The sequence below is a fragment of the Gymnoscopelus braueri genome, assembly GCF_963280865.1.
Source record: "Gymnoscopelus braueri genome assembly, chromosome: 10".
In the NCBI taxonomy this organism is placed as follows: Eukaryota; Metazoa; Chordata; class Actinopteri; order Myctophiformes; family Myctophidae; genus Gymnoscopelus; species Gymnoscopelus braueri.
Genome location: NC_137611.1, coordinates 46,282,007 through 46,568,510, shown reverse-complemented (window position 1 = coordinate 46,568,510; position 286,504 = coordinate 46,282,007). Strand labels below are relative to the sequence as shown.

The window sequence follows — 286,504 nt, the reverse complement described above, 5'->3', positions numbered from 1 at the left end:
ATTATTATTATTATTATTATTATTATTATTATTATTATTATTATTATTATTATTATTATTATTCCATTATTCCTGAAACTGTTTGGACAAGGTTTCTGTCCAACAGCGACGATAGTATACACCCCAATATATTTTGTTCAACACTAGCCTTGGATCAAGACTATCATAGATGTATTTTGCATATCGACGATTGTCTTGTGCTTTACCCCCCAATTGTCACTGGACATCCGCCCGTAAAGTACGCACAGTATTTCTCAGAACATATAAGATGCTTACCCGGTAGCCCCGGATGTTAACTCGTCATTCGGAATCTTTGTGCACTGTATTAGTCTGTATTTTTCAATAGATATGTGTTTCAATCCCGTCTGTGCCTGAACGCCAGTTCTTTCCCCCTCGTTTACTTCCTGTTTACATTGAGTGTAATACTGGCTTTCACCGGATGCGCCCCGTCACTACCGCCCATTTTGGAATAGGAATACAGGGAACTTCCGACAGAATCCGACACAGACGGGATTAAAACACATACTATTGAAAAATACCGGCTAATGCAGTGCACAGGGGTTCCTAATGTCGAGTTAACATCCGGGGCTACAGGGTCAGCCTCTTTATATGTTTTTTTTCTTTACATGTACGGAGAAGTACAGGCTTTCCGCATGTTTGTCCAGTGACAATTGGGGGTGAAGCCCAAGACTATCATAGATACGAAAGTAAAAGTCAGACTCGATAAAATACAGTCTTGATCCAAGGCTATTCAACACAATAGGTGGTAAAGCAGAATGTGACAGGTCTGCAATGGATGGCCAGTGAGGCGTGGACATCATATACAGGGCTCCAGACTCCTAACTTCATGCCGTACCTGAGAGGCACCCTGGGTATCGCCATCCGTCGAGGAGAGATACCAGGTCTCAAGGACTTCTTGTTAAAAATACATCCTGCCAATAACCCTGACAACAGCCATGAAAATAGTGTAGTGAGTATTTTGTTTCATTTAGTATTTAAACTGCAAATTCACACTGATGTCTGTTTTCAAACATTTACAAGGTTTATCTATGTATAAGTCTTTGTGTTTCTTCAGGTGAGGCAGTTTTGGGAGCACACATTTCGGTGTAAATTTGCACCCCTTCCGACAAATTGGGTGGATGCTGGTGGAAGGGTGTGTACTGGACAAGAGGACCTAGGAACAGCTGAAACTGCACTACTAGATGTGTCTAACCTCAGACCAGAGTATAATGTATACAAGGCTGTGTATGCTCTGGCCCATGCCCTCCATGACATGTTGCAATGTTTGCCAGGAAGAGGGCCTTTCATTGGGCACAGCTGTGCCAGTTTGCAGACAATACAACCATGGCAGGTCGGGTATACATTTACCTGTTAATGTTTCTAGTTGCAGTCTAATTTAAAATAGTAATGAAAATTAAAATATAACATTAGTGAAAAGATGTACGTAAAGTAATACTAATTGCATCGCAGGAAATGTTTTCTAGTTTATAAACACGACCTATCGCTAGAAAGGACAACACTTCCACACCTCCGTCAGAAATTTCCCACAGCGCACGCAGTCGCGATATCCAGATATTAATTTAACCATCTGTTCCAACAGTGCTGCTTTGGTTTTAGCTGGCTTTAGTGTACACTGCTTCAGTCAGTGCGAAACAGCACAGGCGATGGTGGGTGGGGTCTTGCTTCAAGAAAGTATGAAATGACATTATGTCTGTCCACCGTTTTTTCAGTTTGGGGACCCCAGCTGAACCGAACTGATGTTGGTAGTTCTGGTGTATGCAGCTACCTTAATAAGGGAGCATAAGGCAGTAGGGAGTCAGTAATAATGGAGAACAAGGCAGTCAAGAGTCAGTAATAAGGGGGCATACTGTAAGGCCGTAGGGAGTCATAATGAGTGAGCATAAGGCAGTAGTTTCAGTAATAAGGGAGCATATGGCAGTAGGGAGTCAGTAATAAGGGAGAATAAGGCAGTAGGGAGTCAGTAATAAGGGAGCATAAGGCAATAGGGTGTCAGCAATAACGGAATAATACTTGACACTGGGAGCAGTCTTGTTTTGTTTTTCCTAATTTTGTGTCTTCTGTCTTGTCTTGTCTTGTTTTGTTTTGTTTTGTGTCTTGTTTTTCCTAATTTTGTTCATCACCATTTCTAGCTTGTGCATTACCTGGAAAAGGTCAACTTCACCACATCATTTGGTGATGATGTATCATTTGATGAGAATGGTGATCCATTATCAATTTATGATGTCATGAACTGGGTGTGGCTCCCTGATGCAAGTACAAAGGTTCAGAATGTAGGTGTGGTTAAGAAGTTGGCCTCCGGAGATGAAGAACTCATCCTTGATGAACACAAAATCTTCTGGAGCTTGGAATCCGCAAAGTGACTTCAACTTTATAAAATAACTAATGTTGAGCTCATGATGTGAATGTAATTGAGTGTAGATTGAGTTTGGACGTTGTTTCTTTCCTCTGTAGCCTCCTTGGTCAGTGTGCAGTGAGAGCTGTTCCCCCGGAACCCGTTTGGCAAGAAGGAAAGGGGAACCTGTCTGCTGCTTTGACTGCATTGCTTGTTCTGAGGGAGAGATCAGCAATGAGACAGGTTGGTTTACATCACTAGTCCACAACTAGGGATATTCTCACCCAAACTATGTGCAGACTTGCGACAAGGGACTGCAAGTGCAACCAGAAAAGCTTACATTTGGGAAAAGTAATAAATCAGCTTCAATCATTTTCAGAACTACGTACCAACCCACTGAGAAGAAAAATGCATAAGAATGGCCACATATCTGTGTAGAAGTGTCCATCCGCCAGTTGGTCATTATGTCACTGTAGCACGCTGAGTGCTACTGTGGGTTTCTGCTGACACAATTGATGAGACTGTTTTGTAATTAAAGCCACACACACACATACATATATACCAAGGAGATGAATGGATGAGGACAGACAGACAGTACGAAGGACAGAGGTTTGAATAGTTATAGTAAGATGGTAGGATAGTAGAATATAGTATACTAGGATGTATAGCAATGTAAGTTATCTTTAGAATCTTCATGTCTATCTTTTGCATCTAGCTGTCTTTAGACTCTACAGACTGCACTAGTTGTCCAGAGGATTTCTGGTCCAGTCCCCAGCGTGACCACTGTGTCCCTAAGAGCCTGGAGTTCCTCTCCTACCATGAGCCCCTGGGTATCTCCTTGACAACCATCTCATTGCTAGGCACACTTATCTGTGCCATTGTCCTGGGAATCTTCGTCTCTCATCGAGACACACCCATGGTACGCGCCAACAACTCAGAACTCAGCTTCCAAATATTGCTATCACTCATACTATGTTTCTTGTGTTCACTTCTGTTCATTGGCCGTCCCAGGCTCTGGACTTGTCAGCTGAGGCATGCAGCATTTGGGATCAGCTTTGTGCTGTGTGTCTCATGTATCCTGGTAAAGACTATGGTGGTGTTGGCTGTGTTCAAGGCCTCCAAGCCTGGGGGTGCAGACATTATGAAGTGGTTTGGTGCTATGCAGCAGAGAGGAACAGTTCTGGCTCTTACTTCCATCCAGGCGATAATCTGCATAGCCTGGCTTGTGTCTGCCTCACCAACTCCTTATAAAAACACACAATACCACAGTGATAAGATAGTCTATGAGTGTGATGTGGGATCAACAGTTGGTTTTGCAGTATTATTGGGTTACATTGGTTTACTGGCACTCCTCAGCTTTGTCCTAGCATTCATGGCAAGGAATCTTCCAGACAACTTCAATGAAGCCAAGTTAATCACTTTCAGTATGCTGATCTTCTGTGCCGTGTGGATAGCCTTCATCCCAGCATATATCAGCTCTCCAGGCAAATATGCGGATGCAGTGGAGGTATTTGCTATTTTAGCATCTAGTTTTGGCATTTTGGTGGCACTATTTGGCCCAAAGTGTTATATAATCATATTGAAACCTGAGAGAAACACTAAGAAGGCCATCATGGGTCGAGGTGCTACCAAGATGTAGATGGTTAATCAGAAGTTCAATGATTACACATTTTCTGTATGTTTTATAACAATATATATATATATTTTATAACAATAGATTTGATTGCTGATACCTTGTTATTAATAGATTTGGTTTTATACATAATTCAACTTAAAGCAGTAATCAGTCAGATATGTAAATATCTATTATCTACAGTATCATAAAGAAATGTTGGTGAAATGTTCCCGTAAAGGCTATATTGGTGATTTATTTTTACTTTCAAAGGTTCCACCGTAAATACGTTTTTACCTAATTAGCTTAGCCGTTTTTGTTTTTACCCAAATCCCAACTTCATGAAGCTAAGGACGTACAAAACATTATTGTGTTTTTGTGCATTTTTTTATTCCCTCTTTCACACACAATCTGTAACAATCTGCCTATCTCAGTTGAACAATGGTGTCTAAAGTGAACATTGCTGTAAACTTGCCAACCTTTCATATTACTGGATGAAATCTATAAATCCTTAATTGTACTGGATCGTTTTAATGTTACAGATTAGTAATGTTAGGTACTGAACTGATCTTCTACCCAGGGGTCATAACTTCGGTATAGTTTTACATGTCAGTATTACTGTAAGGTGTATATTTTCATTGAAGGGAATATCCGTACACCGATCTCCATTGCTCCCACAATTACTTTATTCAAGAAAAAAACAACATCTAGTCAATCGGTGCAGGTTATTTTCTCATGGGACAAAAATGTCAAGAATCCTTCCCTTTATTGCATACATGCACATGCTGTAAATAGTAGCCGGAGGAACTCGACAATAATCATCGTCGAGTTCCAAGCCGGAGTGGCTTGGAAGCATAGAGCTATATCTTGGAAGGGAGGTGTGCAAAGAATTCTTATCATCGTAGTAGGCTAATATGCTGTGGACAGCAATTTAGTCAGAACCAAGTCGAGCACAAAAGACTATTTTGTTTTCCAGTCAGACTTTCCCAACTCTGCTGATCCTTCAGAAAATCCATCGTACTCCTACTGATAGCCGACAGGATTTCTTTCTTAATTTCCAAAACTTCAGGAATCCTTCCCTTTAGACCTGCCCCCTGTCCTCTGTCAATCTGTATTTAGTCAGCTTCAACAACACCATTTGTCTGTTTCAGTACTGTCTGTGTTTTGTTCCAGCCTGAACCAGCAACCCTTTATCAGTTTTTTCTTGGACTGTGAAGTCTTGACTGCCTGTTTAGTGGATCACCCGATTGCCTTGCCCTTGCCTGCTTTGTGTGTTTACCTCCTGGTATTGACCTTTGTTCTGCGTTTATTCTGCTTTTATTCTGAGTAAAGACTGCATTAACTTTATTCTGCCTCTTGCCTTCGCTTTTCTGCTATTTAGTCTTTTTGAAAATCCTGACAATAAAATGCTCACTACTCTATCCTGCCTGTCATCAGAGTTATTATTGATGTTCATTCTTTCACTACCCAGAAAATGCTGGTGCATTCCTCATGACATCTCAACTCCATGGGTGACAAATGGTGACGAATTCCCTTTTGATCTTTACTCTCTTACTCTTTCTAAGAGCTGTTTTCCTTTTCTTTCCTATTAATTCATGTCCTCACATTATGCATTTGAGTTTCGGGGACTTATAACTAACCTCAAACTGACTTTTGATCAGAAAGAGTTGGTACTGTTGCTGGCAAATGCTGTTGCCATAAATTGCATTAAAGGAGAATTCCGGACATTTTAAGTGTTATCTTTGATGTGTCGTTACTCACCTACCGACGTAAACAGTGGCATTGTTTATTCCCAGAGATTTCCCTGTCGTCATATTTTCAACACCCTCCGTTGTCATAATGGGAGCGCGTGTCATAGGTAAATTCGTCTATTATAACCGATGCAAAGTTATTTTTTTCTCTACTACTACTCATTGTGGTGTCTCATGATAGTAAAACATGCAGTGAAAGTTCCTGAGAGGCTACCGCTAATGACGAACGAGCTAACGCTAGTTGCTTGTTTCTCAACATGGCAACACCAAGTTGCCAGGTTCTGGGAGAGAAACAAGCAACTAGCGTTAGCTCGTTCGTCATTAGCGGTAGCCTCTCAGGAACTTTCACTGCATGTTTTACTATCATGAGACACCACAATGAGTAGTAGTAGAGAAAAAAATAACTTTGCATCGGTTATAATAGACGAATTTACCTATGACACGCGCTCCCATTATGACAACGGAGGGTGTTGAAAATATGACGACAGGGGAATCTCTTGAAATAAACAATGCCACTGTTTACGTCGGTAGGTGAGTAACGACACATCAAAGATAACACTTAAAATGTCCGGAATTCTCCTTTAAGACAGCGATCTGAAAAAAAAAATTATAATTTGTGCGCCAGCGGCTGATATCCTTGATATCCAAATGAATACTTAAAAAAGGCCTATTTGATTTGACCTGGAAGTAAAATATTGGTAACTATTATATTGAACAGAATCTGCACACCATCTTCAAAGCTCCCTGTTGAACTTTATTAGTCAGAGTACAATGTTTTTACCTATCCAAGGTCTTTGTAAGGTACAATGAAAAGGACATGTATGGGGTAGGTAGAGGAAGAAGTGGGCAGAGCTCACATCAGTTTAATAAATGACACCTGAGACATTAAAGAACCAATCACCAATTAAATAATCTGTCAGGTAAGCAATCAGTGTCAAGGTGAGCAATGCAGATACAAATGCCACTTAAGTGTTTAATAGTCAGGAAAGAAAAAAAAAAGAAAAGTGCCCTGTTAAAAATACATGTCCAGAATACACACAAACCATCTGAAATATATTACTAAACAGTAAAGAGGACCAGCAGATACAAAAAAAGAGGACCCGCCCCAAACGGTAATTATAGACGATGAAAAATAAAAAGACACAGTTTAAAAGCAGGGTTACAAGAACGGTTTGATGTCAAATTCCTCATTCAAACCATGAGGACCCATTGTATTGAGATAATAGATACAAAACGTCTCTCGTTGTAATAGCAGACGCTCATGATTGGCAACTTTGGGGGGCGTCTCCACCTTCTCAATGCTTATATCGTATCGAAAGGAACTAATAGTGCTGACCCATTCACCCCAAGAAAAAAAGAAATAAAAAAAGAAGAAAACAAAATTAATTTACTTTCACTTTTGTCATGGTGCTGTGAGGAGGGCGACGTGTCGGCAAACTTTTGGGCAGACCATTAGCTTCACACAAACCTTAAGTCAGAATGATGTGTTTGAACTGCATTTTGTGTTGAAGTTCGTTCAGATGTAGCTGACTGATCGTTTTTAATGCCTTTGTCAAAGCAGAATTAATTATTTGTTGCTAAATGGTGAGGACTTGTAAACTCTAGATATAACTCTTTAATTGTACACTGCGACACAAGCTTTACAATAGATCACTGACTGCAGTGTCATGGTTATTTCTCTTTCCTGGTGCAAATTTGATTCTGCGTTGATTACAATAGCCTAATTGATTTTACTACTACTGCTATGTCTTGCTATGAGCCTCGACCCATGATGGACTTCTTAGTGTTTCTCTCAGGTCTCAGCAGGATGTTATAACACTTTGGGCCAAACAGCGCCATCAATAGACCAAAACTAGATGCTAAAATAGCAAATACCTCCACTACATCTGCATATTTGCCTGGAGAGCTGATATATGCTGGGATGAAGGCTATCCACACGGCACAGAAGATCAATATGCTGAAAGTGATTAACTTGGCTTCATTGAAGTTGTCTGGAAGATTCCTTGCCATGAATGCTAGGACGAAGCTCAGGAGTGCCAGTAAACCAATATAACCTAGTAACACTGAAAAACCAACTGCTGATCCCACATCACACTCATAGACTATCTTATCACTGTGGTATTGAGTGTTTTTACGAGGAGTTGGCGAGGCAGACACAAGCCAGGCTATGCAGATTATTGCCTGGATAGAAGTAAGAGCCAGAACTGTTCCTCTCTGCTGCATAGCACCGAACCACTTCATAATGTCTGCACCCCCAGGCTTGGAGGCCTTGAACACGGCCAACACCACCATAGTCTTCACCAGGATACACGAGACACACAGCACAAAGCTGATCCCAAATGCTGCGTGCCTCAGCTGACAAGTCCAGAGCCTGGGACGGCCAATGAACAGAAGTGAACACATGAAACATAGTTTGAGTGACAACAAAAGTTGGAAGCTGAGTTCTGAGTTGTTGGCGCGTACCATGGGAGTGTCTCGATGGTAGAAGAAGATTACCAGAACAATGGCACAGATAAGTGTGCCTAGCAATGAGATGGTTGTCAAGGAGATACCCAGGGGCTCATGGTAGGAGAGGAACTCCAGGCTCTTAGGGACACAGTGGTCACGCTGGGGACTGGACCAGAAGTCCTCTGGACAGCTGGTGCACTCTGTAGAGTCTAACAAAGATGCCAAGTGTAAAAGGACAGAAAATCACATATCAATATCATCCTAAAGATAACCTGCAGTACATTGTTACATAATGTAAACATACCAGTCTCATTACTGAGCTCTCCCTCAGCGCAAGCAATGCAGTCAAAGCAGCAGACAGGTTCTCCTTTCCTTCTGGCCACACGGGTTCCAGGGGAACAGCTCTCACTGCACACTGACCGAGGAGGCTACAGAGGAAAGGAACAAAGATACATTTCAGTCTAATCCTAGAAAAGTGAACTCCTTGGAGCATATACAGTAGCTCCGCCAGGCACGGTTACCTATAGTCAGGGCTGTTAAAGTCTTGGGTTGTGGCCATCAGAGCATGAGGAAGCGGGGGGGGGGGAAGAATGTCAACAACATATGGTGCAACTTTTCACTATGGGCAGACATTAAAATGCTTTTGTAGGTGTGTTCTATAGAGAGGCCACTCAAAATGCAATTCTGATAAGACATAGGATCCTCTCACTAATCAGACAGTAACATTTGCAGCTAATTGCTTTCAGGTATGTGTTGTTTAGAGGCCCCTCATTGTTTCGGCCTGGCGAGAGAGTATGTTTTACCCCCTGTCCGTCCGTCCGTGTGTCCGTCCGTGTGTCCGTCCGTCTGTGAACAGCTAATCTCCCGCACCGTTGGCTTAATTGCAGCAAAACTGTGCACACACACTCCCTGGATGCCAATTCAGAACCTCTGCCCCAATTTTTTCACATGGGCCAGTTATAGTGCCACCAGGAGGCCGCTTTTTGCTAAAAAAAAATTTTCACAGTACTCCTACAGAATTTGTCCAAACATCATGCAAATCGGTACACAGTATCTCTAAAGTCATATTCCATCCCGATTGGCTAAAATGGCTTCCGAAGTTTGCAGGACTGCTCCGTTTTGAACAAAATGCCTCAAATCATGAACACAGCATGCAATTTCCGTGAAACCTTGCATGCACATTCCCACTAGGCTGAGGAAGAAGTTACACTTAAATGTGAAAATGTTCTAATCAGCCTCATGGTGGCGCTATAACAGGCCGATTCGTGTTTTTACCTATAACTGCACCAATCTGTGTAAAACTTGGTATGCGCACTCCCTAGAGGTCAAGGAAAAACCTTTGCCCTGCATTTTTCACATCTGCCTTTTATAGCGCCACCAGGAGGCCGACTTATGTAAAACATATTTATTTATACTACTCCTTCCGATTTTATCCAAATTTCACGCAAATTGGTACACATGATCTCTAATAGTCATGTGATCAAGACAAATCTCTTTAATTTTTCATATTCCATCCTGATTGGCTAAGATTGACATCTAAAGTTTGCAGTAATGGCTTGTTTTGAACAAAATTCCGCATATCATGAACGCAGCGTCCGATTGCGGTCAAACTTTGCACGCACATTCACACTATGTTGAGGAACAAATGCTACCCTTTTAACATTGGCCTGTTATAGCGCCACCAGCAGGTCTATTTAGCAAAAAGAAAAGAACAAAATGCCTCAAATCATGAATGCAGTATCCGATTGCAGTGCAAGGCCTAAGAAGAAATGGCACCCTTTTCACATTGGCCTATTATAGCGCCACCAGGAGGCCACAAACTGACCTGGCGGAGACCTGTGCTCCGAGGAGCACTTTTTCTAGTTCAAATTGGGTTAGATTGGACTGTGTTTGATTGGACTGTGCACCACAATGAGGCACTCACGGACAGGGGCAAAAACATACTCTCTGCCTCTAGACCAGGCAGCTTAGCAGACATAATGAATTACATTCACATCGTTAGCTCAACATTAGCTATTTTAGAATGTCAAAGTGACCTTTGAGGATTCAAAGTTCCAGTAGATTTTGTCTTCATCAAGGATGAGTTCTTCACCTGCAGATGGGGACTTCTTGTACACACCCACATTGTGAACCTTTGTGCTTCCATCAGGGAGCCACACCCAGTTCATGACATCATAGATTGGTAAAGGATCACCATTCTCATCAAATGATACATCATCACCATTTGATGAGGTGAAGTTGACCTTTTCCAGGTAATACACAAGCTAGAAATTGTGATGAGCAAAATTATGAAGAGCAAGAAACTACTATTACTACTACTACTACTACTACTACTACTGTTGTGATCTAGAATATATAATGCATGAAATCACGTTAGGGTCAAGCTTATGTGACCACTGGAAAGTTAAGCACTGCAAAGGCCTCCAGTCAGAATGACTTGACTAGTTTTGCAAGGTGGATCATTGGCCCTCAATATGCCATAATAGTAAGGAAGGCCCTGCACTACTAGGCTAACTAGTAGAGGTACAGTGACACAGCAAAACAGTATGAAGAGGAGACATGGGTCAGTCTGAACTTTCACCCACTTCTGTGCAAGCTAATGTAATATCATACCTGGAGCTATTTAAAGACTCGTTGCAAAATACAAGGACCACCACAGTAATAAGAACCTAAACACACGAGTTAAGATGCATGAATGGTGAGACATGGGACTTAGGATATCCCAGCCTAAAGTCAACAGGTTACTTATGGTGTTATCCAAGACAATATCTATGCAGGCAATCAGTTTAGGGTCCACCTGGATAGTTAATAGACTGAAGGGCCTGAGGCCTTCAGTCACATGAGAGAGTGACTCTGCCATGTTGCAAGGTGGATCAAGTAGCCAGTATATTCTTGGAGATATTAAACACCATATCACTTCATGCTTGCATAAGCCCATACAAGGTACCCCAGCTCACACGGGGATGGGGATAGGTTTAGGACAGGTAAACACGGGACGAGTGATGAGCTCATACGTAGTGCAATATTACGAAATAGAACTGTTGACCTTTACAAGAGGTGTATATAAGAACCTACTCTGAATGTCTGTGGGATGTTGAAGCCGACCTGTTAAGGTTCACATCACTGCTAATGCTGAATGAATAACCTGTGTTGCAATAAAACTCTACTTTCTATACTCTCAAAGCAGCTCGGTCGGAAGTCTATCATTTGATTGATTCATGGGAAAATATCCCACACTACTACTACTACTACTACTACTAATAATAATAATAATAATAATAAGGGTAATAATAATAATAATAATGCATTTACATAATAATAGGCTATAGGTAAGTAATATAGGTGGCCTATCAGAATAAAAACTGATTAACCTTTAAAAAGTCCCATCATCAGACTCTTTGTGCAAGGGACACACACACACACACACACACACACACACACACACACACACACACACACACACACACACACACACACACACACACACACACAGTCACACACACACACACACACACACACACACACACACACACACACACACACACAGTCACACACACACACACACACACACACACACACACACACACACACACACACACACACACACACACACACACACACACACACACACACACACACACACACACACACACTCCATTCATCCTCCATTCATCCCACCTGCCATGGCTGTATTGTCTGCAAACTGGCACAGCTGTGCCCAATGAAAGGCCCTCTTCCTGGCACACACTGCAACATGTCATGGAGGGCATGGGCCAGAGCATACACAGCCTTGTACACATTGTACTCTACCCTGAGGTTAGACACATCCAACAGAGCAGTTTCTGCAGTCCCTAGGTCCTCTTTTCCAGTACACACCTTTCCACCAGCATCCACCCAGTCTGACGGAAGGGGTGCAAATTTACACTGAAATGTGTGCTCCCAAAACTGCCTCACCTGAAGAAACACGACGAAGACTGAAGATCAATTTATGCTTTTTTGACGACAAGTGTCGAACGGCACGTCGCACTAATACAGTACGTGCCTCACACAATGTTCTGAGATTTGAGCACGGAAGTGAATGGTGGTAATGTAGCTTTACAAGTTTCATGAAGGGTTCACATGGTTAAAAACAGACATCAGTTTGAAATTGCAGCTTAAACCCTACAGTACACACCATGCTATTTTCATGTCTGTAGTCAGGGTCATTGTCAGGATGTATATTTAACAGGAAGTCCCTGAGACCTGGTATCTCTCCACGGTGCACATGAATCGTCATGGTTCCTCCCAGGAACGGCATGAAGCGAGGAGACTGGAGTGTGGTGGAGAATGTCCAGTACCCACCGGCTATCCATTGCAGACTTGTCACATTCTGCTTTACCACCTGTTAAATGTGTTTAGATATAATTCGAAAAAGAAAAAATATAGATATATTCGGTACCGAACCGAACGGCCTGTACCTGTACCGTAAAATACAGAGCTTCCACACCAACATATTAAGCTGGTGTGCCATACCCATTCACAACAACAACACTCTAGTGTGTGTGTGTGTGTGTGTGTGTGTGTGTGTGTGTGTGTGTGTGTGTGTGTGTGTGTGTGTGTGTGTGTGTGTGTGTGTCTGTGTGTGTGTGCGTGCGTGCGTGCGTGCGTGCGTGCGTGCGTGCGTGCGTGCGTGCGTGCGTGCGTGCGTGTATATGTATACACACAAACAAGTAGGAATTGAAGCATCCATGTGCACTGCACTTTTCCTAGGAAAAGTGTGAAAAATCTGCAATTGCTGAATTTCTGCATATTTTTTATATATTCTTCAATATAATTTAGTTCAGATTCCTTATAATTATAAATGCCTAAACGAACATGAATCATGACACCCCAACCTCTTCCATGAGATGAATCATAATGTGTTCCTGTACAAAGACGAGGACCACACGAGCCGTGGATTCCTTCATGACCGTGATGATCCTCTGCAGTTCGGCCGGGTCATTCCTCTCTAGCTCGTATGGCAGAGCCTCCGCATAAGCCAGACAGCCCAAACCAGACTGGACCAGGTCAGACTGCAGGATGCGGGCGGCATCGTGGCCCCAGTCATTATCGATAAACAGCAGTCCCGCCCAGGTCCACTCGAACCGCTTCATGATCTGGAGCATAGCTCGCACCTGATTGGATAAAGAATGGAGGCAGAAGTGCTTAGGCTATATTCCAAACCTGTGGTGGACCATGAAGATATTGCAACTGGGCCCTTAAATAATTGGCACATCACTATGATTTCAATGATAACATATCATTAATATAAAAATGATGAAATGTAAAAAATATATATATATATATATATATATATATATATATATATATATATATATATATATATATATATATATATCATTGTGGTACCATTGATCCATGCGGAACACCTTTTTTTAATAAGTTAATATGTTCTAAAAATGCACACGGCCCACCCATTTGACCACTTAACACGGCAGCCGAACACTTTTGAGATTTTCAATGTTGCCCTGATGCATGTTGGGAAAAAATGGGTTTGATTATTCACGTAGTGGTAAATCATTTAGAGTTACTTCCTATGATCTGTGTTTTTTAAATAATCACAACTTTCAGTAATTGAAATGTAAAAAAAATATAAAATGGCATGACACTTGTTCAATAGAAATTAACTATAATTTAGCCAAACAGCCTATATCCACTATAGTCTATATCACTTTAAATAATACTGAAGACAAATCTCTGAAGTTTCTCTGGGAGAATGAAATGAACAGAACAAGCATTTCATTAACAAATAAATGTAACAAGCTCTGTAAGCCAAATTATTAGAATAGTTTTCTCTTACTTTTACTTTTACTATCCACCATCAGGTGATTTGCAATATTGATTACATGCACTACTATAGGGACGATGTTGTCAGGTGTGTGGAAACAACTTGATACCAACACATCGTTGCCATTGGTGCAAAAAAAAAAATCATGTGAAGGCTTAATTGACATACTTGGTCTTGGACCCCCATTTGAAACTATTTAGTTTCAGGGACCCCCATAAGAGTAGATTTATCAACATTTGTAAAACATTTCCCCAAAAATATATAAGCTCAAAAGAGTCACAACACATTGGGATGGGTTGTGAACTTGTAGATTGGCTATTTTTGAATAGCCACACATTTAGATATGACTCAAGTGTTTCAACCGTTCTTCATTTTGCTGGGGACCCCCTCAAGGACCGTTGGGGGTTCCTGGACCGCACTTTGAGAACCAGTGCTTTAGTGTGTAGCAGTTCACCTGGTAGGCAGTGCTTGGAACTGTTCTAAAGAAGGATGGGAACTGGCTCCGGTCACTCAGACAGGAGCAGGCAGCACTATAACTGACCTGTCAAAGACACAACACATCTGTTCTGTAATACACCACATCTGTTCTGTAATACACCGTTCAGTAATACATCACATCTGTTCTGTAATACACCACATCTGTTCAGTACACCACATCTGTTCTGTAATACATCTGTTCTGTTTTAAGCTTGTGACCCAAAAGAAAACTTTTAAGCCCCCTTTTAAAATAATAGCTAAAATAGCCAATCTACAAGGCCACCTTGCATCTGCTATTTTAGCTACAGTATTTGTAAAACAATAATAATAATAATAATAAATTAAAATCTAATTTCTCGAAAGGAATTTAGAAATGGAAAAAAGAAAACAACAACTCTTGCTGCAAACATACAGTTAAAGAATACAGCGCAATATTCAGTAACAATTCAGCCAGTACCACCCCCTCTCTCTCTCTCTCTCTCTCTCTCTCTCTCTCTCTCTCTCTCTCTCTCTCTCTCTCTCTCTCTCTCTCTCTCTCCAGCCACTTCACTCCGCTCATATGCTCTGCCTCTCAAGCTATAAAACAACTATAAGGTTTAAGTTTTCTGTCCACCAGCGATGATATGTTAGATTTATAAAAGATACAAATAACCAAAATTATGGTGATAATAAAGGGGGGTTCAAGTAGGAAACGTACCTGGGGCACTCTGTACAAACCTAATATTCTAGCGATAGCAATAGAGGTTGTTGAGGTAACGGCCCCGACAATACCGAGCACTGGAGGAGACCCGACACATCTCTCATCCAGTTGAAACTGCTCCTCTCTCCCGAGCAATGACAGTGCTGCACAAACACCTCCAAACGGGGTACAATTATCATAGATACTATATCCCAGAGCCACATTGGGTAGTAGATTGGTTTTTCTGTTGATCTCAGTAATGGCAAAAGCCATAGTCTGGGCCCATCTGAAGCATTGACTGCAAAATCTGACACACAAAAAAATTGCTTTTACTTTGAATATTTATCTTTGTAAAAACTATACATACAAATATACAACATCAGCTAACCTTATGGTAATGTCTATCAAAACAAGTTCCCTGCTCTAATGATTGCTTTCGTATCTGTGATACTCACCTATACTTGTGCCTCGATTATGATTATTGAATGTCAGCAGATCTACAACTTACTTGTATATTTTTATAAAATCCCTGATGAAGATCAACAGATCAAAACATCGAAAACAGCAATGAAATAAAATAAAAGTGAAGCTGAGAACCAGACACTGTTGTCCCTGTTCTTCCATTTGTCCAGCACCTGTACTTTTTTTTCCTTCTCCCAGCCCTATACTCACCCTTTGCAAGTGGGTTCCTGTGGCTTGCTGGTGAAAGACGCCTCAGCGTAGACAGGGATGGTGTGGATCCTAAACACACCACCCAGAACCAAGTCCCCAGCCTTGTAAACTCTGTTCAGATTAAACTGTGCCTGTAACTCACAAGAAGAGGAAGGTGAAGAAGACAAAGCAGATAAGGAAGAGAACAATATCAAGGTCAAGTACAGATATGAAAGCAGGTGTGTGTCTAGAGAAGCCCCCATGACTGTCCTCCTCTGTCTAACCTCCCCTTCTCTAAAGCCTTTGTCCAGTTGTTACATTTTATACACTGAGCTGGGCCATGCCATGCCATCCCCTGTGCCACCTTATGGCATAACGTAATCGTTCACGACACCGATCGGGGCAGAGGCAGAAGTAGAGGCAGGGCTTAACATACATGAATAATCCTGTCATATGAAATGAATGTTGTGTGTGTCCTGGAATGTTTCAACAACACTATCCGGCAAACAGATGAGAAGGAGTATATACACCAACATTAAGGAGGTGCTGACCATGGTAGACAATACTGTTTCAAAGCCACACAGGCCACAAAAATTAGGCCACTCAGCTCGCAGCTACTGTAGGATGCAATACTTTTTGTTTAAAATAAATAATAGACAACCCACTTTTCGACATGTTGTCGTCCAACAACACTGTCTCACCAGGGTTAAGTATCTGACCAGGGTTAAGTATCTGCAGGGTTAACTATCTTACCAGAGCTATATTGACAACAATGCGTCTGCTTGTTGTCTATAGAGATAATGTGTACCGATTTGCGTGATGTTTGGACAAAATCTGTGAGTAATAGCCAAAAATTTGTTTTGTAAAACTTGGTCTGCTGGTGGCACTATAACAGGCTGATGGGAAAATTTGGGCAACTGTTTCTGCTCAGGCCTCCAGGGAGTGTGTGCAGATTCACAGCTATCTGTCCAACGGTGCCGGAGATTAGCTGCTCACAGACGGACGGACGGACGGACGGACGGACAGACAGACAGACAGACAGACAGACAAGCACATACACACACATACAGCCAAGGACGCACGGATGGACAGGGGCAAATACATAGCCTCAGCTAGCCTTCGGCCTGGCGGAGACAATAATGATAATAATAATCACATACAGTCATGTTTATTTTATGGCATAGTGGTACACTGTTTAGATGTGCGTGTGCATGCAAACACTTAGAGCCTTTTCATATGCAAAATGTCAACCAGAAGACTTTGAATCAGTCTTTGGGCCACTAGGTGAATTATCTCTGCCAGACCGGAACAACCGAAGGTCCGTCCGTCCGTCCGTCCGTCCGTCCGTCCATCTGTCTATGAACGGCTAATTTAGCATCTGCTGGACTGGTCGGTGTGAAACTTTGCACTAACACTCCCAGTACGCCAAATGTTTCAAATCGGCCTCATGGTGGCTGTATAGGCCTCACATTATGTCCTATTAGTCTTGAACTGTACGATGTACAATACAAATATTTTGCCTTGTTTCATGATGCTGCTCCCTATATAGGGCATAGCAGTGGCGGACATTTTCTGGTTCCACTCCAAAATAGTCAATGCATTTTTCCACCATTGACATTTCCAACAATATTTATATCAATTATTTTAAGCCTAGAATCAAGCCATCCAGGGTCCTGGTGAATCATGACCATAAATGTTTGATTCTGTTAAAAAACGTTTTTGAAAACGGCAAAACAAAAAACTAAAATTGCAGAAAAAAATGTTTTATGGTCATGATTCACCAGGACCCTGGATGGCTTGATTCTAGGCTTAAATGAATTGATATAAATATTTTTGGAAATGTCAAAGGGAAAAATGCATTGACTATTTTGGAGTGGAACCAGAAAATGGACGCCACTGCTATGCCCTATAGGCCTGACCATTTCTGGAAAAATGGCAAATGGTCAAGGTTTTTTGCAATTCAGAACCTCTGCCCAAATTTCTCACATGGGCCTGTTATAGCGCCACCAGGAGGCCGCTTTTTGCAAAACACATTTTTTGACAGTGCTCCTACAGATTTTATCCAAACATCACGGAAATCGGTACACAGTATCTCTATAGTCATTAAACAAAAAGGGGTCTTTCAGATTTTTCATATTCCATCCTCATTTGCTAAAAATGGCTTCCAAAATTTGGAGGAGTGCTCCCTTTTGAACATAATGCCTCAAATCATGCACACAGCAGGCAATTTCTGTGAAATTTTGCACGCAAAATCTCACTAGACCGGGGAAGAAATGCAACTTGAATTGTTTTTAATCAGCCTCATGGTGGCGCTATAACAGGCCGATTCGTGTTTTTACCTATAACTGCACTGATCTAAGTAAAACTTTGTATGTGCACTCCGTAGAGGCCAAGGAAAAAGCTTTGCCCTGCTTTTTTCACATCTGCCTTTTATAGCGCCACCAGGAGGCCGACTTATGTAAAACACATTTTTGGATATTACTCCTTCAGATTTTATCCAAATTTGACACAAATCGGTACACATGATCTCTATAGTCATGTGATCAAGACGGATCTGTTTGATTTTTCATATTCCATCCTGATTGGCTAAGATTGACATCTAAAGTTTGCAGGAGTGGAGGCACAAATGCCACCCTTTCAACAATGCCCTATCATAGCGCCACCAGGAGGCAGTTTTTTGCAAAACAATTATTTTTAGATTACTCCTACAATTGTTGTCCAAACATCACGCAAATCGGTACATATTATGTCTGACCTATCCGTCCGATTTTTCACATTCCACCCTGATTGGCCAACATTGCTGGCCCACACTAATCTACTTGACCTGGCGGAGACCTGTGCTCCGAGGAGCACTTTCTCTAGTTTTTGTTAGTTATTATGTGCAAGGAAATGTATTTATTGTGTGTCATGGTGGGGTTCATATAGAGAGGAGTAGTTGAGGGCATTTGTGGTGCCCCCCATCCATGTTTGATGTTTGCTGTGTCACAATTAAAAGATTATTCCTATAAAAGGACATCATGATGAATCCTTACAATCTGAAACCCATCAGTCAAATACTGTATTTAGATATATCTACATATAGGGATATTTTGTATTAACAACCATTTAAATTTTTGGTTGCCCATCCTTGTCTGTATTATGACACTGTACAACAAAATCATTGTTAATTAATGTTAGCCTGTTTTTAAACAATCTCCAGTGACTCAATGGTTTCATTGGGCCTGGAAATTAATTATTTTCCAACAGTGCACCTGTTGAATCACTATTTCATCACCCCTGGGCCAGATGTCATCACTGGGGAACACACACCTGCCTTTGCTTGCCCAGCTCACGTTTAATTTGTACCCACCTGGGTATAGTCTGGTGTTGACAGACGATCAGAGATGTCCGCCTATGCTGATACGTCAGGACACTTCTGAATGCAAGGTAGGTGCAAGAACAGCGGCGCAAACACAAAGCTACGCCCACTGCTTTAGAAACCAATCATATCACCGCCCCAGTATGAAGGACGGACCTACCTTTGGATCGTTTCTGCAGTGCAGTTTCAACTCTCTAATTGTTCGCACCCAGTTTTAGCAACAAAAGACCAGAGATTGCATCATTTGAGTCAAGTCTTTAGAGACCCACAGGTGCTGGAGCTCACAAACAACCTGTTCCTCTAGGGACACAAGGGATGACATTCACTGTAGTTTTGATTCCACAAACAAAATGGAAGTTAGATCAATATGAAGAAATAATTCAAAATCATGTATAAAAGCATACAATTATTTATTTTTTTAAATCGGTACAATACAAGACATTTGTCACACACAAGGGCAAGTCTACATGACAGATGGGCAGATGCTATTAGCTTTAACTTGTTGTTTCGACTGCTCCAGACCGTACTGGATAACTGCTAGCTTAACGTTTTAAGACTAGGTGTAGTGTCAAAGTCCTATTCTTCTGGCACTACTGGTTGCAGACGGTCAGGGATTAAAGTTCAGACGTGTGCTCAATAAAACTGATGTCCAAACGTGTCCGTTGGGTTGATAACAAATGATATTTATTCTCTATTCCTATTGTCCGTCACTTCAGCATACACAAAATATGAAGGCAAAATATACAGGCAAAACAGAGCACGGCACAGTATCACACCACCAGCCAGCCAAAACACAGTCGAAAAACTGTTTGCTCTGCCAATCAGCAACACCTGCCGCTTGATTAGGGACATTGTTAAATACCTTAGCAACCTTGGCCTTGACCATGCCCTCCAGTGACGTCATCAAAGTGCAAAATAATAACAGCAATCATATGGCTCTTACACTAGGACTTAAGCCTAAGATGTACAGGTCTGTACTTTCCTTTGTATCCTCCAAAAATGATGATACGATCTCCCACCATGCAACAGCACACAAAATAAATCAGACTTTCCACCTTCTTCCAGGAGAATCAGAATCAGTTTTATTTGTCACATCACAGTTTTAGAGTTGTAAAGCAGTGGGTTTCTTCTTTTTTTTTTTGTGCACTCCATCATTTTGTACTATTCCGTGAGAAGAGAGGGTGCAGAGCAAAGGGAAAGAGATACAGAGAAACAGGTTAAATAGAACAAATAAAGATATAACCATATATGCAGATAGCATTATGTGAAAGCAGGTACATGATAATGTAGAACATTGACATCATATGCAGGCACATGGTTAGTTTTTTAATGTTAGTATATGCAGGTGTGTACCTGCTATTTAGAAACATTAGCATCATATGCAGGTGTGATACATACTATTTAGAAACATTAGAATCATATGCAGGTGTGTACATACATACATACTATTTAGAAAGCATCATATGCATAATGTGATGCCATGGGCTAGATAAAAATAACGTAGCTGTTTCAAAAGACCAGTTTGTGCAGAATTACAGCCTAACGTTAAAAACCACCACAGGCAGGTGGTGTTCATGCCTTGTTCTACAGTCTGATGGTAGAAACCGTTCAGAAATCTGGTATTCAGGCATTTAGAGCTTGCCTGGCCGATTGTGGCTGGGGTGGTAATTGAAACACTGAGCTTTGACCACTCACCGTCTCTCATACAACCCCTGAAGGGAGGGCATCTCACCTCCCACGATGCACTGGGCCGTCCGCACCACCCACTGTAGGTTTTTCAGTTAGCTGGCGGCGCAGTTCCTATACCAGGGCGTGACAGCCTGTCAGAACACTTTCGATTGAGCTGTTGTAGAAAATCCTGCAGAATCGGGGGTCTCCTCTGCACTTCTTCAGATGACAGATCCAGCTGAGAAGGTCTCTGGATTGTTCTGCAAGCTGTTGGTCTCTGTGTCAAACACTCTGATGTTGTAGTAGACCCCCTGGCCCTCGCAGCCCCCAATCACAAATATTTTGTACCGATGATGGTGGCAGAGTGATATACAGAATCAGGTGCTGGAGTTCCTCTGGTTTTAATTAAAGACCACCAGACCATTGTGGTGGTGATCAACTTGCAGATGTAGTCCATCCATTCAGGCTAACGACATTAGCGGTGATGCTGGATTGGACATAGATGAGGGGATAGCACAATATAATTTATAATTTAGGCTACTAGCCTACTGCTTGCCTATGTGCCGCTCAAAACTAAATTCAGAATCTGACGTGTGTGTGTGTGTGTGTGTGTGTGTGTGTGTGTGTGTGTGTGTGTGTGTGTGTGTGTGTGTGTGTGTGTGTGTGTGTGTGTGTGTGTGTGTGTGTGTGTGTGTGTGTGTGTGTTATACACATTTCTGACTTTGTAGCAGAGCAGTGGCCAAAACAAATGGTTTGCAGCCATACTAAAAGAGAAAAAAGAACCCAAGAAGAGAGAACCATTATGTGTCATGTGCCCCCCCCCTCTCCCACAAAGAGAAGAAATCAGTTTGAAGGTAAAGTGATTGTTTTGTTAAATATTAAAGTCATCATTGCTTGTTCAGTAACAGGGGTCTCCCTGACTCTCCACCTCTTTAGTAAGCCGAAAATGCATTTCCAGGAATACCAAATTTAACAAATCAGAACTCATACAGGATAAAGAAGTGCAATTGGAAGTGATGACACAAAGAAGTGGGCATACAACATTGGAACAGGAACACTAACATTGAACTCTCTCCTGTAATTGGCAACCCATCTGAAACTGAATTGTCTACTTATTAAAGAGATGGAGAGACCCCTGCTTTAAAGCTGCACTATGTAACTTTCCTCTTCTCCCCCGGATTTGAACCCGGTTTCCTGAGCAAGTGCTGTAACATTTTACCATTGAGCTAATAGAGCCTTCCTGCTTGCTCAGGTGATACATTGAATCTTGACCATCAGATCAAAATTCATGTCAGATCCTGTGTCTAGGTGAGACGTGACCTTTGACACCATCTAAATGTCTCCATAGAAGAGCAGGGAGACGAAATACAGCTCTGCAGCAAAGCCTGACATCCCTGCTGCAGATAAGCAAACCAGTGACAGCATAGGTGTGTTTAGACAGTGATACTGTTCTACGGAAAATGGTGACAATGTGTACAATATAAGTACTGTGATACTGCCAAAAGGAGCTTAAATATGATTCTCTACATTTTCAGTTGCAACTTCCTCCGTTTCCTCTTCCCCCGAGTCAGACGATTTGGCATCGACACCTGGGATGTTTGACACCAACATTGAACAAGGTAACATGAACGTGACAAGGTATTGAACGAAACATACTGTGTAGGACAGTGGTTCTTAAAAGTGGGGTCCCCACTCCCCAGGGGGTTCCACAGTGTCCCCAGCTAAATAAGAAACAGTTAAGCACAAAAGCACTATTTCAAAAATAGGCAATGTGTCATGATGTATCGTGAGCTTGTAGATCAGCTATGTTTTGCTATTTCTGAACTATTTTTGAACAGTTTTGCCTATGGCATGCACAAAATAAGGATGCCAGGCGCAAAGGGTTATTTCACTACTGTTTTACCAGCTAGAATGTAATCCAATGACAATGTACTGTATAATAATGACTTTAACTCTCCCCACCTACAGTATAGACAGTTGTAGAATTATGTACTAAATCTAATCCAACAATTAACATCTTCTCTATTGGAGGTCCATGGCACCAACTCTTTTCCAAATGGGGTCCACATTTGGGCGTCCTTGACATGAAAATGTCATTTCTTTACAGTAAACTCTGTTTGAAGTGTGCCTGCTTTTGTCCAAAATGAAAGTCTGGGAAATGTCATGGTAAAATGTGTTTTAATTTCTAAAACATGTCTTGTTTTCTTCTGTTTCAGGTCCACATAAGCTCTGGTGTGTGGTTCCAAAAGGAGATCTGGAAGATGGTGGCAGCAAACACCAAGGACTCCCTGCTCATGAAGGAGCTTGCTGTTGCCATTTTGGGGTCAAGAACCCTGAAGACCATGAGCCTTACAGACAAAGAATGCCCCACTAGCAAGGGCGAGGCCAAACCCCCCTGACCCTAGGACTCAGAGGTATGTTTACTGAGGGGTGGGGGTGGGGGGTGGGGGGGTTCATTATAACTTGATCTCATAATTCAATCTGTTTTGGCTCTGTGCATGACTGTAGTTCTCTTTCCCAGAAGGTGGAATTCCTGTTAGCGTTACTGTTCATACCTTCATTTGGTTGTCTCAGTGGCATCAATTTCAACCAGAAACACATATGGAGATGTTGGGTGTTTCCAATTTATATCTGCTGCCGAGCCAATCAACTGAAGCTATGAAAAACTGAACGGGAAATGGGAATGTCGCCTTCTGGAAAAGACTACAGTCATGCACAGAAGCCTATTATTAGTTTATTATGCTAGTCTTATTAGATTATTATGCAAGCCTTATTAAGCGTATTAATCAATCATAAAAGAAAATACAAGCTTGCAACTCGTTGGACGCGTTGTGAGCTTGTAGATCAAAAAAGTAATCAATAGAATAATCGTGTAGAATAATTGGTAGTGGCAGCCCTACATGCATGTGTGGCAGGGGTAGCTTTTTTCCCCAATTGTTGTTGTCCATTGTAGCCATCTGGCTTATTGCCTGCCCACTGCCCACCCACCTTTTCCATTCAAATGCATTTTTCCATAACTGAAACAGGGGGTTAAAAAAACACTTCACCCCATTTTCAACTCATCTTCTCACTAATACACATTTTAAGATGGCACATTTATGTCTACTCACTCTGTGTTTCATTGATGGGTCGTGGACAGTTTAGAAACCTGCCTACCTTTGACATCATCGGTAGGCAGGTTTGGTCATTTTGATCAACATTTTTTACTTTTTTATTTGTTAATTATTAATGCAAGAACAATGGCTTCTACTTCTGCATGCAAACTTTCCAGGCAGAGACAGACTGTAGTTTCTATTAGCTTGGAATTTCCATTGGTGATGTCACTTGTAGGCAGGTTTCTGAACTGTCCACATTCCACTAATGAGTGGCAGAACGAGTAGACAGAAATGGTGCCATTGTATAATGAACATTAGCGAGGACCAGTTATATGAAGATAAGGTTGAAAATGGGTGAAGTTTAAGTTACTTTAAGTTATTCTCAGAACATCACAATTAATACAACTCACCTCATGCATGTCTAAGCTAATTATATTTGTTTTATTGGTGGGGGTTCTTGTTTGTTTTCTTTCAGACTGTTTCCATTGGTGGCTGGAGGGGCAGAACATTAATGGGGAAGATCTCACAAAGAGGAAGAAGGCCATGGGGAGATACATTTCAGAAAAAAATCCAGGACATCAATAGAAAGGACAAGAAATTGTGTGTCTGTGTATGGGGGGGTGATATGGGGGTAATGCGTTATAGCGCCACCAGCAGGCCGATTTTTGCAAAAACATTTTTGGCTACAACTTAAACCAGCTACCAGCTTAAACCAGCCTTGACCAGCAAAATCATCATAAATACCAGCTACCAGCTTAAAACAGCTACCAGCTTAAACCAGCAAAACCTACCAGCTTAAGCTGGTCAACCACCAAGACCAGCTAAAACGTGTCCAAAACACACCTTAAGGTGGTCAACCACCAAGACCAGCTAAAAAATGTCCAAAACACACCTTAAGGTGGTCAACCACCAAGACCAGCTAAAAAATGTCCAAAACACACCTTAAGGTGGTCAACCACCAAGACCAGCTAAAACCAGCTGGTCCAGCTCTTAGGCTGGTCTAAGCTGTTTTTTTCAGCAGGGCAATGTGGGCCTGCCTGTGATCTCAGTCCTCCCCACATGACAAGGCCCTGCCAAGTACTTTACATGACCTCATTAAATGGTCCAATAGCACCAACTAGTGGGCAACAGAGTGAATTCCAGGTGTGTTAGCATTCACAAACAGATCAAAACAATGTAGCCTACCACTGCTACAATGTTTTGTGTGTGTGTGTGTGCGTGTGTGTGTGTGTGTGTGTGTGTGTGTGTGTGTGTGTGTGTGTGTGTGTGTATATATATATATATATATATATATATATATATATATATATATATATATATATATATATATATATATATATATATATTCATGACCTATGGGTGAATAGTCAATGTACCCTTGGTGAGATGGTGTGATTGAGACACAAAAAACATTGTTTTTTTATATGAAAGGATTGCTAATGTATGTTAAGCCCTGCTTCTACTTCTGCCTCTGCCCTGATGGGTGCTGTGAAAGGTTACGTAAGTCCATAAGGTGGCACAGGGGATGGCACAGCACTGATGGGTGGTGTGAAAGATTATGTAATGCCCTGTACAGGTTGTACAGGGCATGGCATAGTGTGTATAAAATGTAACGACTGGACAATGGATTTAGAGAAGGGAGGGTTAGACAGAGGGGGAGAGTCATGACGGCGTCTCTAGACAAACACCTGCTTTCACATCTGTACTTGACCTTGATATTGTTCTCTTCCTTCTCTGCTTTGTCTTCCTCACCTTCCTCTTCTTGTGAGTTACAGGAACAGTTTGATCTCAACAGAATGAACAAGGCTGGGGACATTGTTCTGGGTGGCTTGTTTCATGTCCACCTCCGCTCTGTCTACCCCGAGCTGTCTTTCACCTCCAAGCAACAGCAGCCCACTTGCTATAGGTGAGTATCACAAATGCATTATCAAGCAAGACAAAGTTTTGATGGATAGTACCATAGGACTGGTTGATGTAGTGTATTTCTACCAAGAGGAATATTCAAGGTTACAGTGGAATTTTGTTTTGTCAGATTTCACAATACTGGCTTCAGGTCTGCCCAGACCATGGCTTTTGCCATCAATGAAATCAACAGAAACACCGGCCTACTGCCCAATGTGTCTCTGGGGTATGTTCTCTATGATAACTGTCTCACACTTGGAGTTACATTCCGTGGAACATTTTCATTGGTCACTGGAAGAGAGCAGCAGTTTCAATTGGTCGAGAGATGTGTCGGGTCCCCTCCAGTGCTCGGAATTGTGGGTGCTGTGACCTCAACAAGTTCTATTGCTATTGCTAGAATATTAGGTTTATACAGAGTGCCACAGGTAAGTTTCCTACTTGAACCCCCTTTTGCCATGGCCTATTTTATGCTGAATGCAGGTTATTTGCTTATTTACAACATATGATAAATCATGCATTTTGTCTTTGTTTACAGCTCGAAAGACATAGAACTGTAATCGGCAAAATCTGGTTGTTAATTCCCTGTGTCAGTTATGTTTTTTTTTATCATCAGTCAACCAAAGGTTGCAATTTGAAATGGAAGTGGCTTTCTGCTGCTTTACAGTAACATCACCCTGCTTTAGTGAGTCCATTGAAATGCTTTCAGGAAAGAGAGACAGGGGGCTGATTATACCACATGGTTGAATGTTATGTATTATTGGCACACATGTTTGTATGTCAGAAATTGAACAATGTGGGCTATTTGCATTTTATTTATATATTTATTTTCTGTTAGTTTTTGCGTTGTTTTGTATAATTGTGATATGGATCTCCCTGGGTCTGAAATAAAGATTGGATTGAATTATGTTCTCATATGCTCATAATGCTCATATTATCTCTTTGCATGGGGACATTTGTTAAATATTTAAGTATATTATAGAACAGATGTTTTGTACCTTTTATAGGTCAGTTACTTTTCCTCCTGCGCCTGTCTGAGTGACCGTAAGCAGTTCCCATCCTTCTTTAGAACAATCCCAAGTGACGCCTTCCAGGTGAATTTCTATAGACTATATATCCGTTGGTATATAATAGTTCAGTGGCTCTCAAACTTTTTCATGTCAAGGACCCCCAGATTAATATTGTACTTGGCCACAGACCTCCATCTGAAAATATTTTGTGCCATACAAGATTTGTTCTGTTGAAATGTTTCCAAAATATTTAACATTTCTTTCCATTTAAAAAAAAAATAGCCGATCTACAAGCTCACAACGTTGTGTGCTAATAATCAGTTTCCTTTGCTTAATGTTTTGTGTAAAGCACATTGAATAGCCATGTTGTTGAAATGTGCTGTACAAATTAATATGCCTAGCCTTGTAGACCAGGCCGATATATAGGGTTAAAATGGTTAAACAGATTTTGATGCTGGTGTTCCACACACTTGACAAATACCTCCCTCTAGTGAGTGCAATAAGATATTATCACCTCTGATAACGCTTGTTAGTATTACTGCTGATACTGAAGGTCTTTATTGACACAGCATCAACAGAGAATGATTAGACCTTTTCTACTGTGATATCTGTGTAAGAGATTTACTGATTCACTATGTGAATAATCTAGCCTAAGCAGTGGTGCAAAGTATCTAAGTGCATTTACTCAAGTACTTCACTTAAGTACAATTTTGAAGTCTTTTTTACTTTACTGGGGTATTTTTAATTTTCAATACTTTTACTTCTACTCCACTACATCTCAGAGGCAAAAATTTACGCCACTACAATTATTTGAAAACTTAAGTTACTAGTTACTTTGCAGATAAATTATTAGGTTATAAAACATACATTAACCACTTTAGCCCTATATTATACCTAGGCTATTTGAAAATAGCCGATCTACAAGCTCACAGCGTGTTGCATCGCGACGCATTGTGAGCTTGTAGATCTGCTATTTTCAAACATATTAGTACTTTTACTTTTGGTACTTTAAGAACATTTTGATACCAATACTTTTGCACTTTTACTCAAGTAAAGTCTTAATTCCGGACTTTTACTTGTAACAGAGGACTTCAACATTGCAGTATTGATACTTTTACTCAAATATTTGAGTACTTTTTCCACCACTGATAAGCACTTATCCCTCCATTATATCCATTCAGGTGCGAGCTATGCTCCAGATAATGAGGCGGTTCGGGTGGACCTGGATAGGAATGCTGTTCATTGACAACGACTATGGACACAACGCTGCCAGATCCTTACAGGCTGAGCTGGTCCAGTCCGGTTTGGCCTGTTTGGCGTACGTGGAGGTTGTGCCCATGGACAGTGACCCGGTTAAACTTCAGAGGATTGTCTCTGTGATGAGGAAATCCACAGCTCGTGTGGTCATTGTGCTTGTATCTCGGAGCCGTATGGCTAAACTCATGGAGGAGGTTTGGTTTATGGTTTATGACGCATTCATAATTAAGGAATATGAATTAGCTATATTCAAGTGAACACGTGCTTTCACAATGAAAAATAGGTTTGATTTTGAAAGCCTTTTTTTCATGCAATGCAATTCAATCACTCTCTCTAGGTTCCTCAATTTTTATGCTCAGCCACATGTTTTCTTAATTTGCTTTCCATCTCGGTACTTCTTTGCACAATAAGCAAACAGATAATCACGTGCCATTCACACATCTCACTGCTATAATCAATTCTCATGAAGTCTGTTTGTTGGTTTTATAATTATTGAACCAATGAACAGTATTAACAAGAGCTTATGACTGAATAATAACTTCATTGGATCCATTGGAACCGGGGAAGGAATTTCATGGAGTCCATCAAGGCCTCTGTGGACTCTCAGTTTGACTTCATGCCCTTCAAAAAATGATACATTTACCTTAAGGCCACAGTGATTTAGCCGTTTTCACCTTTGCTTTTTTCCCTGTCAATACAGCTTTTATACACAAGTGTCTTTTGTTGAGATTCTGATTACTTAAATCCACCTTATATCGCCATCTTCAAATGAGTCCAGTGACTGATTAATCTATAGGGTTGAGTGTGTATGACCTTTTGACGGAGTTTGTACAAATACTGGTCATTTGGAAAGTTAATTTGTGTAATGAACAGCTTTTTCATTTGTTTATTTCAATGATAGTTATACTATGAATTAAAAATATATATATGTGGACCTAAAATATGTTTTTCATTTGATGGTCTTTGATGCCTTAAAAAAATTTACAACACCAAAGGCCAAAGGTCTTGCCCCTAGAAAGTTGAAATTCCAGGCCTGATTGAAATGCAGGTTATTTTTTTCCATTTCCTGAACGGTTTTGGCCATACAAGGTTTCTGTTCAACAGTAACACTATTTACACTAATATGTTGTTCAATACAATAGGTGGTAAAGCAGAATGTGACAGGTATGCAGTGGATGGCCAGTGAAGCCTGGGCAACATATACTAAACTCCAGACTCCTTACTTCATGCCGTACCTGAGAGGGACCCTGGGCGTTGCGGTCCGTCGTGGAGAGATACCAGGTCTCAAGGACTTCTTGTTAAATATACACCCTGACAATGACCCTGCCAACAGCCATGAAAAGAGCATAGTAAGTATTTTGTTTCATTTAGTATTTAACTGATGTCTGTTTTCAAATGTTTACAAGGTTTATCTATGTGTGTGTCTATTGTGTTTCTTCAGATTAGGAAGTTTTGGGAGCACACATTTCAGTGTAAATTTGCACCCCTTCCGACTGACTGGGTGGATGCTGGTGGAAGGGTGTGTACTGGACAAGAGGACCTTGGAACTGCAGAAACTACGATGTCGGATGTGTCTGACCTCAGGGGAGAGTACAATGTGTACAAGGCTGTGTATGCTCTGGCCCATGCCCTCCATGACATGTTGCAATGTGTACCAGGAAGAGGGCCTTTCATTGGGCACAGCTGTGCCAGTTTGCAGACAATACAGCCATGGCAGGTGGTATTAATTCACAGTTTACCTATTAATGTGTCTGGTTGGACTAAAATTCTGAATAATAGTGAATATGTAATCATGACCTCGGTAAAATACGTGACAAATTGACACAATATAATGAAAAATGTATTATTAATGATCTAATAATGATGTAATTGCCGGCAGTAAATGTTTTTTAGTTTTTGGAGCATTAACTTGGATGCTTTATCAAAACAAAATGTGTATTGTTATGAGGGTTCAGCTCTATATTATGATAGGCATCATTGCTGTATAGAGCAAACGTTTCCCAACCTTTTGTGTAGTAATTTTTTTTAACAAGTCTTGTTCTTCATAATTTTGCTCATCACCATTTCTAGCTTATCTATTACCTGGAAAAGGTCAACTTCACCACATCATTTGGTGATGATGTATCATTTGATGAGAATGGTGATCCTTTACCAATCTATGATGTCATGAACTGGGAGTGGCTCCCTGATGGAAGCACAATGGTTCACAACGTGGGTTTGATCAAGAAGTTAGCCTCTGGAGAAGAAGAAATCAATCTGGATGAAGACAGAATCTTCTGGAACTTTGAATCCACAAAGGTCACTTTGGCTTTCTAAAATAAATAATGTTAAGCTCATGTTGTGAAAGTAATTTAGTTTAGACTGAAACTGATCATTGTTACTTTCCTCTGTAGCCTCCTCGGTCAGTGTGCAGTGAGAGCTGTTCCCCTGGAACCCGTGTGGCCAGAAGGAAAGGAGAACCTGTCTGCTGCTTTGACTGCATTGCTTGTTCTGAGGGAGAGATCAGCAATCAGACAGGTTAATTGATTGAGTTTATTGATTAATTGATTGAGTTTATTTGATGATAGCACAGAAAAGAGCACATTGGAACTTCACAACATACTGTCACATGTGTAGCAAATGTTGGGAAGTGCGATTCAAAGTTGGGGAAAGTGAAAGTGCAGTGCCCATGTGCAAGTTTAGATCGATTGGTCAACTCACTGAGGAGATAAATGGGTGAGAACAGACAGACAGACAGACAGACAGGCAGACAGGCAGACAGACAGACAGACAGACAGACAGACAGACAGACAGACAGACAGACAGACAGACAGACAGACAGACAGACAGACAGACAGACAGACAGACAGACAGACAGACAGACAGACTAAAGGAGGGAAGGTTTCTACATTTATAGTTGAAGTTGCAATGTACCGGTTGGTTATCTTTAGGATGATACTTTACTTGTCTGTCCCTTTAACCTTGCCGTCTTTGTTAGATTCTACAGAGTGCAGCAGTTGTCCAGAGGATTTCTGGTCCAGTTCCCAGCGTGACCACTGTGTCCCTAAGAGCCTGGAGTTCCTCTCCTACCATGAGCCCCTGGGTATCTCCTTGACAACTATCTCATTGCTAGGCACACTTATCAGTGCCATTTTCCTGGGAATCTTCTTTTATCACAGAGACACACCCATGGTACGCGCCAACAACTCAGAACTCAGCTTCCAAATTTTGTTGTCACTCAAACTATGTTTCTTGTGTTCACTTCTGTTCATTGGCCGTCCCAGGCTCTGGACTTGTCAGCTGAGGCACGCAGCATTTGGGATCAGCTTTGTGCTGTGTGTCTCGTGTATCCTGGTAAAGACTATGGTGGTGTTGGCTGTGTTCAAGGCCTCCAAGCCTGGGGGTGCAGACATTATGAAGTTATTTGGCGCCATGCAGCAGAGAGGAACAGTTCTGACTCTTACTTCTATCCAGGCAATAATCTGCACAGCCTGGCTTGTGTCTGCCTCACCAACTCCTTATAAAAACACACGATACCACAGTGATAAGATAGTCTATGAGTGTGCGGTGGGATCAACAATTGGTTTTGCAGTGTTACTAGGTTATATTGGTTTACTGGCTCTCCTGAGCTTCCTCCTAGCATTCATGGCAAGGAATCTTCCAGACAACTTCAATGAAGCTAAGTTCATCACTTTCAGCATGTTGATCTTCTGTGCTGTGTGGATAGCCTTCATCCCAGCATATATCAGCTCTCCAGGCAAATATGCAGATGTAGTGGAGGTATTTGCTATTTTAGCGTCTAGTTTTGGTCTATTGATCGCACTGTTTGGCCCAAAGTGTTATATAATCATTTTGAAACCCGAGAGAAACACTAAGAAGTCCATCATGGGTCGAGGTGCTACCAAGCCACAGTAGCAGAAATTCAATGATAACACATTTTCTCTGTATTTTATAAATAATATATGGATATATTTGATTGCAGATAACCTTGTTGGTAATTGATTATGTTTTCTATCAAATTAATTAAACTAAAAGCAGTAATCTGGTCCGAGATGCAAACATCTATTATCTATTATAAAGAAAAGTTGTTGAAAAGTGACTACCCTCCTTCAAAGTTTGGTGATTTTGAACCTATAGATAAGAAAGATTAGCGCTTCTTTGTGGGTGAAAGTATACAGGCGTGTTAGCGACAAATTGGCAAACGTACTCTACACTTAAGTTATCATTTTTCTAACTGCTTTATTTTGTAAGGCTTCTGGTTTCAACGAGTCAGGAGCTCACTTTCATTTAATTTCCTGAAAATGTTTCCTGAAAATAATTCATTAATTTAACTTTAATAAAAGTGTGATGTCAAACAAATGACTGTGATGTGTTTCATTCAATAATTTGATTTGGGTAAGAAATATAATTAAACAAGGAAGCAACACTGTAATATGGGGATAACTACAAACCATGCAACTAATGCATTTTCTTTTTAACACAACAATAATTGTTTTTATTCAGCATTTTTGGAAGCAGATTGCTGGTACTACATTATTACAATTTAATTATGAATATTAAATGTAATAAAGCAATGAAGACACAGCTCTCTGTGTGTCTTTATCTTACCAGGCCACACTATAAGTACAGTTACATTTATTTACCAGAAGTAGTAGTAGTAGTAGTAGTAGGAAAGGAGGTTACACTTACACAGAACTAATCTGTGTTGTTTTCATGGCCACTAAACAGTCAAACTGGAGCTGCTTGATGTTCAAGAAATGACATGTGCAACTAAGCAGTCAGTCATTCATTCAGTCAGGCAGTATTTCTGTATTATATAAGCAGCAGTCTCGTTAATAAAGCCTATTGAACACACATCCTTGTAGTATGCCTGGTGTATGCTCACAAAATACAAACATTACACTGCTGGTGTAACAATGCTTTGCTAAGTGCCAGTTGTGAAAAGGAAGGCTTTATTAATTGGCATTTATTTACCAGTCTCAGGAATCAATTTAGGAACCTGATTAATGGTTGCTGGTGTGATTCGATTCTCCTCTCCCAGTCTGCACCTCTAACTTAAAACTAAATTTTAACCATGATAGTTTAATTGAAAACACCTGTCCTTGGTTCTGGCTATTGATATTGTCCTTCTAATATGTGAGGGGCCGTGTTTTTTCAATTACTTTTTTTTATTATTTAAAAATATATATATATTATTTTATATTCAGTGTGATTGGACACAGAATTATAAAATAAATAAATTGAAAAACACGGCCCCCTGCACATTAGAAGACCAATATCAGTCATTAGAACAAAGGACGGGTGTTTTCAATGAATATATAATAAGTTGCAATGGTTTGTATTTAAGGAGGCGTGTCTGATAAAAATGAATATCAATGTGAAATGTCTAACTCTAAATACTTAAAAACTGACTGGGCTGCTCACAAAAGCCAGAGTAGATGTTTAATGAGCCTGAACATGTTAGAACGTAAGTGCGGACATTGGCACTCGGCCAAGGAGAGAGAGAGAGAGAGAGAGAGAGAGAGAGAGAGAGAGAGAGAGAGAGAGAGAGAGAGAGAGAGAGAGAGAGAGAGAGAGAGAGAGAGAGAGAGAGAGAGGGGGGGAGAGACAGAGACAGAGACAGAGACAGAAGCAGAGACAGAGACAGACAGACAGACAGACCCCATTCACCCAGCCCCTCTACGCTGGATTTGGATTTGGGTTTTATGATTTTAGCACTGTTGAGTTGTGTGACATCAAGTCAGACTTTGGGTTTGTCTGTCATGACTATAGAATAATAACTGTATTGTTTTTTGTTTTTGTCTTGTTTTTTATCTAAACTGTAAACTCTTCTGTTGATATAAATAAAACAACCAAAGGATTAATTTGGCCTTAGAAACCAGTAATGTACTTCCTAAGCTTTGTTATATGTTAGTCATAAGTTTATTTAATAGTCAAATGAGAAGCTATTGCATAATTTGTTATTATGCAATAACTTCTCCTCTGGTCTTCATACAATGTATTTCATGGATGAATTGGGGCTTTACGGAAAAAAGATTCTGAACCATTTTTGTCTCTTGTTATGAAGTAATCATTATTTTGTGGGTTTTCTATTCATGTGAAATAACATTGATTATTTTTTCATGTTTAAAAATTATTTGATGAATTACAAATTAATTTACAGACCCCTTGGAATTATATGATTACCAGTATACAGGCATGCAAACAGCCCGAGGTGAAAAAGGTGACAACATGTTGTTTTCTTTCGGGTCAGGTGTCACACAATTGCCTATTTGGGTTCAAAAAGGTGACTGTAGCTGAAAAGTGACACTTTTGCATGTCTGAGTATATTCATTTTCATGTAATAAATAAACTAACAAAAATAAATAATACTACTATTTGAATATATGTTACTGTTTTGTGTTATTATTGTTTTATGATTTAACGTTAAGCTGCTGCCTTTTATTGCTGTCCGTGTAAAGTGGACTGGGACACTGTAGTGTAAAATGAAGCATCGCGTTAGTTCATGCAGGGCACGGGACCAGTGGTGTCCTAGATTAGCGGTGCACAGACACACACGTGGGCCTCATTCACTAACCTGGATGTAAATGTTGTGTATAACCTGGTCAAAATTGATGTGTATATTGCATAAGTCAATTCTGGTGTGCGATTCATGAAAGGGGGTTGCAGAGCCGTGATTTGTGCGGATCACAGGTGTATCTCATTTTTGTTTCAAAGTCATAAGCGCGCTCCCGTGTGGATCATTTGGTGGTGTTCCAGGCTGTATGACATGGTGGCGTTCCAGCCTGAGTGTTGATGCAGTGCCAAAGCAGGCGGTGGTCCTCCTCACAGTATGGGTGAAGTGACTCATGTTAGCTTGTGTGTGCTGTAGATCAGGGGTGGGCAACTTTGATGATGGAGAGGGCCACTATATTTCCACACTCACTCCAGAGGGCCACATTGCATACACTGCACAGAAACCTCTTATCTCCGTGTTTTAACTTTTTAAATAATTATTTCACACAAAAGTAGCAAAAATAGCCGATCTACAAGCTCAAAATGCGTCGTACTGCGATGTGTTTTGAGCTTGTAGATCTGCTATTTTCTTTTGCTATTTTTGAATTGGAACCCTGAAAAGCTACATTTTTTTAAATTTCAAATGCATTTAGTTATACTTATGTTAACTTAAATACAAATACATTGGACGTAAAAAAGACAATAGAATTGTAATACTAGTCATTAAGCTTCTAATATAGACTGAAGTAATTAAAGCGGGTCATGTTTGCATGTTTGGAATTGCAACAGCTGAAATCAATAATATATCAGTATTCCGATATTAACCTGCGGGTTAATTAAGTGAAGGTGGGGGCCGCATGTGGCCCCCGGGCCGCCAGTTGCGCATGTATGCTATAGATGCTACAGTGGCTTGGATTAAGGCCTCTGGACCCCCAAATGGCCTTGGCCTTGGACTGTCCAACATCTTCCCATCTGTCCTCTTTCATGTGTCTAAATTTTCTCCCGAGTCTCTCTCTCTCTCTCTCTCTGTATCTCTCCTACTCTGTCTCTCGCATGGCGTCCAACTGTCTGTCTCTACCACACTGTCTTTCCCACAGCTATCCTGTCTGTCTCTACCACACTGTCTCCCTCTCCGCTGTCCAACTGCTTGTCTCTCCTCACACAGCGACCTATATCGGCTCAGACGCCATTTAAGGCTTAAATCATCAGCTCCTTGTATCGAGGGATAATTTGGATCACTGGTTGTGAAATGGCCAGTTTAAAGGATCTGTATAATCACAGCCTCTGTCTCAGGAAATCCCTGATGCTGCGTTCACACTGGCTGCTACAAAATATGCAAAACTACAGAGCGACGCAGCTTGTCTGTCGCAGAGTCGCTGTTGAAGTGTTTGATCAACACGCTCGCTGACGTCACAGGGCTGGGATCCGAAACCTGAGGAATCGGGAAGAACCGGATCCAACATTGAGGAACTGGATTCGGTTCCATCACATTTGGAACCGTTTCAGGAACTGGTTTTATCACACTGTCAGAGCTGGTTTTGTGGACTTCACGTCTGCTATACAATTATAATACCGGTGGTTCTCAAACTTAAAAATTGCATGGACCACCGTGAGAGTGTAGTGAGAGTTACAGACCGGTTATGGTCCATTTGGAACCCCCTAGGAATAGGAGACTCAGCAAGTATCCTACCAGAGACTCATCAAATTATTGGCTTAGGAGAACGACCAAAACAAAAATAATATCCATGAATGAAAGGCTTCACGGGGTGTGCAATTGATAGAAAAAAGGTATGTTTTGGGGTGAATTACTCCTTTAAGAGGGAATCGTTAAGGAACCGGAATCGTTAAGCCCTACTCATCAAGCGTGCGTCCGAAGGGCGAGAAAGATAAAGGACAATAAAGAGCCTGGCGTTAAAAAGAACATGGAACTAGCGGACGGAAATAATTACCCCCCCCCCATTACAAGTGTGGAGAGAGAAGGTGGGAGGAAATGGTTAAACAACACTTGGTCGTTTTGTAGCTTTAATTGTAGATGCAGTTGATCCAGTTCAACTTGTCTTGTAGCTTGGGAGATTTTGTAGCCGATACAAACGTTGGGCGTCGCTGGATTCCTTTGAAAATGAATGGTAGCCTGAGGCTTTGTAACTGCCTGTGTGAACACATCAGGAGTGTCATCAAAGACCCCATCCCAATAACAGCCTGTTCACCCTGGGACCCCTTTGGGGTTTAAACTCAGTAAAACTATGCCTAAACCTAACCTAACCTAACCCTAACACTAACCCTAAACTTAACCTCACTAAAACTATGCCTCACCCTAACCTTAACCTCACAGGAACTATGCCTAACCCTATAACTCAAAACCACGCCCATCTGGTCGAAACACCGGGAAAAGAGAGTGTCCGTGTTCACCCTATTGCCACCATCAGGGGAGACATGCAGGGTCCTCAAAGCAGGCACAAGCAGACTGAGAAATAGCTTCTTCCTCGCAGGTTATGACTGCTAAATAATTAACCTGCAGTATCTATTGGTTTTATTACCTTGTGTACCATGCTGCTCTCGATGTTATCTTGATTTTTTTATTCAACTTTTATCAGTGTCACTAAACATTATAAAATGAAATAAAATACAATTTGTCAGAATAACTAATCTAAAAGATGTCAGAAAAAGAAAACCCATAAATGCAAAAAACAGAATGCCAAAAATGTGTTTCCTCTGCAATGATGTCAACACATTCCTCCTGGTATAGCCGTTAGCAGGTATGTGTGCTTGTTTTGTGTGTGTGCTTGTTTTGTGTGTGTGTGTGTGTGTGTGTGTGTGTGTGTGTGTGTGTGTGTGTGTGTGTGTGTGTGTGTGTGTGTGTGTGTGTGATAGAGAGCGAGAGAGCGAGAGCGAGAGAGAGAGAGAGAGAGAGCGAGAGATAGAGAGCGAGAGATAGGGGAGGGAGAGAGAGAGAGAGTTATGTCTGTTGTCTTTAAACTTTGATCAGGGTTTTAATGGTGGTTTACTTATTGATTCATCATGAGAGGAAAACTACCGACTCATATCAACAGAGGAGTGAATATTTCTACCAATGACTCACAGTGAAATAGACATACTGCCCCTTTAAGCACACTCCTCCTATCCACACCCACACAACCAGGAAGAACCACCCATGTCATGTGACCTCTGAGGAATGAGTAAAGGAAGTCACACTAAAAGACAACTCAGTCGGTGTGTCACAGTCATACTAAGCTGAAAAATGGCACAGCAGGTTCTGTTGGAGGAGGGAAAGTTCTTCTGTTCTATCTGTCGGGATCTACTGAGTTTTCCGGTGAGTGTTCCCTGTGGACACAGCTACTGCATTAAGTGTATTGAGGAAAAATGGGAAGGTCAAAAAAAGAGAGTCAAATGTCCACAGTGCAAATCGTCGTTCATGCCTAGACCGGAACTGAAGAAAAACAACATGCTGGCTGAGGTGGTGGCTATACTTAAGAAGACAGAGCTCGACGCTGTTCTTCCTGATCACTTCTATGCCGGACCTGGAGATGTGGCCTGTGATTGCTGCACTAAGAGAAAACTGAAAGCTGTGGAAACGTGTCTTCAGTGTCTGATCTCTTACTGTGACACTCACCTCCAGCCTCACCATCAATCTCCTGCCTTCAAGAATCACAAGCTGGTCAAAGTCTCCAGGAAGCTTCAGGGCGACATCCGCGTCCAGCAGAAAATCCAGGACACGGAGGAAGAAGTGACGGTGTTTCAGCGGGAGGTGGAGATCATCAATGCCTCTGCCGATAAAGCAGCGACGAACAGTGACAACATCTTTGCTGAGCTCATCTCTTCCGTTGAGAGAAGACGATCTGAGGTGAGGGAGCAGATCAGAGACCAGCAGAGACATGAAGTGAGTCGTGCTGATGAACAGAGGAAGCGTGTGGAGCAGGCGGTCACTGAACTGAGGAAGAGACATGCTGAGCTGGAGCAGATCTCACACGCAGAGGATCCCGTCCATGTTCTACCCAGTTCCACCTCCCTCCCAAGGATCAGTGAAGAGACACACCCAGTCATCAGCGACCTCCATCCTCTGAGACACTTTGAAGATGTGACTGTGGCCGTGTCAAAGATGAGGGGCAAACTAGAGGACACTCTTAAAGAGGAAGGGACGAACGTCTCGAATGCAGTGAACAGAGTGGATGTTTTACTGTCGACACCAGAACCCAAGACCAGAGCTGAGTTCTTGAAATATGCTCTAAATGTCACAATGGATCCAAACACAGCACATCAATACCTGTCTCTGTCTGCAGGGAACCTAAAAGTACTGATGACTAACATAATACAATCACATCCTCAACACCCAGAGAGATTCAACGATTGCTGGCAGGTCCTGGGCACAGAGCCTCTGACTGGACGCCATTACTGGGAGGCAGAGTGGGGCGGAGACTACGTGGACATAGCAGTCTCGTACCCAGACACCCCCAGGTCAGGAAAGACGGAGCGTAGATTTGGATTGAATAAAAAAACCTGGTGTGTGCAGTGTTGGGGTGAAGCTTGTTTTTTCAGACACGGCGACACTGGTGTTGAAATCCAGATCCCTGTGAGGTCCAGAGTAGGAATGTACCTGGATCACAGTGCAGGCATTCTGGCCTGGTACAGCGTCTCTGACACCATGACTCTCCTCTACAGAGTCAAGACCATATTCACACGGCCCCTCCTCCCCGGATTTTGGGTTTGTGACGGAGCCACCATGGAGATGTGTCATGACCTCAAGTAAATCCAGTGGGAAGTAACTAAGTACATGTACTCAAGTACAGTACTTGAGTAAAATGTTGAGGTATTTTTTTTTACTTTACTTGAGTATTTCCAATTTTTTATACTTTTAGTACATCTCAGAGGCAAATAATTTACTTTTCACTTGGAAAAAGAAAGACACATTTTGAAATATCTGCAAAAAATGTGTATGAGTACATTTCTGTACTTTTATGTGTACATTTTGATGCCAATGCTTTTGTTTTTTTACTCAAGTAAAAGTTTTAATACAGGAATTTTACTTAACAGAGTGTTTCTACAGGTGCTACTTTTACTTAAGTAACAAACCTTAGTTCTTCTTCCATCACTGAGTGAATCAGATTTTGGTTCGTCCCTCATGACCCCACAATAATTTCTTCCTCGTCTAGCTGTTTATTTCTCTCGAGGTCAACATTCTCGTTATTCATAAACTGCTCTGTTGATGTAAATGAAACCACGAAATGATTTATTTGACCTCTGAAATCAGTAGTGTTGTTGCGAAGCTTGGAAAAGAAAAAAAAACACGTTGAATCGTGTTTATTTTATCATTTAGATTAGATTTTATAATTATTTTATTCTGTTTTGCTATTTTGTTCCTGTATTCATGATTGATTAGATGGAGGAATTATGGCTTTCTGGGTTGAATTTCTTTTTTTTTTGGTACCATCTTGTCTAGCCTGGAAACCAGACAAATTGTCTTGTTACGAAGCAATCATTTTGTGGGTTTGATATTCCATGTGAAATAACATTCTATGATAATTGATCAAAATAATAATCAAGCCTTGCGGCCCATAGGGCAGGAGGCGATCTGCTGTTTCTGTAGTGTGAGGCAGCTTAATGTACAAGCACACCCCCCTGGACATGACCCTAGTATGTCATAGGTACTATAACAATCCAATCCCTTGATGATGAGTGCCAAGTAGGGAGGCCTATCTCCCAATCTCAGGGCGGACACTCTAACCTCAAAGCCACTGAACTGGTTTGACATTGATTTACTGTAGTTTAAATGAAACAATTATATAAAATGTAATGTGATAAATAGTGACCAACATGATAAATGCTATTATTTGAATAAATGTTTGGATATGAATACATGTGTATTTTGTTTTTTATTTCATGAGTGTACTTTAAGCTGCTGCTGTCTTGTGTTCGTTAATATTTATTGCTGTCACTGTAAAAGTGGACTGGGACTCCTGCCTTCGTGTATCAACCTCAGATGTCTAGCTTAATGCCACGCCCTCGCCTCAGGTCCCACATCAAAGATGCCGGCTTCTGAAGGTGGTCTGTACTACAGGGGACAGGTGGTGATTATGAGGTCTGGGACATTGTAGTGTAAAATAGTGTAAAATAGAGTGTAAGTGAATATGATGTGATTTGTGATGGAGGGTTGATGATGGTCTTAAGTCACAGTAGTTGTTTAAGCCTCTGTCAGGAGGGGGGGGGGGGGGTTGGGCAAGATTTTGTCGTGGAGGGGGGGGGGGGGGGCACCTGGCAAAAAAAAATCAAAACGTTAAAGTAAAATATTTGGAAAATGTTTTAAAGTATAGGCCAATTAAGTGTTTACCAACATTGAGACTGGACGCACAGGTGATTGTTTCATGCAATCGATTTCCAACATATTGTTTTGGGGGTGCGCTGGTTTCAGTTCATTCAACCTCCTCTTGTGTGTTGGCTAGTGAGGCGCGTCCTAGCGAGACATGACAGAATGGGTTTCATTTGGTGCCGGCCTGCGTGCGCATACTGGTTCTTATCAGTGCGACTTTGTCTGTTAAGGGGTCTATAGTATATATGATTAGAATATGCTGAATCATTCGACAATTAAGATATTTTCTACAATTGCTACAAATTGCTACAGAACCTGTATATCCAGTCATTTTTGGACATAAACAAGAAGTTGAAGGATAACTTTTAAGTCTGATAATGATGTACCCTGCATATTCACATCATGTATATTTTACATGACTTGAAACCATTTTTCAAATATTGTATTTTTTAACATTTTGGACAAAATAGCCAATTTTATATCAAGGTGCCCAGATGTCCCTAGTGCCCAGTCTGACCACCTATCCTGTATCCGTTGTAAATAGCAGGCTCACAGATCAACAAATTGTCAAGAGACAACACTCTATTGTACTATTGTCTAATCTACTGTCACCTGTATGGCTAATACAGTGCAAATAGGCTACATCATCCTATATTTTGAACACTGAATAAAATCGGTGCTCCTTCTGCAAAGTAGCCTACTTAAGCCAATCAAACAATTAAACTAGCAGACAGTTGCTAAGTAAGGAAAACAAACAATGTAACTAATAATAATAATAATAATTCCATGTAAGTGTCACATCTTGCTTACATGTTATATCCTTCACATACATGTCAGGGTGATAGATAGACAGTCCATATTATTGTAGTTTGATTTAGATTTTCAGAGGGGAAAAAAACTATGCTCGTTAACTTCTGAAGGGCAAAGCAGAGATCAGAGGGAGAGAACTCCATCCATGGTGGTCACTTTATTAACGCCTTGTAAGTATACCTAGGCTTTCGTTTCATACACCCTCTATTTACAATGCCTAATTATAATATTTTGTATTATAATTTGATTATTTCTGTATTCATCCATAGATCAAAACTAGGCTGGCCAATCACCTTGCACCCCTATAAAATTGCCACTGCCTGCTGCTATGTGGACCTATACTGATGTGTTACCTTGCACCTCGCATGTACAATAGTGTACGCCATGCTGGTTTATGCTATGTATGTACTGTAGATCATTGGTTCTTTAAGTGGGGTCAGGGGACCCCCAGGGGTCCTTGAGGGGGTTCCATGGGGTCCCCAGCAAAATGTGTTAATACAGCATTGCAATCATTTTAACCACTTTATCCATTTATACGTTGGCTATTCATAAATAGCAGCTCTCACGTTTTGTTTTTCTTGACCACAATGTTAACAATGTAATTTAGATGTTATTTAAACAGATGCTATAGGTTCATTGTTTACAAATAGTTTCAATGTAGACCTACAGATTGTTATTTCAATAGTAAATTGCTGATTCTAGGTTCTTGGTTTACCTGCATGTGATCCTAGTTTCTGGAGGCACTAGCCTACACTGTCTCTCTGAATTATTTGGATGTGATTACCTTGCTTATTGTAAGTCTCTCCGGATAAGAGTGTCTGCTGTAACTGATAATGGTGAGCCCTCCACAGCAGGCTGTGAACCTCTTCTCTCCTCTGTTCTCTAGAGCCATACGAGTCCCTAGTGGCTCATCCCTCTGGGAGCAGAAACGAGATGGAGAGATGGACACTGAGATAATGATAATGAGACAGAGAGAGAGAGAGAGAGAGAGAGAGAGAGAGAGAGAGAGAGAGTATTTAATTAATTGAATCTTTTTACCCTTTGTTTTGTTCCAGTTCTCTTTCTTATTGGTGTGTGTGTGTGTGTGTGTGTGTGTGTGTGTGTGTGTGTGTGTGTGTGTGTGTGTGTGTGGGTGTGTGTGTGCGCGCATGTGCGAGTGCATGCTGTGTGCGTGCGTGCGCGTACATGCGCGTGCGCGTGCAGGGTCATGTGCACAGACCACGGACATTTGCTCAAAGATCATAAAAGGGCATTTGTGAGACATATCAGGAGAAAATCTACTTTATTATCAACCTCTCTCTGTCCCATCAACACACTCTTGCGGGATCTAGCACCATGGGACATGCGCGAGATTTGCCGACACTGGCGGCCGTCCACTTAGGAGACAATTTATAGGATTTGTGTAGCCAGCCATGTTCACCTCTAGTGGCTCCAATTGGGATTGCGGATCTTCCTAAATTAACCATCTTTGGCCCAGTCATGATTTTATTGCTTGTTGAATGCATTTTAACTGAACATTTTTGCCATTTCCTGTCTAGCTGAGCTGGCCTGATGAATTCCACCTGCAGAAATGCAAACAATGTTGATGGGAATTATGATGGGAAGTGCAATATATCTTCCCACTGAGCATTTTTCGGGCTATTAGACGTGTAAAATAGTACAAGGGCTAAAACCGGGCTATAATTGGTCTAACAGTGAAAGTTTTTTAGAGACGTTAGCTGTTTTTTAAGCGTCTATTTGACTGTATAACCGTTGAAATGACGTCTATATATAAAAAAAACAGCTAATCAAAAAACGTTCACTGTTAGACCAATTTTAACCCGGTTTTAGACGGAGATCTAATAGCCGACTATGGCTCACTGGGTTGGTGGCTTGGTGCCATATATTTAGGAGTAGCCTAAGTTCAGTACAGAGTGCAATATATATGTATTGTAATGTAGAGTTAGAATAGAATGCTTAACATAACTGTTTGAGTTGCTGTTCTGTCTCCAGTATAATTGGGCTGGACCATAGTCAGGGTGGGAGAGGGGGGGGGGGGTTGTGATGAGCTTGTGAAATTAAGGATGTTGTGTGGATAGTGTGACGGGGAATCATTTCTTGTAGTTCATGGATACTTTTATTATGGGCCTACTGGGTTAAAGGTAATCATGTATTTGTTGTGTTTTTTTTATTGTATGTTTTAGAACACACTCCTTTGAATGGTGCAGTAGCTCACCTGTTCTGTGCCAGTTATCATCAGAGAGCTGCTGTGAGTGCAAGAGCTGCATGCATGTGTCTTGTGCTGGTGAATAAACACCTTTTTGGTTGCACCATACCAAGGCCTCTGAACCGAACTCCAGCCGCAAAACGGGCATATTGTCTCACTCTCACACACACGGACGCACGACCCCCCCCCCCCCCTCATACTTCATAAGACAAAATGCTTACGAAACAAATGTGTTTTAAACAAGTTCTTAAAAGCTCAACTGACTCAGCATTTTTTATCGTCGCGGGTATACGTCCAGATTCAAGATTCATTCAGGCCTTAGTCAGAGGACCTGAGAGATCTCACATTGGGCTTTGAGAGTGCAGTAAGAAGACTCTGAACTCTGACCTCTCACATGTCTACATAAACGTTCAGATTTCACATATAAAGTGCTGACCCCCATGCCACGGATGTAACAAGTTGAGCCGTTAAAGGTCATAGGCTACCTGTATATTCAGTATTGTTCGATAAAAAGCTTTTTAATCCGATCTCCGGCCATTTTCTCCCATGCTTTCAACTATGCGACACTACTGGTTGGGAGGTGTATTGCACGCTGATACATTACAAAACAATAAATAAATAAATAGAAAACGGCTGCCTATCAGATTAAAATATTGTTATATTGAACAATACGGGAGATACGGGTACTTATCGCGGGCCGGCTCAACTTGTAACATCCGTGGCTCGGGGGTAAGCACTTTATATTTGAAATTTGAACGTTTATGTACATGTGAGAGTTGTAAATGTCAAAATGTCAAATGTAAAAAAAAACGAAAACCAGGAACAATCGGTTCCATGACTGTCATGGTATGACAGTCATGTTTCATGGCTAGAGTAAAGCCGTGATATAAAGTACATGGGGCATGCAGCGGCCCATAGGCTAATGCTTTATAGGTTATTAAAATGATTTTAAATCTATTCTGGACTTAAAGGGCAGCCAGTGAAGTGCGGCTAATACCGGTGTTATATGTGCTCTACTCGCTATGGGTAAGAATTCTGGCAGCCGCTGCCGCATTCTGTAGGTAGTTGTAGTCGATGAATAGATGAACGGAATTCAGGGTACAGAGTCTGTTATAGTAGTCAAGACGGGAAGAGACAAAAGCATGCATGATTTTTGTCCAGGTCTTGAGAAGTAAGGATTTTGCGTAATGGTAAGCGGCTATACGGTATTGTCACAGGCACGGCTGTTTGAATATAACTTAATAATGAATTCAAGTTTTCATAATCAATGTATAACTCAGTGATTGTCGCCGTTTTTGTCTAAACATTTTTGATATTTTTTTTACACATTATTATTGTCATTATTATTATTAGCCTATTATTATTTGTATTATTATTATTATTATTATTTGCTTGATGTGTTTCAGATTAGTTGGATGAACTGTCATTCATCTGTGTCAGACTGGTGGTGCGTTTATTGTAAGCAAACACATTCATTGAAACATTTAGTAATAATAACAATAATAATTATTATTATTATTATAATAAATATAATCATGATTGTGTTATTTTAGCGAGAACAGAATCGTCGAGGTCAACATATATTTCAGCCCCCCTGTGTTAATTATATACAACTGTACAAATGGATACAATGAGAAATGTATCTTTACAACAAAATTCCGAGTGTTAACTGACGAAATCTGGCTATAAGCTGGCAAAACCCAGACATAAATGTTGTCTCCAGAACATTAAGGCCTGAAGTGAATTAATGCAGTGTGCTTAAAAAGAACATCTGCCTGTGAATGCTTGTATCAAAAATAAACAGTGGTTGTATATTTGTACTACAGCAACCCAATACAGACTTGTCATTAGCCATTAATTGTGTTCTTTTGACAGTTTTAGGTCCTTGGGGCCTATGCCTGGCTCTGGTTTATGTTGTATTTGTTTAAAAATAGGCTAAAAATATGACCTATAATTATACATGGGATGAAACGCTTTAGTGCCGCTTACTGATTATACAGGCATGAGCAGCAATTAAACCATTACCAACTGTTATTTTAAAAAGAAGGCCTAATTATTTTGGGATGGTGGTATTAAAGCATATTTACATCTTCTTGAAACACGAAAAGCGCGACGGACATAACATTAGCTCTGATTTCAGAGCGCTTTGGTTTTTAATTGCTCTGACATATAATAATAACTCAATTGTTATGTAACGCACAAAAAGCAACGTGTTTCCCTCTGATATATGAAATACTAACTTTGTTCTCCTTAAGTTCTCATTTGAAATTGAATCTGTGGTCCCGACTCACGACCCTAAAATAGTCTAATAATAATAATAATAATAATAATAATAATAATAATAATAATAATAATAATAATAATAATAATAATAATAATAATAATAGAAGAATAAACTGTAGGCTATTATCCATTTGCACGAATGCATAATATGTAGGACATTTTGGAGGTCAGCTCCCAGGTCAGCATTTTAAAATACAGACAAGACAGAAAGAACATTATACAATACTCTTGAAAAAGACAGATCAAATAAATAAGCAGGCTACTTTATGTTCTAACTAAAACCAGTGCAATCAAGAGCAATTCATCTGTCATGATTCAGTTCATCTGATTCAGTTCATCTGTCATGATTGATGATTCAGTTCATCCTATTTCATGGAACACTCTAAAACCCATGCTCTTAAATCTCCCTACCTCACCATAATTGTTTTAACGTGCTAATTTTCTGTTATGGTTTTATTTGGTTCTTATGTGTTTTATATCTGTATATATGGCTGTTGATTTTCTGTGTACGTAATCTCGACAGCATTGCAAATTAGGGTAAACCTCAATACATTTTTCGAGAATAAATAAAGGTTTCAATCAATCAATCAATCAATCTGTCATGATTCAATTGAAAGTTCGTATTATGCGCAATATGTTAAGGACGGTAGTAGACAATTGTCTACCGTCCTTAATGTATTCAGCCACTAATTGCACAGTAGCAGAACAAAATATATAATATTATCATAATAATAATTATCCATCAAATGATGGGACCGTATTGAGTGGAACCGAAGAGGAAGAAGAGGAGGAAGAGGAGGAGGAGGACTGCGGCACCAGACTCCCTCAGCGGCATCACGACTCCCCAGAGAAGGACGGGGGGTCCTAACCCCCACCCTAACCCCACCACGGTGCGTCGTGAGGCTGGAGGAGAGGAGTCCTCCCACGGCCCTGGCAGCACGACGCACCGCCTGTCTGTCTGTCTGTCTGTCTGTCTGTCTGTCTGTCTGTCTGTCTGGAAGGCCATGACCATGCATGAGGAGGAAGGAGAGACTGGAGGAGGAGGAGGAGGAGGAGGAGGAGTGGTGGAAGGTAACGTCGTGCCTATATTTAGTGCATTTAGCCTACTAAAGATGCCTATAGTTTATAGGCTACTTAAGTATAAATGTTTTTGTTTAGTTTTTAGTTTTACCTTAGACCTACTTGAATATCGTTGCTGTCGGGCAGAAACCTCTTCAACCATGTTTTGTTTTTTCGTAAATTAACGCCCTACTTGAACGCAGGGCGAAGCAACACGTTTTGAGCTTGTAAGCTGTAGATTTGCTACTTTTGCCATTTATTTATTTGTATTTGAATCCTGTAACAGTTTTGGGAACCCATCGTCAAATAAAAAGGAAAAACAGCGCTCTGAATCTGTTCTTGAGAGATTATGACACAACAGATAGCACTTAAGCAGCCCTATATATTTTGGCTATTTAAATAGCCGATCTAAAACATACATTCTGAAAAAGAAAAGAAAAGAAAAATAGCCTACTTTAGCATATCCCCTTGATTTTGATGCTGACACTTATTATTACACAAGTAACATTTTGAATGGGCCTATTACAGGCCTCCTTCCTTTATCACCACTGAGATGAGAGAGATTAGGGTTATATCAGTATCAGGCCAGACACCGGAAAGCACGACGCAGTCCCCGCGGTCCTTGGTGGTCCGCAGAGGGGCGTGTGTCCCCGGGGAGGCAGCGGACCACAAAGACATCCACCAGGCTCTGATTGATGCCTCCGCGACGCAGGAGGTGGAGCAGGAGGATATAAATAAAAAGCCCGAGGAGGAGGAGAGAGGGAGACACAAACCAAACCACATTAGTCCGAGCTGTAACAGACAGAGAGAGAGAGAAGAATCCTCCGCACTCCGGCCACCGGGACCCCGGATTCGAACCTACCCGCAGAAGCACACCCCCGCCGGGACCCTAGTCGCAGTGACAGAGGGATGGTGCGCTTCAGTCCTCCGCTCCCTGCCAACACAACCACCATGCTGGACCACCAGCTGCTGCAACAGCCTTTGGAATATAACTGCAACAGGTAAGAATGAATGCAACTTATAGGGGTCTCAAACTTTTTCATGTCAAGGACCCCTAAATTGATATGCATTGGGCCGCGGACGGCGGACGGCCAGAAGTCAAGATTTATGTAAAAAAAAAAGTAATTCAAATATATATTTAAAATCTTCCAAACATTTTCAAAATTTCTCAAAAATGTTAGAAAATAGCAGATGTGAGCTAATAACAATAAAGTGGTCGAAATGATGTGATGCTACATTTTTGCTGCATGGGGACCCCCTGGAACCCCCTCAAGGGCCCTACATGCAGAGTTCTAGGACCCCCCACTTTAAGAACCACTATATTAGGCTACTTTTAATATCAATCCTCACAGAGTTAATTTAACTCTTGAGACTAGAGTGCATGTTGATGTTTGTACACTGTCAGACTTTATACATGGATAATGTGTGTGTGCGTTTATTTTTTTTATTTTTAATAGAGTTAATAGCTCTATATTCTGTTTCTGATATAATCACTGAGTGTTTATAGTAACAGGGGTCTCCCCACCCTCCAGCTCTTAAATACATTTAAAGGTTGGGATGCTGGTTATATCCAATCAGGAGAGAGAACGGAAAACAGGTGAAATTGTAAGTGATGACACAAAATAAGGGAGCAGAACTGGAACACTATAACATTGAAGCTGAGAAATGGATGCTCTCTCTCCTGATTGGCTGAAAATTACAACCCACCTGAAAATGTCTGTTTATTAAAGAGATGGAGAGACATGGAGATCCCTCTATAGCAGTGATTACTATAAAAGCTTTCACGTTTTCACACATAAAAGTTTTTTTAACCAATTAATATCACTTAGCCTACAGCACCTGAGGAGTTTGTAAAAGTCAACTTGTCTAAGCATGTTTTTATCAGCAGTAGCCAAATTGTACTTATCGCAAGTATTTATTTGGATTTGACTCGAATGTAAACTCTATATTTTATTTTATTTGTTGGTCTGCTGCAGTTTTTGTTTCTATGATTGACAACCTTAATCATCCGTTTGAAATATTTCTTGACTTTTGAGTGAGTCCAATGGGCAACAACCCCAAATGTTCTCAAATCATGTCTCATTTGTCTTTGTTAAATAAATAAAGATACATTAATAATATTTATGTTATGTCTTGTGTGCAGTGGTTGTGAGGGAGTTTCGGAGCCGTACGCTATGGACCCCAACAACAACAGAATTAAACGAAGAACTGTGCCATATGAAGTGGACATCAATGACGGTAGGATGATTATGATTATGATTATTATTATTATCTGTTTAAAATGTTTAGTTATTGTCTGTGACCCTGTCAGAACACATTATGTATTTTGGGGTCTCAACCCACTCGTTGAGAAACCCTGCAGGATACACCAACTAAGGAGAGTTGCCTTATAAAGTATTCTGTGAGACTGGTGAATACATAATAAATCTCTCCTTATCAACCTCCATATTATTTGCTTGTGAAGCAATCAATAAGAATCAGTAATAAATACATAAGTGTATTGTCTATTTCGGGTGGAATGAAAAAAAGCATAACTTTTCAGGAAAGGGAATAATGAACCTGTATTCCCATGGATCTAATGTAGTTATTATTTAGTCATAAGCCATTGTTAATACTTTTTTATTAGTTAAATATTAAAAAACCCACAAGCATGCAGACTTAACCACTTTCAGTTAACTTGACTTTCCAAAATAGCGTAAATAGCCGATCTACAAGCTCACAACGTGTTGTGAGTTTGTAGCTATTTTTATACTTTTGCACAGTGAAGTAGGGCATTAACTTATCGAAGAAAAAAAAGAACAAAACAAACCAAAAAAGTTTCAATACGGACATACAAGGTTTCTTTCCCCGACAGCAACAGTATGTGACCTATGACCTCTCTGTCCCTCAAAGGCTCCCGGCCCAAGGTCGTGCGTCGCATCTTCACCAACACGCGGGAGCGCTGGCGCCAGCAGAACGTCAACGGGGCGTTCTCCGAGCTCCGCGGCCTGCTCCCCACCCACCCCCCCGACAAGAAGCTCAGCAAGAACGAGATCCTCCGGCTGTCCATGAAGTACATCCACTTCCTGTCGGCGCTGCTCGGCGATCAGGAGGATTGTGGTGCGGTGGCAGCGGTGAACGGCGGAGGCAGCGCCGGCGGAGGAGAGTCGATCCTCCAGGGGATGTCGTCTCCAGACTCCAGCTGTGGGAGTCTGCTGGACGGAGAGGCCTGCAGTCCTAACAGCCTCTTTTACCCATTAAGACCTGAGGCCGATTCTACAAATGCCTTCTTCTAAATAGTTCTCAAACGTTTTTTTTTGTGCCAAGGATCCCCAAAATGATATGTATTTGGCTGCGAGCCCCCCATCTGAAAATGTTTTGTGCCAGGGACCACCCAGAAGAGAAGATTTGTGTTAAAAATGTCAAAAACATTCAAGATTTTTCAAAAGTGTTCAAAAACAGCAGATGCGCAAGCTCGCAGGCCGGCACGAAGTGACGCGCTGTGATCTTGTACATCTGATACTTTTGAGAACCAATGTTCTAAATCCTAAGAGTTTTTCTGGAAAACGTATGTTGCTATATATATATAGCTAAAATCTAAAATGACACAGATGCTTTCCTGGTCTTAATGGCTTAAGTCAGGGCGGTCATATAACTGGTTGGGGCGGCCATAGAAGAATGGGTGGAGAGCCCCCCTCCCTGCTTGGAAGCAGAGGGTCTGAGGTTCGATTCCCGGGCCTCGGCATTGTTTTCGAGGTGTCCCTGCAGCAAGACACCGACTCAACCCCTAACTGCTAGAGAAGCACTCATCCCCCCATGGGATGAAATAGGTCTAATAATGATTATTATTATTATTATTAAGACAATGAAGGGTAACCCAGAACCTTCCATAACCTGTAACTGTCCATTCTGTGATGTTTTGTATTGTTTATAGGTTTGTAGGTTAAATTAGGTTCTGAGAACCTTATGTTTGACAAACACTCAGACAGCAGTCTGAGAGGAGAGTTCATGTGATATTCACATAAACTACTGTTGTAATGACACTTACAATGGACTGAATGTACGCACGCACACGCACACATAAGCCAGTGGTTCTCAAACTGTTTGATTTCAAGGACCCCTGTGGTAAGCATTGGGTCACAGAAACCCCAGTAATTGAGAGTGTACAAATGCAACCAAATGGACTTGTAAGAGTTGCAGACCTGTGAATTGGAAGGGTCTATTATGGTTCCCAACTATCAATAATTTAGCATGGGACCCCCAGGTCTCAAAAGACCAATTTGAGAACCACTGGCATAAACAACACAATGTTTCCTGACTTCTGTTTTTGGTAAAATATATATATATTTATTTTCTTTTTACTCACTCACTCCCACATTTCCACTGAAATCTGAAGACACACCTCTTCACTCTCTCTGAACCAGCAACTGACCAAGATATGGCTGCTATGCAGACATATCTTGGTCAATCATTGTCATGTTTTATCTCTGAGATTTGTTTTTTACTTGATCACAAATGTTAAGAATGTGATTCAAGATAGCGTGTTATTTTGACAGATGCTAGGTTCATTGTTTACCTGGTATCCTATGGTTTGAAATGTGCATAATGTTATTTAGATAGCATGTTGTTTAGACAGATAGCTTCATCATTTACCGGGTATGCTATAGTTTGAAATGTCCAGAATGTTATTGAGATAGCATGTTGTTTAGATAGATTAAATAGGTTCATTGTTTACCTGGTATCCTGGTTTCTCTGAAGTCTTTGTTTGTCCTGGCACTATATTCATGTGATTATTTTATTTACCTTGTGTATTGAGTTCAATAAACATAGATTGTACATTTTTATTTCCTCACTGTATTCTGACCACCATCATTGTCTCTGTCAGAATAATGTTGACCTCAGTAACAGAAGAGATGGATATTTTATTATTCATTTGTTGTGAGCTGTTGAAGGTAGAAATACTGTATATCTCATATATGTTCATAAATGTCAATAAAAATAAGATAATAATAATTTCATGATATCCTGCAGTGGTTACTGGTCATGGAACAATGACAATCTTAGCATACAGTATATCAATAATACTGATACTGATAACAATAACAATGTTGTTGTTGTTGTTGTTGGTACCAATTTATCAGTATATAAATATCAGATTAGTGCTACATTAGTAGGATATACAGTAGAACAAGGGTTTGCAAACTTTTCAGGACGTGACCCCCCAAAATAATCATATTTGAACTGGGGACCCCCCACCCTGAAAAGCACTTGGAGTTGTAGGCATTACATTTAGTTTGACTCGGTTCCACTGATAAATATTGTGTAAATACACAAACTTACAAGCTCACAAGGCCTCACACTTTGAGCTGTTGTGAGCTTGTAGATCGGCTATTTTCAAAATGTTTGCCTCTTTTTTATGTAATATTTGACAATTTGGTATTAAAAAGGTCTTAAAAGTCATTGAATTGTCACTTTAGAAATGTGTATTGAGTGAGAAAATAATGTTGCACATTAAGCTAATGATCTGGGGACCCCCCAAAATAATTTGGGGACCCAACCCTCAGTTTGGGAACCACACTGGGGGTTGTCACTTGCTCATTGAGCCCAAGTGTTTATCGTACACGCACACACGCACACACACCCACACACACACACACACACACACACACACACACACACACACACACACACACACACACACACACACACACACACACACACACACACACACACACACACACACACACACACACACACATACACACACAGCAGAATGGACGAATGGACGATAGACTAAATATCAAAATCAAAAAGAGAGCATTGAAATTGTATAACCACCTAAAGGAAAGTGAAGCAGACACACTCCACAAAAGGGCCCTCACATACAGTGTAGTACCCTGGAAAGATGTCCCCTCGGCCAGTTAGCTCTGGGACTCTGTGCACAAACACAAGCACAACCACCAGACAGAAAACAAGCGGGTCTACACAAAATCATAAGAAAACAAAAAGAAAGCTATCTTATACACTGGAAAAGATCTACCCAAAACCAGCTAAATGGAATGCTATTTAGCTCTAAACAGAGCATACACAGTAGCAGAATACGTGAGCACTGTAACTGATCCAAAACTAAGGAAAACATTGACTAGAATCTAGACTCTATGTTCACTGAGTCTGTATCTAGTCACTAGATACAGACTCAGTGAACACAGTCCTGCTATCGAGAAAGGCCGCCATAGGCAGACCTGGCTCCCAAGAGAAGACAGACTGTGCGCCCTCTGCACACAAAACGAGGTAGAACTTATAGCTACACTTCCTAACCACTTGGCCACACTGTACCAACTACCAAGACATCAGAGACACATACAGTACTTCCCACGGATCACCCAAGGAGAGTTTGAAAACATGACTAATGACAACAACAAAAAAACATATCTGTTCGGTGAAGTACAACAATGTGCAAACACAGCAGCAACATTTGTGAGCTGTTGTGACAGGAGAAGGATGTCTAATGGAATACAATCACCTTAAGGACTACAAATTAGTGTGTGTATCCTTGCACTGTTTACATCAAATGACCTCGGTACATAGAAATACCGTTCAAATAAACAGAGCAACTGACTTTATTATAATTACATTTTAATAAATTGCTGCTACTTGTCGCAGGTTTTATACCAAGTGAATGCAAAACATCGAAATACCGCTGTCAACTTTCAAACGTTTATACCAAGCTAACCTCTCCTATATGGATGTACAACTATTTCTGAGAGAAAATGCAACATGTTTATGGTTTAAGACTGCTCTGTTTAAACTTTTATTTTCAATATTTTTTTGTACATACATTGTTTTGTTTTGCTCCCATTTTGCTTTGGCAATGTAAACGTATGTTTTCTCATGCCAATAAAGCTCCATTGAATTGAATTGAATTGAATTGAATTGAATTGAATTGAGAGAGGGTCCTCTCTACATTCACATACACGCCCCTTTGCTCCTGTGGGACCTGCTTTCTCTGTCTCTCAGGGCCATCTGTGATTGGCTGAGATGCTTATCGTTGATCAGCTTCACACCCACTCATCATTGGCTTGTTAGATTGACAAACCACTCCCCCGTGACCCCAATAAACAACCCTGTCTGTCCTGATTGGCCGGCTATCAGGAAGATCTCTGGACTAAATGGTGGGAAAGATGCGATTATGACTCCTCTCCTCTCAGTGTGTGTGTGTGTGTGTGTGTGTGTGTGTGTGTGTGTGTGTGTGTGTGTGTGTGTGTGTGTGTGTGTGTGTGTGTGTGTGAGTGTGAGTGTGTGTGTGTGTGTGTGTGCGTGTGTGAGATGCTGGTACATCTTCAGTTCCCAGCGTCTTCTCACAACGAAAACAAAACAAATCACCATGCAGGCTACCTGTCAATAACAACCACACTACTCTCCTGATCATAGCTGGTTGCCCCGAAAATACAACTACCTGCTTCTGGTCTTCCGGCCTCCGACGAGAGGTTGCTCGTCCAGAAACATGTCGTTGCTGTCGGGCAGGAACCTCCCTTTTCTCCATATTTTAACTTTTTGTGTTTTTTCGTACATTAAAGGGGTAGTTCACCCTTTTATTTCTTTTTTCTAGCGATTAGTCACCCCATGGAGACTTGAAATCATGGATATTTTTTCGTTTTTAATAATTTGATGACCAGCGGAGCGGTAGGCAGCGGTTCCGGTAGGAGACACAAAGTAGATTCTTTGTGTCTCCTACCCGAACCGCTGCCGCTCATCAAATTATTGGCTTAGAAATGCGACAAAAACAAGAAAATATACATGAATTCAAGTTTCCATGGGGTGACTAATCGATAGAAAAAAAGTCATTTTGGGGGTGAACTATCCCTTTAACGCCCTACTTGATCATACCACAGCGTCACACAAAAGCAGCACAAGTAGCAGATCCACAAGCTCGAAACGCAGCGCGAAGCGTCCTGCATGACACCACTATGGCAGCGGTGCCTCCGAACAGACTCAAGTCCCGCCACCAATAAGGTTGCCCAAAGGATGCTACACATTCTATAACTGAGGACCTGTCTACAAATGCATGGCTGGTGGCATCTTGGAAACTTTTTATAGACCTGTAAAAGCATCCAATTTGTTTCTATAATCATCAATCATTGAGGAGCCCCCGGAACCTCCTCAAGGACCCCTGGGGGTCCCCGGACCCCACTTTAAGAGACACTAGCTTCACACAATAAGTAAAATGAGTTCATATCTGGGCCTGGGGTTCGGCACGCACCTCAAATACATGCAGACTTGGGACCATGATCGTGACGATACAGATCTCATCGCCCCGTAGCGAAAATGCTATAATAAACAGCTTAAATGTGTGATAAAATCATCTCCATCGGTCCCTGTACATGTCAATGGTCGACATCTGGGTGCAATTTGATCGAGGACATAAACAAACTAGAAAAAGTGCTCCTCGGAGCACAGGTCTCCGCCAGGTCAGGTACGTTATTGTGGCCTCCTGGTGGCGCTATAATAGGCCAATGTGAAAAGGCTGCAATTTCTTCTTAGGCCTTTCACGGCAATCGGACACTGCATTCATGATTTGAGGCATTTTGTTCCAAAAATGTGTTTTGCCAAATTAGACCTGCTGGTGGCACTATAACAGGGCAATGTGAAAAGGGTGGCATTTCTTCCTCGGCCTAGTGGGAATGCGCTTGTGAAATTTCACGTAAATCGCAAGCTGCGTTCACGATTCGAGACATTTTTTTCAAAACTGACCAATCCTGCAAACTTTGGAAGCCAACCTTAGCTAATGAGGATGGAATCTGGAAAATCAGACAGATCCGGGTTGATCACATGATTATAGAGATACTGTGTACCGATTTGCATGACGCTTGGATGAAATCTGTAGGAGTAAATGTACAAAAAATGGGTTTTGCACAAATCGGCCTCCTGGTGGCACTATAACAGGCCCATGTGAAAAATTAGGGGCAGAGGTTCTGAATTGGCATTGAGGGAGTGTGTGTGCACAGTTTTGCAGCGACCGGGTCAACGGTGCCGGAGATTAGCTGGTAACGGACGGACAGGACACACGGACGGACGGACACACGGACGGACACACAGGGTGCAAAACATGCTCTCTCGCCATGCCTTTCGGCCTGGCGGAGACAATAACTTATGGATGGTTTAACATAAAACTGAACATAAAATACGTCAACAATTACACTGACACTGGCCTGAGATCTGCTAAATGCCTTATTTCTACCAAGTCAAAGGTCAACTCAGTACGTCAGCAGCATTCAAAGCCGTCCATTTCCAGCAGTATGTCATTGCCATGGGTCCAACCAGTGCTCCCATTCCCACACACCAGTTACCATTAAACTGGAGTCCCTCTGGTGAGTCTGGTCCTATGCATCAGTGTTATCCTTTTAATTAACAACACAATCAATCTGTCATAGCCTGCATAAATACCTTCCGTGTAAACACGCACGCACGCACACACACGCGCGTGCACGCGCACGCACACTCACACACACACACCAATCAGAAAGAGAACTGGACAAAACAGTGGGATCAAAATAAAACAATTTCAATTAGAATAAAGATTCAATAACTTAAATGCTCTGTCAGTCTGCCTGTCTGTCTGTCTGTTTGGTTTGTGTGTGTGTCTCTCTCTCTCTCTCTCTCTCTCTCTCTCTCTGTCTGTCTGTCTCTCTCTCTCTCTCTCTCTCTCTCTCTCTCTCTCTCTCTCTCTCTCTCTCTCTCTCTCTCTCTCTCTCTCTCTGTGTCCTCTCTCTCTGTGTCCTCTCTCTCTGTGTCCTCTCTCTATCTCTCTCTCTCTCTCTCTCTCTCTCTCTCTCTCTCTCTCTCTCTCTCTCTCTCTCTCTCTCACAGTCTCATTATATCATTATCTCAGTGGCCATCTCTCCATCTCGTCTCTGCTCCCAGAGGGATGAGCCACTGGGGACTCGTATGGCTCTAGAGAACAGAGGAGAGAAGAGGTTCACAGCCTGCTGTGGAGCCGTGGGGCTACTGTCACCACCAGTATTAACGAATTAGGATGGCATTTGTTCCTCAACGTAGTGAGAATGTGCGTGCAATTTTTCACCGCAATCAGACGCTGCGTTCATGATTTGCGGAATTCTGTTAAAAACGGGCCACTCCTGCAAACTTTAGATGTCAATCTTAGCCAATCAGGATGGAATATGAAAAATCGTTTCGTTTAATGACTATAGAGATACTGTGTACCGATTTGCGTGATGTTTGGACAAAATCTGTAGGAGTACTGTCAAATGTTTTTCTCAAAAAATCGGCCTACTGATGGCGCTATAACAAGTCGATCTGAAAAATTGGGGGCAGAGGTTCTGCTCTGGCATCCAGGGAGTGTGTGTGCACAGTTTCGCTGCGAACGGCCCAACGGTGCCGGAGATTAGCTGGTCAAAGACAGACACACGGACACGCATGCACACACACACACACACACACACACACACTCACGGACGGACGGACGTACAGGGTGCAAAACATGTCTCGGCCATGCCTTTCCGCTGTGCGGAGACAAAAAAATCCCTTTATTTTTTAACCAAATGGGTTCCCAGATTGACACTATACTAACTGTTCATGCAACTCTGAGAGTGTACAAATGTATAACCAGATGGACCCATAAGGGTTACAGTTGTACACTCTCGTACAAATGGATTTATATCCACAGTTTTTTTTATCGTGTCAAAGGTCATGTCTCACCTAGACAAAGGATCTGACACAAATTTTTACCTGAAGGTTAAGATTCAATTTATCCCCTGAGCAAGCAGGCAGGCTCAATTAGCTCAATGGTAAAGTTATTCAGCACTTGCACAGGAAACCGGGTTCAAATCCGACGTAGAAGAGGAAAGTTACATAGTGCTGCTTAAACTTATAAAACAGAGCAACTATCTGAAAATACATTTTGTGTGCTGTTTCAAATAAATTACATTTGAAAAATTGCTACTGTATTTGTCTTTAAATGCTGTATACCAAGTGACTGCAAAAATCATGAAAAAAATCTGCTATTTGTTGTTCTTGCCTACATGTATACCTATTTAAATACACTTCTGTGGTTTTGTAACTTTCCTAAGTTGAAATGTGACACAGCTCTATTTACATGTTTCTTTATTCCCTTTTAATTGTACATACAGTACGTACATTTCTTAATTTTGACAATTTTTATTTCACATCTACTTTGGCAATGTAAACGTATGTTTTCTCATGCCAATAAAGCTCTTTTGTCTTTGAATTGAAGAGATAGAGAGAGAGAGAGAGAGAGAGAGAGAGAGTTAATGAGGAAGGAGGGGTAGTGTCAGGGGGTGTAGTTTGTTTGGCTGGGTCTGCGCGCACGCACGCACGCACGCACGCACGCACGCACGCACGCACGCACGCACGCACGCACGCACGCACGCACGCACGCACGCACGCACGCACGCACACCAATCAGAAAGAGAACTAGACAAAACAGTAGCAACCATGATGACTTGTCTCAGTTCTATTGGATCTCTTCTCCAGTCCCTCCCTCTGACATGGGAGGTGTGTGTGTGTGTGTGTGTGTGTGTGTGTGTGTGTGTGTGTGTGTGTGTGTGTGTGTGTGTGTGTGTGTGTGTGTGTGTGTGTGTGTGTGTGTGTGTGTGTGTGTGTGTGTGTGTGTGTGCCTGTGTCTCACAACGAATCGCGATGCGACACGTTGTGAGCGTATACTATAAGTATAAAATAGGGCTAACGTGGTTAATGTCTGTTATATAATGTAATAATTTATTTCTGCAAAGTAACTAGTAACTATAAGTTTTCAAATAATTGTAGTGGGGTAAAAGTACATTATTTGTCTCTGAGATGTAGTGGAGTAAAGTAAAAGTATAGACAATTGGAAATACTACCACTGCTTTTGGAACACTGTTTGTTTGACCAATCAGAGATAATTCCATATCAGAATGTGCATCCACTTTATTTGAGGCACCCCTTGACACTTGATACTTATCAAAGTAGCATTCCAGCACATATATTTAGCTCATTGTGAAGCAAAGAGAATATTGCATCACGCATTAACTATTTCCCCAACACTATTGACTCATATTTCAACAGGGTGAATTTACTAGACGCTGCCTCTTTAAACACACTCCTCCTGTCTCTTCCTATCCACACACACATGCACACGTACACACAGTCAGGAACAACCTCCCATGTCATGGGATTGCTTAGTTAGGATATGAAACCACGCTGAACTTTTGTTTTTTAGACATTCAGCTAAAATGGCGCAGCAAGAAGTTCAACTGGACGACGAAAAGTTCTGCTGTTCTATCTGTCTGGATCTACTGAAGGATCCAGTGAGTGTTTCCTGTGGACACAACTACTGCAGTAGGTGTATTGACAGATACTGGAATCAGCGTAATCAAAGGGGGAGATTCAGCTGTCCACAGTGCAGACAGACGTTCAACCCAAGACCTGATCTAAAGAAAAACATAATGTTGGCTGACATGATGGATTTACTTAAGAAGACAGCACTCCAAGTTGTTCCTCCTGAGCACTGCTATGCTGGACCTGGAGATGTGGCCTGTGATTTCTGCACTGGGAGAAAACTGAAAGCTGTGAACACGTGTCTTCAGTGTCTGGTCTCTTACTGTGACGCTCACCTCCAGCCTCACTATCAGTCTCCTGCCTTTAAGAATCACAAGCTGGTCAACGCATCCACCACGCTTCAGGAGAACATCTGCTCTCGTCACAACGAGGTGAGGAAGCTTTTCTGTCGCACTGATCAGCAGTGTATCTGTTATCTGTGCTGCATGGAAGAACACAAAGGTCACGATACGATCTCAGCTGCAGCAGAAAAGACTGAGAGACAGAAAGAGCTTGATACGAGTCAGCAGAACATCCAGCAGAGAATCCAGGAGAGAGAGAAAGACGTGAAGGTGCTTCACCAGGAGTTAAAGTCCATCAATCACTGTGCTGATAGAGCAGTGGAGGACAGCGACACTGTCTTTACTGAGCTCACCACTTCCATTAAGGGAAGACGATCTGGGATGAGAAAGCTGATCAGAGACCAGCAGAAACATGAAGTGAGTCGTGCTGAAGAACAGAGGAAGTGTGTGGAGCAGGAGGTTACTGAACTGAGGCGGGGACATGCTGAGCTGGAGCAGATCTCACACACAACAGATCACATCCATTTTCTGCACAGTTACACCTCCCCCTCAAGGATCAGTGAATCTACACACCCAGTTAGCAGCAATGTCCGTCCTCTGAGATATTTTGAAGATGTGACTGTGGCTGTGTCAAATATGAGGGACAAACTAGAGGAAATTTTTAAAGAGGATGGGACTGACGTCTCAGTGAATAGAGTGGATATATTACTGCCAACACCAGAACCCAAGTTCTTACAAAAAAACAAACCAGAGGACCTTCTTAAAATAAAACAAATAAAGAGGGTACTTGTAGTGACCCTTTTATTTGTAATTACATTGACAAATCCTATTAGGAGTAGTGTTCAGCACCAGTGGACACACAGGGAGGAGTTAGGGCCTGGCTGGCTTGAACCCAAGAGCAGAACTGAGTTCTTACAATATTTTTGTCCAATCACACTGGATCCAAACACAGCACATCAACGCCTGTCTCTGTCTGAAGGGAACACAAAAGCAACAGTGACTCTAGAACAACAATATCCTTATCATCCAGAGAGATTCACTCATTTTCCCCAGGTTCTGAGTAGAGAGGGTCTGACTGGACGCTGTTACTGGGAAGTAGAGTGGAGTGGATCCAGTATTGGTATAGCAGTCTCATATAAAGATATCAGCAGGGGGGATAGGATAAATGATGACAGTAGATTTGGACATAGTGATACATTTTGGTCTTTATTGTGTGAGAATGAAGAATGTTTTCTCAAAAACCCACACCCTACTAGGGTTTACACAGGTCGTGTATCGTCCAGAGTAGGAGTGTACCTGGATCACAGTGCAGGTATTCTGTCCTTCCACAATGTCTCTGACACCATGACTCTCCTCCACAGAGTCCAGACCACATTCACACAGACCCTCCATGCTGGATTTGCGTTACATTTTGATGGAGAAACTGCTGAGTTCTGTGACCTCACGTAGATCGAACTTTGAGTCTGTCTCTCATTACAATCATTTATTCATAAGTTTCTTTCTTTTCTCTCAAGATCAATATTATCAGAATTAAAAAAGGAATATGTTCTGTTGATGGAAATAAAATGACCAAATGATTTGTTTTGACTCAGAAACCAGTAATATTGTTCCTAACACTCAAATCATGTTTATTTTATTTGTCAATAGAGAAGATATATGTTAATCTGCTGTCTTACTTTTAGATAATGTATCTGTTTCACAATTTATTCTCCTCTAGTATTCATACAATTAATGTATTTTGTTTGTTTGGTATTCTATGTTAAACATTCAATGATTTTGATCTTCTTTTCTTCTGTTTTCATGTTTAATTATTCTCTGAATACATTTAAACTGAATTCACAGACATTTTGGAATAACATTTTTATTATATATTGAATTAAATGTAATACATAGTAAGCAATATGATACATACTATTATATGACTAAATGTTTGTGTATGACTGCATGTGTGTATTGTGTTTGTATTATTGTTGTTTTATGAGTGTATTTTAAGCTGATGCCTTTGACTGATTGATTGAATACTTTATTAACAGTTTGCAAAAAAGGCACGGTGACACAGATTTATGCAAAATAATGCTAAAAGGATAACCTTTCGTTTTTGTTATTTGTTTATTTTATACACTTATTTGTTTTAGCTCTTGCTCATCTGTTTAAGAAAGTAGGTAGCTGATATATTGCACTTTTACCTTAGTGCTAGGTATACTCTTAATTGCTTGTTTTAGAAGAGAATGCACATTTCTGGTGATTAGTAGTTTTCTTGCCTACCTATGTTGAATGCACTTATTGTAAGTCACTTTGGATAAATAAGAGAGAGAGAGAGAGAGAGAGGATGAATTTCAATGTATCTGGTCTTGCCCACTTGGGGGCGCCAATGCATGCAAACTTATATTTAAAAGAATCGTCTCACTGACTGCAAACAGTTAGAATGTAATTAAATACATCTTAAAATTATACATAATACCAAATCCTGTCTTTTCTGGAAAACAACAAAATGTTGGAGCTTGCACAAAACCAAATTGAGACCACTGAGCTACCACTGTGAACCTGTGATGTGACAAATCAATCTGATTTTAATTCTGACATAATTTAGCATTGGTGTGTTGGTGGTGATAGGAAGGAGGTAAGCAGCTGGTATGGTGGGTGCAATTAGTGAATCCATGCCTCTGCTACTGATGTCCCACATGTGGTCATTCATGTTTTACCTGATTGGATGAAATTGTTGTCACACCTGAAAACACATGTTCTATTTACAGAACTGGAGAACCTGTTATTGAACAAAAAACCTTTAAAAAAATTATAATTAAAGAAAATAAAGAAAATAAAGAAAAAAAGGTAAATAAGAAATATCACGACTCTAGAACGTCATTATTTTAGGGGCAAGGCCACTTGGTCTGTGGTGTTCCTGAAAATGACAAAGGATGGAGCTTGTACTTTGATTACTTTTAATGTATGAGTGTTTTAAAATAGTTTTATCTTGTTTTATGGTTTTATTGTATTGGAGCTTCCGAGCGTAAATTTTCCACATATATGTACCTAAACAGTGCATCTAAGTGACAATAAAGTTAATCTGAATCTGAATCAGTACAACAATAATTTCACCCACTTCTTTACACCTGTAAACCTGTGATTTGAAAGATGATTCTGATACACCCATGCAGTGGTTCACTGCCCAGTGCCCACATGATTGATGTTATTTGGTTGTTGTTGGGTTTTTTTTGGGGGGGGGGGGTGACAGTATAGTGACAATTTAAGGACTTTTAATACATAAAAAAGGAAAAAATAAAATACATGAGAAAAGACCATTACTGCATCAAAAGTAATCAACAAACTACAAACTGGCCAAATAATATAAATTAAGTAAGAGGCAATAATAAAAATGGCTATTTTCACAATATTTATCTGTGGAACCAATATGATTATTATATATTATAGGTCCCCAGTTCAAATATGATTATTTTGGGGGTCACGGCCTGAAAAGGTTGAGAACCACTAACACGTATAGCCTAACAGACTAGGCTAACTTTTACTCCAAGAGTGTACAAATGTAACCAAATGGACCTGTAAGGGTTCCATTTCACACTCTTGGAGTCACAAATGGACACATTATCATAGAGGATCTTACTGTCTACCCCACTATTTAAGTGTGGATGTAATTTGCATGCGAGTTTCAGCCAGCCTGTGTTTGTGTGTGTGTGTCTGTTGTGCATTCAGTCAATAGAATTTGTGCGAGGTTGTGCAATGTGTTATTGTCAATGGTTTGTGTGCGTCTATCGTGTTCGTGGTGAGTAGCATTTGTGCATTTGTCTATTGTGCAGATTGTAAATATTGTTGTGTACCTTTATTGAAGCATTTCCTTATGCTTCTATTGCCATAAAGAGTAACAACAAATTTTACTTTTTCATAAAAAAATAATATATGTAATTGAAAATAATTTAAAAAAACTCGGCCCTCACGTATTAGAAGGCTAAGATCTGTCACCAGAAAAACCAAGGATGATGGGTGTTTTCAATGAATCTAACATGGCTAAAATGGAGTTTGAAGTTAAAATGGGTTTATATAGGAAGGGGGTGTGTCTGATTAAATGAATATCAAATATCTAAATACTGAATCAAGCAACTTAAAAGCTGTTTGGGGTGAAACACAAAAGCCAGAGTAGAATTTTAAATGACACGTTTGAAAGTGAAATATCCCTTTAATTATACTTATTTGAATATACCAGTAATCATTTAATTTCAAAGGTTCTGTCAATTAATTTGTAATTTATTCAGATCATTTTTAAACATGAAAAAATTATCAGTTTAATTTAATTTACCATGGAATATCAAACCCACAAAATAATGATGACTTCATATCAAGACAAAATTATACCAAGTAATTCTGCCAATAGCCCCAATAAATTGTACGAATACAAGAAAAGAACATATTGTAAAACAAAAAAATATATATATTTTTTTAAATACATGAACGCAAGACAGAAGGTTACTACATCTTCTCAATAGACAAAATAAACATATAATTCAAGTGACAACTCTTAGGAACAAAACTACTGCTTTCTGAGGTCAAATAAATAATTTGGTTATTTCAGTGGTTCTCAAACTTTTATTTCAAGGACCCCATAACTCTCAGAGTTACAGATATATAGGCAATAGACATCCAGTTGGAACCTCCTCAAGGAACCCTGCAGGGTCCCTGGACCCCACTTTGAAAACCACTGGGTTATTTTATTTACATCAGTTTACTTATGCTGAGAATGTTGACCTTCAGGGAGAGAGGAAAAAAATGATTATTCTGGAGTCATGACAGACAATTATGACAAGTTTTATCTACTTAAGGTCACACAATTCAGCACTGTCTCCATCATCAAACCAAAACCCAAATCCAGCATAGAGGGGCTGGGTGTATAGTGGGAGATATGAAGTCGTTAATATGCATATCGCTTGTAATTGTTCCATGCTGTTTTGTTCTGGTCGCGTCTGGCTGAGGTGTAAGCAACGGCACCTTGGCCTGAAGGCTTGTCTTGATTGATCAACCCTTTGATCAAGCTATATGTCACACCTATTCTGCCCTGCGAAGCCAAAGTGCAGTAACTACGTTTTTGGACACACCGACTTATTTGTGTATCCCAAAGGTCAAATTAGCCTTCGTGATTTTGGGGATAAACAAATACCTCAAGAACAGATGTACAATTAGTGTAACTAGATGTAAGGGCCGCTTCGTGGCCCTCACATCTAGGCCTGATCCGAGGTTGGACCAGACAGAGTCCAAAACTCATCATCGTTCCAAAACATTTATATTGTCATCCAATCTAAATAGTCAATTTCCTCCTCATCCTTCAATGGTGTGGTTGGAAGATTAACTTAGTCTTTATCCTTGTCCTCCTTGTCCACCTTGTATTGTTCCAATTCTTCTGTTTCTACCTGGCTGGTATTTGCGTGGCTCAAAGTCAAGACACTATTGCAGCGCTCTAATTCATCATAGTCCTCGAACGTTTCCTCTGTCATCCCTTCTAAATAGTCAATTTCCTCCTCGTCCTTTAATGGTGTGTCTAAAGCTAACTCCAGACCAATCCTAGTCGGCCCGATTTTGGGCCGACTTGGCGTCGGGAAGCGTCGTCCAGTCGGTTAGGGGTCCGTCGGGGGGTCCGTCGGGACCTTTTCGGCCGACCCAGAGCCGACCGAACATGTTCAGCTTTTTAGCCGACTGGCAGAGCAGTGGCAGTGACAACAGAGGGCTGTCGTGTTGCCAGATTATGTGAGAGAAACAAACGACCATGTCTATGAAAACCTACATTCACTGTTTCTCGTTGTTGCTCCCAGAGAGAGAGAGAGATTGATTGATTTGACCTACTTTTGCGCAGTTTTGGTGCCCAACACAACCCTCGTTTAAGTGAATTGCTTTCACCTGCTGCTGCTGTGTGGAGCGCAGTGGTTGAAAAAGTACTCAAATGTTTTACTTAAGTAAAAGTATCAATACTGCAATGTAGAAGTACTCCGTTACAAGTAAAAGTCCCGAATTAAAAATGTACTTGAGTAAAAGTACAAAAGTATTGGGATCAAAATGTACTTAAAGTACCAAAAGTAAAAGTACTCAAATGTTTGAAAATAGCAGATCTACAAGCTCACAACGCGTCGCGAGTGTTGTGAGCTTGTAGATCGGCTATTTTCAAATAGCCTAGGTATAAAATAGAGCTAAAGTGGTTACTGTATGTTTTATAATGTAATAATTTATATCTGCAAAGTAACTAATAACTAAAGTTTTCAAATAATTGTAGTGGAGTAAAAGTAGAATATTTTCCTCAGAGATGTATGGAGTAGAAGTAAAAGTACTGAAAATTAGAAATACTCCAGTAAAGTAAAAAATCATCAAAAGTGTACTTAAGTACAGTACTTGAGTAAATGTACTTAGTTACTTTACACCACTGGCGGAGTGTGCGCTACAAGGCATATCTCCGCCAAGCCAGGGTGACCTACCCAGGCTCATGAAATTCATATGCAGGCATAGTAGCCAATTAGAATGAAATCTGCAAAAACTGACTCATATACTGATACAGAACCATATATTGGCTATATATTATGGCTGTCGGGTGGAAATCTTGTATGTTACTTTTTTATTATTATTTAAAAACAATTTAAAATCGTGAAAATAGCCAATCTACAAGCTGTAATTATTAATAATTAAGAAATACTATATTTTAAAGAGTGAAAAATCAACTAAAGTCATTATTAGTGCAAGTTCATTCACATTTCATTTGAATGAAAATAACTTGTGGGTAAAATACATTCTGTGAATCTAATGTGATTAATGTGACCCCTACTTCAGTCAGTGAAGTCCAGGGCTGAATGTGACATATTGAGACCTATATAACTAAATATTGGTCATTTGCCAACACATTATTTTGTGAAATAAATGGGTTATATTTCACAGATAGTTATACTATTCTTATAATATATTAAAATACAATGATCCTTAACCTTCAAGTTAAATGCATTATTTCCGTGGACTTAAAAATCATTTTTGGACTTAAAAATCATTATAATTTTTTTGGATGGCCTTCCTGCCCTGGCAGGAAGACCGGGCAGGGCCTTTGTGCCCTCCAAAAAATTACAACACCAAAGGCCAAGTGGCCTTGCCCCTAAAATGACGAAGTTTCAGGCTTGAATGCAATAGATGTACTCTGAGTCTGTTACAAGTAAAAGTCCAGAATTCAACATTTACTTGAGTAAAAGTACTAAAGTATTGGTATAAAAATGTACTTAAAGTACCAAAAGTACAAGTACAAAAATGTTTGAAAATAGCAGATCTACAAGCTCAGAACGCGTGCATCGCAACACGTTGTGAGCTTGTAGATCTGCTATTTTCAAATAGCTTTTATATCTGCAAAGTAACTAGTAACTAAACATTTCAAATAATTGTTGTGGAGTACAAGTATAGACAATTGGAAATACTCCAGTAAAGTAAAAGTACCTCAAAATTGTACTTAAGTACAGTACTTGAGTAAATGTACTAGTTACTTACACCACTGCACGTCAGTGAAGAAAAAACGTTGGGAACATCCCTAAGTGGCTTTGCAGGGAAACAAGCCCAAAGTCGCTTATAATAAGCAGACCTGGCAACGCTGGCAGGCTAAAAGTCAAATTAGCACATGAATGGCCAGTCGGCTGACAGACTTAAATGCCAACTTTTGCCAACCGAATACCAGTCTGTTGCAGTCTGGAGTAGTCTGCAATAGTCTGGACGAGTCTGTTTGGTGCGGAGTTACCATAACAGATTCACATCATCATCCTCTTTATCCTTGCCCACATTGTATTGTTCAAGTTCTACCCTATTTACTTGGCTGGTGTCTTCTTGGCTCAAAGACTGTTATCCCTTCTAAATAGTCAATTTCCTTCTCGTTCTGTAATGGTGTTCCTACGATATTGACATCATCATCGTTTTTGTCCTGTGCCCACCTTGTATGGTTTCACTTCTCTGTCTACCTGGTTGGCGTTTCCGTGGCTCAAAGTCAACAAATCATTACCATCGTGCCAGTCAAAACTCAAACTCGTCATCGTCTCCAAACATTTCTATTGTCATCCCTTCTAAATAGTCAATTTCCTCCTCATCCTTCAATGGTGTGGTTGGAGGATTAACATAATCTTTATCCTTGTCCAAGATATAGTGGTGACATCTGGATGCAAGCTCTAACTATTTGGGCCCTACTTCCTCTCTTGATAACAGGGAGAGTCTGCCTGGGGTCTCCACCCAGTAGAATAGTTTTGCCACCCCAAGGCTGTTCTGACTGCATCAGGTCTCTGAGTGTTCTTTCCGCACACTCAACATTAAAGCGGTTAACGTTGAAGATTTCGTCCCAGATGATTAAGTTGCTCTCTCTGTTTGATTAGTTTAGAGAGGACTCGGCTTTGATATCACAGACAGAGTCTTCAAAGATGGGGATTGGGCTCTTAAATCTTGAATGTGCTGTCCTACCACCCTCAAGGTTTTGAGCAGCCAAGCCTGTGCTGCCGACACATAGCACAATGCCATTCTTTGCTCTAATCGTAGCTGCAATTACCTTAAAAGTAAAGTTTTTTCCATATCCTGCAGGTGAATTCAGAATGAACTGTCTCGTAATGGGGTCCTCCTTTGGTGCATGGATTAACCGATAGACAGCTTCACAGAGTTCCATCTGTTCCACATTTAGCTGAGGACTAAGCAACTGTACAATTTGTTCCTGCTCTGTTTTGTTGAATTGTTCAGATCTGAAAACTTGTGCCAGCTTTTCTTGCCCAGTTAGCGGTCTTGGCTGTGGCATGTCCTTGTAGTTGGCTAGACTATACTTCCCATTTGTGACAGCTCATCATCAATGGCAAGTAGCACCTGATTGTGTATAAATGCTTTGTCTACTGCATCTGTAGAGCACTGCTGTGCAGTGGCTTCCTCATGGATAAAGTCATCACTGAGCTGCTCCAAGAATGTTTCAAACAGATTGTTGGGCTCTGATGGCTGACAGTAGTGGAGGATAATGGAGGATAATGGCAATGATTAGGCGACCTTTGCTGGCCTAATTATAGCTCTGCACACACGTCATGCGAAGTCCGGCCTCTCTGGCCTCTCCTCTCCTCTCGGCTCCTCTCCTCTCCTCCCACCCCGCTTTGCTTTGCGGCCATAACCTCTAGTCCCAACCTCCCAACCTCCCAACCTCGGTCATGTGATAAAGAGGTCCAGCTTCCTGTATCTGGTTGCTATGGCAATCTGCCAGATCAGGCTGAGGGTCTGATAGGCGAATTAGAGAATCAATCAAACCGAGAGTCTGATCACTGATCGAGGTGGGGTAAGATGCCTAAATAATAGCCATAGCTCTGATCAACAGTCTGTGGCAGGTCTTGGAGGCATGTGGAGTGATCTTGTGCTCGCGAATCCCGGACGAACTTCGGAGCTTTTGTCAATTATATAGTAATAATAATAATAATAATATAATAATATATAGTAAGATAAGATAGTAAGATATATAGTAGTAAGATAGTATGATTATATAGTAGTAAGATAGTAAGACAAGATAAGATAGTAAGATATCACTTATATGCCGATATCTCATTTGGCTGACCAGTTGAATCACTTTAAACCCATTTTTCAGTGAATATTTTTTTCATAGTTACTGCACTTATATAACAATACGGCAGTATTGTTTGTCATCATGGGACCCCGCTGGGCCTGGCTTTGGAGAGAGAGGTATGGCCTGGGAGTTCCCGTCTACAGCTGGGCGGCGACCAGTGTTGTATTGTTCTTATTGTTATCATCATGTAGATCTGTGATTCTCCTTATGGAGTATAAGTGGATCTTAAGAGAAGCTTGGAGAGACTTGGTTTTCTACACAGTTACACCTCCCTCCCTCCCTAGGAGGTGAAATGTAGTCCGACAATATTTAAACTTGAAAAATGTATATATTTGAATATTATTTCACATGGATTACAAAACACACAATTCAATTTTCAATTCAAAGGAGCTTTATTGGCATGAGAAAACGTTTACATTGCCAAAGCAAGTGTCAAAATATAATAAAGAGTTGAAAATGGGGAAAGTATATACAGTTGGAGGGGGTACATTGTGTAAACACTAAACAGAGCTATGTCACATTGCGTCGGTATACGACGTACATGTTATATGTACAGGGTATAAAGCTTTTTGAGACAAATCAGCAATCGTTTGCAGTCACTGTGGGACAAATAGCAGTATTTTTTCTCAAAACTATCTAAATAATATACCAAAAAAGCCTCAGATTTAAAATGTGTTTAAAGGTAGCAGCTCTGTTTATATGTGCAAGGCTTAGGAAGAACATTACTGGTTTCTGAGGCCAAACTAATCAACAGAACAATTTACTTGTTGAATTCTGAGAATGTTGATCTTGAGTAAAAAGAAAAAAAATATCAAATCATGAATAAATTATTGTCATGAGAGACAAACTCAAAGTCTGTTCTACATGAGGTCACACAACTCAGCAGAGTCTCCATCAAGATAAAAAGTAAATCCAGCATAGAGGTTTTTCTGGGCGAATGTGGTCTGGACGCTGTGGAGGAGAGTCATGGTGTCAGAGACATTGTAGAAAGACAGAATACCTGCACTGTGATCCAGGTACACTCCTACTCTGGATGACACAGGTCCTGCGTAAACCTTAGTTAGGGTTACGTTTTTGAAAACACATACGTCATGCTTACACCTTAAAGACCAGGCTTGATATTCAGGTTGACATTTACTGTCATAAATTACATCGTCATCTTTATATGAGAATACTATACCAACACTGTATCCACTCCACTCTACCTCCCAGTAACAGCGTCTAGTCAGACTCTCTCTACTCAGAACCTCGATGGTTCTCTCTGGATTAAAAGGATATGATTCTGGTTCAGTCAATGTTGCTTTTCTGTTCCCTTCAGACAGAGACAAGTGTTGATGTGCTGTGTTTGGATCCAGTGTGATTGGACATGAATATTGTAAGAACTCAGCTCTGGGTTTAAGCCAACCAGGATTCGTGTTGAGGTGTCCCTGAACCCCTAACTGATCCCTGTGTGTCCCCTGGGGCTGAACACCGCTCTTAATAGGATGTGTAAAGTAATTACAAAGAAAAGGATCATTACAAATGCCCTCTTAATTTTTTTAATTTTAAAAACGTCCTCTAATGTGTTTGTTTGTAAGAACTCAGCACTGGTCTGGGGTTCTAGTGATGTTGACAGTAAAGTATCCACTCTGTTCACTGTCTCTGAGATATTTGTCCCTTCCTCTTTAAAAATGTCCTCTAGTTGTTCCCTCATCTTTGACACAGCCACAGTCACATCTTCAAAGGATCTCTGAGGATGCACATTCCTGCTGACTGGGTGTGTAGATTCACTGATCCTTGAGAGGGAGGTGTAACTGTTTAGAAAATGGATGGGATCCTCTGTGTGTGAGATCTGCTCCAGCTCAGCATGTCTCCTCCTCAGGTCAGTAACCTCCTGTTCCACACGCTTCCTCTGTTCTTCGGCCCGACCCACTTCACTTTTCTGCTGGTCTCTGATCGACTCCCTCACCTCAGATCTTCTTCTCTTAATGGCAGTGGTCAGGTTAGTAAAGACGGTGTCACTGTCCTTCACTGCTCTATCAGCAGAGTGATTGATGGACTTCACCTCCTGGTGAAGCACCTTCACGTCTTTCTCTCCCACCTGGATTCTCTGCTGGATGTTCTGCTGACTCATGTCAAAATGTTTCTGTCTTTCAGTCCTTTCTGCTGCAGCTGAGATCGTATCGTGAGCTTTGTGTTCTTCCATGCAGCACAGAGAACAGATACACTGCTGATCAGTACGACAGAAAAGCTTCCTCACCTCGCCGTGACGAGCACAGATGTTTTCCTGAAGCTTGCTGGAGGCTTTGACCAGCTTGTGTTCCTTAAAGGTAGGCGATTGATAGTGAGGCTGGAGGTGAGTGTCACAGTAAGAGACTCGACACTGAAGACAAGTCTTCACAGCTTTCTGTTTTCTTCGAGTGCAGAAATCACAGGCTATATCTCCAGGTCCATCATAGCAGTGATCAGGAGGAACAACTTGGAGTCTTTTCTTCTTCAGTAAATCCATCATGTCAGCCAACTTTTCCTGGTCCAGTTGAAATTCTTGCTGCGCCATGTTACAGCTGAAAAACAGAAAGGGTTCCGTGTGGCTCCACTTCCTCAATCCTCAGAGATCACATGAATGAGAGTTTCTTTGGTTGTGTTAACTTGTCATGTGTGTGCTACCTCTTTAAACTCATTCCACATAGCCCACCCCCTCACACACACACACACACACACACACACACACACACACACACACACACACACACACACACAGTTAAGCCTACCCAAAATCTCTGCTCCTCCTCCAAACAAGCACTACTTGAAACCCGAAATCATGACCCCCCCCCCTCGCGACACACGTGCTCACACACACACACACACACACACACACACACACACTTTTAAACATTTTTTGTTTAAAATGTTTTGAACATTTAACTAAAAGTGTTGCTATCTCAGTTTGTTGAAGAGAGATACATTTTCATAATGCTGAATCATAGAGCTACAGCTGATAAAGTAGGCTACATGTAACTAAAGAGATTGTGCATATAGCCTACACTGTAGGCTACATGACTGACTATATAGCCTACACTTTGAGAACCACTTGAAAACCAATGCTGTAGGCCCTTCTACAGCATTGGTTCTCAAAGTGAGAACCAAAAGTTGGGTAGGTTTCAGGGGGTCCCCAGCCAAAGTAGTTAATATAGTGTCTGCGTCACTAATCATTTTTAACCACTTCAACTTTTTATACTTGGGCTATTCAAAAATAGTACATAGCTACATACATAGCGACCTTGCTATGAAACAGATTTTTCCTGCATTGTCTACATTCGTCTCTAGGGGGGCACCTACCCTACAGAACAGACTAATGCGTAGTCATTTGCCACCTAAAACCTCTTGGCTTCAGAAAACAATCAGCAACTTTCCTTGGGGTCACTGTACTCATTGTACCAATATTCCTAAAACAAGTAGATTCACTTATGTGTTTACTAATTACATATACAAAATCAACCACTTTGCAAATTGTAACTCCTCAAATTCAAAGATAGATTGGGAGAACATAAAACAGCAATTTGCACAAATAATCCCAATTACCCGATGGCCGTCCATTACCATGAAAAAGTACATGGCAGCGCCAGCCCCCCCTCTCTAGCTACAGAAGTTATCCCCAGTGACAACAGAGACAGACTAAAAAGGTTGCTCCAAAGAGAAACATTTTGGATCGTTAGGCCTACTTTAAAAGGCACATTGTTTCCAGGCTTAAATGATGATGTTGATTACTTGCCGTTTCTCTGATGTCTGTTTTGATTATTGTGATCATGTTTTAGGTTTACAGTGTAAATATTTACTACAATAAATATATTTACTCTTGTTTTCCCAGTATGTTATTTTAATTGTTTATTTAGTGTTGGTCACTCTGGGTGTTGCCTTGTTTCTTTCTATTTTCTATTTTTTTTGGGGGGGGGGGCATTTGAGCTCACTTGAACAGTTATTTAAATGTCATAATGACTTCACAACGTACTGACATGATTGGAACATCACCCAAGGCTGTATTTAAGTGTGACTGATTAGCCAAAATGCTAGACAGACCCTGATGAAGACTTTCTAGGTCGATATGCGTTGGTCATAATTTGTTGCCTTGCTCTAAATAGATCTATATATTTTTTCACTTAACGGAGTGCCTTGGAATCATTTTCTTTGCAAGTCTGCAGTTCATACTTTTTTGCCAAGCAGTACTTCTTTGGAACCCCTTTTTAGCTATATGCATATAGCATATATGGAGATATGCTATTTTTCAAAAATCTTGAAATCTGAGAACATATTTAACTAAAATCTTTGCTTATGGGGCTCCCTGGAACAACATATTTTGAGATGGGGGTCCGCGGCCAAATAGCCTAAATATCAATTTTGGGGGTCCTTCCTTGGCATGAAAACATTTGAGAACCATTACATGTGAAAGGACCCCAACTGATAACCTGCTAGAAGATAAACATAATATAATTATATACATTGGAATATATTGTGCATACTTCTTCTGTCTCAAAAGCTAAGCATATAGTTAATTTGTCTCCGTGCATGATGCCTGAATGCAGAGAATGCTATAAATCACTGACAAAGATGTGGACTGAATATGAATATATTTCAGAAATACCTCAACTCTGTTATATTAATTGGCAAAGCTGAAAGCAGCAGTCAGTGGTGGAAGAAGTAGGCTACTCGCATGTTTCACTTAAGTAAAAGTATCAATACTGCCTACTCTGTTACAAGTAGAAGTCTCGTATTCAAAATGTAGCCTACTTAAAGTAGGCCTAGAAGAGTATAGGCATCAAAATATACTTTAAGTACCAAAAGTAAAAAGTAGGCTACTCATTGTGCAGAATGTCCCATTTCACGATGGAGTTTAAAAAAAAATCTTTTGAAAATAGCCGATACAAGCTCACAATGTGAGCTTGTAGATTTGCTATTTTCAAATGGCCGAAATATGGCTGAAGTGGTTTTGTAGCCTAATAAAAAAAAATATCTCCAAGTCATCATAATTGTAGCCTATATGGTAAAAGTATAATATTTGCCTCTGAGATGTAGGCTAGTGGTGTAGAAGTAAAAGTACTGAAAATTGGAAATACTCCAGTAAAGTAAGAATAATACCTCAAAATTGTACTTAAGTACAGTACTTGAATTACTGTACTTAGTTACTTTACGCCACTGCCATTCATTAATGTAAGTTTGCGCATCCAGGCGCTTAATTCACTATTTCAGGAATACATTTCTTTTTTGGAAAACAACAAAATGTTGGAGCTTGCACAAAAACAAATTGAGACCACTGAGCTACCACTAACCTATGATGTGACAAATCTGATTCTGATTGTGACATCATTTAGCATTGGTGTGTTGGTGGTGGTAGGAAGGAAGCAAGCAGCTGGTATGGTGGGTGGGTGCAATTAAGTGAATCCATGCCTCTGCTACTGATGTCCCACATGATGTGGTCATTAATTTTTTACCTGATTGGATGAAATTGTTGTCACACCTGAAAAACACATGTTCTGTTTACAGAACTGGATAACCTGTTATTGAACAAACAATCTTAAAAAAAGAAGTAAAGAAAATAAAGAAAATAAAATATCTTGTTTTCACAAAATATCACCTACTCTAGAACGTCGTTATTTTAGGTGCAAGGCCACTTGGTCTGTGGCGTTCCTAGAAATTAGAAAGGACTAGACCATACCCGTCGGGGGATATGAGCACCCACGCGCACGTCATTGTCCGCTTGTTTCACGGATGTGGCAACACCGGGAGCCAGCAAACCCAAAAACGCTAATAAACAGCTGACATTTGGGGAAAGCGAAAAACAGGCTTCGGTGCTCGGTGCACATGGTAATGGTCAATGGCTGTGTGCAAATGCAGATCAATTGCTCCAGCCACTGAGGAGAACCGGGCAGAAGAGATTTTGGGCACAGACAGACAGCTTTGTAGAATTATAGGATGATGACGGAGCTTACTGTGATGGAACTGTGATTACTTGAGTGTTTTTAAAGGCATACTAGGTAACGTTTTCAACAAAACTAAAGTTAAATTGTATATCTTTTGTGAGTGGCAAAAGTTTCACAACACCCACTCCATGAATTTCACCCCCGGAAGCTTTTTATTTATATATTTTATATTGAACGTGGACTGGGGGGACTTTCCCGGGGAAATTACGTCATCTGGCCGGAAAACGGAGGTGGAAATGCACTGGTTTCCTGTTTGGCCAGGAACTACCGCAACGGTTTCCTGTTTGGCCAGGAACTATCGCGCTAATAACAAAAAGGAACCTCACGCTGATTTTAAGAGAATGTAGGATTAGAAGATCGAAAAAGAACAGAAAAAGAAAGCACAGCTCATGGTAACTAATGCTCCACTGGCTAAGAGAAACGATCCGTAGATAGTATAAAACAATTAAAAGATCGCTTTTTGAAACGCTTCCGGCTTCCGGTGAAAACGAATGGAATTCTGGGTAATCGAGGATTACGGAAATTCTATGCAGTGACGGTAGTGACCAGCAGAGGTTGCTAAAAATCGTTAGTTGTGATTTTGCATTGTACAACTTTAAGTTGTTGTCTCCGCCAGAGGTGGAGAGTATGTTTTCGTTCTTGTCCTTCCGTGTGTCCCCCCGTCTCAGCCAAGCTAACATTGGTCAAGCTTCACGTGACACGTGACAATATGTTGTCACCAATGCTTTTGATTGGCTAGCGAGACGCATGACGAAATAAAAACCTATAAATAGGTGTGTCACTTCAGAAAATCATTTATATTTTTTGAAGTGAGCTTCCATCAGCCAAGCTAACATTGGTCAAGTGACACGTGACAATATGTAATATAAATAGGTAAGACAGGATTAATCAGGAACAGTACTGGCGGAGACCTGTGCTCCGAGGAGCACATTTTCTTGTTTTATCTTGTTTTATGGTTTTATTGTATTGGAGCTTCCGAGCATACGTTTTTGACATGTATGTACCTAAACAATGCATCTAAGTGACAATAAAGTGAATCTGAATCTGTACAAAAATATTTTCACCCACTTCTTTACAACTGTAAACACCTGTGATTTGAAAGATGATTCTGATTCTGATACACCCTATACGCAGTGGTTCTCAACCTGTGGGTCGGGACCCACTGCCCACATGATTGATGTTATTTGTTGTTGTTGTTGTTGTTGTTGTTTTGTTTGTTTGTTTGTTTTTTGGGGGGGGTGCCCAGTCATCCAGATGACAGTAAAGTGACAATTTAAGGACTTTTAATACCCTTTTAATACATACAAAAAAGGGGGAAAGAAAATAAATGATAAAAAGACCATTACTGCATCAAAAGTCATGAACAAACTAAAAACTGGCCAAACATTGGCGAAATTGTCAAATAATATAAGTAAGAGGCAAAAATTTTGAAAATGGCTATTTTCTCAATTTTTTTCTGTGGAACCGAGTCAAATATGATTCATTTGGGGGGTCCCCAGTTCAAATATGATTACTTTCGGGGGTCGCGGCCTGAAAAGGTTGAGAACCACTGCTCTATAGCAATGATTACTAGTGATCATCATGACTATTTAACACTTATAGCCTATATTAACAGACTAGGCTAACTTTTACTCCAAGAGTGTACAAATGTAACCAAGTGGACCTGTAAGGGTTCCATTTGCACACTCTTGGAGTCACAAATGTAAAATTAACATAAGAGGATTTTACTGTCTAGATCGAGAGATGTAATTTACATGTGAGTTTCAGCCAGCCTGTGTTTGTGTGTGTGTGTCTATTGTGCATTCAGTCAATAGAATTTGTGCGAGGTTGTGCGATGTGTCACTGCCAATGGTTTGTGTGTGTCTATTGTGTTCATGGTGAGTAGCATTTGTGCATTTTGTCTATTGTGCAGATTGTAAATAGTGTTGTGTTCCTTTATTGTAGCATTTCCTTGCTTCTATTGCCATAAACAGTAACAACAAATTTTACTTTTTTTAAATACAAAATAATATATGTAATTGAAAGTTATTGAAAAAGATCTGTCACCAGAACCAAGGATGGGTGTTTTCAATTAATCTAACATGGCTAAAATGGAGTTTGAAGTTACAATGGGTTTATAGGAAAGGGCCGTGTCTAATTAAATGAATATAATAATATATCTAAATACTGAATCAAGCAACTTAAAAACTGTCTGGGGTGAAACCCAAAAGCCAGAGTAGAATTTTAAATGACCCAAACATGTTTGAAAGTGAAATTTCCCTTTAATTATGCTTATTTGAATAAGTAATCATTCAATATAAAAAAGTTCTGTCAATTAATTTGTAATTTATTCATATAATGTTTAAACATGAAAAAATAATCAGCATCAGTGAATGTTTGATTTACCATGGAATATCAAACCCACAGAATAATGATGACTTCATTACACAACAAAATTGCACCAATTACTTCTGAAAGCTTCAATTCGCCAATAGCCCCAATAAATTGTACGAAGAAGAGAATGTAATAGTAAAAATGTATGTAAAAAATATATTACATCTTCTCAATAGACAAAATAAACATATAATTCGAGTGACAAAGCTTAGGAACAAAACTATACTGCTTTCTGATGTCAAATAAATCATTTGGTTATTTCAGTGGTTCTCAAACTTTCATTTCAAGGACCCCCATAACTCTCAAGAGTTACAGATACTGTACATAGACATCCAGTTAGAACCTCCTCAAGGAACCCTAGGTTATTTTTTATTAACAGAACAGTTTACTTATGCTGAGAATGTTGACCTTCAAAGAGAGAGAGAGAGAGAAAAAAGTGATTATTCTGGAGTCATGACAGACAATTATGACAACCCCAAAGTTGTATCTACTTAAGGTCACAAAATTCAATACTGTCTCCATCATCGAACCAAAACCCAGATCCGGCATAGAGGGGCTGGGTATGTAGTGGGTGATATGAAGTCGTTAATCTGCATTTTGCTTGTAATTGTTCCATGCTGTTTTGTCTGGTCCCGTCTGGCTGAGGTGTAAGCAACAGCACCTTGGCCTGAAAGCCTGTCTTTATTCAATCAACCCTTTGATCAAGCTATATGTCACACCTATTGTTTGTCATCATGGGACCCCGCTGGGCCTGGCTTTGGAGAGAGAGGTATGGCCTGGGAGTTCCCGTCTAAAGCTGGGCGGCGACCAGGCAGGCCGTCTGTGTTGTATTGTTCTTATTGTTATCATCATGTAGATCTGTGGTTCTCTTTCTGGAGTACAGTGGTGTGAAGCAGTACAATTGTGAGGTACTTTTACTTTACTGGAGTATTTCCAATGTTTAATACTTTTACTTCTACTCCACTACATCTCAGTGGCAAATATTGTACTTTTACTCCACTACAATTATTTGAAAACTTTAGTTACTAGTTACTTTGCAAATATAAATTATTATATTATAAAGCATACATTAACCACTTTAGCCCTACATCATATATAGGCTATTTGTAAATAAAATAGCAGATCTACAAGCTCACAATGCGTCGCATCGTGACACGTTGTGAGCTTGTAGATCTGCTATTTTGAAACATTTTAGTACTTTTACTTTTAGTACTTTATATTTTGATGCCAATACTTTTGTACTTTTACTCAAGTAATATTTTGAACACAGGCCTTTTACTTGTAACAGAGTATTTCTACATCGCAATATTGATACTTTTACTTAATTAGAAAATGTGAGTATACTTTTTCCACCACTGCTCCTTATACTCCATAAGGGGACCTTAAGAAAAGCTTTGAGAGACTTGGTTTTCTACACAGTTACACCTCCCTCCCTCCCTAGGAGGTGAAATGTAGTCCAAGAATATTTAGCTTAAGAAATAGGAAAATAAATATAATTGAATATTATTTCACATGGATTACAAAACACACAATTACATTTTCAATTCAAAGGAGATTTATTGGCATGAGAAAACATACATTTACATTGCCAAAGCAAGTGTCAAAATATAATAAAAACAGTTGAAAATGGGTTTATAGTTGGAGGGGGTACATGTGGAGTTAAGAGGTGCAAACTAGGGCTGATGGTGTCAGACACATTGTAGAAGGACAGAATACCTGCACTGTGATCCAGGTACACTCTGTACTCTGCACTACTTTGGAGGACACACAACCTGTGTAAACCTTAGTAATCGTTAAGTTTTTGAAAACACATACATCATGCCTACACCTTAAAGACCAAGCTTTATATCCAGGTTGACATCTACTGTCATGAATTAAATCTTCATCTTTATATGAGATAAAAAATAATTACAAAGAGAAGGAGCGCTACAAATGCCCTCTCACAAAAAATGTCCTCTAATAACATGTGTGTTTGAACATCAGCTCTTGTCTGGGGTTCTAGTGATGTTGACAGTAAAGTATCCACTCTGGTCACTGTCTCTGAGATATTTGTCCCTTCCTCTTTAAAACTTTCCTCTAGTTGTTCCCTCATCTTTGACACAGCCACAGTCACATCTTCAAAGAATCTCTGAGGATGCACCTTGCTGCTGACTGGGTGTGTACATTCACTGATCCTTGAGAGGGAGGTGTAACTGTTTAGAAAATGGATGGTATCCTCTGTGTGTGAGAGCTGCTCCAGCTCAGCATGTCTCCTCCTCAGGTCAGTAACCTCCTGTTCCACACGCTTCCTCTGTTCTTCGGCACGACCCATTTCACTTTTATGCTGGTCTCTGATCAACTCCCTCACCTCAGATCTTCTTCTCTTAATGGCAGTGGTCAGGTTAGTAAAGACAGTGTCACTGTCCTTCACTGCTCTATCAGCAGAGTGATTGATGGACTTCACCTCCTGGTAAAGCACCTTCACATCTTCCTCTCTCACCTGGATTCTCTGCTGGATGTTCTGCTGACTCATGTCAAAATGTTTCTGTCTCTCAGTCCTTTCTGCTGCAGCTGAGATCGTATCGTGACCTTTGTGTTCTTCCATGCAGCACAGAGAACAGATACACTGCTGATCAGTACGACAGAAAAGCTTCCTCACCTCGCCGTGACGAGCGCAGATGTTCTCCTGAAGCTTGCTGGAGGCTTTGACCAGCTTGTGTTCCTTAAAGGTAGGCGATTGATAGTGAGGCTGGAGGTGAGTGTCACAGTAAGAGACTCGACACTGAAGACAAGTCTTCACAGCTTTCTGTTTTCTTCGAGTGCAGAAATCACAGGCCACATCTCCAGGTCCATCATAGCAGTGATCAGGAGGAGGAACTTGGAGTCTTTTCTTCTTCAGAAAATCCATCATTTCAGCCAACATGGTGTTTTTCTTCAGAACAGGTCTTGGGATGAACGTCTGTCTGCACTGTGGACAGCTGACTCTCCCGCTTTGATCATCCTGATCCCAGCATCCCTCAATACATCTACTGCAGTAGTTGTGTCCACAGGGAACAGTCACTGGATCCTTCAGTAGATCCAGACAGATAGAACAGCAGAACTTTTCCTGGTCCAGTTGAAATTCTTGCTGCACCATTTTACAGCTGTGGCTTCACTTCCTCAGTCCTCAGAGATCACATGAATGAGAGGTTCTTTGGTTGTGTGTGTGTGCTCTCTCTTTAAACTCATTCCTCGTAGCCCCCCCCCCCCCCCAAACACACACACACACACACACACACACACACACACACACACACACACACACACACACACACACAGTTAAGCCTACCCATCTCTGCTCGCCTCACACCCGCACACTACTTGAAACCCGAAACCATGACGACCCTACCCCCCGCGACCGGACCCAACACACACGCACGTGTGCACACACACACACACACACACACACACACACACACACACACACACACACACACACATATACACACACACACGCACGCACACTTAACTAAAAAAGCGTTGCTGTCTCAGTTTGTTGAAGAGAGATACATTTTCATATTGCTGAATTATAGAGCTACAGCTGATAAAGTAACTACATGTAACTAAAGAGATTGCGCATAGTCATATAGCCTACAGCATATTGGTTGTCAAAGTGAGGTCCGGGACCTCCGGGCAGGTTCCAGGGGGTCCCCAGCAAAAGTAGTTTTGTAATAATAATCAAAATCTACAAAGGAGGCTAACTAGTAACTAAAGTTTTCATATAATTATAGTGGATTAAAAGTACAATATGTATGTATAGCCTTGGTAGAAGTAAAAGTAGATGGTACTGAATATTGTACGTGCTGAAGAAAGTAAAAATACCTCAAAATTGTACTTAAGACAAGTAGGTACAGTACTTGAGTACATGTACTTAGTTACTTTCCACCACTGGGCGGGGGCAGGGGACGAGAGCTTCACTATTTCAGGAATAAATGGCTTTGCACACCAAATGTTAACTATAAAGATAAAGATGTGGCCTTCCACATTGATGAAGTCTATTCTTCTATTCTGTACCTATACGCACATTTTCATGGCAATGACAAGGCTACGATCCGTGGTTGGTTGTGTTACAGTGATCCAGCTGCTGTGTGACAAAAATTCAGAGATTGAGGCCAACCCGCGCAGTGTTGCTAGATTTTGAGAGATAAATAAGCAACTAGGTCTATGAAAACAAGCCCAAAAGAAGCGACTAGTCAAGAAAATTGTTATCTTGGTATATTTTGGAAACATTTTAACAACACAAATCTTGTATGGGGGGGGGGGGGGTCCCTGCCTGGTAGACCCCCCAGATGGGGGTCCGTGGACAAATATTTGGGGGGCATTGATCACAAAATAATTATTACTTCATAAAATGTTTGAGAACCTGGTTTAAACAAGTTTAAACAACATTAGGAAACAAACCCAGACTAGCAACCAAGACCTACACTTTAGAAACAAGACCAACAAACTGCAACCCGCAACTACCAATATTCACAAGCAACTTCACATAAAAACAAGCCCAAAGTCGCTTATAATAAGCAGACATGGCAACGCTGCAACCTGGTCGGTCCTCACATCTGTAATCCTCTCCTCCTCATTGGGGGCGGGGCTAAGGCGCGAGTGGAGGGGGCGGGGCTAAGGCGCGAGTGGTGGTGTGGGGGGGGGGGCGGGGCTAAGGCGCGAGTGGTGGTGTGGGGGGGGGGGCGGGGCTAAGGCGCGAGTGTAGGACGAGGACGCGAGAGGAGTGAGCCGTTGAATGTGCTGCTGCTGCAGACAGAGGAGGTTGCGTCTCTGTTGTTGTCTGTTGACCAAGGACTACAACAGCCGTATTCACCAGACACAAATTGGAGTTAAAACTTGTTCTTTACCGGAAAACATACAAAACCAAGGACTTCACACATTGACTAAACGCAAGGACTGCTTTCCTTTCCTGGGGAGTAGCTACAGATACCTGGAACCAACACTAGACCTGAGTGAGTACCGCAGGTCTGAGGTAGGCCTACAAGACATAACTGAAAAGCACCGAAAGTGTAGTCAAGGTGTAATTAAATAGAAAATATGTAAGTGAACAGCTAAAATGTTAAACACTGGACACTGCATTGAATGTGGAAACTGCAGAAACAGTAACAACAGGGACAACATTGGATTGATTTATCTCAAACACTCCTAGACAATCCACTCGATTAGAACAATGGCAACCGGGTCTGTTAGCCTCACCCATACACATGTAAATGCAGCAAAAACATACCCCTGTGCGACACCACTCCAGTTTTAAACGAACCACAGCTACTTATATTCAATATGTATTTGTCCGTACATTGTTTTGTTTTGATGTTTTGTTCAACTTTTGCTTTGGCAATGTAAACGTATGTTTTCTCATGCTAATAAAGCTCCCTTGCATTTAATTGAGTGAGACCACACTGAAATCTTTCTGTTTTTGTTTTTTAGACATTCAGCTAAAATGGCGGAGCAAGAAGTTCAACTTGACCAGGAAAAGTTCTGCTGTTCTATCTGTCTGGATCTACTGAAGGATCCAGTGAGTGTTCCCTGTGGACACACCTATTGCAGTAGGTGTATTGATAGATACTGGAATCAGCGTAATCAAAGGGGGATATTCAGCTGTCCACAGTGCAGACAGACGTTCAACCCAAGACCTGTTCTGAAGAAAAACATAATGTTGGCTGACATGATGGATTTACTTAAGAAGACAGCACTCCAAGCTGTTCCTCCTGATCACTGCTATGCTGGACCTGGAGATGTGGCCTGTGATTTCTGCACTGGGAGAAAACTGAAAGCTGTGAAGATGTGTCTTCAGTGTCTGGTCTCTTACTGTGACGCTCACCTCCAGCCTCACTATCAGTCTCCTGCCTTTAAGAAACACAAGCTGGTCAAAGCCTCCACCACGCTTCAGGAGAACATCTGCTCTCGTCACGACGAGGTGAAGAAGCTTTTCTGTCGTACTGATCAGCAGTGTATCTGTTATCTGTGTTCCATGGAAGAACACAAAGGTCATGATATGATCTCAGCTGCTGCAGAAAGGACTGAGAGACAGAAAGAGCTTGATACGAGTCAGCAGAACATCCAGCAGAGAATCCAGGAGAGAGAGGAAGACGTGAAGGTGCTTCACCAGGAGTTAAAGTCCATCAACCACTGTGCTGATAGAGCAGTGGAGGACAGTGACACGGTTTTTACTGAGCTCACCACTTCTATTAAGGGAAGACGATCTGAGGTGAGAAAGCTGATCAGAGACCAGCAGAAACGTGAAGTGAGTCGTGCTGAAGAACAGAGGAAGTGTGTGGAGCAGGAGGTTACTGAACTGAGAAGGGGACATGCTGAGCTGGGGCAGATCTCACACACAACGGATCATATCCATTTTCTAAACAGTTCTACCTCCCTCTCAAGGATCAGTGAGTCTACACATCCAGTCAGCAGCAATGTTCGTCCTCTGAGATACTTTGAAGATGTGACTGTGGCTGTGTCAAAGATGAGGGACAAACTGGAGGAAATTTTTAATGAGGATGGGACTGACGTCTCAGTTAATAGAGGGGATATATTACTGCCAACACCAGAACCCAAGACCAGAGCTGAGTTCTTAAAAAAAAAAAAACTAGAGGTACTTTTAGTGATCCTTTTCTTTGTAATTACGTTGACATATTCTATTAGGAGCAGTGTTCAGCCCCAGTGGACACACGGGGAGTATCCTGGGGCTCTGTGGGTTGTTCAGGAACACCTCAACACAAATCTAGGTTGGCTTGGGTTCTGGTTGGGTTCAACACCACCAGAACCCCAGAGCAGAGATGAGTTCTTACAATATTCATGTCCAATCACACTGGATCCAAACACAGTACATGTAGCACTGTCTCTGTCTGAAGGGAACAGAAAAGTAACATCGACTGAAGGACTGACATCTTATCCTTATCATCCAGAGAGATTCACTGCTTGGGCTCAGGTTATGAGTAGAGAGGCTCTGACTGCACGCTGTTACTGGGAGGTAGAGTGGAGTGGATCCTCTGTTGGTATAGCAGTCTCATATAAAGGTATCCCCAGGTGGACCGAGCCAATTCGTGACGATAGATTCATTAGATTGAGATTTGGAAGACATGATGATAAATCTTGGGCTATTCATTGTGAGAAGGAAAAATGTTTTTCCGCTGATGTCCCTACTCAGGGTTACGAAGGTCGGATATCGTCTAGAGTAGGAGTGTACCTGGATCACAGTGCAGGTACCCTGTCCTTGTACAATGTCTCCTACACCATGACTCTCCTCCACAGAGTCGAGACCACATTCACCCAAACCCTCTATGCTGGATTTTCGTTTCTGAGTGCTGGAGACACTGCTGAGTTGATTGACCTCACTCAACACAACATGTTTGACCTCATGTAGATCAAACTTTGAGACTGTCTCTCATGAGTCATGAATGACTCCACAATAATTTATTCATAATTGGATTAGTTTTCTCTCGAGATTAACATTCTCAGAATCCAAAAAGCAAATTGTTCTGTACAATGTAAATACAATAACCAAATGATTTGTTTTACCTCAGAAACCAGTAATGTTGTTGACACTCAAATCATGTTTATTTTATTTGTCTATTGAGAAGATATACGTTATTCTGCTTTCAGATAATGTCTTAATTATCTGTTTTACATTTTTTTCTCTCTCTTTTGTTATCTGGTAATTGGGGCTTTCACTGTATTTTTCTGTACCATGTTTTGTCTTGTAGTTATGAAGTAATCATTATTTTGTGTAAACATTGTGAAATAACATTATTCCCCCCCCCCCTCCCTTCTTTTTCATGTTTAAATATTCTCTGAATGCATTTCAACTGAATTTACATACGTTTTGGAATTACATTACTTTTATATTTCATTGAATGTAATAAATAGTAAGCAACATGATACATACTATTATTTGAATAAATGTGTATATGGCTGTAAGTGAATTGTGTTTGTATTATTGTTTTATGAGTGTACTTTAAGCTGCTGTCTTGTGTCAGTGTAAAGTGGACTGGGACACTGTAGTGTGTCACAGCAGTAGAATTCTGAATAAACGGACATTTAAGTATTCCTCTGACACTGTCAGTTCAAATAGTAGCACACTGAAACATAACAAGCATAACATTTTAGACAGCTTTAGTGTGGAATGCAGGCGTAGAGGGGGGTGTAGAGAACGAGACAGAGCGAGAGATAGAGAGCGGATGAGTTTCAATGTATCTTGTCTTGCCCACCTGGGGGCGCCAATGCATGCAAACTTATATTTATAATAAATGTCTCACTGACTACAAACAGTTAGAATGTAATGAAATAAATATTTTATTACAGAATTATGCAAAATAAGTATTTCCTGGAAAACATCAAAATGTTGGAGCTTGCAGAAAAACTAATTGAGACCACTGAGCTACCACTGTAAACCTGTGATGTGACAAATAAATAGACCACCATTTTAGGGGCAAGGCATTGATTGATTGATTGATTGAATACTTTAACAGTTAGCAAAATATAACTGTGGTACAATTATACAATGATGCTGAAAGGATAACACAAAAAGGCCTAAGGGCTTGTTTCCATTGTGGTCCTATGTATTCAATGTGAGCTTGTAGATATTATTTTGGGGAGCTGCGGCCTGAAAAGGTTGAGAATCACTGCTCTATAGTAATGATTACTAGTGATCATCATGGCTATTTAACACTTATAGCCTATGTAAACAGTAGGCTAACTTTTACTCCAAGAGTGTACAAATGTAACCACATGGACCCATAAGGGTTCCATTTGCACATTGGAGTCACAAATAGATAAATGAACAATTTTTAGATTTATGGCATGTTTGATATTTGGGTCTGTCGGCCCCCCGAGGAGAGCCACGCTACAGCCAATGAGAGCACATTACAGCCACACCGCGTGGCTAGTCCTCCCGCATAGAACCACAATATTACCGTCCAGACAGTCCTGTATTCCTAAACATAACCTCAGTAAAACTGTGCAAAAACCTAGCCTTATTCCTAATCTTAACCTCAGTAAAACTTTGCCTAAACTTATTTCTAACGTTATCCTCAGTAAAACAAAATGGGGGTGAGCGTGTTTTGGGGCGAGTCTTCCGGTTACCGGCTCCAGCCTATAGGGTTGGAATCGCTGGACTGGAGAGGATTCTAAGACCACTTTTGGGACAAAAGCAACAGTTAAAGTAGAGCTGTGAGGGAGCTGAAGAACACCCCCTTCACTAAGGTGAAAACAGACATGCTTGTGATTGACAGAACATGCTAATATAGGAAGTTTACTGTGGTTATTTGATGATGTTGTACTCCAGCTGACGTCCATCATCTTGTTAAGCCTGGCAATTACCTTGTCAGGCTGTACCACGGTGTCAGGGAAGAGAGAGGGGTGTGGGTGGAGGGATTTTGTTTAGTTTTTCTTTTGTTTGTTATACGTTTGTTTTGACCTGTTTTAACTAAGTAGTAATTGGTATGGTGTGTCTGTAAATGTTGTTGCTGTGGTAGGGTGCATACCATGTCTTCTAGTGTTAGTGGTGAAATGCCATGTTGACCTGCACTGTAGAGGTGACGGTAGAGTCGGCATGGTATAAGTACCAGGTGGGGGCAATGAGTGTGGTCTGGCTTTTAGTTATTGTTTCCCAAGCATTGGATCGTGATAACATTTTAGTATTACGTATTTCATAAATAAAACCAGAAAATCTAATAAATTCCATGTATTTAAAAAAACAACGTTAAAGACGTTTGTGAAAATAGATCTACTAACTCAGTTGTGGCCTCTGCTATTTTCACTTGCTTGTGTCCCGGGCAAACATCTAATTTCTCTTTTGGGTCTTGAGCTAAAAAGTTTGGGAACCACTGCTCTAACAGTTGTAATGAGGTTTTGTAAATGGTGTTGGTTTACAAGTAAACGGCTTAGCTTTGAAACTATCTCTACTGGACTATTTATTCTACATCACGCTGTACACCTCGATCCTGCAGCCATCCTATTCTCTAAGGGTCCACTACCACAATGTCTTACAAGGACCAAATTAAATGAAATAAAAACTTGACTTAAGCATATTTGCCAGTGCCGTTTTATTTTGAACATACTGATTTACTGAAATGCCATGGCCATAGTTTAAAATATGTCTGCCCAGTAGGCACTAATAGCAATGCTTTCACTCCATTTAGTTATTTTTAATGTTATATAATTTAAAAGGTGGTTATCATTCATTCATAGCTTCATAATGCTATAGCTAAGGTTTTCTCTGGCAGTTTTATGAGCCAGTGATTCTCAAAGTGGGGTCCTTGGAGGGGTTCCAAGAATCCCCTGCAAAATGTACCGTGGCTATTTAAAAATAGCAGATATACAAGCTCACAGCGCGTCACTCACTTCATGCCGCATTGCGAGCTTGTACATCTGCTATTTAAAAAAAAAAAAATTAAAATCTAGAAAGTGTTTTGAATATAATATGTATTTTTTTTAACACAAATCTTCTCTTCTCGGGGTCCCTGGCACAAAACATTTTCAGGGGGTCCGTGGCCTATAGCCTACATATCAATTTGGGGGTCCTTGACACGAAAAAGTTTGAGAACCACTGTGCTAAGCAACATGTTGTAGTTGGGCAAAGGAGGTACTCGGTTTCAGAAATCAGTGAATCACTAAATCAATAATAAAACTAGAAAAAGTGCTCCTGGGAGCACAGGTCTCCGCCAGGTCAGGTACGTTATTGTGGCCTCCTGGTGGCGCTATAATAGGCCAATGTGAAAAGGGTGCCATTTCTTCCTCGGCTTAGTGGGAATGTGCATGCATTCATGATTTGAGGCATTTTGTTGCAAAAATGTGTTTTGCTAAAGTAGACCTGCTGGTGGCGCTATAACAGGGCAATGTGAAAAGGGGGGCATTTCTTCCGCGGCCTAGTGGGAATGTGCGTGCAAATTTTCACGGAAATCGCAAGCTGCGTTCATGATTTGAGGCATTTTGTTCAAAACGGACCAATCCTGCAAACTTTGGAAGCCAACCTTAGCCAATGAGGATGGAATATGGGAAATCGGACATATCCGTGTTGATCACATGGCTATGGAGATACTATGTACCGATTTGCATGTTTTTTGGACAAAATCTGTAGGAGTAATAGCAAAAAAAATGTTTTGCAAAAGTCGGCCTATGACGGGCTGATCTGAAAAATGTGGGGCAGAGGTTCTGCTGTGGTATCCAGGGAGTGTGTTGTTATGACCCTGGCCTAGGGGGACCAGGGAACACAACAAAAATACAGGGGAGACGCAGTTTACAAAGAATATAGTGTTTATTTAAGTAACCAAAATGAACAAATAGATAAATGAACAGATGAGGTGTGGAAATCAGTAAAGTCAGTAGTGTAATGCGTGTATGCATGAGTGGATTGTGTAGTGTGTGTGAGTGTTGAATGTGTGAACATAAGGTGGAAACAAGGAGGTGTAGGTTGGGTGAGGAGCTAAAGCAAATGAACTGAAGGAGAGAAAGAAGACTGGGGAGGGCAGGCTTTTATAGGGCGTGGACACCCGGGCCCAGGTGCACGCCAATTTGGCTGATTGCCAATATCCCACTGCTCCCCAAGTCCTATTGGAACCAATGAGAAACATAAATGAATACAAAGCAACCATATAACCTAAGAGTGACATAACATACTATAATATCATACAGGGAACCGTCACAGTGTGTGCACAGTTTCACAGCGACCGGGCCAACGGTGGCGGAGATTAGCTGGTCGCAGACAGAAGGACGGACACACACACACACACACACACACACACACACACACACACACACACACACACACACACACACACACACACACACACACACACACACACGGACGGCGGACGGACAGGGGGTAAAACATACTCTCTCGCCATGCCTTTCGGCCTGGCGGAGACAATAAAATAATTTAAAACCACTGCTGTGATAGAACATGTTGTATTATAAGTGTTCCTTTGATCTGTGTGACTCTTGCTATCTTGAGTCAGCAGAAGGTGAATGTGCCACAGACCAACACAACATGATTTAATAAGTCATGAGCAATCAGCATCAAATTGGGCCCATAGCATATATCTGGACTAAGCCGGGATATAAAAGGCTAGCACAAAAAACGCTCTGGGTACTTGTTTCCATTGCGGTCCTATGTATTCAATTCATCAACATAGCATAAAACATTTACACAATAATACATGCCATCAACAAATACAAACGCTATACAAAAGGTGGTCTCCTGGGAGATGTTCTGTCAGGCCAATTTTGAAAGAAACCAGTGTTACACATCCTTTAATGGATGGTGTCAGGGCATTTATAAGATACAGTGTTTTGTATGAAAACTCACATATTTACTTATCCAAGTAACTACATTTCTGACATTTTCTATTGGTATTTAAATGATATATATTTTTTATAAAATGTACTCCTACTGTTCACAGAGTTACTTTAGTTTGCTTGTGTTTAACCAATATATTTGGCAATACACCTGAAATCCTCAGAATGTGAACGAAGTAGGCCTACTGTACATTTTTACAATGGGATTATGATAATGCTGAAAACAGAGGGAATTTGAATTTAAGCTGCAATCCATAACCTTTAAGTGAATAAAAAGTTATGTTGACCAATCTATATGGTGGAATATGTCAATGCAATATAACAAACTACTGTGATGGTTGGAGGTGGTCTCCCCGCTCTTCCATTGAGACATAAGATCCTCTGGTCAGGTAGGACATCTACTGGTTGACAAGAGGTATTGCATGAAGGGCAACAGGAAACATTTGGACCCTGTGTAGGACATGAAAGTTACGGATTGCAGCTTTAATAATAATAATAATAATGATAATTATAATGATAATGCCATTATTGATAATAATAATAATACACTTTATTTGTATAGTACATTTCTTATACAATATGCAGCTCAAAGTTGTTTATATTAAACTGATTAAAAAGAAGCAAACAAGAAAAACGAAATGATTTGCATAAAACAGACTAAAACAAGAGATAATTTATGCACATGAAACAATTAAATGAATTATCTAAATATGGTGAGAAATAGATACATAATAACTTCTCATGCACTGTTTTAAGAATACAACACACTTCATTAATCTACATGAAACATGGTATTAACATGGAACAGATGGTTGTAAGATTAATGTTATTCACACATTCTATAGGCTCCCTTTTAACTGAATAATGAAAATATGAATATAAATTGTAATGTAATGTCTATAGCGCATATTAGGCAGACAAACCAAAGCAAACACACAAACTACCACATGCAAACACAGCCATCATGTAACTGTACCAACACACCAGATAACCAATACATTGTGAAAATGGTGATTTCAGAACTCTTTCACAGATCCAAAGGTGTCATTTGGCGAACACCCTGTCATTCCATCCTCTTGTATCCAGAACCAAACCGTTGACTAAAAACTCCACACATTGTTGCGTTGAGTTTTTTTTTTTTTTTTTAAGGTGATTAGGTAGGAATATTTAATTCATAACACCTGTACAGGGATGTTTTTTTCACTGTATCGAATCACAACATCAAATGATATTCTAGATATTAGATACAAATTTATAATAATAAAGACCTGATTCCAACGGGGGAAACTAGGTTTCAGCTTTACCCAGCTGAGGTGGTCCTATTTAGCACTTAGGAGAGCAATTAGGGGAGAACAGTCCCACTCATGGACACCTCTACCCATGGAAACAAACCATTGACCTTTGGACTAACAGGCTGCCACCCTACCCGTTGAGCTATGGCCTCCCTGCTGGCATCTGTTGATGATCATAAAGTCTTTCCTTCTGTCATGAACCAAGGCCCTGTTTCACTAACACTACTCTAGATCAGTGGTTCACAAAAACTGTTGGCTCGAGACTCAAAAGACAAATTTAATGTCCCAGGGACCCAAACTAGTCCCAAACTAGAGAAAATAGCTGATCTACAAGGTTACAAAGCTGTGAGCTTGTAGATCAGCTACTGTCTACACAGTTACACCTCTCTCCCTAGGAGGTGAAATGTAGTCCGGAAATATTTAAACTTGAAAAAAGAAGAAAGAAGAATTGAATATTATTTCACTATTTCATTATGTGTGTGTTTAGAAAACACACACATAATTATTACTTTACGTGCAACACACAAAATGGCAGCCTACAGATAAATCATCCCAAAAAACATCCCAATTTCCCCATGAGATAAATTATGAATATAGAGGAGAACAAATTGGTAAAACTGATAATTAACAAATGATTTGAAAGTAAGACTTACTTAAAGTAAGAATTAACATATATCTTCTCAATAGACAAAATAAAATGATTTGAGTGACAAAGCAAATATCAACATTACTGGTTTCTGAGGCCAAACAAATCAAAAGAACAATTCACTTGTTGAATTCTGAGAATATTGATCTTGAGAGAGAGAAAAAAACAATTACATTTTGAATAAATTATTGTCATGAGAGACAAACTCAAAGTCTGTTCTACATGAGGTCACACAACTCAGCAGAGTCTCCATCAAGATAAAAAGTAAATCCAGCATAGAGGTTTTTCTGGGCGAATGTGGTCTGGACGCTGTGGAGGAGAGTCATGGTGTCAGAGACATTGTAGAAGGACAGAGTACCTGCACTGTGATCCAGGTACACTCCTACTCTGGAGGACACACGACCTGTGTAAACCTCAGTTAGGGTTACGTTTACGAAAACACATATGTCATGCCTACACCTTAAAGACCAAGCTTTATATTTAGTGTCATAAATCATATCGTCATCTTTATATGAGACTACTATACCAACACTGTATCCACTCCACTCTACCTCCCAGTAACAGCGTCCAATCAGACTCTCTCTACTCAGAACCTCGATGGTTCTCTCTGGATTAAAAGGATATGATTCTGGTTCAGTCAATGTTGCTTTTCTGTTCCCTTCAGACAGAGACAGGTGTTGATGTGCTGTGTTTGGATCCAGTGTGATTGGACATGAATATTGTAAGAACTCAACTCTGGTCTTGGGTTTAAGCCAACCAGGATTCGTGTTGAGGTGTCCCTGAACAAGACACTGAACCCCTAACTGCTCCCTGTGTGTCCCCTGAGGCTGGACACTGCTCTTAATAGGATGTGTCAAAGTAATTACAAAGAAAAGGATCACTACAAATGCCCTCTTAATTTTTTTAATTTTATAATTTTCCTCTAATGTGTTTGTTTGTAAGAACTCAGCTCTGGTTTGGGGTTCTAGTGATGTTGACAGTAAAGTATCCACTCTGTTCACTGTCTCTGAGATAATTGTCCCTTCCTCTTTAAAAATGTCCTCTAGTTTGTCCCTGACCTTTGACACAGCCACAGTCACATCTTCAAAGTATCTCACAGGACGGACATTGCTGCTGACTGGGTGTGTAGATTCACTGATCCTTGAGAGGGAGGTGTACCTGTGTAGAAAACGGATGGGATCCTCTGTGTGTGAGAGCTGCTCCAGCTCAGCATGTCTCCTCCTCAGGTCAGTAACCTCCTGTTCCACACGCTTCCTCTGTTCTTCGGCCCGACCCACTTCACTTTCTTGCTGGTCTCTGATCGACTCCCTCAGCTCAGATCTTCTTCTCTTAATGGAAGTGGTCAGGTTAGTAAAGACAGTGTCACTGTCCTCCACTGCTCTATCAGCAGAGTGATTGATGGACTTCACCTCCTGGTAAAGCACCTTAACGTCTTTCTCTTTCACCTGGATTCTCTGCTGGATGTTCTGCTGACTCATGTCAAACGTTTTCTGTCTCTCAGTCCTTTCTGCTGCAGCTGAGATCATATCGTGACCTTTGTGTTCTTCCATGCAGCACAGAGAACAGATGCATTTCTGATCAGTACGACAAAAAACCTTCTGCACCTCGTCGTGAAGAGAGCAGATGTTCTCCTGAAGCTTGCTGGAGGCTTTGACCATCTTGTGTTTCTTAAAGGTAGGCGATTGATAGTGAGGCTGGAGGTGAGTTTCACAGTAAGAGACTCGACACTGAAGACAAGTCTTCACAGCTTTCTGTTTTCTTCGAGTGCAGAAATCACAGGCTACATCTCCAGGTCCATCATAGCAGTGATCAGGAGGAACAACTTGGAGTCTTTTCTTCTTCAGTAAATCCATCATGTCAGCCAACATGGTGTTTTTCTTCAGAACAGGTCTTAGGATGAACGTTTCTGTGCACTGTGGACAGCTGAATCTCCTATTTGATCATCCTGATTCCAGTGTTCTTCAATGCATCTACTGCAGTAGTTGTGTCCACAGGGAACACTCACTGGATCCTTCAGTAGATCCAGACAGAACTTTTCCTGGTCCAGTTGAACTCCTTGCTGCTGCGCCATTTTACAGCTGACTGACTGACAAACAGGCAGTGGTTCATTTTCCTCAATCCTCAGAGATCAGATCACATGACATGGGAGGTTTGTTTGTTTTTGTGTGTGCATGTGTGTGCGTGTGTGTGTGTGTGTGTGTGTGTGTGTGTGTGTGTGTGTGTGTGTGTGTGTGTGTGTGTGTGTGTGTGTGTGTGTGTGTGTTATTTTGGAGGGGGATCTCAGAGAGAGAGAGAGAGAGAGAGAGAGAGGGGGGGGGGGACATGTTTCTGCCATGACATTATTCTGACGGCCCATTGTTTCGACATCCTGTTGGTCCCACTGGCCCCATTATAATTAACCCTATACCTAACCCTAACCTCACACTAACCACAACAACAGTCTTAATAACGGGATGTCACACACACATGTCACTGGAATCAACGTAAGAATTATGAGCGAAGCCCTTCTGCATAGCATATCTGCTATGAAACTACTGTCAAAGTTTCTGAAGATGACAGACAGATGTCTTTTTGATACGTTACTCCACCTTTCTTTTGGAAAACTGTTAGTTTGACCAATCAGAGATAATTCCATATCAGAATGTGCATCCCCTTTATCACGTGTTCACGCATGCTTTATATGAGGCAACCCTTGACACTTGATACATATCAAAATATGTGGCCAGAACTGCTATTGTGACACCATGATGGAACATTCTAGCAGATATATTTAGCTCATTGTGAAGCAAAGAGAATATTGCATCACGCATTAACTATTTTCCCAACTCTACTGACTCATATTTCAACAGGGTGAATATTTACTAGACGCTGCCTCTTTAAACATACTCCTCCTATCTCTTCCTATCCACCCACACATGCACACGTACACACAGTCAGGAACAACCTCCCATGCCTGGGATTTCTTAGGATATTAAACCACGCTGAACTCTGTCTGTTTTTTAGACATTCAGTTGAAATGGCGCAGCAAGATGTTCAACTGGACGAGGAAAAGTTCTGCTGTTCTATCTGTCTGGATCTACTGAAGGATCCAGTGAGTGTTTCCTGTGGACACAACTACTGCAGCAGGTGTATTGACAGACACTGGAATCAACGTAATCAAAGGGGGATATTCAGCTGTCCACAGTGCAGACAGACGTTCAACCCAAGACCTGATCTAAAGAAAAACATAATGTTGGCTGACATGATGGATATACTTAAGAAGGCAAGACTCCAAGTTGTTCCTCCTGAGCACTGCTATGCTGGACCTGGAGATGTGGCCTGTGATTTCTGCACTGGGAGAAAACTGAAAGCTGTGAAGACGTGTCTTCAGTGTCTGGTCTCTTACTGTGACATTCACCTCCAGCCTCACTATCAATCTCCTGCCTTTAAAAATCACAAGTTGGTCAACGCATCCACCACGCTTCAGGAGAACATCTGCTCTCATCACGATGAGGTGAGGAAGCTTTTCTGTCGTACTGATCAGCAGTGTATCTGTTATTTGTGTTCCATGGAAGAACACAAAGGTCACAATATAATCTCAGCTGCAGCAGAAAAGACTGAGAGACATAAAGAGCTTGATATGAGTCAGCAGAACATCAAGCAGAGAATCCAGAAGAGAGAGAAAGAGGTGAAGGTGATTCACCAGGAGTTAAAGTCCATCAATCACTGTGCTGATAGAGCAGTGGAGGAGAGTGACACTGTCTTTACTGAGCTAATCATTTCCATTAAGGGAAGACGATATGAGGTGAGAAAGTTGATCAGAAACCAGCAGAAACATGAAGTGAGTCGTGCTGAAGAACAGAGGAAGTGTGTGGAGCAGGAGGTTACTGAACTGAGGAGGAGACATGCTGAGCTGGAGCAGATCTCACACACAACAGATCACATCCATTTTCTAAACAGTTCTACCTCCCTCTCAAGGATCAGTGAATCTACACACCCAGTCAGCAGCAATGTTCGTCCTCTGAGATACTTTGAAGATGTGGCTGTAGCTGTGTCAAAGATGAGGGACAAACTAGAGGACATTCTTAAAGAGGATGGGACTGACGTCTCAGCGACAGTGAATAGAGTGGATATATTACTGCTGCCAACACCAGAACCCAAGTTCTTACAAAAAAACAAACTAGAGGACTTTATTAAAATAAAACAAATAAAGAGGGTACTTGTAGTGATCCTTTTCTTTGTAATTACGTGGACACATCCAATTAGGAGCAGTGTTCAGCCCCAGTGGACACACAGGGAGCAGTTAGGCGTTCCATGTACTGTTCGGGAAGACCTCAACACAAATCCTGGTTGGCTTGGGTTCTGGTTGGGTTCAACACCACCAGAACCCAAGAGCAGAGCTGAGTTCGTACAATATTCATGTCCAATCACACTGGATCCAAACACAGTACATGGAGCACTGTCTTTGTCTAAAGGGAACAGAAAAGTAATAACGACTGAAGAACAGAAACCATATCCTCGTCATCCAGAGAGATTTACTGCTTGGCCTCAGGTTCTGAGTAGAGAGGGCCTGACCGGACGCTGTTACTGGGAGGTAGAGTGGAGTGGAATCTATGTTGATATAGCAGTCTCATATAAAGATATCCCCAGGTGGAACGGGCCAATTCATGACGATAGCTTGAGATTTGGAAGACATGATACATCTTGGGCTTTTCATTGTGAGAAGGAAAGATGTTTTTTCGCACATGTTGTCCCTAGTACTCAGGTTTACACAGGTCGTGTATCGTCTAGACTAGGAGTGTACCTGGATCACAGTGCAGGTACCTTGTCCTTGTACAATGTCTCTGACACCATGGCTCTCCTCCACAGAGCCCAGACCACATTCACCCAAACCCTCTATGCTGGATTTTTGTTTTGGAGTCCTGGAGACACTGCTGAGTTGAGTGACCTCACACAACACAACCTGTGTGACCCCATGTAGATCGGACTTTGAGACTGTCTCTCATGAGTCATGAATGACTCCACAATAATGTATTCATAATTGGATTGGTTTTCTCTCGAGATCAACATTCTCAGAATCCAAAAAGCATTTTTTTCTTTAAAGAATGTAAATAAAATAACCAAATGATTTGTTTTGCCTCAGAAACCAGTAATGTTGTTCCTGAGCTTTGACACTCAAATCGTGTTTATTTTATTTGTCTATTGAGAAGATATTATGTTAATGTGCTTTCAGATAATTTCTGAATTATCTGTTTTACTATTTTGTTCTCTCTTTTGTTATCTGGGAACTGGTGCTTTCACTGTATTTTCTGTACCATTTTGTGTCTTGTAGTTATGAAGTAATCATTATTTTGTGTGTTTGGTATTCCATTGTGAAATAACATTCAATTATTTTTTTTCCTCCCTTCTTTTTCATGTTTAAATATTCTCTGGATGCATTTCAACTGAATTTATACGTTTTGGAATTACATTATTAATTGTATATTTCATTGAATGTAATAAATAGTAAGCAACATGATACACACTATTATTTGAATAAATGTGTTTATGGCTGTAAGTGAGAGAGAGAGAGAGAGATGAGTTTCAATGTATCTTGTCTTGCCCACCTGGGGGCGCCAATGCATGCAAACTAATATTTAAAAGAAATATCTCACTGACTACAAACAGTTCGAATGTAATGAAATAAATCTTTACATTATACATATAGAATTGTATACAAAATAACCCTGGAAAACAACAAAATGTTGGAGCTTGCAGAAAAACAAATTGAGACCACTGAGCTACCACTGTAAACCTGCAAAAAAATAAATAGAACTTCATCATTTTAGGGGCAAGACATTGATTGATTGATTGATTGATTGATTGATTTATTGAATACTTTATTAACACTACCTTATTACAATGATGCTAAAAGGATAACACAAAAAGGCCTAAGGGCTCCATTGTGGTCGTATGTATTCATTTCATCAAGCCACTTCATCTTTGGCGCTCCTGAAAACTACAAATAATGGAGCTTGTACAAAAAATAACATCACCCACCTCTTTACACCTGTAAACCTATGATGTGGAAAAAGGAAAAAAGAAAAGAAATGAGAAAAGACCATTTCTGCATCAAAAGTAATCAACAAACTAAAAACTCTACTCGTCAAATAATATAAGAAAGAGTAAAAAATTGTGAAAATGGCTGATCTGCAAGCTGTAGATCGGCCAATATTTAATCTATGGAACTCATAGTCAAATATGATTATTTTTGGGGGTCCCCAGTTCAAATATGATTCATTTGGGGGTCCCCAGTTCAAATATGATTATTTGGGGGGCAGCGGCTTGAAAAGGTTGAGAACCACTGCTCTATAGCAATGATTACTAGTGATCATCATGGCTATTTAACACTTATAGCCTATATTAACAGACTAGGCTAAGAGCCAAATGGACCCATAAAGGTACCATTTGCACATTCTTGGAGTCACAAATGGATAAATTACCATGTTCCTGTCTACCCCACTATTTAAGTGTGGATGTAATTTACATGTGAGTTTCAGCCAGCCTGTGTTTGTGTGTGTGTCTATTGTGCATTCAGTCAATAGAATTTGTGCGAGGTTGTGCGATGTGTTATTGTCAATGGTTTGTGTGCGTCTATTGTGTTCGTGGTGAGTAGCATTTTCTGTGTGCATCTATTGTGCAGATTGTAAATAGTTTTGTGTTCCTTTATTGTAGCATTTCCTTGTGCTTCTATTGCCATAAACAAGTAACAACTAAATGTAAAAGTGCAGTAAGTGATTTTTTGGGTTTTGTTTGTTAAAATAAGTATTAAACAGCTCTATCTTTCTCTCATTGCTATATAGTGTTTGTTCAGTAACAAACAGAGGTCTCCCTGTCTCCAGTTCTTTAGTAAGCAGAAAATAATACCAATTATATCCAATCAGGTGTGAGAACTCATATGGGACACAGGATCAACAATTGAAATAGGAAGTGATGAAACAAAGCAAAGAAATGAGCAGACAATGCAGGGTTCTTCCTCCTGGTTGGATAAAACGTATAACACACCTGAAAATGAATTTTCTATTTACTAATATGGAGAGACAGGGTCCAGGGAGACCCCTGTTACTGAACAAACAATATAGCCATGATTACCATAAAAATATAGAGCTTTATTTTTATTTGTTTTTTACAAATTCATTCTAAAATCACATAAAGCACATTTAAGCAAGACACAAAACTAAAGGAAGCAGCGTTCTATGTGGAGGGTGTTGTAAATACAGTGGAATGGCTACCAGACAACATTTATGTGTGCTTCTATTTCACAATCTGTCTACAGCAGTGGTTCCCAACCTTTTCTGGATCACTTGAAAATCCCATCCCATCCGACCACTTAACACAGTAGCCAAATGCCTGCCGTGTTAAGTGGTCAGATGGGTCAATCAATCAATGATCAATCACTCGATTGGGATCTGGCTTGGATCAATGGAACCTACGTAGTATACGTTAAGTTCCCATTTATCGGTATCACAAGGAAAACACCCTATTTATTTGTATTGTTTTATATTAAAGCTGCACTATGTAACTTTCCTCTTCTACCCCGGATTTGAACCCGGTTTGGTTTCCTGCACAAGTGCTGACATTTTTATACCATTGAGCTAATAGAGCCATGCCTGCTTGCTCAGGGGATACATTGAATCTTGACCATCAGGTCAAAATTTGTGTCAGATCCTGTGTCTAGGTGAGAATTGACCTTTGACACGATCTAAATATCTCAATAGAAGAGCAGGGAGACTAAATACAACCACCCCAATTATATAAGTTATATTGTATTAACATACTCTACCATACAGATTGGATAAAATTACATTTTATTCATAAAAAAAAAAGTTACATAGTGCCGCTTTAATGTTATATTACCAATAAAATACGTGTTTTGCCATTTATTTGGGGGCCTACTTGTAAAAGTATCCTCATGGTCCACCAGTGGGCCCCGGGTATACCAAAACGCTCGCTCGGCCTGGGGCAAATCCAGTGACCTCGGAACGGTCGCCACCTGCTATTCCTAAACGTAACCTCAGTAAAACTATGCCTAAAACCTAACCTTATTCATAAACGTAAACTCAGTAAAACTATGCCTGCGAGTTTAACTTTAAAACCATCTCTGCTGGACTATTTATTCTACATCACGTTGTACACCCGGGTCCTGCAGCCATCCTGTTCTGTAAGGGTCCACTACCACGTCTTACAAGGACCAATGGGGTGGGCACAGGTGCATTACAAAACTTCATTTCCCCCTGTAATTTAATACAAAAAGTTAATCTTGAATATATTCTAGATTCAGTACACATAAAGTGAAATGTCAACCCTTTTTTGGTTTTAATCTTGATTACTGCAATAAAACACATGACAATCGAATATCCAGTACTCAAAATATTAGAACATACTGTATAAGCAAAGGAAAAAAGATTGATAATACAGAAATGTTGAACTTCTGAAAAGTGTTAACCTTACACACTCAATACTTGGACATCCAGCCTATGTTCCATAAGCTGGAGGAATCCAAGTTGCTTGACGTCCAGCGTGATGTTTTCACAGTCGGTAATGATTTGGGGTGCCATGTCATCTGCTGGTGTTGGTTCTCTGTGTTTTGTCAAGTCCAGAGTCAGTGCAGGTGTCTAAGAGGAGATGTTATAGCACTTCATGCTTCTGTCTGCTGACAAGCTTTGTGGAGATGCTGATTTTCTTTTCCAGCAGGACTTGGCAACTGCCCACTATGCCAAAACTACTAGTAAGTGGTTTGCTGACCATCATATTACTGTGCTTGATTGGCCAGCCAACTCTCCTGACCTACTACTGTCAAGATGAGACACCAGACCCAGCAATACAGACAAGCTGAAGGCCGCTATCAAAGCAAGCTTTGTTTCCATAACACCTCAGCAGTGCCACAGGCCGATCACCTCTGTACCATGCCACATTGATGTAGTAATTTATGTGAAAGAAGCCTGACCAAGTATTGAGTGCATGAATAAACATAGCCTACTTTTGAAGAGGTCGACATTTAAATCTTTTTTTGTTTGTTTGGTCTTATGTCTTGTGGCTATTCTAATATTTTGAGATACTGGATTTTTTATTTTCATGAGCTGTAGGCCTATGCCATAATCGTCAAGATGAAAATATAAAAAAGTATATGAAGGTTTCACTTTTTGAATTACATTTTCCACAATATTATTAAAAAATGTTGGTTGACACTTTGATATATGCATATTTGTTATAGTACAGTCAGCTGAGCTCACATTACAAGTCGAGACAAGTCTGAACTTTAACTTCAATTTCAACGTATATATCAGGTATAAACATATTATTCACTGCTGTAGCCAGTGGTGCAACAGTATCAAGACACTGATTTCAGGGAAGGTATGTTCTTCTTTTCAAAGATACATGTCAGCCTCTCATTCATGTAACTATTGCAAATAAAGTTTATAACTGTATATTTGATTCAGCACATATCCCTATGGTGGTAAGTATGGTAAGGTATCTTAGAACTAGGTTGGATTATTTCATCCCCCCTCATTAGTGCAGATGGCAAGGCAAGTGATAAGATATAGTGTAATAAATCTAATAAATAAGACATCTAAATCATTTCCCTCTACAGTTCTCCAGACAGGTAAACCCTGAGTTTAGTGTAGGACACTTAAACCCCATACTTTGTTGACCGGTGTCCCTGAGGGGTTTACACTTGACCCCCTGCCCTTTTGCAGCAAATCGCTTCACTGATAATAGCCAATCTACAAGCTCACAATGCCTCACACTGTGACACGTTGTGATCTTGTAGATCGTCTATTTTCATAGAATGTTCCCCTAAAATATTCCCAAAATAGGGACACCGTTTGACTTTTTTCTGTTCCATTCTAGGCTCATCCACAAACCCCATCCATCAAAAGAACAGATTAATATGCCGCACTGCCCTCCACAGGCCAGGTAAAGCAAAGACTCAAAAGAAATCAAACAATTCAAAGGTGGCTTCCAACAAATTGCACACTTTTAATGTTAGACGCTGCTAACTATTAACACACCGACCAATAGACATTCACATGCTTCTCATATAGGTGTACGTTCGTTCTGCTACGGAACTGTCTTTCAGCGTCTCCACGGAGTCCTTGCAGGCATGAAAAAAAACATCCACGAGGCTTTTTGAGGTAAGGAGAAGGATCGCTCAGTTTGTCAGCTTCGCTTTTGTCTCAAAAGGAAAATCGATCCAGGATTTTCTACCAAGGCAGTTTAGAATGAGTAAAAAACTAAAGAAAAACATAAAAAACAACAACTGAGAGGTCTTGGTTAATTATATATATTAAAATTAAAACACCAATTAAAACAAAATGCTTGTAAAAAACGAAAGCTGATCGGTTTAAATTACCAGTACAGTTTAACAGTGACAGTAGTAAGTTTCCGGTCTATTGTAGCTTATAAAGTCAAGTTAAAGGAGCAGTTTACCCATTTTCAACCTTATCTTCATATAATTGGTCCTCACTAATGTTCATTATAAGATGGCACAATGTCCATATACTGTCTGTGTCTCATTGGGGGGCTGTGGACAGTTCAGAAACCTGTCTACCAATGACATCATCGATGGGGATTCCAAGGCAATAGAAACAACAGCCTCTCTTCCTGTAAAGTTAGCATCTGAAATAGTAGCCATTATCCATCAATAAAACTTTTAAGAAAAATACAGTTTTAAATCACTCTGAGACACAGAGTGACCAGACAGAAATGTTGCCATCTTATAGGAAGCATTAGTGAGGACCAATTATATGGAAGGTCGTAGCCATTAATTATCACCTCAAGAACAATAGCCACGCACATGATAAGCCTTCACCTCAGAGTTGGACTAGTCAGATGGTCAGACCACATTCTTGCTGTTTGTATTGCTGCGCCCCCCAGCCCAGCCACCTGGGTGCATTGTATCAGATGCGTATCATCGTATCAGATACGCCGTTTTGAACTGTTTTTGGATGTATATGGTGGCAAAGGAAAAAATCTACAGGCCATACTGCGTATACAGCGTACCACGGTAGAACACATCACTGACCATGAGGGTCCCTGGACCACACTTTGAGACCCACTGGTGTAGCAGAGTGTTTCCAGTGAGCCAACATGCACAATATCAGCACCCTGACTCTGTTTGATTAGAATGGAACAGAGCCTTCATTAGTATCATACATAACACCTGTAGAGGAAGTATGGAAGAGGCCCAATTTCTTTCCAATATGGCTGCTGTGCGTAGAGCCTATTGCTGGATAGAGAAATTACGTAGATGACCACACCTTCTTTTAATATACCTTACAGTACAGCTGGAGACGGTGTCGTCCATTAACCCTTCACAGTCTCTCCTACTTGTAACTGAAGCATTGTTTTTAATCAAACAATACAATGTGTAGCTCTCATTATGATCATCATCTGTTCAGTTCCATTTGTCCTGAAAGTTTAACCATTTATAGCTGCAGTTAAGCGGGCAGCATACTTCTTGCAGAAAGTTCATGAGAAGAAAATGAGTGATAGGCTGAGAAAACGATAAATACAAAGTCTCCATGAATTCAAGGCTTCACCTTAATTGATAGAAACAAATATTTTGGGGGTGAAAGTTATACTGCATGATATTCATTTTAGAGGTGTTTTTGGCGTCTATATACAGTATGGTCTGTATGGCAGAATTCAGAAGTACCACTCCAATAGGAATGCTGCTGGGTCATAGTATCGAGAGTATTTTGGAAGGCAACAACAGCATTGTCAGAAACGGTATTAACTTTAAAACAAATAAATACATTTTTGCGAATAAATATTGTGTTTGAGAAAACACCTTAATGCGGAATGGTGATTGTGAAAAATATGCCAGTGAAAGATTACAGTATATCGTCGTATATCAGGCAGAAACGTCTTATCTCCATATTTAAACTTGTAAAAAATTGCAGCTCTACAAGCTTTTGAGCTGGTAGATCTGCCTTTGAATTTAAACGCTGAAAAGTAACAGTTTTGGACATATGAGGTTTCCACCCGACAGCAACGATATCAAAAAATAACTTATTTAAATGAAAAAGTTACACAATATGACTCTTTTAAGTCTGATTCATAGTTCAACAGGTGATGTTGTCGCATGGCAAAAATAGCTGATCTACAAGCAACGCTCCTTTTTTTTAACGTGCCCACAATATGGACGCCAGGTTGAAAATACAAAACCTTTTAAACTCTATACTTAGTTGAGCAGATTCCCAAGGGCTCTATGATAGGGGCCCTCCTGTTTACCCTCTACACTAAATATCTTTGCCTATCTTAGCCAACATACAAGCTCTGCAATGTGTTGTGAGCTTGTGTGTTTTGAGCTTGTAGATCTGCTATTTTTACCAGAATGTTAGCCCCAGTATAGGGATGTTAGGGTTCACGTGATTTTTAAAGAAGACTTCTTTCTTTTTCTTTTCTCACCTGGGCCCTATTTCTAGATCATTTGGAACATAAACAAAGGGTGTGTAAAAAACATTGTTATTGGTCCAGCAAGTAATTTAAACTATGCTGGGCTATTTTTTGCATTTCTATTCTTTATCCCAAGAGATCACTGGAATAATGTTTTCATATTCAGATATAATATAAGCCTGTATTAAAAATAATAATATATGTTAATAATAATAATAATAATAATAATAAAAAGGCATAATTTGAATTAGCGGTTTGCCTCGCTGGACAGACACTAAACGTCCGTAGGCAAACAAATCTATACATTTTACACTCACCCTTTGTGTGTGGTCCAAATTATTAAAAAAATAGTCTTAACCCTAAGGGGAAAAAAGCCACGTACCACATATAGGCTCTGATTCAGCCTGACAGCGAGTCCCGGGTTCGATACCCGAGCCCAGCAGAACCTTTGCTGCGTGTCACTCCATGACTCTCTCTCTGTTTCCTGTCAGTCTCCACTGTACTATCGAAATAAAAGGCAGAAAAGCTCCCAAAAATATCTAAACAACTAAGGAAATCATATGATGCTTCAGTGAACCCCGTAGGAGAGACAGCTGAACGACAGTCACATAATGTCATGTCTGTTCTCTTATCAAAACGAGTCCAGAAAGACTGCAGGCCTCCACGCTGGTGCCTCCTCACAGAGTGGGACTAGCTCTGGTCCATAGTGGGTCCGCTATGTCACGGTACGTGTGTTTTCACCATTGATTCGGTTTACTATGTCCACACTAGGGTTGGGATCCTTTAGGATTTTAACGATTCCGGTTCCTTAAAGGGATAGTTCACCCCAAAAATTACTTTTTTTCTATCAATTAGTCACCCCATGGAGACTTGAATTCATGGATATTTTTTAGTTTTTGTCGCATTCCTAAGCCAATAATTTGATGACCAGCGGACCGGTAGGCAGCGGTTCCGGTAGGGGACACAAAGGTGACTCGTGTCTCCTAACGGAACCGCTGCTGGTCGTCAAATTATTGGCTTAGCTAGGAATGCGACAAAAACTAAAAAATAGTCTCCATGCGGTGACTAATCTATAGAAAAAAAGGCATTTTGGGGGTGAACTATCCCTTTAACGATTCCTATATACCGTATATATGTTTTAATCTATATCATTTTGGTCTTCATTAAAGTTTTTGATCAACACAAATTCAATCATACATACAGTATTGCATACATATTATTGTGGTGGTTCTCAAAGTGAGGTCCAGGGACCCTCTGGGTTACTTGAGGGGGTTCAAAATGGACCCTTACAGGTCTGTAACTCTGGGAGTGTACAAATGGAACCAAATGAACCCTTACAGGTCTGTAACTCTGAGTGTACAAATGGAACCTTACAGGTTTGTAACTCTGAGTGTACAAATGGAACCAAATGGACCCTTGCAGGTCTGTAACTCTGAGAGTGTACAAATACTCTCAGAGTCCTGATATGGTGGTCCTTGAAATAAAACTTTTGAGAACCATTGGTATTGTAATTGTATAGCAGACGTGAAGTCCACATAACCAGCTCTGAGAACGTGATAAAAACGGTTCCAGAAATGGTTACAAAATGTGATGGAACCGATTTCAGATCCCAACCCTAGTCTACACTAATGTAAAAAAAAATGGATCTGGCGTATTTTCACGTGGCCGGATGGTGTTTCTGCTGGTGGATCCTCCAGTTCTGCTTGCCGGCGAACCGCTTGCCACAGTGTTCGCAGGCGAACGGCCGCTCGCCCGTGTGCACGCTCTGGTGTGTCTTCAGGTGGCCCGACTGCGTGAAGCGTTTGCCGCACTGCGCGCAGCTGTACGGCCGCTCGCCCGTGTGCACGCGCACGTGCGTCTCCAGGCTGCGCGACGACGTGAAGCACTTGCCACAGTAGTTGCAGGCGAAGCGCCGGTCCCGGCAGAAGCGGTTGAGGTCCAGGGCGGCGGCGTCCAGCTTGGACGAGGACGAGGCGGAGGAGAAGGACGAGGAGAGGCCCAGGGCTATGGGGAAGGCCGGCCCTGCCCCGCCCCCCAGCGAATCCGAGGTCTTGTGGTCTTGGGGTTTGAGGTACGTCGGTCGGTGGTGCGTCGAGGCAGTGGCAGACACCATGGCGGACAGGCCCTGGTTGGTCATCAAACAGATAACAAATTATTGCTAATTGTTATTTTTATGTTTTGTCTTCCATTGTTCAACAAGGTCACAACGCGTCGGCATCTCAACACGTTGTGAGCTTGTAGATCTGCTAATTTTGTGCGACACTTGTACGACAACAAAGTATTGACTTTGAAGTGGGTTATCACACAAATTGATTTAGTAGATTATTTTTGTTGATATGACAAGAAGTTCTAAAAAAGGCTTAACACATTGAGTGCCAGGTTTTTTTTTAAACAGGGTACAGTCAGTGCCTGGATTTTTAACAATTTTTTAACCATTTTCAAGTAGTCACAAAATATTTTCAGTGATCACCGTCCTCACGGTGATCCCCTCATTACACACATAGAGGTCTCGTACAATCGGGGGAAAAAAAATAAAAACATTCGGTAATCCGTTCCATAGTTGCAGCCAGTTGAAAATAGTCAAAAATACATAGTAAAAGAAAAAAGTACACAGGAGCCGAGATACAGGCTTTTGAAGTCATAAGTTAACCAGGAAGTGGATTAAAGTCTAAATCTTCGAAAAAAAAATTCTCCTGGTGCTGTGAAGGAAAAAAAAAATGTTTTAAATATTTTTTTCCAAAAACGGTTATAACCGTTTTTGGCACACCTCGTTTGGATTATGAAAAACGACCCGGACCGTTTTTGGCACTCAATGTGTTAAGTGATTGATTGGCAATTTTTCGCATTTCAAAAATAAAATAAAAACTCTGGGAAAAAAAACAGGCTTCTCAATTATTAGATTAATCAAAAAAGTAATTGATAAGTAAAAAAATATTGGCAAGAAAACAATCGATAATTACGGCCCTAGATTAATGTTAAAATTAGTTTTTTTTTTAATCTATAACCAATTAATAGATTAACCTGGTTGTTCCATGACGAGCACATCTCCAGCTCCATGTCGTACGGCAGTGAGCTGAGCAGGGACACGCCCCGTTTCAAGTCAAAGGTCGCCGGGAGGGAGTCGCCCCCGGGACTGCCGCCGGCAGAGGGTCCGAGGAGGAAGGGCTTCTGTGTCGTCGCCGCTGCCGTCGAACCCGCGGGGGTGTCCGAGTCAGACTCGGAGTCCAAGTCGAACACGCCGTCGGACGAGTTGTCGTCCAGCCCCTGCGCCGATGGCCCGGGAGACCCCAGCTTGCTGTGCTCGTCGTCGCACAGGTCCTCGTCGTCCTGTTCCCACGGCAACAGGCCGGCACTGCCGGCGGTGGCGCCCAGCAGAACTCCTGAAGGTCCCTCTTCACAGTCGTCACGGTCGACTTTCTGCATCTCTGTACCTTCCAACGGAACACACATTCTAATCAAAAATCAATAATGACAGAGCATCTGCTGTCTGGACAGCATGTGTCTGAACTTTTGAACTATTTAACCCATTAAGACCGGAGGCCGAATCTACAAATGCCTTCTAAATCAGTAGTTGTCACACTTCAAAAGATTTTTCAAAAATGTTCAAAAATAGCAGATGTGCAACCTCTGCCGCGCTGTGAGCTTGTATATCTGCTATTTTTGAATAGCCAATGCAAAAATCTAAAATGACACAGATGCTTTCCCGGATTGAATGGGTTAAGTCTGATTTAGGGTACAGTCACCCTGATATAACGCTGAAATGGACCTCCAAATAAACGTGTCGCATCACTACGCATCATCACTATCTTGTAGATCTGTTATTTTTCGCAGTGAGTATTCTTTCTGATGTGCAACGTTGAGGTTGAGTTGTTTTGGTATTGATGCCGTGTTCAACTGAATTCAGTGTATTAGACAAAGGACCCAATGTTCTCAATCCCCACAATAAACGATGGGCTCTGGAGTAAAACACCCAGTTCCGACCTGCTTATTCTAAAGTCATGGATCATAAAAGCATCCACTAAACCATTGTTTCCCAAACAGTGGGTCGGGACCCATTTGTGAGGGTTTTTTTTATGGGTCGCAGGTAAATTGCCCTTAATCTTGGTTTCATACATTTTGTTTTATTATTATTTCAAAGGATTACACAATATATATAATATATATATATATATATTCCCAAATGTTCATGAATAAACAACAAATTAAATTAAATTAAAAATAATTTCATTAAAAAAAAGAAAAAATCAGAGACATTCCATAAAAATAAAAAAGGTTTTTAAGAACTATAGTGAAAATATCAGATATACTGTACAAGCTCACAACGCGCAATGCGACGCGTTGTGAGATTGTAGATATTTTCACTAGTTTGGGTCCCAGGGAGACATCACATCACACTCTTTTCGGTCTCGAGCTAAAATGTCCCACTGTACTAAACAACCAAAACGGAATGTTAATCTGCAATCCGGGACTTATTTTAAAACCTAGCATAAAGATGAATCCCACCACGCCGACTCTTGGCGTACCATCATCATTGATGAGCAGCTCGTCGCTGGGACGGTCATCGTTGAGATCTTCTACTGACGTCTCCTCCTTGATTAAAACCACGTCAGACTCATTTAGGTCGTCTGCGGCTGCCGCCACATTCACCTGATGAGAGAACACAACACACACTGATACATGATTCCCCCAAAATTCGGCTCAAACTTGGGGGAAAAATGCACTCTACTATGCTGCCACCAAAATGTGGAATGCCCTACCAAAACCCATTAAAGAGCTTGACTCCCTACTAGGCATGTAACGATTCACACAACTCACGATACGATTCGAATCACGATTTGAGTTTCACGATACAATGTTTCACGATTTTTTTGACTAAACTTATTTTCCAGACAAATGACCGTTTTTTTTAATTATTATTATTTCTCCCATATTCCAGTATTTTCTTCTCTTTTATAATATTTTTTTTACAATACTGTGTTTTCTCTTATCCTCTTTTCAATATAGTAGCAAATGACTGAAAACTCTTTACTTTCTCTTACAAAGATCCTGTATTTTCTTGACGAATCCATGGTGTCTTTATAACCAGCTTTGAACATAAAGGCGTATGTCCGTGCCACTTCCGGGTTGCATAGTGACATCGCTGTCGAATCCTTGGTATTATGATCCTAGCCTTTCAGCGTGTCGGTGTTTACCAGCTGCGTTACTACACGCTGTGTTTTGATTGTTTCACGCTCGCGCTAATGAAACACTAAACAAAATTATTATTTCATGTCAAAATTCAAGTACAACTATCAGAAGATGTAAACCAGGTAAAGTAATGCATCACTTTGCAAGTTCAACTAAAGTTTTCCACGGTACCAAATGTTTCTTCTAGCTATTTTTCACATCGCGATTCATTTAAAAAAAATATGATTTAAATCGTTACCCGTTTGAATCGATTTAATATCGATTTACGATAAATCGTTACATGCCTACTCCCTACTAAACCCAAAACTAAACTAAAAGACCTTAAAATACTATACATAAAATTGAGCATAGTTTAACTCCTTGAACACCTTGGTAGTAGCATCTGCCCCCACCACTCCTTTTTCTGTAAATATACCTTATGATGCTGAGTTTTATTCCAATAGGTATTGTATTGTATTGTATGTATTATATATGTATTACTGATTAATTGAGTACAATGAACCACATGCCCACTGGGGCTTTTTGTGTTATCATTTTAGCATAACCTCTGACTGTACCTATACTGTTAACAAACTTGTTATAGACGTTTTCAATCAATCAATCTAACACACTGCATTTCATGCAGCACCTGCAATATAGCATACTGCAATATAACCGTTCACCTGATGAGAGAACACACACATGCACACACTCTGAATGTAAAAAACACTACAGTGCCACATTCACATTAAAGCTGCAATATAACCTTTATGGGCTATTTAGAATAAATGGTAAATGGTGCATTTGTATTGCGCTTTTTATCCAAAGCGCTTTACATAGATTGTGCATTACATTCACCCACCCAATCACACACCGATGGCAGAGGAAACCATGCAAGGCACCAACCTGCTCATCGGGAGCAATTAGGGGTTCGGCGTCTTGCTCAAGGACACTTCGACACTAACTCTGGGGGAGCCCGGGATCGAATTGAGAACCTCGCGGTTCCCATCCGGCCACTCTACCCCTGAGCCACTGCCGCCCGGAATAGCATGTTTAGACGTGATTCTCAACCGTTTTCATTTCAAGGACCCCGAGTTTGATATGCATTGAATGACCACAGACCCAACATTTGATACAGTTTATTAATTTATGTATTCTTGTGTTCATGTATTTATGTATTTATGTATTTGTGTATTCATGTATTTATTTATTCATGTATTTATTAATTTATGTATTTATTTATGTATGTATGTATGTATGTATTTATTCATTCATTCTCCTCTTGGAGACTCATTCTTCCCCACCTTAGCTACGGACCCATATGTGTCCATTTGGACCACCAGTGGTCCCCGGACCCAACACTGAGAAACAGTGGATAACAGTACCCTGGTTACTTTATGAAGCACTAAATTGTTTCCCTTTGTGCTCCATTTATGTGAGCGTTTACCCTGTCATATGTTGACTGTCTAGGTCTAGGATGCATTTCACACCCTGTGAGTCACCCTGGATAAGAGCGTGTGCCAAATGTTCTCATGTTTTGCTGCTGGTCCTAAGATGGAAACCTCCCCATAAAATAGAAGCTTCACAATGGATCCTCGTACTAATGGACATGATCTCCCTGGAACTCTCTATAGCTCGAACCAATGGGGCAAAAGAAAACATGCTTGTTACCTTAGCCATAGCACTGGAGAAACTTAAATCATGTTATTAACATCATCCATAACTACTGATTATTATCTTTTTCCTTTATTTTTTCCTTTTTATGCAGTCTTGCATCTGTATTTGCTTTGCTTATGTTATTTTTCTCGTTTTTTTTGGTTTTTCTTTTGTTTTTTTGCTGTATTTATTTTATATATTAATGCATCTGCCCTGTCTATGTCTGTTCAACCTGTGGGCCAGGTAGGGTGGGGGTGGGGAAATTCTTAACTGGAGGGACAAATAAGAACCCCTTGTTGGGCAGTTCAAATGTATATTGGAATCAGCTGCACAGTTGTACTGTGCAGGACATGCTTGTTCAATCCTCCAGCTATGTGAACAAAAAATAAAATAAAAACTTGATCACAAAAAAAATGTTTTGCTGCTTAGATTTGTTTTTCCTGACCACAAATTTTACTAATGTAATTTAGATTGCTGTTGCTGTTTAGACAAATGCTAGGTTCATTGCTTGCCTGGTATCTAGTTTCTTTGCTCTCTCTGCACACTTATGCGACTATTTACCTTGTTGTTTGAGTTGACTAGAGTTCATGCTTACTCTGTTTATTCCGTCCACGCACTTGTAAGTTGCGCTGGCTATAGTAAATGCCTAAATTGTACATTTTAATTGTAAATGCTTAAATTGTAATTGTAAATTGAATGGCAAAATACCAAGTTGTGGATAAAACAGGCACTGATTGAAGCACACAGACTAGGTTTTGTGGCTCACTCGCGCACACACGCACGCACAAGCCTTCATTAGGCCTGGTGTTTGCTTCAATAAGTGGCTGTTTTAAATGCCAGTGTGAGCGACGGAAGCCATCTTTAGGGCCATGCCACACAATACAGTGTCTGTTACCAAGGGTGTTATCCCTTGAGGGAAATGCTTTCACATTGTACAGAGCAGACGCACATCATCAAATTATGTGCACACATTGCCACCCTACATACACTATTTATAATGGTCTATGGTGCTATTAGTTACAGAATGTCACTAGTTTACAATACCGCTGCTATGGTGGATTACTAGCAATACCAGGGCTCAAACAAAAACAGTTAAAGCAGTGGTTTTAAAAGGTTTTGTGCCCAATGCACACCGAAAGACCGGTTTTATCACACTGTCAGAGCTGGTATGTGGACTTCTCCACCAGGTGTGTGTCTGCGCTGAGTGTGTGCGTTGTTACTTTTTCCATTGCAAACGGTAATTAAGGATACTACCTTTATTGTAAACTCCCTTCCTCTCTGTTTGGAAAAGTACTGCCCGCCCTCCGTCCCCTGCGCAATGACTGTGTGTGTGTGTGTGTGTGTGTGTGTGTGTGTGTGTGTGTGTGTGTGTGTGTGTGTGTGTGTGTGTGTGTGTGTGTGTGGCTTAGTAGTATATAGCCTATATTGTAGGCTACTGGATGTGAAGACGGCGTAGCAGCCCAAACCTCTAGTACTATAAATGCACCATGTATTACACTGTAAATGTTCTTTATATTTACTAATGCCAAACACAATGTTTTAACTACTAAACTCCCATTTCATACTACTACGATCTACAAGCTCACAATGTGTCACACTGCGACATGTTTCGGCTATTTTTGCCAAAATGTGTTAAAAACCCTGTACGAGTAATACAGTGATAAATGTCCAAAATAGTGATGCAATGGTGAAAGTGGTTACAATATATAGAATTTGACTCTGTGTTTAAGTGTGCACATTACTGATATAGTAAAAACCTTTTCATGTTTATTTTTTATTGTATTCAAATATCTTTTCATTTGCACTCTCTAAATGTTCTGTGTCTTGTTGTCTTAATGGTTAATGATTTATGTAAAGCACATTGATTTGCCTTGTTGTTGAAGTGTGCTATACAAATAAACATGGCTTGCCTACTAAAGTGTGGCTGTCACAACATCCCCAAGGCACACCTGGACGCGAACCACTTACAATATACAATACACAATTTAGGCATTTAGCAGACGCTCTTATACAGAGTGACATGTGTGAGATCAAAGTAAACATGAACTCTCGTCAATAAACAGGTAAATAATCACATAAGTAGAGTGCAGAGAGAGCAATATAGTGCATCAAAGAATCAGGTAAACAATGAACCTAGCATCTGTCTAAAGTAAACAACATGCTATCTAAATAACATTCTGTACATTGAAACTATAGATGGGTTTCATGTTTGTAAACATGAGAGGATGATGCGCGCGCAGTGGAGGGAAGAGCCTGTAGAGGGCGCTATTACCCGCAGCAGCTCTGACCATTGTGCATACATAAAATAAATGGTCTTCACCGGGTTTAATGAAAGTAGATTAAATGATGCAGTTTGTAATATCTTCTTTACTCAATAAAAATGATTTGTCGGAAGTTGGATCTGTTTGTATATAATAGCAGCATTATGCCTATTATGCCTAAAATAGCAGCATTATGCCTATCTAAATCCCGAAAATAACAACAGAGTCAATGGCGCTTCCGGTTCGTTCTACCTCCCGCATGCGCAGATGACGCACTCTGCTCTGTGATGACGTCGCGCGGAAACCCATCTATTGGAAACCAGGTAAACAATGAAATGAACCTGCATCTGTCTATAACAACATGATACTAGGTCATTTAGTACAATGGTTCTCAAAATATGGGTCAGGACCCCCAAGTGGGGTCGTGGAAAGCTGAAGGTGGGGTTGCACATTGACAACTGAAAAAAATAAATGCATGAATCCATCCCAATTTTATTTTATTTGTATTTAAAAAGCATTTTCTTTAATGTTTTTATTTGTATGAAGGTTCTGGCAACACAGACACATTCTGTAATGTATGCTTCCATTTACAAATGTGTACAGAGACACTTTTCCAAACCTGTTATATACTTAATTATTTCAACTTTGAAATTGCACTATAAATCAAGTGCGGGAGTCGGCAAAAACTTTTCCCCATAAAATGGGGTCCTGGTAAAGAAAGGTTTGAGAACCCCCAATCTGGGAACCCATCGTCAACAAAAAAAAAAGGAAAAAACAGAGAACCCCTGATTTAGAGCAGTGGTTTTCAATGTGGGGTCCGGGGACCCCCAGGGGTCCTCCTTGAGGGGCTCCAAGGGGTCCCCAGCAAAATGAGTAGAAGAAGTAATTTGCGATATGACGCGTAATCAGCTTGTAGATCGGCTATTTTCACTATTTCTGAAAGGCCAGGGACATTTCTATTTTGTTTTAGTAATAGTCTTTTGAATACAATTCAATTTAGTTTTAGTCATATTTTAGTAATCTGAAATATTTTTGTTTTAGTCTAGTTTTAGTTGACTAAATATCCTAAGATTTTATTGACGGGCCGTGATGCCTGATTCATACTTGGCTGCATGCCGCAATAGCCAATCTGAGCTTGTAGATCGGCTATTTTCGGAGCTCAACACCCACGCGCTACAAAGCATAAAATGACTTCCCTTAGTTCTACTGGATCTCTTGTCCAGTAGTCCCTCCCTAACATTTTAGTCTAGTTTTTATTTGTTGATGAAATTGTTATAGTTTTAGTTATCATAGCTTAGGTTTTATTTCGTTTTTGTTTGGTTTTCATCTGTGAAAAAAGGTAGTCGACAATATTTACACTGGTCGAAAGCAGTTAATTTCACCAGCTAGAATGTAAGCCTTTAACTGAATGTACTGTATGTATAAGAATAACTTTTCAAATCATAGGTTTCTCTCTTTCTACCTCCACTATAGACAATTCTTTACTAAAATCCTCTCTTTTGGGGGTGTCTGGCACTCAGAGATGTGTTACCTCTTTGGTTCCAGCTGCCGGTTTCTCTGTCGCAGCCTCCACGGCCAAAACTCTGCCGCTTCTTTTGTTACCGACTTTGTGTTGCTTTGCAGTCGCTCCACTCGGCAAGGCACGTTCTGGGAAAACACAAGATAAATGGTTGTTACAATAGACTTCCTTACACCACACACGTCAACTTAATAGAATAGATAGAGGACAGAGTTCAATACAATAGGAAACTTATTGTGCTGAAACTTGCCTTTTAGTCTCGCTGTAGATTAACTGAAGTAAGGACAATGAGGAATAGCAACTACTAATAACCACACGTCAAAATCACCAAAACAAACACCTCAAGGAATGCGATAAAAACAAAAACAAATCTCCATGAATTCAAGGCCTCATTGGGTGAGTAATTGATAAGGAAAATGTCATTTTTTGGGGTGAACAATTCCTTTAAAGGGGTATTTCACTTTAACACACTTCTGGGGTAATTATAAGGTTGTCTACTCTGGCTTTCGTGTGCACCCCAGACAGTTTAAGTTGCTTGATTCAATATTTAGATATTGATTTGATCAGACACGCCCCCCCCCCCCCCACCCCTCTCTCTCTCTCTCTCTCTCCAATTCAAACAAGCAGGTGAGAAAACATACGTTTACATTGCACATTGCCAAAGCAAAAATCTAAATACAAACAATTTAAAAACTAAAAAATGTATGTAGGCTACTTAAGGGAATTGCATAATGTGAATAAACAGAACTGTCACATTGCAACTTGGAAAAACAAGCTTACAAAACCACAAAAAAATAATACTAATCTTGTTGTTAGAAGTAGTTAAGCAAGGGTAGTTTTGGTGTAAAGCTCTCGTCTCACCCTATAGCCGCAAGCAACTCTAGATCCTATTTGTAATATCTGGAATCTAGAGTTGCAATACCAACCCTTGACAGCCCATACATCCAAACAGAAAAGTCCTATCTGATTGTATTAAACAACGTTTAACTCACAAACATTGCAGCTGTACGGAAAGCTTGAATTATCCTCTTTCTATCTGCAAAGTTTTTGTTTCATAAATATCCACCGTAGACATGTTATGAGCTACTTTCTGTCAATAAATTTGTGTTTGGAAGCGCTCGTTGGAAATTACAAAACAGTCCTGCGTACCAATAGCACATAATGCAGGAGGCAGCAGGACGATGAGTTATTAAAAACGAGCGCTTCAAAACTCCAACACTTAGAATAATAATCACATGCAAGGAATGCATTGAAAGAAAGTAGCTCATAACATGTCTACGGTGGATTTTTATGAAACAAAAACTTTGCAGATAGAAAGAGGATACTCCAAGTTTTCGTACAGCTTCAATGTTGGTGAGTTTGACGTTGTTTAATACAATCAGGTAGGACTTTTCTGTTTGGATGTATGGGCTGTCAAGGGTTGGTTGTGAGCTTGTAGATCAGCAATTATTTTAGAGTTGTATAATGAGTATAGAGTGGGCTACTTTTACATAATGTAATATATTGTGATGCCAATACTTTTACTCAAGTTAGATTTCTCGATATAGATATTTACTTGACGCAGCAGCATTTCTATATTGTGGTATTGCTATTTCTACTTGAGTAAACATGAGAGACATGAGAGAAATAAAAACTATTTAAAAACTAAGAAATGTATGTACTTACAGTATAAGGTAATACATAATGTGTATAAACAAAGCTGTCACATTGCAACTTGGAAAAACAAGCTTACAAAACCACAACCACAGAATACTAATTTGTTGTTAGAAGTAGTTAAAGCAAGGGTAGCTTCTAAGGCACTGTTTCCCAAACACTGGGTCAGGACCCATGTGTGGGTCGCATGCTTCTGGGTTGCCACGTAAATATCCCCTTTTTTGGGGTTTCCCACAATTAGTTTTTATTATTATTAATTTAAAAGATTTTCAAAAAATTCCCACATTTTGATCCCGATTTTTCCAAAGAATTTCATGAATAAATACACAAATCAAAGAAATGTAATTAAATTACAAAAAATAAACTTTTAAGAAATAGTGAAAATAGTGACGCGTTGTGAGCTTGTAGATCGGCTATTTTCACTAGTTTGGGTCCCGGGGTAGCCAGGTCCCGGGGGAAACATTACTTCTGTAATGGGTCTTTCAGAAGTAGCAAAAATAGCAGATCCACAAGCAGCTCACAACGCATCAGGCGTTGTGTGTGAGCTTGTAGATCGGCTATTTTCACTAGTTTGGGTCCCGGTAGTTTTAACCTTTTATACTTTGGCTGCCGCGCTATGAGCTTGTATATCTGCTATTTTTGAAAAATCATGAAAATTTGTGCAAACCTTTGAATATATATATTTTTAAAGCGAACATTTGTAACTCAAATCTTTGCTTCTGTTCTGGGGGTCCCTGGAACACAATATTTTGAGATGGGGGTCCGCGACCAGATACATAACATTTTGGGGGTCCTTGACATGAAAAAGTTTGAGAAGCACTGCTCTAATGGGTCTCGAGATAAACTAGTTTGAGGAACCACTGTTCTTCTTGGGGTAGAGCTTGGTGTAAAAAAAAAAAAAAAAGCTCTCCCTCACCCGGGGGGAAGTCCAGGTGGAGCAGGCCGGCCTCCTGTGCGGGGTAATCGGCTTGGATGTCCGCCGGCCCCCGGTGCTGCTGCTGGTGCTGCTGGTGGTGGTGCTGGAGTTGGTGGTGGTGGTGGTGGTGTCTGCCGCCGCCGCCGCCCCCCGGCACAACGACGTGTCCCCCGCGGGCTATGATGGTCTCGATGAGCTCCAGCTTGCTCCGCAGCGCGTCGTTCTCCTTGTGGCTGCGGGACAGCTCGAGCTGCAGCACGGCGTAGCTGTCGTCCACCAGCTCGCAGATCTCCGCCACGGCAGCCTTGGTCAACGCCTCCATGATGGAGGCGAGCTGCGAGTGGAACGCCGTGTAGGTCGCCATGGTGATCTCTGGATGAATCCCTCCTCTCTCTCTCTCTCTCCGAGATGAGATGATATCAACGCGATCACACAGGAGGCATCGAGATGAGGGTTTGATGATCTGTTTTGGATGTGTGAGAAAAAGTGTGAGGTCCGGTTGGTTGGTGGTTGTTGTGTGAGGGCACTTTTGGGTCGTTGTTGTTGGTTGTTCACCCCCCAGCGGCCCGGCTGTGATGGGTGGGTGGATGCTAGATGAGATGGATGGATGCTGTTTGTTGATGGTTTTTGGTCTCCTCCTCTTCCTTGGTCCACGCAATGTCCGTTTCAGAAGTGCCTTTCAAAGTAAATGTGTTCCTTCTCTTCTCTTTTTTTTTTTTTTTAAGATGGGGTACTTTTTGTCCTTCAGATTAATACATTTTTAATTATCTCAATAACTGAGAAACCCTCTCAAAATCATGACGTAAGGTTTCAGACGCACCTTTGCAAATAATTGCCCTCCTCAATTAGGGTAGCCTACTTTCCCCCCTTCATTTTCTTGTTTACATATGGTAATTCTTCCCCCTCCAGTTCTACATTTTAGGTACCTTCTGTCCTTTATCCACTTGAAGATCCACTGACAAAAAAAAAGACAAATGTTGGGTAATTTTATCGTCTACTCAGGCTTTTGTGAGCCCCCCAGACAGTTTTTAAGTTGCTTGATTCAGTATTCAGATATTTGATGTTCATTTTATCAGACACGTCCCCTTCCTATACAAACCCATTATAACTTCAAACTCCATTTTTAACATGTTAGACTCATCAAAAACACCCGTCCTTGGTTCTGGTGACTCATCCTGCCCTCCTAATACGTGAGGAGGCCGTGGCATATCAGCATGCCCATATATGGGCAATTGGGCAATGGGCATACAGTATATGACATCATGGATCTCCATATTTGGGCATAAAAGGGACAAGGACTGACAGATACAGATATCTACAAAAAGGGACACAGGTAGACACCTCTATATATGGGCACAAAAGAGACCAGACAGACGGGTACAATGGGTACTCTGACAAAGCCAAGCCCCAACATGCACTATGACTCAGACATATTGGTCGGATCGGCAGTGCAACGTAGGTGTGAGGGCTGCGTAGCGGCCCTCACACCTACGGAGTAGGAGTAGGTGTAGATATGGACAAATGTCCATATCTACATCACGACAAGAATAGTATAAAAGGAAGGTGAAGGACTTATAAGACCGTCTTATCACTTGGATTGTTGAGTGGAATCTTACCAAGATAAACACTTTTCCCACCACTCATTGCAGTGGTGGGAAAAGTAGGCTACTCACATGTTTTACTTAAGTAAAAGTATCAATACTGCAATGTAGAAGTCCCGTATTTAAAATGTACTTCAGTAAAAGTATTATTGCCATCAAAATATACTTAAATTACCAAAAGTAAAAGTACTCATTGTGCAGAATGTCTCCTTTCACAAATTCAAAATGTATGAAAAATCTTTTGAAAATAGCCGATCTACAAGCTCGTTGCGATGCATTGTGAGCTTGTAGATCTGCTATTTTCAAATGGTCGAAATATACATAGGGCTGAAGTGGTTAGAGTATTTTGTAATAATAATCAAAATCTACAAAGTAACTAGCACTCAAGTTTTCATGTAATTGTAGTGGAGTGAAAGTACAATATTTTCCTCTGAGATGTAGTGGGGTAGTAGAAGTACTGAACATTGGAAATACTCCAGTAAAGTAAAAATACCTCAAAACTGTACTTAAGTACAGTACTTGAGTATATGTACTTAGTTACTTTACACCACTATCTCTGATCAATGAGAGATACTCATAACTTAGATACATACGGCCAAATGCAGTGACAAAGGGCAGTACCAGTGTTGCCAAATTCTGTGAGAGAAATAAGCAACCAGGTCTAGGAGAACAAGCCCAAAAGAAGCACTTATGAAGCATTTTAAACCTTTATATCCTGTAGGCCTATATACATTGAAAATAGCCGATCTACAACGCGTCGCGATGCGACGCGTTGTGTTGTGTTGTGTTGAGCTTGTATTTGTAGATCTGCTATTTTCAAAAGATCTTGAAATAAAATGTGGAATATTTGGAATATTTTTGAAACATTCTAACAACACAAATCTGGTACAGGGCTCCCTGGCACAAAACCTTTTCAGATGGGGGTTTATTAGGGGAACAAATACATTAATTTGGGTGTCCTTGATTGATTGATTGATTGAATACTTTATTAACAGTTTGCAAAGACAAGCACAGGGAAGTACAGCTCTTCACAGAAAAAGTCGCTTATAATAAGCGGACATGGCAACACAGAGGGCGGTGCCCTCCAATGACACGTGATTGTGTTTCAGCCAATAAATGAAGCTCAGGCACATATCTTGCTTTTTCCCCATCATGCAAAGCGCCTGTGGGAAACTCTTTTTTATTATTTAAACGTATTATTTTTTTATCTGTAGCGCTTCGTTGTTGTACTTAAACGCCGAAGTTGATCTTTTATTTTATCTACTCTGAGTAAAGTGTGCATGTTAAAAGTGTTTTTATTTTTGTAGAACCTTGACCAAAGGTGCTATGTTAATAAATTATACTGGTTCCAGTTTCACATGTCTCTAGTACACTCTTGTTTCTCTTCAGATCGTATAAATCTTTCGCCTTTTACTAAAGATTTCCGTGGAGAGGAACATTATGAGTATCAACTAATTTTTTGATGCCCTGCCTCACGGCGGGGCTTCCTATTCTGTGAAATGAATTATCAACAGGTTTAAACCTGATAAAGTGGAATCCAGAGCCTTCTATTATAAATAAGATGGCACTGGTGGAATCCATAGAGCGGCCTCCGTAGCTACGGTGCTAAACAGGTGCCACTGCCGCTCCGCACCGCGACCAACACCGCAGCTACAGGCAGCGGCTCTGTGGAATCGTCCACTCCATAGTCCCGTGGTGGAAAAAATACTTACAGTTCTTACGTAAGTAAAAGTATCAAAACAGTAATGTAGAAACACCAACTCTATGGTAAACCCTTATTTTTAACTCTATGAAAAACACACACAATAGCTCCGACGGAACCTCTCCCTCCGAGATGAGGTTCCTCGTTTCCCTCTGCCGTTTGAGCAGGACATTGTCGCACATTTTCCACTTTACATTTTTTCTTACCCCTTTCTGCTCATCGTATCCAAAAAGTAAAGCTTTCCCGCCTTCTCTCAGATGTTTTAAGTTCTAGCGCACCATAAAAGCTATCCAACGAGTTGAAAAAACTATTTAATTCGCCTCTGTCCTCAGCCGGTTCCATAATATTTTTCATTAGAAGATGCAATTCAACATTTGACCAGTAGGGGAATCAGTAATGTTATCTCTACGGGCGCAACTCTTGCGCAATGTCTTAAAAACATGTAACCGGATGAGGACCGAGGCAAATTAAATACTTTCTTCAACTCGTTGGATAGCTTTTATGGTGCGCTAGAACTTAAAACATCTGAGAGAATGGCGGAAAAGCTTTACTTTTTGGATACGATGTGCAGTAAGGGGTAAGAAACATGTAAAGTGGAAAATGTGCGACAATGTCCTGCTCAAACGGCAGAGGGAAACGAGGAACTTCATCTCGGAGCTATACAGCGGAGGGAGAGGTAAAAGTCCAGTATTCAAAATGTACAGTAAAGTACAAAAGTATTGGCATGAAAATATACTTTAGACACCCCAAATAAAATAACAGTTCAAATATGATTATTTTCAGGGTCCCCAGTTCAAATATAATTATTTTGGGGGGTCACGAAAAGGTTGAGAACCCCTGGCCTATTCTAGAGGTGGACGCTAGCCTGGCAATGTTGCCAAGTCTGCTTATTGTAAGCAGAATATGGTCTTGTTTATTTTGTACTTTTTTGTCGCTTAAATATTGGAATTAGCGGGTTTGCGTTTTATTGGGCAGGCTTGTTCCTTAAGTGTTGTTGCTTTGGGCTTGCTTCAGTTTAACCACATTAACCCCTATATAGGCCTACATCGGCTATTTGAAAAGGGCGATCTACTAGGTTTTTTTTTTTAAACACTCAAACATTTTACACAAATTTTGTATGGGAGTCACTGTGGCCAAATACATATGAATGTGGGGGTCCTTGACATGAGAATGTTGGAGAACCACCACTGCTCTGAGTCTAAAACATCATAAAGTTTGACTGGCCTGCCCTAGTCGCTTATCCCCTTAAAAACCCCAGCATAGATAGCAGATCGACAAGCTCACGTCGCATTGTGAGCTTGTCGATCGGCTACTTTCAGCGAAAGCTTCCCCCACAAGCTCTGAGGAACTCCAGTTACCCCATATGGGGCTTAAGTGGTTATTTTGGGCTCGTTTTCATAGACCTGGTTGCTTGTTACACTCTCATAATCTGGCAACGCTGTAGCCTATTCTAGCCAAGCTCTTATTTTGAAAACGGTGTGCGGAAAGGAGGCCGGGGGAAAAAAAAACAGTGCTCCTCATCCTGCTGTTCTTTTGTTGAGGTGAAAGACAAGGCAGCGCTTCCGATAAACCGCCCAACCTCCGGTTTTAAACCGTGCTGGTGATTTTCTTATTTTAAATAGAGGGGGAGGAAAAAAACATCAATGCTTTGGTGCACCCGAGCTGAAACGTATTTATGAGTCGTAACTGTGTGTGTTCAACACACGGGATTCCGCGAAGAGCGAATTTCCTACTGGCTTCTTCCTACCTTTCTGCGCGTCGTTACGCTAAATACGCACCAGGGGGCGCGCTCTACTCTTTTTCGCGTTGAACAAGTCACACACGTTGTTAAAGGAAAACATGGCCGTTCACGTCCTGATGAACCCCAAGGTGCTCCAGGAGCAGCTCAACATCATCATGGGAGCGCTGACCAAAGCGGCCGTGGTGGAGATCTGTGAGGTGTGTGTGTGTGTGTGTGTGTGTGTGTGTGTGTGTGTGTGTGTGTGTGTGTCATACTGTATTCATACTGTACTTCACTGTGTTATTTCCCCCTTCCACAGGGTTGTCTGTATTCATTGCTGTCCCTTTACAATCAGTTATCAAACATGTTCATGTCAAGCACTTACACAAGTAAGACGCGCGAACGCGGTAAGCGAACGCAAAAAAAGAAAAAAAAGAATGAAAAAAAATATTTAAAAAAAAGTAACCAATAAATTTTTTTTTTTTTTAAAAAAAATCTGCGTTAAAAGGAGCATCTTAGAAAAATACAAATTCACAAAAAAAAAACTTGGAATGTTTTTGAACAATTCAACAAAGTGTTTGAAGTGCCTGTTTCACCCACTTCCGGGGGGCGGAGCCAAAATCCGAGCCCGATGTATTTGTTCGTAGACCCCCACTTAGGGGGGGTAGAAAAAGTTTGGGAGCGATTCGGGCACTTTTCATTTAACATGGGGTTTCAATGGGGAGTTTTTAGGAGCCTTCTCCGGGGCGTGGCTTCCGGGGGAAGGGGCGGGCTTAAACGCAACCTTGACAGGTGTGTTCAGTTTTCAAAGACCTTTCATTTGATGTATGGTACGTCTAAATTGGACATTTACTTATCTCAGAGGAGCTGCACACAGGCAGTGCACACAGGCAGTGCACACGGAGACACAGAGACACAGAGACACAACCCAAGCAGCGTTACATTGGGTGCGTTCGGATATTGCACACCGGAGCGCACTCGCCTATTAGTTTGTATTGGCCAGTGCGCTCAGTGCTGTATTTCCGAACGCACCCATAGTAAGCTCCACTTGGTCGGAGGCGCGGCTTCGCCGCGCCTCCTCCCGCGTTCGCAATAATCGCCTCTATTTGCCACTATTTGAGATATTCACAATTATTTTTGCGTAATCTTCATAATCGTTTGCATAGACAGTACATGACTATAGAGATGACTGAGATGACTATAGTACATTACTACAGAGATGAGTTCAGATGATTAGAGATGACTACATGACTAGAGATGACTATATGACTAGAGATTAATAGTAGGAGTACTATAGTAATCTCTGTAGTCATGATGACTATAGAGATTACTATAGTACATGACTATAGAGATGACTGAGATGACTATAGTACATCACTATAGAGACTTTGATTGATTGATTGAATACTGTATTAACAGTTTGCAAAAAAAGCACAGAGGTACAGTTCCATACAAAATAATGCTAAAAGGATAAACCCAAGAAAGCCTTACTGTTTGTTTCCATTGAGGTGCTGTGTATTCAATTCATCGAAACATTTAAAGACAAGCAATAATATATACTAATTCAAAAAACATCATATTAACGAGTAGTAATCAAATGATAATATGTGGGGAGCGGGGTGATAGGCTTAGTCTTTTTACTTTTTACAGGGGCCAGTTACAATTTGCAGCCACCTGTAGGTGCTCTTTTAGAGCGGTTTTGATGGAGGGTAGGAGTCACACTTTTGTATGCCTGTTGGAAGGGCATTCCACATTCTGGTGGCGCAGCAGTAGAACGAATTTCACCCCATTTTTGTGCCGAAACTGGGTTCAGTGAGATCAGTGGAGCTCCTTCTGGTGTTGTGTCTGTGTGTGTCTTTTACGCTATTGAAGTAGCCTGACAGGTACATGGGTATCCCTGTATTCTCATTTCTCACGTATCTTCAGGTGAGTTCTGGGTGTAAGGCCTAGTAGTAACCTGACCAGTTTGTTTTGAGAGGTCTGCAGTTTTGTTTTGAACCCATTCAATCCGGGAACGTGTCTGTGTCATTTTATTTATTTGGCTATTCAAAAATAGCAGATCTACAAGCTCATATCTATGAGCTTGTAGATCTGCTATTTATTTTTGAAAAATCATGAAAATGTTGGCAAATCTTTTAATATATATATTTTTAAAGCGGACATTTGTAACTCAAATCTTTGCTTCTGGGGGGTCCCTGGAACAACATATTTTGAGATGGGGGTCCGCGGCCAAATACATATCTAAAAATGTTTTCTAAATCCTAACAGTATGTTGCTATATCAGTGGTGCGCCAACTTTTCCTTGTCAAGGACCACCCACAATGATATGTATTTGACCGCAGACCATCTCAAAATATGTTGTGACCCCCCCCCCCCCCCCCCCCCAGAAGCACAGGTCGGACAAACATATATTCAAATTTTCAAGATAAAAATAAAAACAAGCTCATAGCTTGAGCTTGTATATCTGCTATTTTTGAAACCCCTAGAAACACAGATCGGAGTTAAAGATGTTCGCTTTAAAACATACAGTATATACATTATATTCTAAGATTTGCACACATTTTCAAGATAAAAAAAAATTTGCACATCTACAAGCTTGTATATCTGCTATTTTTTTCATAGCCAAAGACATCTTAAAATGACACAGATGCGTTCCCGGTCTTAATGGGTTAATGCCTTTGAGGCGCTAGCGTACCACGAGGTGCATGCATAGTCGAAATGACAGTGGATGAGTGCTAGTCCTGCTAGAGTCCTCAGTGTGTTCCTACTGACCGCTGAATAGAAAACGTGTTCTTTGGTTGACTTTTCTGATTAGATGACTATCATTGTTCTTTGTTTGTTTAGGTTTTTTTGTCATATCTGCCCTGTGCAACTTCAAAGCCTAGAAGCCAAACATGAATGGAATTTTTGATGATGTTCCAGTGTTCAAAAACACAATAAGATTTGTGTTGTTAGGGAAAATATAATCTAATTTCAAATAGCCGAAGTGTAAAATAGCCTAGGGTTAAAGTTAAACTGATTTTGATGCTATTAACTCATTTTGCTGGAACCCCCTCAAGGACCCCTGGCTCGGGGACCACTAACCTCACTTTGAGAACCACTGCTTTACATGATTATTGGACTGTGTCCTACAAAGTGCCCAACTTATTTATTTAGTAGTCTCAAAGTTCAAATCAGCCTCCATGATATTGCAGGATAAGCATTTTATCTCCACCCCTAAATAACCCATTTGGCTGGCCAGTTGAAACACTTTAAAGGTAGTGTAAGTGATTTTCTTTGGTTAAAATCAGTGTTAAATAGCTCTAGTCTATATTCTGATAGTACTCTTTATTTACTCTTTATTAAACAGTAAATGCATTTTCAAGTCAGGATACCTATTGTATCTAATCAGGATAGATAACTATCCTGATTAAAGAATGTTGAATTTCACACGAATCAATCATGAATCAACACATTCTCTCGTCATTCGTTGACAGTTTGCTGATGTGTTGCATCAGCAGGCACAGAATGTGTGACACAAACGCACACATCCTGTCCTGTTCTGACGACGTTCGTCCTCTTTGACTCAACCATCGCTGCTATGAATCTATCTATCTCTAGGTGGTGGACGAGGGCTATGCGGTCTTGCAGTTGGAGATCAGTCGTAGTCGGCAGGAGAACGAGGACCTCCGTAAGAAGCTGCACCTCATCGAGTCCATCATTGTACGGGGGGGTGGCGGCGGCGGCGGCAGCAGCGGAGCCAAGGCGCTGACGTGGGGCGGCGATTCAGCGGCCTTTGGTGGTGGTGGTGGTGACACTGCGGACGCACCGCCACGAGACGGTGATGATGTGAGTGCTGCTGCAGAGGACAGCAACGCTGTAAGACAAGAAGAGGTAATAATAATAACGATGATAATAATTAAGATGAAAATAATAACAGGGTTGCAAGGGTAGTATCTTCTAGCGGTTAATTGAATAGTCTATACCCAAGACCTTATCAGTTGTTGTTTTACTTTTCTTTCCCGAGATAATCTACCCGGACATACTGTACAGTAGTTTTGGTTGTGGTGATGAGTGATGATGATTCGGTCTGTATATAGAATTTGATTCTATTCTTTTCTGGTTACTTTAAGCTTGTTCCTAATCCTAACATAGCGTGGACGTGGTTTATTAACTTGATGTATGCAATTTTACAATTGGTAAACTTTCTTTGTTTCCTTCAGTTTCCAGATGTGGTGTTGATCAAAGATGAGGATTCAGACTCCAATGATGACAGCTGTGGGGAAAGTGAGTACAGCAATAGACTATATCGAGTACCATCAATTCTTCAAAGTGAGTTACAAACCTGTAAGGGTCCATTTGGAACCCCCTCAAGTAACCCAGAGGGTCCCTGGACCTCACTTTGAGAACCATTACAATAATATGTATGCAATACTGTATGTATGATTTAAAAATTGTAATGAAGGCCAAAATTATATAGATTGTGTCAATTATAGGAATCGTTAAGGAATCGGACCGCTAAGAGGGAATCTTAAAGGAATTGAAATCGTTAAAATCACGGTGATTTCTTAAAGGAATTAAAATCGTTAAAATCACGGTGATTTCTTAAAGGAATTGAAATCGTTAGCACCTCGGTGGTTTGAATCCACCGTGGTGCATCCGGCTTTGTTGGGCGTCTATGCGAACACAATTGGCCCGTGTTCGGGGGAGGTTGTTATTGATCATTGCACGTTTTGGTCATGTACTCCTACAGGCTGGGGTGGGGGCTCCTCACTGGCAGGTGAGTCAGTAGGATACAACAGCAGTGACAACACAGAAATGTGTGTGGGGAGGAATCAACTGGCATAACGACTAAATTGGGGAGAAAGGGGGGGGGGAATAATTGGCTCGGACCAATCACAGTAACCAAACTAGTTCGGGGTAGTTACAACATCTCGGAGGCACCGAACAAACACCCGACAGAAGTTCTGATCCTGCCCACCCGAACCTCTGAATGACGCCATATTGCAGTCTGAACCCAGCCGAACCGAAGAAACATCAGCTATTAGGCTGTAATATGAATTAGGCTTAATCCTGCACAGTAGCCGTCTGTTACCATGTATGCAAGCAACAGCATCAAGTTATACACCCCTCCCTTGCACTCCCTAGACAATACCGACTTGTTGGAACGCTGCATGCACTGAATGTTGTACACAACATGGGAATCACACAATTGCACTTTAAGTTATTCAGAATGATAACATGTAATGATGGCTGACAATTTCTCGGTGTATTCATAAAAAAAAAATAGACTAACATACTGAGTCTGACTGAAGAGATATCGGTGTGATTATCCATGTAGATTGTTCCATGTTTATCACAGCACATCGCATGTCTGTTCTCCGTAAAACTCAAATGAATAGCCGAGACTTATATTTGAACCATTATATTACCTAACCTGATTAAGAAATATGTCACTCTGTGCGCTTCACGTCACTTCAGGTGTAGAAGGGAAATAACACTCAGATGTTGCATCTTGACGCTGACTTAATATTGAATATTATTAAGTCATACACATATTCTAAGGCATTTCTTTCCTGAACTCAGAGTCACTGACCTCTGTCTCATTCTCAGGTGCTAAGATGTCTTCAGAGGGAGGGAGCGTGGGTGTGTGGGTGGACAGAGACGCAGCCAGGAGCAAGAAGAGGGTCTGGCCAAGCAGCAACGAGAGCGCCTGTCCATCTGAGACCAAGATGGACACCCTCAAAACGCCCGCGTCCAAACTGAGCATGGGGAAACGGAAGAAGGGCTTTTCCCAGTACACGCTGGACTCGCCTTCGCACGACCCTGGCTGCTCCAGCCAGCTAGGAGGTAAGGGCATGTCACAATTATTTCGTAACCGCCTGTTAGCAATCATTTATGATAATCGTAGTTATTTTGCATAGTCGTCAGAATCGTTGCCATTCATCTTGGTCCTTGAAATCGCTTTGTGAGCTTGTAGATCGGCCATTTTAGCTATTTTTGAACATTTGTAAAGTATTCAATTATTTAATGCTTGGCCTGTTTTACATTTACTGTTAGTACATTATTTTGTTTGATTAATGGTAGCGGTCATTGTTAGTCATGTCTTTGTATATTTAAGTAATTTATGGCATATCTGCCCGGTGCAGTTTTTGTTTACAAAGCCTAAAAGGCAAACATAATCTTGTATTTATATGCCACAAAGTTCAATGCCAAAAACACTAGTAATTCCTTAATCAATTGATATATTTGTACAACAATTAATCGTCAGCTAAAATGTCATGATCGTGCCAACCCTGCTAGGAGGCCTGGACAAGGAAGCAGGGGACACGGTTTGCTCCTACGGCGCACAGATGGACCCAGACCTACACCTGGTGCTCCAAGAACGGACTCTGGTTCCCCCCATGTCGAGTAGCAGCAGACACGTCGCAACGTATTTTGGAGGTACAGTATAGGCCTGCAGATGTGCAACATTCTTTTAATGTTTGTAAATTTGTTTTAAATCCCAGTGGTTCTCAAAGTGGGGTTCGGATGGACCCTCAGGGTTATGGGGGTCCAGATGGACCCTCAGGGTTATGGGGGTCCATACCGAACTTGAAACCACTGTTTTAGTCTCTAATTCAATGCTTATTTTCTTCCTGTGTTGTGATTTGCTGATATGAGCAGGTTTTAAAATTCCCCATGGGGATCATTTTCTATTCTATTCTATTCTATTCTATTCTATTGCAGGTCACGGTAATAAGGCATTGATGGAGTTCCAGGCGAACAAAGCAGAACTGGACTTGAGTTTGTCGTGGACCAAGCCGTCCAAATCCCAGATGGCGTTCCCTCCCCCCGCGTTCCACCCGAGCGAGACGTCGGACAGCGAGCCGTTCGGCCTGAAGCTCATCAGCGTGACGGGCTCCACCTCCACCGACTGTCACCTCTCCGAGAGCAGCAACTCCGCCTTCGAGTTCAACGACTCGGACGTGATGAACTTTACCGGCCTTTACCGCGACCCGTCGGGCCAGCATGGCGATCAGTCGGCCTCTAAAGGCACGTTGTTTCCCCACACATAGGCTTGTGGCCCATTTTTAGGCCGTGGACCGGATCGGTCACAACTAAATATTCAGTTTTTTTTGTTTGTTTTGTTTTTTTCATCCCACAACTTTGAGAAATGTCCAAAAAAAGGAAACAAATATTTCTAATAGTTTCCAGAAATATTCAAAACTTTTATAATATAAAACTTGTATTAATAGCCGGTATATAAGCTCACAATGGATCTGTGATTTTCACTGTTTCTGAAATAGGGCGCAGGTGATTCATTGTGTATTTAAAGTATTTTTGTGAGGTGACCAGGGAGGTTTGTGGTTAACACGCACTCTTATTAGCAATGATAACAGGATCATTTGACTGATTACTTTGTGGTCACTCTTTATATTCTCTTTCCACAGGCAAACGCTTCGTGTGCGGCATCTGCAGTAAAAACTACGCCACGTCTCAGAACCTGGACGTTCACATGCGCATCCACACCGGACAGAGACCCTTCAGCTGCTCGCAGTGCGGGAAGAATTTCACCCAGTCGGCCCACCTCAAGTCCCACTTGAGCGTGCACACGGGAGAGCGCCCGTTCACGTGCGCACTCTGCTCCAAGAGCTTCATAGTGAAATACAGCCTCAAGCTGCACATGAAGAAATGCCACGGCGTCAGCATATCCTGCGACGGCATGAGCCCCAGTCCACTTTAGTCAAAGTGAACAAAAACAAATTACTTCCATTTTGTCTAGCTTTTCTTGCCTTTGTTGACAGTCACAGTGAAGACAGACGGGGAGACGGAGTGTGTGTGCGTGTGCGTGTTTTGAATGAAACACGTTAAATTACTGTTTATTGCTTCTAAATCCAGTTTCCAAAGTAAATATTGTCTAATGTGAGGAACATTGATAGATGGTGCAAGAGCACACTAGATCTACTCTAAAGATGCTTCGACATTTAAAAACAAAGACTAGTTAATGATTGTATAATAGGCCTACAGACATTTCTTTGGGTCATTTCTAAACTTTGTAAATATCAAAGACTTTGGGCAGGGCCGTCATAAAGCACCGACGAGTGATTATGATTCATATGGCCTGAAAGACTACGTTGACCAATATCCACACAGGGACCATTTATGATGATTATTATTATGTTTTGGTTCTTGCATCACACCCTCAGTGGTGGACAAAGTACTGAACCCCAGTACTCGAGTCAAAGTATACAATATATACTCCCGGTCAAATATTACTCGACTCCAAGTTGATCAGTCAAATTTGTATTTTAGTTAAAGTATTCAAAAGTACATGCTTTTAAAGAATACTTAAGTATTCAGAATTAAAAAGTACTGTTTATACTTATCGAATTGTCACTGTCGGGTGGAAACCTTGTATGTCCAAAAGCGTTATTTTCCAGGAAATGGGAAAAAAAAGAACCTGTGATCCAATGTAGTTATTTAGTTACAAGCTCTTGTTAATTATTTTCATTTGTTCAATATTTGTAAAATCCACAGACACACTTAAACACTCATCACAAGCTCACATCGCAATGAGAAAAAATAAAGTCTAATGTTAAAATGTTACGGTTTATTCACTCAAGTTTCCTATGGATTACTTTTATATACCGTAACTGTCAGAAAAAAAGAACCTTTCAGTCGTTGAATTTGTCTTCCCCCTCCTCCCCCTCATTCGAAGTGGTGGAAAGAGTACTCACATTTTTTACTTAAGTAAAAGTTTCAATTCTGCAATGTAGAAATGCTCTGTTAGGGCGCGCTCCCACCGCACTTTTATTTTACCTCTGTGGCAGAATCTGCCAATGCTTTGTCGATGTAAATGCGTGGATTCACGCAAGAGCGGATCTTTCCGCCTGTCGCGCAGACCGTGCGTTTATCCGCTCTAAGTCTACTAAGTAGCTAGCAACTAAAGTTTTCAAATAATTGTATCGGAGTAAAAGTACAATATTTGCCTCTGAGATGTAAGTACAGTACTTAAGTACAGTACTTGAGTACATTTACTTAGTTACTTTCCACCACTGCGCCTCATTCCCAATGGTATGGGTGCCCAAACTGCCCACTGCTGCGTTTCCAGTCCTTCTAGGATAATACAGCATTTGTACTGAGTGGTGGTTCTGTAGGAGGCCAGCTGTCTAGAAACGGGTCTGTCTGTGAGTCTGTGTGTCTGTCCACAGCATTCAACACCAATGTTCTTGTGCATGCTTCCAGTAGGGCAAATAATTTCTCCACACAGGCACGTCCACAATTGATGGTAAAATAATAGATCAATGGCTAAATAATTGTCCATGTAAATTGCCTGAAAACACACATTTTGTTCTGTATTTAAACCATTTAGACCGGGAAATAATCTGTCATTTTTAGATTTCTTTGGCTATTCAAAAATAGCAGATATACAAGCCCATAGCACGGCACCGAGCTTGTAGATCTGCTATTTTTAAAAAATCGTGAACATTTGTGCAAATCTTTGAATATATATATATTTTTAAAGCAAACATTTGTAACTCAAATCTTTGCTTCTGGGGATTCTACAAATGTCTTCTAAATCAGTTTTCTGAAAAATGTGTGTTGATTTAATATCAATGGTGCTCAAATGTTTTCATGTCAAGGACCCCCAAAATGATGTATTTGGCCGCCGACCCCCATCTCAAAATATTTTGTTCCAGGGACCCCCAGAAGCAAAGATTTGAGTTAGTTTACTTTAGTCATGTTTATTTTGAATATCTTTTTTTTGCACTTTCGAAATCACAAAGAAAACCATTTAAATATAGCTAAAAATATATTCAAATATTTGCACAAATGGTCAAGATTTACAAAAATAGCAGATCTACAAGCTCATAGCGCGGCACTCGATGCCACGCTATGAGCTTGTATATCTGCTATTTTTGAATAGCCAAAGTATAAAATGTGGATAAAGTGGTTACACAGATGCGTTCCCGGTTTGAACGGGTTAACCATCACTGGTTAAATACATACTTAACCAGTGATGCTACTGATCGTTTGACACACAAAGAAACTGTTGTCGGTCCATCTTATTCAAGCAGCTTACTCAAACATGAAAGATATGCTGAAATGCTGCAGGGGTTTGGATTAAAATATAATGCATAATGGTAGAGATCGGTTGAATTCCTAATCCTAAAGGGACTGTTTAATCATATATTTATTATATTCACCTTGGTGGGTCTAAATTAGTCCCAGTTAGTTACTTATACATAGTGAATCATGTGCATGTCCGGAGGGGATATGTTTTATCGCTTCTTCTGGTCAGACTGAACTAAATTCATGCATTTTCTTTTGGGAAATGTAGACTGATATGTTTGATATTTATGTTTGATAATATCACAGTTTAACTCATTACAAATGTATGTTAATAATTACATTAACCCTAGTGTCCCTATTTTGGGAAGATAATTCAAAATTTGTCAAAAAGTTTCAATGTTCTTTAAAAAAAAAAGACCCTCTGGGTTCCAGGGGGTCCCCAAGAAAATGAGTTGCAGCTTAAACATTCTACAAGCTTACAACGTGTCGCATTGCGACGCATTGTGAGCTTGTTGATCAGCTATTTTTGAAAAGTATTGAAAAGTTGTGACATTTTCTCTTATGGGGGTCCCTGGCATAAAATATATTCAAATGGGGGTCCGTGGCTAAATAATATTGACATTTGTTGTTTAGAAACCACTGGCTTTGACTGAAGATTCTCCTCCTGGACTGATGCCTCAGGATTAGCTCCCAGGTTAGGGAGGACATCTCAGCCATTTATTATTATATATTCTTTTGCTATTTGTTTTACAAATAATTATATAGGGCTTAAGTGGTTAAGAAAATGGACCCTCTCCATTGTTTGTATGTTTGTTGTACAAATGGAAGCCTATACTGTGGATCCCTCTGTCCTATAAAAGGCCTTGTCTGATAGTGATACTTTTCAGTGAATGTGTTATGAAGTTCATCATTTGTGGACATGCTCTTTGACCTGTTCTATTTTAATAAAATAATGAAGTTGATTTTCTTCCATTTTTGGAAAGACACACTCCCTTGAATTGATATTTTCTCCAACTTTATGTATTCTAATTTTCTGTTATTAGTATAACATTAAATAATGGTAATGACCACTTGGGTATATATTGGAGCAGGTGTGTGTGGAGAGAGCTTCCGCTGTTTTTCTATGTAAAGACAAGAAAATAATAAGGCAACATGCCATACAAACATAACGGACATAAAACATTATCCTAGAGATCATCAGCGGTAGCCTATCTTTAATCCACATGCCCTCAAGTTACAAGTCCAAACAGCCAGCGTATGAACTCTTGAAAACGTTCACTGTCTGTCTGTTCATTTATGTATCTATCATAACAAGACAAGACAAAACCATGGTGCACAGGGGTATCATATAAGACTCAAAAAGTACATTAGAATAGAACTCTTTCACTGTTTTAATTGGTTTAGCATTCTTTAATCAATGCAATGTTTCAATATAGTGTCTGGTTTATACTTTGAATTGATGTTGTGTTTTTTTAGACCATTTGCAAGTTGTTTTTCATCATAATGTAAAAAATATAATGTATGTTTTATATATAATAGAAACGAAGAGACATTATACATTATGTCTCTTTTCTAAATGACCACATGCTGAACCAATCAACGGCTTAAAAATAATATTCTATTCTATTCTATTCTATGAACTATCTATAACTATAACTATTCTATTATCTTATTAACTATTATCTATAACTATTCTATCTAATAAGTATCTGACCAAACAAATGCATAACACTTTAGGCCTGGCCTACAAAATGACGTAATCTCTGCGTAGAATAAATTTAGCAGATTGCAGATCTGGTGTAGAACGGATATGGAAACTATTTGCTTGTGTGCTTGGAAATGATCGGTAGGCGGGCTATAGACCGGATGTGAGCCACTGAGCAGCAAATAGAAACCAACAAGGTACGAATCATTTTTCAATCATTTGTATTAAAACAACTGAAATCTCACATTTCCATAATTATTTACACGCCATTCTCAACATTGTTTTTTTTAATCCACTTTCAACCTGGCGTCCATATTTGGCATTTAGTGCAAAAATAAACAAAACAAATATATCAATAATTGTATTTTTATTTGAGTCTGACGCGAGGTTACCGGATGCGTCGTCGTGACGTTTCCAGTGTTGCCATGTCCGCTTATTATAGCAGCTTTGGGCTTATTTTTCTGTAAAGTCAATTGTAAATATTGGTAGTTGCGTTTTTTTTTGGGGGGGCTTGTTTCTAAAGTGTAGTTGCTTATTTGGGGCTTGTTTCCGAAATGTTGTTTAAACCAGTGGTTCTCAAACATTTAAGTGAAGGACCCCCAGATTAATACGTGTTTGTCTGCGGACCCCCATCTGAAAATATGTTATGCGAGGGTTTTCTGTCACAAAACCTGGCAACGCCGGTGACGTTTCCTCAACACTTCCGGGTCGGTCGCCAGTGTTTACAACTAAACGGTACCGGGGGAAACGGCTTCCCCGAACCCAGATGTTACCCCACAACCACAAACACAACAACAACAAGGACAAAAGCTGACGTTTAAACCCGACTGAAGCAGTTTCAAATAGGTCTTCTTCTGAGAGGAAGCGTCTGCTCGTGTGTCTATATACACGCACGACACGCACACACACACACAACAATGTCCGGGGCCGTCGCGTTCCACACGCAGCTCGCCTCCATCATGGAGGTAAGGCCTGTGTCGTGATTATTACGTTATTACGGTATTTACTACTACCAGCTGATTGCTAGTATCACCTGATTGCTCTAGTATCTCCTGATGGCAATGATCGTGATTATGCATCAGTCCTACAGGAAGAGTGGACAGCTAATTACTGTGGGCTCCTCAATGTTAAATGCAGTGGTGGGGGGAAAAAAGTACTCACATGTTTTACAAGTAAAAGTATCAATACTGCATTGTAGAAATACTCTGTTACAAATTAAAAACGTACTTGAATAAAAGTATAGAGTGTTGGTATCAAGATGTACTTTAAGTACAAAAAGTAGAAAGTACTCATCATGCAGAATGTCCAATTTCACAATGTATGAAATTTATACATTTTTTTTTCTTTTTAAATAGCAGATCTACAAGCTCATATGGCCAAAATGTATATAGGGCTGAAGTGGTTCATGTATGTTTTGTAATCAAAATCTACAAAGTAACTAGCAACTAAAGTTCGTTTTGGAGTAAAAGTATAATATTTGCCTCTGAGATGTAGTGGAGTTGAAGTAAAAGTACTGAAAATTGGAAATACTACACTAAAGTAAAAACATACCTCAAAATTGTACCCAAGTACTTCATACAGGTGCTTAGTTACTTTTACACGCTGAAGAGTGGACAGCTACACTGTGGGCTCCTCAATGTTAAAATGGCGTTTTTTTGTCCCCCAAAATGTAAACAAATAAAGACTTTTGGGAAAATGGTCTGAAATAATGTGGTGTATTCATAATTTGAACATGTTACATCATTATCAGATCTACATTTACCATTCAAGTTCTTGTTTATATGCCCATAAGCCATAATGACTGGCTAGCCTATTAGGTTTTGTAGTAGTTGTAGAAATGTTAGACCTTACATGTCAATTGTTCAAGCATGTTCAAATCATGTATGTTTTACATTACGTCAGACCATTTCCCAAATAATTTTTTATTTTATGTTTCTACGTTTTGGGTAAAATAGCCAATTTCACTTTTAACTTTTTAATTTTACAGGATCCTAATGGAAACAAGCCATAGTGCTTTCTTGGGTTTATCCTTTGGCTTTTAGCATCCTTTTGTATAAAACTGTACCTCTTTTTTTTGCAAATAATCATCAATCAATGAGCTTGTATATCTGCTATTTTTGAATAGCCAAAGAAATCTTAAAATGACACGGATGCTTTCCCGGTCTTAATGGGTTAATGTCTGACTGTACCACGTGCCGTTAACATTTATTGACTAATAAAGTATTCAATACTATCCCAATAAAGACAGAAAACCCCCCCAAAAATATCAAAAATAAATAAATACAAATCTGTCTACATTGCAGGTGCTGGCCAACGCGGCGGTGGCAGAGATCTGCGAGCTGGTGGACAACGGCTACGCCGTGCTGCACGTGGAGATCTCGCGCAGCCAGAAGGAGAACGAGGCCCTGCGCCGGAAGCTGCGGCTCATGGAGCTGAAGGTGGCGCGCGCGTCGGCCCTGCGCGCCGCCCACCACCACCACCTCCACCACGGGAGCGGAGTGTTCGCCAGCGGCCGCGCCGCCGCACGAGCCGCCTCTCACCTGGCCGCCGGGGAGCTGAGGAGGACGCACCACGGTACGGTAGGGCAGTGGTTCCCAAACTGCGGGTCCCCAAATTATTTTGGGGGGGGTCCCCAGATGACTAGCTTAATGTGCGACATTGTTTTCTCGCTCAACAGTAAACAAACCAACTAAGTGTATACAGGGTGTCTGCACATTTCTAAAGATACAATTTAAGGACTTTTAAGACCGTTTTAAAACCAATTTGGCCATATTGTTAAATATTACACAAGAAAGAGGCAAATATAGCCAATCTATAAGCTCGCAACGCCTCGAAGTCCGAGGCGTTGTGAGCTTGTAGTTTGGCTATTTTCACAATATTTATCTGTCGAACAAAATCAAACTAAATGTAATGCCTCAACTCCTACAATTCCAAGTGCTTGTCGGGGTGGGGGTCCCCCAATTCAAATATGATTATTTTGGGGGGTTGCGGCCTGAAAAGTTTGAGGGCCCTTTCGGTAGGACGTAGGGCTGCACAAGGCTGTCATATCTACATGTGTGACTGTATGATGTATAGCTTTACCCTGGGAAGTAAGCCAATAGTTCCCAAGCCATGTGGCCCATAGGGAAGGAGCCTATCTCTTGTGTCTGTAGCGTGAGGCGACTTGATGTACAAGTACCCCCCCTGGACACTAGTGTGTCACAGGGACTTTCCCCCATTCCCACCCTTACATCAAATGAAAGGTCTTTGAAAACTGAACACACCTGTCAAGGTTGCGTTTAAGCCCGCCCTTTCCCCCGGAAGCCACGCCCCGGAGAAGGCTCCTAAAAACTCCCCATTGAAACCCCATGTTAAATGAAAAGTGCCCGAATCGCTCAGAAACTTTTTCTACCCCCCCTAAGTCGGGGTCTATGAACAAATACTTCGGCCTCGGATTTTGGCTCCGCCCCCCGGAAGTGGGTGAAACAGGCACTTCAAACACTTTGTTGAATTGTTCAAAAACATTCAAAAAATGTTTGGGGTGAATTTTTATTTTTCTAAGATGCTCCTTTTAACGCAGAATTTTTTGGTTTTTTTTATTTTTTAAACGCCTTAGTTTTCGAGCTGCGTTCGCGCGTCTTACTTGTGACCAATATGTCTACAGATGGATATCTGTAGGTATCATATTGATGTTAATATGTGTGATGTCATGATCAAATTGAATCGAATCAATATATGTATAGCTACCATGATCGATACGGATATCATGTTCAATACAGATATCATGATCGATCATGTGCAGATTTTCAATGCAGGCTTGAGGCAGTCCCCACTTGGCCTGGCCAAGGGAGATATTGTGCTTATGAGCTTTAAGCAGTCCTACACTGTCAACCAGTATTGGGATCTAAATTTCTCTGGCTGATTTGAAGACAGACGGGACACAGCCTGAAATTAGGGATGTGTTGGTGATGGTGGTAATGAAAGGGAGAAGATCAGGGGCAATGATCTGGAAGATCAAAGTAGGAAAGGGGTCTAGAGCAGTGGTTCCCAAACTTTGTTGCTCGAGACCCAAATGAGAAATGTTATATGTCTCTCTGGGACCCAAAGTAGTGAAAATAGCAGATCTACAACCTCACAACGTATCGCACTGCGTTGTGAGCTTATTCTGTATTAATAACTGTGTTATTAACCCATTAAGAGAGGGAACACATCTGTGTCATTTTAATATTTTTTTAGCTAATCAAAAATAGCAGATATACAAGCTTGTAGATCTGCTATTTTATTTTTAAATCGTGAAAAATGTGTGCAAATCTTTGTATATATATGTTTTAAAGCAACCATTTTTAACTCAAATCTTTGCTTTTGGGGGGTCCCTGGAACAACACATTTTGAGATGGGGGTCCGCGACCAAATACATATCATTTTGGGGGTCCTTGACATGGAAAAGTTGGAGCAACACTGATATAGCAATAGCAGGATTTAGAAAACATTTTTAGATATGTATTTGGCCGCGGACCCCCATCTCAAAATGTTTTGTTCCAGGGACCCCCCAGAAGCAAAGATTTGAGTTACAAATGTTCGCTTTAAAAATATATATATTCAAAGATTTGCAAAAATGTTCACGCTTTTAAATAAATTGCCAAAGAAATTTAAAATGACACAGATGCTTTCCCGGATTGAATGGGTTAATGTGTTATTAATTGTGTTATGTGTTATTAATTGCAGGTGAGGTGCCGTTGCCCAGGGTGACTGCCCACGTCTCCTTGGCCAGGTGTGAAGTTGTGGAGTCCACCGTTGTGGTGATAGAAGATGCTGCTCCAAGAAAGGTCTGTGTTAATATCATAAGTCCTTCCCAACCTTTTGTCACTACAGAGTGCAGACCTGTTCTTACCTTTCACAGAACACCCCTTCTTTCACCTGTAATGACATTCCCAAAATAGGGACACCAGGTTGAAAGTGGTTAAATTACTTATTTAGATATGGTCGGATGTGGTGCAACATGTTTACAATTTCTGACTACCTTGATTGGTTGATTGATTGATTGATTGAATGCTTCATTATACTTTATTAGCAGGATTGTTAACAGTACAGGTAGTACAGTCAAAGATTGTGCTAATAGGATAACACAAAATGCCCTGGAGTATGATAATTATAATTACCCTTTAAAACGTTTATTTCAGTAAGATGTTAGTCAAAGACATATCCTCAAAAGACATATTTATGTCTTGTGAGTTTGTGTATCGTATTTTACATTTCAAGTTGTCTGTCTGTCTGTCTGTCTGTTTGCATGTCTGTCTGTCTGTCTACACGTCTGTCTACATGTCTGTCTGCATGTCTGTATGTCAGTCTACAGCAGGTGAGCTGGTGAAGGTTAAGACTCCGGTCATTAAGGTGGAGAAGGCTGATGAACAGGTCTGGACCGACACTAAGCAAGACAGTAAGTATTTTATGCGCACACACACACACACACTCACACTCACGCTCACGCTCACGCTCACGCTCACGCTCACGCTCACGCTCACACTCACGCTCACACACTCACACACTCACACACTCACACTCACACACTCACACACACGCACACACACGCACACATGCTCACGTTTGTGCTACTATACTTGTGAAGACCTCAACATTTTAGAATGGCAATTTTATGAATGACATTTTACCATTTCTTTGGTCACTTTTAACCCTACACCTAAAGTCGGAAATAGCCAATCTAGCTCACAACGTTTCGCACTGCGACACATTGTGAGTTTGAAGATCGGCTGACATCAGCGTACCTCTAATCCTATTTTTGCCATAATAAAACCATTTCTCTTATGAGGACCATGAAAATTGTACTTAATGTAGATTTCAGACATTAGTGCAACATTTTAACGTACGCTGTTTGTTTTTTATCCTCAGATGATTTCCATCATATAGACGGACGTCTGGGGGAGCCGGGAATGGACCCAGAAGCCCCGCCCCCAGTAACCAAACAGGAAGTGACAGAACGGGACGGCAGCAGGGCATGTTCATGGGCGAGCGGCGGGGGCATCAGCCCCAGTCCCCCGCAGCCGCTGGCCATCAACAGTGGCGCCGCGCTGCCGGAGAACGCCGGCTTCGACTGCATGATGTACGAACCCCCCATCCAGCAACACGCCACCCGAAATACCCAGAATCCCTCTGCGGAGGATCCCAGCTGCTCGTACAACATCAACACCAACGTTCCGGCTGCCTCCGACCAAGGTTACTATAGTTTTACATTTTCTGTATTTCTTTCTTTTTTTCCCCGTTTCAATTTCAGTTTTGATTTGTTTTTAAAGTTTAGTTTATAGTTTTTGAAAAGGCTTGTTTTAGTTTTGATTATATTTTGGTTTCAGTTTTTCATTGTATTATGGTGTAGTCAGGGGCGAGATTCGACAAACGACATGCTCTGAAAAATAATGAAAATAGCAGATCTACAAGCTTACAACGCAGTGCATCGCGGCGTGTTGTGAGCTTGTAGATCTGCTATTTTCACTATTTTGGAAGAAAATATTGGATATTCATAAAGACTAAAACGAAGGAAAATGTCTCCATTATTTTAGTTAGTTTTGGATAGTTTTGAAACCACACAATACAGTTTCAGTTATCGTTTTTTTTTTCTTGAAAAAGCTTTCAGTTAACTAAAATGTTTTTTCTTAGTTATTTCGTTAGTTTAAGTTAACTATAATAACCCTGCCTTCCGACACAGGGACCGGCTTCCCTTTCGTGATCGGCGAGGTGACCCGCGCCGTGGCCGAGCGCCCCCAGGGCCCGCAGGCGTCGGAACCTCAGACGAGCGCGAGGAAAGACCTGCCGACCGTAGTGTCCAATCCCTTCGTCCTGCGGGGGGAGGACTGGGCCTCGCCGCCCCAGGACGATTCCGCCAACGGCCTCACAGGCTACAGCCGGGACTCGGACTCGGGGGGCAACAAGACGTTCATCTGCAGCTTCTGCGGGAAGACCCTGGCGTGCCTGAAGAACCTCAAGACCCACATGAGGGTGCACACCGGGGAGAAACCGTTCAGCTGCCCGCTGTGCGGCAAGCGCTTCTCCGACTCCAGCAACCTGAAGCGCCACCAGAGCGTGCACACAGGCGAGAAGCGCTACGGCTGCCTGCACTGCGGCAAGCGCTTCGCCCAGTCGGGGTCGCTGAAGGTGCACATGAGTGTGCACACGGGCTGCAAGCAGTTCAAGTGCCCGCACTGCGGGAAGACGTTCATCTCCGCCAACCACCTGCGGAGGCACATCAGCTCGCACGAGGGCGACAAGCAGCAGCAGCAGCTTCCCGGGACGTTTCAGTGATGTTGCTGTGCGCGTTTCCATCGAACCCGTTCTTCCAGTTCTACGCGTCTGATGTCGTGTGGCTCAAATGTCGACCAGGGGACGCAACCGGGACACTTTGACTAGGGGTTGGGATGCGGAAAGGGTGGAACCGGATCCAACATTGAGGAACCGGAATGGGTTCCATCACATTTGGAACCGTTTCCGGAACCGGTTTTATCACACCGGTTTTGGTATTGTGGACTTCACGTCTGCTATACAATTACAATACCGGTGGTTCTCAAACTGTTTAATTTACAGAACCATCATTACTCCCTTGGAATTTGTACACTCAGAGTTACAGACCCGTAAGGGTCCATTTTGAACCTCTTATAGAAATCGTTAAAAGGAACCGTTAAGAAACCGGAATCATTAAAGGGAATAGTTAAGGAACCAGAATTGTTAAAATCCTAAAGGATTCCAACCATAGCTTTGACAAGATTGAGGGATGTGAATTGATATGAATGAAAGGTGCTGTATTTCTTTTTTCTTTTTTTTTTAAACTAAGTGTTTTGTTAAATTTTAAGCTCTATATTGTTACTGAACGAACACTCTATAATAATTATTACTATCAGAATATACTTTTTAACTTATTTTAACAAAAGAAAATCACTTACAGCACCTTTTAGAATGTATTGATACTAGGGATGTAATCATTCACTCAACTTGATCAGATTCACGATACTGGGTTAAATATACACTTTTCTCACAATTTGTATTTTCATATTTTTACAAAATGAGATTCCAGAATTATGATTATATAATTATTTCTCAGACAAAAGCTAGAAAGTACTGTATTATTTATTTATTATTTTTTCTGTATCAAAGTAAAGAATGGTTAAGGTCATGTTGATGTATACTAAACATCATACCAAAATAGATTTTTAGATATTTAAAAAATACATATAATATATTTTTTCCCCCTTTTTTAGCCAATTACGTTTACCACTTTTTAAAACAAAGTTGTGTAATTATTGCAATATACTGTTTGTTTTGTAACAGTGGTCGCCCTGTCTCTTCATCTTTTTAGTAAACATAAAGTACGGTACATTTTTAGGTCAGGGTACCAAATTTATCCAATCAGGGGAGAGAACTCAAACAGTATACAGAAACAAGTGAAAAGGGAAGTGATGAAACAAAGAAATAGCAGACACAATTGGAATTAGAATTGAATTGAATATTAATCAGAAAATAACATATAAATGAGTCACTGGTGCAGTGACAAAAATCTCCCTCTCCTCCCGGCTTCCCTGAACTTGATCAGTGATTCTTAACCTTTTTCACGTCAAGGACCCCCAGTTCGACATGACTAAGACACGGGCCCCCATTTAGAATGACCCCCCTGGAACCCCCCTGGGGGTCCCCAAGACCTAGACGACCGTCGCCAGGCCAAACCAGATGCACTGCAGTGGATTCAAACCCCTAGAATCCACAGTGGTGTGCAGGTACTTTGCGTTCATGGAATTTTGTATTTGTATTGAATATACCCACCAAATGGAAGATGTAAATATAAGTTATAACAAAAGGGGTGTAAGTGATATGTTTTGTTATAAGTGTGATATAGCTATATATTCTAATACTTATTATAGAGTGTGTTTTTCAGTAACGGGTTTCCCTGTTTCCCCAGCTCTTTAGTAAACGGAAAATATATTTTCAGGTTGGGATAACAATTTCATCCAATCAGAAGAGCGAACCGGTTCATCAGCTTACATTTTATAGTGCTCCAGTTCCAATTTGTTCTGCAAATGTTTTGTTTGTTTGTTTCATCACTTCCAATTGCACTTGTTTATCTTGTATCTGGTATCTCTCCTGATTGGATAACATTTGTATCCCGACCTGAAACGTATTTTCTGGTCACTGCCAAGCTGAAGAGATAGGTGGGAGACCCCTCTTATTGAATAAACACTAAAGCAATGATTTCTATCAGATTATAGAGCGCTAACATTTTAACAAAAGAAAACCTTTGTTTTAACCGAAACATATCACTTACAACACTTTTAAATTGATTTCCTTAAAGGTACAGCTTTGTAGTACTGGACATAAATGTTGATGTCTTGTGAGTTTGTAAGTGTATCGTTTCCCCTGTTACAGTATCTCTGATGGAACGTATCATGTGTACTATTAAACTTTATTATGAGGGACTGTGCAGAATCAAATAAGTGGGATTTTGTCGTCGCGTCAATCGCATCATCGAAATTTTTCATTTTGAATTCCTGCCGTATTCAGTGATGGACAGTTCATTTACTTGGGTACTGTACATAAAGTATATTTTAAAGTATATACTTTTTTTGTTTTACTTCTTTCACTCCACTATATTTTAAAGATAAATATATACTTACAAAGATATACTACTACTACTACTTCAGCCCTAGTTCAAAATAGTGAAAATAGCCGATCAAGCTCACAGCGTGTTCTTGCTTGTGAGCGTGCATGGCTATATTTTACATTTCTATATTACACTACAGCAGCTTTGACATTAAAAAGAAGCATTAACAGTTAGAGGTAAGTGTTTTTTGTTGTTGTAAGGATCCCTGGCTAATAAGTCTTATATACCTTGAATGAATACATTATAAGTGCCCTCTATAACTAGTGATTTTCTTTGGTTAAAATAAGTGTTAAATAGCTATATATTCTGATAGAAATCATTGATATACAGAGTGTGATGAGTCTCCATGCCTCTCCAGCTCGTAATTAAACACAAAATGCATTTTCAGGTCAGGATACCAATTTTATCCAATCAGGATAGATAACTCAGACAGGACACAGATTAAACAAGTTAAATTGGAAGTGGTGACACAAAGAAATGAACAGACAAAATGAACACTATAAAAAGGAAGCTGATGAATGGGTACTCTCTCCTGATTGGCTGATTTTTTAACAAAAAACGTTTTGTTTTAACCAAAGAATATCACTTACCTTACCTTTAAAGAGTTATTTTAGAGATAGTTCATCTTTTACTCAAGGGGGACAACACCCATCACAAGTTGATGATGTAATTTGTCCATGTGTGGTCCAGCCCTATGGGATGCATGTGCTAAAAAAAATGTAATATTGTTTTGATGCTCATGCCTATAGAGATGACTATAGTATATGACTAATAGTACATGACTATAGAAATTACTACATGACTATAGAGATTACTATAGACAGTACATGACTAGAGATAACTATAGAGATGACTGGTAGATAACTAGAGATGACAATAGAAGTAAGTTTTTGAATAAATTGTATATTTTTTGAAGAAAATAATAGAAATTGCACCCCTTTGCATTTTGGACAAATGTAAAGGATCCAAAATGATTTGACTGATTATTCTTATTTCTTTGTCCATTTTTTATTAAATGGACATTCTACTTGGTTAAATTGCTCAGAAAGAAAAAAGAATTCTATTGATCTACAATTTTTGTATTTTAGACATTTCAATTGCGTTCTGATTATTTAAGCAATAGATCAGATCGTATGAAGTATCTCAGTACAAGTGAATGTACTTAGTTACTTTGGGTGAACAGAGCATGGGTGCATTTGGCTGGCAGATGGCGCCGATGTCCACAAAGGAACCATCCAATGACAGGAAAATGCAGGAATAAAATTTACAGTAAAGGGAACATGCAGCATGCATGTGTTATGTGAACTCACATGCTCTGGGTTTCAAAGTGCTTACTGAGGCTATGTGGGATTAGGTTAAAAACTTCTGAATGCAAATAAAGGGTAGAGAAAACAGGTGGCCCTCTATGCTTGTTCTTGCTATATGTGATAAATCCTGTGAAATCGGACTTGTGGCCCAATTTAAGTTCTGCTCAAATGGGCAAATCTAAATGAAAAAGATGGAGGGATGGATTAATAATTAATAAATAAATATGAACTCTCAAATAAGTATCTAACACTTTTAATAACGCACAACAGCAGAACGCCCTGTACCTCTCTCAGCGTTTCTGAAACCTGTGGGTGTGAAGTGTGATTTTGAAACACATATCTGTCTCATGCACGTCACAGAAATTGAGTAAACTTCCTCTTTTGTGATTTCTGTTCTCCAACAAAGTGTGCAACGAATCTACTTTGAAGATGAACCAGAATGAGTGAGGACGTGTACGCCATACCAGACCTGACAAAGAAGGTCAGAAATGGCAGAGGAGAGAGGGAGCAGGAGATGGAGGAGAGAGGAGAGAGAGAAGAGAGGATAGTAGACATCTATGTCACTGCAGACGACCTTGAACTTGTCCCTGGGACACAGCAGGATGCTGTGCAGAAGAACACAGCACAGGAGCAGAATGAAGGTACAAATAAATCCTACAATGATTCACTAACACATCTGGAACACCACAATCATTTTGACACATCAAAGTAAGAACTGACACATTTTGTTTCAAACCACACTACTTGGTGTCATATTATTTTGTCAATTAAGAACATAAATTACTAATCTGTCATAAAGCATCATAACTTGTTAAAACCATCTGTAGTATTCTGATAGTTTTCTCTTATGTTTTTCAGGCACTGATCAGTCAAAGAACAATCATTCCAGAGCTGCTGCAGTGTGTCTGGTGCTGCTGAGTCTTCTATTGGCTGTCATCATTGGTCTGGTGATAAAGTGTGAGTGTCATTCTATAAACACTATCTTTACATTTTATGTGTGTTGGAAATAGTGTTGATGGCTGTTGATTGGAATACTTTGGCCTCTATTTTGGGTCAGGACTCAGGTGGACTGGTGAAGTGTGCAGCATTTGGGAAATTTGACAATTTATGGAGGCGAAGTGAAGTGTTTTTCCAGCACAGCACAATTTGCTTCATCCACCTGCTTAGATGGCTCAGCGTATAACAAAGTGCACGCTTGTCCATTGCTATTTTCAGCATATTTTAGTTGGCGGAGGCAAAACCAAGATAGATTTCCCTCAAGATGAAAAACATAATTTTAACATTTTGAAATGCATTCTAACCCACATGTGAAAATAGTTAAATTGCTCACAAAACTATTGTTTGTCACAATGCACAATAGTCAGGGTTGTGTATTACCAATAAGTTGGTGATACGATGCATTTCACAATACAGAGGTAATTTTTTTTTGTTCTAAATCAAAATGTAAAAAATTCAAAACAACAAAAAAATAGCCAATCTACAAGCTCTCAATCCGTTTCGATGCTATACGTTGTGAGCTTGTAGATCAGCTATACTGACAAAATGTTGACAAAATCTTCTCTCATGTGGGTCCCTGGACCCTGGCACAAAGACTTTTAAAACGCACAGCATGACGCATAACAATTTGGGGATCCTCGACACGAGAATGACTGGTTTAAACACCCCACCATATCAAATTAAATGCATAGCCTTCATTTTGTACAGCAGTGTTTTTCAATAAAACAGCAAATATGATATAATAAATGATTGACAGCCTATAATTCAATAAGCATGATATATACTTGTACTTCATGCACCGAACATAGCTGATCTGCAAGCGCACAAGGCGTCACATCCAATGTATTGTGCGCTTGTAGATCGCAGTAAATCCCACCCATTGTTGAAGGCTAATGATGAGAATTAGCCTGAAGGGTTTGTTTTAGTTTGTTGTTGTTGACTCTGCACCTCTTGCACAAGGACATCCGTTTGATCTGGAGATAAATTATGTTTCTGAGGCTTTTCTTCCATGAGTGTGGACCAGAACGGCCTATCTTTTTAGTTCATTATTTACCCAGGGTAGTATTTGAGCACAAGTTCTCATTTTTAGCAACGCTCTGCACATAGACAGACAAAGACAGACTCACACATTAAACCTGGTGTTGACCACTGAGCAGCTCCACTGGAGCAGTTGAGGGTTCAGTGCCTTGTTCAAGGGCACTTCAGCGATGTTGGGGGAGTCAGTGAGTGGTGGCCATTCACTTCCCCATGCAGATTTCTTCCTACCGTTCCAGGGAATTGAACCGGGAATCTTCTGGCAACAAGTGTGCTCCTTTAACATTAAGGCCACCACTGCCATTGCTGCCCTTTGAGCTGAGCACAATTCACTGCTCTTAAAGGTCATGACAAGCCATCATTTGATTAGTCATTACTCGTTATTGAATCCACCTGCGACAAACCCATTGATAATACAGTTCAGCACAATCTAAGCTAACCGTGAATACTCCTCCCTTCTCTAGTCCAATAAGCAGTCAGAGATAAATGAATGGTGAGCGGTCATTGTTGAGAAATAAACACAGACAGGGTCTTCATCACCCTTAAGGGGTTTATTTATAATAATGGCTGCTCACCATTCATTATTCCAGTTCAGTCAGACAACTCTTAGATTGGATTAGAATATATATTTATTAGCAAGCTTGAGCATGGAATAGAAAGCATGAGGAAGCATGGTTTGGCGTCAGGCCTCTGAATCCATTCATCCCCTGTAAGGATAACATTTTAATGAATGTTACATGCCAAATAGCATTTACAGGGAATTAATTAAACCCCCATGGGGATCTAGAAACAGAGCCTACAGGTGGATGCCGGGGAGGCGGGTGGGATGACTTTCATGGGCAGCAGCAGTAAGCAGCGAGCAGCAGCAGGTAAGCAGCGAGCAGCGGTAGCAGATCTCAGCAAGCAGCAGCCGTAACGACACACGTCGGCTCAGCAAGACAGGGCAGCCAGAGTGAGCAGGTAACAGCACAGTACCTATAACCACCCGATCAGGAGGAAAGAGCATGTGACCTAGTCACCTGATCGGTTGCCCCAATCCCTTGAGTTGCCTGGCCTGAACTAGCTCCATAAACTGCGCCTCATTTCAGTCAGACAACTCTTAGATTGGATTAGAATATATATTTATTAGCAAGCTTGAGCATGGAATAGAAAGCATGAGGAAGCATGGTTTGGCGTCAGGCCTCTGAATCCATTCATCCCCTGTAAGGATAACATTTTAATGAATGTTACATGCCAAATAGCATTTACAGGGAATGAATTAAACCCCCAAAACAGCAAGAACCCCCAAAACCGCCTGGGAGCACAGAGCCTGACGCCGGACCAACCATCTGTGAGAATGGTGGAGCTCCATAATTTAACATGATATAATGACTGAGTTCCTCATCATAAATTTTTTAAATTTAACTAAACAAATGCAGCATGCATCCATGTGTTCAGCGAGCCTGATGAATCCAGGTACCCGCTGATCCCTGAATTCAGGAGTCCTAGACGGTATCCTAATATGGCGTCCACGCTGTGCCGCACCAACTCGGATTCGAAGAGGACATTCTATATTTATTTCTTTTTCAAAGAAATCTGCTATATATATACACATATATATATAATGAGTCATCCTATGATGAATGATAACTATTGTTTATCATCCATAATAAATAAAGTGTACTGACTATGTGTGTAAAGACGTGCTATCTTTACATCTGAATCAGTACTATATATATAATATATTAGCCTGACTGCATAGTCATAAATAGCCCAACATTTTTGAAACCCAACATATTAAATAGCCCAACGCCATGAAGTCACCAATAACTAATCCCCAGCCATCCACCCGATCTCAAAATTAAGCAAAGAATATTGCGGCAGCAGCTTTTTTTTTATTTAAGCAGATTTACACAGCGTGCGCACTCATAAGCTTTTGGGCATGCAGAATTTCTTTTTTGTTAAATCTAATGTATCTAGTGTAAGCTCCTGAGGACCATCGCCCCAGGGATTTGAGTGAAGCCGAAGGCACAAGCAGCGCTGCAGTTGTCGCTGCTCCAATGCGAAGGGAGTGCGCTGTGTAGACACTTGGAGAAAGCCCGCAGCTTGAGCAGATCTCTCTCAGCTTAGCCGTAAACCAGGATCTGGTCATCGGTTTGCCGCCATCGGTGAGGAAAAGAGGATCATTTGGGGCAGAAACCGGCCTGGTTGCCAGGTAGCTCAACATAGAATTGAAAGGACAAAAATCAGAATTATTCCTTGCGATGATCACAGGAGTTCCTTTACACCACTTGTCAGTTTTAGAATGTTTCAAATACACCGTGAAATACTCATGCTCTATGGTTAGGTCTGAAAAACAGAGATCATGCAGAGGATTGAATGCCAGTGATCTAGTAGTAAATTCTCCACATCTCATAAACCCATAGAAAGCCATTAACAAGACTGCCTCCACCATTTTATCCACATAGGGCGTGTACACCCGTGATCTTAATTTGGAAACCAGCTGTTGCACCAAAGTGATTGTAAGAGGTAAGCGTTTGTCATTGCCTTGGAGTCGCTCTTTTTTGAGACCGTTGAGAAGCAGACGGATTGAAGGATTTCCTAGAATGCTATCTACTGATGGGTCTTGGCAACGAAGATGGAACTGAATGCCGGCTATTAAAGCCTTGATGGACTGAGGCTGCAACTTGCGGGACTCAAAAGAGTGGACTATGAATGCGCATACCATAGGGATATTCACAGGTAATGGCGGGCAAGCAAAACGGGCACAGAAAGAACAAAAGAACCACCATGCAGAATCATAAGATTTTAATGTGCTTTTTGCTAAACCATTTCTCATGTATTTGGCAGCGGAATTCAGCAAGGACAGGAGAGGACTTTCGATGCCTAATCTAGGATCGCCTGGTGGAACCCTGGGCAAGGCAGGCCGCTTGGCTTTGCGTCTGGACACAATTTTTGGAATTCCTGGAATTTGAATCGAGACAGAGCGTCAGCTATTTTGTTCTCGTACCCTGGAATGAAAACGGCGTGCATAATGAAATTACCCTTAATGCACGTCCAGGTAAGACGCCTCATAAACTGATTAATTACGGGAATTGAAGAGCGCCCCTTGTTAATTATATGCACAGCGGCCTCGTTGTCACACAAAACTGTGATCTTTTTCCGGGACCACTGGCTACCCCACAGTAATGAGGCTACGACAATTGGGTACAATTCAAATAACGCTATTGATTTACTATCCTCTGGCATATCAGCCATTTCTTTAGGCCAGCTTTCCGCGAACCATTCTCCATTGAAAAACCCCCCGAAACCCACGGAAGGCGCGGCATCTGTGAAGAAATTAATTGACGCGGATGTTTCTGCTAACTCATTATAAAAGAAGGAAATGTCGTTCCACTGATCTAGGAACAGAGACCAGAATCTTAAATCTGACTGGCTTCCTTCGTCTAAAATGATAGACCCCTGCAAATCTTTTGTCGTTTTGGACAAATCTAAAAGTCGGGAAATAAACGAGCGCCCTTGTGGGATAATCCGCATGGCGTAATTTAGATGGCCGAGAAGAGAAAGCATTTCCTTTTTTAATACCGAGGCTGCCGAAGTGAAAGACTTGATAATATCCCTGATCCGAATCAATTTCTCTTCAGGGAGAGAGGCTTGCATGAGGACACTGTCCAGCATGATGCCCAAAAATTCTAGCCTTGTACAGGGCCCTACTGTTTTCTCCTCAGACAGAGGAACTCCAAATTGTTTGAAAACATCTCTTACTATTGAGATGCAACGCGCCGGAGGTGACCCGGCGAAATCCACCACTAGAAAATCATCCAACAAATGCAAAACGAAAGGTAATTTGTAGGTGTTGGACAAAATCCAGCATAAGGCTTCTGAAAGAGTGTCAAAAATCCGCGGGCTGCTCCGACAGCCAAACGTCAATTTAACGGCAAAATACAATTTGGACCGCCATCTAACCCCGAAAATATGCCATTGGGAAGGATGTAATGGCATGACTTTAAACGCGTCCGTAATGTCCGCCTTCCCAAGCCAAGCGCCCTGTCCTGCAATTTTTAACATTTGAATGGCATTATCTACTGTGGCATAGAATAAGGAAAACGGGGCCAGAGGAATTAAGCTGTTGATACTCGGGACTGGCCCTTTATGAGGGGCTGACAGGTCCACGATTAAACGCTTTTTTCCTGAATATTTTCTCGTGGCAATTCCAATGGGGCTAACCCTAAATGGGTTAAATGGTGATTTAGAAAATGGACCTATCATGTACCCCTTTTTTATCTCTTTCTCCAGGAGCTCGTCTACCACTAGCGGATCCTTAATGGCGGATTGTAAATTTGGACACACATGTGTGGTTTTTGGAAGCCAACATAGACCAGCTAAGAACCCCTGCACTAGTCCGGTGATGAGATAGTTGACCCAGCACTGGTTCGGATGATTTTTTAGAGCCGTAGAAAGAGCAGGGACGATCACAGGCGTAGAGGGATGCAAATCATTTATTTGGCTGATTTTGCAGCCGGACGGACCCTCCTTGGGCACACAGACCGTGGGTGGCTGTCTGCGCACCAGCTGCAAATATGCATATATTTACAATTAACAAATGTGCAGACATTTTCATTGAAATTAATACATATGGGTGTTTTTGAGCCTGGAGCATAAGGCACCTGTCTTTTGCTGGGACCGAACGCTGCAGCTTGATGGCCGAATGCCGCAGATTGCTGGCGAGGAGCCCGGCTTTCGCCCAGGGCCAGGAACGCAGATTTTGGGCAGAGATTAGAACGGTGGCTGAACGAAGAACATATGGTGCAGGAGATGGCTTGATGGCCCGTGAAGTGCCTGCTGATCAGGCCTAAATCTACAACTGCCCAATCGATTCTCTGATTAAATCTTTGTATGTACATAGCTGCTTTGGAGGAGAAGCTTTTGTGATATTAAAAAAACAACATCCCTCCATAAGACAGCGCTAAATCTGCGATAATAGACAGGTAAGTATCTAACTCTACTCTCCTATCAGGATATACTTCACAGATCGTGTCTCTGTACACGCCGAAAGCTACGAAGAATTCAGCTAATGTAAGAGATTTGGATAATCTTGGATCACTCTCCTTAAGAATAACAGAAAAATCGCCACAATCCACCATCCGTTTCTCTGAAGAATCTGCTGCGTTAATAAGAATTTTGATGAGATTAACGTCCTGCCCTTCGAGTATCTGGGTCCTGAGAGCATCAGGAATAGCCCCTGCTGGGGAAAGAAACGCTGCTCCTACTGCTGGCGCCGGGACTGCAGTTCCCAGGTTCCTCCTGGGTTTGACTGCAGGATCGGCTGCTGACGTCATCGTGACGAAGGGAGTCGCTGCGGAAGTACCTGCACTGCTATCGACCTGGGTGCTGGCTTTATTTTCCAGCATGATCAGCCTTTGAGTCATGCTGGATAATGATGATTTGATATCGGTAAGCGCGAATAACACCTCAGCATTCTGCTGAGGGGCCGAAGAAGCGGTGGTCGGAGCTGGAGAGGCCGGAGGAGGGGCAGATGGAGGAGCAGAGGAGACCGAAGGCAGAGCGTGAGCTGGAGCAGCAATCTTCCGCTGCTTCGGCGGAGCCTTGGCACTTTTTCCACCGCTTGGGCCGCGCTTTTTCGCCGGAGCTTTCCCCTTCTTGCCTCTGCCGGTTTCAGTTTCTGGATCATCAGCCGGACTTTGATCTTTTTCTAGCAGAAACTGGAACAGCTCCTCATGGCTAAACCCGTGAGGAACGGGTATATTATTGACATATAATGCCTCCAGGATCCGCACCACTGGCCAGTCGCCCAGCTGTTTTTGGACTAGCCGGGAACTACGGCGCCGCTGATCGGACGCAGAGTCGATCTCTTTGGCCGGGGGACTCGGGATGTCCCCAGGGGGGAGGGACGCGATCCCGGTGTCTGGAATTTCCTCCGTACCCCGTTCGCTCCCCGTGTCCGTGGAGGAGGAGGACATGGCGAGGAGGACGAACAACCGGGAGAAGAATTTATAAGTTTTCATGGGCAGCAGCAGTAAGCAGCGAGCAGCAGCAGGTAAGCAGCGAGCAGCGGTAGCAGATCTCAGCAAGCAGCAGCAGTAACGACACACGTCGGCTCAGCAAGACAGGGCAGCCAGAGTGAGCAGGTAACAGCACAGTACCTATAACCACCCGATCAGGAGGAAAGAGCATGTGACCTAGTCACCTGATCGGTTGCCCCAATCCCTTGAGTTGCCTGGCCTGAACTAGCTCCATAAACTGCGCCTCATTTAGGGTTAGGGTTAGGGTTTGTTATTCATTATTAAATGAATAACAACATGTAACAACAAAATGATTTAATTGATTTTAAAAGTATTTAATTGCTTATGGTAAAGAACGATCTAGTTCATTAGATTAGCTATGCCAGGTGTCCAGTATAACAGGTAAATATTATGTCACTGCATTGACAATTTCTCACCTCAAAGCTTTTCCAAATCATTCTTTAGTGTAGCTCCTGTTTAGCTGTAAAATTACATTGTATGTTGGTTTTGCACAGCTGCCTTGTTGAATAGGGCAACAACAACCATTCATGTGCATTGTCTGCAGCAGTCTGTTATTGATAGCAGTGGTCATTATAGAAAATAACACGCCGTTGATTGATCAATCAGGATCAAACATTCAACCAAGCTGTGTAATAAATACCAAACATTTTCACGTCGTTCACTGAGCTTCATACCGGTTCACCGGTTACCCCAAAATAAGGTCTTTGTCTCACCATCAATTGAAGATTATCAGAACAAAGTTGCACGTACAGTAAAGCTCATTAGTTTGTTGATTCTCCTTCTTGCAGATTCTAAATTGAATACAGAGAAAAACAACCTACAGTCCAGATATAACAATCTAACTGAACAGAAGGATCAGCTACAGTCTAGATATAACAATGTAACTAAAGAGCGAGATGACCTGAAGAAGAGACTCTGTGGTCAGTGAGACATCGCTGTTTTTATTCATTGTTATATCATATTGTTCATCAGTTGCCTTTAATATGAGCAAACAGTTGCTAATGTGACAAAGGTGAAACGGGGGTTTCTTAAAACTTTTGTAAAGGTTTTTATTGGTGCTTAATGTATAATTATTTGCTCATTTAACCACCATCTTATTATTTTTGTACAACCGTTTTGCACTGTATTGAGTTACAATTGTTTTCCCCCGGTCCCTTGGTTCACTCATTGAGAGACATTCAGTGGCAGAGAGGTGGTCACGAGGTCCCGCCCAAGGCCACGGTCATGGCCAATGTCCCCAGACATTATGTCACCACGGACAAATGAAGGAAGAGAGAGGTGTGGTTTTGACAGGTATAAAAGAGGAGGCGGGACAGTTGAAAGAAGAAGCAGAGCCCAGAGAGAAGGAGGGTCAGACGGAGAGAGGTAGCAGAGGCGGAGGTTGTATGAGAGCCCCGGAATAAAGTGAGGGAACTTGAGCGAGTTACACCAGCCACCAAGCAGTTGGAAGCCGAGGTGTACCTATCTATGAGCCAAGAGGGAGGAACGATCGAACCGAAGGGGAGGAAGAGAGAGCGAGACCAGACCATAAACAGAGGACCATACGAACCGAGACCAGACCATAAAAGGAGCGCTGAGACGGAGAGTGGTGATAAACGTTGCATACGCAACCTACTCAGCGCCAGGTGTAAAAGCCTGGCCTGTCAGTAAGTACCGATCCATGCAACGTTCATCCTTGTATAAACCACCAACTGTGAAAACGCGCATGTACTTTACCAATGCACAGTGAACTGGTCATAGTTTCTATCATTGCAGAAGGAGAGAAGAAGAAAAGAAGACAAAGACGACTGGCATAAACCCTCTTCCTACTTACCCCCATATATGGACATGCAACATTTCCCCCTGAAACGAAACGTGTTGAGTACCTCAAAAGCACTTTATTGGCACAGCACTTTACTTAAGTATTGTTGCACAGAAACCCCTGCTAAATTGAAAACCTGTTGACCAAGCCTGCGTAATTTGCACAACTTTATAATCCATTTTATAGTTGTTGTGTAAATTACTTTGTTGTGTTTTAGTTAGGTTTTATTAGTATAGTGTTATTTTGATTGTTTTTAAGGCAAAGAAGCCACTGTATTAGGGACCAATAAATATACTTACCTTTTTGATACATTTTGCATCCGTGTCCAGTTTCTCAAGGGAATTTTCTAAAGTGTGTGTTCTCAAAACCAAAGTATTGAAACTTACCAGTAACTCGAACCTGTGAAAGCCTGTAGAAGTAAAGGTGTATTTAAAGGGGACTCTCCTCTATAACAAAAGTGGCGTAGTCGACAAACTAAACAATATTCAGACTGAAACTCACAATAATTACGCACCCAGCACTTTACTGTGCATTGATATTTTATTGTTGTGAGTTTGATATTGAATTATTTATTAAAGGACAAATAAAGTGTGCAATACCTCAAGATAATTGCAAGTCAAATGTGATACAATTACGGCCTTGTTCACATATTTGGCGTAGCGCGGCAGGACTGGTTGAGAACACACAGAAAAAACCCTTAAGAGAAACTGTACTGTTATTTTGTTATTTTTGTGTTTTGTTTTTGCTTTATAATGATGATGATGCCAGTGTATCCCGGTGCCCCGTGGTTGCCCACTTTTGGTGGTACAGAAGGTGAGAGTAGATATAAGGAATGGAAAGAGCAGATCAAAGGATTATTAAGTACCCAGGAACTAACAGAAGTAAAAAAAGTTGCTATTGTAATCAAAACACTCACGAACGAAGCTAAACGGCAAATTAGTGTGGTTGATGATGGCGAACGTGACACAGTGGCAAAAATCTTTACATACTTAGACACTTTATATAAAGAAACTGTTTCAGTCGCAGAAATGCGCTCTTTATTTTATGGGTGCGCACAGCGTGCAGGAGAGAATGTACAAACCTATATCCTGAGACTTAGAGAGCTGTTTTGTGGGCTGCGGCGACACGACTCAGGCACCGCTCCCTCCGATGCCATTCTTCGTGATCAGTTTATTATGGGCTTAGCTGAGGGCCCTCTGGGCCAAGCCTTAAAAGTATATGCTCGACGACACCCTGATGAAGATTTTGCTGCTCTGCGCGAAGAAGCCTGTCTGTTAGATGCTGAACACGGAACTACTGAAATAATGTGCCACGCTGTTAATCCTATTTCTGTCCCCAAACCCTCTCAGGACCCCGCTTGGAGAGAAAAGTTAAAACAGGAAATCATGGACGACGTTAAAACCCAAATGCAAGGATTCACGCAGGAACTCATGAAAGAAATCAGACCGCTCCTCCGCACTGGCACCGCTGACGCACGATCTCGCACTCCGCCCCCACCTGAACGACGGTACACGGCCTCTCAGCGCTATGAATGGGATGAAGGAGGTAGGCCGATATGTGGACAGTGTGGGCAGGCTGGTCATATAGCGAGGTTCTGTAGATCCGATCGAGCTCAGTTAAACTAGTACGCCCTGTCGCCGAGGTCCGGGGGGCAGAGGTGCAACGTTCACTGAAAAAGTTAAGGGCCAATGAAGTGTTTATTGGGGAATGTCCGACAATTGGGATAATGATGGGGGGAGTCAAATTGCGGGGTTTATTAGATACGGGGTCCCAAGTAACGCTGATGCAACAGAGTTTGTTTAACGAAAAGTTCTCACAAGAAAAGATGGAAAATGGGCCTCTGGTGTTTAGCCTACGGGCAGCGAATGGTCTCGATTTACCATACTCTGGCTATGCCATATTCGATTTAGAATTAGAAGGACTGAAGATACCTGGAAGAGGAATAGTAATTGTGAAAGATGAACATTGTATCCAGCCGCTGATAATTGGAATGAATGTGGTCCACGCCGTGTGGCACGCACTATTTAAATTACCTGGGAGGTCTGTGTTTCCATGCCAACAGGAGAGGACGCCATGGAGAGAAGCCTTCGCCGCCTGTAGGAGGGTGGAAGCCGTAACCCACGAAGATGGAGCGTTGGGCTATGTGTGGCCTGTCGGCCGGCGGAGAATCCGAGTCCCCGCCCGCAGTGAATTAGTAGTATGGGGCCGTGCATGGAAAGGACCAAATGGAGCAGAATACGAGGCCCTGATGGAGGCCATACCGGAAGGGAAGGATCTGGGAGTGGCCCGAGCGTTGGTCACCGTGCGTAATGGTCGAGTCCCAGTGCGCATTTGCAACCCCCACTCGTATAGCCTGTCCGTGGGCCGATATCAAAAATTAGGGAAGCTGTATCCGGTGGAGGAGGCCGACGTCCGCGGGAGACGAGACCTGAACCTGTCCCTGGGAACCGATGGAGCAGTGGAAGTGTCCCTGGTGAGCATAGAAGACGATGGACCAGTGAAGACCTTACCTGAGGAGATGGAGGAGTTGACCCGACGAGATGACTTACCTGAACAGCAGAGGAAGGAGCTGCATGCGATGATGTGTAAATGGAAGAAGGTGTTTGCAGTCCATGATGAGGATTTCGGGCAGACGGACGTTGTACAGCACCAAATACCGACTGGAGACGCGGCACCCATTCGTGAGAGGCACCGACCGCTGCCGCCCTCCATGTACAGAGAAATGAAGACTCTACTGAGTGACATGCTGGACAAGGGAGTGATAAAAGAAAGTTGCAGTCCATGGGCAGCGCCCATTGTCCTGGTGAAGAAAAAAGATGGCAGCTGGCGTTTCTGCGTCGACTACCGAAAACTGAATGCAGTAACCCACAAAGATGCTTTCCCCTTACCTCGGATCGAGGAGACCTTAACGAGCCTGACCAAAGCCCAGTGGTTCTCCACACTCGACCTGGCTAGCGGGTATTGGCAGGTGGGCATGGACCCTCGGGATCGGGAGAAGACAGCGTTCACCACCCCCCTAGGACTGTTCGAATTCCAGCGGATGCCGTTTGGGTTATGTAACGCCCCCGCAACCTTCCAAAGACTAATGCAGCGATGTTTGAGTGGCCAGGTGACAGAATCGTTATTAGTGTACCTTGATGACATCATTGTTTATTCACCTGACTTCTCCTCTCACATGCAGCACCTTGACCAGGTCTTCGAGCGGTTGTGGAGACACGGACTGAAGTTGCGTTTGGACAAATGCAAGCTCCTCCAAAAGGAGGTAAAATTCTTGGGCCATGTTGTAGACAAGGAGGGAGTGCGACCGGACCCTGAAAAGGTGGCGGCGGTAAGAGATTGGTCCCCACCCTCGACTGTCCGTGAGGTCCGCGCTTTTCTAGGTCTGGCCGGGTATTATCGCCGCTTTGTGTCCTCGTTTGCTGCTATAGCTAGGCCACTAAATAGTTTGTTAATCGGAATCCCAAATGATGTCAAGTCCCACCAGTGTAAAATAGTGTGGTCCCCTGAATGCCAAAATTCGTTTAATGCTCTAAAAACTGCCCTCACGCAGGCTCCAATACTGGCTTACGCAGATTATGACCAGCCTTTTGTGGTATATACTGATGCGAGTGGCCGTGGGCTCGGTGCGGTTCTGGCGCAGGTCCAGGATGGCCAGGAACGAGTGATTGCCTACGCCAGCCGAAGTCTACACCCGACCGAGCAAAATGATGCAAATTATAGTTCCTTTAAGTTAGAGCTCTTGGCCCTTAAATGGGCCGTGACAGAAAAATTTAAGGATTATTTAACCGGCGCTCAGTTTACAATATATACAGACAATAACCCCGTTGCGCATCTTCAAACAGCTCGACTAGGCGCTGTGGAACAGCGCTGGGCGGCCCAATTAGCATCGTTCACATACGACATAAAGTACCGACCTGGAAAAAACAATGCAAATGCAGATGCCCTGTCTAGATTCCCTGTTCAACCTGTAGGAGTGGCCGTGGTGGAGTTGACGCCGGTGGCTAGGGAGGATGGGTGGGCTGGAGCTGAGTGGCGGGAAGCACAGGATCGGGATTCAGACATCCAAATGGTGAGGAGTTGTGTAGAGCGGAGGAGGCTGCCTACCCTTATGGAGAAGAAGGGTTGGTCACGGGAAGCCAGACAGCTGCTGCGACAATGGGACAGGTTACGCATACGAGACAATGTGTTATATAGGCAAGTGACTGATCAACATACACAAGAAACATACTCACAACTTGTTTGTCCAGGAGCGCGACGAGAGGAGGTGTGGAAAGGACTCCATGTGGCCGCGGCACACGCCGGGTTAGACCGGACTTTGGCGCAGCTTCGGCGCCGGTTCTACTGGCCGGGCATGGAGGGGGCGGTGCGCCAGTTCCAGCGAGGTTGTGTCGCCTGCAGCCTACTGAAGGACAGGTTAGAACCGAGGGCCCCCTTACAGCCATTTAAAGTGTCGTATCCTATGGAGGTAGTGGCTATTGATTTCCTCACATTAGGTAGACCTAATGATGCATGGCAGAATATTCTTGTAGCAACCGATTTGTTTACTCGGTACAGTTGGGCTATTCCAACGCGTGACCAAACAGCGCCCACGACTGTCCGTGCGCTTTGGACACATATTATCCAGCCCTTTGGCTGCCCGGCTCGTTTCCACTCTGACAGAGGCCCAAATTTTTAATCTGAATTAATGCAGCAATTGTGTCATACTTACGGTATTACTAAGAGTCGCACCACCCCTTACCACCCAGCTGGTAATGGGGGGGTGGAGAGGTTTAACCAAACCCTGTTGAACATGTTGCGCTCCTTAGATACTGATCGCCAAGGAAGATGGAATGAACACCTACCTGAGTTAGTACATGCTTATAACAATACTGAACATAGTGCTACAGGCTATGCCCCTGCGTTCTTAATGTTCGGTCGCCATCTGAGGCGTCCGGTAGATGTAGCATTAGGAGTACCGCTGTCACAGAATCGAATGGGAGTGGGAGATTGGGTGCAGGATCACCAGAAACGAATGGCCACAGCGTATAGGACAGCAGAGAAAAAAATGGTAAATATAGCAGCACAGCGTAAACAGGTTTATGACCGCCGAGCTGGCATGCCACCGCTATTGCCTGGAGAGAGAGTATGGGTGCGAAACAGGAACCGCCAGGGACAAGGTAAACTGGGCCCATGGTGGGACCCAGAACCTTTTGTGGTGTTGGAGAGGGTGGGGGATGCGGGGTTAGTATATAGGATCCGACCTGAGAAAGGAGGGCGAGATAAAACGATCCATAGGAATGCATTAAAAGTGTGTATAGCCCCCAGGTCCCCGATGGAGAGCCCCGCACCTGCCCCAGTGTCAGAACCGGTGGGACCTGTATGGCCGCCTTATATAGGGTTTTTTCCTGGTCCTAGGGAACCTGAAGGTCCGCGACGCTCTGGAAGAGCGAACCTAGGACAGCCACCTGAGAGGTATGGACATGACGATTAGAACCAGTTGTCAGGGACTGCCAACGGAAAAGTAGGGGGGAATGTGACAAAGGTGAAACGGGGGTTTCTTAAAACTTTTGTAAAGGTTTTTATTGGTGCTTAATGTATAATTATTTGCTCATTTAACCACCATCTTATTATTTTTGTACAACCGTTTTGCACTGTATTGAGTTACAATTGTTTTCCCCCGGTCCCTTGGTTCACTCATTGAGAGACATTCAGTGGCAGAGAGGTGGTCACGAGGTCCCGCCCAAGGCCACGGTCATGGCCAATGTCCCCAGACATTATGTCACCACGGACAAATGAAGGAAGAGAGAGGTGTGGTTTTGACAGGTATAAAAGAGGAGGCGGGACAGTTGAAAGAAGAAGCAGAGCCCAGAGAGAAGGAGGGTCAGACGGAGAGAGGTAGCAGAGGAGGAGGTTGTATGAGAGCCCCGGAATAAAGTGAGGGAACTTGAGCGAGTTACACCAGCCACCAAGCAGTTGGAAGCCGAGGTGTACCTATCTATGAGCCAAGAGGGAGGAACGATCGAACCGAAGGGGAGGAAGAGAGAGCGAGACCAGACCATAAACAGAGGACCATACGAACCGAGACCAGACCATAAAAGGAGCGCTGAGACGGAGAGTGGTGATAAACGTTGCATACGCAACCTACTCAGCGCCAGGTGTAAAAGCCTGGCCTGTCAGTAAGTACCGATCCATGCAACGTTCATCCTTGTATAAACCACCAACTGTGAAAACGCGCATGTACTTTACCAATGCACAGTGAACTGGTCATAGTTTCTATCATTGCAGAAGGAGAGAAGAAGAAAAGAAGACAAAGACGACTGGCATAAACCCTCTTCCTACTTACCCCCATATATGGACATGCAACATTTCCCCCTGAAACGAAACGTGTTGAGTACCTCAAAAGCACTTTATTGGCACAGCACTTTACTTAAGTATTGTTGCACAGAAACCCCTGCTAAATTGAAAACCTGTTGACCAAGCCTGCGTAATTTGCACAACTTTATAATCCATTTTATAGTTGTTGTGTAAATTACTTTGTTGTGTTTTAGTTAGGTTTTATTAGTATAGTGTTATTTTGATTGTTTTTAAGGCAAAGAAGCCACTGTATTAGGGACCAATAAATATACTTACCTTTTTGATACATTTTGCATCCGTGTCCAGTTTCTCAAGGGAATTTTCTAAAGTGTGTGTTCTCAAAACCAAAGTATTGAAACTTACCAGTAACTCGAACCTGTGAAAGCCTGTAGAAGTAAAGGTGTATTTAAAGGGGACTCTCCTCTATAACAAAAGTGGCGTAGTCGACAAACTAAACAATATTCAGACTGAAACTCACAATAATTACGCACCCAGCACTTTACTGTGCATTGATATTTTATTGTTGTGAGTTTGATATTGAATTATTTATTAAAGGACAAATAAAGTGTGCAATACCTCAAGATAATTGCAAGTCAAATGTGATACAATTACGGCCTTGTTCACACTAACTTTATTATTTTGTTGTTAGAATCATGTGGATTTACATTTGATGGTGGTGTGTGTTATTACGTCTCAATCTCTACTGAGAGGAAAACCTGGGAGGAGAGCAGACAATACTGTAGAGACAAACAATCAGACCTGATGGTCATAAACAGCAAAGACAAACAGGTATGATTTGTGTGTGTGTGTGTGTGTGTGTGTGTGTGTGTGTGTGTGTGTGTGTGTGTGTGTGTGTGTGTGTGTGTGTGTGTGTGTGTGTGTGTGTGTGTGTGTGTGTGTGTGTGTGTGTGTGTGTGTGTGTGTGCGCGCGTGTGCGTGTGAGTGCACGCGTGCGTGCGTGTGTGTGTGTGTGTGTGCACGTGTGCGTGTGCTTGCTGTAATATATATGTTGTACAGTTTGTACTTCAGTAACCAGCATCTTTTCTGTCCAGGACTTTGTTGAGAGAGTTGCTGGCAAATACCAGGACATGTGGCTGGGTTTGACTGACAGAGACGAAGAAGGAGTCTGGATGTGGGTAGATGGAACACCACTGACCACACCAACGTAAGACTTTACCTTACGTTTCAGTTTTCTTTTATTTAAACTAGCATTTGAACTATATTTCACAGATTTGCTGCCTTTGTCTAAAAGGTAATAAATGTTAATGACAATTATACCTATTTTCTATCATTATTCAGTTAATGTGTAACTAATATGTAGAATACAATTTGAGGTCAGGATTAACATACAAAATATTTAGAGGGTAAAACATATAACAGTATTGTAATGTGTTCAATGTTCCTACTTCTTCAGGTACTGGGTCCATGGTCAGCCTGATAACAAGCTTCAAGCAGTAGAAGACTGTGACTGTGCTGTGTTTTGGAATGGAGTTTGGAATGGAGTTAAGAAAGGATGGTTTGACAATCCATGCTATCAAACTAACCGTTGGATCTGTGAAAGAGTTCTGTGTTGAAATCATCATTTTCACAATGTATCAAGCTGGTGTGTTGATGGATGTATTCATTCACATGTGGTAGTTTATGTGTTTGCTTTGGTTTAACTGCCTTGTGATTCTACCCAATATGCACTGTAGATATTACATTTCAATTGATATTCATATTTTCATTATTAAAGGGAAGCCTAGAATGAGAATAACATGAACTTAACAGCCGTTTGTTATACATTTTAATACCGTGTCATTGTTCATATAGACTAGGGAACCAGATGTGACCTGCTTCTAACAGCAAATGCACAATTCTTCTGGTTTTCTAAGCTAGTTTTTCTAATGCAAAGTGACACTCTGTTTGACACATCTCTTTATTCCCTTTTAATATTGCGTACATTTTTGATTTTCAATTGGTTTGTTTCATTTTTGCTTTGGCAATGTAAACGTCTGTTTTCTTACGCTAATAAAGCTGCTTTGAATTGAATTGGATGGACAATGTTTCTCTCTGGCCACCAGGCTGCTGCAGTATGGTACAAGGAGGCAGTCAGTGTAATAATACAAATACATATAGCTGCAAGCAGCAATAAACAGGTTCGAGAGGCAAAAAGCGATATTGAACAATAGCACAATAAGACATAGAAACAGAATGGATTGAACTTGAGACAAAGCAGCCCATGCAACTAACAAATGAGCATTCTCAATAGCTGAGCAGAGTGCTGAGGGATGGTGGATAGCAATCCAGGGTTAAGGACCTCACTCATGGACACCTCAACCTATGGCCATAGACAGGAATTGAGCGTTCAACCTTCGGACTCACAGGCTGTCACACTAGGGATTGAGCTAAGGCTTCATCCAGCCTGACGGTGTCTGTTGAAGATCATAGACTCTTGCCTTCTGCCATGAACTGAGCCCCTGTTTCACAAAAACAAAGATCAGTGGTTCACAAAGCATTTATCAATAGAGAAATGTGATGTCTCCTCTGTACCAAAACTAGTGAAAGTAGCCGAGCTACAAGCTCACAAAGCGTTGCTATCCAAAAGTGAGCTTGTAGATCGGCTATTTTCACAAGGAAATAGGGTATACATTGAAAATAACTACTCTCAAAAAGGTTATGTTATCTTTAAAAATTGCACATGATTCATGTTTTGTACAATGCAATTTAAATGTAACCTGTAACCTTGCCTTCTGCCATGAACGGAGCCCCTGTATCACTAACACTAAGATCAGTGGTTCACAAAGCATTTACCAATAGAGAAATGTGATGTCTCGAAGGAGGAGCCCGGCCAGGAGGCCACGGCCACCAACAGAGCCTAGTCCCTCCACGTGCCACAGCCTCCGCCAGTCCCCACAGAGTAGTTCCGGAGAAGCGGATTGAGTGGCCCTGTCTTACCCTAAGAGGACTGACCGTGGATAGCTACTGGGACATAAGTCAGGGCTTGATCAACCCCGGCTGGGTCATCTGGGCGAGGGTGTATGTTGTTGAAACACCCGATGACCCCCAGGCTACAACACTGATAATACAACAGGTGCATCCATGTGATGTTTTTCTTTATAGAACCATTTTGTTACATGCAAAATAAGCCTGTATTATTTGATTTCTTCAAATTATCCAAAATAAATAAATAAACATAATAAGCAAAGTTAGAAAAGTAGCGCAGTATGTTTTCCGACCTACAGCCTAAAGAGAAATCTCCAATAATAAATTACTATGACCATGTAGAAAGAATGTTGTTTTATGTATGCTAAAAAAATGCTATAAAAACTATATGCGAGTTAACTGCATAAGGACACTTCATGTGCATGAGAATAACAACCACATATTGTTCAGGCCTGCAGAATAGATAGACCACATCCTGGTGAAGATGACACTTTAAAGTGGAGAGTTCCTCTGTTGTACTTTTTCGGTCTTAGAAACGACTGCTTGTTTCCAGAACCTGGCAACACGAGTTGCCAGGTTCTGGAAAGAAACAAGCATCCAGTGTTAAATCGTTCGCCATTAACGGTGGGCTCGCAGGAAGTTTCAGCGCATGTTTGACTATCATGAGACTCCACAATGACTAGCAGTAGAGAAAAAAACAACTTTGCATCGGTTATAATAGACGAATCTCCCTAACCCACGCGCTCCCATTATGACAACGGAGGGGGTTTAAAAAATGACGACAGGGGAATCTATGGAAAAAAAGAACGCCACTTTTCACGTCGGTAGGTGAGTAACGAGACATCAAAGACAACACTTAATTTGTCCGGTATTCTCCTTTAAGTCCAGGCTCAACATAATATGAATTTAAAATATATTACTTATTCACTTGCTTTTGATTCCAACTTATGTGGCTGATATTTATCATTGCTTGTTTTTATGGTTTATTGTCTCCGCCAGGCCGAAAGAGGTGTGTGTGTGTGTGTGTGTGTGTGTGTGTGTGTGTGTGTGTGTGTGTGTGTGTGTGTGTGTGTGTGTGTGTGTGTGTGTGTGTGTGTGTGTGTGTGTGTGTCCAGTTAGAAGATGGTACAGGATGCTTGGAATGGGTTTTGGATTGCTTTGTGGTGTTCAAGCTCTCCCCAACATTGGTCTCTGATGCTCTCTCTGTAAGCAAACTCTTGTTTTAATTTCAGTTTCAGTTTTTGCTACTTCTCCTACAGATTTTGTCCAAACCTCATGCAAATAGGTGTACATTATCTAGATAGTGTAGATAAATACATTATCTACATTATCTCTTGTCATGTGATCAAGACATAGCTGTCAGATGTTTTATATTCCGTATATACACCTGTAAGGGTCCATTTGCATACTCTCAGAGTTACAGACCTGTACGGGTCCATTTTGAACCCCAGAAATCGTTAAAGGGAATCGTTAAGGAACCAGAATAGTTAAAGGGAATAGTTAAGGAACCAGAATTGTTAAAATCCTAAAGGATCCCAACCATAGCTTTGACAAGACTGAGGGATGGGAACCGATATGAATTGAAGGTGCTGTAAATGATATTGTTTGGGTTAAAACAAACACTATAATAATTATTACTTTCAGAATATACTTTTTAACCCTTATTTTAACAAAAGAAAATCACTTACAGTACCTTTTAGAATGTATAAGATAAGATTCACTATACTGGGTTAAATATACACCTTTCTCACAATTTGTATTTTCATATTTTTACAAAATGATTCCAAACTAGAAAAAGTGCTCCTCGGAGCACAGGTCTCCGCCAGGTCAGGTAGGTTATTGTGGCCTCCTGGTGGCGCTATAATTGGCCAATGTGAAAAGGGTGCCAGTTCTTCTTAGGCCTTTGATGGCAATCAGACACTGCATTCATGATTTGAGGCATTTTGTTCAAAAAAATTGTTTTGCTAAATTAGACCTGCTGGTGGCACTATAACAGGCCAATGTTAAAAGGGTGGCATTTGCTCCTCAACATAGTGTGAATGTGTGTGCTTAGTTTGACTGCAATCGGATGCTGCGTTCATGATTTGTGTCATTTTCTTCAAAACAAACCACTACTGCAAACTTTAGATGTCAATCTTAGCCAATCAGGATGGAATATGAAAAAGCAAACACATCCGTCTTGATCACATGACTATAGAGATCATGTGTACCGATTTGCGTGAAATTTGGATAAAAAAGTAATATAAGTAATATAAAGTAATATAAAAAAAGAATGTTTTACATAAGTCGGCCTCCTGGTGGCGCTATAAAAGGCAGATGTGAAAAATGCAGGGCAAGGGTTTTTCTTTGACCTCTAGGGAGTGCGCTTACAAAGTTTTACACAGATCGGTGCAGTTATAGGTAAAAACACGAATTGGCTTGTTATAGCGCCACCATGAGGCTGATTAAAACATTTTCAAGTGGCATTTCTTCCTCGGCATAGTGGAAATACGCGTGCAAAATTTCAAGGAAATTGCATGCTGTGTTCATGATTTGAGGCATTTTGTTCAAAATGGAGAACTCCTGCAAACTTTGGAAGTCATTTTTAGCCAATCAGGATGGAATATGAAAAATCAGAAAGACTGGTTTTGTTTAATGACTATAGAGATACTGTGTACCGATTTGCGGGATTTTTGGTCAAAATCTGTAGCAGTACTGGCAAAAAATGTTTTGCACAAATCGGCCTCCTGGTGGCGCTATAAAAGGCCCATGTGAAAAATTTGGGGCAGAGGTTCTGCTGTGGTATCCAGGGAGTGTGTGTGCACAGTTTCGCTGCGAGCAAACCAACGGTGCCGGAGATTAGCTGTACACAGACAGAATGACGGACGGACACACAGACACACGGACGGACGGACAGGGGGCAAAACATACTCTCTCGCCATGCCTTTCAGCCTGGCGGAGACAATTATCATATGACACTGCGGACATGAAAAATTCCCATCCCTCAATGGCTAGAGCACAGGCACAAACTTTGCGTTTATGGAATGTTGTATTTGTATTGAATATACCCACCAAATGGAAGTTGTAAATATAAGTTATAACAAAAGGGGTGTAAGTTACAATAACTGTTAAACTAGCTATATTCTAATACTTATTATCAAGTGTGTTTTTCAGTAACAGGGGTATCCCTGTTTCTCCAGCTCTTTAGTAAATTTCATCCAATCACAAGAGAGAACCGGTTCATCAGCTTAAATTTTATAGTGTTCCAGTTCCATTTTTTTCTGCAAATGTTTTGTTTGTTTGTTTGTTTCATCACTTCCTATTACACATCTGGTATGAGTTCTCTCTTCTGATTGGATAACATTGGTATCCCGACCTGAAAACGTATTTGCTGGTCATTGCCAAGCTGAAGAGATAGGTGGGAGACCCTCTTACTGAATAAACATTATAGCAATGATTTCTATCAGATTATACTTTTAACAAAAGAAAACCTTTGTGTTAACCAAAACATATCACTTTTGAATTCATTTCCTAAAGGTACAGCTTTGTAGTACTGGACATAATGTCACGGATGCAGAGTGATTTGAACCCAAATGCAGAGCCACAACCAACAGAGTAGATTTCAAAGTATTTAATGACTGAATGAGGCAAACCTTACAGCATAGAAGCAGGCAGGAATCAAACAGTAGACAATGGCGGTTGGCAACACAGTCCAATGGAACGAACAGCAATACGAATCAATCACCAAGGCATGAACATCAAGACATTACATTACATTACATTACAGTCATTTAGCAGACGCTTTTATCCAAAGCGACTTACAATAAGTGTATTCAACATAGGTAGGGACCGAAAACTACTAATCACCAGAAGTCTTTAGTGCATTTTCTGCAAAAACAAGCAACCAAGAGTATACCTAGCGCTAAGGTAAAAGTGCAATATATCAGCTACCTATTTCCTTAAACAGATGAGACAAAATAGCTAAGTCAAATGAGCATGAGCTAAAACAATTAAGTGTATCGACTAAACAAGATCCAATAAACAATACAACAATAGAAAACAAGCGTTCGTACAACTAGTTAACAACAAGTAGGTCAGGCAGAGAGGAAGGGTAGTGTTTCCTGAAGAGGTGGGTTTTCAACCTGCGGCGAAATATGGGCAGTGACTCTGCTGTCCTAACATCAGTGGGAAGTTCATTCCACCACTGTGGGGCCAGAACAGAAAAGAGTCGTGGCCGTGTGGATCGGCCAGAAGGACCCTTGAGTGACGAGGCAATCAGTCGCCCCGAGGTGGCAGACCGAAGTGGTCGGGCAGGGGTGTAGGCATCGACCATAGCCCGGAGGTAGGAAGGAGCTGTTCCTTTCACTGCCCTATAGGCTAGCACCAGGGTTTTGAACTGGATGCGAGCCGCTACGGGGAGCCAGTGTAGAGAACGGAGAAGGATGGTTGTGTGGGAGAACTTGGGGCGGTTGAACACCAGACGAGCCGCAGCTTTCTGAACAAGCTCCAGAGGTCTGATGGCAGATGCCGGAGCACCAGCGAGGAGGGAGTTGCAGTAGTCCAGGCGGGAGATGACGGGAGATGACGAGAGCCTGGATGAGCACCTGGGCTGCCTTCTCCGTGACAACAAACTATGAACTGACAATGGCCAGGTTTCCCAAACGAAAATGAGCTCATGCGCAGCCTAGAAGCTGCGTAAGAGCCTCCACGCACATGCGCAGTAGCAACCCCGCCACGATCTATCTTCATTAGTGGCAGCTGTGTGTGCTCTACGTGGCATCTAAACTGGCTTCAGGAGGCACCATCGTCGTAGGTTCTCATTACGTGTGTGCTAAAACTACATTCGCGAGACAGCATAGACGTAAAGACCTCCTGGACGAAGTCTACGTAAAGCCGACGTAAACTACGTAGTGCTGTCTGCCGCTACACTGCAGTTTAAACACCCTTTGCGAAAGTGAAATGGATCATAAAAATACCAGAGCCAACTGTCAGATGTCCTGAAGAAGTCCACTCCAAATACAACTTTTGAATAATATATTTATGAATGAAATTACAGTGGTGAGTTGACATCTGCAAGTTAAATAAAACACTAAAGTGTCCCCATTATGCAAGTAAATTAAATATACTTAAAATACCAAAAGTAAAGGTATGCAGACTGTCCCATTTCCCAAATTTAATATGTATTAAAATCTTTTGAAAATAGCAGATCTACAAGCTTGTGAAGCGTTGTGAGCTTGTAGATCTGCTAGTTTCAAAAGATTTTTTAACCATTCATAAAAATGGCGAGCGCAACAGCTGTCACTTTGTGAGAGGAACTGGGGACTTTCATCATAACGTTTAACTATAAAACTTCGAAATTTAGGAAACATGTTTAGCTCAGCATCATTTATATACCTTTAGTTAACTTGCCATATGCTTAATATTTTTATCAGACGATCGGATCATCCGTGAGAGTACAATTTGTAAACTTCGGGTTCATGCATAAAGGACTATTAGCAGCGTAGCCCTGGTTCAGAGCGTTAGTGTGTTCCCTCTAACTCCCTGGAAGACCCCTCGCTCTGCGCTTGTACAAGGAATTCCGCTGCCCTGCGAGTGCTCAAGAGTAGTAAAAATAAACAAAACCATTTCGCTACTCACCAAAGCAAAGGCTGTTTTGTGTTGTTGAAAGTCTATTCTCGGAGGTGGGAAGCCTCTCAGCACCCCAACTACTCTGTAAAATACACTTTTTGGGCAGCAAATAAAATATGTCAGCGAGACGGAAATTATTTTTATTTACTCCACAGTGCCCTCTACAGATCTGTAGGATTGAACTTACCATTAACCAAAATCTGTAGAGGGCACTGTGGAGTAAATAAAAATAATTTCCGTCTCGCTGACATATTTTATTTTCTGCCCAAAAAGTGTATTTTACAGAGTAGGTGGGGTGCTGAGAGGCTTCCCACCTCCGAGAATAGACTTTCAACAACACAAAACGAGAAAGGGCGTGCAAAAGACCTGGCTATCGAGCTCAGGCTTATTAGCATGACTGGTAACGTGTCGTGCTGGCGAGTGGGAGTTTCGGGTTCAGTCCCAGCTCACTGCTTCCCTATATATGCATGGATCCGGTGTTTATAAATTCTAGCAAATTCCGATCATCTCATAAGAGGTGACAGAGCCAACTGTCAGATGTCCTGAAGCAGTCCACTCTAAATACAACGTTTGAATATATTTATGCATTAAATTACATCTACAAGCTTAAAAGGCGTTGTGAGCTTGTAGATCTGCTATTTAAAAAATATATTTATACATATTAAACTTGGGAAATGGGACATTCTGCGTCCTTTTTAAAATATATATTTAGGGGCTTTTTTGCCTTTATTTGGACAGGACAATAGACGGACAGTAAATGGGGAGAGAGACACAGTAAAGGTCGTACGAACCATATAGAAAGCAGTTACTTTTGGTAGTTTTATTTTTTTTCATATACATTTATATCTTGCAGACGTCAGCTGTGACTTTGTGAGGGGAACTGGGGTCTTACGTCCTTTAGTTAACTTGGCTTGCTTAATATTATATCAGATGATCAGATCAGATCAGAGATCAGAGATCATTCGTGAGAGTACAGTACAATTTGTAAACTTCGGGTTCATGCATAGAGGACGCTCACCCTACCCAAAAAAAAAAAGATCTGCAAGCTGTCGTTACGCACCGGCCCGGCCGCAATATATATATATATATATATATATATATATATATATATATATATATATATATATATGTATATATATATACATATACATATATAAATTAAATGTGTGTGTGTGTGTGTGTGTGTGTGTGTGTGTGTGTGTGTGTGTGTGTGTAGTCGGTCGGTCTTTTCATAGATCTATAGACCGCCGAAGTCTGACGTCATTTACACATCCTTTGTTTGTCTACCTGGTTCGCAGTTTTCCACCCCCGTTCTGAATCCCATAGACGTATTTAATATCGCGTCAAATAAGAACTGTGTTCCAAAAATAAACAAATGACCCCGGCGGGTTGACTCTTATGGATATGAAGCATCAACTGACGGTGAGAAAACGCTAATGTTACTTCCGCCGAATTAGTTACATTTTCGCCAGAAACAGACTGTATCAAATATAAGTGACTGACTATCATAAACGATAAAGAACCTCCTCCCTGACAATAACGCCGACACGCGGTGTTTATTTTTGGACCACAATTCTTATATGAGACGATTCTAAGATGACCCAATGTTATTCTCCATAGAGAAATTACTTCCGCAAACCTGGGGATGAACGAGTCACGTCAGGACTTCGGTGCTCTATTTCGCTACGATGGGTGTTACTACCGCCCCAGGGCGCTAGTAACAAACTGCTTCGTAGGAGAGCACTGCAGGGCTACGCCTCTCGCAGAAGTAGGAGGAGAGTAGGATACGCCATTCTATCTCCCAAATGTAGTTTTAGCAGACACGTAATGCCGTGGACGTGGGAAGCGATTGCACGTTGGGCACAACCAGCTGCTACTAATCAGGGTTGCCAGATCTGATGGACAGTTTCCAGCTCAAGCACAACTTAAAACCAGCCCAATTCAATAAACAGCCCTCCTTAATTCGGTTATTTCTTTAATTATGCGTAGTCTGGTGACATGATCGAGGCTAATAATAACCCGCCAAATATGTTAATTTTAAATTTTAATTTGATTTAATTTAATAATTACATTTGGGCTTGTTTTTAACTTAACAAGCCCAAATTTGATGTGCCCGTCCAAGGCTATTTATTCCAGCCCAATGAGTTTTAAAATAGCCCAATCTGGCAACACTGCTACTAATGAGGGTTCACCGAGTCTCAGCTGTGTAGGAGGCTCTTACGCAAGCTGCGGAGGCAACGCATGACCTGAAATCTACGTGCCTGCTAGGGTACTGCGCAGACTGTGTGGACACACGTAAGACCCGTCGTAGAACCTGCGCAGATGCTCAACGCAGCATCTCTACGAATCTCTTTGGGAAACGCGGCCAATGGCTGTATGCAATGAGTCCAGTCTTATAGGGAGCAGGGTGATTGGGGAAGTGTCCACAGGTGTGTAATGGGCATGGCACTGCTGAGCTGATGAGGGAGTGGGGACAGGTGTGTAACTGCGACTGAAGTGTGGTGGAATAGAATGTGGGCGTGGCCAGGGCAGAGAGACAGAACAGAAAGAGAGAAATAGACAGGCAGAGAGCCAGACCGTGACACATAAATGTTGATGTCTTGTGAGTTTGTAAGTGTATCGTTTTACCTGTTACAGTATCTCTGATGGAACTTATCATGTGTACTATTAAACTTTATTATGATAGCCAGGGCTGTTAGTGACCCGATCGTTCACTTTGTGATACAAGCGCCAAATTTTCCACAAAGTTTCTTCTGGACCTACTTTTTCACAAAAGCCCGTTAGCCAAGCAAAAAAAAACAATATGGCTGCCATTTTCCAAAATGGCTGCCGGCGAAAGACATGCTATGTGGTTTTTGACCTGGATTGTGATTGGATAATCCAATTTGGATTATTTTGGCATCAGAATATAGTTTTGACTCCCCCCCACCCCCTCCCCCCGTTAGCCACCCCAAAAAAAAACAATATGGCTGCCATTTTCCAAAATGGCTGCCAGTGAAAGACATTTTGAGTTTTTTTTACCTGGTTTGAAATTATTTTGGCATCAGAATATAGTTTTGACTCCCCCCCACCCCTTCCCCCCGTTAGCCACCCAAAAAAAAAACAATATGGCTGCCATTTTCCAAAATGTTGACTGAGCTTCTGGAAGACATGAGACACTTCAGGCCACACTTGCCGGGTTTGCCATGCATGTATTGCTATTGTACAGCACAGCACTGTACTGTATTGTTATTGAACAGCACTGTACTGTACTGTACTGTACTGTACTGTACTGTACTGTACTGTACTGTACTGTTATTGAACAGCACTGTACTGTACTGTACTGTACTGTATTGTTGTTGGTTACCAGTTCACGATTTAGTGAAGAATCTAGGCCCTGAAAAATCCATTGGCATCCTTTTCTTTCACGCTTTCACTGGATGTGATGTCGTGTCAGCCTTTCGTGGGAAAAGGCAAAAAGACAGCATGGCAAACCCGGCAAGTGTGGCCTGAAGTGTCTCATGTCTTCCAGAAGCTCAGTCAATACCCACCAGTAACAGTGCATGAACAGCACTGCTAATGGGGTTGATGATGCAAGATTTTACCTGTTTGCATGGAAGCAGAGGTCCTATGATGCCATTCCACCTACAAGGGCATCTCTTGCACATCATGTGAAGCATGCCACTTATCAAGTTGCCCGTGTCTGAAGCCAGGCAACTGTATGTCAAATGCATACAGAGAGCCCTGCCAGCTGGGGATGGCGAGCAGAAGATGATATTTGGCAAGTAGCGTGGATGACACTCTACCAATTTCCCAGATTTGTGAACAACTGACAAAATGCCGGTGCAAGACTGAATGTCGTGGTAGATGCAGTGCTACCGCCTTGGCCTTCAGTGCACACAGCTGAGTGCCAGCAAATATGACGATTAGAACCATTTGTGATCCAGGGGGGGGGGGGGGGGTAAAAACTCATATGTTGATGTAAAATAATCAAAATCCAATCACAATCCAGGTCAAAATACACATAAAATGTCTTTCCCCAGCAGCCATTTTGGAGAGTGGCAGCCATATAGTTTTCTTTTGCGTGGCTAACAGGGGAGGGGGCGAGGGGGTGTCAAAACTATATTCTGATGCCAAAATAATCAAAATTGGATAATCCAATCACAATCCAGGTCAAAATACACATAAAATGCCTTTTGCCTGAAGCCATTTTGGAAAATGGCAGCCATATTGTTTTTTTTCCACGTGGCTAACGGGGGGAGGGGGCGGGGGAGTCAAAACTATATGTTGATACAAAAATAATCAAAATCCAATCACATTCCAGGTCAAAATACACATAAAATCTCTTTCGCCAGCAGCCATTTTGGAAAATGGCAGCCATATTGGATTTTTTTGCGTGGCTAACGGGCTTTTCTGCAAAAGTATGTCCTAGGCATTGTTCATGCCAAATTTGGCGCTTGTATCACAAAGTGAACGATTGTAACATAAAAACGGACTTAACAGCCCTGACTATGAGGGACTGTGCAGAATCATATAAGTGGGATTTTGTCGTCACGTCAATCGCATCATCGAAACTTTTCATTTTGAATTCCTGCCGTATTCAGTGATGGACAGCAATGACGTTCATTAACTGTTACATAAAGTATATTTTATGAGTATCTATACTTTTTTTTTTTTACTTGTGACTTTCACTCCGCTATATTTTAAAGATAAATATATACTTACAAAAATATACTACTACTACTTCAGCCCTAGTTCAAAATAGTGAAAATAGATCTACAAGCTCAGTGTGTTCTTGCTTGTGAGCGTGCATGCCTATTTTCACTATTTCTGAAAGTTTTCTGAACATTTCTGAAAGATTGTTTATCTTTTATGAAAATTTCTATATTTTACTACAGCAACTTTGACATTAAAAAGAAGCATTAACAGTTAGAGGTAAGTGATGTTTTTTGTAGAAAGGATCCCTGGCTAATAAGTCTTATATACCTGAATTACATCATAATTGCCCTCTATCCACAAGTTTCCTAGGGCGTTGTGGGCATCACTTCCTGTCGATTTGATTGGATTTCATCGGATTTCATTGGATCACATCGACAGGAAGTGATGCCCACAACGCCCAAGGAAACTTGTGGATAACTAGTGATTTTCTTTGGTTAAAATAAGTGTTAAATAGCTCTATATTCTGATAGTAATCATTGATATAGAGTGTGTGTTCACTAACAGAAGGAGTCTCCATGTTTCTCCAGCTCTTTATTAAACAGAAAATGCATTTTCAGGTCAGGATACCAATTTTATCCAATCAGGATAGAGACAGGACACAGATTAAACAAGTTAAATTGGAAGTGATGACACAAATAAATGAACAGACAAAATTGGAACTGGAACACTATAAAAATTAAGCTGATAAATGGGTACTCTCTCCTGATTGGCTGAAATTGTGTCACCTACCTGAAAATGTATTTTCTGTTTATTAAAGAGCTGGAGAGACACCACCTTTAAATATTTATTTTAGAGATTTTACTTACTGAACGCCCGTCACAAGTTGATGATGTATGTGTCCATGTGTGGTCCAGCCCTATGGGATGCATGGAATGCATGTGCTAAAAAAAATCAAAATATTGTTTTGATGCTCATGCCTATAGAGATGCCTATAGTATATGACTTGTGGGGAACTGATTCAAGCCAAGACGCAAAAGTCAGGGTACAAACCCAATAAAGGGCGTTTATTTCAGAAACAGCCAGGCTCAGAGAGCATTGTTTATATTTTGTAAATCATATTAATGTTTGAACATAAATCCTTCCCGAGTCCGGGGCTTTATACATCATAACATCTGTTGTCATTCATCATAATATCCGTTGTCATTCCTCCCGTAGGTTGCCTATGAAAATCACAGAAAGAGTCCTTTTAGTTTTACATTTCACGAACATTCAATGATTGTGAGGGAACAGTGGATAGTATCGCTTACCGCCTGAAGCACCCGTCTGTTCACCAAGAGAGCCAGGGTGAGACTGAGACAGAGTGGCTATTTTGTAGGTTTGGTGCCACACCTAGCCGGTCACACAGGTGCGCTCAGATGGGGCTGATTCATGAGGGCGATTGGTAGGTAACGCCCCTCTATGACGCAGCCCAGGCTGCTGCTGTGTCTGTGGAGCCTCTCTCTGTCTCTGTCCCACTCTCTCTCCGAGGTGAGGTGCTTACCTAACAGGCGATCTCCCAGCGATACTCCACAGACTATAGAGATGACAATAGTAGGCTATATGACTATAGAGATGACTATAGTATATAAATATAGTATATGACTATAGAGATGACCAGTAACGGATGTTAAGTAACGGAGTAAATGTTCTTGAGTACTTTACTTGAGTACAGATTCTGAGGATCTGTACTTTACTTGAGTATTAGATTTCTTTGATACTTAGTACTCTTACTTGAGTACATTTCCAAGACAAATATTTTAATTTTACTCGAGTGCATTTCTAGGAAGGCTGTAAAGTACTGAGTACTTTTAAGCCCACTCCACATCCACACCAATGATTCGCCATGCAACTCCTTGCAACATGCAACTACTTGCAACCACTTGCAACCATTATCCCCAATGGCAGTTGCAAGGAGTTGCATTGGTGTGGTTGACCTTAAAACGGTTTTGTTGCAAGGAGTTGCGACTAGTTGCATTGGTGTGGTTTGGCCTTTAGGTTGGCTGTTTCTTTTTCTTCCCTAAAATGCAATTGGCCTAACTTCTGCTTTCACACTAGCCATGTTTCTGGCTTCCCCCTCCGCTCGCCTCTTTGTTACATCTTGTATAGGAGTAAAATTATTTAGTTCTGGTTCCTCAGTCATTGCTATGTTTTTATAGGTGTTTCTGCAGGCTTTGTATAACATAGTGGTTCTACAAGCAAGCACATCAGTGCATGCAGTGCAGATGGTTTCAGAGAGTTACAGTACTTCTCTCAAACAAGAGAGTTACAAGGTATAAATTCATAGTGAAAACATTATAGCAATTCGTTGATATAAAAATTAAGAAATGTACTTCTACTTTTACTTGTACTTTAAGTATTTTTCAAAGCATGTACTTTTGAATACTTTTTTACTCTTACTTGAGTAACATTTTGACTGAGCTACTTGTACTTGTAGTGGAGTAAATTTGACCAAGAGTATCTGTACTCTTACTCAAGTACTGGGGTCGAGTACTTTGTCCACCTTTGGAGATAACTAATAGTACATGACTATAGAAATGACTACAGTACATGACTATAGATATTACTATAGAGATGACTATGGTACGTGAATTTAGAGTTGACTATAGAGATGACAATAGAAGAAACTTTTTGAATAAATTGTACGTGTAAGAGTAGTTTTCACTTTCTCTCAAGTATATTTGTGAAGAAAATAATAGAAATTGCACCCCTTTGCATTTGGGCCAAATGTAAAGGAGTAAAAGTACAAACAAATCCAAATGATTTGACTGATTACTCTTATGTCCATTCTTTTTATTAAATGGACATTCTACTTGGTTAAGATGCTCAGAAAGAAAAAAAAAAGGTCTATTGATCTACAATTTTTTTATTTTAGACATTTCAATTGCGTTCTGATTATTTAAGCAATAGATCAGATCGTATGAAGTATCTCAGTACAAGTGAATGTACTTAGTTACTTTGGGGGAACAGAGCATGGGTGCATTTGGCGCCGATGACCACAAAGGAACCATCCAATGACAGGAAAATGCAGGAATAACATTTCCTGAATTTAGTATGCGTCTCACTGTCCACTGCAGAGAGTAAAGGGAACATGCATGTGTTATGTGAACTCACATTATCTGGGTTTCAAAGTGCTTACTGAGGCTATTTGTGGGATTAGGTTAAAAACTTGACGTAACGTGAATGTAAATAAAGGGTAAAGAAAACAGGTGGCCCTCTATGCTTGTTCTTGCTATGTGTGATAAAGGCTGTGAAATTGGACTTGTGGCCCAATTTAAGTTCTGCTCAAATGGGCAAAACTAAATGAAAAAGATGGATGGATTAATAAATAAATAAGAACTATCAAATAACTATCTAACACTTTTAATAACGCACAACAACAGAAGGAAAACGCCCTGGACTCTCAGTGTTTCTGAAACCTCAAACCTGTGGGTGTGAAGTTTGATTTTGAAACACGTATCTATGTCATGCACGTCACACAAAATGTGTAAACTTCCTCTTTTGTGACTTCTGTTCTCTAACAAAGTGCGCAACGAATATAGTTTGAAGATGAACCAGAATGAGTGAGGACGTGTACGCCATACCAGACCTGACAAAGAAGGTCAGATATGGCCGAGGAGAGAGGGAGCAGGAGATGGAGGAGAGAGGAGAGAGAGAAGAGAGGATAGTAGACATCTATGTCTCTGCAGACGACCTTGACCTTGACCCTGGGACACAGCAGGATGCTGTGCAGAAGAACACAGCACAGGAGCAGAATGAAGGTACAAATAAATGCTACAATGATTCACTAACACATCTGGAACGCCACAATAATTTTGACACATCAAAGGAAGAACTGACACATTTTGTTTCAAACCACTCTACTACTTGGTGTCATATTATTAGGTCAATTAAGAACATAAATTACTTATCTGTCATAAAGCATCATAACTTGTTAAAACCATCTGTAGTATCCTCATAGGTTTGTCTTGTGTTTTTCAGGATCTGATCAATCAAAGAGGAATCATTCCAGAGCTGCTGCAGTGTGTCTGGTGCTGCTGAGTCTTCTATTGGCTGTCATCATTGGTCTGGTGATAAAGTGTGAGTGTCATTCTATAAACACTAACTTTACATGTATATTTGTGTTGGAAATAGTGTTGATGGCTGTTGATTGGAATACTCTGGATTCTATTTTGTGTTAGGACTAAGGTGGACTGGTGAAGCGTGCAGAATTTGGGGAATTTGACTATTTTATGGAGGCGAAGTGCTGTGTTTTTCCAGCACAGCACAATTTGCTTCATCCACCTGCTTAGATAGACCGGCGCATAGCAAAGTTCACACTTGTCCATTGCTATTTTCAGCACACTTTAGTTGGCCGAGGCAAAACCAAGATAGACTTCCCTCAAGATGGAAAACATAATTTTAACCTTTTGAGATGCCTTCTAACCCACGCATGAACATGGTTAAATGCTTGTGTCCCACAAAACTATTCTGCCCTGCCAAGGTAAAGTGCAGTAACTACGAAAAGAAAAATCACTGAAAAATGGGTTTAAAAGTGATTCAACTGGTCAGCCAAATGAGATATCGGCATATAAGTGATATTACACTAATTTTACATCTGTTCTTGAGGTAATTGTTTATCCCCCCAAATCACAAAGGCTAATTTGACCTTTGGGATACACAAATAAGTCGGTGTGTCCAAAAACGTAGTTACTGCTCTTTACCTTGGCAGGGCAGTATTGTTTGTCACAATGCACAATATTGAATAGGGTTGTGTATTGCCAATAAGTTTGTGATACGATGCATATCACGATACAGAGGTCACAATTCAATATATTGCAATTTTGTAAGCAAGGTGATATATTGCAATATTTTTCTAGATCAAAATGTGAAAAAAATAAAATAATAGCCAATCCACAAGCTCACAGTCCGTTGTGAGCTTGTAGATCAGCTGTAATGACAAAATGTTGACAAAATGTTCTCTTATGGGGGTCCCTGGCAAAAATACTTTTAAAACGTGGGACCGCACAGCCAAATGCATAACAATTTGGGGATCCTCGACACGAAAATGTTTTCACATGCACACTGTATAGCCTACTCTGTTCCATTGTAGGCAGGGAGCCTTCATTCTGTACAGCAGTGTTTCCAAATAAAACAGTGGGTCGGACCCATGTTTGGGCCGCAGTCCCATTTTTATAAGTAAAATAATGTCCTTTCTTTTTTTGCTACAAAATCTTTTTTTTTATTATTTCAAAATATTTTCAAAAATAAAGTCTGAAATGTTTGTTGTTGTTGTTGACTCTGCACCTCCTGCACATGTTTCTGAGGCTTTTCTTTCATGAGTGTGGACCAGAACGCCCTTACTTTTTATTTCTTTATTTACCCAGGGTAGTAGCTGAGCACAAAGACAAAGCCCTGTACAAAGACAGACATAGTAAAATCTGGTAGCTGACCAGTACAACTACAGTCTTGTCTTATAGTGTTGGACACTGAGCAGCTCCACTGGAGCAGTTGGGGGTTCAGTGCCTTGCTCAAGGGCACTTCAGCTGTGTTGGGGGAGGGGTGAGTGGTGGCCATTCACTTCCCCATGCAGACCTTAAGGCCACTGTTGCCACCGCTGCCTTTTGAGCTGAGCACAGTGCACTGCTCTCAAAGGCCATGAAAAGCCATCATTTGATTAGTCATTACTCGTTATTGAATCCACCTGAAACAAATCCATAGATAAGACAGTTCAGCACAATCTAACCTAACCTTGAATACTCCTCCCTTCTCCAGTCCAATAAGTAGGAGATAAATGAGCGGTGAGGGTCATTGTTGAGAAATAAACACATCAAATTATTCCACTTATTACACAGGTATTTAATAAAGCAATTAATAGATGAATAACAACATGTAACAACAAAATGATTTCATTGATTGTAAAAGGATTTAATTGCTTATGGTAAATAAATATCTAGTTCATTAGATTACCTATGCTGTGTCCAGCATAACAGGTCAACATTTTGTCACTGCATTGACAATTTCTCACCTCAAATGTTTTCCAAATCATTCTTTAGCGTAGCTACTGTTTAGCTGTAAAATGACATTGTATGTTTATTTTGCACAGCTGCCTTGTCGAGTAGGGCAACAACCATTCATTGTCTGCAGGAGTCTGTTATTGATAGCAGCGGTCATTATAGAAAAATAACAAAACGTTGAATTTAGTGATTGATCAATCAGGATCAAGCATTCAACCAAGCCGTGTAATAAATACCAAACATCTGTCGACACGCCCCACCCACCACGTCGTTCACTGAGCTTCACACCGGTTCACTGGTTACCCCAAAATAGGGTCCTTTGTCTCACAGTCATTTGAAGATTATCAGAACAACGTTTGTTGATTCTCCTTCTTGCAGATTCTGAATTGAATACAGAGAAAAACAACCTACAGTCCAGCTATAACAATGTAACTAAAGAGCGAGATGACCTGAAGAGGAAACTCTGTGGTCAGTGAGACATAGCTGTTTTTATTAATTGTTATATCATGTTGTTCATCATTTGCCATTAATATGAGCAAACAGTTGCTAACTGTATTATTTTTTTGTTAGAATCATGTGGACTTACATTTGATGGTGGTGTGTGTTATTACGTCTCTACTGAGGAGAAAAAAACCTGGGATGAGAGCAGACAATACTGTAGAGACAGACAATCAGATCTGATGGTCATAAACAGTAAAGAAAAACAGGTATGATTTTTGTGTGTGTGTGTGTGTGTGTGTGTGTGTGTGTGTGTGTGTGTGTGTGTGTGTGTGTGTGTGTGTGTGTGTGTGTGTGTGTGTGTGTGTGTTTGTGTGTGTGTGTGTGTGTGTGTGTGTGTGTGTGTGTGTGTGTGCATACGTGCTGTAACATATGTTGTGCAGTTTGTACTTCAGTAACCAGCATTTTTTCTGTCCAGGACTTTGTTGAGAGAGTTGCTGGCACAAAACAGAACAGGTGGCTGGGTTTGACTGACAGACAGAAAGAAGGAGTCTGGATGTGGGTAGATGGAACACCACTGACCACACCTACGTAAGACTTTACCTTATGTTTAACTTGTATTTATTTCAACTATCATTTTAACTGTATTCCACATATTTGCTGCCTTTGTCTAAATGTAAATGACAATTATTACTATCCAGTTAATTTGTAAGTAATATCTAGAATATAATTTGAGGTCATGATTAACAAACAAAATATTTAGAGGGGAAAACATGTAACAGTTCTGTAATTTGTTCAATGTTCCTACTTCATCAGATGCTGGGCCCAGGGTGAGCCTGATAACAAGCAAGGAGAAGGAGTAATAGAAGTAAACTGTGCTGTGTTTTGGAATGGAGATAAGAAAGGATGGTTTGACAATGCATGTTTTCAAGCTAACCATTGGATCTGTGAAAGAGTTCTGTGTTGAAATCATCATTTTCACAATGTATCAAGCTGGTATGTTGATGGGTGTATTCATTCACATGTGGTAGTTTATGTGTTTGCTTTGGTTTAACTGCCTTGTAATTATACCCAATATGCGCTGTAGATTTTACGTTAATATTGATATTAATATTTTTATTATTAAAGGGGAGCCTATATAGAATGAGAATAACATGAACTTAAACAGCCATTTGTTACATTTTAATACCATGTCATTGTTCATATAGACTAGGGCAGTGTTTATCAACCTTTTTGGTGCCAAGGCACACCTGGCATAGCCAAAATATCCCAGGGCACACCTAGATATACGGTGTGTGTGTGTGTGTGTGTGTGTGTGTGTGTGTATACATATATATATATATATATATATATATATATATATATATATATATATATATATATATATATATATATATATATATACACACATATATATATATATATATATATCAAAATATTTACTCTCATGTACACAAGATGTAATAAAGAAACCTTACAAACATTACAAAATGTCTACAAATATATGGCCTACAAATATACAAACTTGGGTCAGTGCTGACTGGAGGAGTCTGATTTCACCTTACCAGAGTAAAAAGTGAAAGCATTATTGCGGACGCATGCGCAGTTACCCACTACAGACGGTTACCAAAACACTCGCCCCAAAACACAGTCCCACCTGGTATTCCTAAACGTAACCTCAGTAAACTATGTCTAAACCTAACCTTATTCCTAAACTTAACATCAGTAAAACTATGCCTAATTCTAAACGTATTTCTAACCTTATCCTCAGTAAAACAAATACAAGAACCGCTGGTCCGCGAAAACAAATGGGGGTAGCGTGCTTTGGGGCGAGACTTTTGGTTACCGCAGCTGCGAGTGAACAGACCATCTCCCGATCTCTGTGGAGTAATTAAACACTAAAACTACATGGATTACGTTCACACTAACACCCTGGAGCGATTTAGAAGCACTTTATAAGAAATCTAACACTTATGTTGATTTAAAGTTAGTACAGTTAGTTAGTTAGTGTTTTATTGTCGACATTCCTCATCATGGCAGGTTATAATATGACAGCCCCTCTTGGCTCTTGGCCGCCGCATCGGCCCGTTCCGACCCACAATGTAGTAATACTGAGTGCCAAAGCATATACCCTGTGCCCTTTTTATACAGTACCAGGTAGGCCAACATATTTGCATTCCTATGGGTGATGGTCGCTACACTGAATGGACTCGGGCGTGGGCCGTGGCTGTGTGTGAAACGGATTGTAGCGGACATGGGGTAATAATTATGGGAAATAATAATGATAATTTATGAAAATATTGAAAATATTTTCTGAAAAATCAAAATATCAATTTTCACCAAAAATTAAGGAATTGTGCAAATTAAGGGATTAATTTGCACCTCAACACAACCATGAAAAAGGCTACGCAAGAATCTTTGACACAGTATGATGCATGGGTTCTGGTTAGGGAATGATTGGAAATATTTGCTTGAAATCATTTGGAAAAAGGACCTTCGTTTATATCAAAATAATGTGTTTATTAAGATAAATCCTAGGATAATAAAACAACCAATGAAATGGGGAAAAGAACAATAGATCAGTACTTCATAAGGTGATGAAACCGGTTAAAATCTCAACAATATACAACATAACAGATCTACAATCTGATCAGATCGAATGGCCACATTTTAATATACTAAAGGAGAAGAAGGGATTACAGTCATAAAGAAAAAAGAAAGATCAATGGTTAAAAATAGCTAATCTGCCCTCAAAACTACACTCAGCTGCCACACCACATGTGAATGCATCATGCTCGCCTGCCCATTGGAATGGAGGAGACTCCATTGTCTCTGGGGAAGAGGCCACGAGGTAGTTGGCTAGCAGGCTTGGCTAGCGTCCAGGCCGAGGCGTGCTGCTACCTCACTGCGTCACGAAGTCCTCCTCAGTCTCCACTCAACTCGGATTGAGGAGACAGGGTGTGTGGCTTTTGGCCCACGTGTTAGAAGGAGCGGAGCAGCTTTTCAGCAGGAGCAGGAGCAGGAGCAGGCATCTGGCTTTGGCTGGACGTAGGCCCGTGGTTCTTCTCGTGGGGTGGACCTGAGGCGTTGGCTAGCATGGATAGCTAGTGTCTGTGCAGTAGTGTAGAACAGGGTGTCACCCGTGTGGAGAGGGGGAAGGGACTTCTCGTCGACCTTCTGTTGTTGCGTTGTCGTCAGGAGAGAGGCGTGGGGGGATTTGGCACCCCGGAGAGAGCAGAAAGAGAGGACTCAGGGATGAGTCGACCCTCTTGGTCATCGAGAGCGTGGTGGAAGAGAGAGCGGTGGGAGAGAGAGAGATGAGAGGGGTGGTCCCTCTTATTTATAGGTTGAAGGGGGAGCTTAGCTCTTTGGTCACACTGAAGAGGCGGGTTGTAGACAGCTGTGTGAGTGCAGCCTCCTTTCCTATTATGAAACCTAAACTTATCTGCTAAGTACCTTGGGGATTTCCTATTAATCCATTGGACTGGATATTTGGAATCACAATGAATTAAGAATTGTCTAGGTATTAAACATGACCGCATTATTTGCGATGAGCCAACCCGTCCACTTGGTTATGAACTGGAAACCATATTTAATTTGACTTCTATGTTCATACTTGGTCCGCCATCATCTCTACAGGATGATGGCCGTATCGATTGACGGACGATCGCCGCTCGCTCGAGGTGCTGGGTTCACACTTTCTTCAAACGGCACGGCACACCTCAGCAGTACTCGCGGACCAAAATTGGGACGTTTGCCAGGGTTGATAATCACTGGACTAGGGGACCAGATGTGGCCTGCTTCTAACAGCAAATGCACAATTCTTCTGTTTTTCTAAGCTAGTTTTTCTAATGCAAAGTGATACACTCGGTTCGATCCATCTCTTTATTCCCTTTTAATATTCCATACAATTTTGATTTTCCATTGGTTTGTTTCGTTTTTGCTTTGGCAATGTACACGTCTCTTTTCTTATGCCAATAAAGCCCCTTTGAATTGAATTGAATTGAATTGACAATGTTTCTCTCTGGTCACCAGGCTGCTGCAGTATGCTACAAGGAGAAGAAGGCAGTCAAAACCTAAGTGTAATAATAATAATTAAAGCTGCAAGCAGCGATAAACAGGGCCGAGGCATGAAAGGCAAAAAGCAATATGCAACAATAGCACAATAAGATGTAGAAACAGAATAGATTGAACTTGAGACAATGCAGTCCATGCAACTAACAAATGAGCATTCTCAATAGCTGAGCAGAGTGCTGAGGGATAGTGGCTAGCAATCCAGGGTTAAGAACCTTACTCATGGACACCTCAACCCATGAACATAGACAGGAATCGAACCCTCAACCTTCGGACTCACATGCTGTCACACTAGTGATTGAGCTAAAACTTCATCCAGCCTGATGGTGTCTGTTGAAGATCGTAGACTCTTGCCTTCTGGCATGAACTGAGCCCCTGTTTCACTACTAATACTAAGATCAGTGGTTCACAAAGCATTTACCAATAGAGAAATGTGATCCTCGGTACCAAAACTAGTGAAAGTAGCCGATCTACAAGCTCACAAAGCGTTGCTATCCAAAAAGTTGTGAGCTTGTAGATCGGCTATTTTACAATAAAGTACGTCATACATTGAAAATAACTACTCTCAAATAAGCATTTCATGATATTAAAAAAAAAATGCACATGTATTAATTAACAGGGTCATGTTTAGTACGATGCAATTTCTATGTAACCTGCATTGAGTGAGGCTTGAACTCGGGACCTTCAGAATAAGAGGCTAACACTTTACTGATTGAGCTATTCGATCCACAGGCTTTATTCAGTGAGAAAGGAGACCACAAAGAAGATTTTTTTTAATGAAGCCAGGCCTCTACAATATCCATTGGCTCATGGAGGCTTTATTTTTTCACGTACAAACTTCTCTTCAACTGGGATTTTTAACAGGGTCATGTTTAGTACGATGCAATTTCTATGTAACCTGCATTGAGTGAGGCTTGAACTCGGGACCTTCAGAATAAGAGGCTAACACTTTACTGATTGAGCTATTCGATCCACAGGCTTTATTCAGTGAGAAAGGAGACCACAAAGAAGATTTTTTTTAATGAAGCCAGGCCTCTACAATATCCATTGGCTCATGGAGGCTTTATTTTTTCACGTACAAACTTCTCTTCAACTGGGATTTTAGATAATGGTCCGTAGATTGAGTGTAGAAAGTTTCACGCAAATTTCTCAAAGATCACTGCAGAAACACAGGTTTAAGAGTTTTTCAAACTACTCAATATGGCGGAAAATCTAAGGGCGGAGCTTACTGGTCAAAGTGATAGATGTTTTTCTCATGAGTCAAGGCACATGTGTAAGCAAGTTTCATGGCTGTCGGCCAAATGAGGCATGACTTCTGCCTGTTTAAAGTTTGCATTTTCAAAAGATTGCTATAGCGCCCCCCTTTGGCCAATTGGAGTAAGATTGGTTTCAGTGATATTTGGAATGACCCTCTACATTACTGTAAAGAAACAAACAAATGTGAGTCTGCATGTATGTGTTAGGGGCAGATGAATAATTGTCAAAAAACTGCAATATTCATTGGCTCATAAAAGCTTAAAGAGGTGGTGCCATGGTTTTTCACTTTTTCTGTTTTTCATGTGTCTATGAGGTTGATAGAACTTCATTAAGCCCCTTGGTGGTGTTTTTATGGTGTTTTATGTCTTCTCTGACTATTTTGAGTTTCTTCCTGGAGGCTGAAACCTTGAGGGTCAAACGTGCCAATAGAAAATCAGTGCTTTAGTGACAGAGTAAAAACATACCCTCCCCCTCATTATCATAACACGACAGGTGTGGGCATGAGGAGGAGGAGAGACTAGGACAGGTGGGTGGTGCTAAGGTGGTGGAGGAGGTGCTAAGGTGAGAACCAGGTATACTTAATGAACTGGAGGAGTGTCCACATAAAAACATAATTTTAACACTTTCTGTACACTTTTTTGAAAAAAAGTCTTCCTCCTAGTATAAACATAATACCGGATGATTATTTTTTAGGGGGGGGGGGGGATCACTGAAAATCACGGCACCCGTCTTTAACGTTTTCACTTAGAAAAAAATCCAGCCCCATAAATCTGTTGGTATAGGTCCAAAGTTCATGTGTAGAAAGTTTCGTGCAGATTGCTCAAATTGGTCAAAAGTCAGAGTGTGAAAGTTGTTAGGCATGAGGAGACGCATGTGTGTATCAAAGTTTCATGGCTGTAGGTCAAACAGGGCATGAGTTGTACCTGTTCAAAGTTGGCATTTTTCAATTGAGTGCTATAGCGCCACCTTTTGACGAAAGAGTGTGAGATTCATTTCTTGATCGTTTTTCATGACCATCTACCATATGGCCGAGTTTTGTAAAAAGCGTATGCACGGTTAAGCCAGAACTGCCAAAAACGGCAGAAGGAGAAGAAACAGAAATATAGCTGCAAGCAGTGATAATACGGGGCCAGCGATTGCAGAGAGAAGAAAGAAAGAAGCAATGATAAGTAATATGCACAATAAGCCATAGAAACATAGAAGACTGAACTTGAGAGAAAGAAGACCATGCAATTAACAAATGAGCATTTTAAACCCTCACTAACCCTAACCTCAGTCAAACTATGCCTACCCTTAACCTGAAGAAATACTATGCGTAAGCCTACGAATGTCAAATCATGATCACCTCAACACATCGTCGGGGACAGGGATCGAACCAGTGACCTCCAGACTCATAGGCTGCCTTTCTTCTCATTGAGCTAGAGATATGATAGCCCTGGTAGTGTCTGTTGATATATAGAAGTCTTACCGTCCCTGATGGACCAAGCCTTTGTTTTGCTAACTACTCTAGATCTCTGGTTCCCTAACCATCTACCGGTAGAGAAATTGCACGTCTCCTCGGAATAGAAACCAGTGAAAGTAGCCGATCTACAAGTTCACAAAACGTGAAAAGTTGTGAGATTGTATATCGGCTATTTTCACAATGAAGTATGTCATACATTGAAAAAACATACTCTCGTTGCAATCTGAAAAGTTGGGAGATTGTAGATCAGCTATTTTCACAATGAAGTATGTCATACATTGACAAAAAATACTCTCAAATAAGCATTTCATGTTATCTTTAACAATTGCACATGCATTAATTAACAAGGTCATGTTTTATGCAATGCCCCCACTCACCCACCCTAACCTCAGTAAACACTACATGTAAAACTAAGAATGCCAAATCATGATCATTTCAACACATTGTCAAGGGATCTAACCAGCAACCTTTGACCTCATAGACTGCCTCTCTTCTCATTGAGCTAGTAATATGGCCTCTCTGATAATGTCTGCAGATATGTATAATTCTTTCCGTCCATTATGAACCAAGCCTCTGTTTCACTAATCTCTCAAGAACAGATTCTGCTCTGCGTTAGAATCTGTCGTGAAGGTTCGTCAAAACGTGTGCGCACTGTGTGGGCGTGGGCGTGCCTTCAGATCAGGAAGCAGGCCGCGCTTTACCCAATCAAATGTAGTGGGCGGGATTTACGTGTCCGCTGATCCTTCCCTACTCGAAACAAGCCGAAACTAATTTAACAATAGCGTCCGCGGAGCAGACAAAACCACGGAAAGATATTCACATTTTAACTTGCTCTTTCATCATAGAAACAAGTGGGCTTATAACCAAAACGATCCATGTTCTCTGGGAGAAGTGGTGTTAGTGTTCCGTGTAGAAATATTGTTAGTGGGAATGAAAACATAGTCGCACCACCCGGAAGTGCAGCGTGAAGGCAGACTCAAACCCCAGTTTCCTTTGTGCATGTGTGCTGCGCTTTCATTGTCCCAGAGCCAACATTAGATAGCACAAACAGCAGAGGGCGCTGTTTTTCATTCTCATTTGGCTTTGGGTTCCCAGATTGCTGTTTCACTAACTACTCTAGATTTACCAATAGAGAAATTGTATGTCTCCTCGGAACCGAAACTTCCGAAAGTAGCCGATCTACAAGCTCACAAAACGTTGCTATAAGTTGTACATTGAAAAAACATACTCTCAAATAAGCATTTCATGTTATCTTTAACAATTGCACAATTGTATTCATTGATACAGTCATGTTATTTGCATTGCACTTTAAATGAAGTTGTGGTTGTCAGGCAGATGCTGTAGAGAGAAGCCATCGGACCGACAGACCTGAACTGGTGAAAAAGGAACTCACACAGATGATACAGTTTCACGCAAATAGCTGAAAAATCTTGGGTCTAAGTGTTTTTCAAACTGCTCCAAATTGCGGACAATCTAAGGGCGGAGCTTACTGGTCAAAGCAATAGATGTGTTCTTCTTCATGAGTCAAGGCACAAGTGTAAGCAAGTTTCACGACTTTCAGCCAAACGAGGCATGACTTTTGCCTGTTTAAAGTTTGCATGTTCAAAAAATTGCTATAGCGCCCCCCTTTGGCCAATTGGAGTAAGATTGGTTTCAGTGATATTTGGAATGACCCTCTACATTACTGCAAAGTTTCAAAGAAATGTGAGTCTGCATGTGTGTGTTAGGGGCAGATGAATAATTTTCATAAAACTGCAATAGTTAAAACTATCTTCTCCTGGGATTTTTTTGTAATCTGCACGAAACCTTTTACACATGAATTTAGGACCTTTGCCGACAAAAGTTAGTGGCGGATTTTCCATAAGTGAAATGCAGAAGTTATGAGCCAATGAATGTTTTTCATATAATTCAAAATGGTGGGAGATCTAAAGGTCAGAGGTCAAAAGTCAGAGTGTGAAAGTTGTCAGGCATGAGTAGACGCATGTGTGTATTGAAGTTTCATTGCTGTAGGTCAAACAGGGTATGAGTTGTACCTGTTCAAAGTTTACATTTTCAATTGAGTGCTATAGCGCCAACTTTTGACGAAAGATTGTGAGATTTATTTCTTGATTTCGTGACACACTACCATATGGCCGAGTTTCGTAAAAAGCGACAGCACGGTTAAGCCAGAACTGCGAAAAGTGGCAGAAGAAGAAAACTGGCAATATCAAAACGGAGCCCAGCTCAGTGCCTGAGCTCTGGCCCCGTAATAATGCCAATAACAAAACCTGCCTGGCCCCGTAAAAACAACTTTGCTCTCTCTCTCTCTCTCTCTCTCTCTCTCTCTCTCTCTCTCTCTCTCTCTCTCTCTCTCTCTCTCTCTCTCTCTCTCTGTGTGCGTCCTTGTCTGTATCCAATCTGCAGCCCTCTCACAACTAATTTATGGACATAAATAATTATACTAAGCTGTATAATAGCATCCTTAAGACGTTGGTACTTAATAAGCACCTTGGCAAGGAATGCCTTTTCCAAATGTACATCCCACTTCCAAAATGGTCACTTCTCTACTGTCCTCATCAACATCAACATCTGGTGTATTAGCTGTAACATCTGAGAAGGCATCATTTATTGCACATGAACATGGCAGTTGAAAAACAAGAGTGATTATACATTTTGGCAGATGATGAAACATATGAACTTATGTCCTTATAACTAATAGGTCAACAATTATGTCGTGCCTAGCAATGTACATTCCCTTATACAGTATACATAGCAGCCATTCAGAATATGTGACAGACTTTCAGTAACTGGATTGAGGTCATGGTGCAGACAAAGAGGAGGAAACGTATTAGGGTACCACAGAGAAAGATTGAGTCTGGTTGGAAGGACCTGTAATCTGGCCTTGACTGTAAAGGTGACTATATCCTCATCAACTGCATGTGTTTTTATATTGTATGAGAGACGTTGTGATCTAAGGCAAGCTAGCTTTCCTTGTAGTTTTAAACCAGTCCAGTGTTGTTGTTGTTTTAGCTGTTGTAACATTGCAAGGTACTTGCATTGACTGGTGATACATGATGTTCTATATCAGTAGCCCTTACTGAGATCAAACAGTTGGTAATAATGTCGTCAGAAACTACTACAGTGTCCGAGTCAAGTCGAACCCAGTGCAGGGATGCTCCAACTCTCAAACAGAGGTCATTGAGGTCACACACACACACACACGCACACGCACACGCACACGCACACGCACACGCACACGCACACACACACACACTGTATTCTATCAACAAAAAATTGTCATACAGTCATACAGCAACCATGACTGTATAATGTGATATTCTTTGCTGTTCTTACACACAAATGTGTTTCTTGCATTGATCTGAATTAATGCTGTTCATGGCAATACCATATCGTTCGAGAAGTAAATATATTTACTGTATGTGATCTAAATTAGTTTACCAGTCACTAAGACTTTTATGAAGGAAAAAACAATATATTAGAAATGATGTCTTCAGACAATATATATTCAGACAGCAGTCTTGCAATTCCTCAGACAGACATAGACACACAAACACAGCGACAAACACAACACACACACATAGCAAGTGCGGTTTTAACTATAACATGCACATGTACGCGTATCGCCCACACACACATACATAATGTCGTGTGTCATGATGCACACAGCCTACAACACAAATAGACAGAGAGACAGCAGCACTGCACCCAGAGAGAGAGAGAGAGAGAGAGAGAGAGAGAGAGAGAGAGAGAGAGAGAGAGAGAGAGAGAGAGAGAGACACCAAAAAAGTGAAGTTACACTACAGCTGCACATGGCTATAGTTACACCTCTGTATACTAAAATGGCTGCTTTACAATCTTGTTTTAAAAGCAACGGCTGGCGGAGAGCTGTGCCTCTACGGAGCACACCTTTCTAGTGTTAGTGCTTCTAGGGTTGTCGTAATATGTTGGATGTTTTGTTAGACCACTAAGAGTGTTTCTAATCAATAGTCGCACAATGCTATCAATAACTTGGTTACATTTGTTACATTGTTTTTTTAACTTGTAATATTCAGTGAAACTGTAATGATGATCATTATATGGAGGAAACCATGCTTGTATATCTTACATGATACAATGCACGCCTATTAAGAGAGAATAATAAACATTTAAAAATCTATACGTTACACAGACGTTTATCACAGTATGTGAGACGGAAGTGGTTGAGGCTCCCCCTCGACCAGGAGGGAGCCAGTTTGTACACCACAACATTCACCTCTCTCTCTCTCTCTCTCTCTCTCTCTCTCTCTCTCTCTCTCTCTCTCTCTCTCTCTCTCTCTCTCTCTCTCTCTCGTTTGAGAACCATTGTTACAGTAACAATATGTCAATTGCAGCATAAGCCTTTATTGTTCTGCCAAAATACCAAATACCACCAAAATAAATAAATAAACATATAAGCAAAGTTAGAAATGTAGCACAGTATGTTTTCCTACAGCCTAAAGAGAAATATCAATATTAAATGACTATGACCATGTGGAAGGAATGTTGTTTTATTATGCAAAAAAATGTTATAACAACTATTTGCGAGTTAACTGCATAATGGCACTTGATGTGCATGAGAATAACAACCACATGTTGTTGCATAAGATAGACCACATCCTGGTAAAGATGACACTTTAAAGTGGAGACTTCCTCTCTGTTGTACTTTTTTTTGTCTTAGAAACAAACCACCAAAAAAAGGGTGTTCTTCATGCAGTCAATCTATTCCAGGAAAACCTTTTTCTATGATTGCTAAATTGCATCAAAAATGCAACTAATGTAGCCTAACTACGATCTGGTTGCATATTGTCGCAGTAAGGTGGAAACCCTGTGTGCCCCAAACCGTTACTTTTCGGGAAATGGAATGAAAATGGTCAGAAATAGTGAAAATAGTAAGTAACTAGAAAAAGTGCTCCTCGGAGCACAGGTCTCCGCCAGGTCAGGTACGTTATTTTGGCCTGCTGATGGCGCTATAATAGGCCAATGTGAAAAGGGTGCCATTTCTTCTTATAGGCCTTGCACGGCAATCGGACACTGCATTCATGATTTGAGGCATTTTGTTCCAAAAATGTGTTTTACTAAATTAGACCTGCTGGTGGCGCTATAACAGGCATATAACATTGAATTCCAATCGGGCTTCAGAACCTCCCATTCCACTGACACATGCCTACTGTATCTGACCGACTACATCAAACGTGAGGTAGACGCGGGCAAATACTGCGGCATGGTCATGTTGGACCAAAAAGCGTTCGACACTGTAAACCATTCAATTTAACTTGATAAGCTGAGGGCGATTGGTTTTGACTGCACATCACTAAACTGGATGAGATCTTACCTGGAGGGAAGAGAACAAGTGGTTGACATCAACGGAACCATGTCCTCATCCCTCCCGGTGAGCTGTGGGGTTCCTCAGGGTAGCATTCTAGGGCCGTTACTGTTTCTTCTATACATTAACGACATGAATGCTGCCTGTAACTGCAAATTGTTCCTGTTCGCTGATGACTCGGCACTCCTGATCTCGGGAGAGGACAAGTTGCAAGTTGAGGAGGCGCTCAGCTCCGAACTCTCAAAAATCCGCACTTGGCTTACCGATAACAAACTGTCACTACATCTTGGAAAAACTGAATCCATTCTCTTTGGGACCAAACATTCCCTCAGACAGATGGATGTAAATGATTTCAAGGTCAAAGTCGACGGCAAAATTATCTCTAGCAAAGAAGGTGTATTTGGGTTGTATCCTTGACAAATACCTGACAGGTGAAAGCATGGCTACAAAGGTGGTCAAAAGAGTTAACCAGAGAACCAAATTTATGGGCAGAGTTTCCTCTTTTGTCAACCCTCAGGCCCTCAGGACCCTCTCTGGGGCCCTGATTCAACCACTTTTTGACTATGCTTGCACCTCCTGGTACTCCAACACCTCAGTGTCACTGAAGACTAAGCTTCAAACCTCCCAAAACAAACTGATTCGGCTACTCCTCGGATTGGGGCCCATGACCCACCTTTCTCCCACCCATTTTGCCAGCCTAGGCTGGCTCAGGGTGGAAGACAGGGTTAAACAACTAAAAATGGGCCTTCCAAATTGTAAATGCAAATTTGCCCGATATGCCCCCTATTCCCGCATATCTGAGTAAATACCTCCAAAAGGTTAGCGACACCCACAGTCACAATACCAGAGGGAGCGTTAACAACAATTTGGTACCACCCACCCATAAAACAAACATGGGCAAATTCTCCTTCTACAGCACTGCCACCCAGGATTGGAATAGTCTAACTCCATCCCTCAAAACATGCAGTTCGCTGGGCTCATTTAAAAGAGCCTTAAAAAAGCACCTTTCAGGTGGCCAAAGGAGGAGGTAGTACCATTTTCCCGTTAGACAGCAGACCCCCCCCCCCTGTTCTTGTACATATCATTTTCCCCCTCTTTTTATTTTTTTTTGTTGTACATAGTGATATCTTTTTGCTGTTTTTTTTTGTAATGATATTCGAACTGTGGTGCCACTATATATGTATATGAATTGAATACCAAGGCCCTCATTGGAAACAAGTCCGCAAGGACTTTTATGAACGGACCTGTTAGACAAAGTATTTTAAATGTAACTGTGCTGTTTTAATTTTTTTGCCTAATAAAATATTCAATCAATCAATCAAAATGTTAAGGGGTGGCATTTGTTCCTCAACATTTTGTGAATGTGACTATAGAGATCATGTGTACGGATTTCCGTGAATTGTGGATAAAATGGGAAGGAGTAATATTTTAAAAAATGTTTTACATAAGTCGGCCTCCTGGTGGCGCTATAAAAGGCAGATGTGAAAAATGCAGGGCAAAGGTTTTTCCTTGAGCTGAAGGGAGTGCGCATACAAAGTTTTACACAGATCGGTGCAGTTATAGGTTAAAACATAAATCGACCTGTTATAGCGCCACCATGAGGCTGATTTGAAAAATGTCAGTGGCATTTCTTCCGGCCTAGTGGGAATGTGTGTGCAAAATTTCACGGAAAAATCTGAAAGACCTGTTTCGTTTAATGACTATAGAGATACTGTGTACCGATTTGCGTGATGTTTGGACAAAACCTGGAGTACTGTCAGAAAATGTGTTTTGCAAAAAAGCGGACTCCTGGTGGCGCTATAACAGGCCCATGTGAAGATTTGGGGGCAGAGGATCTGAATTGGCATCCAGGGAATGTGTGTGCACAGTTTCGCTGCCATCAAGCCAACAGTGCCGGAGATTAGCTGTCCACAGACAGAAGGACACACACACACACAGAAGGACGGACAGGGTGCAAAACATACTCTCGCCATACCTTTCGGCCTGGCGGAGACAATGATCATTATATTGAGGAAACAGAAATGCTCATATGTTATGCTACAGGCCCCTCGAGTCAGCTGACTAGGGGTTCCTGTCCCATGGACTAAACTGAGGCTTAGCGGTGACCATGCCATTGTTGTCTCATCCCCTATACAGAACAGTGTTACCCTCCCTGTCAGATCTGCTCCAGGCTTTAAGGCCAGGCTCAACATATATTAATTTATAATATATAATGTATTCACTTGCTTTTGATTCCAACTTATGTGGCTGATATTTATAATTGGTTGTTTTATTGCTTTTATGGTTTATTTATGTTGTTAATGTGTTCATAGCTGATTGCTTATTTGTGTCTTTGAGCTGTATGTCTTATTGTTTATGTAGATGGTTTTGGTTTACGTGATGTTGTTACCTCCTGATCTGTAAAGTACTTTGAGGGTTGTTTTTAAATGTGCTTTATAAATACATTTGACTTGACTTGACAAGTCACATATTAAGAGATAATACAAATAAAAATATATAGTGTTACACAGAAATGTATCACACTATGTGAGACTGGAAGTGTCAAGGGGTGGAGGTGTGAACGCCCTGCCTCTGCTACTGTGAATGAGGAAACAACAGGAGGAAGGAGGGGGTGGGGTGAATGTTATGACATCTCATAATCTCATATTTTCATAAAAGAAAGACGACACTTCTCTTTTCTTCAGTGTGTTGTGAAGAGGTGAACAATGTAAACTATCTGCAAGAAGAGTTAAAGTCATAAAGGTAGACATGGCCGTGGCTTTACATTCTGGAAACATTGACATCCAAGAGGAAGATGGTGATGATGAAGAAGAAGATGATGACATAAACTGTGATGATGTTGAGACTCCAGCTCAGCAGAAACATCCACAGAAGATGCTGCAGTCTGGTAAGAGATGTTACTACGACTATACAGATCACAAACATAACCTTTTCTACTTTTTAAACAAGAGGTTGAACGATTTTAACTGATCTCACTGTGTTGGTGAGTTTTTATAACAGACTGTATAAGGGGACTGGTTCTATGGGGTTATGCTGCATTCGCCCCCGGGGCGTCGGTCAGGACACATTGACAGGAGATTGAAGAGGGTTTATAGTATGGGAGCTTTACTGATGTTGTTGGCACAGGTAGGTACAGGCATATACAGGCATGGGTATGCAGGTGGATGGTTGGGTATGATGGTACAGGCACTGAGTGCGAGTGACAATGTGTCACTGTATGACAATGTGGTTCTGCAGTAAATACAGATAGGAACAATAACAGGTGTAAGTACAAATACCATACATACGTCACAATATATCACATTACTGCAATAATATAATATAGTATGCAATATACTAGGCCTCTACACTACACAGGTTATGAATAGTAAGCATATTACGGTCAGATGTAAATATCACTCCTCTACAATAAGTGCATTAACTTCACCATACACATCGGTTAACAATAATCCTTTCAATACAAGCTGCTCACTAACATCACACACAAACCAGTTACTCCTGGTAGATAATCACTGCAGCCTAAGACTGTGCTTAAGGGGCTTAATTGGACATCAAAGGGCCACCGCAGTTACGGGACATAACGGCAACGCCCGTGAAATACACATCGCCAAACAATTCACAGACCTGACTTGCTATAAAGTGCTTAAACCTATAAATGAACACAATACAATGGTCCTAAATGTACTCTCATAAATATTACATAAACATTACATCCCAAATGAAGTATAATGAGGGGGTGCTTAAGGCACGCACTGTAGCAAACTGACATGAAAGGAAAGGAGCGATCACTGTCAATCAAACCAGCCATGGAGAGAACTAAACATACAGAAAGGCATCATGGTAAATGAAACAGAAGACATTACTGAACTAAACAATGCACTTAGTCAAAGACGCACAATGGCACTGCAGTGCTGTACAATGAAGTAACGTTTGTAGCAGGTGAATGGGACTGGGATTCACCACATGTTACTCTGAACACAGTTCTTATGGTACATAATAGGCAAATACTAGTCAACTTATATTATGCTTGGAGCCTTTCTAACACACTGCCTTACTCAAACTGTGTGTGTGTGTGTGTGTGTGTGTGTGTGTGTGTGTGTGTGTGTGTGTGTGTGTGTGTGTGTGTGTGTGTGTGTGTGTGTGTGTGTGTGTGTGTGTGTGTGTGTGTGTGTGTGTGTGTGTGTGTGTGTGTGTGTGTGTGTGTGTGTGTGTCCAGGCAGAAGATGGTACAGGATGTTTGGAATGTGTTTTGGATTGCTTTGTGGTGTTCAAGCTCTCCTCAACATTGGTCTCCGACTCTCTCTCTGTAAGCCAACTTTTTAATTCCATTATATTATACCCCACTAAATATATTAATAGATGCAGTAATAGCTTTAGTAGTAGCAACAGAAACTGTAGCTACTACTAAAGCATTAGTAGACAATCTATCTATAAATTCATAAAATCTCTGTGAGTGTTTGAGTGTGTCACCACTGTGTATCTCAAGAACATTCATAACCGAACCAAGTCGTAGCCCCCGGAACCACAAAGGGTTACTCCGGCCCTTTGACCTGAGCACATGCAGTGCACTGCTCTTAACGGTCATGCAAAGCCATCATTGTATTAGTCATTACTCTTGAATCCACCTACAACAAACCCATTGATAATACAGTTCAGCACAATCTAACCTAAACGTGAATACTCCTCCGTTCTCCAGTCCAATAAGTAGGAGATAAATGAATACTGAGCAGTCATCGTTGAGAAATAAACACAGACAGGGTCTTCATCACCCTGAATGGGGTTTATATAATGACTTGCTCACCATCAATTATTCCACTTATTACACAGGTATTTAATAAAGCAATTAAAAAATGAATAACAACATGTAACAACAAGAGGATTTAATTGATTGTAAAATCATTGAATTGCTTATGGTAAAGAAATATCTAGTTCATTAGATTAGCTATGCCAGGTGTGTCCAGTATTACAGGTCAATATTATGTCACTGCATTGACAATTTCTCACCTCGAAGGTTTTCCATGTCATTCTTTAGTGTAACTACTGTTTAGCTGTAAAATTACATTGTGTGTTGTGTTTGTTTTGCACAGCTGCCTTGTTGAATAGGGCAACAACCTTTCATGTGCAGCAGTCTGTTATTGATAGCAGCGCTCATTATAGAAAAATAACAGATCGTTGAATTTAGTGATTGATCAATCAGGATCAAGCATTCAACTAAGCCGTGTAATAAATACCAAACATCTGTCACCACGCCCCACCCACCACGTCGTTCACTGAGCTTCACACCGGTTCACCGGTTACCCCAAAATAGGGTCCTTTGTCTCACCGCCAATTGAAGATTATCAGAACAAAGTTGTACGCAGGGCCGGATTTATAGGAGTTGAGGCCCCTGGGCTAGAGTCATTTTGAGGCCCCCCTGGTACGCATGCACACGCGCAAACTTTATTGTTTTTTGTGTGTGTTTTTTTTTCTTTTATTTCGGGTTTTTGTACTTTAATTCGGTTAATTTGGTCCAAAAAAATGTACTCCATGAAGTGGAGTAGTAGTATGGATGCATTATGTATGTGTTTGTGTGGAAAATACTGGATATAGTAGGCGGGCTTTAGACCGGATCTATATATATATAGCCCACCTTAGCCCAACGGTAAGTCCGGCCCTGCGTACAGTAAAGCTCATTAGTTTGTTGATTCTCCTTGCAGACTCTGAATTGAATACAGAGAAAGACAACCTACAGTCCAGATATAACAATGTAACTGAACAGAAGGATCAGATACAGTCCAGTTTTGACCAGCTACATTCCAGATATAACAATGTAACTGAACAGAAGGATCAGATACAGTCCAGGATTGACCAGCTACAGTCCAACTATAATAATGCAGCTAAAGAGCGAGATGACCTGAAGAAGAGGCTCTGTGGTCAGTGAGACATCGCTGTTTTTATAAATTGTTATATCATGTTCATCATTTGCCATTAATATGAGCAAACAGTTTCTGACTTTATTATTTTGTTGTCAGAACCATTTGAATTTACATTTGATAGTGGAGTGTGTTATTACGTCTCACTCTCTACTCAATGGAAAACCTGGAATGCGAGCAGACAATACTGTAAAGACAAACAATCAGATCTGATGGTCATAAACAGCAAAGAAAAACAGGTATGATGTGTGTGTGTGTGTGTGTGTTTGTGTGTGTGTGTGTGTGTGTGTGTGTGTGTGTGTGTGTGTGTGTGTGTGTGTGTGTGTGTGTGTGTGTGTGTGTGTGTGTGTGTGTGTGTGTGTGTGTGTGTGTGTGTGTGTGCATGTGTGCGTGCGTGCGTGCGTGCGTGTGTGTGTGCGTGTGTGCATGCGTGCTGTGACATTTGTTATCTGTACAGTTTGTACTTCAGTAACCAGCATCTTTTCTGTCCAGGACCTTGTTAAGAGAGTTGCTGGCATAGGACATAACATGTGGCTGGGTTTGACTGACAGACAGAGAGAAGGAGTCTGGAAGTGGGTAGATGGAACACCACTGACCACACCTACGTAAGACTTTACCTTACGTTTAACTTTTCTTTATTTCAACTAATTTTAACTACATTTCACATATTGAATGCCTTTGTCTAAATGGTATTAAATGTTAATATGACAATTATACCTATTGTCTATCACTATCCAGTTAATTTGTAACTCATATCTAGAATATCATTTGAGGTCATGATTAACAAACAACATTTTTAGAGGGGAAAACATGTAACAGTATTGCAATGTGTTCAATGTTCCTACTTCATCAGGTACTGGGTCCATGACCAGCCTGATAACAACGATCAAGGGGTAGAGGACTGTGACTGTGTTGTGTTTTGGAATGGAGATGAAGGATATAAAGGATGGTTTGACAATGCATGCTCTCAACATAACCCTTGGATCTGTGAAAGAGTTCTGTCTTGAATTTTGATACCATGTCATTGTTCATATAGACTAGGAGACCAGATGTGGCCTGCTTAACAGCAAATGCACAATTCTTCTGGTTTACTAAGCAAGTTTTTCTAATGCAAAATGACTCACTCTGTTTGATCCATATCTTTATTCCCTTTTAATATTACATACATTTTTTATTTTCAATTGGTTTGTTTAATTTTTGCTTTGGCAATGTAAACGTCTGTTTTCTCATGCCAATAAAGTCCCTTTGAATTGAATTGAATTGACAGAGAGAGAGAGAGAGAGAGAGAGAGAGAGAGAGAGAGAGAGAGAGAGAGAGAGAGAGAGAGAGAGAGAGAGAGAGAGAGAGAGAAGCAACGGCTGGCGGAGAGCTGTGCCTCTACGGAGCACAACTTTCTAGTGTTAGTGTTTCTAGGGTTGTCGTAATATGTTGGGTATTTTGTTAGACGCTAAGAGTGTTTCTAATCAATAGTCCCACAATGTTATCAATGACTTGGTTACATTTGACACATAAACATTGTTTTTTTTAACTTATAATATTCAGTGAAACTGTAATGATGATCATTATATTGAGGAAACCATGCTTGTATATCTTACATGATATAAAAACATTTTAATTCTTTAAAAAGAGTCCAAAATATGACACTTAAAAATCTTTATTTTCGAAAAACTGTAAAAGGTCCTAAATAATCAAAATAAAAAAGGGTACAAAAACAAAAACAGTCATGTCAAAACAGTTCTTAAAGTGTGGTCCAATGTCCAGTTTATTTATCTCTTGGTAGGCCGGTTCTCCATGAGTAGAACGGCCAGACGACGAACGAAGCCTGGCAGTTTGTTGGCGTAGTTGTCCTTCAGGACGGAGGCCAGTCTGCTCCTGAGGCTGCTCAGACCGGGCATAGAGCCGCAGTCTGGGATGTTGAGAAGCGTGTGGAAGAACTCACACCACAGCTCACTGTGGGGGTTCCTGTAGAAGGGGAGACAAAGAGACGGGTAACGTTACACTTCATACTTTTGGGGTCATTTAACACTTAACCATTGAAATCCGCTAGATTTGGTAAACTGGACCTGAATTGGCTCTGTAATGCTTTTTTTTTACCACTTTTTCCACCTATACTCTTTGGCAAAAATAGCTGATCTACAAGCTAGATCAGCTATTTTTGGCTAATATTCCCCCCAGAATAATATAAATGGTTAAGCTTGAACCCCAGTTATCCTCTTAGACTCTGTAAAGCCTTTAAGAAGAATCCACCGTTGCCATATTATGAGAAATGTTCAGTCAAACTCTTTTGCTGTGTTTTACACCTGCATAACATGTGTGTGCTCTTCGGCAGGTGTAAGCAAAGTATTTTTGGGGAGCGCTTGTTTTACCTACTGTACCACCAGTTTTGAAACTGCACATATGCAGGACGTGAGTGACTTAAAACGAGTACTCCCCAAAATGACTTCACTCACAAGCCTGCCGATAACTTGCACACGCAGGTAATGCAGGTGTACAATACAGCAAAAGGAGAACACTTAGAAGAATCATGCATTCACTGAGTTTATTGACAAAGTTGCTCATGAGATGGCAACAATGGATTTGTGTTAAACGTCTTTACAGACTCAAAGAGGACAACCCAAGCAGTCTGTAGAGGTGCAATATTGGTGAGTTTATTGTCGTTTAATACAAGCAGATTAAACTTTGTCTCACCAATGGGGCTGTCAATGGAAGGAATTACAACGTAGGTTAATTTACAGTAGACAGTAGTGTTGTTGAAAACATTATCAAAAATGATATTATAATTTGACTGCACCACTAAAATATTTGATTCAAAGTAAAATACCACATTTACCTCCTAAAGTTTCCATTTGTCTTCCAAACTCCATCCTCGTTCTTCACCTGTATGTATGTTCCAAAAAGCATGCAGTAGACCGTCCCTGCGATGCCAAAGTAGTCCGTCTGAAACAGGAACAACACACATACTCAGTCTACCAGACCATCATAGGATACAATCAAGTTAGAAATCACTTCTCGAAGCCGTATATAGCTTGAGGAGCCGAATAGAAAAGGGAGCCACATCTCCATTGAACTCAATGGACACAGCCTCCCTGTTCTATTCTGTCACCCTATATTACTTTGAATGTTGTGCTCATTCTATATACGTTGTACGACAAATACCAAAACTAGCTGATCTACAAGCTCAATGTGTCTTATGTGAGCTTATAGATTGGCTATTTTTTTTGGGGGGGGGGACATAGTCTAGAGCGCAATTAGACTGGTATGGAGCCCTTGGGAATCCGGTCAACCAAGAATAGGGTTTCAGTGGTTAAGTGAACATAGATGATCTATGTTGAAAATGACATGCCCAAAATAGGGATGGCAGGTTTGGTTAATACTGTTGTTGTGAACATACCTGATAATTCCATGGTCTGCCACTGAGCATCTCCGTGCACTGGAACCCAAAGGTCATACACCTGGCGGTGAAGGCCGTACCAGGGGGGAAGAGTTCCATGTCAATGCTCTGTCCCAGGTCGATCAGAGACAGGCCATGGTCCAAGTTATCTGGCTTAAAAGTTGTATTTTTCATGAACCTAGGATAACAAAAAAAAGACAATGTTTTGTTGTTTGAGGTACTTAACTAGTTTGAGGTAGTTAACTAGTAAACTAGTTTTTTATTGTAATGTTAAGTGTGAAAAATACATGCAAGATGCTGTATTCAATGTGGGGTCTTTTGTCAGTATCATGGTTTATACTGTAAAAGAACATGCTCAAATTGTCTCAACTGGTCAAAGTTATGTCATATTCAGTGTGACATACCCTCATGCTCATTAATCAATGTGACATACCCTCATGCTCATTAATGCTAAGACAGAGATTGCACGTTACATTATGCAAAATGTATTATAAATTCGAATATCATTTATTTTACAATTTTCAAAAATAGCAAAAATGGCAGAAGCTCACAACTTGTTGTCTGTGTTGTGAGCTTGTAGAGCTGCCATTTGGCAATTTATTTGAAAGTATAAAATAAGGCATAAGTGATTAAAACCAGAAAAAATACACTTATCGCCATATCACGATATTAATCCATTAAGACCTGAGGCTGATTCTACAAATGCCTTCTAATTCAGTCATTCTCAAACTTTTTCGTGCCAAGGACCCCCAAAATGTATTTGGCCGCGGACCCCCATCTGAAAATGTTTTGTGCCAGAGACCCCCCAGGAGAGAAGATTTGTGTTAAGAATTTCAAATTTATTTTGCAAACACTCGCAAGATCTTTCAAAAATAGCACATGTACAAGCTTGCAGTGTAGCACGAAGCGACACTCTGTGAGCATGTATATCTGCTATTTTTGGGAATCACCATTCTAAATCCTAAGAGTTTTCTACACACACACACACGCGCACGCGCACACGCACACGCACACACACACACACACACACACACACACACACACACACACACACACACACACAGCTAAAATCTAAAATGACACAAATGTTTCTTTCCCGGTTTTAATGGGTCAAGATATCCAAAATCCCACATCGTCGCCTTCCTAAACTAATGAATGGCCTACATCATTTTTTAAAGATTTTCAGGAAAAATTAAAAACTGATCCAAAACAAAACTATATGATATTTCTTAATCATTTCACCCAAAATGTTTATAACAAATTATGACCATTTAAATAGAAATAACACTGTCTGTCAGTTATGTAACATAAGAGATTTAAATAGGTTTAAATAGGATTAAATCTGACTTAGGCTAAAAAAAATGGCCTAAATCAGTGAATAATTTTAAAAAAAAAATCACAAAACCACGACTTAGGCCAAAAAAAAAGTCTATTTTGGCCTAAGTCAAACTAGGGAGTTAGGCCATTATACTAAAAGGGGAGTGAACAGCATGATGACAATTAGGAGATGGGCTATTTTACCAGAGGTGGCCAGTGTCATGAGGAGCTGACTTAGGCAAAAATATCATTTTCCTCAAAAAATGACTTAGGCCATTAGTTTAGCAAGGTGACGACATGATAAGATACAATATTGATATATATCGCCCAAACCTACCGCTCTCCCAGTAGGAAGTTGTCAGGCTTGATGTCAGTGTGGACGATGTGGATTTTGTGCAGCTGCTCCACCATGTGTAGGATGCAGACGGTGAGGTACATGACCAGCGGCTGGGGCATCAGCTTGTCACCCAGGCTCGCACTCTTGTACAGGTTGACTGCATTCTGGGTGACAGGGGGACAAAGCGGGTCATTCAGTCACATGGATGAAAGTAAAATAAAATCTCACGACTGAAAAGCTCCCCCCCCCCATCATGTTGTTGTTTTGCTTTGTTGTGCCATTTACTTGTTTTTTGGGGGGGATTGTATGTTGTTCTGGCTTATTTTGCGATGTGTAAAGAGAAAAAAAAAGGGTGACACTATATGCAACGACCTTTGCCATATGCTATTTAATTGTCCACAATAAAAAAGTATTACAAAAATAAATAAGAAAAGCTTTGACAGGCCAAGTCCTAATCTGTGATTTGTGAATGAGCATGACAGGAGTTTCATAAACAGGCCTTATTCTGAAGGGACAAACGTGGCATCTTTCCACCAGTGTTGCTGCTTGGAGCATACATAAACTCAAAGCAGGGCCTGGCACAACCTGCCAGCACAACAAGAGTGAATGCCAACAGAACAATATTGCAGGGGATTTTGGAATTTTTTTTGGGGCTCTACGCCGCTACCCACACATTTTGCTGTGTTGTTCATTCCACAAATGCTCGATCCTTACAAGCTGTTCCTCGTTGTAAAGGTGACTAATCAACGATAAAAAATATATAAAATACAATACCATTTGGTATTATTAAAGGGGAGAAATAATCGACCGAAGTTATGTTTCTGAACTTTATGCGGGCAGTTTAGATTATGTTAACTTCCTTTTGATTTTTCAATTTGAATTAGGAAAAAGATCAGGACTGGATACATGGATCCGAATCTTCAAATTGTCAAAAAGAGGACGTTGACATTATGTATATAAAAACAAAATGCAGAGAGATTGGCAGTACATCTGTGTGACAGTGAGGCATACAAATCCGGTCTTTCAGAAATTACTCGAGAACAGATTTTTATGGTCCGGTTTTGCTAAAACAAAGGGCAGCAAAGTGAACCCACCAGTAGAGTTCCATAGTTGTTGTGGCTCTCTCCAAGGAGCACGCTTCCATTCCTGAAGAGGTGGGCTGAATGAAAGTTGTTGAAGAGATGCCATGCCGCATGTTTGGTGCCAGCCGAGCATCCAGCTGTGTGTTGATGTGAAACTCCCACAGATTGCATGGCTTCTGGACCTATGTTACCAAACATGTAGAGAAGATAGTCAGCATTAGCATGTTGGGCGCTCTTCAATGAAACCACCTCAATGGCATACTTACTCTAGCCAATTTTCAAAACTCTACAAACGTAACCACTTTAAGCCTGGCACCCCTATTTGGGGCAAGTGATTATAGCAGGTGAAATAGCCGATCTACAAGCACACAACTTGTAAGTCGGCCATTCAAAGTGTTAAAACATGTATTAAAAAAATATATATAGACAGAGAGAGAGAGAGAGAGAGAGAGAGAGAGAGAGCGAGAGATTTGTGGAAATAGGGCTCAAGTAGGTCAAAGATAAGTTTGGTGAATCAAGAGATTTGGTGTTACCTTTAGAATCATTTTCTCGCCTGACCCGAGTTCGATGGCTTGGTAGACAGTCGCAAATTCACCTGCTCCAAGAACGGCGTCAACCCGTATTGACTTCCCACCTTTTTTGGACGGACCTTTTAGACAAAAGTATTATTAATGTAATTGTGATGTTTTACATTCTTTTTGCCTAATACAATTTTCAATCAAAACCTGTCAGTGGTGGAAGAAGTACTAAGATGTTTTACTTAAGTAAACATATATACACAATATAAAAATACTGTTGTTACAAGTAAACAGCTTGTGTTCAAAATTTGACTTGAGTAAAACTACCTATACTTTTTGGAAAGATCCTGTTGAAATGGAATTAATCTGTGGCCAGACTGGGTTCAGACTACAGGCAAATCCCATTTGTTTCTCAAATATGAAGGATTAATCCGTCATACAATGATGGTAGCCATTTTTGGCAAGTGACACAGTTGTACGAAATAAGTATAAATCAGTCATCAGTGTCTGTGTCCAGTCTGAGACATTTTAGAAATCACTTGAAATCATTTTAGAGTATGAAATCGTTTAGACGTGATAAAATAACAACCATTCTGATTCCATATGGATAGCCGGAAAATGTGAATTAGAACCAAATGCACTTAGACTTGGATAATAATTGTGAATTTTCTGTTACATCTGAGCAACATGGATGCAATAACGTGAGTTTCACATACCCATGGTGATGGTTGTCTTGGGTGCAATGTTGGGCATGTTAATCTGCCAGGTGTTGCATTGTGGGTGAGATGTCAGTGGAGTGGACAGTGTGGACAACAGATGGGCTATCAGCTCATCGTCCCAGGGATCCGAAATCAAACCTCCCGCACTGCGCTCTAGTACTGCCAGGTTCATGGATGCATCAGAGCTCAATTTAAGCCCTTGGTCTGGACTCATTGGTTTATCCACAGGGTTGAAGCAGGACATCTCCATGGGGCTCATGGGGACATCGGCACAGAAGTTGGGTGGTTCTGGCGTCATTTGGACTTCAATGCTCTTTTGTGCGACACTGTCACACAACATATAAAAGGCATTAATTTATGAAAAGAAAACAGAATAAGATGAGATAGAAATAAGGTTTCTGCCCAACAGCAACGATGTAATTCTGCCATCAATTATAGCAACTGACTCAATCCTATGACACCAAAACAGGCTAAAATCTAACGAAAGTTTTTCCAATTTAGCCCAGGTTAGATTAGCACACATATACAGTGTTAGTGGTGGAATGGAGCGACTTGATGGCAAATTACCTGAGTTTTGCGGCTTTCTCCTGATCCTTTCTTTGTCTCCTCAATATTTTCCGTCGCCGTTGTTTACTCACTTTGGAGATACCATTTGTAGTGTCTGACATCACTTGTGTGGATGGTCCATGGCCTCCCTGCAGAGAATGCTTGGTGATTGGAGTTCCAGTGTTCGCTTCATCCTTGCTAAATTTTGTAAGGTTCAACTTAGCAGCCCAGAATTTCTTCTTAGCGACAGATCTCCTCCCACGACGACCCATGATGTCACAAAGTTCTAGTCTCGCTGGAGTTGTACTGATCTGCTGAACACCATTGCACCATATACCATTATAACCATGTATATGAAGTCATTTCTGTTCAAATATTACTCAACTAGGCTACAAGTCAAAGCTTCTCAGAATCAATGTGTCATACAGTTGTTGCAATTGGGGAAACAGCCTTTGATGAATGTCTGATGTCTGAGTCAGAGACATTTTTCACACTTCCTAGTACTGTGATGGCTGGGGCTGGAAGTGGGCCATGTAAATGAGTGTTGGGGGGGGGGGTGGCTTTCACAGGTGGGTAGATTAGCAAATGGACCATTGTTTACCTGGAGTGTCCATGAAAAACTTTCACCCAATCGAAAAACTTTCACCCAATCTATAAAGACAGACTTAACAACTAACCTCCTTGACTAATATAAAATGTATTAATTTCCAGGCAATGCAGTTTCTGCTGGAGATTAAATCATTAGTTACACTGCAGGGAAATAGAGGGTTGGCCGTGACTGTGTTTTGTTTTTCCTTCCATGCCCCACAGAAATGCATCAGTCCTACCGTATATAAATGACGGTTTAATGTCGAACAATGATGGTTTTCCCCTTTAATGTGAGCTCAATTAGCTAAGTACCCAGATAGCACCCCAAATGTACAATTTCTACACATGTACAGTAGGCTACTGAACCAAAACTTTTCTAACCCCTAGCTGGCCCCTTAGCTACAGCTTGCAAGACACTGGCAGACAAAGAAATAATGCCATGTTACAGCCAGAAACTTACCTTAAACAACTCTGTTCTTCTCACCAACAAACGAAGTAATGCAAAATTGTCCAAAGAACACAATCACTGATCAGTGGTATCAATCCACCACGTATGATGAACAATCGCCTGCTTGCTCTCTGCCCTTGTTGTATCTGTCTCAGTGTGAGTGTGTGTGTGTGTGTGTGTGTGTGTGTGTGTGTGTGTGTGTGTGTGTGTGTGTGTGTGTGTGTGTGTGTGTGTGTGTGTGTGTGTGTGTGTGTGTGTGTGTGTGTGTGTGTGTGTGTGTGTGTGTGTGTGTGTGTGTGTACTGTCAACTTATAGCCTCGTAAGTCTGGCCCCTACCCCTGTGTGGCCGTTTCGCCATGGGCGGAACTGGGCGGGAGTATAGTAGCGTTGACAGACAACCCCTTCAGCCAATCAGCATAACAAAACAAGTGACGTTATCTCAACGCGCTGTTCAGTTTCAGGGAGCATGAGTCAAGACCCCAAATTTCACATATCAGTACCTACCATGTGGGTGGGCAAATTCTAGTTGTGATTTTTTTTTATTCCTATTCTTCCCTAGATTCAGTTTTGATATGATAGACCTTGCTGACCAATAGCTTTATAGTATTTATCACCTCTTAAAGTAATGCCCTGCATTTCAGAATTCTGATGTGTGAATGTGGAGACATACTGGTTTTAGTTCCCTTTAGGTTCAAGATTCCTACATAACTTTTAATACGCTATTGGCAGTTTGTGTACCTAACAAAAAAACACCCTATCTACATTGTTAATAAGTGTTCTTGAATCTTGAAAAGGTGTAAATTATAATAAGCCATTGGCAAGCCAAAAGTGACCCATTCAGAGTGACCCAGGCCAGGTTCTAGAGTAGACCAACAGGTTTTCGTGCAACGACTACAGCATACAGATGCAAAACAGCTTCCTTAGAAACAAGACTTTACAAGTGAAATATAATTTACAAATGAAACACAATTTACACGTGAAGCCAGACAGGGTAACGATGCCCCGTTTTCAGTCATTTGTTATTAAAACACAGTGAGTCAGGTAGACAGGCTGTTTGTAAATGTTGAGCAGCTAACAGCCTGAGCCACTATGTTTGATTGATTGATATAATACTTTATTTAGAAGTTTGCAGAAAAAAAGCACATGCAAGTACAGTTTAAATAGAAGGTCAACTAAATAGGATTAAAAAGCCCATGAAAGCCTAAGGTTTGTTTCAAATGGGGTCCTTTTGTACTCAATTATAATGTCATTAAATGACACACAGATATACACTGGAGATGTGGAGATGACCACATTACCTATCTCTTAAAAAAAAAATTCACTATGGAAGATATTAAATGTATAATAGCTTGTTCCTTCAATAAGGTACTGTATCAGGTGTAGTCATGTAAGTGGTGGTAGCAGTTCGAAATCATCTTCTGTCCATTCTGTGTGTTCATACGGGCTAACGCTGTTTTTCCTCATTGTTCAACTCGTCCTTGTATGTTGATACAAATGCAAATCACCTATGCTCGTGCTGGTGAACCATTTAGTTCGGTATGATCCAAATGGATCCTTATAACTGTGATTATAATACAATATAAATGATTACAACTATGATAATTATAACACACTATAATAGATTACAACTGTGATCATAATACACTATAAAGTAGTATAATGTTTTACAATTATGATAATTATAATACACTATAATAGATTATAACTGTGATTATAATACACTATAAAGTATTTTAATGTTTTACAACTATGATAATTATAACACACTAAAATAGATTTTAACTGTGATTATAATAATCTATAAAGTATTATAATGTTTTACAACTATGATAATTATAACACACTAAAATAGATTTTAACTGTGATTATAATAATCTATAAAGTATTATAATGTTTTACAAGCTATGATAATTATAATACACTATAATAGATTATAACGGTGATTATAATACAATATAATCTATTATCAATCATGGATTACAACTATATCCTGTTCTAAAAGTTACTGAGTGATCAGTCATTATGAAGTGTTTGGCCCCGTTTGGCCTAGCTCAGACCTACCCAGGACTGGGTACTTTTTAGGCACCAGTTTAGTACCACTTACACACCACGCTACCCACGTCATTGTAGTGGAAACCGTGGCACAAGTGGGCTGTGTGGTGTGGGGTAGGGTGAGGCCATGCATATGGAAAGCTGCCTTTAGGGACCACATGTTGGTCAACCGAAATCACAACACATACTATAGTAGCTATAAGCTTTTGGACATAGCCTACTATAAAGTAATTCGGCATACTAAATAGTATAGCTGTTTTTTTTTACTTCTCTTCTCTGGTTCTAATTATAATGGAAACAAACAAAACAACATCATAGCACTTCACAGGGTGTGAACAGTTTCAGGTCATGGAAGGTTCTGGGTTACCCTTCAGCTTCACTGTCTGGCAGAAACCTTGTATCTCCATATTACAACGTTTTTAAGCTACTGACAATACTGACTACTGACCATGATACTGACATTAGGCTGACCATGAAACTGACATTAAACTGACCATGATACTGATATTAGACTGACCATGAAACTGACATGAGACTGACCATGATTCTGACATGAGACTGACCATGATACTGACATTAGACTGACCATGAAACTGACATGAGACTGACCATGATACTCAAACTGACCATGATACTGACATTATACTGACCATGATACTGTAGTGAACCTGCACTATGGGCGACGTTGACAATGACGTGTGTCAATCACGGACTGATGGCACTCACCTGATTGTGACAACTGGAGAGCGGAAGAGCACTCCTATCTAGTCCCGCTATACTAATGTCTCGCCCTGCCTAACGCAGCAACCTGGCCCTAGCCCTATCTATCTTCACCGCTGGCAGCCCTACACAGCATGCGAGCAGCACCCACCCCCAGCAGTGAGTGCAAGAAAATATAGCTCAGCAGGCTTTGCCTGTAATTTGGACTGAGCTCCGCACTCCAGACACACTTGTCGCTTCTGAGTTCACCGTTTTATAGTGTCCCTTCACCCTCAAAACAATCATGTCCAGCCGATTGGTCAGCGCTCCATCTGTCAGTTGTCATGCACTAGGGTTACATGGCAAGTCCACACATGATGCAAACATTTTAACTATTATTTATTTTACTATAACTTTAAGAAATAAAGCAATAAACAAAAGGAATGGAATGAGGTGTGAATAAGTCAGTAGTCAGTTATGTATGCAGTGTGTGAATGTGTGGAGTGTGCTGTGGGAGTGTTGTATAGATAAGTGTAAAACTAAACAAAAGGGCTGAGCCTCCTCAGGCCAGCTTGCACCCAAGACAGGCTCTGGAGAGGATATGGAGAGATCCAAAGCTTTTAAGGAGAGGACCTTATATACTCTGCCACACCCATAACCACAGGTGTAGCAAGTTGGCCTGACGGCCTGCTCCACTCTGGCAATCACCAAGGCTGCCGGCTAGCCAACAGTGAGGCAGAGGGGCAGGGCCATCACACCCCCCTCTTTAAGAATGGGGTTCCACCACATTATCTACAAAACAAAAAGATTAATTAATAACCAATACCAACAACAAACACATTTTCTTAAATAGCCACCATATATAACAATGCCCCTACAGCCCACAACTACGAATGTCCATCTACATAAATAAGGCTTACCAAAATAACAAAATGTGCCCCTGTATGCTCAATACCTATGAATACCTGATGGGACCGTCGCTTTCCTAGGAGAGCGGGGAATATAGGACCTAACCTAAACCTAACCCTAACCATAACCTTAGTGGGGAACATAGAACCCGGGGAACATAGGTATGACCCCTACCTGTTACCTCCTCCACTTTGCCACACCATCCTGCCCCCAGCCTCAGTAACCTTGGTACCAGGAGCGAATTAAGAGAACCAGAGACAGGACAGTCTATAGTGAAAAGGAAACAACCATAGGATGAACAACAGAACACAAAACATGTGATCTACGATCGCCTCAGCCTCTGATGAACGGATGTCAGTGTATTGTGATCTGTCAAGCATTGAGAACTGTTCAACCGACCTTGTAAGGTGAACTCTGAAGTTGCACCCTCTTCTGGTGTAACTGTTGTTGGAAAGGACCTAGCCACTCTGGCTGTACAAAGAGAAGCATTGACAGTTCCCCCATTTCCCCCTTTACCAACAGTTTTACTTGAGTAACATGGATTTGTCACCTGTCACTTTGTTTTAACTTGTTTGTTTTTTCCGTTTGACGAATTTTTTTTTCGAACTGACCCAGGCCATTTTCGAGTGATCATATTTGGTACCTGATCTGCCCACACTCGCTCTCCACATAGATCGTTACCAAGAATGATGTCAACACCTTCAACTGGCAACTCTGGCCGCACCCCCATGTGAACTTCTCCACTCAACAAATCTGAAACGAGACATTTTATGAACTGGAACTGGAAAAACACCCATTCCCATTCCTTGAATTAAAATAGTCTCTCCCGTGTCTGTTCAGATGAAAAAGGCAACACAGAGGCCCTCACAAATGAATCAAGTGCACCACAGTCTCGCAGTACCTTTACTGGCACCCTTTTGTTGCTTCCTTTGACCGCTAAGAACCCCTCCGAGATGAATGGTAGATACCCATTCATCCACGGCTGCAAGAGCATACTCTGCTGAGGCAACGCAATTGGCCTGAGTGAATTGGCCAATGCAGCAGGTCTAATCTGTGAGGTGGAGACATTTTCTTTAGATCTGAGAACTGGACAGTCATTTTTCCAATGTCCATTACCTTTGCAGTAATGACATACACCAACTGAGTTGTCCTGCATGCTTGGTGTCACTCCATGGTCAGCCTTGTGGCCATGGAACTAAGAACCACTTGTTACGATGAGAAAATGTATCCCTGTAACCTTTGTGTGTGCTCTGATCACTGAAGTTGCTTTTGTGAACCAACATGTACTCGTCACCCAAGACTGCTGCTTCACCTGGAGTCTTTACCTTGTTCTCAGTTATGTATGTGGCAGCATTACAAGGTACAGTGTTTTTGAATTGCTCCAATACCACCAGGTTAAACAGTTCTTCAAATGTATTGACCTCTGACGATGAACACCAACGAGAAAACTGTGTAGTTAAATCTCGTACAAACTCAACATGAGACTGACCAGCACGTTTCTTCCAGCCACGGAACCGCTGTCTATATGCCTCTGGCACAAGCTCATATATTTTAAGCACTGCAGATTTCACCTTCTCATAATTCCTACAATCAATAGGACTCAAATAATCATCTAATCATCCCGCTTATTACACGGTTACTTAATAAAGAAATTAATAAATTGACCCAAAAGTAACAAAACGAAGGATTTCATTGCTTATGGTAATGAAAGTAATCCATTAATATATGCCAGGTCACGGTCATGTCCAGTGCAACGTGTCGCCTCGGAAAACAACAGCAAGTGTTGATCAAATAGAATACATTTTCGGTTACTGCATTGTCTATTTCTCGCTTCAAATGTTTTGAGAGCAATGATTAGCTGTAAATTACATTACAAACAGTGCGTTTGTTTACATGGCTGCCATGTTGGATACGGCACAAAATCAAGCAGAGCAGCAAGTGCTCTGAGCCTTTGATTAGACAGCGGTCTGTTATTGAGCTTAGCGATCATTATTCAGAAATAACACACTGCTGAATTCAGTGATTGACCAATCAGAATCAATAATATGTAATAAAGCCTTCGGTTACTGCATTGTCTATGGATTGTCGTTTTCAAAAACATTCTTAAGAGCAATGTTTAGCTGTAAATGACATTGTGCGTTTTGTTTAAATATCTGCCATGTTGGATATGACACAAAATGCAGCTGCACAAATTGATATGAGCCAGGTGCTTGGAGTCTTTGATTATACAGTGGTCTGTTATTGAATTCAGCTGCATTATTCTAAAATTACACATCTGAATTCAGTGAATGACCAATCAGAATAAAACATTGAACCAAGCCGTGTAACAATGCAATCAATATATATATATATATATATATATATATATATATATATATATATATATATATAAATTATACCATACTCATATACACAATGCACTGGACAGAGTAAAGATGTTTAACATTGTTTAATGGAGCATAAATATTCACATGTGAGACGCAATACAGGAATTGATGATAACATCCAACACTGTAAAATAAAATCTTTAAGAAAGCTGAAATGATTCATGTATGAAAGGCTTTGAAAATTCAGCTCTCAAATGTAACATCTAGCCTAATTCAAGACATTGTTAGTAAAACATTAATCCAATCAATTTCTTTATACATATTCTTTGACTTCAGCATTTAAGATTTTAATTTACAGTACTTTCAGTATACCTTAATGGTGACTACATAAACACACATGTATCAATAATCTTTTCATGTTAGAATACATACCAAATGCAATAACAATAGCAACACTAAGTGCAATTACAAACATTCATGCACACACAAAGTACCACGTTTCCTGTCTTTGAAACAAGTAATAGTGGGAAAATATAGAATGTACAGAATTACTGTTGAAACATACAGTAGATATGTCACAGAGTTTGGGCCAAAAGGCAAGAGCTTATTTAGAGGCATAAGTGTGAATTCTAATTCATCTTTAATGTGACCACAGTCACTTCTGCTGGCACAGGAATAACATTTTTCCTTTGTCCTTCCTTGTAAATTCTATATTTTTATATTAAATATATATTTTTAATTGTGAATATAGGAAACATTGATATAAAAAGTGCCACATTATAAAGCAATGTACATGTTGATGCTTATGAATACAAAGCAATACAAAAAAAAGGATGGTATTAAAAACAAAAATACATTGATTTTGGTTTTTCTAAAGGAGAAACTATTAAACCAAAGCAAAGCTTTTAAAACAGCTATTTTCTCCAAGTATAGAGCCCTGTGGTACTATTTAACTAAATAATTTTTAACAAACCAAGAACCCATGTCTAATCTTAACCACATAAACCCTAATCCGTTGACCGGGGTCCCCCAGGGATCTGTACTTAGTCCGCCTCTTTCCCCCCCCCCTACATCACAATGTGGGTAACTGACAATAATTGGATCAATCATATTTGGCACTTGGATCAATCAACACATAGATGCTTAGAGACACTTGTCTTATTGATATCGTTGCTGTCAGGCAGAAACCTCTTATATCCATATTCTAACTTTTCTTTCTTCAAACAAAAGCATCAATAGTAGCAGATCCACAAGCTCGAAACGGGGCGCGAAGTGACACGTTTTGAGCTTGTAGATCTGCTACTTTTGATACTTTTGAATTTGAATCCTGAAAAGTAACAAATTTGGACATATGAGGTTTCCACCCGACAGAGACGATATAATATAATACATCATTCCTGGATACACTCACAAAATGTCTGTTTTATTTCTTTGTGGCAGACCTTCAATTTTATCCCCAATGATTTGAGAACAACACGGTCCTTTGTTTTCATGGATATTATTCATAATTTTTTTTGCCATCGAATGTAACATTTTGGGCCACAAAGAGTAAAAGCTGCAATCCGGAACTTATTTCAATGAATAAACATTATTTTAACCAATCTTGTATGGTACAGCATGTAAATACAATAGATCTAGCACAATTGTTATTGAGACATTTAGACCCTGGTGTCGGGTAGGACAACTACTGGTTGGCAAGTAGTTCTGCCTGAAGCTCATAAGCCCAATATAGGCCTCTTGCGTGAGCGGTAGAAATTTGGTCTCTCATTACAGGAGATCTGGGTTCGAATCTCGGGTAGGCAGGGCATAAAAAATTACGTATTGCAGCTTTACACAAAACAGAATTTTGCAGTAATGCAGAGTTTAAGTGACAAACAATTCTAACACCCAACAACACACGTCATAACTGTACATTTTACAAAGAGTTGATTTGTGCGTTCAGCAACGCCTCCACACAATCCATCCCTTGTATTAGTCCTTCAACTATAGCTCTTAAACGCTTGGCATAGTTTGAGCCACAAACATGATTTAACATTCTTAAAAGTTAGACCTTTATGAGGAAAAGTCCTCGACATAGTTTTTTCTTTTCTTTTCACTACCTTTGCTACTGTCATTTTCCTGATGAAAACATGTTTCATTTATTCTAACCACTTAAGCCCTATTTAAAACAAAAACATCTAAAATAGTAAAGCTCAATTTGTCGTGATGCGACGCATTGAGCTTGTAGATTTACTAAAACGTGTGCCTTGTAGAGAGTTACACAGGTTAGAGGATCTCAATCTCTTTTACCATAAAGATCCATCAGAACTCAGCTTCTATAGATAAAGCTAATTAATATTAAACTCTACAAAAATACCGTTTCCCTACTAACAGCTTCAACGTATTGCTGGCTTTACATTTCTTTATTCTCCCTGTGTTTTTAAGCTGCCACTATAAAACTAAGAGCCAAGAGCTAGGCACCTGCAGAACAAGGTTTGTAATGATGGTTTTAACCTCCGTGGACCACCAGGGGGTGGTGTTTGCTACACAGTACTTCAAACCAGTGGTTCTCAAAATGTTACATTTCAAGGACCCCCCCTTAACTCTGACAGTATACAAATGGAACCAAATGGACCCGTCCATTTCGTACACCGTCCATTCGTACACTGTCAGAGTTACAGACTTGTGAGTGTCCATTTAGAACCCCCTCAAGCAACGCTGAGTCATTTGGTTCCATTTGTATACTTTCAGAGTTACAGACTTGTAAGGGTCCATTTTAGAACCCCCTCAAGGAACCCAGAGAGTCCCTGGACCCCACTTTGAGAACCACTGCTTCCCCTCTGGTGCTCCAAGCGGCCAACAACAAACACTACAAAATATGTTAATACCATCTAGACACAGTCTTCTTGACTAATTTAATATTTCAGCAGCATTGTATGGTTATCTCTGACATTTCCCTGTATTACTCCTGTTGATTAAGTCTTCTACATTATTCATGTATTAAGTATTCTACATTAATCATATGATATTGATTAAGTATTCTACATTAATCATATGAAGTATCCTACGGCTATAGGTACAGTACGTCTATCATTGTACAAGGCAGGATAGCTATTAAAAAAGGCACTTAACATTAGAAAAGTTTCACTCCAAAATGTTATATTATCCATTTTGATTCAATAAGAACAATTATCTTAATATACCTGAAGTCATTATCATTACCTGAAATGCAATGAAGGATTTACATTGGCACTCGTATTTTTTTTATAAAAGTACATGAAATATTCTTTATCCCAAATGGTTCGATAATTCATTCTGGAATGAAACTTTTCAGTATGTTTGGAGTTTTCTCAGGAAACAAATGGCACTTCTATAGTACTAAAATGACAGGTAGTTTTAACTATTACAACATTAACTGTTGTATATTTGGTTGCGTTCAGTAAGTCATTATTCTTTTCATTTATTTTTATATAAATGAAGCAACAAGCCCTATACTCATCTGTGTCTCCTTATTTTTAATGTTTCTGGAAATTCATGGACCTGAAACTTTCATCTATTTTCATGATACTGAAAGCCTGAAATATTTGGTCACGTTGGACAGCCCAAAAATAGCCAAGGTAAAACTACTATTGATATAAACTACAAATACAGTATATCAAAAATACATGTCAATAGATTTGTGGGTTATGTCGGTACAATATGTTTACAGTGAACTACTCAAGTATCTGGACAGTGAAGCCATTATAATAATGGTTTAAACATGCTAGACCTATATACTCCACCATACGACGAATAGAGAAAATAGTCAGTCTACATAGCTTATACTGTAGATCTGCTATCTGCTACAATGTTTCCTTCAGTCTGTTGGGGAATAATCACAGCACATTTCTTTCATTTAATCGATTTCTATCTTTTACCCTTTTCCCTCAATTTAGTTATGTCAATTCCCAATTCTCCCTCGTGTTTTACCCCTTTCACTTCCCAATTACACCTTGAAAGCTTATGCTTTAAAGGGGTCTAAATACTTCCATAGCTCACTGTTAACACCTGTTTCAGTGCAACATGCATTAAATTACGTAATGAAATATAAAATATGAGGTACATGTACTGAATGTTCAAATACTGTACCTCCATGTGTGTGTGTGTGTGTGTGTGTGTGTGTGTGTGTGTGTGTGTGTGTGTGTGTTCCCGTGCATCCAGACGAGTGAGAGAACGTCTCTGCATTTTCTTTATTCATTCCGTGATGTAATATCCTGGAAAGAGAAACGTTTTTCAATTTAATGGTCGTTATTTTCCCTGTATGTCGATGACATACAATCGTCCACATATGTTACCTATTACAATAATATATTGACTTAAAATCTTAAATGTATATATTATTTATGATGAATGACTCACCTCTGTCTTGGCTCGCCGCCAGCGGCCCATGGGTCCAGTTTTCGTAACCACTGAAACGTAAGACATTACTGTAATTTTTTTTTAAAGGAACAACACACACACACACACACACACACACACACACACACACACACACACACACACACACACACACACACACACACACACACACACACACACACACACACACACACAAGTATACTGATACTTACACATAAATGATGTTAACATCATGAATGTTGTCACCGCAGCAGACACACTCCACCACACACACCTACAGTGTATGAGAGAATATAACATTAGCATATTAGTACTTTTTCAAGTGAATGCCGTGAAAACATTTTGTCTATTTTAGTTCATGACACGAGAGGCATGTAAGGAGTGTGAATGTGACTGTAAGAATTACGGTTTGTGTTCATTATATTTCGTAAATGTTTTTCTTTCTCTCTCCCAGGGCCTGCAATTAACTGAGCCAGTTAATTACAAAATAGTCGAATTGGGAAAGGAATTAAAGGACATTAATTCATGTGAACTATTCATGTTAAAGAAGACAAAAGGAGTGTCCACAGAGGTTTGGCAGATGCAAAAATATTATTATTTTTAATGATGACCCATAGCCTAGTGACTGTGGCACAATTAAAAAAACCAAAAAGGTTTAACGGTGGAGATACACGTTTCGTTAAAAAAAAAAAGATCCTCAGTCTGCCATGATGGCAGCATGGATAACTTAAATAAACATTGTATTTTGAAGGATGTTTACCCGGAATATACGGCAGCAAAGATGAACACGCAGAACACCAAGAGGAGAATGCTTTTCATCGTGGTTACGCCTGGAAACACACAGACAACATTTTATTTAAGCATCACTGTATTAATACAGTCACCAATATACCAATAGAATTAACAGCTTATTAAAGGGAGTGTAAGTGATTTGTTGTTGTTCAGAGAGAGAGAAGAGAGAAGAGAGAGAGAGAGAGAGAGAGAGAGAGAGAGAGAGAGAGAGAGAGAGAGAGAGAGAGATTGCGTGCATGTGCGTGCATGTGTGTGTGTGCATGTGTGCATGCGTGTGTTTCTGCGTAGATACATGAAGTCAATTCTACAGCTGCTGTGGCGCACAAAGAATTTAACACATCTTGTAAACCGTCCTCATGTGTACCGAGGGTCACGCTCTGATTGGCCACAGAGAATGACCTCATCTGTGTAAAGAGGCCCGTTTGGAGACGGACAGGCGGGTCTATCTGCTGCCTGTCAGCACTATGGAGGAGTTACGTAACGCCATCCATGCTCTACAAGAGGCTGGGAGGGTGCATGTGATATCTGACGGGCCTGATAACTCCACTTCCGTCTCTATATTCAGTAGTGTAGTGTTTGTTCAGTAACAGGGGTCTTCCCCGTCTCTACAGCTCTTTAATAAACAGAAAATACATTTTCAGGCGGGTTACAAATTTCAACCAATCAGGAACCCCACAAAGATCACTTGTCAGTTTGTGTTCCAGTTCCACTTTTATCTGCTCATTTATTTATTTCATAACTTCTCACCAATTTCACTTGTTTATCCTGTATCATCCTGATTGGATAACATTGGTATCCCGACCAGAACATGTATTGTCTGTTCAATGAAGAACTGAAGAGACGGGGAGACTCCTCCTTACTGAACAAACCCTGTAGAGCAATGATTTCTAAGAAAATAGAGCTATTTAACACTTATTTTAACAAAAAATACCCCTTACTGCACCTTTAAGCTAACGTTTAACCTATTTTTCTATCGGGGGGAGCCACAAGACTTTTTTTTTATTCGTCCATTTTTCTCACAGGTTTTTTAGATCTTTCCTTATCGTACACCTTATCGTTTAATGTTTTACCATTCATGTCATCATTTCCAGCTCACCTGATTGGTCAGTTGTGGCCGGGGGACAGCAGCTATTGGTGAAGAAGGCCGAGGGAGGCGGGACTTCGGAGAGGCCGCCCAGTGATTGGGTGTAGCGCTGCTTTGAGTGACATGTCTCGCTGCAGATCTCTTCCTGGAAGAGGAGGCGGGGCTCAGAGGGCGGGGCCAGTTTGTCCGGAGGGGGCGGGATCTCTGTCGGGTCTGTAGGTCAGAGATACACACACAAGGCCTTAGTTTAAAGAAACAATCTGAAACTTATTTTAATGGATGAAAGGTTGTTGTAACCACTCTGTATGGTACAGAATGTTAACACAATTTAACTAGTAAGGCCCACCGACAGTGGGGGATTAAGGAACACTGTAGTACACCAGCCACCAGGGGTCACCTTTTCTCCCATTTTAGTGTGCCAATTAATTCCTCCCATTGCTGGTCACTGCTGGGAGGACGTAGCTCCTCCATTCTACTCCTCTCATTCAACATAGTCCCCACTGACAGGCTCCGCCCCAGCCCATAGGAGTGTGCACAGTGACAAAGGTCAGCCTCCCCACTTGGCTTTCTTCCCCCAAACAAAGGCCAGTTGTGTTTGCACAGATGCTCGCCCAAACCGGATAAACCGCGGTGGATTCAAACCCCTAGACGCCGTGGTGGTGGACAGGTACTTGACCCCGGCACCACCGAAGCGGCCAGTGATATACGTTAACTTTTAACCAATGAAATCCCATATGGTTGACCGGAGTCCAGGGTTCCCACACATTTTTTACAATGAATTTTCAAAACTTTTCCAAAGTATTTCACCCCATTTCCAGGCCTACAGCAATGGTGCAATAATGAGGCTCTTAAACATGTGTGCTATCAATGCCCCTAGACAGACTCGAGCAAAGGTATCACGTGACGAAAAGAACAGAACTACAAGCAAACGTGTTGTTAGCTTGTAGATCTATTATTTTTGTTTTATTTTCTATATTTTCTGTATACATTAGGCCACACGCATTTCACGTAACGCTAGACTAAAAACATGTTTTTAAGAACAAAATCAATAGCCAAAACTATGTAAATTATATCCAAACATTTTCCAAAACATTCAGTTAATTCCAAACCTTTTCCAGGCCTGGAAAACAGTTTATTTTTATTTCAAAATAGTTCCAGGAATTTCATGATCGTGGGAACCCTGGGAGTCCCTCATGGCTCTATACTATTGTCTTTTCTGTTTTCTATTATTGTGGGGAAAGCTTTCGCTGAAACTAGGAGATCGACAAGCAGATCGACACGTGTCGCAGCGAGACGCGGTGAGAGATTATCGATCCGCTATTTTCTGCAAAAGCTTTCCCCACAATAAGGATGCTGCAGGTTTAAGTGGTTAAAGAGAAGCTGTCAGATCATCAGGTTCTTCAACCTTCTCACCGTATGTGAAGCTGCTGCTGCTGTCCAGCGCCGTGGCCATGTTGTCCTCTACCCATGATGCACCAATGACGGGGCGGTTGAAGCTGGCCCCTACCCACGATGCATCACTAACAGGGGGGTTGGTGCTGTCTTCTACCCACGATGCCTCTGTAGTGACAGATGCAAGGTTATTCTACTTAACTAAAACTAACAAAATAACTCAAACTGGAATTAAATTATAATTCTAGTTTGATTATATTTATTTTCAAACTAGAATCAAACTAAACTAACTACAGTAAGTAAGTAACCACGTAACTAACTAACATTGTGACCTTGTAGATCGGCTAGTTTCACTATCAATCTGAGCTAACACTGAACTGAAATTGAAAATGAAGGGTCAAAACGAAATAAAAATGAAAAAAGTAAAGAATAATTTGAAACTGCAATAACCTTGGTTAGTGCTGTCCTCTACCCAGGATGTCTCAGCAGTGGCGGGCGTATTGAACACGCCTCTGAAGACCTTCTGACACGTCTCCGTCATGTCACTGAGCAGGCTGGCCAACGACCGCCGAGGCCTCCTCCGCCGACGGAAGACCCTGGAAGATGAAAAACAAGGGAAATTCATGAAGAATGTGGCTTTTTATAAATTATCTACAAACGCACAACATCTCTCTGTGAGTGTGCCCGCGTGTCGCCTGCAGATCTCCAGAACCGTGCCGACTGATCGACTTCAAACTTGAGCACCTTTGTTTCTCAAACATGATTTTTATTCCACATTTTTATTAAATCTGATCTTTAGGACTGACTGTCCACACCGTTATTACATGTGACCTTTAAGACCTACTGTCCACACTGTTATTGTCCCCGCCAGGCCAAAAGGTATGGCGAGAGTATGTTTTGCACCCTGTCCGTCCGTCCGTGTGTCACATAGTGACACATTATGAGCTTGTAGATCTATTTCTGAATAGACAAATAGGGGCTGGAACCCCTATTTGTAAATATACCTTTCAGGACGGTAACCCCTTTTGGGGTTCTTGTTGCTATATACAGTATATAGCAACGTACATTTGTTGTAATTTTTGAATAAATATTTGTAGTTTTTCAGAAAACATAGGTCAGGATTTAGAAGGCGTTTTTAGAATCGGCCTCAGGTCTAAATGGCTTAAATGGTTAATGTAATTTTTTTTAAATAATAATCTAAATCTACAAAGTAACTAGTAGCCTAACTTTTTCAAATAACTGTAGCGAAGTAAAAAGGTAAAAAAGCTAAACTCGTATTTGCCTCTGAGATGTAGAGGAGTATAAATCGACACACTCAAGTAAGTAAAAGTACCTCAAAATTCTACTTAAGTACAGTACTTAATTCACGCCCCTGCCTGCAGACAGTATTGAAGATGACATAAGGGTGAGTAACAGATCATTCTCAACTGTATCATGCTTGTCACAACATGTGACATCTCATCATGTGTCTCTGCCAAAGTTGGCAGCAAACTGGTGAAAACAGGAACGCCTCGTGGGTTAGAAAGACACAGTAAATAGGGCTGCTAATATCAATGATTTTCTCAGCAATTATTCTATCAATTGTTTTTTCCATCAATCAAATGACAGAGAAGCGTGTTTTTTCACTAAATGCTTATATTTGTCCTTGAGTAAACTATGTTTCTCCGTTTCAGAGAGACTATGTGTATAATTAATTTGCATAATCTTTCTCACAACAGGTCGCATGGCAACGCGTTGTGAGCTTGTAGATCGACTATTTTCACTAGTTTGGGTCACGGGGAGGCATAAAGGTTCTCTTTTGAGTCTCGAGCTATATGGTTTGGGAACCACTTCACTAACTCACACAGCCACCTTTATTATATTTCTCTATTATCAATAACATCCAAGTTGCCTAGCAACAGCAACAGATGACTTCACACGCTGGCTGTGGAACACGCCGCATGACGCGCAAAGAATTTAATGCAGCTCGTAAAGCCGCCTCGTGTGTACCGTGCGCTTCGCTCTGATTGGCCGCGGAGGATGACCTCATCATCTGTGTGGAGAGGCCTGTTTGAAGACGGAGTGTCAGCACTTTGGAGGAGTTACGTAATGAATAGCTGAAGTATTAAATAGGACTTAATTGGTTGAAGTTTTGTCTAAATGTGCACTGTAACTAAAGTTTAAATAACTAGCGGAGTAGAAGTTTGCCTGAGATGCACAGTAGTGAAGTATTGAAAAACTGGACATACTCAAGTAAAGAAAACACACCTCAGAATTGTAATCAAGTACAGTACTTGAGTAAATGTACAGTACAGTACTTACTTTCCACCACTGGAGTTACATAACCACCATCACAGTCATCTCATCCAGACATGCTGTACAAGAGGCTGCATGTGATAAACAGACTGAGAACTGCACTTCCTTCTGACTGCTGTCTGAACCGTTATCAACAAAGAACCCTTAAAGGAACATTTTGTCTTTTTTCCCCCAACGTCATCTCTGTATCGTCTCTGTCGGGCAGATCTCCATATCTTAACTTTTTGTGTTTTTTCATAAATTAATGCCCTACTTGATCATACTACAGCGTCGCACAAAAGTATCAAAAATAGCAGATCTACAAGCTCGAAACGCAGCGCGAAGCGACGTGCTTTGAGCTCGTCGATCTGCTCCTTTGGCCAGTTTTGGACATACAGTATGAGGTTTCCACCCGACAGACACAATATGAGTCCTTAGTATTGCTAACTATGGTATGATACTATTTCTGTAGACACACAGAAATAGTCTATAGACAGTAAATAGACAGTTTCTGTTTCTATTTCTGTGTCTCATAGGTGGACTGGATAGTTAAAAAATGTGCCTACGAATGACATAATCCGTGGTCACTTCAAACCCGAGTTCTTTTCTTTTTCTTTTTTCTTTGCAAGAACAATGTGTGCTATTTGCGAACTTTCCAGGAAGAGAGAGGCTGTAGTTTCCATTAGCTTGGAATCCCCATCTTTGATGTCACTGGTAGGCAGGTTTCTGAACTGTCTTTTAGTGCAGTGGTTTTCAACCCTTTTCATATCAAGGCCCATTATTTATTCGGCATTTGAGCCAAAGAACACCGTTTGATGAGATTTAGCCTCTCGGGTCCAAAACGTAGAATATTTTGTTATTGTTGGATGAGATTTTGTCCACAATTCCATGCTGCATTGATGTTGGTACCATAGGAGAGATGACAGGCAAACGTTGATCAAAATAACAATTATTTAATTAAATAATGCACATTTTTAACAATAATTAAATTCTTGAGAGCGTAAAATGAAACCAAATGGACCCATAAGGGTCCATTTGGTTTCATTTTACGCTCTCAAGAGTTAAAGATCTATAAGGGTCCATTTGGTTACCAACGCTCTATCATTTAGCTGGGGACCACCTGGAACCCCCTCAAGGACCACTGGTGTGGTGGTGTTTACCTGCAGAAACACACTGCCCACTCGCCGTATTTTGGTATTTTCAACTGTTTGTTTTGGTAGACAGGGATATTTTTGGGCTACAAAAAAACAAACAGTGAAAACGCCAAAATACAGTGAGAGGACCATGTATTTCTGTAGGTAAACACCACCACACTAATACAGTAGTGTCAGCACGACTCACCGGACCATGTTCTCCTTGTAGGACACGTTGGTCTTGGACGGGGTGAGCGAGACGTTGCCCTGGTCGTCCCAGCTGTAGCTGTCCTCCGTCAGGAGGTAGTAGCCGTTGGAGAGGAGGCGCGGCGAGCGCCGGCAGGAGCATGGGGAGCCCCCGGTGGTGTTGGAGGAGTAACACACGTAGGAGGAGTCCGGAGAGAGGAGAGACAGGCCCAGACTGAGGAGGTGAGAGAGTGAGAGAGAGAGAGAAAGAGACATGTGATGTCATGTCACTGGGTTTGTAATCTCTCAAGACAGATTCTGCTAACAGCAGAATCTGTCAGCACCAAACATGTAGTGTTGTTGTTTAGTAGGAATAAACACAGAAGCACCCGGGAGGAAGGAGACAAACCGAGTTCCTGCTTCTATACAAAAAAGGAGGTGGTGCCCCCAGAGGCACCACCCTGTTTTTACCGAACGGGTTCACAGATTGCTGGGTTTGCATGCGTGCGTGTGTGTGTGTGCGTTTGTGTGCGTGTTTAATCAGTCTACAATGTTCATGCTACCAAATTTGGCAAGTGTTTCATAAAAGCAATAACTCACTCCAGGTCATGGTATATTGTGATTATTATATCATTGTTATATTGTGATTATATATGTTGTGATAATATCACAATATAGACCATGACCGCTCATGAGTTATTGCTTAATTGTTAAAGACTACTCTCTAGGTCAGGGCTACTCAACTTAAGATGGCTGAGGGGCCACTCAGAAAAATACCAAAAGTCCAAGGGCCGCAAGCTAAAAATGTCTGTCCTATTTTGGATTTTTCGATTTTGTAACACACTACACATTGTTATAAGAAAATGTACCTTTTGACATATGAAATAATGAAATTTCACCATATGAAATAAGGGACACCTATCCTGGGCGCGCGGCTTTGCCGTGCGGCCGAAAAAAAATGGGGGTCAAATCCCCCGAAAAAACTGAAATGCATAGAAAACTATGCATTATACCTGTAACAATTGACGCACCTGTAAATGTCTGTCTGTTTGTTTTTGGAAAAAAAATTAAGCAACCCATATATTTGAGCGGAATTTTTTTTTAACCATGAGGGGCCGCAGAGACGCTGCGTTGGGGCCGCATGCGGCCTGCGGGCCGCGGGTTGAGTAGCGCTGCTCTAGGTGATGCCCGTTGGGAATGCATGCCCCTCTGTTTTCAGAGCCTTGTACCCGTTGTCAGACAACTTAGCGCAGTACCACTACCCGTTATTATAGTACTTGGAGGCCAGTCTATGATGCCAGTAGCCTGGTAAACGACCCCGGTCGCGTGACATGAAAATGTGAATTCACGCGACCGGGAGGGTTTACCAGGCTATGATGCCAGTACAGTGAAGTCATAATGATGACATCAGGGATCTCCATATTTGGACATAAAGGGGAAACAAACAGACAGACAGAGATTCTGTGCATTTATGGACAGATGAAGTACATAGTCCTACCTTTGACATGATTGGTCAGCCAGCGGGTGTCTCTCTTTGATTGGTGAACCTGAACAAATAAAAAAACAAAAAAATGTGAACCACTTGTAACACAATGTAATTATGTTGTCGTCCAAATATGTGTTTGATGTAGAATAGTTCTAGTCCAGTGGTTCAAAAGAATCCATTGGATCAACTGTTTCAAGGACCCCCTTAACTGTGAGTGTACAAACCCTGGTGGTCCCTGGACCCCACGTTGAAAAAACTGTGGTGCAGACCACATCCTTCAATGTGGCGTTTTGAGGACTTTTAGTTAATTAAAAAGTGAAAAGTACATCTTATCTGAGACAGCTGGTCATACTCCCTCTTCTCGAAATACAGAAGAACAGGAGTTCAGTCTTTGTTCAAGGCCTCTGCCTATCTGGAGAGAAACACATGTTCTCGCTTTCCTTTTTCTAAGAAATGAGACACGGCCTGTGTAACTTTACTGGCCAAACTCTGCTCCGAACAGAGAACTTAATACTGACTCAATGCTGTAAGAGTCAAACATGGAGGTGCAAACCTATGCTCTGTATTCTCCTGTAGCGCTACGATAAGATTTCTTCGTTATATGAAATCATGTGGTTCCTTATTCATTTTATATGGTTTTAATATATTTATTTATAGTAGATCTAGGGTTTTACACCCAAGAAGAAATGAGACACGGGACGCATTGTGAGCTTGTAGATCTGCTTTTTTTAAAATATATATATAACTACTGTAGCCTGTTATTATGACGTTTACATATTTTAAAACTGAAGATGCGAACGCATATTGAATGACAGTGCGTTTAAATTGAATGTCTCACCAGTGTTTGAAACACTGATTCATTGCTGGGGTGTGAGACGTCATTGATTGGTCAATAACTTTACCATTCACATGTAATTCAAAAAGGGCTCCTCGGAGCACAGGTCTCCGCCAGGTCAGGTAGGTTATTGTGGCTTCCTGGTGGCACTATAACAGGCCAATGTGAAAAGGGCGGCATTTCTTCCTCTCTAGTGGGAATGTGTGTGGAAAATGTCACGGAAATCGCACGCTGCGTTCATGATTTGAGGCATTTTGTTCCAAACTGACCTATCCTGCAAACTTTGGAAGCTAATGTTAGCAAATTAGGATGCAATATGAAATATCGGACACATCCGTCTTGATGACATGACTATAGAGATACTGTGTACTGATTTGCGTGATTTTTGGACAGAATCTGAAGGAGTAATAGCAACAAATTTGTTTTACAAAAGTCAGCCTCCTGGTGGCGCTCTAACAGGCAGATGTGAAAAATGCAGGGCAAGGGTTTTTCCTTGGCCTCTAGGGAGTGTGCAAAGTTTCCTGTGGCCTGTCATAGCGCCACCATGAGGCTGATTTGAACATTTTCTATCAAATAAGAAAAAAAAAAAGAAATCTGGTCTCAGTCTCGACTCGGTCTCGCCTCCGGTCGGTCTCGGCCTCGACTCGGTCTCGCCTCCCGTCGGTCTCGGTCTTGACTCGGACTCGACCCCCTCCCTGGCCTCTCGGACTCGGTCTTGACTCGGACTCGCCCCCCCTCGGACTTGGTCTTGACTTGGACTCGCTTTAGGTGGTCTCGACTACAACCCTAGGGGTTATGCACCGCAAACGTTAATATAACATCTCTCTGCGTAGTTGTTGAGAGTCTGTCCTTGTTATGATACCCTGTCTTCCTCTCTGCTTTCCTAACTGTCTGTCTCTCCTACCCTGTCTCCCTCTCAGCTTTCCTACTGTCTGTCTGTCCTGCCCTGTCTCCCTCTCAGCTTTCCTGCTGTCTGTCCTGCCCTGTCTCCCTCTCAGCTTTCCTAACTGTCTGTCTCTCAAACACTGTCTGTCTCTACGCTTTCCTGCTGTCTGTCTGTCTCTCCAACACTGTCTCACTCCCAGCTGTCCTACTGTCTATCTCTCTTACACTGTCTTCCTTTCGGCTTTCCTTTAGAGAATGTCTGTCTGTCCTAGAATAAATACTGATGTCATCGGGCTGCGACGCCTTGAAAGATATACATTCACATCTTTGTAACCATACCTCTGTGCGTCTTTTATTGTTCAATAAAACCAGGTATTGTTCTAACTACTTTGTAAATAAAGTGAACTGGTCCCAGATGGGGAACGGTAGGACATTCAACACTGTGTTGTTGACACTAACTTGACACATACTCTGACAGTGTTTCACTTCACTACGCTGGAATGTGACCATTTGTGTTACTGTTGTTGTGCAATATGAACAGACAGTAGGCCCTACTGTATGGAAACCAAAAGACAGTTATTAAACTCCATCTTTATAATTTATTATACTCTTGGTTGAGTAATGACTTTTGTTCGGCCCCTTGGATATTGCAATACTACCATAATAACAGTGAATAAACTATGATAATAATATGATACAATATATCATTGTATCTCCAACGTCTCCAACGTGTCGTGAGTGAGCTTTTAGATCTGCTATTTTTGAAACATTTTGAAAGATAAATAACAGTTTGGGACGTACAAAGTTTCCACCTGACAGCAATGATATATACAGAATAGCATTCAGTGCATAGCAGCAGCAAATAGAGACAAATTGACTCCACACCTAACTGTAAACATTATGTCAGCATGTGGAATGCTGTGACAGAGACCTGCTTGTTTCATTGTTCTTTGACATACAGTAGCACAGGGGTTCTCAAACATGTTCATGTCAAGGACCCCCAAATGAATATGTATTTGGCCGTGGACCCACATATCTTTGTATCAGCGACCCCCATATAAGATTTGTGTTGTTAAAAAAATGTTCAAAATGTTTCAATACTTAAGCTATTTTCAAAGAGACCTCTCAATATGGCGCCACCTGTCCATTGAACTCAATGGACGAGGCGGGGCGGTTGCTCGTTCTAAATAGGGTTAAAGTAGTTAAACAGATTTTGACGCTATAATTAACACATTATTGCTGGGGACCCCCTGGAACCCCCTCAAGGACCCCTGGGGGTTCCAGGACCCCACTTTGAGAACCTCTGCAGTAGCATGTCATATATGTCGGATGGAAACCTCATTATGTCCAAAACTGTTACTTTTCAGGATTCAAATTCTAAAATGACAAAAGTAGCAGATCTACAAGCTTGATGCTTTTGTGTGACGCTGTAGTATGATGAAGTAGGGCATTCATTTACGGAAAAAAAACCAGAACAAGTTAGAATATGGAGATAAGAGGTTTCTGCCCGACAGCGACGATGTTGAATGCAGAACCTACTTGTGACGGCTCCAGAGAAGAACAGAGCCATGGTTGCCTCAGTCCTGCAGGGTCCACACAGAGAGAGAGAGAGAGAGAGAGAGAGAGAGAGAAGAGGTGGGGGAGGGGTGGGGAGTGCCTCTGTCCCAATCTGTAGAAAACATTAGAAACAAGACCAAAATATTAGACACACCCGCATGTCAAGACAAAAACCACAAGACCACAGGAAACACAGCCAATGTTCTGCAATGCGCAGGAAACACTGTGTGACACCGGAATACCCGCCAGCAGAGCCTACTGTATGAAGGTTTGTTTATTTACATGGAAGGAACAAAAATACATACTGTAGGAAGACGAACAGTAAACTGTGTGAACACACAGAGAGAGAAACACTACACCAAACCAGGAATGCACACAAGCAAAATCAGTGATGGAAGAACTACTCACATTATCTACTTAATTAAAAGTATCAATACCCTATTTATCTTATATCTTACTTAATTAAAAGTATCAATACCCTATTGTAGAAATACTCTGTTACAAGTACAAGTCCGGTATTCAAAATGTACTTGAGTAAAAGCACTTAAGTGTTTTGGCATCAACATATACTTAAAGTACCAAAAGTAAAAGTACTCATTATGCAGAAGGTCCCATTTCATAAGTTTTCAAATGCATAAAATGTATAAAAATCCTTTGAAAATAGCAGATCGGCTATTTTCAAATTGGCAAAGTATATACTGTATAGGTCTGAAGTGGTTTTGTAATAATAATCCAAATCTACAAAGCAACTAGTAACTTAAGTTTTCAAATAATTGCAGTGGAGTAAAAAGTAAAATATTTGACTAGACTAGATCAGAATGCTTGAATGTTTGTAAACAAACAGGTATTTCCAGGTAGAACGTCTATGTGTCAAGACTAGCTAGCTACAGTATGTCTAGTTTGTCAACCTGTGGCTATTTAGAACAAAGTAACGTATTTATTAAGGTATTTATAGTCAATAACAATGTCAAGTGTCCTGTTTTTCCCCCCAGAAATAAGGGTAATGAATAATACTGCTCCAATGCAACGCTGCCTGTGTTATCTACCCAAAAATATGCTTTTGGCTCTGTGATGTCATGATGATTTGGTCTATAGAAAGGGGAAGGGGGGTGGAGGCTGCACCTCCAAGATTATGTCTCTCGTCAGCACCATTAGCTTTTAAGGGTTTCCAGTCCAGCTCTGTCATTATTCCCTGGATTAAGGATTTGACAGTAATCCACCGAGAGAGAGAGAGAGAGAGAGAGAGAGAGAGAGAGAGAGAGAGAGAGAGAGAGAGAGAGAGAGAGAGAGAGAGAGAGAGAGAGAGAGAGAGAGAGAGAGAGAGAGAGAGAGAGAGAGAGAGAGAGAGACTCCCAAGATTACTTTTGCACAGTATCTTGTCAGTACAATTAGCTCATTAACCACACAAGCCCTAGTAAAGATTTGGCAAAAAAATTGCAGATCTACAAACTCACATGTTGTGAGCTTGTAGATCGGAGGGGACCGAGTATAGACCCATGGGGAACTCCCAAAGTATATAAGGTTTAAGTGATTAAAAAGTGCAGTCCTCCTCCTCCATGCGTTAAGGATTAAGGATTAGACAGCCTCAGTAATCTCACTGCTAACAGGCTCCTCCATTTAACACAACAACATCCTCATGCTGACAGCAAAACACACACACACACACACATGCACACACACCCACACACACACGCACGCATAAATCATCAATAGTGCGCTGTAAGGCTGCAAGTATCAATTTCTTTCTTAGCAATTATTCTATCGCTTACTTTTTAGATCAATTTAATAATTGCAAAATAATTCATTTTCAAGCTGGGAAAAAAATAGTTTAGTTCGGTTAACGGTTGCACCCAAGAGTACTACGTGACTTGGTCACACACACACACACACACACACACACACACACACACACACACACACACACACACACACACACACACACACACACACACACACACACACACACACACACACACACACACACACACACACACACACACACACACACACACACACACACACACACACTAAATATCCTACCCCAAAGTTTTTCCTCTTCAGTTAAAGTGTACTAAAACTCCTGGGTAGTGGAAGCAGAGTCCTGCGTTCAGAGTGTCAGGTCCAACAGCAGCGTTGTGTGCAGTCACAGTTCTCTCAGGCTGTCTCCCACATCGTCTCAACTCTAGGAGAACTGCAGCTCTGAGAGAAACACAGAACAAAAACACCATGATGTCACTCTTCCTGTTAACCCCATCCTCACCACGACACATTAACCACTTCAACCCTATATACTTCGCTTACCAGAGTCCCCCAAGGCTCTATATTAGAACCCCTCGTTTTTTCTCTATACACCAGCGATTCTCAACCCTCTTTAATGTCAAGTTTGATATGCGTTAGGCCGTGGACCACCATTTCATCCAATGTTTTATCTCTGGGACTCCCAATCTACACTGTAAAATCCTCAATGCTTATTTAACTTTTAGAGTGTACAAATGTAACCAAATGGCCCAGTCAGGGTCATTGGCATGTCACGTCTACAGACTATTCTTCCACAATTTTAAACGGCCCTAAAAATTAAAAAAGTTAAGACACCAAAAATAGAATGTAGACGGTTGAATGCGGTTTCAGGTTGAATCAAGGGGGATTCTCTGTTCTCCGTGTGTGTGACTCCCATTACATGATATGGGTCAGACCAATGCGTGCGGGGTGTGTGTGTGTGTGTGTGTGTGTGTGTGTGTGTGTGTGTGTGTGTGTGTGTGTGTGTGTGTGTGTGTGTGTGTGTGTGTGTGTGTGCACTGTGCAGACATTAGTCTGGTCATCTGAACAGTGTGTCCCAGTGTTTCACTGTAGGGGAGGGGAGGGGGAGGGGACACTCCACAATGGGACGGCTCCTCTTTTACTGGGAGCAACTCTATTGGCTGGCCGACAGGAACGTTTAACAGTTTTTCTTTGTTTACTATTATCATTTGAATTTCAATGTCTTGACTCTGACCACACAAAGCATCTTATTTTACCTCAAATGTCTTTTGCAAGCTCCCAGACGAGAATGACATCCTACATAAACAGCGTCTGGGTTCACAGAGATGGAACTTCCAGAAGTAGAAGGGATGTTGTTTGCTGAGGCAACTAGTGAGTGCTGGGCTGTCTGATAGCTGGTTTGCTGCCCTACCGGACCTTTAGATGATAAACGGGTTTAGTATCATGTTTCACCTTGAATAAGAGTGTCGTGACATTATATAAGTTATAAGTCATTAAATACATTTTTTTTAAAAAGCAAGACCCTGGCACTCGGAAAAAGGGGAATAGATTTAAAGCCTATATATTCAGACATGGCTATAATGTTTCGAACAATTTTTTTTATTTAGTACTTTCCCATTGATCCAGGAGCACAACAAAAACATTTTGCCTACTTTGATCTCCCCTGAGCACCTGCTTTATTTTGTTCACTTCACTTGACAAAACTCTGCAAATGTCTTGTGAAACGCTTGTTGGCTCATAGCAGACATCACCCTGGTAACGTGTACAGTAACTACAGTTCCTAACATCCGTCTATGTAGGACGGAGTGAATAAAGGGTCTGTGTACTGCTCTTACAGGGGCTCCAGGGCCCAACTGTTCATATCTCCTGGACCAAAATAGACCACCAGACCTCATCATAATGACTGACCCGACAGAGGAACAATGTGATGGCTCACACACACCCACACACACAACTAGAGCTAGGCGATATGGAGAAAATCTAATATCACAATATAGACCTAGAATGGGGCCCTGGGGTCAGTGATTTTAACAAGATGTGTGAAGCTTTTGCAGCTAAGTTGCTGTGCAGGGTGTGTGGGGTTTATTCTACGTTAGATTTGTTTGCAGAGACACACAAAGGGAGGAGTGTTCACTGTTCACCAAACTTCAAAACATACAAACACTGCACTGATTTCCTGCAGGAAGTCAGTGAAGCAGAAATCCAGTGGTGAAAGAAGCACTCAGATTTATTTATTTTTACTTAAGAAAACGTAGCAATACAGTGAAGCAAAAAGTGTAATAAATGTACCTAAAAGTTTTATTCAAGAACTTGAGTAAATGTAGCCTACTTTATACCTTCACCACTGGCAGACACAAAGGAAGGAGAATTCACCAAATGTCAAAACTAGGCATGCCCAAATCGATGAATTCATTAATTGATAGTTGATTAGCCTAATCGATCAATCATCAATTAATTGATAAGCGGTGATTTTCCTGATAACCTGAATTTACTAGTACCAACTGCTTAGTAGCACCTGAGATGGAGACAAACCTGAAACATTTTGTCCTGAAAATGTTTTTTTAATTAACCAAACAACAATTGTTCCTGTAAACTAATTTTACTATAACTATAAAAATGTTTTTAATGAATAATAACCTCAGTGGAATTTTAAACCAATTCTTTAATTGGTTAATTTATTAAAGATTGATACTATTAATCGGTAGTCAATTAATTTTAACATCCCTAGTCAAAACACAAAGGCTGCACTGGTTTCCTCAGGGTATATGTGCAGCAGAACTCTATGGAGCTCCTAAGCGGAGCATTGTAACTACTGTATAACCAGTGGTGGAAAGTAACTAAGTACATTTACTCAAGTAAGTAAAATGTTTTGGTATGTTTACTTTACTGGAGCATTTTCCATGTTCTATTTGTTCACTACTCACTACTCCACTAAATCACAGAGACAAAAATTATACTTTTACTCCACTACAATCATTAGAAAACTTTAGTTACTAGTTACTTTTGTAGATCTGTATTATTATTACAAAACATATATTAACCACTTCAGTTCTACTATTTGAAAATAGTAGAACTACAAGCACACAACACGTCGACGTGTCGTGTGCTTGTAGATCTGCTATTTTGAAGGAAAATAATTGAATGCATTTTACACTTATAACTTGCATAATGAGTACTTTTACTTTTGGTACCCAACAGTAACAGTTAATGGGCTTTCTTCTGTAAGGTTATATTTTAATGTTTCTATCACTGACTATGCTTTTTTATTCCTGGTATTATTATGAACAATGAATTATATAAACAAAACAAGTTGGTATTTTTTGTTAATCTTTTAACATCTTAATATTCAGAAACAAACATCGCAAAACAAAAAGGGAATTGGTAAAGAATGTAATTTAAAATGGCAATTTAAAGAATGATTGTGCAATGCATTGCGCATTTAAACATTGCACAAGCTTTTTTTTTTACATAGACGAACACAGACGAAAATCAGATATGCTACATTAAAACATCTTCCCTAGAAAATAAATAGGCTACATGAATAGGCCTACTAATAATAATAATATGCCAGAGCTCAATATATTATAATATTACAATGATGAGGTCTATTCAATTGTGGCTGTGGTGTGTGTGTGTGTGTGTGTGTGTGTGTGTGTGTGTGTGTGTGTGTGTGTGTGTGTGTGTGTGTGTGTGTGTGTGTGTGTGTGTGTGTGTGTGTGTGTGCGCGTGTGCGTGTGCGTCCGCGTCCGTGTGCTGTTGGAGATGGTGATGCTGGAGGAAAATACGTAGCAGGAAATGGGGTACCGGGCCGGCCGGACCAAACCATTCCACCTGCACCCCTTTTCATTCAGTGTAACGGACCAGACCATTCTACCTGCACCTCCTTTCATTCATGCATTCTTATTATACTGTAGTAGGCTACATATAGGTTACTCGGTCAATTATTCTGGGGGAAAAAATCTACAAATATATTATAAGGCAAGACAATATTATTTTACTATCAGCTATTGCTCTAAATTCAATGTATGCATTTGATATGTCCACACATGAACAGCACAGCAGAACTATTAGTGAAGTGGGAGGGATATGTATCATTGTATGTTTACATGTTGTTGTTTTTTTTTTTACACATTTTATTTTGTTTTCACATATTGCAGCCCAGAATGATACAGTACAATTAAAAAAATGTAGTTTCAAGTTTGCAAACGCGATTGTATCTTTCACCATTTTTACTTTCATTATTGGGGATTCAATGCTTAAGTTGTTGAATTTCACACTATATATTGCCGCTCTGAATCATACAGCACAATCCTAAATCAATTAAGTTTGCAAAAGAAATTATCGCAATTCCGTAATTATTTTCACCCTAAAAGAGCTTTCGCATCAAAAATAGCCGATCTACAAGCTCACAACGCGTCGCGCTGCGGCGCGATGTGAGCTTGTAGGTCTGCTATTTTCCCTCGGCTACTACAAGACTTGGTGGGGATTCATTCCCACGGTGTCAAACAAAGACAGAAGAACAACAATCAAAAGATTCGTAGTTACTTACTGGTCGGTTCTGATGAGAAGATGGTTAGATCTGTAGATCCTATTGGTTGGATCAGATGTGTAGATCCTAGTTGGTCAGTATTGTTGTTGTTTTTTCACTTTTTTCTCCCAGAGATCCGTTATGATCTACACACGCACAGAGGAGACTGAGAACCGAAGGGCGCTGATTGTCATCCACAGTCAGCGTTGCCAGATTCTGAGATAAATAAGCAACCAGGTCTATGAAAAGAAGCCCACGAGCACTTTAAACATCAGCTATTTAAAAAAATAATCTTGAGAAGAAAACTTGCTCAATTTATGGAATATGTTTTAACAACACAAAACGTGGTAAGGGGGTCCCTGGCACAAATATATAATTCCAGATGGGGGTCCGTGGACAAATTAATTAACACATCAATTTATTTGGGGCGGACATGAAAATATTTGAGAATCACTGGTTTAAACAATAATCAAAAGAACAAGCCCATATAAGTGATTACACTTAAGAAACAAGCCCCCAAAAAACTCAACCCAGAACTACCAATATTTACAAGCCCAAAGTCACTTATAATAAGCGGATATGGCAACACTGATTGTCATCCAGATTCCAGCCAACACAGCAGCTGTTGAAGCCTCGCCTGGAGGAGGAGACAATACCACACAAACCCTCCTCCTACATGTTTTCTCATTCAACTTTGAATTTCAAAGGAGCTTTAATTGAATGAGAAAACATACGTTTTACATCGCCAAAGCAAGTGTCAAAATAAAAACAATAAAAAAACGAAGAAATATAACAATTTAAGGGCATTTTGGAGTGTGTCTTTCACTGGATTTGAAGCATAGACAGTAAAAGATTTGAACCTATGGAAATAGTGGCACCTGCTGGTCATAAAGTATACTTTCAGCCTTATTAGCCAAGGGTCAGTTTTATCTATGAGTGTTAATGATAGAGTTACAAATAAATAATGTGTTAATGCAATTGCTAAATTAAACTCTGAAAGGGTATTATAATGGAATTAGACATGGTTAAATGTGTGTCCTCTCAGAGATACAAATGAGCATACACACATTTGGTCCCCAATGTTTTCCTTGTATTCCATTTTAACCAGTATATTGTGGAAACATAAAACAAGAAACATGCGTCATAGCTAAGTTACATTGCAAATAGCTATTAAAACAAATGAAATAAAGTAATTTAATAAATGTACTTAGTTACTTTCCATCACTGTTTAGGTCATTAGATCATACTGCAATCAATCAGTTTCTGATTGTAATTTCGGTCTGTTAGTGCCATCTAGTGGCCATTATGTATGCATTGAATGAATGTAACCATGACATAAATGGCCATGATATGTGACCCTTAAACACAAAAACGTAAAGTTTATACCTATGTATAGGTTTCAGTTATTCACATCATCCAACATACTGTACACACATCCAGGCTCCTTTAAATGTAATTAATATAACTCGGCCAATAAACAAATGCTTGTATTAGTGCAACAATTATCACACGTACACAACATATTTTCTGTCTGTCTGTCTGTCTGTCTGTCTGTCTGTCTGTCTGTCTGTCTGTCTGTCTGTCTGTCTGTCTGTCTTATTTGTATGATCTGATGGGGAGTTGTACAAAGTTATCCTAATGGGTCTACAGTGTCGAATGGTATAAATGTAATTATCTAATTATCTAAGTATAATCTTTTACACTTATTAGGTTTTAGTTTTGTCCCTACAGTCCAATGGAGAACATTGGACTGGAGAACAAAACATTTCTAATAGTTTCGTCTTTGTTTTATGTGTATGGTCCAACATTATAAAGTTCTACAAGGTAACTATTTATTATTTTTGGTACATTTTATGATCCTATATGAATACACTGATCCTGGGTTGTGGTACAAACCATTAGAAAATGTATCATCTTTGTTTTGTTTTTTTCTTTTGTTTTTTAAAGCATGCTACAAAAGTGTATTCTTTATCATAGCAACAATTTACATGAACTCGCAGGTCTCAAGAACAGATTGAATTGATTTTACAAATTGTATATTATTAATTGTAACCGGTAAGCTGCACTGTGGCCAGACATTTGCGTTCATGTAGGCTACTCTTTTACTCTCTCTGTGAGGATGATTTTCTTTAAAAATGTATTTTAAAATTGTATTTTAAAATTGTACTGTATCTCGCCGACACTCACTTCATTCACGATGAGTGGAAGTTTTTAATGAATGAATGATTGCGGGATGTTCACTGTTTTCATAAACTGAATCAGAATACAACACAAAGAAAACAACATACTTTATTTATCTGTATGTATAGATTCATAATTTTATAATCTGCACTTTAACCAAATGACAAAAATATGAATAAATTGTAATGCAATGTCTACCGTGCATATTGGATAGAATTACAAGGCAGACAAATCAAGCAAACACATAAACTACCAAATGCAAACACAGCCATCATGTAACCATAACAACACAGAAGCTAACTAAAGCATTTCACACATCCAGTTGTTCATGGCAGAACATTCTCTGTCGTTCCATCCTTGGATACGAATCAAACTCACAAACTCAACACAATCTTCTTTAGGTCCTTGGTTATTAGGCTCACCTCTGCGCCAGTACCTAGATAAGTAGAAACTTTTAATTTATTACGAAACCTTTAAAAGAATGTTTTTTCTTTCTAAGTCTTTCACTGTTTAAAATCATGACCACAATTGATATTCTAGACCAGTGGTTCTAGAACTTGTCGGGTTGCAACCCCCCAAAATAATCATATTTGAACTTGGGACCCCCCACCCTGACAAGCACTTGGAATTATAGTAGTTGAGGCATTACATTGTATTTAACTCTGTGGGCACAAAACAAAATCATTTGGGGACCCCCCTCTGTTCTCTAGACAAATTAACCACTTTCACCTTGGCGTGCCTATTTTGGGCATGTCATCATGGGTGACAATGTTCAAAGATTTGCAAAAGGTTGCAAAAACAGACGATATACAAGCTCACAGCACGTAAAATTTGAATAGGGCTTAGTGAAATACACAACAGTTATAATTGTCTTAGGGACAGTGCAATAGATTTGTATTTTAAGATTTGTATTTTAACATTTATTACCATTATAGAAAAAAAGTAGTAAAGATGAAATAATTCATATGAAATATAATGGTACTTAAATTGTATGCTGAAATGAAGAAGAGAAGTAAATTCTTACGTTGGTGTGGTCAGTGGGGTTCCATCTACCCACATCCAGACTCCTTCTTCGTCTCTGTCAGCCAAACCCAGCCACATTCTCCGGTCTCTGCCAGTAACTCTCTCAACAAAGTCCTGGACAGAAAAGATGCTGGTTACTAGCTGTAACACATTTTAATTGATTGTATCTTGCAAAAAGGTAGACACACACGCACACGCACACGCACACACACACACACACACACACACACACACACACACACACACACACACACACCTGTTTTTCTTTGCTGTTTATGACAATCAGGTCTGATTGTCTGTCTCTACAGTATTGTCTGCTCGCATTCCAGGTTTTCTTCTCAGTAGAGACGTAGTAACACACACCACCATCAGATGTAAATCCATGTGGATCTGAATAAAGTTAGACACCGGTCTTTCATTTGCTCAGATTAATGATAAACAATGAAAATAACAAACAAGAAAAACAGTGATGTCTCACTGACCACAGAGCCTCCTCTTCAGGTCATCTCGTTCTTCAGTCAGGTTGCTATATTTGCTTTGTATCTGGTCATTCAATTCAGTCAGGTTGTTATATCGGGACTGTATTTGGTCTCGGTCTTTGACCAGGTCGTTTTTCTCTTTAATCAATTTAGAATCTGCAACAAGGAAAATCAAGAAACTGATGATCGAGCTTCATCTACAACTTGGTTCTGATAGTAAAGTATAAGAGTCACATTTGTCATTCAGGGATGGATTAAGCCCAGTGCAGATCATCTTTTAGGGCCCCACCCTCACAGGCTCATTAAAGACCCTAGCCATCTCAACCTCGGTCTGTTTCAGATGCTGCCACATGGCAAGTGGCTCCGCAGCCACAGCACCACTGGCAGTAGGCTGCTGAATAGCTACTTCCCCATGATTGAATATACAAAGAAAAAATATTGACAACAAGCTCTGAATACACTAAAGCTTGAATCTCTAAACCTTGAATGTAAAATTACCTTGGGAGGAAATAACAGATAGTTGTGCAGTTAAAGTCATAATGTATAAGATCCATTTTAGTAGTCTTCTTTGGCAACACCTAAGATAGCTCATATGTCTCTTAAAACTGCCATTCCCAGAATTCAGTTTGAAACAAAATTGGGGGAAGTAGCTCTCCAAACTGAATGCAACAGATTCCTAGCGCTGAGGATATTTTCGAAAGCAGCAATACATAAAAACACTCAAATATACATAAGTTGTAAACATACTATTTATAGAATGATGACTCACTGTGTATGGCCAGGCCAATGATGCCAACCAATAGGAGAAGACACAGCAGCCCCAGACACACTCTAGCAGGTCTGTGGCAATTCTTCTTTGACTCACTGGGTTCTGAAAAAACAAACGTCACATTTTCAAGGTGTATTTCTTTTTTGACATTACACAAAGCAGAGCACATGCATGAATTGTGTGGCTTCACATGTGAATACATGCAAATGTGCCATTAAAAAAGTCAATAAAGTCATGATAATAGTAATGATAATTACAGCACAAGTCACTTTGCAAACACCACTGGCCCATACAAGTTAACAATTTGTTTATGAGTACACTTTCACATTAAGTTATCCTGAATTTAAGATTATTTTAGCAATTGCATGTAACTGTTTCTGATCATCTTAACAAACTGTTCCTTTATGGCATTGGCCAACTAGATTTTATTTTTTGGTGTGAGACACCACTGCTCTTGCAAAACATCCATAGATGTGTTAATTAATCATTGTAGTTATTATTATTATTATTATTATTATTATTATTATTATTATTATTATTATTATTATTACCCTTATTATTATTATTATTATTATTATTATTATTATTATTATTATTATCTTATTATTATTACCTCCACGCTGTGCTGTGTTCCCAGGGTGAGGAAGTCTGAGATTTTCATATGTGTCGTTTGTTGGTTCTGGTATGGTGTACACGTCCTCAGACATTCTCGTTCATCTTCAAACTAACACAACTTGGTGGAAACACAGAAGTCACAAAGATATTGAAACACTTTGCAAGAATAGTGGAGTAATTTCCTGATGTCAACACCTTGTTTGGTAACTAAATGCACAGCAGCTTATCGTCTCTGTCGGGTGGAAACCTCATATGTCCAAAACAGTTACTTTTCAGAATTCAAATAAAAAAACAGCAAAAGTGCAGATTTACAACCTCAAACACGTCGCGAGTGGATCTGCTACGTTTGATGCTTTTGTGTGATGCTGTAGTATGATCAAGTAGGGCATTAATTTACCAAATGTAAATTATGGAGTTAAAATATGGAGATAAGAGGTTTCTGCCCGACAACAATGTTATCAGTTCTGCTTTAAGGAGGTTGGACAAAATGCAACAAATATCACAGGAAAGTCCCACATCTATGCTGTGGCGACCATTTCCTCAACATCTTGGTGAATTTACAGCTATCAATACTTAGAAAATACTTATACTTAGTAAAATGTGTGTCACACACACATTTTAACCATTTATTTATGTCCACATAAAAGAAAAACAAACATGAACACAAATATTATTGGTGCAGTAAGGTTACATTCACAAATCATGGCATATGTCGTCATGATACAATAAGCATGTCACTCAGTACTCTATGGGTATACGTAACGGCGTCTCCGCCATATATGGCGGCTCCCAATTATAGCAGAGACAGTACAATACTTTGCCAGCCTTTTTTCTTCCTTTTTGGGCATCCCAAGTTGTTGAAGCCCTCTAACAATCAGTCTGGGGGTATGTCCCAGGCTACCAAATATAAAAACAAATAGTCTGCACCTATAACCTAGCTCTGAGATGGTATGTAGAAGTGGTCGGTATTTCAGGACCATGGTCTTAAAGGCTTCCTCTAGGCTAAGGTCAAAGGTGCATGCCACCTCTGTAACGGTTCGGTTCGAGTCAGGATAGAATGTAGGACCCAAATGCAGGATGAGGCTGAGGCTGAGCAGGTCGGTTCAAAGGGTTTATTAACTCAAAAACTAGGAATACAAACTACAGGAACTGAACTCAAGACAATAACACACGTAACATTTCAATGAACCAGCAAAGAAACACTGGGAACAGAGGGGTAAAAATACACAAGGACTAACTAGACACAGGTGAACTCAACAGGACAATCAACACTGGGATAGGGTACTAGAGGCTCCATTCTTTGGCACACTATGCGCGCTATTCACCGCCAGCTCCTCCAGCCTAAACCCTACCCTAAACCTGTTAAATACGGATAATGGAGCTGCCCTGTCCCAAAATGTTATTGTATATATATATATATATATATATTACAGTATTATTATATTCCCCACGTAAACGCTACGTTCATGTTTACTGCATTAAAGCAGGGGTTCTCAATCTTTTCAGGCGATCAACCCCCCAAAATAACCATATTTGATACACAGATAAATATTGTGAAAATAGCAGATCTACAAGCTCACAATGCCTGGCGTTGTGAGCTCTGTTGTGGTGGTCTTGACCCACAGGTTGAGAACCACTGCATTAAAAGCTCCAAGCAAGTTACATGTCTAGTCTATGTTGTTGACCACGTAATGTAATGTTAGAGCTTATTTGGTTTTAGTGTTGTGACTACTCCAGTTCTCACGCACTGCTCGATCGCGCCTCATTGTTTATGCTGCCCAAAATAACAGATCTGTAAGCTGTCGACACAACATGACTCAGCGCGTTGATAGCTTGTATGTCTGTTATTTTGGGTAGGTAGGCGACGCACATTACGCATCGCAGCAATGTATCTGGGTTTGAGAGGCTATGATTGATGTAAACTTAAAGGATCTACACCATGAATTTAATTTTTTTTTGATATTTAATATCATATGGTGTATGTCCCTCAAACCTTTTTCAAAAGGTTTGAGGCTAAATCATCACTCAGATATACTCATCCCAAGTCAATTGTCTCTGGCTTATACAGCACTTTCAGCTGCAATACCAAAATGTCCTTTTGGGCAGGGGGGGGCTACTGAGCAATTCTGTCTGGCCATCATCAATGCAATGGCAAGGCAAGTGATGTCACTTGCATTGCCATTCTGAAATGGCCTGTTCAGACACGCCCATTCTGAAAATCTCTGAAATGAGAATGAATGACTGAATGTTAAAAAAATATATTTTTTGGGGTACAAGAGACACTGGGGAGCCCAAAAAATACCCCCCCTGCCCCCAAAAAAAAAATGAAATTCATGGTGTGGCCCCTTTAAAGTGTAGCTCTGTTCGGGATTATTGAACAAAGATGGATGATGAAAGATAACGGGGACAATATGGATGTAAGTTAACAGTTGCTTATTGTGAACACAATAGGCTACAAATTAATATAAAAATGTATTTGGATAAAATAAAATAAAAACAAGCAGGAAAACAAGCCCAATGTGGCTTATAATAATCAGACCAGGCAACAGTGCAGACAGGGAGATAGGAGAGCATATATTGGATCGGGGATGACGGCTAGCGCAGTCTTCTCTTAAAGGCAATGGCTTCTGGCACAGTGATTGGTTTTATCAACGCCCAAACCACACCTATGCATAATGTAAGGGTATAGCTCAGGTGTTTGGCGGGTGAGAATAGCAAAGTTTGCGGGGAAACGCCTCTTGCCTGGTCCTAAATCAGATATTACTGTGAATAGCAATTTGGGTCGTGAATGGGGCCCACTATACCCCTACCCGTTAACCAATGCTCCAACTTACACTCGTCTGTTTTATTCATTGATTACGCAGGAAATAATGAACTGATTACAACAATATAAAAATCTCTCTAATCAGTAACATGTAGGTGATACTTATGTCTATCAAATGTGGTTTTATTGAAAGGCAATCAAAGTCCAGAGCTTAAGCCAAACATCGGGTGTGTGTGCTCCATGTTAAATCCCCACAGTGCGGCTGCAGAGTGGTTGCCAGAATTGCGAGAAATAAGCAACCAGGTCTATGAAAACAAGCCCAAAAGAAGCAACTATAATAGGCCACATGAGCATTTCAAACCTATATATGTCATCCATTAAACAATGTGCATATTTATATATGTTGGCTATTTTAAAATAGACGATCTACAAGCTCACAACCGTTCTACCATTATTTACAAGCAACTTCAGAAAAACAAGCCCAATGTGGCTTATACCAATCAGACCAGGCAACACTGCAGACAGGGAGATAGGAGAGCGTATATTGGATTGGGGATAATGGCTAGCGCAGTCTTCTCTTAAAGGTAATGGCATCTGGCACGGTGATTGGTTTTATCATTGTAACGCCCAAACCACACCTATGCATAATATAACGGGTAGTGCAGGTGTTTAACGGGTAAGGGAGGTGTCCCAGAATAGCAACTTTTGCGGGGGAACGCCCCTTGCCTAGTCCTAAATCCGATATTAGTGTCTTTAGCAACTTGAACCTGGAATAGGGCCCAAGGTTTGCACCTGCATGAATGATATCCTGGATTAATTTATCTAGGATTAGCCATGAATCGGTTTCATGAAAGCTGAGTAATCTCGCCAGATTAATATAGTTATCCTGGATTATGTTTATGCATGACTCGGTTTCCTGAAAGCAATGCCACATTAGTTACCATGGCAATTTTGCTGTGAAGTTAGCCTTGTCCAGACCATTGCAATGATTTGTGAAGTCGGACTATGATAGACGATAGTTTATTGCTTATGGGTGATCCATTTTGCTAGGCCTAGGCCTATTTGTGGAATATATAACGGCATGCCACAATCACTGGAGAATATGCACAGGAATAGGCCTATCTATCAATGAGTCATTATACCAGTGAGATTTGTATTTTTGCTGCTGAGTTGTGGATTAGCTCCTGTCAGATTATTTCTTGGACTATGGAAAGAATATTGATCTATCCTGAGGAGTTATTGGATTACTTTTGTTCGTTTGGATTTATTTATGAACATGTGGAGATGCAAAAGGTTGTGTGTATGTGCAATAAGTACAATAGGCTATTGAGCGTAGCGGAGATGTCACTTGAATTGAATTACTGTGCACATTGGAGTGACCTATTAGTTAGTCAAACACACCACTGTGCACTGTCCTACGTTCTTTTTCACTTTTAGGCCTACACCTACAGCCAATCTAGCCGATCTACAAATTCATAACGTGTTGCAATGCGACACATTGTAAGCTTGTAGATCGGCTATTTTTGGTGAACATTCCCCCAGAATAAGTTTGCTGTAGTTCAAGTGGTTAAGGAGAATCAAATAGGCCTACATACTGTTTATTTTTTGTGAAAATTAATACTTTACTAAATGTTACTGTTACTGATTGTTATATAAAATATTAATATTAATATTATTATGCTTACAGTAGGCTATTAAGAATGCTGTTATCATATTTTGTTATCATATTTTGTTATATTTTATTTATTTATTTAAAAAGCATTGGCAGATTCCGCCCTATAGGTAGAACAAAAGTGTCCGTGCCCTAAGGGCACCGCACTTTAATTCTACATATGAAGGTGGATTCTGCCATTGCTGTTCAATGGGAATGGCTTTTTTGATGCACATCTTTTTGTGTATTGCGCACACCTTGCGTTTATGCGTTCTATACGCCATGTCTATTTGAAGCAGATAAATGGTCGAGACAGATGCTGCTTTTCCCCCTCTGTCCAATCGGGTGAGTCGAGGCGGACCGTCCCAAGACTCAGGAAGCAACATGGTGCTCGCAATTGAGTAACTGCGGGCTACGGGGAGGGTGCTGAAAGTGAGTGACAGGTGCGTCACTGGTTATTGGGACAGAATGCGCTGCAAGCTATACTCAGTTTTTTAGAATGCGCTGGCTGCTCCTTTGAATAGGGTTTTACTTTGTCAAAGCAAGTGTCAAAATAAAAACAATGAAAAAATTCAGAAGTACTATGAACAATTAAGTGCTAAAAAACATTTGATTAAAGGTCTATAAAACAGCAAAGTCAAATGTAAAAAATATGCTTTTAACAAGCACAAATACACCTAAATGGGATTCTTCTGGAGGATTTAAACATTGATTTTGTTGTCATGGGGTATTTAATACACAGCTGCGTATTTGTGCCATAGAGCAGCGATCACCAACCTGTGGGCTGGGGCCCACTGGTGGGCCGTCAGGATATTGAAAAATGGGCCCTCAAATGGTGGTTGGTTTTATAATAAACAACTTTAATTTTTATCCTGTTTTTATTTCAATATTATGATTCTGTTGTGCTATTGCCTTTCGTGATCTCAGCATCATGTATTGAAAATGAGTCCTCCTCACCTCAATGTATTTCTGAGAAAATACATTTTTGGATGAATGAATTAATGAAAAAGAATTGCCAAAACAGTCCGATTTTATTGATAATATAACATTTATATATATTTTTTTCATTGTGATACCGATAAATAAGAACTGAAAGTATACTACGTTAGTTCCATTGATCCAATCTGGAACAGATCGATGATTGATCATTAAAATAAACATGCTCTGAAAATGCATGTGGTCCACCCATCTGACTTAACGCTGCCGTGTTAAGTGGTCAGATGGGTGGGCCGCGAACACTTTAGAGATTTTAAAGTGGGCCCTGATCCGGAAAAGGTTGGGAATGGCTGCCATAGAGTGAATTGAGTGTTATGATCATCATGCAGATTTTTTTTTTATCTCACAGGTTTGGATGCCAAACCCATCAACAGACTTAACGTTGTTCTCTGAACGTTATTCCACAATATTTAATTGTGTTTTCCATTTAGCATAATATTTAACATGGAGAAATCAATATACAAATATTAATGTCCGGAGAAATGTTTGTGTGTGTTTCTTTCTGATAATCCTGTGACCTGTCCAGTTTTGGGAAATAGCTATTCATTAATCAATCAATCAATCAATCAATCAATCAACTTTATTTGTGTAGACTCAGGGGTCCATTAAAAACAAACAACAGAAAACACACAACAAACAGAAAGAACACCCCTTTTCAATAGGGCATGAAAAGTGTTGACTCCCACATTGCAGAACAGCTCACTTGCACTGCACCACTTTGGTTTTCTCAATGCCTTCCTGAACTTAACCCACAGGGGGCGATATACAGGGGAATACAGTGTGCTACAAATTAAGTAATATATAATAGTATTACTTTGCACAGTAACTAGTGTAACTTACTACAATTGCCAATGCAGTAATAATATTTGGAAAAATAAAATATGCTGTCTAGCATTCATCCTGTAGTGCTCTATCCACTGGACCAGTTCATATCAACGTCCAGAGAAACAGTGATATTTTTTTCTCTCTCTTTTTCCCCCTGATAAATGTATCAGTCCATTCATTCATAATGATTTGCACCAGCAGGGGAAAATCACACTGAACCTTATAGATATTATTTCTATTCCACTTAAATATAGCCGGGATGTAAAGTAACACATTCTTATCTGATCTTGAGTAGAATACACCAATTTAAAATGCATAAACATTGATGTTGCAGACATTTTATTGGACTCAGAGAACAAAGAATATTACACTGAGTGTGTATACAGACTGTATATGAACATGGTATTAAAATGTAACAGATGGCTGTTAGATTCATGTTATTCACATGCTATAGGCTCCCCTTTATCAACATGAAAATATTGATATCAATTGTAAATTCTACAAGGCATATTGGGTAGAATTACAAAGCAAACATATAAACTACTACATGAAAACACACCTATCATTTAGCTGTGCAACACACCAGCTAACTAATTGTGAAAATGATGATTTCATCACAGAACTATTTCACAGATCCAATGGTAGCTTATATTACATGGTTTGTCGAACCATCCTTTATTATCTCCATTCCAAAACACAACACAGTCTTCTTCTCCAACGCTATTAGGCTCACCATCGTGCCAGTACCTAAAGAAGTAACATTTTATACATAACACAAAAAAAAGTACAATTATTATTATTTTTATATATTGTTTTTTTTTCATCATGAGCTCAAATTATATTCTAGATCATCATCATCCGTTTTTACGTCTGGAGACCCCCGTACAGGACAGGCTCCAGATGCGCCTCCTCAGGAGACATTCTAGATATTAGATACAAATTAACTGGATAATGGAATAGACATACTGTACAAGCAGTGGTGGAACAAGTACTCACATTTCTTACTTAAGTAAAAGTATCAACACTGCAAAGTAGAAATAATCTGTTACAAGTAAAAGTCCAGAATTCAAAATTTACTTGAGTAAAAGTACAAAAGTATTGGTATCAAAATGTACTTAAAATACCAAAAGTAGAAAGTACTCATTATGCTGAATGTCTCATTTCAAGTTTTCAAATGTATAAAATATATGAACATGTTTTGAAAATAGCAGATCTACAAGCTGAGCTTGTAGATCTGCTATTTTCAAATGGCCGAAATGTATATAGGGCTGAAGTGGTTAATGTATGTTTGTAATAATAATCCAAATCTACAAAGTATTTAGTAACTTTTTCAAATAATTGTAGTGGACTAAAAGTATAATATTTGCCTCTGAGGAGTGAGTAGTGGAGTAGAAGTAAAATTACTGAAAAATGGAAAAACTTCACTAAAAGGTTTTAGTGATGGTGTGGCACGTTTGTATTTGATAATGCCATTTAGAAAAAGCAGCAAAGATGTGAAATGTAGTGAAAATGTTGAAAATGAAGAAGAGAAAATGAAGGTATAAAGTCTTACGTTGGTGTGGTCAATGGGGTTCCATTTACCCACATCCAGACTCCTTCTTCGTCTTCATCAGTCAAACCCAGCCACATGTTCTGTTGTCTGCCAGTAACTCTCTGAACAAGGTCCTGGACAGAAATGATGCTGGTTACTGAAGCACAAACTGTACAACAGATAGATACAACACACACACACACACACACACACACACACACACACACACACACACACACACACACACACACACACACACACACACACACACACACACACACACACACACACACACACACACACACACACACACACACACACACACACACACACACACACCTGTTTTTCTTTGCTGTTTGAGACCATCAGGTCTGATTGTCTGTCTCTACAGTATTGTCTGCCCGCATTCCAGGTTTTCTTCTCAGTAGAGACGTAGTAGCACACACCACCATCAAATGTAAATCCATGTGTTTCTAAGAACAACAAATAAAGTTAGACACTAGTCTTTCATTTGCTCAGATTAATGACAAACAATGAAAACAACAAACAAGAAAAACTGAACTGAATGTCTCACTGACCACAGAGCCTCCTCTTCAGGTCATCTCGTTCTTCAGTCAGGTTGCTATATTTGCTTTGTAGCTGGTCATTCAGTTCAGTCAGGTTGTTATTTCGGGACTGTATTTGGTCTTGGTCTTTGACCAGTTTGTTTCTCTCGTTAATCAATTCAGAATCTGCAACAAGGAAAATCAAGAAAATGAAGATCTACAACTTTGTTCTGATAGTAAAGTATAAGAGTCACATTTGTTATTCAGGGACGGATTAACCCCTGTGCGGTCATCTTTAAGGGCCCCACCCTCGCAGGCTCATTAAAGACCCTAGCCATCTCAACCTCGGACTGTTTCAGATGCTGCCACACGGCAAGTGGCTCCGCAGCCACAGCACCACTGGCAGTAGGCTGCTGAATAGCTACTTCCCCATGATTGAATAGACAAAGAAAAAATATTGACAACAAGCTCTGAATACACTAAAGCTTGAATCTCGATTTTGTTTTAACAAATAGTTAAAAAATTGTCCTGCAGTTAAAGTCATAATGTGTTTCATTCATTTTAGTAGTCTTTTTTTGGTAATAGCTCAGTTGTCTCTTAAAACTGTCATTCCCAGAATTCAGTTTGAGACACAATCGTTGGAGGTAGCTCTCTAAACTGAATGCAGCAGATTCCTAGCACTGAGGATATTTTGGAAAGCAGCAATAAATAAAATAAAATAAAAACATACAAAAATGTGAGAGCTTATTTACATTGTGGAAATGTGAGGCGAAACGGTGTAAAGCCCAATTCATAACTCTTTATTTTTGTGCCCGTCCACTCCATGCCTTACACCAATCCACCTGCCTCAAAATAGAGCCCAAAGTGTTTCAGCAAATCAATACTATTTCTGACTAGTATATACCTAAGATGTAAATGTTTATAGAATGATAACACTCACTGTGTATGACCAGGCCAATGATGCAAAACAATAGGAGAAGAGACAGCAGCCCCAGACACACTGTAACAGCTCTGTGGCAATTCTTCTTTGACTCACTGGGTTCTGAAAAAACAAACGTCACATTTTCAAGGTGTATTTGTTTTTTGACATCAGAGCAGAGCACATGAATTGTGTGGCTAATCCAATCACACGTGAATAAATGCAAATGTGCCATTAAAAACAGTCAATAAAGTAATGATAATAGTAATGATAATTACAGGACAAATCACTTTGCAAACACCACTGGCCCATACAAGTTAATTATTATCATCATTATTATTAATATTATTATCATTATTATTATTGTTATCTTATTATTATTACCTCCACGCTGTGTTGTGTTCCCAGGGTTCCCAAACCTGAGGTATTCATATGTGTCGTTTGTGGGTTCTGGTATGGTGTACACGTCCTCAGGTACTGGTATGGTGTACACGTCCTCAGACATTCTCGTTCATCTTCAAACTAACACTTGGTACTTGGTGGAACACAGTCAACAAGTCACAAAAGTGTTGAAACCCTTTGCGAGAATGGTGGGGTCATTTCCTCTCAACACCTTGTTTGGTAGCTAAATGCACAGCAGCTTATCGTCTCTGTCGGGTGGATACCTCATAAGTCCAAAACTTTTTCGCGAGTGGATCTGCTACGTTTGATGCTTTTGTGTGACGCTGTAGTGTGATCAAGTAGTTTATTCATTTACGAAAATATGTGATGGCACTACTACTACTGGTACTGTAGCTACTGTATGTGTGCTGTCTTGTATTATAATACTACCAGAAAATGAGACAGGCCTATGTGAAAATAATATTATTCATTGGTTTGGGATAGTGGGGTTCGTGAATTCGTTTGGCACAAGGGGAAAGTGGTAAAGTGAATGTTTATTTTTTATTTATTTTTATTGATTGAATACTTTATTAACAGTTTGCAAATAGTATAGTGGTACGGGTTAGCGATTTTGCCATGTGAACAATTGCTGGTGAAAAGCTGCTGCAAATATGTAATAGTAAAATAAATGCTATTATTACTTACACACCTACATTATATTTGATTTATTGAATTTCATAATACATTTCCCTATGCAATGCTATAGCATATTTTCTAGCACTTTCCAAAAATCACCATGAGAATTATTCCTCCAGATGGTACCGGTGGTGGCCCAAATTTGGGGTCCTGGCTTACATGAGCTGGGGCTGGATAATTGATTCTTACTATTTACTCTGTCAAGAATGAATGAATGAGTTAACGATTTTGCCAGCCATAGAGGTGAAAAAAGCACCTGGTGCAAAGGTGATATTCATGTATGTAATGTTAACCCATTCAATCCGGGAAAGTATCAGTGTCATTTTAGACTTTAGGTATATATATAGCAACATTATGTTTTTTCAGAGAACTGTTAGGATTTAGAAGGCATTTATAGAATTCATTACTTGCACAGGCTTACATTAGGCTATATTTAATTTATTGAATTTCATAATTTCCTTAAAATCTATGTATGTAATCATGGTATTGCATCTTTAGGTTATTTACAGAGGAACCTTTGTGTTACATCTTGAAAACAGAAGTACATATTGTGTAATGTATGGTCACTATTTTGTCACTGCCAGTAATATAGTCTGAGCTATGCCCATCGTTTTTCAAAAAGAGAGGGTCAACTAGAAAAAGTGCTCCTCGGAGCACAGGTCTCCGCCAGGTCAGGTAGGTTATTGTGGCCTCCTGGTGGCGCTATAATAGGCCAATGTGAAAAGGGTGCCATTTCTTCTTAGGCCTTGCACGGCAATCGGACACTGCATTCATGATTTGAGGCATTTTGTTCCAAAAATGTGGTTTGCTAAATTAGACCTGCTGGTGGCATTATAACAGGCCAATGTGAAAGAGGTGGCATTTCTTCCTCGGCCTAGTGGGAATGTGCGTGCAAAATTTCACGGAAATCGCACACTGCGTTCATGATTTGAGGAATTTTGTTGAAAACGGACCTATCCTGCAAACTTTGGAAGCCAATGTAGCCAAGTAGGATGGAATATGAAATATTGGACACATCCATCTTGATCACATGACTATAGAGATACTGTGTGTACCGATTTGCATGATTTTTGGACAGAATCTGAAGGAGTAAGAGCAAAACATTTGTTTTACAAAACTCAACCTCCTGGTGGCGCTCCAAAAGGCATATGTGAAAAATGCAGGGCAAAGGTTTTTCCTTGGCCTCTAGGGAGTGTGCGTGCAAAGTTTCATACAGATCGGTGCAGTTATAGCTAAAAACGTGAATCGGCCTGTTATAGCGCCACCATGAGGCTGATTTGAAAGTTTTCAAGTGGCATTTCTTCCTGGGCCAAGTGGTAATCTACGTGAAAAAAAAACACGGAAAGCGCATGCTGCGTTCATGATTCGAGGCATTTTGTTGAAAATGAACCAATCCTGCAAACTTTGGAAGCCAATCTTAGCCAATCAGGATGGAATATGGAAAATCGGACAGATCCGTGTTGATCACATGACTATAGACATATTGTGTACCGATTTGCATGTTGTTTGGACAAAATCTGTAGGAGTAATATCAAAAAAATGTTTTGCAAAAGTCGGCCTCATGGTGGCGCTATGACAGGCTGATCTGAAAAATGTGGGGCAGAGGTTCTGCGTGCGCAGTTTCACAGCGACCGGGCCAACAGTGGCGTAGATTAGCTGCTCGCAGACAGAAGGACGGACACACACACGGACGGACACAAGGACGGACGGACAGTGGGCAAAACATACTCTCTCGCCATGCCTTTCGGCCTGGCGGAGACAATAATAAGAGAGAATCATCAGTTTGAAGTAGAATGCTTCGGTTCTATATACACATAGGCTAAATTTGAAATGTGTGTTTTGGCATGGGGTTATGAATGGATTGATAACACACGGAAAGGTACCACCGCTGCAATATTATCACATATTTTCTAGCAGTAGGGGTGTATACCGTCCCAAAAATCACTATGAGAATTATTCCGCCTAGATGGTCAATTTGGGTTCCTAGCTTACGGATTACATGAACTGAACCTGCATGATATTCGATTTGTCCCACTTACTGTAGGTCAATAGATTAATTAATCAATTAATTAGCGATTCTGCAAGCCATAGAGCTGCTTCGCATGTAAACAACTGTTGTAGAAAAAGCACCTGCTGCAAAGGTGATATTCATGTATGTAATGGTAAAGTAAAAAGTTATCCTATGCATTACACACACACAATTTTGTTTATTGAATTTCAAAATTCATCATTCATAATTTCCTTAGAATCATGCAGGCTAAACATTGTATTAAATCTTTAGGTTATTGACAGTGGAAACCTTTGTGTAAGCCAGTCCACTCCAATGATTCGCAACGCAATTGTGCAACTGCAATACTTGCAACTACTTGCAACCATTTCCCCAAAGGCACAGGCCTGCAACTGGTCAGTCCAGACCGCTGCAAAGTTTTGCAACTGGTTGTGGACTTGCCTCAACATCTTTCATGACAACAGAAATGCACCTTGTGTAATGTATAGTCTATGTTGCCACTGCCAGTAATAGATGACATTTCTAGAGTTGCTAATCTTCCCAACTTTTCTGAAAAACATATTGTCTGAGCTATGCCCACCATTTTCCAAAGAGAAAGGGTCAATAATGAGGTAAATCATCAGTTTGAAGTGGAATGCCTCATTCGGTTCTAACTATAATAATTTGTGTGTTTGTTTGTTTTGGCATGGGGTTATGAATGGAGTGATAAATCACAGAAAGCTACCACCGCTGCAATGCTATCACATATTTTCTAGCACTAGGGGTGTATATGTCACAGGGAAATTGGCATTCCAGGGAAATTGAAAGAGGAGCGCTCGCTTTTAGGCGCGGGGCTTCGGCACGAGGCAGGGCTTTTAGAGACAGGGTTTTTTACGCGAGGCTCGCGAGGAGGAGGAGGAGGCGCGAGGTGGGGCTTTGATACGAGAAGGCGCAAGGAGGAGGAGGAGGAGGCGCGAAGCGGGGCTTTGATACGAGGCGGCGCGAGGAGGAGGAGGCGCGAGGCGGGGCTTTGATGCGAGGCCGACCTGGCTTTTGTTGTTCCCCCCCACATAGCAACCAGGAAGCTACGCTAGGGGAACGCTGAACACGCGCCGACCGGCCACTGCCCGCGCCGACCGGCCAAAGGTCTGCTAGTCGAATCAGCGCCGTCTGAGTTGTGAACCGATAGGGGGAGAATAGATCTTTTCATGGGTTACAGTCTATTGTTACTATCCAGTGTCCACGACGACACACATGTGTGCGTGTGCATGTGTGCTTATGCACACACGCACACGCGTGCGCACACATGTGTGTGCATGTGTGCATGCGCACACATGCACACGCACACATGTGTGTCGTCGTGGACACTGGATAGTTTTGCATTCATTCATTCACACGCTTGCATTCATTGCCCTCTAGTGTTGATTATACAGAATTGCCTGGGTGGGTGGTAAAAACAAGCGCTCCTTTTCCAATGCCAATTTCCCTGTAACATATACAGTACCTTCCCAAAAATCTATATGAAAATTATCCCCCCAGATGGTACCCATGGCCCAAATTCTGGGTCCTGGCTCACAGACTATAACATAACAGTCATGACAAAAACCTATAATAATGCAATGTGAGACCCATAAAATAGTTAAGACCAACATTAAACTGAAATAGGACAATATTGGTATATTGGTCTTGAAAAATGCGGCCATGTTGAATTGTTTGAACGGCACCCTTTTTCATACGAGTGGACCGTACAGAGTATTTGTGCCAAATGTCATGCTTTTATCACAAAGTGAACACTTGTCATCAATCTGCTGCACTACTAGCACTGGACCGTCCTGAATAGAGAAGATTGGTGAAGCTGATTGTCTCTACGCATGGCGACGCCCCCCGCCACCGAGCAAGAGACCTGATGAGGATGATGATGAACGGTAGAAACCGCATGTGTCCAAAACATACTTTTCAGGATTCAAATAAAATGCATGTTTTGAGCTTTTTATTTGCTGCTATTTTTGCAATTTGTGTGTGACATTGTAGACTGACAAGGTATGGCATTAATTTACCAAAAGAAAAAATGGAGATAAGAGGTTTCTCCCCGAGAGCAACGCTATTCAAGTTTGCAATATTAATTAAACATCAGAGGAGAAAAGACAGGCGAGCAGAGTAGTTAGTTAGTGTGCATGTTCCTCTCAGCTTTTCTAAGTAATAAGTAACCGTTTTGGAGACGTGCAGGTTTCCACATGGCAGTGACGATTATGAAATAAAAAAATTGCACTGATTGCATAACTTTATACTTTTAACTTTGCATTTCTTGTCGCAAAGTCTTAGTCATTCATGTCAATAACAGAGACCCGAGTGAGAAACCAAACATTCACTTTAAAAGAGGATACAAGAAAGAAACCATCATGATACCTGTGAAGTGAGAATCCCCTCAGTTTAGGGAGCATTTCAATATGGGCCCTTCAACTCTGTAGGAATAAAAGCAGTGGTATAAAGTAACTAAGTATATTTACTCAAGTACTGTACTTGAGTACAATTTTGAGGTACCTTTACTTTCCTGTGGTATTTCCAATTTTCTCTACTTTTATTTCTACTCCACAACATTTCAGAGGCAAATATTGTACTTTTACTCCACTAAAATGATTTGAAAAATTAGTTACTATGGGCCCTACTGTAGTTACTTAGATTTAGATTATTATTATTAAAAAAAAACATACATTAACCACTTAAGCCCTACTTTGAAAATAGCCGATCTACAAGCTCACAATGCGTCACTTCGCATCGCATTGAGCTTGTAGATCGGCTATTTTCAAAAGATTTTTTTAATACATTTTAAAACTTGTAAAATTGGACATTCTGCATAATGCATACTTTTACTTTTGGTACTTTAATTATATTTTGATGCTAAAACTTTTGTACTTTTACTCAAGTACATTTTTATTGATACTTTTGCTTAAGTAAAGAAATGTTTTTTCCACCACTGAATAAAAGCAAGTTCAAAACAACAGCTACTGTACTCTATGGAGGCTCATTGTTTCAAAATTCAAAACAACAGCTGGGATCCAATGGAGAAATAAGAGATTTTTTTCTGGTTAGTTTGTGCATAGGCTACATATGGTTACATGTAGAGAAAGTAACCAGTTATATAGTTAGTTATGTAACTCGCACCTGACCTGAGATCTGCACAATCTGTGTCCTCTTTTAAGAAAAATCTGACTTACAAGACCTTTCTGTTCGCCCAGGTCTTTGATGAATATTATGTGTGTTTGTGTGTGTGTGTGTGTGTGTGTGTGTGTGTGTGTGTGTGTGTGTGTGTGTGTGTGTGTGTGTGTGTGTGTGTGTGTGTGTGTGTGTGTGTGTGTGTGTGTATAAGTGTGTTTGCAGTTGCCATACACTATATGTGACATACAGTATATATGTGTGTGTCTGTGTGTGTCTGTGTGTGTGTGTAAAAAAAAAAGCCTGGGTTTCCGAGGCTAGTGTGTGTGTGTCTGTGTGTGTCTGTGTGTGTGTGTGTGTGTGTGTGTGTGTGTGTGTGTGTGTGTGTGTGTGTGTGTGTGTGTGTGTGTGTGTGTGTGTGTGTGTGTGTGTGTGTGTGTGTGTGTGTGCGCGCGCGCGTGTTTGTGTGATTAACCCATTAAACCGGGAAAGCATCTGTGTAATTTTAGATTTTTGTGTTGGCTATTCAAAAATAGCAGATCTACAAGTCCACAAGCTTGTACATCTGCTATTTTTGAACATTTTAGACAAATCTTGAAAGTGTGAGAACTACTGATTTAGAAGGCATTTGTAAATGTCTTTTACTTTTAGAATACTTTTACTTCTACCCCAGCACATCTCAGAGGAAACATTGTACTTTTACTCCACTACAATTATTTGAAAACTTTAGTTACTAGTTACTTTGCAGATATAAATCATAAAACATACATTAACCACTTTGGCCCTATTTTATACATAGGCTATTTGAAAATAGCCGATCTAAAAGCTCACAACGCGTTGTGAGATTGTAGATCTGCTATTTTCAAAGATTTTTGTACTTTTACTTTTGGTACTTTATAAAGTCTGGAGATGCAAGGTTAGGTACTTTAAGTATATTTTGATGCTAATACTTTTGTACTTTTACTTAAGTAACATTCTGAACACAGGCCTTTTACTTGTAATATAGTATTTCTACACTGTGGTAGAAAAATTCAATTTTAACCAGTCTGTATGCACATATTGTGGAAATAAAACAAGAAACATGCATCATAGCTTAAGTTACATTGCAAATGGCTCTTACATTTAATACATAATGCTATAGTACTTTATTAAATATACTTTCCATCACTGTTTACATAGTTACTTCATACTGTAATCAAGTGTTTCTGATTCTAATTTTGGTCTGTTAGTGCCATCTTGTGGCCATTATGTATGCATTGAACTTTGTTGGCTAAAGCCACAATTTAACCATGAGTGTTCATGTAATATAGCTTTTGCTGATGTAAAATTAAACCCTGGCCATCATATGTGACCCTTAAACACAAAAATCTAAAGTTTATACCTCCGTATAGGTTTCAGTTATTCACATCATCCAACATACACACATCCAGGCTCCTGTGGATGTAATTAATATAACTCAGCCAATAAACAAATGCTTGTATTAGTGCAACAATTATCACACATTCACAACATTTCTGTGTGTGTGTGTGTGTGTGTGTGTGTGTGTGTGTGTGTGTGTGTGTGTGTGTGTGTGTGTGTGTGTGTGTGTGTGTGTGTGTGTGTGTGTGTGTGTGTGTGTGTGAGTGTGTGTGTGTGTGTGTGTGAGTGTGTGTGAGTGAGTGAGTGAGTGAGTGAGTGAGTGAGTGAGTGAGTGAGGGAAGGAAGGAAGGAAGGAAGGAAGGAAGGAAGGAAGGAAGGAAGGAAGGAAGGAAGGAAGGAAGGAAGGAAGGAAGGAAGGAAGGAAGGAAGGAAGGAAGGAAGGAAGGAAGGAAGGAACGAACGAACGAACGAATGAATGAATGCATTTTTATTTCCGTGTCTTGTCAAAAAAGACCCATCCCTTACGGGATTATTAGACACCAAAACATAAATAAACAACATCAAATTCTCTTCATAGAAGACTGCACAAAGGAAAACGTTTGGTAAACCATATAGTCCATGACAGGGCAGACACAAGTGTGAAATAGTTTGGAGTAGGCAGCATATCCCAGATCACCTAGCTGTTTAGTTTTTGCTATAATACCACTCAAAGCTTTGCTTCCAGATCCGGCCAACACTGATGTACCATATTCAAAATGTAAATGTTCATCCAAGTTAAGTATTTGTAATTCTCAACATACTGTAGTTTTTGTTCCCCTAAATAAAATTGCAAATCACTCCTCTTTACTCTAGCTTGACTAAAATGCATGATCTGAGTCTTACTATGACTGTCAGTTTCCACTTTTACACCAATTCTCTGTACACATCAACATTTTCTGTTAATCATTTTCATTTTCTGCTACCACAATTATGTCATCTGCATACATCAAGATGTCTAGTTTGGTACTGCCATCATAGTGTAAACCCAATCCAAGTTGTTTGATTTCTTTGGCCAGATTGTTGATGAATATTGCAAAAAGTGTAGGGGAGAGACAATCCCCTTGCTTGACACCAGATGGCGTTGGGAACCACCCTGAACAGTAATCATTTATTCTAACACATGCCTGGGGGGCTTTATACAAAGATTGTATGGCCCAGTAAAACTTTCCGTGTATATCCTCTTCCAGAAGACGATAAGCTAGCAGATCTCGATTGACAAAGTCAAAAGCCAAACACAAAAAGTGTGTGTGTGTGTGTGTGTGTGTGTGTGTGTGTGTGTGTGTGTGTGTGTGTGTGTGTGTGTGTGCGTGCGTGCGTGCGTGTGTGTGGTCTCAAACACATTGATAAAATTGCATATAAATGCATGTATACTGTAGGCCTACATACATTATCTGCCAAAATTATACAATTAAATTGTGGTTCTTTGAGTTTATTTATTTATTTGTCTATTTTGTTTTATTTTATTCTTTTTTTGGATAACATAATGCCTATTAATATTTCTATCCTAAAAGCTGTTCAATTTGTTTAAATTGGGCAGTCATCCATAGTGGCCCAAAAAGTCACGTTATCTCATCATCATATGGGTTTTTTTAGTCTGAGAGAAAACTGTTTTGTTTCATACAGTATTAAATCCCTACGATGCCATATAGAGGGATAAAACATTTATATACAAGTTTCATCGTTTTTATTTGTTAGGTTTTTGTTTTGTCCCTACAGTCCAATGGAGAACATAGTTTTTTCTTTGTTTTATGTGTATGGTCCAACATTATAAAGTTCTACAAGGTAACTGTTATTTTTGGTCCATTTTACGTAATGTATTGCCTTCCTAAAGAAGTGGATAATGTATCACTGTATTTATGTGTTTTGATGTTGTGAAGATAGCTTATCCTTGTCTTATTTGTTTCTGAGTGCTACAGGATTGGTAGTATGCGTGGCTGTCCAGAAGGTGGAGGGTTCTAAATGTTTGTATTATGATACATTGTGTGAATTGAAATTGTATTTTAAATTGTACTGTATCTTGACAACGCACTAAATGAGTGAGTGAAGTGAGTCAAGAAGAAGAATTGATTGATTGAAAATGTTATTAGGCAAAATAATGTAAAACAACACAGTTACATTTATAATACTTTTGTCTAAAAGGTCCGTCCAAAAAAGTCCTTGCGGACTTGTTTCCGTTGGGGTCCTTGAAATAGACATATATAGTAGCAACCAAATAGTTAAAAAATCCACATAAAAATACAGAGGAAAAAAATACCATATGTACAACAAAAAAAAGCAAAGAAAAAAAATATAGACAAAAAAAAGGGGGGGGGGGGTCGTCTGTCTACCGGAAAACTGGTACTACCTCCTCTTATGGCCTCCAGAAAGATGAGTTTTTAGGGCTGTTTTAAATGAATGAAAGAATGAAAAACTGAATGAAAGAATGAATGTGTGACAATGTTCACTGTTATAATAAACTGAATCAGAATACAACACAAAGAACACAACATACTTTATTTATTTGTGTTATTAAAATGGAACAGATGGCTGAATAGATTCATGATAGTGACATTCCATAAGCTGCCCTTTAACTAAATAATGAAATTATGAATACATTGTAATGCAATTTCTACCGTGCATATTGGGTAGAATTTCATGGCAGAGGCAGACAAACCAAAGGAAACGCATAAACTACCACATGCAAACACAGCCATCATGTAATCGTACAAACACAGAAGCTACCTAAAACATTTCACAAATCCAGTTGTTCATGGCAGAACATGCTCTGTCGTTCCATCCTGGACGACCATTCAAACCCACAAACTCAGCACAATCTTCTTCTGCATTAGAATTGTATTCTTTGTTATTAGGCTCACCACTGCGCCAGTACCTAGATAAGTAGAAACATTGAATTTATTACAAAACCTTTAAAATAATGGTAAGTCTTTCACTTTTTAAAATCATGACCTCACATGATATTTTAGACGAGTGGTTCTCAAACTTTTCAGGTCGCAACCACCCTAAATAATCATAATATGATTATTATTTGAACTGGGGACCCCCCAACCTGACAAGCATTTGGAATTATAATAGTTTAGGCATTACATTTTGTTTGACTCTGAGGGCACAAAACTAAATGATTTGGGGACCCGGCCCACAGTTTGAGAATCACTGTTCTCTAGAAAAATTAACCACTTTCACTTTGGCTTGCTTATTTGGGCATGTCATCATAGGTGACAATGTTCAAAGCAAAAGGTTGCAAAAACAGACAATCTACAAGCTCACAGCATGACACATCGTGATACATTGTGAGCATGCATATTGGCTATTTTTGAAAAGATTTTAATAGGACTTAGTGAAATAGACAGCAGTTATAATTGTCTTAGGGACAGTGCAATATATTTGTATATTGTAATAACATTTAATACCATTATAGAAAAAAAGTAGCAAAGATGAGATCATTTATATGAAATATATGTTACTTAAAATGTTTGCTGAAATGAAGAAGAGAAAATGAGGGTAAAGTCTTACGTCGGTGTGATCAGTGGGGTTCCGTCTACCCACTTCCAGACTCCTTCTATCTGTCTGTCACTCAAACCAAGCCACATCTTCTGGTCTCTGCCAGTAACTCTCTCAACAAAGTCCTGGACAGAAAAGATGCTGGTTACTAGCTGTAACACAGTTTAATTGATTGTATCTTGCAAAAAGGTGCACGCACGCACGCACGCACGCACGCACACGCACACACACACACACACACACACACACACACACACACACACACACACACACACACACACACACACACACACACACACACACACACACACACACACACACACACACACACACAACCTGTTTTTCTTTGATGTTTATGACCATCAGGTCTGAGTGTCTGTCTCTACAGTATTGTCTGCTCGCATTCCAGGTTTTCTCCTCAGTAGAGACGAAGTAGCACACACCACCATCATGTGTAAATCCATGTGTTTCTAAGAACAACAAATAAAGTTAGACACTGGTCTTTCATTTGCTCAGATTAATGACAAACAATGAAAACAACAAACAAGAAAAACAGTGATGTCTCACTGACCACAGAGCCTCCTCTTCAGGTCATCTCGTTCTTCAGTCAGGTTGTTATATTTGTTTTGTAGTTGGTCATTCAGTTCAGTCAGGTTGTTATATCGGGACTGTATTTGGTCTTGGTCTTTGACCAGGTTGTTTTTCTCTTTAATCAATTCATAATCTGCAACAAGGAGAATCAAGAAACTGATGATTGAGCTTCATCTACAACTTTGTTCTGATAGTAAAGTATAAGAGTCACATTATGTCATTCAGGGACGGATTAACCCCTGTGCGTCATCTTTTAGGGCCCCACCCTCGCAGGCTCATTAAAGACCCTAGCCATCTCAACCTCGGACTGTTTCAGATGCTGCCACATGGCAAGTGGCTCCGCAGCCACAGCACCACTGGCAGTAGGCTGCTGAATAGCTACTTCCCCATGAATGAATAGACAAAGATAAAATATTGACAACAAGCTCTGAATACACTAAAGCTTGAATCTCGATTTTGTTTTAACAAATAGTTAAAAGATAGCCCTGCAGTTAAAGTCATAATGCGTTTCATTCATTTTAGTAGTCTTTTTTGGTAACACTAAATAGCTCAGTTGTCTCTTAAAACTGCCATTCCCAGAATTCAGTTTGAGACACAATCGTTGGAAGTAGCTCTCCAAACTGAATGCAACAGATTCCTAGCGCCGAGGATATTTTGGATAGCAGCAATAAATAAAAACACACAAAAATGTGAGAGCTTATTTACATTGTGGAAATGTGAGTGGAAATGGTATAAAGCCCAATTCATAACTCTTTATTTTTTTGCCCGTTTTTACGCCTTACACCAATCCACCTGCCTCAAAATAGAGCTCAAAGTGTTTCAGCAAATCAATACTATTTCTGACTCGAAAATACCTAAGATGTAAACATACTCTTTATAGAATGATAACACTCACTGTGTATGACCAGGCCAATGATGCCAACCGATAGGAGAAGACACAGCAGCCCCAGACACACTGTAACAGCTCTGTGGCGATTCTTCTTTGACTCACTGGGTTCTGAAAGAACAAACGTCACATTTTGGAGGTGTATTTATTTTTTGACATTACACAAAGCAGAGCACATGAATTGTGTGGCTAATCCAATCACATGTGAATAAATGCAAATGTGCCATTAAAAACAGTCAATAAAGTAATTATAATAGTAATGATAATTACAGGACAAATCACTTTGCAAACACCACTGGCCCATACAAGTTTATTATTATCATCATTATTATTATTATTATTATTATTACCATTATTATTATTGTTATCTTATTATTATTACCTCCACGCTGTGTTGTGTTCCCAGGGTTCCCAAACCTGAGGCATTCATATGTGTCGTTTGTGGGTTCTGGTATGGTGTACACGTCCTCAGGTACTGGTATGGTGTACACGTCCTCAGACATTCTCGTTCATCTTCAAACTAACACTTGGTACTTGGTGGAACACAGTCAACAAGTCACAAAAGTGTTGAAACACTTTGCGAGAATGGTGGAGTCATTTCCTCTCAACACCTTGTTTGGTAGCTAAATGCAGCTTATCGTCTCTGTGGGGTGGAAACCTCATATGTCCAAAACCTTTACTTTTCAGGATTCAAATAAAAAAACAGCAAAAGTAGCAGATCTACAAGCTCAAAACATGTCGCGAGTGGATCTGCTACGTTTGATGCTTTTGTGTGACGCTGTAGTGTGATCAAGTAGTTTATTCATTTACGAAAATATGTGATGGCATTGCACTACTGGTACTGTAGCTATGTGTGCTGTCTTGTATTATAATACTACCAGAAAATGAGACAGGCCTATGTGAAAATAATATTATTCATTGGTTTGGGATAGTGGGGTTCGTGAATTCGTTTGGCACAAGGGGAAAGTGGTAAAGTGAATGTTTCTTTTTATTTATTTTTATTGATTGAATACTTTATTAACAGTTTGCAAATAGTATAGTGGTACGGGTTAGCGATTTTGCCATGTGAACAATTGCTGGTGAAAAGCTGCTGCAAATATGTAATAGTAAAATAAATGCTATTACTTACACACCTACATTATATTTGATTTATTGAATTTCATAATACATTTCCTTATGCAATGCTATAGCATATTTTCTAGCACTTGGGGTGCCTTTCCAAAAATCACCATGAGAATTTCCAGATGGTACCGGTGGTGGCCCAAATTTGGGGTCCTGGTTTACATGAACTGGGGCTGGATAATTGATTCTTACTATTTACTCTGTCAAGAATGAATGAATGAGTTAACGATTTTGCCAGCCATAGAGGTGAAAAAAGCACCTGGTGCAAAGGTGATATTCATGTATGTAATGTTAACCCATTCAATCCGGGAAAGTATCAGTGTCATTTTAGACTTTAGGTATATATATAGCAACATTATGTTTTTTCAGAGAACTGTTAGGATTTAGAAGGCCTTTATAGAAGTCATTACTTGCACACTTACATTAGGCTATATTTAATTTATTGAATTTCATAATTTCCTTAGAATCTATGTATGTAATCATGGTATTGCATCTTTAGGTTATTTACAGAGGAACCTTTGTGTTACATCTTGAAAACAGAAGTACATCTTGTGTAATGTATAGTCACTATTTTGTCACTGCCAGTAATATAGTCTGAGCTATGCCCACTGTTTTTCAAAAAGAGAGGGTCAATAATAAGAGAGAATCGTCAGTTTGAAGTAGAATGCTTCGGTTCTATATACAGCTGCAATATTATCACATATTTTCTAGCAGTAGGGGTGTATACCGTCCCAAAAATCACTATGAGAATTATTCCGCCTAGATGGTCAATTTGGGTTCCTAGCTTACGGATTACATGAACTGAACCTGCATGATATTAGATTTGTCCCACTTACTGTAGGTCAATAGATTAATGAATCAATTAATTAGTGATTCTGCAAACCATAGAGGTGCTTTGCATGTAAACAACTGTTGTAGAAAAAGCACCTGCTTCAAATGTGATATTCATGTATGTAATGGTAAAGTAAAAAGTTATCCTATGCATTACACACACACAATTTTGTTTATTGAATTTCATAATTCATCATTCATAATTTCCTTAGAATCATGCAGGCTAAACATGGTATTAAATCTTTAGGTTATTTACAGTGGAAACCTTTGTGTAAGCCAGTCCACTCCAATGATTCGCAACGCAATTGTGCAACTGCAATACTTGCAACCATACTTGCAACCATTTCCCCAAAGTCACAGGCCTGCAACTGGTCAGTCCAGACCGCTGCAAAGTTTTGCAACTGGTTGTGGACTTTCCTCAACATCTTTCATGACAACAGAAATGGATGTTGTGTAATGTATAGTCTGTTGTTGCCACTGCCAGTAATAGATGACATTTCTAGAGTTGCTAATCTTCCCAACTTTTCTGAAAAACATATTGTCTGAGCTATGCCCACCATGGTGTATACAGTACCTTCCCAAAAATCTATATGAAAATTATTCCTCCCAGATGGTACCCATGGCCCAAATTCTGGGTCGGCTCACAGACTATAACATAACAGTCATGACAAAAACCTATAATAATGCAATGTGAGACCCATAAAATAGTTAAGACCAACATTAAACTGAAATAGGACAATATTGGTATATTGGTCTTGAAAAATGCGGCCATGTTGAATTTTTTTTACGGCCAGCACCCTTTTTCATACGAGTGGACCGTACAGAGTATTTGTGCCAAATGTCATGCTTTTATCACAAAGTGAACAATTGTCATCAATCTGCTGCACTACTAGCACTGGACCGTCCTGAATAGAGAAGATTGATGAAGCTGATTGTCTCTACGCATGGCGACGCCCCCGCCACCGAGCAAGAGACCTGATGAGGATGATGATGAACGGTAGAAACCGCATGTGTCCAAAACATACTTTTCAGGATTCAAATAAAATGCGTGTTTTGAGCTTGTACAAACTATTTTTGCAATTTGTGTGTGACATTGTAGACTGACAAGGTGTGGCATTAATTTACCAAAAGAAAAAATGGAGATAAGAGGTTTCTCCCCGAGAGCAACGCTATTCAAGTTTGCAATATTAATTAAACATCAGAGTAGAAAAGACAGGCGAGCAGAGCAGTTAGTTAGTGTGCATGTTCCTCTCAGCTTTTCTAAGTAATTGAAAGTAACAGTATTGGAGACGTGCAGGTTTCCACATGGCAGTGACGATTATGAAATAAAGAAATTGCACTGATTGCATAACATTATACTTTTAACTTTGCATTTCTTGTCGCAAAGTCTTAGTCATTCATGTCAATAACAGAGACCCGACTGAGAAACCAAACATTCACTTTAAAAGAGGATACAAGAAAGAAACCATCATGATACCTGTGAAGTGAGAATCCCCTCAGTTTAGGGAGCATTTCAATATGGGCCCTTCAACTCTGTAGGAATAAAAGCAGTGGTATAAAGTAACTAAGTATATTTACTCAAGTGCTGTACTTGAGTACAATTTTGAGGTACCTTTACTTTACTGTGGTATTTCCAATTGTCTCTACTTTTATTTCTACTCCACAACATTTCAGAGGCAAATATTGTACTTTTACTCCACTAAAATAAAAAAAATTGTTACTACTGTAGTTACTTAGATTTAGATTATTATTTAAAAAAAACATACATTAACCACTTAAGCCCTACTTTGGCTAGAATAGCCGAACTACAAGCTCACAATGCGTTGCTTGAGCTTGTAGATCGGCTATTTTCAAAAGATTTTTTAATACATTTTAAAACTTGTAAAATTGGACATTCTGCATAATGCGTAATTTTACTTTTGTACTTTTACTCAAGTACATTTTTATTATCGGACTTATAACAGAGTATTTCTACATTGCAGTATTGATACTTTTGCTTAAGTAAAGAAATGTTTTTTCCACTACTGAATAAAAGCAAGTTCAAAACAACAGCTACTGTACTCTATGGAGGCTCATTGTTTTATCCTGGGATCCAATGGAGAAATAAGAGATTTTGTGTAGTTATTTTGTGCATAAATATGCTTACATGTAGAGAAAGTAACCAGTTATATAGTTAGTTATGTAACTCACACCTGACCTGAGATCTGCACAATCTGTCCTCTTTTAAGAAAAATCTGACTTACAAGACCTTTCTGTTCGCCCAGGTCTTTGATGTATATATGTGTGTGCGTGTGTGTGTGCGTGTGCGTGTGTGTGTGTGTTTAACCCATTAAAACCGGGAAAGCATCAGTGTCATTTTAGATTGTTGTGTTGGCTATTCAAAAATAGCAGATCTACAAGCCCACAAGCTTTGTACATCTGCTATTTTTGAACATTTTAGAAAAATCTTGAAAGTGTGAGATTTAGAAGGCCTTTGTAGAATCGGCCTCCGGTCATAATGCGTTAATATCGTACCATGTGAATGTGGATTGGAAGAGTTTTAAATACTGTGTGGATGGGAGGTTAGGGTGAGCTGTTTAGTGTCAGGGGTCAGAGAGGTCCACCCTGGTAAACTCACCCAAACTCTGTTAGTTGAAACAAATACAAGAATACGTATATCATCAAAATAAATGTAATTACAAAATCAACAGTAAAGAGCATTGCAGATATAGCTGGTTTTGAATGATAGACATTTACAATGTACATTTATAGGCCAATATTATACCAAGCACAGTCAATATACAGTAAATGTACAACTAGCCACGTCCTCCATTCACGATATCATTACCGCGCAATTCCATTCTGCTACCTGTACACTCACTTTTTCAAAACCTCTTTCATTTTAAGTCATTTCCATATATAATGATTTAAAAAAATGGTATTGTTGTCTAGATAATGGACTAGTATGTAAATATCTGGAGTTGTCCCTTGTTTGCGGCCCTACCTTTGATGTGAAGCACACCGAGTTTGCACCTGCATGAAATGTGTAATACAAATAACACAGAGTCGACTTGACATTCCGATGCAGGTTGGTATCGTTTTCTTGTATCCCTGAGGTCAACAGAATACATCAAACAGTGGTCCATGTGGTTACCCCTACTAATAAATACAATAAAAATCATAAAAAAAAACAATGAGTATTGTTTTGTTTATTTCAATTCAAATGAAAACACACAAGACTATTGTGCCCGTTTAACCTCTTTAAACTTGGTGCCCCTATTTTGGGCATGTCATTATTGTTAACCATTTTTGCTCTACCGTGAGAGGAGAGGGAGTCCAGGGAGGGGGAATGAGACTTCTTTCTCATAGAAACACCTCTCGTTTTGGCCTTGACTGGCTAATTGTCCTGAACCCGATTTACCTAATGTTGTTTCAGCTAAGCTTTGTGTGCTAATAACGCAGATGACAGGGCGTTTGAGCAGTGAGCACCTCATGGTTGATAGATTGGAACAGTGCGGCCATCATGCTGTGCAGCGCTATGGACATGATATCCAAACTTTTTTTGTCGTGACCCAAAAGAGAAAATTGATGTCTCCCCGGGCCCCAAACTAGTGAAAATAGTAGATCTACAACCTCACAACGCGTCGCATCGCGATGTTTTTTACTTACTTCTGAAGTTTTTTTTAATGGATTTTTTTAATGAATAATTGTGGGGGAAAAAAAAAAAAAAAAAAATTGAAAATATTTGTTTACATTTGTTATAAGAAGTAAAAAAAGGGATATTTACTTGCCAGTCGCAACCCATAAAAATTGGTCCGCGACCACAAATGGTTCCCGACCCACTGGAACCACTTATAACCTAACCTCAAAACCACGTCCAGCTGGTCGAAACACCAAAGAAAGAGGAAGTCCCAAGAGGCAAGAGCTCCTCAGCTCAAAAGGCATTCTCCATGTCTCCTAGCTTTGCCGTCCAGTATGGATGGAGAGTCATGGAAAGAGTTTGGGAGTCCCCTGCACTATAGGAGAAGAGTTGTTGGTGGTCAGCACTCAGCATGGATCTGGTCATGTTGGACTGTGGTGGGTGGGTGGGTGCTAGGATCTTAAGCGTATGACCCTGCAGTGTTTTCCAGGATGTTAGTGGCCAGCATGTCTCGGGTCATGTTGTTCTTCTCTTTGAGCTTGGCCTGCAGCAGTGTGTGTTCCACCACGCCCATACGGATGTCCATCTGCACCACCTCCTGCTTCAACTTGGTCACGTTCTGTCTGATCTTCACTACAGGAGCTGGAAACACACAGGGCAACACAGATGGATACTGTACTTAGGGATGATATGAAAATTACACGTCACGATTAATGTGGCAAAAAAGAATTGCGATTAACGATAGTAATAATCAATTCAAAATATGCTCAAAACTTAAAATGCCACTTTTGTTAACCACTTGAACCCCCGGCATTGCTATTCTGCGGGGAACGTTTGCCAAAAATAGCTGATCTAAAAGCTCACAATGCATTGTGTTGCAATGCGTTGTGAGCTTGTCTGCTATTTTTGCCGAATTGATTTGTGTAGAGTGAAATAAGAGCACACTAAATAAACTCTTTACAGGACAGCTTCTTCTACTATTTCACTAACTAGAAGTGTGTGTGTGTGTGTGTGTGTGTGTGTGTGTCCACTGAAAACTAGTCTCACCTCCGTCAGACATGCTGCTGCCTTTCTCCTCCATGTCCTGTTTGACCTTGTCCAGCTCCTCGCTGATCTGAAAACACACACAGTCACAGACACAGACACACACACACACACACACACACACACACACACACACACACACACACACACACACACACACACACACACACACACACACTTTAGGCATTTAGAAGACACTCTTAATCTAGAGCGATTTACAGTAAGCAAGGTACAAACCAAATAGTAATCTAGGAACATACGCACACACGGGGCGGCCATAGCTGAGTGGTTAGTGAGCCCGCCTAGGGAGCCAGAGGCCCTGGTTGCCCCAGGTACGATTCCAGGCCACACCAGCATATGTGTCGATGAAATGAAATTTGTCCCTGAGCAAGACTCTTAACCCCTAATTGCTCACAGGCCCTCATTGGAAACAAGCCCGCAAGGACTTTCATGAACGTCCTGTTAAAAGGAATTATCCTTATCCTTATCCACACACACACACAGTTGTGTTATCCACTAGTTTCCTCTATCAGAGCCCCTGTTGTCACACCATTCATCACACTTTTTTTTTTTGAGAAGTGATTCTCCATATTTCAACTTTTGTTGTTTTTTTCTCTCCATAAATTAATGCTGTATGTCGTACGATAGTGTATGTGCAAAAGTAGCGATAATAGCTGATCTACAATGCGACGCGTTGTGAGCCTGTAGATCGTCTGTTTACGCTACTTTGTGGTTGTGTGTGTGTTTTTTTTAATACATACTGAACCAATGAAATGTGTTAACTAGAGCTTGTGACTAAATAATAACTACATTGGATGCATTGGAACACAGGTTCTTTTTTTCCAGTTCCAAAGAACTAACAGTACTGGACATACAAAGTTGTCTGGCCAACAGTGACGATATGATTTGATTTCCAATCAAACAAATCTATGGGAAAAACAAACTGGAACAGGAACTCTACAAGCTCACAAGCTTGTGAGCTTGTAGATCTCCTATCTTCGCCGAATGTCCGTCCCCCCCCCCCCCAGAATAGGGAAGCTAGGGTCGATGTGGTTAAGAACCAGCATGTTGTTCAACTGACCTCTGCTAGTACTCTGGTCCTCTCTGTCACTCCTCCACTGGCCTGTTGGTAGCGCTCTTTGGCCTGGAGACACAAGGATAAATCATACATCAATTAAACTTTGAATTTCTCTGTCTCAATTTGAATAGTTTTTTTTTCTGTGGTACGATAAGGGTCATCATTCTTGAGGTAAACAGTTAATAAACTAATCGATTGTATTCGAATGTTATAATAAGTGCTCTATAGTATGATCGTAATCATTGATATAGAGTGTTTGCTAAGTAACAGGCGTCTCCCTGTATCTCCATTAGTAAACAGGAAAATCCATTTTCAGGTTGGGATACCAATTTGATCCAATCTGGAGAGAGAACACAGGATACAGGAGATAATTTTCAGTTTACTACAGAGTTGAAGAGACAGGTTGTAAGCTTGTAAGCAGCAGTAACCCTGTTACTGAACGAGCACTCTATGGCACTGATTACTATCAAAATATAGAGCTTTCACTTTTTTTTACAATTATTTTTTGTTTTAACAAAAACAATTCCCTTACAGCACCTTTAAACACACACATAGTAACAATGCATCGCATCATTAGAATGTTTTAGCGTTGAATAATACTATCTATTAATAGTGTAGGGCTTGACGTTACCAGCCACATGGTGCAGAGCAGCCGTGTTAAAAGTTACGAGCCAAGAAAAACACACGCTGGCCTCTATGGAATCCAAATGACTGAGAACTTTAATCCATGCATACCTCACTGAGTGTGGCCTGAGCAATGCAGTATTCTACATAGATAGAGTGATATACAATGTAGGCATTTAGCAGACACTCTTACCCAGAGTGACTTATAATAAGCAGGGTGATCACATACATCAAATGCAGAGAGAAAGTGTAGTGCCTCAAGAAACTAGGATCTCAAGAATCTAGTATCAGTCCAAACAAAACACTATCAAGAAGAAGAATCTGTACGTTGAAACTAAAGGGTACCAGGTAAACAATGAACCTAGCATCTGTCTAAATAGCATGCTATCTAAATTACATATTGTGGTCAAGAAAAACAAGCCTAAGCAAAACAGAAACATGAGAACAAATGACCAAGTACGTGTTTGTCTGCATCTAGGAGTGATGCCATAACTTGCTGAGTTTGGCCTGAGCGTTGTGGTATTACTCAGTGTACATAGATGGTGTGATGTCATCGATGGTGTGATGTCACAGATGGTGTGATGTCATACCTCGCTGAGTTTGGCCTGAGCGTTGCGGTACTCCTGGATTAGATTTTCAAGCTGGTTATTGATGTACTTCTCTCTGCTGCTCACCTTCTCCAACGTCTTAGCGATGTCGTCCTGCAGCTTGTCCAGGTAGCCCTGAACACACACACACACACACACACACACACACACACACACACACACACACACACACACACACACACACACACACACACACACACACACACACACACACACACACACACACACACACACACACACACACACACACACACACACACACACACACACACACACGTCCTGTCACAATGGTAACACAATCGCCTAATCACAATTATTTAGTATAATCATCATAATCGTCAATCGTTTCCAGGTTGAAAAATGTTCATACATTTTCAAACATTTTTCAAAAGTAGCTGAAATAGCGGATCTTCGAGCTCACAGCGTGATGAGGCTTCTAGGTTGGTTATTTCTGCTATTCTTAGTATAACATGATTAAATATGTCAGTCACTTCTTTATATATTTATCATATCTGACCTGTGCAATTTTTGTTTGCAGACCAGTACCAGATGTTTGGTACTGTACTACGTGAACAATCATACATATGTGCATGCATGAAAGTGCGGTTTGAAAATGCGCTGACAGATCACTTATACTGTATATCGTTGCTGTCAGGCAGAAAACAACTTTTGTATTTTTCTTTCTTTTTGTCATTTAAACCATTTAGACCTGTTGTAACCTATACATCTTTATACCTTTCAATCCGGGACAGCTAAACTCTAAAAGCTGCATAACAAATGTACAAACTCAACTCCAGCTAAAGTGTAGGAAGCAAAGTGTTTGTTATGCAGCCAGCACTCAGGCTCTTGGTGGGAAGGGAACAATGCATCCTGTATACATTGTGATTCCACGCTTTTTGTTCAAAGCTTTTAAGCATTGAAAGTTGCAATCAGTGCAATAGCGGATGGACTTCAGTTCCCAGAAGGACTGCATGGCAGGCAACCAAAGTAAATGGTCAGATCGATGATGGCCCCCGGACAATAGATTTAATTCTCTTTATGACAGAAAGACACGGTGAAGGAATGAGAGAGGGAAAACTTGTTCTTTGGAAATCCACAAGGTGGCGGTAGAGAGCCTGAAGCCAAGCACTCCAAGAGCTATTTGTTGTTGTAGGGTAGAAACCTTTTATCTCTGTATTTCAACATTTTATCATTTTACGTAAATTAATGCCCACCTTTGTCATACAAGAGCGTCGCATAAAACTAGTGAAAATAGCCGATCTACAAGATCACAACGCATCGCACTGCGACATGTTGTGAGCTTGTAGATCTGCTATTTTCACTAGTTTTATATAAAAAGAAGGAATAATTAAAAAAAGGAAAGGTTTTGGACATTTTAGAACAATGTGAACAAAGAGGGCCTTGACTGCCTGCTGCCATCTTGGATTCATCAGGTCTTCATTCATAATTGTCTTGTATGGTACTGGTTCTCAATGTGGGAATAATATTAATAATCTACCTTAGTTTCCTTCAGTGATGATTTGATGCCGTCTCTGTGCTGGTGCATCTGGTCTACATGGACCCTCCAATCCTACACACACAAATACCAACATAACGTCAACAACAGCGCTTGTAGATCTGCTATGTTTGGTGCGTGTAACACCAAACATTTGAGAAATGTCCATTTCTCAAATACTATTATACTTGTGGGGACATTTCGCTCTCATAAGAATAGTAAAACTATTACACGCGCACACGCACACACACACACACACACACACACACACAGTTCTTCAAACCAATTTCAACTTTACTAACAGTGTGTACAGTTCTGCACCCTGAGTGAGCAGTCACTGAAAAAGTGAAAAGAAAAGGTTAACAAATCCATTTTGAAGTTGTTAATAGAAACCCAGGTTTGTAGAATAACAACCTATAAGTGGACTTCAGTGGAAACTCTTTTCAAAAGGCTGAACCTGGAGTGGAGCAGGGTTCTGCTCTCTCTAGAGACTGGAGATAACACCACTTTTATCCTACAGAATAACTGTTCTTCTAAAAGTTTCTGGCAGACCAATAGGATAGAAGAAAGTTTTTTTTCTTTTCTTTTAGATTGGCCTCCTAGTATGGAACAAGTACCATGATAAAGGGAATTGCACTAACTTCAACAGGTATTGCATAATAACCGCCCATGCGTCCAGGCCTCGCACTAGTACATCTGCAAATGCTTGACATGTTTGTGTGTATGTCCCCTGCGTATCTCGAGCACCATCTGTCCGACCGACTTCAAACTTGTGCATGTGCATCGCAGAGGACCCCGAGGGAGAGCAGTGCTGAGTGGGAAGTCGGGCGGATTAGCGGTTGTCCAGAAATATCTATAAATCCTCATATACCTATCTGTCTGCCTGTCTGTCTGTCTATCTGTCTGTCGTTGTGTAAAATACCCAAGTGTTAATGTCACTCTGAGAGTGTACAAACAGAAGAGCTCTCTGAGCTGCAGACCCTTATTGGTTCCATTTGGACCTCTAGTAACCTCGATGGTGTGACGTGTGGCACTGTACCTTCAGGTCAGTTCTGATGGTGACTTTGAGCTGAGGCAGGACTCTCTCCAACTCCAAGTTCCACTCTGCTGCGTCCACTGTCGACTCCAAGATCACTGCTGGTTTACCTGACTGATCCGATTCCTGAGAGAGAAAGAGATGAGACTCAGTGACATAGAACCAGTTTCCCCTCTATACAGTTGTTGTGAGATATGCAGGCCACTTGCCAAACCAACATTTCGAAAAATGGGATAAAGACCAAATTGAGACCCTGCACACAGAGTGTTAGAGCAGAACTAGGACGATACCAGCTCATTATCAAAATTAAGTATTTACATTTCATAACCACCTACAGGTAATAGAAAGTGACCCGGACACACTCCATAATGTAACATAATGTACGCCCATGGCCACAACACCATGAGGGAGCTCGACTTATCTCATTCGCCCCAGATTCGGCAAACACATGGGGATGAATTTATTGATTCTGCTGTTATGCCACCACAATGTGGAATGCCCTGCCAACAGCCATCAAAAAGTGACTCCCTACCCTCCTTCAAAACCGCCATAAAAGAGCATCTGACTGCAATCGGCAACTGGACCAAGACTTCTTATAGAAGTCTTCTAACTTGCCAAAAGAAATGACCCCACACTGTTTTTCTGTAAATATACTTTTACTGCTCCTAGTGTTGATGATTTCTTGTATATTGTATGTCTTCATACGTCTTGATGAATTGAATACACATGACCACAATGGAAACAAGCCCTCAGGGGTTTTTGTGTTATCCTTTTAGCATTATTGTATAACTGTGCCTCTGTACTTTTTGCAAACTGTTAATAAAGTATTCAACCAATCAAAACAAAGCCCTCGCGTAAAGAGGAACCCTAGAGAGATGCCCCCCCCCCTCAGCCAGCTGGTTCTGGGACTGTGCACAAACACAAGCACAGAAACCCCCACTGGACTAAACCGAATGATGAGAAAACAAAAAGAAAGCTATGTGACACATTGGAAAGAATCAACCCCAAAAGCAGATTAACCCATTAAAAAAAAATTAAGAAAAAAAGAATTGAAAAATAAATGTTACTACTGTATATCAGTGGTGCTTAAACTTTTTCATGTCAAGGACCACCCAAAATTATATGTATTTGGCTGCGGACCCCCATCTGAAAATATTTCGTTCCAGGAACCCCCAGAAGCAAATTTGATTAAAAAGAAAATGTTTTAAAAAAATACATTTGATCTGCACAAATGTACACGTTTTTTTCAAAAAATAGCAGATCTACAAGCTCATAGCGTGGCACTCGGCGCCGTGCTATGAGCTTGTAGATCTGCTATTTGTTTAATAACCAAAGATATCTAAAAATGACACAGATGCTTTCCCGGTCTTAATGGATTAACTAGGATGCTATTTGGCCATAAACAGAGAACACACAGTGGCAGAATACCCGACCACTGTGACTAATCCAAAACAAAGAAAAGCCTTGAATATGTACAAGACTCAGTGAGCACAGTCTTGCGATGGAGAAAGGCCCGCCACAGGCAGACCTGGCTCCCAAGAGAAGACAGACAATATGGGACACATACTTCCCCATTACAATCACACAAAGTTTGAAAACATGACGAACCGAGCTGCTGTGACAGGAAACATTAACCCATTAAGACCTGGAACTGTGTCATTTTTAGATTTGAGCTAAAAAGCCTTATTTTACACTTTGGGCTATTCAAAAATAGCAGATATACAAGCTCATATGCCGCGCTACGTGCTTGTAGATCTGCTATTTTTGAAAAATCTGAAAATGTGTGCAAATATTTTTAAAGCGGACATTTTTAACTCAAATCTTTGCTTCTGGGGGGTCCCTGGAACAAGATATTTTGATGGGGGTCCGCAGCCAAATACATATAATTTTGGGGGTCATTGACATGAAAAAGATTGAGCACCACTGATATAGAAACATACGTTTTTCAGAATACTGTTGAGATTTAGGAGACATGTAGAATCGGTTTCAGGTCTCAGACTACTAAGCATATGCACTGCTGCACTATCTGTACCGAGCTGATCTCGGTGAATAAAAATACTATACTGTGTATAGTATAGTAAATACATTGAAATGTTATGCTATTTGTCCCAACGGTCTGCTTACCTTTCCTATGTGTGTGTAATAGTGTGTATATATTGTTTCTGACAGCTTAATGCACAATTCTTTGTGCAATGTAACACAGCTCTGTTTACACATTTCTTTATTCCCTCCATATATGGGCATAAAGACACAGGGACACAGACCGACAGACGGGTTCAATGGGTAACTTGAATCGTTCCTGTTTGATTAAATTATTGATTACCAATATTTCTTAATCGATTACATTTATTTCGTTTACCTGTTGCACTCTAATATTATATAGATAAGTAGTAGAGGCGATGAACGTGTGCACAGTGACCATATTGGAAAGAAATTGGGCCTCTTCCTTATTTCCTTCACTGGTCTTACTAATTATAGCTCTGATCTATTTAGTGTATGTGGTTCTTAAACTTTTTAATTTCAAGGACCCCCATAACTCAGAGTTACACACCGGTAAGGGGCCATTTGGAACCCCCTCAAGGAACCATGAGGGTCCCTGGATCACACTTTGAAACCCACTGGTGTAGCAGTGTTTCCAGTGAGCCAACATGCACAATATCAGCACCCTGACTCTGTTTGACCAGAATGGAACAGAGCCTTCATTAGTATCATTGGTACCTCTGAAGGAAGTAAGGGCAGAGGCCCAATTTCTTTCCAATATGGCTGCTGTGCATAGAGCCTCTATACATGGTGGTTCTAGCTAGCAGCAGTAGCTCTACTGCACAGTCTCCCCAGCAGACCTGCCATCTGCAGCAGAGAGCCGACGCCTTCGCACACCCTCATCTGGGTGTAACCGATCTCCTTGATGAAGTCCAGCTTCAAGTCCTCAGGCATCTGGACTCTCTTACACACCCTGAAGACGTTCCCTATGATGTCCTCCGGAGAGTAACCCTTGGCCCACATCTGCTCCATGACCTTGTAGGCCTCGTCCACGTTGGCCTCCGCGCAGTATCCCAGCATGCTTTTCACCAGGACCGGGTGCGGCTCGTCGCACACCCTGTAGACGTTCTCGCCGTCGATGTGACCGAAGGCCGCGTGCGTGGCCTGGAGGTTGTTGAGGGCCCGTCTCATGTCCCCCTGCGCGGTGAAGACGATCGCGTCCAGGCCGCCGTCGGACGCGCTCAGCTTCTCTAGTTCCGCCACTTGGCGCAGCCTGGCCAGGATGTGCTCGTCCCTCAGAGCGGAGTAGCGCAGCACGGCGCAGCGCGACTGGACGGCCTCGATGATCCGGTCCGAGGCGTTGCACGCCAGGGCGAAACGGGTCGTCTCGGCGTAAACCTCCATGGTTCGACGGAGAGCCTGCTGCGCTCCGTCCGTCATGCTGTCCGCCTCGTCGAGGATGATTATCTTGTGCCGTCCCGCGGGCAGGGCGACTTTCTTCCGGGCGAACGCCTTGATTCGATTCCTCACCACGTTGATCCCTCTGTCGTTCGAGGCGTTCAGCTCCAACACGGCGTCTCTCGCTGAGGCTCCGAGCAGAGCCCTGGCTAAACACAGGATGCTGGTGGTCTTGCCGGTGCCGGGAGGACCTGCTATGAGGATGTTGGGGACGTTCCCCTTGCGGGACAGCGCCTCCAGTCGGCCGACGCTCTCGTGGTTTCCCACCACCTCGTGCAGCTTCACGGGTCTGTACTTCTCCACCCACGGCAGCTCGTAGCTCTTCACCGCCGTCTCCTCTTCAACCATGTCCACATCCATGTTTCTGTTTTAAAGAACCAGGTAAACAGGAAATGCCCTGTTTTGGGTATTGGGTTTGGGTTCAGGGCTTTGTCACTATTAGCCAATAGAAGGCTCTGTAGAAGACTGGCCCGATGAAGTGAACGAAGGTGACGCAACTCTCCTTAAATGGCTCTGGGCGGGGCCAAACACCTCACCTGATGACACGCTCAGGTCAGTTTCAGTGATGTCATCAGTGTCACTGATGGCATAATAATACCTAACTAATACACCAGTCGTCTGCCAAGGTGTCTGTGCTATACCCAAGAGTGCAAGTTTACGGGTTCTTTATAATGTTTTAATGTGAATATAATGAGGGTCTTTAAATGTAGCTTTTGGCGTATTGATGACGTCATATTGATTACATACTTGGGTCATCTCCAAATTTGAGCAGGTGATGATTAGTTGATATACTGCATAAGAAATGCATCAAAATGTTGTCTCAGTCGGGTTGAAACCTCATTATGTTCAAAACTGTTGCATTTCAGGATTCAAATTAAAAAACAGCAAAAGTATCAGATCTACAAGCTCAAAACGCGCCACCTCGTGCCGCATTTCGAGCTTGCGGATCTGCTACTTTTGATACTTTTGTGTGACGCTGTAGTATGATCAAGTAGGGCATTAATTTACGAAAAAACACAAAAATGAATGGAGATAAGAGATTTCTACTTGACAGCAACGATATATAGGAAATAAACCAAAACATACAAATAAACTTGCTTCTTGATTATTTCAGATCAAGTCGGTTATTGGTTCTAAACGTCGGCATTGATATAATTTATTGTGAGTTAATTGGCCAGCCCTACATCCTTCTCCTTTGATCTCTACAGTGTGTGATCCAGACCAGAGGTCTGGTTCTGCCCAATTACTGTCACTGTACAGAGGTGACCTTTTGTCATTATGCTAATGGCCAACAGCTGACAGGAGCGTCTGAAAGATCAATGATGCAACTGGTGTTATTAGTCACAGTCAGCAGCTGCTGCCCGTCCCGCCCACGTCATCAAAGCACTCGCCAGTCGCCACTCAGTATTACAACCCACAAAAAGGGACATGAGGAGTAGTGTTGTGACAAGAGCTGTCACGATTACAACATTTTAAGTTGACGATGAATTGTCTTACAAATAATTGCGATTAACGGTTTAATTGCATTTTTGGCATTGAACACTGGAACCTATGAATACAAATTTTTATTTCCATTTGCCTTTTAGGCTTCGGAATAAATAAAATTGCGGAAATAGCTGATCTGCAAGCTTACAACGGCACACATTATGTAGATAAATTAAAACAAGTTAAAACACGGCCCCCTCACATATTAGAAGGACAATATCAGTCACCAGAACTAAGGATGGGTGTTTTTGATGAATCCATCATGGTTAATATGGATTGACTCACACTCGAACAGTGCACCTGCTTCCTTACTTAAATGAGAAAATGAGAAAAGTGCTATTATTTATCCTGCCTTATTACTTTGTTGCACTCTTAACTTATTCAAAGCGTTGATGTTTTAAGTATATGTTTGTCTATGTTTTGTAAACTTTTTGTTCTACTGCTACCTGAAACTGGGCTCCCTCGTCAAAGAGATCTTGTATCTCAATGGGGCTTCAACTGTATAAATAAAGGCCACATAACAAATAAAATATTTGCTGTCTCTCTAAGTCTACTGTCATGTCAAAAGAAAAGCAACAAAAAAAAACATGTGAAAAACTATTTCTCGGTTTGCAGAGATTAGTTCCGGACAAACAGACAGACAAACAGATCCTCTTACATGCGACTAGCCTCCTGCAGAGACAATAAGGGCGTTAATGAGGGAACTCACGTTGTGACTGGTGCGTGACTTGAGGACTTCCAGGTCAATGGCGGTCTCCTCCTGGTCCTCTGGCTCCTCCTGGGGTCATGATGGACAAACGACAGTCAATACAATATAACTTATACAATTGGGGTGGTTGTATTGTGTCTCCCTGCTCTTCTATTGAGACATTTAGATTGTGTCAAAGGTCATGTCTCACCTAGACACAGGATCTGACAAGAATTTTGACCTGATGGTCAAGATCCAATGTATCCCCTGAGCAAGCAGGCAGGCTCTATTAGCTCAATGGTATAATAAAATCAGCACTTGCGCAGGAAACCGGGTTCAAATCCGGGGTAGAAGAGGAAAGTTACATAATGCAGCTTTAAGTTTGTCTTTGTGTTTTGAACCAATGAACGGTATTCTATTAACAAGAGCTTGTGACTAAATAATAGCTACATTTGATCCATTGGAACACAGGTTCTTTTTTTTTTTTCATTTCCTGAAAAGTAACAGTTTTGAACAAGGTTTCCACCTGACAGCAACGATATAGTCATGACATGATATCGTCTTTTGATGCTTTTGTGTGACGCTGTAGTATGATCAAGTCGGGCATTCATTTGTAGATGGGAGGTTTCTGTCCAACAGCAACGATATGAAAGCTCAGAGACGATGCTGAGACAACCTACCGTCAACTCTTCTTCTACTTTACTGAGCGTGAGCTCTGCGTCGTCCTCCACCACAGACTCTTCTTCTGTGGTTTCTGTCGGATAGGTGGGCCTGAAGGGAAGAACAGGAAGTGATGTTGTCGCCGCATTGGACCAGTTTATGGTTTTATGTTTTTTCTCCATCGAAGGCCAGTTAAGGCCTTCTAAACCAAGATCGACACAGTCATACGATTCTCAGAAATTATTACTAAATTATTAAAATTACTAGAAAATAAATCACAATTTTCCTGTGAAAAACACTGTATTTTTGAGTGAGCCATGCCATTTTCAAACATCAAACAACACATGTCAACGAGGTCACAATGACCTCGTTGACATTTGTGAAACCACACCTGATCATACTGAAACCACACCAATCATACTGAAGATAAATATTCTGTGACCACTTGAAAAGGTAAGATAATAGCAAAATCCTGGCACAGGGATCAACAAGCTTGAAATAAGCTTGAATTAGTTAAATCGCTGTGCATATTTCTTGGGATACAGGTCCAGTGGGTACCTCAACCTTGTGGGCAACTCAATGTTAAATTTGCTGTTTGTTTCCCAAAATGTAAACAAAATAAAGAATGTATGCTTTGGAAAGTGGCTGGAAATAATGTAAAGTATATATGATTTTAACATGCACGGTACATCATTATCATACCCTTCGATTTCTTGTTTATCCCCGAAACAACTGGATATGACCCGTTTTGTAGCGGTTTGTAGCATTTGTAGAAGTATGGGGCCTTAAATGAAATTATTATATATATTTGGCCTCTCATTTACAAAATAAATCATGTAAATATAAAATAAAATACAAAATAAGTATAAAAAAAATATGTGGCCAGAAATACCAGGTGCCCACTGTTCCGGTTACCATTTCTTGCAGTGGAGTTCCGACAAGTGTCCCACCCCAACATGGCGGCGACGTTGACCTACGATCCAGGGGCCAGTGCAGTGTCTACGTATATTATTATGTACATTTTTCCTTCTAGATAACGATTCCGATACACATAACTTGCATATTGGTCGATACCAAGTAGCAATCCGATACCAGTGTGTAATAAATAAAATAAAAAATCTAGGACAGTGGTTTTCAAAGTGAGGTCCATGGATCCTCTGGGTAACTCTGAGAGTGTACAAATGGATACGGGTCCATTTGGTTCCATTTGTACACTCACAGAAATATGGGGGTTCTTGTAATTCACAAGTTTGAGAACCACTGATCAAGGAATAAATAACGTTTCCATTAATAATTGTGCAGCTACAAGTTAGTAAAGTAATAATGTAAATAGTACAGCGAGAGTATAAAACGGTAGTGCAACATCAACTGAAGCATTCAAAAGACAAAATGATTGATTAATGTAAATGACATATCATGTGATGAATTACGTGGTATCGGAATGGCATAGACTGGCATACTCGCCGATACCGATATCTTTTTAGGCAGCATCGGCAACTTTTCCGATACTGGTATTGATATCGGTAACAACTCTAGTGACCTTTTCCCTCCATAAAAGTTACCTCTTAAAGGCAAAGTTCTTCCTCTTCAGAGCCTCCTCTGCCAGGCGGTCCAGTACGTAGCACACCTGTTCCCCTGAGCCTCCCTTCAGCTTGGAGGGAGGGAAGTCCACCCTTACGCCCTAGGGACAACAATAACACTATCAGCTTGGAGGGATGACAACAATAACAATAACGATACGGAACAGAATTAAACATAACGTTGCTGTCAGGCGGAAATAAGGGGCTAGCATTCGGATTGTAAATTGAGGCTATATCCCTTCCATTGGGTTAGGGTAATTTCTTACCCGTTTTCAAGTTTAAATAGGTAAAAAGTACCCTTTACATTTCTTTATTGGAACAAGGCTTCATGATATCCTCAGAAACAGTTATTTTAACGCAACAAAATTAATTACCACCATTTTAGTTCATTCTGATGGTCTCTGTAAAAAAAGTTACATACGTGGTGTTAACTCTCCCAGTGCCAATTAAAAAAGAAATATATGTTCATACTGTGCCAACAATTTTTTTAAAGTAAAAAAAAAGTGCTAAGGAGCCGAGATACAGCCTTTTTCAGTAATACGTTCAACAAGAAGTGAATGGAGCACCAAATCTTTAAATGATGATATCTTGGGTTCTGAACGTTTTTTCAAAAAATAAAATAAAAAAACATACATTTACATGTTTGAGAGAAACTTGTTCTCAATTTGCATTTGCTAATAGGAGTAAAATAAAGTTTGGGTTTATGAAAAATAAATGACTTTTTACCTTCTATGGTACTGTATATGGGTACATTTTTACCCTTAACACCACAGATGTCACTATTTTTTAAGTTAAAAAACTAAAACAAGTATTTTATTTTTGGAAGTGTGTTCTAATATTAGTCTATTATAGCTAGATAACATCATTATCCATTGTCTTCATTATAGGAAATGTAATGAGTGAATTTTAACATTTTTATAATTGAAAACTAACTATATTGAAAGATGAAACCCTAACACAAAATGATATTTCAAAAAGTGTTAACATGGATATGAATGCATAACAAGTCAGCTATGAGGTGGGGGGAAAAAAATAAATTAAATGTATTATTTATTTCGTAGGAAACTTAAAAAAGGGATATTTACCTATGACCCATAAAAAATGGGTCTGTGACCCTAAATGGGTCACAAGCAAAATGATGTACATTAGACCATCAACCCCCATTTGATCAAATTATTCATCTGTGACCCCAATCTACACTGTAAAATCCTCGTTATTGAACTCTGGGATTGTACAAATGTACAAATTGGGTGAAGTGCTCCTTTAAGTCAATTATTTTGGAGTATCTGCACTTTACTTTAGTATTTGCAATTCCGGATACTTATTCTGTTGCTTATATAGTTAAGAAAACATCTCACTGAATACCAAATAACACATTTTATATTAAACTGGACAATTAGAATGTGATTATTAGCCTGCCAAAAAAAAGAGAAAGAAAGAATTGCCTTAGAATAGGCCAGGGATACCATTGTATTATTGTTTACTGTTAAACAATAGCAATTAGTTAACAGTTAATTATGTATTGGAACATCAGACTCTAACTGGGTCTCATTATTGATCACAAACAGCAATCAAAAGGTGTTCATTTGGTGCAGGTACCAAACAAGAAGCATTCTTATTAATGATTCCACTGTAAAATACAGAAGAGCATTATGGAATGTGCTCAAGTCATCTGTAGTTTATGAATCTGTGCCATATAAGTCATTTAATTTTATGTTATATAGGTCTTTAGTGAACAGATTCGTTTTTTCTGTTGCTGTTGGTAGTCATGACAATCTGCTACTTTTGAAAAATCGTGAAAATGTGTGCAAAACTTTGAATATATATATCATTTTTTTAAGCAAAAAATGTTTTACTCAAATCTTTGCTTCAGGGGGGTCCCTGGAACAACATATTTAGAGTTGGGGGTCCACGGCCAAATACCTGTCATTTTGGGGGTCCTTGACATGAAAAAGGTTTGAGAACCACTGATATTATAGCAACATACGTTTTTTCAAAAAAATGTTTTGGAAGACATTTAGAATCCCCAGAAGCAAAGACTTGAGTTACAATATTCGCTTCCAAAATATATATATAAATTCCAAGATTTGCACACATTTTCACGTTTTTTTGCTATGCAGCTTGTAGATCTGCTATTCGAAAAATCAAAAATGACAGAGAAATGCGTCCCCGGATTGAATGGGTTAAAAAGCAGAATGGGGTGTTTGGATGGAGGCGTGCTGTACTCACGAAGGCCCTGAGCTCAGACAGGATGTTGGACACGGTGGCGTTGGGGTCGTCGTGCTCCTGCGGCTGCGTGAAGGGCCTCCCCGCCGTGTTGATGAGCCACGCCGCCATGATGGTGAACATGAAGAACTGTTCGCCCGGGTTGGACGCCACGTAGGGGTTGGACACAAAGTAGTGCCTGATGGAGGGGAGGGAGGGGAAACCATTAGACCATTAAACCCATTAAGACCTGAAGCCGGATTCTACAAATGTCTTCTAAATCCCAACAGTATTCTGAAAAACGTTATGTTTCTATATCAGTGGTGCTCAAACTTTTTCATGTCAAGGACCCCCAAAGTTATATGTATTTGGCCCGTGGACCCCCATCTCAACTGTTCCAGGGACCCCCCAGAAGCAAAGAATAGAGTAAAAAATGTTCGCTTTAAAACAATATATATTCAAAGATTTGCACACATTTAAAAAAAATAAAAAAAATCTCTACAGCAGATCTACAAGATCTACAAGCAAGATCTACAAGCAAGATCTACAAGCTCGTAGCGCGGCACTCAGTGCCGCACTATGAGCTTGTATATCTGCTATTTTTGAATAGCCAAAGTGTAAAATAATGCTTTTTAGCGCAAATCAAAAAGTGACACAGATGCGTTCCAGGTCTTAATGGGTTAAACCATTAGAACTATGAGAATGGGACGATTAGGGTCGGGATCCGGAACTGTTAGAATCGGATGAACCGGATCCAACATTGAGGAACGGGAAACGAGTTCCATCGCATTTTGGAACCGTTTCCAGAACCGGTTTTCGTCCGGTGGTGGGAAAAGTACTCACATGTTTTACTTAAGTAAAAGTATCAATACTGCAATGTAGAAATACTCTGTTACAAGTAAAAGTCCGGAATAAAAAAAATGACTTGTAAAAGTACAAAAGTATTGGCGTCAAAATGGACTTTAAGTACAAAAACTAGAAAGTACTCATGCAGAATGTCCCATTTCACAAGTTTTCAAATGTATACAATTATTTTATAAATAGCAGATCTACAAGCTCACAGTGTGTCGCTTCGCGACACATTGTGAGCTTGTAGATCGGCTATTTTCAAATGGCCGAAATGTATATAGGGCTGAAGTGGCTAATGTATGTTTTGTAATAATAATCCAAATCTACAAAGTAACTAGTAACTTAAGTTTTCAAATAATTGTAGTGGAGTAAAAGTACAATATTTGCCTCTGGAGTAGATGTAAAAGTACTGAATATTGGAAATACTCCAGCAAATTCAAAATATCTCAAACTTGTACTTAAGTACAGTACTTGAGTAAATGTACTTAGTTACTTTACACCATTGTCAGAGCTGGTGTGTGGACTTCACATCTGCTAGACACTGTGAAGTGTACAACTCTGAGTGTAGAAATGGAACCCAGTGGACCCGTAAAAGGTCCATTTGGTTCCATTTGTTCTCTTGCAGAATGGGCTAACACAGCACTGGCTACCATGTAGCGGGGTGGTACCTGGACAGGGCCTTCATGTTGTGCTTGGCCAGAACCTGCTCCTCGTAGTCCAGAACCTTCAGTTTCTCCAGCAGGTCCTCCATCACTGTGAACATGAGATGAGACATGCCTGGTCCCCTGTCATCCTCCTCTGGACGCCGTTCTTCTGACATCTACACACACACACGCACATGCGCGCACACACACACACACACAC

At 40.6% G+C, this 286,504-nt stretch overlaps 19 protein-coding genes and 1 pseudogene across 21 annotated transcripts in view; 10 read left to right on the top strand and 10 right to left on the bottom strand.

Annotated features, from left to right (window-relative positions):
- The window catches only part of LOC308093635 (extracellular calcium-sensing receptor-like), a 20,223-nt pseudogene extending 16,231 nt beyond the window's left edge, over positions 1–3,992 (top strand). Inside the window, exons 6-10 of the transcript in view lie at positions 764–970; positions 1,076–1,351; positions 2,151–2,377; positions 2,473–2,596; positions 3,079–3,992. The product of the transcript in view is annotated as an extracellular calcium-sensing receptor-like (transcript). The remainder of the gene's footprint in view (positions 1–763; positions 971–1,075; positions 1,352–2,150; positions 2,378–2,472; positions 2,597–3,078) is intronic.
- A 3,476-nt stretch (positions 3,993–7,468) lies between these two features.
- LOC308093634 (extracellular calcium-sensing receptor-like) lies at positions 7,469–20,060 on the bottom strand (the record flags this gene model as incomplete). The annotated part of the gene is made up of 9 exons (XM_080439966.1): positions 7,469–8,373; positions 8,469–8,592; positions 11,975–12,063; positions 12,407–12,545; positions 13,039–13,317; positions 14,446–14,532; positions 15,166–15,433; positions 15,820–15,950; positions 20,019–20,060. 9 exons carry the CDS (start codon positions 20,058–20,060, stop codon positions 7,469–7,471), a joined length of 2,064 nt encoding a protein of 687 aa, XP_080296092.1.
- Positions 20,061–25,655: 5,595 nt separating this feature from the next.
- On the top strand, positions 25,656–31,979 carry LOC308093633 (extracellular calcium-sensing receptor-like; the record flags this gene model as incomplete). The annotated part of the gene is made up of 9 exons (XM_080439965.1): positions 25,656–25,825; positions 25,952–26,246; positions 26,826–26,912; positions 28,010–28,279; positions 29,228–29,434; positions 29,527–29,802; positions 30,156–30,383; positions 30,479–30,602; positions 31,063–31,979. Exons 1-9 carry the CDS (start codon positions 25,716–25,718, stop codon positions 31,977–31,979), a joined length of 2,514 nt encoding a protein of 837 aa, XP_080296091.1. The 5' UTR covers positions 25,656–25,715.
- Positions 31,980–37,797: 5,818 nt separating this feature from the next.
- Positions 37,798–39,303, top strand: LOC308093632 (tripartite motif-containing protein 16-like; the record flags this gene model as incomplete). The annotated part of the gene is made up of 3 exons (XM_080439964.1): positions 37,798–37,869; positions 38,176–39,011; positions 39,093–39,303. 3 exons carry the CDS (start codon positions 37,798–37,800, stop codon positions 39,301–39,303), a joined length of 1,119 nt encoding a protein of 372 aa, XP_080296090.1.
- Positions 39,304–59,357: 20,054 nt separating this feature from the next.
- LOC308093101 (E3 ubiquitin/ISG15 ligase TRIM25-like) lies at positions 59,358–62,676 on the top strand. Its single transcript, XM_080439317.1, has one exon. It carries the CDS (start codon positions 59,446–59,448, stop codon positions 61,279–61,281), a length of 1,836 nt encoding a protein of 611 aa, XP_080295443.1. The 5' UTR covers positions 59,358–59,445; the 3' UTR covers positions 61,282–62,676.
- A 7,608-nt stretch (positions 62,677–70,284) lies between these two features.
- Positions 70,285–80,866, bottom strand: LOC308093631 (tripartite motif-containing protein 16-like; the record flags this gene model as incomplete). The annotated part of the gene is made up of 3 exons (XM_080439963.1): positions 70,285–70,899; positions 71,061–71,753; positions 79,730–80,866. The coding sequence occupies 3 exons, from the start codon at positions 80,864–80,866 to the stop codon at positions 70,285–70,287; spliced, it is 2,445 nt and encodes an 814-aa protein (XP_080296089.1).
- A 2,343-nt stretch (positions 80,867–83,209) lies between these two features.
- On the top strand, positions 83,210–85,132 carry LOC308093630 (tripartite motif-containing protein 16-like; the record flags this gene model as incomplete). The annotated part of the gene is made up of 2 exons (XM_080439962.1): positions 83,210–84,283; positions 84,473–85,132. 2 exons carry the CDS (start codon positions 83,210–83,212, stop codon positions 85,130–85,132), a joined length of 1,734 nt encoding a protein of 577 aa, XP_080296088.1.
- A 7,087-nt stretch (positions 85,133–92,219) lies between these two features.
- Positions 92,220–93,869, bottom strand: LOC308093629 (tripartite motif-containing protein 16-like; the record flags this gene model as incomplete). Its single annotated transcript, XM_080439961.1, has 2 exons — positions 92,220–92,310; positions 92,980–93,869. The coding sequence occupies 2 exons, from the start codon at positions 93,867–93,869 to the stop codon at positions 92,220–92,222; spliced, it is 981 nt and encodes a 326-aa protein (XP_080296087.1).
- A 1,148-nt stretch (positions 93,870–95,017) lies between these two features.
- LOC308093098 (tripartite motif-containing protein 16-like) lies at positions 95,018–97,420 on the top strand (the record flags this gene model as incomplete). The annotated part of the gene is made up of 1 exon (XM_080439313.1): positions 95,018–97,420. One exon carries the CDS (start codon positions 95,018–95,020, stop codon positions 96,959–96,961), a length of 1,944 nt encoding a protein of 647 aa, XP_080295439.1. The 3' UTR covers positions 96,962–97,420.
- A 5,236-nt stretch (positions 97,421–102,656) lies between these two features.
- LOC308093108 (uncharacterized protein) lies at positions 102,657–118,146 on the bottom strand. Of its 2 annotated transcripts, none has more exons than XM_080439327.1 (5): positions 117,593–118,146; positions 115,036–115,151; positions 108,945–109,068; positions 107,443–107,852; positions 102,657–106,546 (listed from the first exon to the last, which is right to left on the bottom strand). In XM_080439327.1, the coding sequence occupies exons 1-5, from the start codon at positions 117,954–117,956 to the stop codon at positions 106,079–106,081; spliced, it is 1,482 nt and encodes a 493-aa protein (XP_080295453.1). In that variant the 5' UTR covers positions 117,957–118,146; the 3' UTR covers positions 102,657–106,078. The 2 variants fall into 2 exon arrangements, with proteins under 2 accessions (XP_080295453.1, XP_080295454.1); XM_080439328.1 differs by having other exon boundaries at positions 107,443–107,846.
- Positions 118,147–122,432: 4,286 nt separating this feature from the next.
- Positions 122,433–133,576, top strand: LOC308093111 (uncharacterized protein). Its single transcript, XM_080439331.1, has 7 exons — positions 122,433–122,833; positions 126,216–126,488; positions 126,818–126,881; positions 128,208–128,444; positions 128,898–129,038; positions 129,324–129,629; positions 130,028–133,576. The coding sequence occupies exons 1-7, from the start codon at positions 122,735–122,737 to the stop codon at positions 130,318–130,320; spliced, it is 1,413 nt and encodes a 470-aa protein (XP_080295457.1). The 5' UTR covers positions 122,433–122,734; the 3' UTR covers positions 130,321–133,576.
- Positions 133,577–135,089: 1,513 nt separating this feature from the next.
- LOC308093109 (uncharacterized protein) lies at positions 135,090–143,822 on the top strand. The gene is made up of 6 exons (XM_080439329.1): positions 135,090–135,320; positions 136,659–136,929; positions 139,060–139,160; positions 139,681–139,771; positions 140,242–140,565; positions 141,053–143,822. The coding sequence occupies exons 1-6, from the start codon at positions 135,273–135,275 to the stop codon at positions 141,643–141,645; spliced, it is 1,428 nt and encodes a 475-aa protein (XP_080295455.1). The 5' UTR covers positions 135,090–135,272; the 3' UTR covers positions 141,646–143,822.
- Positions 143,823–145,735: 1,913 nt separating this feature from the next.
- Positions 145,736–163,482, top strand: LOC308093628 (uncharacterized protein; the record flags this gene model as incomplete). The annotated part of the gene is made up of 6 exons (XM_080439960.1): positions 145,736–145,937; positions 146,155–146,253; positions 154,139–154,270; positions 162,134–162,273; positions 162,537–162,649; positions 162,899–163,482. 6 exons carry the CDS (start codon positions 145,736–145,738, stop codon positions 163,056–163,058), a joined length of 846 nt encoding a protein of 281 aa, XP_080296086.1. The 3' UTR covers positions 163,059–163,482.
- Positions 163,483–178,244: 14,762 nt separating this feature from the next.
- Positions 178,245–200,177, top strand: LOC308093627 (uncharacterized protein; the record flags this gene model as incomplete). Its single annotated transcript, XM_080439959.1, has 6 exons — positions 178,245–178,451; positions 178,672–178,770; positions 198,955–199,170; positions 199,270–199,409; positions 199,663–199,775; positions 200,024–200,177. The coding sequence occupies exons 1-6, from the start codon at positions 178,250–178,252 to the stop codon at positions 200,175–200,177; spliced, it is 924 nt and encodes a 307-aa protein (XP_080296085.1). The 5' UTR covers positions 178,245–178,249.
- Positions 200,178–200,912: 735 nt separating this feature from the next.
- LOC308093107 (mitotic checkpoint serine/threonine-protein kinase BUB1-like) lies at positions 200,913–208,208 on the bottom strand. The gene is given in 10 exon segments (XM_080439326.1): positions 200,913–201,132; positions 202,001–202,107; positions 202,562–202,739; positions 204,216–204,379; positions 205,310–205,402; positions 205,405–205,479; positions 205,831–205,946; positions 206,532–206,860; positions 207,102–207,391; positions 208,129–208,208. Coding segments are annotated over 9 exon segments (1,509 nt in total). The 5' UTR covers positions 207,353–207,391; positions 208,129–208,208; the 3' UTR covers positions 200,913–200,936.
- A 6,002-nt stretch (positions 208,209–214,210) lies between these two features.
- On the bottom strand, positions 214,211–236,552 carry tmem71 (transmembrane protein 71). The gene is made up of 12 exons (XM_080439341.1): positions 236,412–236,552; positions 232,145–232,303; positions 230,087–230,216; positions 226,840–226,888; positions 225,364–225,576; positions 222,199–222,344; positions 221,770–221,916; positions 220,369–220,569; positions 219,241–219,310; positions 218,693–218,754; positions 218,481–218,530; positions 214,211–218,335 (listed from the first exon to the last, which is right to left on the bottom strand). The coding sequence occupies exons 3-12, from the start codon at positions 230,115–230,117 to the stop codon at positions 218,312–218,314; spliced, it is 993 nt and encodes a 330-aa protein (XP_080295467.1). The 5' UTR covers positions 230,118–230,216; positions 232,145–232,303; positions 236,412–236,552; the 3' UTR covers positions 214,211–218,311.
- Positions 236,553–238,723: 2,171 nt separating this feature from the next.
- On the bottom strand, positions 238,724–241,549 carry LOC308093129 (CD209 antigen-like protein C; the record flags this gene model as incomplete). The annotated part of the gene is made up of 6 exons (XM_080439357.1): positions 238,724–239,007; positions 239,596–239,708; positions 239,851–239,984; positions 240,077–240,229; positions 240,843–240,944; positions 241,456–241,549. The coding sequence occupies 6 exons, from the start codon at positions 241,547–241,549 to the stop codon at positions 238,872–238,874; spliced, it is 732 nt and encodes a 243-aa protein (XP_080295483.1). The 3' UTR covers positions 238,724–238,871.
- A 6,673-nt stretch (positions 241,550–248,222) lies between these two features.
- Positions 248,223–251,197, bottom strand: LOC308093128 (uncharacterized protein). The gene is made up of 6 exons (XM_080439356.1): positions 251,073–251,197; positions 250,710–250,811; positions 249,803–249,955; positions 249,564–249,697; positions 249,246–249,358; positions 248,223–248,440 (listed from the first exon to the last, which is right to left on the bottom strand). Exons 1-6 carry the CDS (start codon positions 251,191–251,193, stop codon positions 248,308–248,310), a joined length of 756 nt encoding a protein of 251 aa, XP_080295482.1. The 5' UTR covers positions 251,194–251,197; the 3' UTR covers positions 248,223–248,307.
- Positions 251,198–267,937: 16,740 nt separating this feature from the next.
- Positions 267,938–286,504, bottom strand: part of ift57 (intraflagellar transport 57 homolog (Chlamydomonas)) — a 19,277-nt gene continuing 710 nt past the window's right edge. The window contains exons 2-12 of the mRNA XM_080439335.1: positions 286,309–286,460; positions 284,816–284,990; positions 282,569–282,687; positions 281,027–281,117; positions 280,368–280,436; positions 274,739–274,861; positions 273,703–273,774; positions 272,187–272,318; positions 270,976–271,038; positions 269,898–269,964; positions 267,938–269,492 (exon numbers count right to left, since the gene is read on the bottom strand). Of these exons, the coding sequence (XP_080295461.1) occupies positions 269,311–269,492; positions 269,898–269,964; positions 270,976–271,038; positions 272,187–272,318; positions 273,703–273,774; positions 274,739–274,861; positions 280,368–280,436; positions 281,027–281,117; positions 282,569–282,687; positions 284,816–284,990; positions 286,309–286,460 (1,245 nt within the window). The 3' untranslated portion in view covers positions 267,938–269,310. The remainder of the gene's footprint in view (positions 269,493–269,897; positions 269,965–270,975; positions 271,039–272,186; positions 272,319–273,702; positions 273,775–274,738; positions 274,862–280,367; positions 280,437–281,026; positions 281,118–282,568; positions 282,688–284,815; positions 284,991–286,308; positions 286,461–286,504) is intronic.
- LOC308092803 (replication factor C subunit 2-like) lies at positions 277,532–278,533 on the bottom strand (the record flags this gene model as incomplete). Its single annotated transcript, XM_080438900.1, has 1 exon — positions 277,532–278,533. The coding sequence occupies one exon, from the start codon at positions 278,531–278,533 to the stop codon at positions 277,532–277,534; it is 1,002 nt and encodes a 333-aa protein (XP_080295026.1).

What these genes read in the sequence shown, in the direction of transcription:
- LOC308093101 (XM_080439317.1), top strand. Translation starts at nt 59,446, where the DNA reads ATGGCGCAGCAAGAAGTTCAACTGGACGACGAAAAGTTCTGCTGTTCT.
- LOC308093109 (XM_080439329.1), top strand. Translation starts at nt 135,273, where the DNA reads ATGTCCGGGGCCGTCGCGTTCCACACGCAGCTCGCCTCCATCATGGAG. An exon ending in AGCTCGCCTCCATCATGGAG is followed by an intron (nt 135,321 to 136,658) that starts GTAAGGCCTGTG and finishes TCTACATTGCAG; the next exon opens with GTGCTGGCCAACGCGGCGGT. An exon ending in TCCGGCTGCCTCCGACCAAG is followed by an intron (nt 140,566 to 141,052) that starts GTTACTATAGTT and finishes CTTCCGACACAG; the next exon opens with GGACCGGCTTCCCTTTCGTG.
- LOC308093108 (XM_080439327.1), bottom strand. Translation starts at nt 117,956, where the DNA reads ATGGCGACCTACACGGCGTTCCACTCGCAGCTCGCCTCCATCATGGAG. An exon ending in GCTGCTCATCAATGATGATG is followed by an intron (nt 107,853 to 108,944) that starts GTACGCCAAGAG and finishes TTCCGTTGGAAG; the next exon opens with GTACAGAGATGCAGAAAGTC. An exon ending in GCTCGTCATGGAACAACCAG is followed by an intron (nt 106,547 to 107,442) that starts GTTAATCTATTA and finishes ATGACCAACCAG; the next exon opens with GGCCTGTCCGCCATGGTGTC.
- LOC308093111 (XM_080439331.1), top strand. Translation starts at nt 122,735, where the DNA reads ATGGCCGTTCACGTCCTGATGAACCCCAAGGTGCTCCAGGAGCAGCTC. An exon ending in CGTCGCAACGTATTTTGGAG is followed by an intron (nt 129,039 to 129,323) that starts GTACAGTATAGG and finishes ATTCTATTGCAG; the next exon opens with GTCACGGTAATAAGGCATTG. An exon ending in CGATCAGTCGGCCTCTAAAG is followed by an intron (nt 129,630 to 130,027) that starts GCACGTTGTTTC and finishes CTCTTTCCACAG; the next exon opens with GCAAACGCTTCGTGTGCGGC.
- LOC308093128 (XM_080439356.1), bottom strand. Translation starts at nt 251,193, where the DNA reads ATGTCTGAGGACGTGTACACCATACCAGTACCTGAGGACGTGTACACC. An exon ending in CAAACAGCAAAGAAAAACAG is followed by an intron (nt 249,359 to 249,563) that starts GTGTGTGTGTGT and finishes ATTTCTGTCCAG; the next exon opens with GACCTTGTTCAGAGAGTTAC. An exon ending in ACCCCATTGACCACACCAAC is followed by an intron (nt 248,441 to 249,245) that starts GTAAGACTTTAT and finishes TTACTTCTTTAG; the next exon opens with GTACTGGCACGATGGTGAGC.
- tmem71 (XM_080439341.1), bottom strand. Translation starts at nt 230,117, where the DNA reads ATGGCTCTGTTCTTCTCTGGAGCCGTCACAA. An exon ending in AGAGGACAGCACTAACCAAG is followed by an intron (nt 221,917 to 222,198) that starts GTTATTGCAGTT and finishes CTGTCACTACAG; the next exon opens with AGGCATCGTGGGTAGAAGAC. An exon ending in GGCCACAACTGACCAATCAG is followed by an intron (nt 219,311 to 220,368) that starts GTGAGCTGGAAA and finishes GTGTGTTTCCAG; the next exon opens with GCGTAACCACGATGAAAAGC.